General features: G+C 44.9%; 1 protein-coding gene across 6 annotated transcripts; it reads right to left on the reverse strand.

Annotated features, from left to right (window-relative positions):
- Positions 1 to 78228: 78228 nt before the first annotated feature.
- TNFRSF19 (TNF receptor superfamily member 19) lies at positions 78229 to 207656 on the reverse strand. Of its 6 annotated transcripts, none has more exons than XM_075919268.1 (10): positions 207231 to 207656; positions 175856 to 175958; positions 168434 to 168544; positions 149511 to 149689; positions 135776 to 135861; positions 99064 to 99228; positions 96954 to 97079; positions 93603 to 93705; positions 89670 to 90067; positions 78229 to 84006 (listed from the first exon to the last, which is right to left on the reverse strand). In XM_075919268.1, exons 2-9 carry the CDS (start codon positions 175922 to 175924, stop codon positions 89677 to 89679), a joined length of 1230 nt encoding a protein of 409 aa, XP_075775383.1. In that variant the 5' UTR covers positions 175925 to 175958; positions 207231 to 207656; the 3' UTR covers positions 78229 to 84006; positions 89670 to 89676. The 6 variants fall into 6 exon arrangements, with proteins under 6 accessions (XP_075775383.1, XP_075775382.1, XP_075775385.1 ...); XM_075919267.1 differs by having other exon boundaries at positions 207141 to 207656; XM_075919270.1 differs by lacking the exon at positions 207231 to 207656 and adding an exon at positions 199862 to 201218.
- Positions 207657 to 207921: the final 265 nt, after the last annotated feature.

The following is a 207921-nucleotide window of genomic DNA, read 5'->3' on the forward strand; positions in this document are numbered from 1 at the left end:
AGTCCAGCCCAGGAGACTCTCCTGCACAGCAGCCATTACCAGCGGTGAGCCCCCTCCCAGCATCCTGCATGCCCCAGTACCAACAGTACCGAAGGACAAGTCCCAGCATGAGAATAAAAAACTCTCTCTTGGGAACAGGAGCAGATTCCTGCAGTGGACTGCTCCCACCATAGCCTTTCCTTCTCCAACCCATCATCAGTTGAGTGCGGTATTTCGCATGGAACCAGCTGGACCTGCTCCCAACTTTCCCTGTGGGGGGAGGGTACAGCCTGGCAAAAGCAAGCTCAGTACTCAGGCATTCAGAATGCTCACTGGCCACCCATTCCGCTGGTATCTCTGTGCCACCCACACAGGCCAACTCCTCAGATGCTGCCAGGCCGCGCTGTTACCTCCATGGGCACATTGTGGCCTTCTGGGCACTCTGAGCCTTTCCTATTGGCCAGGAGCTGACCAAAGCCTACCCACCGCCTCCGCTCCTGCCCAACCCACCATTCACCTATGGTGCTCCCACTGCAGAGGATAAGCTTCTTCTGCTCTTCCTGGAGAAGCCCACTCCATTGCCATGCTGCAGCCCTGAGGTACTGATGAAGATGATTCCAGCAAGGGAGGAACAAGAGTGAAAGGAGCTCTTGGAGCCAGAACTCTTTCTCCTGGGTGCCTCAGTGGAGTCCAGACACAGTAGCCTGGGCTTTGCATCTCCCCACATATAATCCAGGACTGGAGGCCTGGTACCACTATTGTGGGGCCCGCCCACAACATTCTTTTTAGCTGTTCTGGAGACCTTGGGATCCCCACCACAGACACCAACCACCATCACAGGCATCCTACCGGCCACCCCCCCTTGTCTGGCATTATTGATTTGTTATACGAGCTAGATCTCAAACTGGTACCGCCAGCTCCACCAGTTCCCACTGTTGCCTCCTCCTTGCCAGACAAGGCACTTGTTTAACTCCTGCTCTCTCTGCAGGACAACCAGGACTTGTTCCAGAGGATAGCAGCAAACCTGGGTATCCTGTTGAGGGTGGTTCAGGACCTATACTCCATATCAACTCCTGGACAGCCTCTTACCCTAGGGGTAGCTCTCCCCTTTAATGATGCCATTCTCCAACCAGTGTGGACAGCTGAGAAAATGCTGACAATCCCTGTTGTGGGAGAGTGTGGAAAGCATAGGTGGTAGAAGTAGGAAAGAATGCATGAAACAAAGAGTGAGAAAAGGAAAAATGTGATGCAAAATGCATCTTTGCTTGTTCTATGAAAGATGTGGCAACAAGGCATCTGACTATTTTAAAATGTTTATTGGCAAAATGTTGGAAAATCCCTTCTCTCAATGCCAAGTGTTTATTAACCTGTTGCTAGGAACTGATCCAAGCAAGATGTGGCAGATACACAAGACATGAAAAGAAGATTATTATCTTAAGCATTAGAGCATTCACTGAATCAGGGAATTGAGACCGAAATGCTCACAGAAGGAACACAGCATATAAAATGAATTAAGAAACGCTGTGGGAGAAAAGACCATCAATGTACTCCGGGAGAGGAAAGCAGGCGATAAAAGATAAGGAAGCATAAATATGCCAGAGTACTGAATGTCGGCCCTTGTGATCTTCCTTTGTGTCTAAGATTTGTTTACTTATTATGTACACCAGGCCTCTTCTTCAACAGATGGCTTTTTGCTGTGGGCTTGGATTCTCTCTGGCTTTGCCTAACTATGAAAACATTCAGATGTGTGTAGCGCCCCCTCTCCACCTGGTTACCTTCTTTTAAAGCCAATCTCCTTTCAGGTTCGGATGGATAGGTCTGGGTTCTTCTGGATCCCGCCACCTACTCAATTTTATTCTTTCTGATTGATGTACTTGGCGGTGCCTCCACCCCCCTCACTCCTTCCTAGCAGGGTCACCAGGGCAGCTTGGGAGGAAAATTCTAGCCCAGGATAATCCCCACGTATTTGTAAGATAGTTGGAGACTCCCAGAAAATAACACAAACACATACACTATAATAAACACAATGATATTAAACAGGAGACAATTATAACAGAACAGGGTAACACTATTTTTAGGGTCACCGGTGCCCAGCAACTGTGAGGTTAGTGTCCCGTTGGTACGCGTACTTTGTTGGGGCCCTTGATGACTGTTGACCACACAATCCTTCTCTGCGGTGGTTTAGCAGTGGGGCTGACTAGGTCCAGTACAGCCCAAAGGACTCACAAATGGGAGAAGATGGTAAATCCCTCCACAGTTTAATATGCTGCAGGTAATAAAATCCCCAAACAAATTCCCTGACTTACTAACTAAAAATTGGTGCACTCACACACTCCATGAATGAGCCTCAGGTTGAGAGATGACTCAGTCTCTGCAAAGGGGCTGCTCTCTTCTCACAGGGGTCCTCTTCAAGCAGGAACCAGGCTGCTTCGGTCCCAGAATTTCCCCTCACCGCGAAGGGGTGCAGGGCTCAAGATGCAGACCACACAACTGCACCAAAATTCAAAACTACAGCCTCCCAGCCCAGCATTCAGACCCACACCGCAGGCAGCAGCCCTGAACTTGCTGCTAGAGCCCAGCTGACCATGCAGTGACTCTCTCACCCAGGGAGCTGGAGAGCCAACTCCGCCTGGCTGGGGAAGCCTCCCAGCAAACTCCACAACTGGGAATCAACAGTGGAGACATAAACCCAGCTGAGGGATCCTGCCTTCAGGTCCCTAGAGGCTAGCTCTCAGGGGGAACCCTGCATGCAGGCCTGGGGCTTACTAGCTCCCCACACACTCAGTCCTCCCCTTTTCCTGGCTGGCTCCAGACTCCCCTCAACAATGGTCTCTCCTTCCCCCTGGGAGGGGCATCTCACTCCCTGTGGGTTGCCGGGCAGACTCTGGCCCTGGTAGGGAGGGGGAGCCAAGGCAAACTCAGAGTGCCTCTCCCTGAGCTGCCAGCAGACAAAACCCCGGGAATCCAAGCAATCTCCTTGGGGGTTACACTCTCCCTGTGCGAAAGTTCTTGCCGTCCTCGGCAAGGGTCATTTAACCACAACACAAACATGCAAGGTCCTTTCCATCAGGTAATAGTATACATTGTTTAGTTGACAATAAATATCATTATCCAATAAGTAAGTATTGCTGTGTCCACATACAATATTAATTTAAACATTAAATTGTTATTCAATTTACATTAATAACATTCTTACTATATTTAAATAAATGACTTAACCTTGGAGACTCCATTGTTAACTATCAGACACAAACAATAATAGGCCACCCGCACCCATCTATTTACTAAATGCAGAGGGACAGAGGTGGAGGACCCTGGGACATCATAGGTGAGTTTCTGTACAGGTTTTCGCTCTCGTTCTGAACGTCGAAGTACAGGAGCTTCTTCATTCTCAGGGTTCTCAGCAGTAATGACTGCAGGACAATCAATGATTTCCCTCTCTGCAGGTTGCATGGCTTCTCCCACATCCTCTACAGGTGGAACCATCCTAGCTGGTAAACCACTTGCCTCTTCATGCTGTATTGTTGACTGAGGGGGTACAAAGGGTGCAGCTTCAGGGTTAAGTATTTGAGCTAGAGGAGGCTCAGATTCTCCCTCTCTAACAGTTTCTACCTCACATAGCTGTTCATGAAGCATAGGAGGTATTGGATAATAGGGGAAGAATTCCTCTTCACTGCTACTCTGTGAATGAGGATCATTTTCTCCAGAGGAGTTTAAAGACTCACTGTCTGCCTCCTCAGCAGATTCAAGTTGTGCAGTAAGGGTTCTTTCTGCAGGAACTTTCTTCCTTAGTCTTGAACGAGTAATGGGTCGCCGGGAGGAACCACATTCACTATTTTTCTCTTCACCTATTAACTGCCCCACTGGCAAGAGATGGTTTCGGTGAATAGTCTTACAAACATTTTTTCCATTTTCCATCCTAAGGCGATATACAGGCAAGTCTGGTAGCTTATCAACCACTATGTAGGTGTCTGCATTCCACCGGTCAGCTAATTTATGTTTTCCAGTGAGACCTAGATTTCGGATTAAGACTCTGTCTCCTACCTGCAGATCCTGTTCACGGACCCGACTATCATATCTCTGCTTGTTAGCAAGGTTGCTTTTTGTGGCTGCTTGGGAGGCCAGTCTGTAAGCTTCCCGCAAGTCACGCCTGAGACTCTGAATGTACTGGAGATAAGTTGTTTCGCTAGCTTCATCAGAGGATATCCCAAAACATAAGTCAATTGGTAGCCTGGCTTCTCTGCCAAACATTAAATAATAAGGCGAAAACCCAGTGGACTCATTTTTAGTGCAGTTATAAGCATGCACAAGGTAACTGACATGCTCACTCCATCTGGTCTTTTGGGATGGATGTAGTGTTCCCAACATGTTTAGCAAAGTCCGGTTGAATCTCTCCGGTTGTGGATCTCCCTGGGGATGGTAAGGAGTGGTTCTGGACTTCCTTATTCCCAGGGTTTTTGTAAGTTCACGAATTAGTCTGCTTTCAAAATCTCTTCCCTGGTCAGAATGGATTCGGGCCGGGAAACCATAATGTACAAAGAATTTGTCCCATAAAATTTTGGCCACTGTACTGGCTTTTTGGTCTTTTGTGGGATATGCTTGGGAATACCTTGTAAAATGGTCAGTAACTACAAGTATACTGGAGTGGTTCTTTCTATCAGGCTCCAATGACAAAAAGTCAATGCACACCAATTGCATGGGTGCATCTGTAGCGATGTTCACCATAGTCGCTGCCTTTTTTGGCAGAGTCTTCCGCTTAACACACCGAGAGCACCATTTGCAGTGGTCTTCCACAGATGCTGTCATTTTGGGCCAATAAAACCGATCTCTGACCAGTTCCAAAGTCTTATCTACCCCCAAGTGACCATGATCATCGTGCAAAGACTTCAACACCATCTCCTGGTATTCTTGGGGTAAGACCAGTTGTTTCCGCACATGGCCCCTTACAGTCTGGGTGGTCCGGAATAACAAACCTTTGTTAATCACTAAACGATCCCACTCTTTTAAGAGAAGAATTGTGCCGGGGGAAAAGTTAGCCTTAGAGATGGGTTTTTCACCCTTTTCTACAGCTTCCAGCACAGGTCCAATATTTGAATCTTTCCACTGAGCTCTTCTCAATTCAGTCGGAGTTAACTGGGGCAATTCAAAAGTCTTTAGCCCAACGAGGTTTGCATAAATGGTAGGTATAGCCTTCTCAGACAACCCCAGTGTGTCAGCATATCTTTCCTCATTTACATAAGGGGACTGCACTTTTCCTATTACAGCCTTGCAGGTGGCACGAATAGCAGGAGATGGTATCTCCATCCACTCAGACTCTTCCTCGAGTGGGTTATGAGGGCGACGGGACAATGCATCTGCGTCTGCATTGGTTTGACCCGAACGGTACTGCAGCTTAAAGTCATAAGCAGCCAAGGCAGCCATCCATCGCTGACCAGTAGCATCTAGTTTAGCCGTGGTCTGCACATAAGTAAGTGGGTTATTATCTGTTTTTACTACAAAGGTCGCTCCGTATAGATAATCATGAAGTTTGTCCACAACAGCCCATTTGAGAGCTAAAAACTCAAGTTTGTGCACGGGATAGTGTCTTTCAGAGGCAGTCAACCCTCGACTGACAAACGCCACAGGTTTCCATTTATTCTCATAATTCTGATAGAGAACTGCTCCTAATCCATCAAGACTGGCATCTACGTGTAGTTCATAGGGCTTGGTAGGGTCTGCAAAGGTTAACACTGGTGCAGTGGTGAGTTTCTCAATAAGGGCATGGAAAGCGCTGTTGCATTCCTCAGTCCAACGGTCTCCAAATGGTTCATTCACCTTGAAATACCTCTCATTAGGACTTGCAAGCTTATGTTGGGGTGATCTCTTCCACGTTGGGGGGTATCCCCTTGTCAAATTGGTGAGCGGTCTCACAATGGAGGAGTAATTTTTTACAAATCGGCGGTAATATCCACAGAAGCCTAGGAAAGATTGTAAAGCTTTCAGGTCTTTGGGTACAGGCCAGGTGGTTAATGCCTCAATCTTCTCGGGATCAGTCGCCACACCTTCTGCTGACACAATATGGCCTACATATTTTACTCGGGTCTGACAAAATTGACATTTATCAAGTGACAGTTTCAACCCACTAGCGTCCAGGCGGTCTAACACTTTCATTAGTCGAGCTTCATGCTCTTCCAGAGTTTTCCCAAAAACAATTAAGTCATCCAAATACACCAGCACTTCTAACAAATTCATATCCCCCACTGTCTTCTCCATCAAACGCTGGAATGTAGCAGGAGCTCCCGAGATACCTTGGGGCATCCTCTCAAACTGGTAGAATCCCAAGGGACAAATGAAAGCTGTTTTCTCTTTGTCTTCAGAGCTCATCGGGATCTGGTAGTAGCCACTTCGTAAATCTAAGACAGAGAACCATCTGCTTCCTGCTAGGCAAGCTAAGGCATCATCTACCCTAGGTACAGTGTATTGATCTGGGATGGTCCTTTTATTCAGTGTGCGATAGTCCACACACATGCGCACAGTCCCATTTTTCTTCCGCACCACCACAATGGGGGATGCATAGGGGCTACGGGATTCAGAAATTATTCCTGCTTCCAATAGTTCTTGGATATGCTTTCTCACATCCTCAATGTCTGCAGGTGCCAGTCTTCGGGACCTCTCCCTGAAAGGCCTGTCATCTGCCAAACGAATGGTGTGTTCCACGTTAAGGGCACACCCCACATCCCATTCTTCAGTGGAGAACACATTAGGTCTCTCGCTTAACTGCTTTTTTAACCGGTCTTTCCAACTGGGAGATACAGGAGAATCACCAAAATTAAAAAGATCAGGATCCAATGCCTTACAGGGCTTTCTGGCTGCAGCTGCAGGGCTCATAACACTCTCTACTCTATACAATCGTGCCAATACCATTCCTCTCCTGATGGCTATGGGATGGTTGGTTTCATTTCGTATTCTGACCATAATGCCAGCTTCTTCCAGCTGTGGTAAGGACAATAAACCTCTCAGAACCATCAGACCACTAGGGAGGTTATCTCCATCAGAGGACTCCATCATTACTGTATGAGGAAGGCTGCTACTGTGCTTCTCAAGTTTTCCCCTCAAGTCAATCTCACCATGTGGGGGTATGGACAAAACAGCTTTGGATACTCTTACTACTTTCCCTAGAGATTCATCGTCAGAGCTATCATGGTCAGAAGGCATTGTGGATGAGCCCAGGGTCAGTTCTCTCCATGGAGGGCGAACCACATCTGGGGTCTTCTGGCCCAAACGACCACAAAGTGTGGCCAAAGATTGGAACATGTTGCTGTTGGTTCCAATCAATATGGGAATGCCATCAGAATTTTGTGTCTCAGGACAAATCAAAGCCAGAGTATCACAATCCTGGAGACATCCAGCCAGTTCTGCAGGAAAACGTAAAGTCACTAGTACATATCCATCGTATGGGTAACTAGCATTGCTAAGGCCCCATATTGCCAATCCTTCTAGAGGATGGATCTTCACTTGAGGGAGGAATTTCCGATGGAATTCTCTAGTAATGATGGTGACCTGAGATCCACTGTCCAGCAGGGCCCTACAGGGAATCCCTTCTACCATCACATTAACTACCGCTGCTGGGCCTATCAATCCTTCTGGGAATGGGCTCCAGGAAGGCTGTTCATAACACAACTTAGTGGAGCTCTGACTGTAATGGCTCCCAGTATGCTCCATTTTTCGTTGCGCTACCTTCTCTTCATTCCTTGGGTTGTCACACTGGGTGGAAATGTGCCCATCCTCGCCACATCGGTAGCAGAATCTCTTGTTCCTTGGGAGGGTCACCAAGGTTTTCTTTACAGGTTCTCTGTTGGGGTCCCTTCTCCCTGGGTGAAAAGGAGGGTACTTCCTTTCTGTCAAAATTGGTGGAAGAATATCGCTAGGTGACCCCTGAGGCATCTTACTCGTCATAAATTCAGTGAGCTGTGCTGTCAGGGTTTTGAGCTGTTGATGGAGGTCCTCAGTGGTAGGCAGACAAAGGTCATCCTTCAGTTTCTGAGGACCAACGGTCTGGCTCACTGAGATCTTATTCCTCTCTCTAACCGTTCTCTTTTCCTCCTCCTCCCGGACTTCTCGCAGCAGTTGGTGGAATTCTGGAGGACTGTCCAATCGGTCTGCAAGTTTCAATTTCATAATTAGAAAATCATCATAAATAGCACCTCGTATGACCTGTTCTAGTCGTACTCGGTGTTCCTTGCTCCTTTCAGTGCCTTTACGGCGGATGCACAGTTGAAGGGATGGTTCCAATCTGTGAAGATAGGAAGATAGTTTTTCACCTGAATGTTGGTAACAGGATCGAAATTGAAAGTAGAGGTCTTCCCCAGTCTCTAGGCTCCCAAAGGCATCCTCCATCGCCGAGAGATAGTCATCAACAGTGGCAGCAGGCTTGCTGGCTTTTAATGCACAGATTACATTCCCTGCAGGTCCTCGCAGGCTTTCTGCCACACGTTTCCTCTTTTCAGCCTCACTACATTGCCATTCCTGCATCACCTGATTTAGTTGATGCCTCCAAGTGTCATAGTCATCTTCCCCTACAGGCACAGGTTTAATGCCTGAAAAGAACTTCAGTTTTCTGTAAGGGCCTGATTCATATGCTGTCTTTATGGACTCCCCTATTGCTTTTCCCATAGCAAAAATTATTTGGTCTGTAGAACTGGAAGGAGGCACAGGACTACTTCCCAAAAGAGTCCTTAATTCAGTCATGGTCTTCCCTTCCTGCATAAGGAAGTTCCCCAATTTGGACTGAAAACCATTAGTTTCAGATGGTGGGGCAGATGGGGAGGGAAAATGTGATTGTGTTTGAATGGTCACCTTCCATCCGTCCTTCTCTCCATCTGGCAGAATTACATGGGGAGTCACTACAGTAGATAGTATAATCTTGCTCTCTACAAGAAGAGATAAAGTAGCTTCCCCTTGTGCTTTCATCTGACTCCGAACCACACAGGTTCCCCATTCTCTGACATTAGCAATCTCATCTTCAATTTGTCTAATTTCCCACTCAGTGGGTACATTAGTGAGCAGAAAGTGGCGTTCAGGGTCAGCTCCCTCCAGCTCACACCAAGCTATAAGCCTCTTCTGATAATCCATACTGGGAATTTACTTAATATCCCAGGAAGACAGCAGGAGTGTATATAAGGTATGAGTTTAAAAGACGGGATCCCAGCGGTGCCTCCAATGTAGCGCCCCCTCTCCACCTGGTTACCTTCTTTTAAAGCCAATCTCCTTTCAGGTTCGGATGGATAGGTCTGGGTTCTTCTGGATCCCGCCACCTACTCAATTTTATTCTTTCTGATTGATGTACTTGGCGGTGCCTCCACCCCCCTCACTCCTTCCTAGCAGGGTCACCAGGGCAGCTTGGGAGGAAAATTCTAGCCCAGGATAATCCCCACGTATTTGTAAGATAGTTGGAGACTCCCAGAAAATAACACAAACACATACACTATAATAAACACAATGATATTAAACAGGAGACAATTATAACAGAACAGGGTAACACTATTTTTAGGGTCACCGGTGCCCAGCAACTGTGAGGTTAGTGTCCCGTTGGTACGCGTACTTTGTTGGGGCCCTTGATGACTGTTGACCACACAATCCTTCTCTGCGGTGGTTTAGCAGTGGGGCTGACTAGGTCCAGTACAGCCCAAAGGACTCACAAATGGGAGAAGATGGTAAATCCCTCCACAGTTTAATATGCTGCAGGTAATAAAATCCCCAAACAAATTCCCTGACTTACTAACTAAAAATTGGTGCACTCACACACTCCATGAATGAGCCTCAGGTTGAGAGATGACTCAGTCTCTGCAAAGGGGCTGCTCTCTTCTCACAGGGGTCCTCTTCAAGCAGGAACCAGGCTGCTTCGGTCCCAGAATTTCCCCTCACCGCGAAGGGGTGCAGGGCTCAAGATGCAGACCACACAACTGCACCAAAATTCAAAACTACAGCCTCCCAGCCCAGCATTCAGACCCACACCGCAGGCAGCAGCCCTGAACTTGCTGCTAGAGCCCAGCTGACCATGCAGTGACTCTCTCACCCAGGGAGCTGGAGAGCCAACTCCGCCTGGCTGGGGAAGCCTCCCAGCAAACTCCACAACTGGGAATCAACAGTGGAGACATAAACCCAGCTGAGGGATCCTGCCTTCAGGTCCCTAGAGGCTAGCTCTCAGGGGGAACCCTGCATGCAGGCCTGGGGCTTACTAGCTCCCCACACACTCAGTCCTCCCCTTTTCCTGGCTGGCTCCAGACTCCCCTCAACAATGGTCTCTCCTTCCCCCTGGGAGGGGCATCTCACTCCCTGTGGGTTGCCGGGCAGACTCTGGCCCTGGTAGGGAGGGGGAGCCAAGGCAAACTCAGAGTGCCTCTCCCTGAGCTGCCAGCAGACAAAACCCCGGGAATCCAAGCAATCTCCTTGGGGGTTACATGTGTTTTTAGAAGGAAGAAGTACCCAAATTATCTACTAAAAACAAAAATGTATAAACTAATAGCAAAAAATTATGACAAAGATAAATAGGCTAAACAACTCATTTTTTGGCTTGCGTGTAGTTTCAGAACAGAGGTGATTATTTCACTATCACCCTTTAAAATCAAGAGCACCCCCCCACACTTCAGTAGTCAAATACCATTGTTGTTTGTAACGTGAAGAGCCAGAAGACCCATTATCTACATTATGACTATTTCAATTTTTAACTTCTAATAATGTGCTCCCAAAATATAGTTTCTGCCCATAGGCAAGTATTTATATTTGTTGTACAGATGGAGAAAAATGAATGTCAGAGAAGCTAAAGGAAAAAATTTGCAACCCTATTTGGTAATGTTGAAAACATTAAATGTTTAAAATAACTATTATGAAATACTTTTCTGTGGCTCTCACCTTGGCTGGGCAGCTGCCATCTTCTAAGATAGAAACCTAAACAAGGGAGTGGGTTAGTTGCCCAACCATCCCCCACATTGTTTTCATCATACCCACACATGCCACAGGAAGAATTTGAAATGCTAGTAAATAAACACAACTATGGCGTAGTTGGCATCGCAGAGACTTGATGACGATAACATGCATGACTGGAATAGTGGTATAGATGGGTACAGCTTGCTCAGGAAGGACAGGCAGGGGAAAGGGTGGAAGTGTTGACTTATGTACACTCTTAGACTGACGTTGAGATGGAAATAGGAGACAGACTTGTTTAGAGTGCCTTGGTATGAATAAAAGGGAGGAAAACAAGATGGGGATCAACTAAAGACCACCTAATCGGGGGGGGGGGGGGGAAGGCTAATAAAATCATCCAAAGCACAGGACTTAGTAATGATGGGGGACATTAGCTATCCAGACATCTGTTTGCAAAGTAACACAGCAGTGTACAGATTATCCAACAACTTCTTGCACTGTATTGGAGACAATTTTTTTATTTCAGAAGGTAGCAAAAGCTACTGGAGGAAGACTATTCTAGATTTGATTTTAACAAATGAGGAACTGCTAAGGATTTGGAAATAAAAGGCAGTTGGGTGAAACTGATCCTGAAATGGTAAAAGAATTATTCTAAGGAATGGTAGAAGGGAGAAAAGCAAAACAAAGACAATGGATTTCAAGAAGGCAGACTTTAGCAAACTCAGGGAGTTGGTAGGTAAGTTTCCACGGGAAGTAAGTCAAGAAGGAAAAAAATTTGAAGACATTTGACAGTTTTTCAAAGAGACGTTATTAACAGCGCAACAGCAGCAAAGCATAGAAATGATAGGAAGCATGGCAAGAGACTACCTTGGCTTAACCAGGAGATCTCGAATTATTTAAAAATCAAAAAGGAGTCCTACAAAAAGTAAAAAATAGGTCAAATTACAAAGGATGAATATAAACAAACTAGCCAATTAGCCTACCATAAGACGGGATTTTCAGGTCTCTCCTCCACATCGGTGGTCTCACCTGAGCCTCCGGTCTCTCGGCCCGTCTTTCTCCTCCTCCTCCTGCCTCCCCCCTCTCTCTCAGCTCTCCTCTGCATTCTGCCTCTCTCTCCCCCGCCTGCCTCTCTCTCTCCCTTTCTCCTCTTCTCCTCCTGCCTCTCACTCTCTCTTCGCTCTCCTCTGTCTCCATTGGGGATGCATGCTTATCCAGGCCTCGTCCCCTGGGCGTGTACATCACCGCCCCCCCCCCTTTGCCTCCCGCTGTGGTGCTCGGCTGATTTCTAAGCAGCTCATCCAGGGGTGCTGCATGGGGAGTACAGACCCCAAACGGCGGCTTGTTTGCTTGCTCCCGTGTGGCGGCCCAGCTGAGCGGCACAGAAGTCAGCCGAGCGCCACGGTGGGAGGCAACAGCACCTCCCAGAGGGAACAGCCAGTGTTACAGTCACAGACATTGGGCTACTATGTATATATAACACAAGTATAAAGGAGCAAACTTAAAATAGAAAAGTCTCAAAATGAACCCAAACTAGCTAAAGACATAAAAAGTAACAAGAAAATATTCTACAAGTATGAGAAGCAAGAGGAAAACCAAGAAAAAGATAGGTCCCTTACTCAATGAAGAGAGGAAAAACAGAAAATGTGGAAATGGTAGAGATGCTTAATGACTTCTTTGCTTCAGTTTCACCAAGAAGCTTGGTGGTGTTTGGATGCCTAGCATAGTGAATCCTGGAGAAAGGTAGGTTCAGAAGTTAAAATAGGAAAAGAACAAGTTAAAAATGACTTTTAGATGTCTTCAGGTCACCTAGATCTGCTGAAATGCATCCTAGAATACTCAAGGAGATTATAGCTAAACACTCAGATACCTCCTCTATCATCTTTGAAAAATCAGAGAAAGTGAGAGAGATTCCAGAAGACTGGAAAAGGGCAAGTATAGTGCCCATCTATAAAAAGGGAAATAAGAACCACCCAGGAAACTAAAGACCAGTTGGCTTAACTTCTGTGCCAGGAAAGATGATGGAACAAATAATTAAAGAATCCATTTGTAAGCATCTAGAAGATAATAAGGTGCTGGGTAAGTGTCAGCATGGATTTGTAAAGAACAAATGTCGAACCAATCTGATAGTTTTCTTTGACAGAGTAACAAGTCTTGTGGATAAGGGGGTAGAAATAGACATGGTATACCTAGACTTTGGAAAAGCATTTGAAACAGTCTCACGTGCCCTTATCAATAAACTAGAGAAATACAACCTAGATGGGGCTATTATAAGGTAGGTGCATAACTGGCTGGATAAGTATTCTTTGAGTAGTTATCAATAGTTATGCTGAAAGGGGATAAGTACATTTCTACAGGAATCCGTTTTGGGACTGGTTCTGTTAAACATCATCAGTGACTTAGATAATGCCATAGAAAGTAAGTTTACAAAGTTTGTGGATGATACCAATCTGGGAGGGATTCCAAGTGCTTTGGAGGATAGGCTCATAATTCAAAATGATCTGGACAAACTGGAGAAATGGTGTGAGGTAAATAGGATGAAATTTAATAAGGACAAATGCAAAGTACTCCACTTAAGAAGGAACAATCAGTTTCACACATACAGAATAGGAAATAACTGTCTAGGAATGAGTACTCCAGAAAGGGATCTAAGGGTTATAGTGGACCATAAGCTAAGTATGAATCAACAGTATGACACTGTTGCAAAAAAAGCAAACATGGTTCTCAAATGCATTAATAGGAGCGCTGTAAGCAAGACAGAAGAAGTAATTCTTGACCTCTACTCTATGCTGATTAGGCCTCAACTGGGGTACTGTGTCTAGTTCTGGATTCCACATTTCAGGAAAGATGTAGAGAAATTTGAGAGAGTGCAGAGAAGAGCAACAAAAATTATTAAAGGTCTAGAAAATGATCTAGTGATAGAAATGTAGCCGTGTTAGTCTGGGGTAGTTGAAGCAAAATGCAGGACAATGTAGCACTTTAAAGACTAACAAGATGGTTTATTAGATGATGAGCTTTCGTGGGCCAGACCCACTTCCTCAGATCAAATAGTGGAAGAAAGTAGTCACAACCATATATACCAAAGGATACAATTAAAAAATGAACAAATATGAAAAGGACAAATCACATTGCAGAACAGGAGGGGGATGTGGGGGGGAGAGGGGGAGGAAGGAAGGTAAGTGTCTGATGATGTATAATATCATCAATTCACAGACACTTACCTTCCTTCCTCCCCCTCCCCCCCCCCCACATCCCCCTCCTGTTCTGCAATGTGATTTGTCCTTTTCATATTTGTTCATTTTTTAATTGTATCCTTTGGTATATACGGTTGTGACTACTTTCTTCCACTATTTGATCTGAGGAAGTGGGTCTGGCCCACGAAAGCTCATCATCTAATAAACCATCTTGTTAGTCTTTAAAGTGCTACATTGTCCTGCATTTTGCTAGAAAATGATCTGTGAGGGTAGATTAAAAGAACTGGGTTTGTTTGGTCTTGAAAAGAGAAGACTGAGAGGGGATATAACAGTTTTCAAATACCTAAAGTCCTGCCATGGGGGCAGGGGACTGGACTCGATGACCTCTTGAGGTCCCTTCCAGTCCTAGTATTCTATGATTCTAAAAAGTTAGGAGGAGGTGAAAAATTGTTCTTCTTCGTATGGTTGCTCTTGTCCATTCAAATAAGGTGTGCGCACCGCGTGCACAGTTTCTCCCAGAGCGTTTTCCCAAGCGGTACCCATAGCACCGGCAGGTTGCCCCCTGGAGTGGCGCCGCTATAGCAGAGCATAAGTAACCCTGCCGGCGCTCCCCCACCTCAGTTCCTTCTTACCGCCCGTGATGGTTGCAAGAGCGTTGCTTTCTCAGTCGGTTCAGTGGTCTACCCGTTCTGTAGTTAGTTTTAGCCTGTAAATTCGTGGTCCCCAACACGGTGCCCACGGGCGCCATGGTGCCCATGGGGCCATTTGTGTGTGCTTGCCAAGTGCTCAGGGCTGGCCTGGCCCCGGGCACATGGTGCATGCATGGTGCCGGAGCCGGCCCAGGCGCATGGTAAGCGCCAGCGCTGGGAATTGGCCGCTCGCGCCCCGGGCGCGCGGCGCTTGCGGGGGGGGGGTGCCGGCCCCGGGCGCGCGGCGCTTGCGGGGGGGGGGGGGTGGCGCCGACCCCGGGCACGCGGCACTTGGGAGGAGCGCCGGCCCCGGGAGCGCAGGGCTTGCGGGAGGCCCCGCCCCCAAGCACATGGCTATGGGGGGGGCCGGCGTGCATGTGTCCCCGCCCTCTGGTGCCCGGCAGGCGAACGGCCACGCCCCCTGGTGCCCGGCAGCCTCTAAAGGTTGGGGACCACTGCTGTAAATCGTTTTAGTATCTGTAAATAGTCTTAAGTGTTAGGTAGTTAGTGATAGTAGTCATCCTTTGTTCTTTCCCCCCCTTCGGGGGCGAGGAATGCCAGGGCCGCAAGGCTTCAAGACTTGTGCGTATTGTGCAAAGTTTATGCCTAAAGGGGACTCCCACGATAGCTGTCTAAAGTGCTTGGGGGAAGCCCATATGGCAGACGCTGGCAAAATCTGCAGAGCCTTTAAGCCGTGCACCAAGAGGGAGCGGGATTCCCGCCTAAAGCTTCTCCTCATGGAGGCGGCCCTGCAACCAGCGCCGGTGGGGCAGCCCACGGTGAGCAGTGCATCAGCGTCGACGCGGGACACTCCGGTGCACTCCAAGGCTTCGGCACCGAAGGCACCCCGGCACTGGTCCCACTCCCCAGCCCCGAAGAGGCCGCAGACGTTGTGGGGCAGATCCTCTAGCAGGAAATCCCGCACTGGCCTGCACCGTTGGCATGCATCGCCCACACGGGTCTCCCCGTGTGCCGCAATGCCAGCATTGCAGAAGAGGTCCGGTGTACCTCCAGCCAGCCCGGGACAGTTACCTGGGCACTGGCCATCGACTCCGGAGACATTTGAGGTGGCGCAGGACCTCATCAACTTGACCACCTCCCCACAGTCTTTCTCTAATGTGAGAGGGTCAAAACCGCCCATGCTGGGGGCCACGTTGGCACTGGCTGCCTCCCCAGAGCAAGTGCCCTGGTTGGGCCCTGTATCGTCTGCAGTGGTGCCGCAGGCATCAGGACCGCCACCACTTGCAGGACCCTTGCCACGACCTGGACCACCCGACAGCAGGTATGTGTACAGCGGCCGCTAGGCGCTGGGGGCACTGGCAGGCACGGACTGGACTCAGCCCCCGGTCAGGGCCATGTCCCTGACTCCGGTACCGGTTCTGATCCTGGCTGCCTCTACGGTACATTACTATCCACCGGCACCGTATCCCACAGTGGCACCGCCGGAGCAGCTACCGGCATACCAGGTGGCACCGGTAATGAGGGAAGAAGTGCTGTTGACACCAGCCCTCACGGGCGCTTGTTCAGTGGCACCGGGCATCATGGCATCTCCGGCACTGGCACCTGCTGCGCGGGAGTTGGCTGCCGCACTTACTGTCCCAGCGTCGTCATCTCAGCCGTCAGTGCCAGCTGCACCCTTTGATGTTGGGTCATCGCGGCAGATTCAGGGCACTGGGTTCTCAGTACTGGCTCTGGTACGCCCCTCTCGCCAGATGCACGCCGGTAAGCCGGAGTCCATGGGCAGGTTCAGGCAAGCAGGGATGATGCCACCCTGGTCTGCGTCCGATTATTCGTCGGACTCCGATGTGGAGTCACTTCGGTCAGCATCATCTGGCACTTCGGCGGGATACCGGTCCTGCTCTCGGCGCTGACACGAGTATCTGTAGCTGCAGCAGACCTGGCTGCCTCAGCCTCAACCCCAATGGCTTTTCTGGACGCCCTGGGCATACCACCAGTGGTAGGGTCCATTGCCGCCCTCCAGGCATTGCACCACTCCATCGGAGTCTCTCTCCAGACCCCCTCCAACTCCCGAGGAGGGTAACGCTCACATTGAGGCAGCGGACCCACCAGCTATAGTGGTGGCACCACCTGCAGTCCCTGCTGGAGTCTCCCACCCAGCCCCTGAACCCGGGGCACCACTGGAACCAGTATTGGCCCAAGAGTTGTCCTCATCCCCGGACGAGGCCCTGGCAGACCCATCCCCGTCTATGCCAACAATGGACACCAGGGCCCACCAGGAGCTTCTTTGCTGCCTAGCTTCAAATCTAGGGGTCACGGTAGAGCCTGTGGTGGAGGAGCTGGACCCTATGGTGGACATACTCTTGGAGGATGTTCCTGCCAGGCTGGCCTTACCCCTTAACAAGACGGTGGCAAAAATTACGAACACCCTCTGGCAAATGCTGGCTTCTCTAATCCCCACCCTCAAAGGGGTCAAGAGGCACTATTATGTCCCACAGTCGGGGCATGAGCTCTTATACTCCCAGCCTCCTCCTGGCTCTCTGGTCATCCAGGCTGTGGTGCAGAAGGAGAGGCTTCTGTAGCCAGGTCCATCCCTGAAGGCCAGAGAACCCAAGCACCTGGACCTGTTGGGGCGTAAGGTATATGCGACAGGGCGGGTGCAACTACGCATCACGAATCAACAGGCAATGCTGAGCCGTTATGCCTTTAATACCTGGCAGGCTATGGACAAGTTCAAGGACAAGCTTCCCCTGGATGCCGTGGTGGCTGCGGAGGGCCGGACCATTGCCCGCATGGTGTTGCAGGCTTCCCTGGATGCGGTGGATTCTGTGGCACGGACTATGGTGTCAGGGGTGGTCATGCGCCGCAGTGCATGGCTACAGGTCTCGGGCATACCTCCGGATGTTCAGGCCACCATACAAAACTTGCCATTTGAAGGGAAGTCATTGTTCTCAGAGCTTACAGACTCCAGGCTCCACACCCTGAAAGACACTAGATCAACTCTTCGCTCTTTGTGGATTCATACACCGGCCCCCCAGTGGCATCCGCTCCCCAACAGACAGCAGGGGAGACCACAGTCCCAGCCCTTCCGTGGTGACTACTGGAGGCGTCACCCTCGGGGCCCCAGTGGGACCATGGGGGTGCCTGCGGCCTCTGCCCCCAGTCATGCTAAGCCTCACCAACCTTGAGGGGACAACCCCAGAGGAGTAGGGCAGTCACCCTCCCAACAAGCCATGCACCCATTTTGACAGGACCTTGGGGGGTTGTGTACCAGCCACCCTCTCCTTCCCTCCCTTTGGGAACAGGTTGTCCCACTTTGCCCATGCCTGGGCTGAGATCACCTCAGACTCTTGGGTGCTCAGTGTGGTGAGAAATGGGTATTCTATCCCATTCCTGGGTTCCCCCCTTCCTCCCCACCCTCCCTGTCCCTTTTCAGGGACCCCTCTCACAAAGGGGTCCTTCAGCCCTTGTGCTCCTTGATGGAGCTGTGGAAGAGGTCACTGCACACCTACAGAGAAAAGGGTTTTACTCCTGCTATTTCATTATCCCCAAGTCCAAGGGGGGGCTCCGCCCCATTCTGGACCTCAGGAACCTCAACAAGTTGGTGGTAAAATCAAAGTTCAGAACAGTAACCCTAGCCTCAGTCATTCCAGTCCTAGAGTTAGGAGATTGGTACGCGATCCTTGACCTCAAGGACGCATATTTTCACGTGGCAATAAGATCAAGCCACAGGAGGTTTCTCCGTTTCATTGTTTCCCATTGCCATTTTCAGTTTACGGTGCTCCCCTTTGGGCTTTCAACGGCACCCAGAGTCTTCACGAAGTGCATGTCTGTGGTAGCAGCATTCCTCCGAAGACAGGGGGTGCAGGTCTTCCCATATCTGGATGATTGGCTGATCTGCGGCCGCTCCCACAACCAAGTAAAAGCTCATGTGGATATTCTTTCAAAAATTGGGGCTCATGCTGAATGAACAGAAATCTGTCAGCACTTAGAGTTTGTGGGGGCCCTCCTGGACGTCAGGGTGGCAAGGGCCTTCTTCCCCAGGGACAGTTTTGTGACCATAGTGGGCATGGTCACCAAGCTAACCAGTTTTCCCCTGACCACCGCCCGCACGTGTCTGAGACTGTTAGGGCACATGGCAGCCTGTACATATGTCATTCACCACGCCAGACTGAGGCTCAGGCCCCTGCAGGCCTGGCTAGCAAAAGCGTTCAATCACTCCAAGGGTCAATGTGACACAACGTTGACAGTGCCCTGCGACGTGCTTGCTTCCCTACTATGGTGGACACAAGAGGGCATGGTATGCAGTGGGGTGCCCTTTCAGATGGAGAACCCCTCAGTGATGTTAGTTGCTTCTGACCTCGGCTGGGGGGAACACCTGAGTTGCCACAGGACACGGGGGATGTGGACCCCCTTGGAGCAGGCCCTGCACATAAATGTTCGAGAGCTGAGGGCAGTCAGGAAAGCTCGTGAGGTGTTCCTGGTATCGGTCTCGTGCTAGTCAGTCCTCGTACGCCTAGAAATCACAGCGGCCGTGTTCTATATAAACAAGCAAGGGGGGGAAGGAGGCGGTCATCACCTCTGTGTCGAGAGGCATTGCTATTATGGGACCTGTGCATAAAGCACAAGATTCACATCCAGGCGGAATATCTGCCGGGGCGCAAGAACTTGTTGGCAGATGCCTTGTGCAGGTCCTTCGGAGCCCACGAGTAGACTCTGAAGGATGAGGTCCTAACTCAGATTTTCTGCATGTGGGGCTATCCCCTAGTGGACCTCTTTGCCATGGCAAAAAACAGGAAATGTTCTCGCTACTTCTTGTTCCTAGGCCTGGGCACCCACTCCAGGGGGGATGCCATGACCGCATCCTGGCCGCGGGGTCTCCTCTATGCATTTCCCCCGTTCCCTCTGATCCCTAGGGTTCTGTCCAGGGTCAAAATGTTCAGGTCCACGGTCATTCTCATAGCCCCGAGTTGGCCCAGACAGCTTTGGTTCCCCGTTCTGGTGGAAATGGTGTGTGTGGAACCCCTGGGTCTCCCAATGGTTCCGGATCTCTTGACCCAACCCTGGGACGGGGGGAAGCTGGTTCACCCGAATCTCAGGTCTCTTCACCTGACAGCCTGGCTTATCTGTGGCTAATGCAGCCAGAAAGGGAATGTTCGCAGGGGGTGCACATGGTCCTCCTGGGCAGTAGGAAGCTGTCCACCAGAAGGTCCTATGTGGCTAAGTGGAAACGCTTTACGTGCTGGGCGACCCTACAGGGGCTGGACCCGTCCCGGGCCTCTGTCCTGGCCATATTAGACTATCTATTTGAACTGCGGTCTAATGGTCTTTCTACCTCCTCGGTCAAAGTGCACTTAGCCTCACTCTCTGCCTTCCATGTGGGCTCTGCGGGTGCATCCCTGTTTACGGACCCGGTGATCAAGAGATTTTTGAAGGGTCTGGACAGACTGTTTCCCTCGATCAGGCCCCCAGTTCCTCAATGGGACCTCAAGCTAGTGCATTCGGGGCTGATGTCACCCCCTTTTGAGCCACTAGCCACCTGCTCTTTAAAGCATCTATCCCTCAAGATGGCCTTCATTGTAGCCATTACCATGGTGCACAGGGTCTCGGAGCTGCGGGCTCTGATGATTGACCCTCCATACCTAGTTTTCTCAGCCAATAATCTCAGGCTCTGCCCTCACCCAGCCTTCCTTCCCACGGTAGTGTCGCCCTTCCACATGTCCCAGGAGATATACCTCCCTGTATCTTTTCCGAAGCCCCCTAAGCTCTCCTAAGGAGCAAGTACTGCACTCTCTGGATGCTAAACATGCGTTAGCTTTTTACATTGACAGGACAAAGCCTTTTCGTAAATCTCCACAATTGTTTATAGCATTTGCCAACAGGATGAAGGGGCTCCCTATTTCTACCCAGAGATTGTCCAGCTGTGTCTCCGAGTGTATTAGGGAGTGTTACAGCTTAGCTCGTAGGGACCCGCTGTGTGTTACGGCGCGTTCCACCAGGGCACACGTGTCTTCGGTGGCGTTTGGGGCACAGGTTCCAATTCTTGAAATCTGCAGGGCGGCCACGTGGTCCTCTGTCCACACATTTACGACACATTATGCGCTGGCACGACAGGCTAGAGGGGATACCGAACTGGGTACTGCAGTCCTCAGGTCTGTGCTGTAACAGTAGCTGTCACAAATTGGTTATCTGTTGTTTGCCTGTTGTACGTTAGCTGAATAAAGTTTGCCTGCTGGTTGTTTCAACGCTTGTCTATGCATGTTTATCCGTGTGCTCTGACCCCTCCTCCTTGCGGGTCCAGCTTGGGAGTCACCTTATTCGAATGGACATGAGCAACCACTCGAAGAAGAAAAGAACGGTTACTTTCCTGTAACTGCTGTTCTTCGAGATGTGTTGCTTATGTCCATTCGATTTCCCCCCTACCTCCCCTTTGTCGGAGCATCCGGCAAGAAGGAACTGAGGTGGGGGAGCACCTGCAGGGTTACTTATGCTCTGCTATAGTGGCACCACTGCAGGGGTGACCTGCCGGCGCTACAGGTACCGCTTGGGAAAACGCTCTGAGAGAAACTGTGCACGTGACGTGCACACCTTGTTCGAATGGACATGAGCAACACATCTCAAAGAACAACAGTTACAGGTAAGTAACCGTTCTTTTTTCTTTACTCTCTGACGAAAGGACAAGAAGCAATGAGCTTAACGTTCAGCAAGGGAGGTTTTGGTTGGACATTAGGAAAAACTTCCTGTCAAGGTGGCTAAGCATGAGAATAAGTTGCCTAGGGAGTTGTGGAATCTCCATCACTGGAGATATTTAAGAGCAGGTTAAAAACCATCTGTCAGAGATGATCTAGATGAGGCTTGGTCCTGCTGTGAGGGTAGGGGACTGGATTTGATGACTTCTCAAGATCCCTTCCAGTTCTAGTATTCTGTGATTGTATACTTGGTTATATTACACTGGAGCCAACATGTTGCATGAGCCGCAACATCCATACGGCTGCTTTTAGCTCAGTAGTGCAAAACCAAACCTGTTGACCTAAGCTCTGTGACTTGCTACGTAGACACACCCATGAGACTTTCACAATGTCACACAGGAAACTGCAGCATAACTGAGAACTGAACTCTGATCTCTTGAGCCCCAGCTCTATGCACATAAGGAGGTCAGGTGCCCCTGGATTTTTAACCAGAAAGTCCAGTTAAAAAGGGGACCTGAAAGTGGCCAGACATTCAAAGTTTGATTACTGCGGGTGGGAAGTAGGGAAGGTGCTGGGTTATCACCCTCACCGACCCTTGGTTAGCAGGGGCTGTCTTCTGCCTGCAGCAGGGGGCTAGAGCAACCAGACCCAGCTCTGCAGGCAAGTCCATCCTGTCCTGAGGGAAGGAGTTAAGGGAGCAGAGGAGTGGATGAGGACAAGACCTCATGGGAAGGGGTTAGGGCATGCCCTTGGCCTCGGGAAGAGGCAGCACAGGGGAGGGCTTGGCACTCCCACTGGAGTGTTTCGGTTTTAAATATTATCAAGTTGGCAACCCTCCTACATAATCACCCTCTCTCAGATTTTGTAAATTCAGATTTCCATACATTTTTTAATATATAGATATATCTAACCCAGCAATGATGAACTAAATATATACCAATAATCTGATTTCCCGCTCCCCACCCCCAAGGTAATTTACACTGGCATGTTGGTTTGCTATTACCATTTTATAAGGCATCCCATTAAGAAAAGTCTATGTAAATGGAATGAATTTATTATTGGGATTAGCTGCAGTCTTCAGTAAAAGCAGGGAATCAATCTGGTTTGTGAAGCAGGGAGTTTGCTGACTGTTTGCATTGTTTTGTAATAGTTTAATGCACCTTTCTAAAGGTATCTCCCTACCCCAGGAGGTTAATAATTATAGATCCTAGCTACACACGCACAGAAGGTGTGCAATACAGAAAAAAGGATGCAACTGGAACCCCACACCATGGGCATCCTGTGGCTTAGGCAGCAGAAGGCTTTGCTTTCCAAAACCAGCAGCCTGGCCTCATCATCCATACTCTGCCCCCAGAACTGTAGGAGAGATATAGGCATCAGGAACAGACAGGGTGTGAAGGCTGTCGTTAAAGCCAGATGGTCAAGAGAGAAGGGGGAGAATGCAGGGTGAAGACAGACTTATCAGCATCAGAAAATCAGCACGCATGAGTAAGGAAGGGGTAGATTGATGGCTCTAAAGGTGAAGGCTGGCACCCCTAAAGACAACTGATTAACAATCCAGGACAGGATGACCTCTTGGAGGTGTTTTGGAGTATTAACATAAAAAGATAACACCGATTAAGGAATAACCGGTCACAAACTGACACAGCAGAATCCATAGACTTCAACAGGGAAAGAGGATTATTAAAGCAGGGTGCTTTGCCATGGAACTTTGAGTTTGTCTTGCCACGAACTCCAGGAGCATCGGATCATGACCGACTAAGCCCGGCTCCCCTCTGAGATCAATTTGGCTGGCTGCTAGATTGATCCAGACTCTGGACTGGTAACTACAACATTGACTGGCGGAACTGTGTGCATGGTGGGTGTGGGTATGGCAGGGGTGACTGAAAAGCATATGCTACTTTTGTAGTCTCAATAAATGCAGCATACTGCCTTTTCCCCCATAAAAGGTCCCCATGCTCTGGGCTGGAGGAGACTGTAACTACACAGCCTCCACCCTCCCCCAGTGCTCTGGGAGCTGTACCACATGGCTTCCTTCCCTCCCCTGGTGCTTTGGGGAGGTGGGGGAACCACACTGTGTGCATGCACTCCCTTGCCTCTCTTCCCCGCCCTGGTGCTCTGGAGAGGGTGGGGCACACTCCACATGCTGCCCTGCCTCCTCTCCTATCTGTAGGGGCAGAGCCTCAGCAGAGTGGGCAGGACTGTAGATGGGACTGGGGTCCTGCCCGCCTACCCAAGCCCCAACTGCATCAACCGCCCATGGACCCCACACCTGATCTGGAATTTTGGCATAATAGACATTTGTGTTAGTCATAAGCAGAAAGCAGGTGCTCTTAGCCACTCAATCTTTTGCTGTCCAAATTTGGGGGAGTTGAAATAAAATTTGAGCAGTTTATCTAAGCCATCCCTAGCTTGTTCTAGTGGCCCCTCCTGGATTTAAGGTACCATGACACTCTAGTACCTATGCAACTACAAATACTCAGGAGATCACAGCAGCACAATGGCCACACAAACTTTTGCCCTTACTGGTTGCATTCCCTTGACAATAATTCAGACAGAACACTATAGTGTGTGGGCAAAAATCAAAGGGAATTGGTGAAAATGTAAAGTTCACAGAGAAACATTCAACAGCTCCCTGGTCAAATAAACAAGGGCAGCACTTTTCACTTAGTTAAAAAGAAAGCAACTTGGTACCCAGAAATTTCTGACTTTAAGAGTTCTGGAATCAGTGTATTTTTAATGAACACATGATTCTTGTACACACAATTAATTGTGAAAGGGTTTTTGCTAAATGTAAAACTTCTTATATTGCCAGATGAAATAATGGCTGGTATTGCAAGATGACAAACTGAAAGTGAAGCAATGCAATAAAAATATCTATGTAAACCAAGTAGGCAAGATGATGTAAGAATTTGGAGCAAGTCAGAGAATCCAGACTAACACAGAGAACCATTTGAAAAAACAGCTATGAGTAATGGATGAATGAAGAACACTAATTAAGAGATTGTTCATTAAAACCTAGCAATTTAATGTCTCTTCCATATTTACACACCTATCATTAATAACTCCCATATTATCCAATGCATGGTCTAAGCAATCAGAAAATGTGGGAGCAGAAACTATAATTGTTGGGGTGGGGAAATGTGGGTTGTATAATCTAAACTAATTGTAACAGAACTTTATTAGTTGGATTTTAGAATTTGGATTAAAGAACAGAACCTGAACCACAGACACCTAGGGCAAAATTTTGTAACTTGCACGCCCAAAGTTAGGCACCTGAATATGGAGAAAAGCAATGCCAAGTCAGCACATTGTGCAGCAAAGGGTATCTCTATGTCTAAAAGCCATAGCAACAGCTTGGTCTATACATGCTCAGAGACACTAAAAGGCCTTATACGGGGGGTTTGCATCAGAGGACATTTTTAAAACTTACTGGAAGCCATGAAGAAAGTTATACAGCAAATAATAATGGTACAGAAACAAGCAGGTCAATACTTTCAACAGGATCTGAAGTATTATGGGACCGAAGACATCCTGTTCATTGGGAATATGTATAAGATACTGTCTTTGACAAATAAAAGAACTAGAATGATATGGGTCCACTTTGAACGGTCTCTTTTCTTCAGAATATAAGCAATTAAGTACCAAATTCTTAATCATTTGGGGAAGCTGGTACTAGATGCCCATTTTCAATCCTCTAGTGATAGTAAATGCTATTTGTACAATTTTTAAAAGAGGCACCACTCTATAATTTAAACACCCCTTTGTAATAAATGGAATTTACTATGGCTAATGTATGAATCCTTTTGATAACATGTGTAATTAGTTTTACAGGAGTTTTTAGTAAGTTATAAAAAATATTATATCACTTGTATTTCCCTGGGGCTCTGTCATTAACTGATTGTTATGCTTCCAGTTGTCTAAATTTGAGTTCCCAAATATGCTTGTACCAAATGAGACATATCCAACCAGGAGATGCTGAACTCATTTTTACTTGGGTTTCCATTTCTAGAAATTAAGCTCTTGAAGGGAAATACATGAGAATGGATACAACACTGGATACAACGGTAAGCTCAGAGCGCGGATAGGTAAAGTCCCATGGGAATCAAGACTGAAGGGAAAAACAACTGAGGAGAGTTGGCAATTTTTCAAAGGACATTGTTAAGGGCCCAAAAGCAAGCTATTCTGATAAGTTGGAAAGATAGAAAATATGGCAAAAGACCGCATTGGCTTAACCATGAGATCTTGCATGATCTAAAAATAAAAAAGGAGTCCTATAAAAAATGGAAAGTAGGACTAATTACAAAGGATGAATATAAGCAAACAGCACAGGAATGCAGGGGCAAGATTGGAAAGGCAAAGGCACAGAATGAGCTCAAACTAGCTACGGAAATAAAGGGAAACAAGAAGACATTTTATAAATACATTAGAAGCAAGAGGAAGACCAAGGACAGAGTAGGCCCACTGGTCAGTGAGGCCCACTGGTCAGTGAGGAGGGAGAAACAGTAACAGGAAACTTGGAAATGGCAGAGATGATCAATGACTTTTGTTTCGGTTTTCACCGAGAAGTCTGTAGGAATGCCTAACATAGTGAATGCTAATGGGAAGGGGTAGTTTTAGAAAGTAAAATAAAAAAAGAACAAGTTAAAAATCACCTAGAAAAGTTAGATGCCTGCAAGTCACCAAGGCCTGATGAAATGCATCCTAGAATATTCAAGGAGCTGATAGAGGATGTATCTTAGCCTTTAGCTATCATCTTTGGAAAATAATGGAAGACAGGAGAGATTCCAGAGGACTGGAAAAGGGCAAATATAGTGCCCATCTATAAAAAGGGAAATAAGAACAACCCAGGAAACTACAGACCAGTTAGTTTAACTTCTGTGCCAGGGAAGATAATGGAGCAAGTAATTGAGGAAATCATCTGTAAGCACTTGGAAAGTGGCCAGGTGATAGGGAACAGCCAGCATGAATTTGTAAAGAAAAAATCATGTCAAACCAATCTGATAGCTTTCTTTAAAAAAGGATAAGGGAGAAGCGGAGGATGTGATATACCTAGACTTTAGTAAGGCGTTTGATACGGTCTCGCATGATATTCCCATCAATAAACTAGGTAAATACAACTTAGATGGGACTACTATAAGGTGGGTGCATAACTGGCTGGATAACCGTACTCAGAGAGTAGTTATTAATGGTTCACAATCCTGCTGGAAAGACATAACAAGTGGGGTTCCGCAGGGGTCTGTTTTGGGACCGATTCTGTTCAATATCTTCATCAATGATTTAGATATTGGTATAGAAAGTACGCTTATTAAGTTTTCAGATGATACCAAGCTGGGAGGGGTTGCGACTAATCTGGAGGATAGGGTCATAATTCAAAATGACCTGGACAAATTGGAGAAATGGTCTGAGATAAATAGGATGAAGTTTAATAAAGACAAATGCAAAGTGCTCCACTTAGGAAGGAACAATCAGTTTCACGCATAGAGAATGGCAAGCAACGGTCTGGGAAGGAGTATGGCAGAAAGGTATCTAGGGGTCATAGTGGACCACAAGTTGAATATGAGTCAGCAGTGTGATGCTGTTGCAAAGAAAGCAAACATGATTCTGGGATGCATTAACAGGTGTGTTGTGAGCAAGACATGAGAAGTCATTCTTCTGCTCTACTCTGCGCTGGTTAGGCCTCAACTGGAGTATTGTGTTCATTTCTGGGCACCGCATTTCAAGAAAGATATGGAGAAACTGGAGAGGGTCCAGAGAAGAGCAACGAGAATGATTAAAAGTCTAGAGAACATGACCTATGAGGGAAGGCTGAAGGAATTGGGTTTGTTTAGTTTAGAAAAGAGAAGATTGAGGGGGGACATGACAGCAGTTTTCAGGTATCTAAAAGGGTGTCATAAGGAGGAAGGAGAAAACGTGTTCATCTTGGCCTCTGAGGATAGACCAAGAAGCAATGGGCTTAAACTGCAGCAAGGGAGGTTTAGGTTGGACATTAGGAAAAAGTTCCTAACTGTCAGGGTAGTCAAACACTGGAATAAATTGCCCAGGGAGGTTGTGGAATCTCCATCAGTGGAGATACTTAAGAGTAGGTTAGATAAATGTCTATCAGGGATGGTCTAGACAGTATTTGGTCCTGCCATGAGGGCAGGGGACTGGACTCGATGACCTTTCAAGGTCCCTTCCAGTCCTAGTATTCTATGATTCTATAATTCTAACACGGAGACTATTGTCAAAATGGCACATTTTTAGTCGTTTCCCTTGATATGTTCTGAGCCATATGTTTAGTTTCCCAACACATTCAAAATTTCAGTGTCATCAGTCTTTCAAAGCTGACAGAGGCTGTTTTCTTCCTCATACACAGGTAAATAATGTATCCTTTGCAGGGGTCTATGTGCTCTCTGTTAATTTGAAAAGCAGGCACCCTTTCTCAGTAAACCATCTTGTTAGTCTTTAAAGTGCTACATAGTCCTGGTGTTTTTTTGTTTTGTTTTGGTTTGGTTTGGTTTTTTTTGCAGACACTGGGTTGCCTTGCTGTGCTGCTGACTCAGATCATCTTGGTACAGATCGTCAGCTGCTGAAAGTTAGCAAAGTGCCGTATTGACTCCAGTGGAGCTGTGACAATTCATACCATCTGAGGACCTGGCTCCATATTTACAGTTGCTAAAGGAAAATATCAGATTGTGATTTTCTACAGAAAATGAGGTCAACAGACATGCAGGGGAAAAAACCTCTGGGCTAATATCTGGCACCAGTCCTGTACCCAGGGGAGCCAACAGGCTCACTGGGGTTCCTGGGCAATGTAGGAGAGGGGAACCTGGCTCTGCACTCCCAGAAGAGGTGGAGCTGAGGTAGCCAGCACCATCCAGATGACACACACACACAAGTCTTAAGAGCCAGCTGAAGCGCAAGGCCTGGTGCTCTGGAGTGCAGCGCATGCTTCGGCAGTGATTCTGTAGGACCCAGGAATCTGGCTGTCTCCACTGGGCTCTTTAGAATTGGCAGGCCTTGGGGAAATTGCTCCCTTTGCACCCCTCCCCACTTCTTGGGCCTTCCTGTACCATTCCCAACATAGTTTATAAACTTTTTCAGTTTCATACATATTTGATCACTGAACATACAGCTATAAAGACTCAGCTGCGTCTAGACTGGCATGATTTTGCGGAAATACTTTTAATGGAAACGTTTTTCCATTAAAAGTATTTCCGCAAAAGAGCGTCTAGATTGGCACGGATGCTTTTGCGGAAAAAGTGCTTTTGCGCAAAAGCATCCGTGGCCAGTCTAGACGTGATTTTGCGCAAAAAAGCCCTGATCGCCATTTTTGCCATCGGGGCTTTTTTGCGCAAAACAGTTCTTCCCTGTCTACACTGACCCTCTTGCGCAAGCACATTAAATTAGGCTATTCGGGCACTGACTTACCCTTCTCTCAGAATGCCTCAAAAATGTATAAACCAAACTCTTGCTCTGAGCATTTGCCCAAGGACTGGCATTTTGTGTTTGAGTACAGGCTTCTCCTTTATTATTTATTGCAAGTGCTCATCGCCCCCCAGCCACTTGCCCTTGCAGCTAGTGAAAATGTTCTGGCACCCCTATGTTGCAGCAAATAGAAGAAAGGAGGTAGTCCCGGAGCTGCACAATGCTCCACTGGTTTGGCAACAGCATGCTTTCACAGCTGGACATGTAAACAGAATGCTCATCACTGGAGGTTTTTAAGAACGGGTTAGACAAACCCCTTTCAGAGATATTTACTTGTTCCTGCTTCAGCATGGCAAGCTAGCTGGTGATTTCTTGAAGTCCCTTCCAGCCCTTGTTTCTTTGCTTTTAATACATTTAATGGCAGCTTCTCGCTACCCACAATCCAGAAGTGAAGTCAGATGGAATCCACAATTCAAGCAAGGGCTATATTTTACGTTGTGTAGGTCCATGCAGTAGCTGTAAAGTATTTTTTAAAAATGGATATCATAGTATCATAGAATACTAGAACTGGAAGGAACCTTGAGAGGTCATCAAGTCCAGTTCTCTGCTCTCACGGCAGGAACAAGCATCATCTAGACTACCTCTGACCGGTGTTTGTTTTAGCCACTATTAGCATATCTTCCTCAGTAGTAGCAACAGTGAGTGCTCCAGAGTAGACAGTAAACAGTGTTATAACAATCACATCATCCACACTTGCTCGATGCTTTAAGGTTAAAATGGCTATGGCTACTCTATACAAGGGTAAAATTTTCAAGTCCCCTTTTCAAAAATGACTTAGCCTCTTAAGTCTCAATGAAAGCTCCTAAGTACCTAGGTTATTTCTGACAATAGCTCATAGGTTCCTAAGTCCCTTATGCAAGTGTAAAAATAAAGCTTGGAGCCTTGTCGCCAGCAATGGAGTTGCATCAGCCAGAAATTTTAACTAACAAACAAAACAAAAGTCTACAGTTGACACAGTCCAAGGGAAAAGCTCATCTTTGCAATTGTAGCATGCTGGCAAATACCAATGCTGTGTCATCAGTACAGCCACCCACCTCGACCCGCATTGAGCATTCCATTCGCTGCATGGAGATGATGAACAGTGGCATACATTTCTAAAAAACTTGCTCAAATAATGCCTTTGTATTGTTATATAATGACTATTTATTTAGCTCTCTGCTCTCCCCATTGTAACTGTGCACAAGAGTGTTCCTTTAAGGCGCTCTCAGCTTTTCCAGGATGGCATTCACCTCCAATGTACAAGAGAGCTGCAGTAATATGCTTGCAGTGCTATTGTCTCCTATTTCACTCCCCCAAAATCCTTGACTAATATAGTGCTCCAAGGAAAATGAAGCATAATCAGCCTCTTAAAAACAATTTGGGTCATACTAAGTCTTACTCTGTTGCAGTATGTTAATGAAGTTGTGTGGCCTGCACATCTGGAAGTAATAAAAACAGCCCACACTAGTGCAGCACCTTGGTAGGCCCTCATCAGCCCTTTGGTATTCCTCATGCAAACATTGTGTGACTGCCATTACAGCAGATTAGAGACCCATGTTGTGTGTTAAAATGCAGGTGTAGTCATGTAAAACTGAGACAATGGGGCCACTGAACTCTGGTGTCAGTTAGCTCTGCTACAACTGTTAGAGTTAGAGAAAACAGAGCACGGACTTTGCCTCCAAGGCCAGAATTTGCCCACTTTGCCTCCAAAGACTAGTTTGTCTGGGCCCAGTACTACCTCACCAAAGGATGAGGGCAGTACAGTACACCACGAGCTGCCTCTCCTCTGACTTTTAATGTAGACAGGAAAGAGATGATTCCTTGGACATTTTTTGGAGACCAGGATGGAAGATGCCGGCTCTGGCACAATGTAACTAGCTCCCTAACTACAGGAAAGTCAGTATATGTGTGTACATTGTAATTGAAGGAGAGGGGGAACATTGCTTGTTCACAAATTGTTTAATTGTTAATTTGGCTAAGAAAGATGTGGCCAAATTGCAGAGAGACCAAAACAATGTTCCCGTCAATCTTTTTCCATCCATGTGTGGAATAATTTTTTCTATGTGCACCACAGCATGTGTGGATTGTGCACCACCAGTAGAAACAAAAAACCTATCTCTGGGTGATTTGCTAATCAGCAAGGCAGTATTTGAATCTCTCCTGAATGCACACACAAGCACACAGCTCACAGGGAACACTGAAGAAACATAAAAAGGATAAAAGGCTTAGAAAGTATGATTAATTAACTGAATGAATGTTCCTTACGGGATATGTGGGATGATAGCAGGAATTAATTAAGGAATTGGACTGGGAACCTTTAGATCTAGCAGCAATTGTCCTGCCTCCTGAGCTAAAGCATGTTCAAACAGCTTTGTTACTATGGGGCAAAACTGCATCTCATATGTTGCTGTGTAGAAAAAGTCTGAGGTGCAGATTTTTTAACCCGCTAGCTATCTCTTTTCAACATAAAATGTTTTGTTCCAGTGTGTGCTTTTAGGGGACATATGTCTTATGTTTTTTAATGTAAAGGGTCAATTTTCAAAAGGGCCAAAAGTCGCATTAACATTTAGGAGCCTATGCCTGGGAATTAAGTTCTTACATATAACTTTTGAAAATAGGACTAAAATTCCCACGTCACGTAGCTACTTTTTAAAAATGTTACTCAAGGACTTTAACGTGACCAGCTTGCATACCTTTCTATCAGGTTTTTCAAAAATACTGGAGTAGAACAAATGCACCTTAAGACAGATGCAACTATCATCTCACCCTTCCCATTTTAAGTGTTCATGCAATGAATGCCCATGGCTTGTTGACATGGCCAGGGGCTGCTTATGTTGAAAGCTAGTCTTGAATTTGCTTGCTTTCCCCGCCCTTTACCTGGCTTTTGGGTACTCTTCAATGTGCTAAATATAAATGGGAACACAAAGAATTAACTTAGATGACTAAAGCAGCACAGGTGTGCTTTACAGACACACCTTTTAGGAGCTCATAAACTGATTTTTGTCTGTTATAGCCTGTTTTATGCTATAACTCAATGTATAATCACTAGTCTATCCCACCTCTGAGAGGGAATAAGACATTTAAGGTTTATTAGGCAATGCAAACTGTAGAGAAACATAGATTTATTTAGTATGTGTATTTCAGTAGCAGTGAAACTTTAGCTACTCTTCTATATTTTAATAAACTGTCATAGCATTTTTACCTGCACAAAACATTGGGCTGTGTCTACACTGGTGCGATCTTGTGCCAAAGCAGCTGCTCTTGCGCAAAAACTTGCTGCCTGTCTACACTGGCCGTATGTTCTTGTGCAAGTAAACTGACGTTCTACTGTATAAAATCAGGGCTTCTTGTGCAAGAACTATGATGCTCCCGCTTAGGAATAAGCCCTTTTGCGCAACATGAATTTCTTGCGCAAGAAAGCCCTATGGTTAAAATGGCCATTAGAGCTTTCTTGCGCAAGAGAGCATCTACACTGGCATGGATGCTCTTGCGCAAAATCACACATCTTGCGCAAAAGCATATGCCAGTGTAGATGCTCTCTTTTGGAAGAGTTTTTGCACAAGAACTCTTCCGCAAAAGAGTTCTTGTGCAAGCAGCTGCCAGTGCAGACGTAGCCTTGTAGTTTGCTTAGACAATGTCAGGAAAATATTTGAATGTGTTGCCAACAGGCTATGGAAAATATAGTTGGGGTTGTGGAAGCAGAGAGTGTGCTAGCAAATTGACATCCATAATTCATCCCCAACATGCACACCTGAATGATTAGGGCAGGAGTAAACTACCATGGGACTGTGAGAAGAGCTGGTATTGACAGTAAATGTTTTAGGAAATATTACTGCTGATTGTGTCAGTTTGAGTATGCAGAAATGCTATTAGGAATAGCATTTGGTGATCCAGAAATAGCATTGAAATATGCACAGTTGGTGTTTATTGGTACTGTATTAGTATTTGTGGAGCCCTTGTAAGTCGCAGGCCACCCTTAAACATAGAATGATAGAAGAATAGGGTTGAAATAAACTTCAGGAGTTCATCTAGTCCAACCCCCTGCTGAAAGCAGAACCAGCCCCAACTAAATCATCCCAACCAGGGCTTTGTCAAGCCAGGTCTAAAAAAACCTCTAAGGATCAAGATTCCACACCTCCTTAGATAATCCATTCCAGTGTTTCACCTCCCTCTGAGTTAAATAGTTTTTCCTAATATCCAAGATAGACCTGCCTAACTACAACTTGAGACCATCTCTTCTTGTTCTGGCCTCTGTCACTGTAGCTAGACATGGCCTCCCCTTCACATTTGCTTTTTTAGCTGCAGTTTGAAGAGTTTCCTGTTATGCTAAGAAGCAGAAATATCCAGTAATGTTAGATGCATGCTTAAAACCACATAGCTTTAATAGAATTAATTGTATTCATGTTAATGAATATGTAACCTGTCAATATATAAAGTGCATAAGTGTGAGTGAGAAACTGCCAATCATAAGGCAGTAAAGTATGTATTACCTTTTATGGCTAGAAGGCAGAATTCTGCAAAGTGTATACATTGATATAATGGGTGGGTAGGTGTGGTTTTTTCCTTAGAAAAGATGTAACTGCACACCAAGCTCGAGACAGGACCAGAAGTAGTAGAGCCCGCCCACAGATCTGAAGGGACTCTTGGAACATTCATTGCCTCATGGCCAATTTCGGGGAAGCTGTAGCCTGAGCAGCCTCAACCACCTGTAAAATTGAAACTAACTCTCACTGCGCTTGCAGCTTGCCTTCAAACTGCCAGCATGAATGTGATGTGTATGAGTATTACCGAACCATTAAGAATCTGTACCAATAAACAAGCTTCAGTGCTGCTCTAGTTTACCCTTTGTCAAGGCTTATTCCTTGGCTGATTCCAAGGACAGGTAACAGTCACCACTGAAAATAGCCTAGCTCAACCATCTTTGGATTCCCCTTCAGGAAGTTGAAAGCTGCTATCAACTCCCCCCTCATTTTCTTCAGTGCATGTGATTCTTCCATCCTAAGTGAAGGACACTGCACTTGTCTTTGTTGAACCTCATAAGATTTTTTTGGCACAGTCCTGTAATTTGCTTAGGTCACTCTGGACTCTATCTCTACCCTCTAGCATATCTATCTCTCCCCCAGCTTAGTGTCAGCTGCAAACTTGTTGAGGGTGTAAACCAACCCATCATCCAGATAGTTAATGAAGATGTTGAACAAAACCAGCCCTGGCCTCCGGGGCATTCTTCTTGATACCAACTGGTGCTTAAGACCACCAAAGGGGAATAAGACCCCTATAAAAAGGGGAATAAGAACAACCCAGGAAACTACAGACCGGTCAGTTTAACGTCTGTCCCAGGGAAGATAATGGAGCAGGTAATTAAGGAAATCATATGCAAACACTTGGAAGGTAATAAAGTGATAGGGAATAGCCAGCATGGGTTTGTGAAGAACAAGTCATGCCAAACTAATCTGATAGCTTTCTTTGATAAGATAACAAGCCTTGTGGATAAGGGAGAAGCAGTGGATGTCATATACCTAGACTTTAGTAAGGCATTTGATACGGTCTCGCATGATATTCTTCTTGATAAACTAGGCAAATATAACTTAGATAGGGCCACGATAAGGTGGGTGCATAATTGGCTGGATAACCGTAGTCAGAGAGTTGTTGTTAACGGTTCTAAATCCTGCTGGAAAGGGATAACAAGTGGAGTTCCTCAAGGGTCTGTTTTGGGACCCGTACTGTTCAATATCTTCATCAATGATGTAGATATTGGGATAGAGAGTACGCTTATTAAGTTTGCAGATGATACCAAACTGGGTGGGGTTGCAACTTCTTTGGAGGATAGGGACATAATTCAAAATGACCTTAGCAAGTTAGAGAAATGGTCAGAGGTAAACAGGATGAGGTTTAATAAGGAGAAATGCAAAGTGCTCCACTTAGGAAGGAACAATCAGTTCCATACATACAAGATGGGAAGCGACTGTCTAGGAAGGAGCATGGCGGAAAGGGATCTAGGGGTCATAGTGGACCACAAGTTGAATATGAGCCAACAGTGTGATGCTGTTGCAAAAAAAGCAAATATGATTCTAGGTTGTATCAACAGGTGTGTTGTAAGCAAAACTCGTGAAGTCATTCTGCCGCTCTACTCTGCACTAGTTAGGCCTCAGCTGGAGGACTGTGTCCAGTTCTGGGCGCCACATTTCAAGAAAGATGTGGAGAAATTGGAAAGGGTACAGAGAAGAGCGACAAGAATGATTAAAGGTTTAGAGAACATGACCTATGAAGCCAGGCTTCATGAACTGGGCTTGTTTAGTTTGGAAAAAAGAAGATTAAGGGGGGACATGATAGCGGTTTTCAAATATCTAAAAGGGTGTCACAAGGAGGAAGGAGAAAATTTGTTCCTCTTGGTTTCTGAGGACAGGACAAGGAGTAATGGGCTTAAAGTGCAGCAGGGGAGGTTTAGATTGGACATTAGGAAAAAATTCCTAACTGTCAGGGTGGTCAAATATTGGAATAAATTGCCAAGGGAGGTGGTGGAATCTCCCTCTCTGGAGATATTTAAGAACAGGTTAAATAGACATCTGTCAGGGATGGTGTAGACGGAGCTTGATCCTGACTTGAGGGCGGGGGGCTGGACTCGATGACCTCTCGAGGTCCCTTCCAGTCCTATTATTCTATGATTCTATGAAAGACATTGAGCTGTTAATCACTACCCATGGGAGCCCAATGATTTAGCCAGCTTTCTATTCATCTTACAGTACATTCTACTATATTAAATACTTTGCTAAAGTCAAGGTGTATCACATCCACCACTTTCCTCATGTCCATAGAATCAGTTAGCTCATCATAGAAAGCAATTCGAAGGTTTCTGATCAATTCCACTCCAAGTGTTTCAAAATGGATTCCTTGAGGACCTGCTCCATGATTTTTCCAGTGACTGAAGTGAGGGTGACTGGTGGGTAGTTCCCAGGATTCTCTTTCTTCTCTTTTTTAAAAGATGGGCACTGTAATTGCCTTTTTCCAATCCTCCAGGACCTCCCCCCAATGGCCTCGAGTTTTTAAAGATAATGGCCAATATCTCTGCAATCACATCAGCCAACTCTCTCAGCATTCTCAGATGCATTAGATCTAGCCCCATGGACTTGTGCATGTCCAGCTCTTCTAAATAGTCCTTAACCTATTCTTTCACTACTGAGGGCTGCTCACCTTCTCCCCACATTGTGCTGACCAGTGCAGAAGTCTGGGCACTGGCCTTGTCTGTGAGGATCTAGAAGAAAAAAGGCATTGAGTACTTCCGTTTTTTCTCTATCATCTGTTACTAGGTTGCCTTCTTCATTCAGCAAGGGTCCCACACCTTCTTTGGTCATCTTCCTATTGCTAACGTGTCTGTAGCAACTCTACTTGTTATCCTTCATCTCCCTTGCTAGTTGCAACTACAATTGCACTTTGGCCTTCCTGATTAAACCCCTGCATGCTTGAGCAGATTTATATTCCTCTCTATTCATCTGTCTATAAGAAATGAAGTTTCTGGAGGCACCACTGAGAGGGTCAAATCAGTGCAAATTGCTTAAAGACGGGGCTACTTATAGTCCAAGACTGGGGATCCTCCAGTATAAAGCACTATACCAGTCACAAAGAGCTCTTCCATTCACCATGCTGACTAGCAAGAAATCATGCAAGAAATGCCCTTAAACATTCCAGTTGTCCTGTGCCACCACCTGCATCTCCCTTATACAGATGAGAGGTTATTAAAACCAATCTCACCAAATCTGAACAGGTTCTTCCGATCCCAAAGGACAAGCCACATTCCCAGGTCAATTTATACCTCAAAAGAGCATACTATACCAATCCTTCAGAATTTAAAATCTAAAGGTTTATTAATAAAATGAATGAAAGAAAGAAAAGATTGAGAGTAAAATTGCTAAAGGAATCAAGTTACATACACCAATTGCAAAATTATTGGTGCAGGCATATATTAGAGATGTAATAATTTCCTGTCTTATATGTTTCTGGAATATGTCTTCTGTTAGGATGGGTCATCAGCGCTTTTAAGCTTCAGTTCATAACAGAGATCTTTCAGAGGTGATTAGCTAGAATGAAAACAGGATTGAAGACAAATGGAGGAACCCACAGGACCCTCTTTATATCCTTGCCTATATGGAGGGAATCTCATTGATCTTGCTGAGTAAAAGTATGTCTCAAGGTGGAGTTTCTCACAAGAGTAAGTAAACTGTCTATGCATGACTCAGGCTATGTCTACACTGTCAAGAAAAGTCAGAAAAAGATACACAAATTGCAAACCGCAATTTGCATATCTTTTTCTGCTTTTGGAAAAAAAGAGGCTTTTCCAAAATTTGGCCCGTCTACATGGGACCAAATTTTGGAAAAAACTCCTCTTTTGGAACATCCCTTATTCCTCTCACTGAGAGGAATACAGGGACGCCAAAAGAACACGTCAGCTTTTTCGGAAACTGTTCCAAAAAAGCAGACACGTTCCTTAGATTTCCACATTTCTCAGATGTGGGTTGGCACCGATTAAGGCCCATTGTCAGTCAGCAACTGCTATTTCCTTGACTAGCAACCCTTTCACAATAGATTGGCCCAGCCTCCTGTTGACATCTCCCAGAAGCAAACAGTTGATATACAAGTATGTAGCCAATACTCATAACTTGAAATATAAAAATGAAACACGCACATGAATAGTACAAACAGAATCAACGAATCATCACCTTTCAATAGACAGCTCACTTAATCCACTTTGTACAAGATTTGGTGCAAACATATGTAGTCCCCTTTTCTAATGGTGCATCTGACTTTTTTCTGGGAGGATTCTGTGTGGTGCAATCTAACTCTAGGGACTACAATTCCCATGAGCCCTTGAGGAAACCAGGAAGCGAAGTTTTGTCTGAGGCTCTCCATGTGGAGAGAAGGTCTCAGCAGTCTGGGGGCTCTCCATTTTGGGACAAAAGGAGCCAGGCTGCTGTGGAGGAGACTTATCTAGTCCAGGAACTGTTATGTTGCAACTACAGACTGGGACCGAGAGCCTTTAGGACTTGGATCTAGGAGGCTGCTTCTGAGGCAGCTGATTGCCCTAGAGGGGAGAGGTTCTGGCTGTGCCTGTGGCTCAGAAGGACTACACTACAACCAGCACACAGAAGGAGGCTGTAAGTAAATGCGCTCTTTGAGGAAGTGCAAGTGCTGCCTGGGACAGACCTCAGAGATATAGACTAACTCTGGTCTAAAGAGAGGCAGAGTGGCCAGCCCAGTGAACCAGAGCTGCTGCATTTGGTAGAGCCTGCTCCAGTGGCAGAGGGAGTTTACAGCTGGCTACATAGCTTGGACTCATTCAGACACACACACAACCTACAGAGAACCTCCACTATAGCTGCAGATCTTCAAGCGCGCCCATGCAAGCGTCTGGGACTCTGAGTGCAGAGGAGTGCACACTCTGGGGTGGGATAAATGGTGGCAGTGCAAATGCCAGCTAGATAAGTTCTTATTACTTCTGTGTACTTTGTTAATTGATGTTATTCACTGTTAATCTGTTAAACCCTGTTTCTTTAAGTTGTTAAGTAAAGGTGTGTTCATTTTAATGTAATTAATTAGATGTATAGTATTTATAATTGTTGTCCTGGAGTTAGATCCAGATTATTGCTGGAATAATTTCATTCCTGGAGGCTCCTAAGGCACACCATTAAGTGTGTACAGGGCCAGCCAGGTGGAGGCACTGCCATTGTATATTCTTTATGAGTTAGGGACTACAGCAAGGGGTGGATAGGGTTTCCGCAACTAAACATCACCACCACTGGGGTACTCAGGATCTCCTTTTATATTAAAACCATCAGGTGCCCAGGCACACCTGTAAGTGTGACCTGCTCCAGAACAACCTGGGGAAAAAAAAGGGGGTTACACATATAACAGTGGTTGCAACAATTATTTGTATGTTCATATTATAATCCAGTAATGTCACACCATTCACATTTCTACTGCTTGTAAACTTCCTTTTTGTGTGTAAACTCAGAAAAGATTTATCTCGTAAGCCAAGCTAATCACCCACAGTATTTGCTATTCCTTCTGCACATTGGAATGGTTTGTTTCTGTGCCTTCTGTAAGACTTTTTAAAAATAGAGTCAACTGTCCTGGACTTTTTTCTCCCTCAGATTAGCAGTCTGATGGCTTGATCAGTCTTGGCAGACACTGCATCAAATCCTGAATTCTAGCACCAGGCAAGCAGCACGCTTCTTGAGTTTCCATGTCTGGACAGCAGATGGATGACTCTATCCCACTTAGACAAAATCTGCTTTTCTGAAGCACAGGGTCTATATTCTGCTGCTCTCCTTTTGTCAGAACCTTGAACTCTGTCATCTCATAGTCATTGCTGCCCAGGCTGCCACCTACTTTTACTTGCCCTATCAACTCTTCCCTGTTTTTGAACAGCAGGTCAAGAGGAGCATGACTCCAAGTTGGTTCCTCCAGCACTCACATCAGGAAATTGTCCCCCAGTGTTCTCCAAAAACATCCTGGATTTGTTTGTGCTCTGCTGTATTGATCTTCCAGCGGATGTCAGGGTGACTGAAGTCTCCAGAGAGAACCAGGGCTTGTGATCTAGAAACTTCTGTTAGTAGTACAAAGAAACAAAACCTCATCTACCTCATCTTCCTGCTCTGGTGGTCTACAGCAGATGCCCACCATGACATCACTCTTGTTGCTCTCACCTTTCATCTTAACCTGAAGACTCTCAATAGACTTTTCTCCAGTTTAATATTGGAGTTCCAAGTAATTCTACTGTTCTCTTACATATAGGCTATGTCAACATTGGCCTGATTTTGCACAAGAACTCTTTTGCAGAAGAGTTCTTGTGCAAAAACTCTTCCAGAAGACAGCGTCTACACTGGCATGTGCCTTTGCGCAAGAGATGTGCTTTTGTGCAAGAGCATCCTTGCCAGTGTAGACGCTCTCTTGTGCAAGAAAGCTCTGATGGCCATTTTAACCATTGGGCTTTCTTGCACAAGAAATTCATGTTGCCTGTCTACACTGGCCTCTTGCGCAAGAACAGTTGCGCAAAAGAGCTTATTCCTGAGCGGTAGCATCATAGTTCTTGTGCAAGAAGCACTGATTTCATACATTAGAATGTCTGTGTTCTTGCACAAGAACTCGCAGCCAGTGTAGACAGGCAGCAAGTTTTGGCGCAAAAGCGGCTGCTTTTGCGCAAGATCGCACCAATGTAGACACAGCCATAGTGTAGCTCCTCCTTTTCTCCCCTGCCTTTCCTTTCTGAACAGTTTATACCCATCCATGACAGTATTCCAATCATATGAGTTACCCCGCCACGTCTTCATTATTCCAGTCACATCATGGTTCCTTGACTATGCCAAGACTTCCAATTCTTCCTGTTTGTTTCCCAGGCTACTTATGTTTATGTACGGTTACCTAAGATAACTAGCCAATTGCCCTGCTGTCTCAGTATGAATTAGAAGGCTTCCCCTGTTGCACCCTCCTCCTGCTACTTCCTCCCGTTATCCTTAGGTCTCCTGCCTGAAGTGAACCTAGTTTAAAGCCCTCCTCACCACATTAGCAAACCTGTCTGCAAAGACATTTTCCCCACTCTGTTAGGTGGATCCTATCTCTTCCTAGCAATCCTTCTTCCTAAAACAACACCCCATGGTTGAAGAATACAAAGCTCTCTCCCTGACATCATCTGCACTGCCATACATTTACTTCTACAATGCAATGATCTTACCTGGGCCTTTTCCTTCAACAAGGAGGATGAATGAGAATACAACTTGTGCCTCAAACTCCTTTATCCTTCTTCCCAGAGCATCATAGTCTGTAGTGAGCTGCTCTAGGTCATTCTTGGTACCCCCATGAAGAAGTAGGAAGGGGTAGCAGTCCGATGGCTTGATCAGTCTCAGCAAACAGCACGATTCTTGAGTTTCCATGTCTGGACAGCAGATGGATGACTCCATCCCACTTAGGAGGGAGTCCCTGATAACCACCACCTATTTCCTCTTTTTGGGTGTGGTGGTCGTGGACCCCCATGACACTATCCTTCCTCCTCACTTGTCTGATAGCACTTTTGGTCAAGAGTGGTATGTGCAGAGTTGCCCAGTTTGGTACAACTATATTTCCAGGGTACGCATGAGTTTCAAAGACATCAGCATTGATTAGTGCTCCAGCTTTGTACAGTGTGCTGGAGTCCCTTTGTGTGAAATCAGTTTCTGTATCCTCCTTCCCTACATCTTGGGCACAGTTTTGAGAACAAGGGTGGCATGGGAAGGTCCTTACCATCTCTCATAGATATGAAGCCTTCCATAAGAAATTGTGTTTTTCCTTAATACTGGCCTATGTGGAGACTTGCAGCTTGACAGGTGAGAAAATGTATCTTGTGTGGCCAGGGCATATGGTAGTTGCACCTACATTTTATAATTATTTAAGGGCATTGTGGTGATTGGCTGTGCAGTAATAGAACAGATCTAGCTAAATGAGTAACAGTTGTAGCTTCAACCTTTAACTAGTTATCAATATCTTGTGTTATTTCAGTGTCATCATTGGTGGAAATGGCAAAGTACCATACCCACATGTCCTTGGCCTGGGCGGGTGGTTGTAAGTTATTGACAGTGCAGAGAGTAAAGCAAAGAATTGGGTGATTAAAGTACTAATTTAATACATCACAAATCCTGGGATATTGTGCCAAACCATAGAATGGGTTACTAATCAGTTTGCTGGTGAACAAAGGAGCATCTGTGTGTTTGTGCAGCTCCTAGCACAATGGGGTCCCAATCCTGATCTGCATATAGAATGTTGACCCATAAATTGCTCATCTATCTTCTGCAATTTCTACTAGTCCTATCACAATAGCCACTGAGGCCGAGCCTCCCACTCACACTATCAAGAACAGCGACAAATGTTTGTGACAGTGTGGAGTACTCTACAACCAACAGGGACATGTCTCAGACAAGAACTATGGATTTTCAGTGAAAAATGGCATTTTGTGAAGGAGAGACTCTTCCCGAGCTCCCAGTTTCTGAGAAATAAAGTGCAGTGTTGATTTAAACACCCCTTTGATGTGATAATACAAGGGCTGCAAAGAAGCGCTGAATCTGAGCCTTCTTTTCTCTTTGGCTGTGTCTAGACTGGCCAGTTTTTCCGTAAATCAGCTGCTTTTCTGGAAAAACTTGCCAGCTGTCTACACTGGCCGCTTGAATTTCCACAAAAGCACTGACGATCTCATGTAAGATAGTCAGTGTTCTTGCGGAAATACTATGCTGCTCCTGTTCGGGCAAAAGTCCTTTTGCGCAAACCTTTTGCTCAAAAGGGCCAGTGTAGACAGCTCAGATTTGTTTTCTGCAAAAAAAAACCCGATTGTGAAAATGGCCATCGGGGCTTTTTTGTGGAAAAGCGCGTCTAGATTGGCATGGACGCCTTTCCGCAAAAAGTGCTTTTGCGGAAAAGCGTCCGTGCCAATCTAGACTCTCTGTTCCGAAAATGCTTTTAATTGAAAACTTTTCCGTTAAAAGCATTTCCAGAAAATCATGCCAGTCTAGACACAGCCTTTGTCTCTCCAGGCATTTACAGAAATGCTACATCCTTGTAAAAATCAGCTCTCCAGCTACTTAGAGGTGTGTGCCTAGCACCACGCATATAGATCTGGTCATGGCAGTGTGATCTTATTTGCACATGTAACCCTTCTGTCAGGTAGGGCCGGCAGCAACCAGGGCCAGGTTCAATATCTAGGGGTCCATCTCACACAGAACCAACTTGAGCCCCCACCCAGTAGTCTGGGAAATTCACACACCTCTGGGTGCCTCTGAGAGGTGATGCTTCCCCACTCGCAAGCACAGGGTCTGAGTGTAGAAAAGAAACTTTTAATGAGAGAAAGAGAAGTGACATGGCATTAACTTGGGAAAATACCATGAACAGAGTTCATAACTCCTTACGAGTAACAGTCCCAACTCAAATGGATTGAGCAATGTCCTCAGGTTCACTAGTCCAACAAGGTAAGGGTTCCATTCACTTACCCAAACTTTCTCCTTACCCCAGTTCAAAAGCCCCACTTACAGCTCTGTCCAGTGAGTGCAGACCCAGACACATCATCCTGATGACTTCCTTCATAGAGCCTGATGTGATGCCACCTGTGTGCTGTCCTTGCTGCCTGCCATTGCCACCAGCAGCTCGGCTGGCTGCCTGCTGCTGCTCCTACCAGCCACCCACCGATGGTTCCCGGCAGCCACTTTGCTGGCTGCTTGCCAGTTGTTCCTGCCAGCTGCAATGGGTCTGGTTCCAGGCCAAACCAGTGACTTCAGCTCTTAGTGATTTCAACTCTTTAGCCATCACCTAAGCTGGCAAAAGATCCCAGCTTCCACTGGAATAGTAAAGGACTCCTGATAGAGTCTGCTTTAGGTCTATCCTTAAAACAGAGGGGAAAGAGACAGATTGAATCCGTCTTACAGCTCACACCTGGCAGGCATGCTGCAGGTTGGCTCAAGCCCTTCCCCTCAAGCTCAGTACACCCAACGCTGGAAGGGAGAGCTTGTTCGTCTGAGACCTCGTACAGTGATGGTGTCTCTCCTGCAAGCACTGGTGTCATATTTTACAGTTCCCACATTTAGGGGTCACATGATTTGTGACTCCCCCCAACAGCCCAAATTAGTTACAGTACATCACATTCCATTCCAACACTGATCCTCCAACAGCCCCGGCTGAATTAGAATTACATAACCACACCTCAGATTCCTTCCCCATCCTGGCATGAGCTGTATTTACATATCAACAGTTAAGTAGCTTGCAGAGCTAAACAATTTGAGTGAGCACACCCACCTCCAGGACAGCTCTCTCTTTTAAGCTGGCTGATAGCAAGCAGTTTTTTAGCCCCTGCTTACACATGCAAGGGGTGTGTCACCAGATGCCATCCTTTCAACTGAGGACAAATACCCCCCACAATTTCACAAGAAGGCAGAGTGAACTAAGCCATTGCTGGAGCAGAGCTAACATCACCTGATCCAGAGATCTACACCTTACCTGTCAGTGCCACCTGGAGACCAAGTCTGGAGCTGTTCCATTGTCTTGAGGGTCCTGAAGCTGCAAGATACGTTAGTGATCATCTGATCCTCCATTCCCTTACCTGGGTCCTCTACAGGGGGAAGGGAACCTGTGTTGCAGTCATCATACTGTCTGTTTTCATTTAGAGCAGTCATCATACCATCAATCTTTGGTTGGGGGGTCCTTGCTATACCTATGTTCCTGGGGATAAATCTTTGGATATTTCTATAAAGGCCTCTCCAAGGTCCATGTATATCATTAATACTGTTGTGAAAGGCATGACATTTAAAGAGTTTGTTTAATTTGGAATAGAGAGATTAATGCTTCTGGGATGTATTAACAGGAGTGTTGTGAACAAGATACGAGAAGTCAGTCTTCCACTCAACTATGCACTGATTAGGCCACAGTTGGAGTATTGTCTCCAATTCTGGGCACCACATTTCAAGAAAGATTTGGAGAAGGTCCAGAGAAGAGCAAGAAAAATGCTTAAAGATCTAGAAAACATGACCTATGAGGTAAGGCTGAAGGAATTGGGCTTGTTTAGTTTGCAAAAGAGAAGACTGAGGGGGGACATGATAGCAGTTTCAAATATCTAAAAGGGTGTTACAAGGAGGAGGGAGAAAAATTGTTCTCTTTGGCATCTGAGGATAGGACAGGAAACAATGGGCTTAAATTACAGCAAGGGAGGTTTAGGTTGGACATTAGGAAATATTTCCTATCTGTCAGGATGGTGAAACACTGGAATAAGTTGCGTAGGGAGGTTGTAGAATCTCCATCACTGGAGATATTTAAGGGCAGGTTGGACAGACATCTATTAGGGTATGTCTACACTGCCACCCTAGTTCAAACTAGGGTGGCTAATGTAGGCATTCGAATTTGGAAATGAAGCCCGGGATTTAAATATCCCGGGCTTCATTTGAATGTTTCTGGGCGGGCGCTATTTTTAAATGCCCGTAGTTCTAACTACCTGCCTGCAGCTATATGCGGCACGGACTATGTAGTTTGAATTAAAGCTCCTAATTCAAACCTCCTTGCAGGAGGAATAACGGTAGTTCAAATTAGGAGCTTTAATTCGAACTACCTAGTCTGTGCCGCGTGTAGCCACGGGCAGGTAGTTCGAACTACGGGCATTTAAAAATGGCGCCCACCCAGGAACATGCAAATGAAGCCCGGGATATTTAGATCCCGGGCTTCATTTGCAAGTTTGAATGCCTACATTAGCCACCCTAGTTTGAGATAGAGTGGCAGGGTAGATATACCCTTAGGGATGATCTAAACAGTGCTTGGTCCTGCCATGAGGGCAGGGGACCCTGGATGACCTCTTGAGATCCCTTCTAGTTCTAGGATTCAATGATTCTATATAGCATTGGCAGTTACCGAACTGGAGTGAAGGTGAAAAGGGGCATAGCCAAGCTCCATTGGGACAAGTGTCTATGAGCCATATGTCTCACTGGGAGAGGAGTCAGTCCCAGAAATGGAAAAAGCAAGTAACAGATTTTTCATTTCATGAAAAAGGCATCATCAAACGTGATGCAAGATTCTTAATTTTTCTCCCTCCCTCCAAGTAAGTAATTTCACAATTATCTCAAATGCTGCTGTTAAATACCACAGCTTACTCAACGGGAAGTTATGGGGTTTTGATATTAATTATAGGCATAGCATGTTACCCTCCACACACAAATCTTTAGCAATCATTCAGGAAAGGAGCAGATAATTAAAGAGTTCCAGTTTAGCAAGCTATCTTTAGCATTGCAAAATGAGAGATAGTGAAGGTAATGAACATGTTAGTCTAACTCACAAACTCCTCATAAAATGAAAATGTACTTGAAAATGTATACTGCTTCTTTGTGGGAATGTCACTTAATACAACTGTCCCCCTTTCAAAAGGGAAAATGATTTTAAACTACAGCAGCAAAAGAAGAAAGGAGGGTACTGTATCATTCCAGTGCCAAGCCAGGAATGTTTTCAGAACTTTTTTATGCTTTGGCTGGGAGCACACAAACCACCATGAAATCATAGGTTCCAAATGTTGTTTAAAGTAAATGTTGTTTAATTTTTCAGTAAAGAAATTTCCATAACTTTTTCATCTTTGAGGTTCCTCCCAATATATATATGATGCCAGAATCTTCCCAACATTATTTGCTTCCCTTTAATTTTGTATTTGCCTTCATGGCTCTTAGCTTATTCCATTTAGGGAATCCCTCCCATTAACTTTTCCATTCTGGATGCCCCCCACCTTCTGATGCAACTGATACAAACTTAACCACATGGGAAGGGCAGGGTGGTTGCAACCCACTGATACCCAAAGAGGCCAGGACACTGCCTTACTTATATCAGTTGAGAACCCCTACCTTACTCTTAACAGTTCACTTTTCCTCCATTCTCCATCATTGGTGATCTTGGAAATGGTGAAGGAGATGTCCCCATAACCTCTTCAATGCAGGAAGGGACTGTAAGTGAACATACGGGCATTTTCTTTCCAATACAGATGAGTTGACATCATAACATTAGGGGCCATACTTAACAGGCTAGTTGATATGACTGCATATGACATAGTCTAATAAACGAGGTCACAGGGTCTCCTGGCCAGTGATGACCTTGACCAGACATTGCAGATCTCAGTGTTAATGGAGATGCTTCTTTGCCTTAAGGACTGATTCTGAAGATTCTAGATTTGCATTGTGATGCTGCTGCATGTGACTAATGTTCCTGTACAAAAAGCTTAGTTAAATAATTGAAAACAACATCGTGTAATTTATATTCAGCAAAATGAGAGTTAATGATCTGTCAACAACCTTAACTCCTTCTGTGTTTCCCTCAGTTTAATCCATGGATTTACCTATGCTCAAATGGCCTTCTAGTCTATTCTATAATGATTTTTATACTTCATTTATCATCATAGTACTCTGAGCACATGTTTAACTTTAAGCACATGTTTAGATACTTTCCCAAACTAGGGCCATTGTGTTTACATTATTGGCTACAGTTGGAACTGGAGGAGGGCTGTGAATTCCACAGATAGGTCTCCACAGGTCACAAACTGGAGTGATTTCTGACCTTTTCAGCCAATTTGTGTAGAGGAGGGAAGGTAAAGGAACATAGGTGACTAGTTTCCACATAATGGGAACGTAGATCTGAATGTGACAGATGGAGGTCATTATTGGGGGGTGGTTCATAGCTGCAGTTTCTAGCATCTCCCTCCATCTTATTGAAAACTCTATTCCTTACAGCTTCTCCCTTAAAGGATATAGGAGCAAATCCCTGAAGTGGGCCGTGGTGATATACCACTGCTGAACCCCCAGCCCTCCTGCCACACCCAGCATTTCAACTCTGCACGTGGGAAGGCAAGTCTAGACACTGATTGACACTCAACTTGCATGACTGTAAGTGAGGTACATTTTCCAGATGGCATGTAAGAGTAAGGGATTTTACTATCTCCTGTCTCTCTTTACTTGAGTCCATAACCCCTGCTTTTGATCAAAATTGACATCACAGAGGGAGATGCCACTTGTAGTGCTTTTCATGCTAAATCCTTAGCAAGAGCTTTAATGTTGATAGCTCTGGCAAAGAGCTGAAAATACAGTAGGTTAATATGATTAGTAAGAATTAAATACCAGTTAAAAAGGAGCTTCAGGGGATAGCTGAGTTAGTCTGCTACAGAAAAAAACAACAAATGGTCTGGTAGCACTTTATAGACTAACAAAACATGCAGATGGTATCATGAGCTTTTGTGGGCACAGCCCACTTCTTCAGATGACTGGAGTTATGAGTAGGGGATATGAAAACTTGAAATAAATAGGAGAAGGGAAGGAGAGTGGGAAGAGACAGGAGAAGGGAGGTGTGTGAGACAGGAGAATTGCAGGAGAATAGCCCGATGCACATTTTCAGAAATTTGTATTCAGGATTTGTGTCCATGTTACATGCACCTCCAACTCATGAATATGCATGTTTGCCCTCAGAATCACACTCATACATTTCTAAAAATGTAGTCCCAGACATTTGGCTCCACAACTGGTCAGGACTGACAAGAGGTTTCAGAATATATTTGTGTGTTTTGGAAAGGATAAAATAATGATACTACATTTCCATTTTAAAATGTGGTCTGTTTTCACTGGCAAATCTTCTCTCTTCTTCTGTCATTTCTGAGGCATTAGCTTGTTAGAAAGGAGAGAAATGGTCAGAAAATCAAAATTCTCACTGTTGTTGAAAGATAAAACAACAATGGAAAATATCCTTCCCCAGCCCTAAAGAACAGCTCTATGAAGCTTGAAAGCTTGTCTCTTCCACTAACAGAAGATGGTCCACTAATAGGTGTTACCTCACTTACATTGTGTTTCTCAATGGGAAATGACACATTTTTAGTGAAGTTTCATGAAGGCCATAACAAAAACAAGAAATAGACCCTTCACTCATTTTTGTTCTAGTCTGAATATTATAAACTTGTCATATGGCATGTACTGCTTGCTTGAGCATGATGTTTCAAAACCTTATTTGTTTTATAGCTATGCTTAAAATATCCAGATGCCAAATTAGCTGCCAGGTTCTGGATGAGTTTCAGGGGGTAAATCTAAGAAGATGTAATTTACACATTCTTTTGCTTCCCACCCCCACCTTAGCATATATAATATGCAAAATTAGGCTCACCGAGGGCTTGCCTGGATCCAGCCCCTGAGGCTCAGGGATCCGGCTGCATTGGGGAGCCTGTGCTGGTGCTCTAGCCTCCCTGCTACCTGCCTATAGGCTTGGAGCACACAAGGGTCCAATACAGAGGGTAGTGGGTCCGATACAGAGGTCTCAGACTTCAAATCCATCTGGTGGTGCTTACACCTTCATTGTCAAATACCAGCCATGTCTCCCTTAGCCTCAGTTTGACTTAGGGCCTAATTTAGAGGCAATATGTAAATTACAACTTGGAAAGTGTCTGCATAGAATTGAATAATAGAATCATAACACCAGAACTGGGAGGGACCTCAAAAGGTCATTGAGTCCAGTCCCCTGCCCTCATCTGAGAGCTTCTGTCTAAAATTACACCACTTACATGCCAAAAGAAGGTATAAAATATATCAGCTTTTACTCCTTTACATTCTCCTAGAATCGTCTTGCATTGTACGAAAGCTATCACCCACATTTAGGCTTAGCAGAATTTAATTTTTTAATATAATGTAAATGGATAGTATCAATGTTTATTTTAAGCATTTTAACATTGTCATTTATTTAAATTTTCACATATGTGGGAAATTAAAATGTGGATCCAGACAATAATTATTTAGTGACCACAGATGTTAAGATTCAAAAAGTTAACATTTCATTATTATTAAAACACAAATTGGCAAGATCTTATATCAAAATACTCTCAAGAAGCATTTTTCTTACTTAGCTTATCTATAAATTTTGGTTACTGATGGAAATATTTTTGTTGGATTATATGGGTCTGATGAAAACAACATTTACTAACACAAATATAATCTTTCTAACTCCACCACTATTTATTATTTGGATTTGTACATTTTATATCTGTACAGGCAGTCCCCGAGTTACGCGGATCCGACTTATGTCGGATCCGCAGTTACGAACGGGGCCCTTCCTCTCCCTGGTCTCCAGCAGACCAGGGAGAGGAAGCAAAGCGGCTTGGCTCTGCTTTGCTCTGCTTTCCCCCCCGTCCCCAAAGCAGAGCCAAGCCGCGGAGCACGCGGGCAGCTGACAGCCCAGACGCGTCTGGGCTGTCCCGCTGCCCCCATGCTCCGCGGCTTTGCTCCGGACACCTGTGGTACAGCAGCTGGGGCACTGCCAGTTGGTCCCGTAGTGCCGCTCTGGGCGCTACTGGACCAACCGGGAAGCACCCCAGCTGCTCTGCCCCAAGCGTCCTGATTCAGCCACTGCTGGTCAGTTTCAGCAGCGGCTGAATCAGGACGCCTGGGGCAGAGCAGCTTGGGTGCTGCTGGGTTGGTCCAGTAGCGCCGAGGAGCGGCAGCGCTACTGGACCAACCCAGCAGCACCCCAGCTGCTCTGCCCCAGGCGTCCCCAAGTCAGCCGCTGCTGAAACTGACCAGTGGCTGAGTACAGGAAGCCCCTGCCCCGGGCTTCCTGGAATCAGCCGCTGATCAGTTTCAGCAGCAGCTGACTTGGAGATGCCTGGGGTTCTTAAGTTGAATCTGTATGTAAGTCATAACTGGCGTCCAGATTCAGCCGCTGTTGAAACTGATCAGTTTCAGCAGCGGCTGAATCTGGACGCCAGTTCCGACTTACATACAGATTCAACTTAAGAACAAACCTACAGTCCCTATCTTGTACGTAACCCGGGGACTGCCTGTACTCTGGAAATTATTCAAAAATGAAACAGAAATGTGTTTTTGATTTCACCAAATATGTTAATTTCACTCATTACCAAATAATTAGAAGTGAATAGCTTAATGACTCCATTTGCAAAGTTATATCCAATTAAAGAATCTCTAATCAGTTATGAACTATGAATGGCTCCTAAGAAAAACATTACAAAGATGTCAATGGCCTGGGGCAAGTGGCAGTGGTTGAGGGAAGAGTAGTGGGGTATGTCTACACTTGCAGCCTAATTCGAACTAGGGCTGGAAATGTAGGAATTCAGAATTGCAAATCAAGCCTGGGATTTAAATATCCCACGCTTGATTTACATCTTCCCGGATGGGCGCCATTTTTTTTTGAAATTTACAAGCCCGAAGTAACTGCCTGCATCTACACGCGGCAGTGAAACAGGTGTTCGAAATAAAGCCCTAGTTCGAACTACCTGTTAAACCTCATTTCAGGAGGAATAACAGGTAGTTTGAACTAGGGCTTTATTTCGAATGCCCATTTCACTGCTGCGTATAGATGTGGGCAGTTACTTCAGGCTTGTAAATTTCAAAAAATGGCACCCGTCCGGGAAGATGCAAATCAACCGCGGGATATTTAAATCCTGGGCTTGATTTGCAATTCTGAATGCCTACATTTGCAGCCCTAGTTCGAATTAGGCTGCAAGTGTAGACATACCCATGGGGACTAATACTGAGGTAGAAAGCCTTTCACATTTAGCTTGCTAGTTCAGACATTGTAACTATCTGATGTCTGGTCATAAGAGGACCTGGTTTAGTGATCTCAGTCCAGTTCCAGTTAGACACCACAATTGTCATTAACGGGTACTCAGCAGACAGCCAAACATGGACATGTACTAGCCTTCATCTCTTGAAATGATCCTTCAGTTCAGAGTTGATGCATGTGCTGCTGCAGCCAATCTTATGGATGCATTTCCATATTCAGGAGAGTCAGTCTAGCATTTTGACAAGCAATAAAACACACTTTTTAAAAGTGACTTCTAATGCCAGAATTGTATTATAGCTGTTGAAATATTACCTTGGGATTAGTAACATTTTAAAGGCCTGAATCTGACCTTCCAAGTATGGTCATATGTAAACTGAAATGGTATATGGTTGTGGAAACATTAAGCAAATATTATCCTTTAAAAAAAAAAAGGGATCATCATTGCCGATGCTGAGGGAAGAGAAACCGAAGTGTCTCTGTTCCACAAAAATCTACTGCTGGGATGTGTGAGGAAAGGGTGGTTTGGGGAATGAATAGATCACAAACAAGCTAGAGAAAACCTAGAGATTAAAGTTGAAGAACTAAAGTGAGCCTGAAGGCTTTTTAAGCATGTTAGATGCCAGGAGCTTTCAATATCCCTCCATAAAAAAAAGAGAGAAGAAATGCAAGAAAATAAGTTCAATTCAATGGTAAATTACTGAACTTATTCAAAGCCAGAAGTGAAGCCTTCAAAAAGTGGAAAGGTAGACCAAGTGTTGCCAATTGAAAAGGCATGTACAATAAAATACCTAAATATAACATGGAATTTAGAAGAATAGGGAATTTGCGGAATAAAGAGCCAAAGACACAGAAACTAAGATCAAATTCTTGAAGAAGAAATTTCGTTATTTGACAATCTGATTTTAGTCAATTATACTTAAGCAAAAGTGTATGTATTTTACTAACTAGTAATGTACGCAAGTGTATACAGAAAGTGCTTTGCTGAAAGCTTAAATTTGATAAAAGGAAATAGTTATGTAACAAACTAACTTGTGGAGCTCATTGTCACATGAGATGTCTGAATCAAAGAGCTTGGTAGGATTCAACAAAGGATTAGACACTTTCATGAATAATAAAGAAATCTGATGTTACACTAGCTAGATGAATGTAAGACTCCTCATGTTTCATGATATAATAAACTAACCACTAATTGCCAGGGGAATGGGCTTTAGCATAGTTTGAGGATAGGGTCAAGGGCAGGTCTACCACACAGAATAGGGACTTTGTGAGGGAACAATTGTGTTGTAACTTGGCCCCCGGAGGCAGTTGTGTGGATGACCTCTAATAAAATGTCTAGCCGAAAAGAAGCTGTTGTTCTGGTTTTTAGTGTTCCCTTACCTTCCCTGCACCAGCATATCCCTGCACAACACCATTTATAATTTTAATAGTAATAGCAAATAAACACCAGCTGTCTCTTAAAAATCTTCCAAGATCAGTTTGCAAAGTCTGTGCCCTGAGGGACGTGCAGGCTTGGTTAGCTGATATTTAGCAATGTGTACAGTGTACTCAGCAGAAAAAGTGTGGCAAACTTACAAAAAATGATAGGAATTCATATTGTGGGCTCTGCAGAGTGAGATTTGAGTATCTACAAATGTGTACAGTCAGAAAAAAAAATCCACCCCCTCTTGCAGGATTCAGCCAACCACACAATGGGAATCCAGTATTTCATAGCTGATAGCACTATAGACCACCACTTCCATTAACAAAAGAATCAAATGGTTTAACTTTTGAAATACAGGCTGTCCCCGGATTATGTACAAGATAGGGACTGTAGGTTTGTTCTTAAGTTGAATCTGTATGAAGATACCATGCATGGTTAGTGTAATAAAAGGCCAGTCTTGTACATGACAGCGTCTTCATTGCCAAATGTCACTGTATTAGAGTGTGAGAGACTAGAGTATGTAACCCAGCACTTCATGCAAACCTCACAACATGGTCAGCATGATGCATCAAGGTAATCTGGGATGCAGCTGGGCCATAATTAAAGTGGCTTTTACAACATCTCTCTCCATCCCTGTTATCCATTCTGTGTTATCTGTACCCAGGTGGCTTTTACTTATTGCCATAGTGCCAGCACACCAGGTACAGGGCTTGAGATACACATAAAAACAGGCTCAATCACAGCCTCTGAACACTATCACTCATCTTTTTAATTATGGTCTGCCATTGTCCTTTTGTTTCTGTTCTAATTCCTTATTTCCCCAAATCACACAGAATGGTAGGGAAGGGGATGTGCTACAATTCTAAGGCAGTAGGAGCAATGCTCCTTCTAATTTTGTCCATCCATGTGCAGAATAAATTTTGTTATGTGCACATCAGCATGTGTGGATGTGCACTACCAATAGAAACACATGCTGGATGTGAGTGCTCTGTTAATCAGCTAGGCATCATTCAAATCTCTCTGGAGTGGCTGTTCAAGCTCTCAGCTTACAGAGAACACTGAGTAGGAGATAGTTAAGGGGGACCACAGCCTAGGACTGGAGGAGAAGGAGGGACAAAGCAACTTGGGAGGGGTAGGAGAAGATTCAAAACATGGAGAACACTCCTATGTCTGGTTTCCTACTTTGTAGTTCTCTTGGGGCTTGAAGTGCTCTAGCCATAGCACATCAGGCTATGTCTAAACAGCAGCATTATTTCGGAATAACTGACATTATTCCAAAATAACATAGTCTGGTTCTACACAGCAGGCAATTACTTCGACATAATGTTGAAATAATGGTGAGCTGGAGGACTTCTTACTCCAACTCCTGTAACCCTCATTTTATGAAGGGGAAGAGTGCTCTAACTTGGACTTCCTGCTCTAACTCAGATTTCCTGCTGTGTAAATAGTGCCAAAAGCCAACATAAGCTGTTTTGATTTAATCTACGCAATTGACGTAGCTCAAGTTGTATAGTTTATATTGGTTTCAGCTCTGCTGTGTAGACGTGCCCTCAGGCTCACAAAGGAAATGCCTTCAGAAAGAGTAGCAGGGTTGGTAACAAGCCAGAGTAGGGCTTGCTGGTGGTTAAAGTAGTTTGAAACTGGAGGGGGAGCTGTCCACACCAGATGATGTTAAGGGTAAAAATCCTAGGTTTGTAATGTTTAAAGGTATTATAGGGCATCAATTTTAAAAACAAAATGGAAGATCAGTCCCATGACACTGTGTCTGACAGGCAAAGGTTTTCCCGCCTTTTTACAGCAGAGAGGTAAACAAGTTCCAGTTAAAACCAGAATTACCTTAGAAGAGCCTACAGGATTTCTCTGTAGAAGCAGACTCTATCGGGTCTCCCTCGCAGGGGTTTCCCACCTTAGACTGCATAAAAAGCTGTCAGCCGAACAGCTTGGGGCTGCTCATTCTAGTGGCAGATTGCGCAGGATTTTCCTTTCAGCTCATCTAGACCAGTGTTTCTCAACCTTTTTTTATAAAGTACTCCTTTTTAAAAACTATATGTACCCCCAGTACCTACAGTTTTCAGATACACTAAATTTTTTCCTATCATTGAAGCACATTTGTTTAAACAACTTAATCATAGCCGGGCAGGCGATGAAATTTTTGGGTGTAAAAAGTACAAAAAGAATAAAGCACTAAAATTGAAAACAAAAATTCAGTTTTCTCCAAATTTCAGTTGTTGACCTGTCCCCCAGACGTCTCTCGAGTCCCCCTAAGGGTACTCCGACCACTGGTTGAGAAACACTGATCTAGACTCTGGACCAGACGGCCGCAGCCATAATGAAGATTCCACACATATCATCAATAGCCAGCAACCTTGCTAGTTACCTTCCACCTGAAGCAGGGAAGACTAGGAGGATTCTCCTCAGTGCTCCTCTCTCAAGGCTCTCCAGGAGCCACAAGATATGAGGTCCTGAGTGACTGTCTTGGGAACTTTCAAGAAGGTTTCTATAAACTTGTAATGCTTACCTTATTATTTAGACTCAGCCAAAGGTTTATTTTGTTCAGTGGGCTCTGGGGAATGACTACTGTACAGGTTACATTGTTCTTTTGTTTTTTAACTACTTTTGGTTACCCATTGAATTCCCTATTTTTGTAAATTTTCCCTAAATAAATTTTCCATATTTGGTTTACATACAATGACTTGTCCTCTGATTAATTAAGGGAAGAGAGAGGCACACCACCAAACGACAGAAACTGGCTGTCACAGACTGGACAAAGGGTCTAGTTTTGTTAGGGGACCCCCTGGAGCCTTATCTTTCTAAAATCATTTAGCCACCTAACAATAAGGAGTAGGGCCTGTGTGAGTAGGGCTTTCCCAGCCAGGGCCAAAAAAGGGAATTTCCTTTCACTCCATCCCTTGCTTTTAGCCCTGAGTCTGTTTAAGTCAGGGGTGGGCAATAATTTTTAATTGGGGGCAGAGTAATCCAAGATTTTGGTAAGTGGTCAAAGGCTGAACTTCTGTGGAAGAGGTGTGGGGTCTGGGACAGAGGATGGGGTATAGAAGGGAGCTTGGGATAGAGGACTGGGGTGCGGGAGGGAGTGTAGGGTTTGAGGGGGAGTTTGGATGAAGGATGGGGTTATAAACTGGGGCAATGGCTTGGGGTGCAGTGTTCAGGAGGAGTTATAGGTGCAAGAGAGGATTCAGGCCTAGGGGATGGGTGTAAGAGGAGGCGCAGAGTCTGGGAAGGAGTTGTGACCTGGGAGGAGGGGGGAAAGGAGGTGCAGCGGGCTTGGGTTGTGACATGGGGTAGGGGAATGGAGTGCAGGGTCTGGGAAGGAGCTGTGACTTGTAGGAGGTAGAGAGAGGGGATAGAGAGGGTTTGGGTGGTGGCCTGGGGCAGGCAGTTGGGAGGAGAATGGGGGTGAGGTACCAGAGGCAGGTTCTGGCTGGGAGGCACTTACCTAAGTTTACATCTAGACTACAAGCCTCTTTCAAAAGATGCTTTTTTGAAAGAATCTTTCAAAAAAGCTTCTTTCAAAAGAGATCGTCTAGACAGCACCCACTATTTTCTAAAAAGAAAGCCACTTTTTCGAAAGAGAGCGCCCAGGCAATCTGGATGCTCTCTTTCAATAAAGAACTGTTTGCATTCAATAACGCCTTTTTTCGAAAGAGCACTTTTGAAAAAAGGCATTATTCCTTGTAAAATGAGGTTTCTTGCGGTCAAAAAAACGGCCGTGTTCTTTTGATTTAATTTCGAAAGAACGCGGCAGCAGTCTAGATGCAGGTGAAGTTTTTTCGAAAACAGGCCACTTTTTTTAAAAAAAACCTGTAGTCTAGACACACCCTAGGCGGCTCCCAGCCAAGCGCTCTGCTGACTCCCTGCTTCTGGGCTGCTCCACATGGCTTTGCTCTGGCATAGGGAATGAGAGGAAAGTGAGGGAGTGAGGAGGCTTCATTCGCTGCCCCAGCCTTCAGCAAAATTTCTCAGCTTCTATTGGCCAGAAACTGGCCAATGGGAGCTTGGAAATTTTGCTAGGAGGTGGGGTCAGTACAAGAAGCTTTCCCCTCCCTGCCCAGCTTGCAGAGCAATTAGCAGACTAAAGAGGCTGCCCCTGTTCTCTAGTAAGGGTGCTGGCAAGGCGGCTGTGGGCTGGATCTGATGGCTTGATGGGCCGGATTCGGCTCACTAAACACCTCTTGTCCGCCCCTTGGTTAAGTCGTCTTTAGCTTGGTGTCTGTGACAGAGAGCCTTGAAGATAAGGGATAGAAATGTAGCCGTGTTAGATAAGGATGAAGGTTGAAGATAAGGATGAGCCATGAGGTGAAGAAAGGGAGGCCTTGTGTTCCCTGCAACTGCTACACAGGAGTAAGTCCAACTGTAAAACAGCTTGCACATTTGCACAGTATTGTTCATTACTTTGAACGATAAGTGATAATACAGATTTGAGTGGTATCTGGAAATACTGAAGTGCATTCATTTTGGCATTAGTGAGTGCAGTTCCTAGTGAAGTTAATTGAATTAACCACTTATGCAAAGATGACTATGTCTTATTGTCTTTATCAGGTGGTTTGCCAAGTACTGCTTACAAATCCTTGGAACAATCCCCATGCAAAGTAGCAATTTACAATTTCTAATTTTGGACACAACAGCTAGAGTAGATAAACACTTCCATGCCAGCATTGTGTGTAGTAAATTCATATATTTTCTTGGTGACATCACATAACAGATTGTAATGAAGGAGATAAGGCAAAAATATCGAGTATAGTCAAACTATAAGACAATCAGAGAGAGAGAGAAAGGAGATTTCCTGTCAGGGAACTGTTTGCCTGAATATCTATTAGTCGGTTTATTAAAGGTTGGTAATACACAAATGAAATTTTTGCTGTGTCTCTCCACTTGAATTTTTCACCAAGAAGGTGGTACAGATTGTCCTGTCCTAAACCTAATTGTTTTGTTAGTATTGTTTTACATCAATGAAGCATTATTATGCAACTTCAAACCAACTTATTCTGGAATTGTTTAATAATGTTCTTGCAAGAGACAGATTTTGTTCCCTGGGCCTCACTAACATGACATGGCTCAAAGTACAAAAAATTATATACCTGTCACACAGTATGAGTTGGTCTTTGCTCACACCTGCAGCTCATCTTCTGGGTAACACCTTGTTATTGCACAAAAATATCAGAAAACTATTCTTTCCTTAGAAAAAGAAAGTGGAGTATTGTAATAAGCAGCCAGTGTGTGACATTGCACCTTCTGGGATTTCCAGCCTCCAGGTACAATTATATCTAATTTCTCCACAGTTGAGTCACCCACATTTTAGTCTGCCAGAATTTGAATGTAACATGCTGTAACTCATTGGTGACATGTCTGAGTACTGTTTGTTGTTTTCCTTCTGGCCTAATTGTTAGTTAGTACTAAAAAAAATCACCAACTGTAAAAGTAAAAGGGGCACAGGAGAAGCCTTTTAAGTACTGGACAGGAAAACAGCTGGTTATAAATGTTAAAAAAAACTTATCCATGAAATTCTCTGTTTAGGTAACTTCATTTGGTAGACAGGTTTTTTTTTAATGTATAGGCATTCCTATTACAGGATTTTCCAATATCTTTGCATAAATTTGAACATTATATATTTGTTTTCCGTTAAAAGCATTTCCAGAAAATCATGCCAATCTAGACGCAGCCAGGGTGTTTTGTTATGTTGTACAGCCTGTTGCTAGTTCAGTTGATTTACTCATTCAGTTTAAGTGAAAGTCCCATACTTTCAACCCAGAAGCTCCTGGGTTCAAACCCTGCAGACAACCTAATCAGGGGCTCACTGCAAAAATGGCAGCTAAAGTGGGGCTTGAATTCTGGAAGCATTAGTTGCTCTGGGCAAATATTCCCAGATAGAGGAAGAATGTAATACATATTAGGTGAATTTGTCTCCCCAACTCTTTAGTGGCTGGCTCGCATAAGTATGTAATGTTGGTATCTGTTTTAGCTTACATAATAAAGGCTCATGCTTTTAGTTTAAATGGTGCTGATGACCCAAGTAGGGAATTGTTAAACTGATACAGAGAAAAAGGATGTGCCTGTGATTAGAGAGCTAGACTGAACTACCCCAGAAGGATACTGTGAGGATGAATACAGAAAAAATTAGGAGACATTCATATACTATGGTGATTGGGAAAACATAGAGCTTCTAGGAAATTAAGTTTATGAGCTAATTTGAGCTCATTCTTTGAATTGGATGGATGTAATGAACTAACGGGTTACTTGTGTATCTGTGTTCTATGATCCTACATTTATCTGAATGCATAAGATCAGTTTTTGACTTGTATTACATATGAGTAGCCATGAGCAAATAATGAAACTGCAGCATTTCTGAATGGAAATTCTATTCCTATTAGCTTCCCAACTATCCCCCAGCTCAGATGCAGTGGGGTGCTGTCTGAAGCCCTATCACTCATTTACAATGTTTATACATTAGTGTTTCTTTCAGCATGTTGAGAAACATTAATAAACTGGGGAATCCTATGAAGAAACCAGTCCCCTTGTGAGAAAGTAAGAGAAACATCAGCCCCAAACAACTAACCAGATTTTTCAGCTCTGCTCTGTAGTAATTTTTGTAACAATTTGTTTTTTTCTCGGAAGTTGCCCAATATCATATGGATCAACGCCAACACAGGTTGAGTGTAGAAATTAAGAGAGAACAGTTTGAAATGTACAGCATGATCTATCCCACTATCCAACACAAGTGTCCTATCCTTTCTGTTGCCAAAGGTTTCTTTCATTATTTCCAAATGTTCCAACATGGAGTAAAAGTCATTGTAAAATGTCATTGTAAAAAAACCACCACTGATTGCTACATGAATATTAAAAAGCTGCAGATTAACCAACTTCTTTTTTTCTCTCATTCTAGAACAAGTGTGGCCCAACAGGGTTCTATGTGTGGCCCATGAGACAGTTTGTTTGACATTGCGCATACAGAGGATTGACAGATTCCCCTGGTTTCCATCTGTGTCATTTTTTTCATACAAGTATTACTACAGTGACGCGCGCGTATAGCAACGGCACATGAAGTGAGGTGTTTGCTGATTGCCCACAACATTGATGATAAGAGCTGGGAACTCCCTCTGTATCCAATGAAAGTGCTGCCTTGGTTCAATCAGCACATCCTGCAAATTCTAGGTGCGCAAGCACAGTTAGCAAAACTACTCTATCTCAGGAGACCATCTTGGTTACGACAGCCACTTGCAGCCACTGAGATGAAGGAGGGCCACTCATGAGGCCCACTCACTAGCCTAGGTTGCCCTCACTGTCCTAAAACATGAGAATGACCAGGCAGATATATGTGTATAAAACAGATCTTCAAGCTAAAATCTGTCATCATACATTCCATGGGTCAGTCAGAAATGAATTAACCTCCTCCCCTCCACACATACTAACAATACTCATTAATAAAATAAAATCAGTGCAATAAATACTGCTTATTCTGAAGTGTCTCAGTATCCTGGCTTATTCTCTATGGCCCACCATGCAGTTTATATAGATTAAAAGAACAGCTGGAGCCTATAATCCCCTGTTCTCTGTCTAGTCCTGGATAAGAGGATTTATTCCCCATCTTTTAAGTCATCACTGCAAATACAGTGCCTGTGCAAATGATGCCTTTTTTCTTTATCCTTTGAGTATAATTAGTTGAATAAAATATCTCCCTTCCCTTTTTGTTCCCATATTACTTAAAGACTGGAAGATAGCTAATGTGATGTCAATATTTAAAAAAAGGGTCTAGAGGTGAGCCTGGCAATTACAGACCGGTAAGGCTAACGTCAGTACCGGGAAAATTAGTTGAAACTATAGTAAAGAATATAATTGACAGACACATAGATGAATATAATTTGTTGAGGGAAAGTGAACATGGTTTCTGTAAAGGGAAATCATGCCTTGCTAATCTAAAAGAGTACTTTGGGGGGAGGGTCAAAAACATGTTAACAAACAGGAACAAGTGGATATAGTATACTTAGATTTCCAGAAAGACTTTGACAAGGTCCCTCACCAAAGGCTCTTAAGTAAAGTAAGTTGTCATGGGATAAGAGGGCCAGTCCTTTCATGGATTGATAACTGGTTAAAAGACAGGAAACAAAGGGTAGGAATAAATGGTCAGTTTTCAGAATGGGGAGAGGTAGTTAGCGGGGTCCAAGGGTGTGTCCTGGGACCAATCCCATTCAGCTTATTTATAAATGATCTAGAGCAAGGGGTAAACAGTGAGGTGGCAAAATTTGCAGATGATAGCAAACTGCTCAAGATAGTTACGACCAAAGCAGAAGAGCTTCAAAAAGATCTCACCAAACCAAGTGATTGGGCAACAAAATGGCAAATGAAATTTAATGTTGAAAAATGTAAAGTAATGCACATTGGAAAAAATAACCCCAACTATATATATGATATGATGGGGACTAATTTAGCTACAACTACTCAAGGGAGAGATCTTCGAGTCATTGTGGATAGTTCTCTGAAAACATATCCACAGTGAGCAGTGGCAGTCAAAAAAGCAAACAGAATGTTAGGAATAATTAAAAAAGGGATCGAGAATAAGACAGAGAATATCTTATTGCCTCTATATAAAACCATGGTATGCACGTCTTGAATACTGCATATAGATGTGGTTGCCTCACCTCAAAAAAGATGTAGTGGCTTTGGGGAAGGTTCAGAAAAGGGCAACAAAAATGACTAGGGAATTAGAACAGGTCCCATTTGAAGAGAGATGAAAAAGACTTGGACTTTTCAGCTTAGAAAAGAGGAGACTTGTGTGGAAAATGTGAATAAGGAAAAGTTATTTGCTTATTCCCACAATATAAGAACGAGAGGTTAGCAAATGAAATTAATAGGCAGCAGGTTTAAAACAAACAAAAGGAAGTTTTTCTTCACTTAGTTTACAGTCAACCTGTGGTACTCCTTGCCAAAGCATATGATGAAGGCTAGGACTTTAACAGGGTTCAGAAAATAGGTAGATAGATTCATGGAGGTTATGTCCATCAATGGCTATTAGCCAGGATGGGTAGGAATGGTGTCTGTAGCCTCTGTTTGGCTGGAAATAGATGATAGGAGAGGGATCATGTGAAGATTACCTGTTGTGTTCCCTCCCTCTGGAGCATGTAGTATTGGCCACTGTCAGCAGACAGGATAATGGGCTAAATGGACCTTTGGTCTAACCCAGTATGGCTGTTCTTATGTCCGAGACACAAGTTATTAGTATTTGATCTTTCACATTTTCACATATTTGGGCTATAATTGCTCCTTTAATACCAAGAGGACTGCTCTTGGTGATTCATGTAATAGTCACAACAAACATTATATAACATTAATCTTATTGAGAACATTCTGATATTTGACATTTCTGATAGAGCTTTTGCAAAAAACGTGGGCAGTTAAAGTCTGCCTAGTCATCTTCACACTGTAATTTCAAATGGATACAGGAGTCCACACTTCCTTTTCTATGAATAATGCTGAGCAATGTTATACTATGCTGCAGCATAGTCAGACACAGATTTACTCTGAGCAGCATATGTGACAGTGATATGTGTAGCAGTGGCCATTGACTCCAGTGGCTACTGACCTCTGCCATGTGATCTTTTAAGGTAAACAAGGTCAGAGATTTCAGTGAAGTCTTAAATCTGTTATTATTATTTATTATTTCTCTTGTGGTAGCAGCTAAGGACCCCAATCAGGGATTAGAGTCCTGATGTACCAGGGGTTGTACTAACAAATTACACACAATCCTTATTCTAGAGAACTCAGTATAGAAAATGGCTTTTTTTATGTGTTGCACATTTGTTACTGTAGCTGGGTTCTGAAACGCACGCTTCACCTGTATCCTGCCCATTAATCCATCCCTCAGGATAGGATTCCAACCTGATTGAAACGGCAAGCAGCTGCCATTTTAAACTTAACCTGCCCCCAAAATATATTCCTTGTACCTCAACAATGAAACTGCCTCCTCCCACTCACCTCTAGGTCTGAGCCACAGTGCAGTGGTATATTTAGTCCAGAACCCAAAATGAGATTAAAATCCCAACACCCTTCAGAGTTAGAAATGGCAGCTTGATATTCTAAAAAATGGATACATAGCACTCTGTATTTGGAAGATATTCACATACTACATTTTAAAAGCATAATAGTTTTTTATATAGGAAAAACTATTTTATGTCACTTTTAATGGTGTTTTATTTAATTAGTTATTGTTTTTGTTTCCTGTAGCTTTGGGCTACTGGTAATTAAGGTAACTGATTTTATAGGCAGCACTCTGTATTAAAAATATCAAACAAACATTTAACTCTCCAGAAGCAGATATTTGTTAATCTGTGGCATATGCAGAATAAGTGTTTGTTTGACATAAATGTTTTATCTGCACAGTCTACTTGTGTAGATTGCATGTGGTTTCACTACTTAGGAGCAATTTGATAATGCCAAATTGACACTGATAAAACTTCACCGCACTATCCTTTATGCACTTTTTCTATATATATATATACACACACACAAAACAATTAAATATAAAAAGCTGGAGAAAGAAAGAGAGAGAGTGAGATTCTAAATAAAGTTTTACATTGGCCTTCGGCAAATATGAACAGTGATTGCTTCACTTCCAAGGGTCTGATTTTCCTAAACTTTTACCAAGTGTTAGCCCTTAAACTGCTGATTACATAAACAGATTTCAAGATGTTATTTGCTACATATTGGAGAATAATTTGTAGTTGCCAAAAAACAAAAAATTATGCATTGCACCTGCCTTGTCCAGTGGTTAACTGAAATTGGGAACTGCGCACACTCCAAAGAAGTAGAACACTTTATAAAGTAAGATTCAGGATCAAGGTAAGCATTTTGTAAAAGCTGTATTTTTTTTAAGTCTGTTTCAATGAGTGCTTTAGAAAAAAATCATTTACAAACTTTTGAGAAAGTTGAGTCTCCCTTTACAGGTCAACAAAAAAAATTTCCAACTGTGATGGGAAGGATTTTTAAAAAATCAAATGACGGTGCAATGATCTAAATCTTACCCAAGTGACCCTATAGGAGAAGTTGTGACATTTGCTACGAGGCTTAGAATGGCCTCAATCAACTACCCTTCTTCTGTCAAGACACTATTATATATGTTTCCCCTAATCCCATTTATTCACCACTGATGCGAATAACAGCAGGATCATTGGCAAATCCACCCACTATTATTTTATCTTAGGACAGAAGCAAAATGGCTCATATGCACTGTAGAGGCCAAGTAGGTTTTGCCAGCACTCGAGCCTAAATTAAAAATGGATTAAATTGCACCCTGCTAGCATAAAGTGTGCATTGTGTAGCTTTGTTATGCAGTTTCCCAAACCCTGCACTTTCTCAGATAAAGCAGCACACATAAGCTTCAATAAAGGGTCCTTGTTTTGTGTGTTTTTTTTTAAATCAGTATTCAAAATGGAATGTGCTGCAGGTAATAAACTAAATGGCAGTCACCAAAGTGGGAGAGGGAGGATTAATTGATTAATTTAATGCCCAGAGGTTGTTGCTTGGAGGAACTTCATAGGAATGCAAACCTGAGGCCCTCAAAGAGTCCACAACAAAGGGGAAATTCCTCCTATATCAAACTCTAGCTAAAATGACTAGGATCAGATTAATAATCTGGGCTACCTTTCAGAAAAGAAATGGGCATCATTTTTGCCTAAAAGCAACACAAGGAAAGAAAAAAGTTTTAAGTTTTGTTGTTTGGTTTTTTTGATTAGATGTATTTAAGGTGGCTATATAGATAGGTAGCATCACTAATGAAATGTTTTTGTTATACTTGTATGTAGGAGATAGAATGATCAAAAACTATGAAGACTTTTTATACTTAGCCATTGTATCGTGTTTTGGTGATTTCCTTAATTTTTACCTGAAAAAAGACAATAGAAATACCTACAAGAAGACATCTTTTTTTTTTTTTTCTGGAGGAGCATCTCTATTTTATTCTAGAACTGGTAACAAAATCACTGTCACTGAGGCATCCACCTTGCAAAAGCAAAACTGTCTTGTCAATTGAAGATGATGTCTAGGCTCTAAGGATATAACTGTTCAGGCTAGAGTAGTTGACTATTCACAGTCATGCATAAATGCTCTTTTTTTTTAATAAACCGATTAAAGTGTTTCTTGATTTGGAAACACAAAAGGTTAGCCATCCTCTTCTAAGCAATGATCGTGTCTGCCATTTCAAATATTTTATCTATCATCCTAATATATACAAGCCAATAACAATTACATGAATAACTGTAGTTGAAGCTGTGGATATGACTTATTCTGGCCCCAATGTGCAGAAGAGTTGTAACAAATTAGCTTCTTGCACTGCTGAAATACAGAGTGCTTTGTTGTTGGCTAATACTGAACAATCATTATCATTTTTCCAAAGGACAGGAAACACAAAATGTACTATGCCTGTATTTGTATGTTTTCTCTATTTATATATTGTATGTGCCCTCCCCACAATAGTATTGCAATTAATCTCTGAGCACTGTAATAACTTTTAATATCTATGGAATTCTTAAAACATGTGCCTCGTGTAACCAGACACACTATATTATTGTGTTTCACTTTACCCTCTGAGCTTCAGTTTCTCATCCATCTCTCTCACGGCACTGTAAAACATCCTCATTTTCTACAAATTATTAATCCTTTACACAAGATACCCGATCTACTCCCACATGTCTTACTTTAACACAATCTCCTAAAAAGCATCTCAACTCACCTTGTCCTTCTAGCTACAGGATTTATCCTCTGAGCTCCCAACAAACGTCCTGTTCGCTCCTGTCCAACACAGCACGAGGTGAATACGAGATTAGAGAAGCAAGGAACAGAGGTTCCATCATCCGGGAGACAAGCCAAGTCAGACTTATCCAGAATACATATCCACCTGTTCCCTGTCACCATTCACTGCATTGTGTGCTCTGAACCCAAATGCTAGGTACAGTGTGTTTCCAGATGTCATGTCTTTGGAAACTGGCAAGTTTTTAAGGGTTAAATCTTGACAACAAGGCTATGTTATAAACTCTTTCAAGTTGAGCTATTTCTATAATATTTAGTAAGCACAGTGTGTGACTTTCCCTAATCTCTGTTAGATGCACTGATGATAAACAGCATCAAGTCCTCCAGCCCTAATGGTAAGATGAGTGACACAACCACAACTTCAATCTCTAGAGTTTTCATTTTTTTCCCTAATCTAATTATCTGGATCAGGCTGTGCCTTTGTCCGGTAGGTTGAAGAGCCCTCTAATATCAGAAATCTTCTCACTTTGTAGGTAGTGATGAGCTGTGATCAAATTACTTCTTAACCTTCTTTTCAGTAACCTAAGCAAGTTGATTTTTTAAGTCTTTTACTATAAGAAAGGTTTTCCAGGTCATGCTCTTTTCTGAAATAGAAGAATGAGCTGAGGTCATGCTAGACTGAATAAGTAAGTGGTGTTAGCCCAGCATCCAGTAGACAAGAGTCCACCTAACAAAACACCCCATCATGCTTGTCACTCTTATTGGCACACTCAGCTACGAGAGCAATCACAGAGCTTACACTACACTCTGCAGGTCAGGAACGAGGACACTAGCAGGGTAGTGTTGAGGAAACTTACATTGTTATTTATCTTACTTTCCCTATTCCCTGGATAAATAGACTTTAAACTTCAACTCTGCCAAGCCCATGCTTTTCAAAAGCACTTTACAAAGATGCGTGTAAAATGTACTCCAGATAAACTGTCATTCACATGTTAATGCTTCACAGACTGAGGTTTCTAATCTGACTTTATGATTTACGCATGACTCTCTCGGACAAATCTGCCAAGACAGGTGCATTGACCACAGGCTACCTTAGTGAAAGAATCTCTTAAATTATGCTATCACAGAAGCCTCTGGGTAGCATTTGACTGACAATGGGCCCTGGGTGGTGCCAATCCATATTTGATTATCTTTTCTCTGATGATTCAGACTAGCATGGGGGCATAGGCTGCTAATTTAAAAGAACTGAGTCATGCAAGGATGGGTGACTTTGTCATGGGACAAACTCCATCTTGAGACAGGAGTGAAGCCTGTGCATTCTATTTCTGATGCCAGTAGGGAGAGTGAGCCAAGCTTGGGGTGCTTGATCTCCCCCTGCCCATCCTGACTTAGAAGATCCTGAAATGGGTGGATCCTAGTAGGTGGACTTGCAGATATCTAAGGGTATGTCTACACTGAAAAGTTAGTTCGAACTAACTTTCCTAGGCACTACACTAGCGCTCCGTTAGTTCGAACTTAATTCGAACTAACGGAGCGCTTAGTTCGAACTAGGTAAACCTCATTTTACGAGGACTAACGCCTAGTTCGAACTAGCTAGTTCGAATTAAGGGCTGTGTAGACCCTTAATTCGAACTAGTGGGAGGCTAAGGCTTCCCAGGTTTCCCTGGTGGCCACTCTGGCCAACACCAGTGAAACTCTATTGCCCCCCTCCCGGCCCTGGAGCCTTTAAAGGGCCACGGGCTGGCTACTCACTTTGTGCCAGTTGCAAGGCTGCAAGCACCCGTGCCTGCACAGCCTGCACCTGCCACAGGATGAGCCAGCCATCCGAGGGCTCCCAGCCCTCCACTGCTCCCCAGGACCAGCCTGGCGGCTCCCAGGAGCCTGCCCGGGGGCGCAAAAGGCGGGCGCCCGCCTGGTCAAGTGCGGAGATCGTGGACCTCATCGAGGTTTGGGGGGAAGCCTCCAATGTCCACGATCTCTGCACTAGCCACCGGAACGCGGCCATCTACGGACGCATGGCTGCCAGCCTGGCCGCCAGGGGCCACCAGCGCAGCCGGGAGCAGGTGCGCTGCAAAATTAAGGACTTGCGGCAGTCCTACTCCCGGGCTTGCCTGCCAGGGGCCGACCCGGAGGCCTGCCCCCACTTTCATGCCCTGGACCGCATCCTGGGGCCTCATGCCGTCCCTGCCCCCCGGGACGTGATTGACCCTGGGGCAGAGGGACCGCTCCTGGACACAGAGGAGGAGGAAGAGGGCTCTGAGAGCCAGGAGCCTGCCGCCAGCCTGCCCAGGACCCAGGACCCCTGAGGCACGCCACAGAGCCGCTCGCCTGCATCGTCTGAGGCCGGGGAGGTGTCCACCTGTGAGTACCCTCGTGTTCCCCTTATGTGTACGGGGGGCTGGGGCGAGAGGGAGCCCCGGGACCGTGCGCCTGGGCCTTGCCCACCATGGAGCAGCAGCTGGGGATCCTGCAGGGGCCCTGGCCTTGCAGAGGGGAGCTGGGTTTCACACACCTGGGCCCCTGGGGTAATTGACCGCTGGTCTTCTTGCACCACAGCTGCAGCACCTGGGCCTGCAGGGCGCACCACCCCTCCTGCAGCAGCCGCCCGCGCCCGGGCAAGCAGGACAGCCAGGAACCAGGAGGACTACCAGAGGTGGCACCTCCAGTTCCTGGATCGACAGCTCCGTGTCCAGGACCACTGGGTCCAGGAGGACCTCAGGCTGCGCTGGAGGAGTCTGGAGGCCCTGGAGGAGCAGGGCCATGCTCTGCGAGGCCACCTCCAGAGCCTGCTGGACCACTTCCCATTTCCTCCTCCCCCTGCTCCCCCTCTTGCTCCCCCTGCTCCCACTCCTGCTTCCGCTCCTGCTTCCTCCACACCCCCCGTCCCTCCTGCCCCACCCTCCACAACCATTCCCCACCAACGCCCCCGGACCCGCAGTGTGGCGAGACGGGAGAGGCAGCCAGACTCCCACCCCTGAGCTTTCCTTTCCCTTCCTCCCTTCCCTCCCCTCCCCTTCCAGCTCCCTCGTCCCAGGTTTCCCCCTCCCTTCTCCCACCTTCATTCCTCCCTCCCCCCACCCCAGTTCTGTGAAATAAACAGACGTTTTTGTTTGAAAAACAGGTGTCTTTATTTGACAGTAGGTAGGGAGGGGAAAGGGGAAGGAGGGGGGGTAGGGTGGAAGAAGGCCCCAGTGGGGCATGCAAGGGAGAGGTCAGTCCTCCTCCTCCTCCACCTGGAAGCTCTCCCGCAGGGCTTCCCAGATCCGGACGGCCCCCCGCTGGGCTTCCCGGACGGCGGCGGTGCGGGGCTGACCGTAGTGTCCAGCCATGCGGTCAGCCTCAGCCATCCAGGCTGGCAGGAAAGCCTCCCCCTTCCGCTCACACAAATTGTGGAGCACACAACATGCCGCCACCACGGGAGGGATGTTGTGCTCGGCCAGGTCCAGACGGGTGAGGAGGCATCGAAAGCGGGCTTTCAGTCGCCCGAAGGCCCCCTTCACCACGATGCGGGCCCTGGTCAGCCTGGCATTGAAGGCCTGGTGGGAGGGATTGAGGTGCTCCGTGTAGGGCTTCATGAGCCAGGGCTGCAGTGGGTAGGCGGCATCCCCCACCACGCACACGGGCATGTCCACGTCCCCGACCCTGATGTGGCGGTCGGGGAAGAAGGTCCCGTCCTGCAGCCGCTGGCACACGGAGGAGTTGCGGTACACCCGTGCGTCGTGTGCTTTGCCGGACCAGCCCACATTAATGTCCGTGAACTGTCCCCGGTGGTCACACAAGGCCTGCAGGATCACAGAGAAGTACCCCTTTCTGTTGACGTACCGGGACGCCTGGTGTTCCGGGGCACGGATGGGGATGTGCGTCCCGTCGATGGCCCCCCCGCAGTTGGGAAAGCCGAGGGCGCCGAATCCCCGGATGACGGCGTCCGGGTCGGCGAGGCGGACCACCCTGCGGAGCAGCACCCGGTTGATGGCCTTGACCACCTGCGGAGAGAGACACAGCAAAGCGCCAATCAGTGGGGCGCCCGGGTGGCTGGGAGCGTGCATGTCCTGGCAGTGCCCCACGCCCCACTCCCGGAAGCAACCCCCCTGGCGGCGTGTAGTACGGCCGGGACAGCCCGACCCCTCCGGTGTGGGGCGCTTTCGCCTCCTCCTGCCCCCCCCCTTGTCCCTGGGGTGGCCCATCCCCTCCTCGCAGCCCCCTTCCCCCCCGGCTCGGTGGCCGACAAGCGCCGTACCTGCATGAGCACCGCTCCGACGGTGGATCTCCCCACGCCGAACTGGTTCCCGACGGATCGGTAACTGTCTGGCGTGGAGAGTTTCCAGAGGGCGATGGCCACCCGCTTCTGGAGGGGGATGGCGGGTCTCATGCGAGTGTCCCTTCTTTGCAGGGCAGGGGCGAGCCACTCGCAGAGCTCCAGGAAGGTGTCCCTCCTCATCCTAAAGTTCTGGGTCCACTGTCGGTCGTCCCAGCGCTCCAGGACGATGTGGTCCCACCAGTCGGTGCTGGTGTCCAGACGCCAGACGCGGCGGGGCACGCCGGTGCCGGGGCGCCGCCGCGGCTCCTCCACGGCCCCCACGGCGGCCAGGCGGAGAGGCAGGGGGCTGACGTTCCCCAGGTGGTGCCAGGCAGCCTCGAGCCATTGCTGGCAGGCTTGCAGCAGCAAGTCCAGAACGTGCACCAGAAGGTGCAGGGCGAGCCGTGGCTCCATGTTGCCACCTGCGGCGGCCCCCCCGAAGGGAAGCACCGACACAGACGGGCACAGAGACCGACACTTTGCTGTCCCTCGGCGAGGTTGGCAAGCAAGCAGGAAAAGCTGAGAACCGGCTGTCCAGGGGGGTCCCTTTAAGCACGAGCCTCAGATAGCCTCAGACAGCAGCCACACAAAGCAACTACTGACCTGATGCCCTGCCAGAACCGGTTTCAGCCGCCCTTAAATGCCCCCCTGCGTCCAATCAGTGTGGACGCGCTAGTTCGAATTAGCAAAACGCTAATTCGAACTAGTTTTTAGTTCTAGACGCGTTAGTTCGAATTAGCTTAGTTCGAATTAACTAATTCGAACTAAGTTAGTTCGAATTAACGTTGTAGTGTAGACGTACCCTTAGGAACTAGCATTGTCTTGGTCAACAGAGTGCTAGGAGGAGGATGGCAGCTCTTTTGCAACAGATCTTCCATAGAGCTTGCAATAGCATGGGGTGAGAGAAAAGGTGTATCTGAAGCTGTCTGTCCAGCGGAGCAGGAAAGTGTCACCCTGAGTATTGTGTCCTATGGCTTCCCTGCAGAAATACATAGGAAGCTCTTTATTTGTTTGGGATGCAAAGAGGTTCCATAGCAGCGTTCCCAATTATGGGAATATGTTGATTAGAAATATGTTATGGGGCTTCCATTTATGATCTGCGAAGAAACTGCTGCTAAACTTGTCTGCCAGAGAGTTGTGTACACGTGGTAAATATGTGGCCTGTAACAAGATGTGGTTTCTGGTGCATCAGTTCTCAAGTCTGACTGCTTCTAGACAGAAGGAACAGGCTCTCACGCCTCTCTGTTTATACACACCACTGCGGTGCTATTGTCTCATCTTAATTGTAAATGGATAAGGAAGGTCTTGCATGCAAGGTGGATTATTCTCAGTTCCAGCAAGTGTACATGCAGTTTGGTCTCTCAAGAGATCCAAGTACCCTGAACAATGTGTTAGTTCAGGTGAGTGCCCAAACCTATAAGGGAGGCCTCGATCAGGATGGGAGGCCCTTGGTATAGGATGTCTGAAGAGAGTTCCCATCATGACTTTGTTTTGGTTGGACCACTAAGAAATTCTAAGGAGAATTCACCCACTGCTGTGGGGGTGGCAGGTTGAATGGAGCCCAGTTTTGAGGCACCACAAGTGAAGTCTGGTGAATGACATCATGCAGGTGCATGTGACCATGAGCCTAACAGAGAGAGACACTCTGTTCATCATAGTTCATGGTTCAAAGGTGATGAAAGCTGGGCATGTTGAGTTGCCAAAGATTCAGACTGGGTCTTCACCCTCCATCTTTCTGGGAGGTTAGGAAATATGGGGAGTAGAAATCTCTCCTTTGGGAGTGAGGTGAAACTGTTTCTATCTCTTCCTGGTATGAAAGGTATTCCACTTGCTGTTGAAAAAATCAGTTGGTGAGAGTGGTCCCCAAAAAAGGATCAGGGAGGTGGCTTGTGAGGAGGGAAAGAAATACTCTTTGGAGTACTCCTCATGGACAATCTCAAGAAACCAATTGTCTGTGGTGATAGTATTCCAGGTCTGACTGAAGAAAGTAAAATGACCTTCAAAGATGGCAGAGGAAGCAGTATGTGGTGTCAGTGGTGGTATACAGATCTTGACCTGCACAGCAAAAAATGGCCTTTGGCCTGGAATTGGGAGCAACAGACAGTAAAGCTTATAGCTGTAGAGGAAAACAAGATTTCTGAATTATGTGTCATTTACACAGATGCTAAGATGTCGGTAAAATGGGGAGTGTAAACGGAATGATTGAAACCTAAAGGGCTGGTTTTTGTGTTTTCACTTGGGAACTGGAGCATAAATCCCCAGGAATTGCAGAGTGAATCTGGAGACCTGTAGAGAGTGTAGGAACTCATCCATTTTTATTAAAATGGTTGGACTTGTTCAAGGGTAGGTCTTGGATGGCATTTTGGGCCTCTCTCTAGGAAAGGTCAATGAGTGGTGCCATGAGTCCTATAACCAGAGATCTGGCTGCTATATCTACAGCATCTACTGCAGTCTGGAGAGCCACCTTTGCCATCTGTTTCTCTGGAGGTGGGTTACAGGTGAGGGATTACGTGAGGATTACTTGTTGTGATCCCTCTCTTTGGGGCATCTGGTATTGGCCACTGTTGGCAGACAGGATACTGGGCTAGATGGACCTTTGGTCTGACTCAGTATGGCCGTTCTTATGCACAGAGAGTACTGTGGGGAGAGTCCTTGGGCTTGTGTGTTTGAAGCTTTCCATCAAAGCACCTACTTGGAGGCGCACAGCTGATCAGATCAGGCAGATTTATGGGGATTGAAAGGAGGGCAATTCTTCCAGGCCCAGGTCAAAGCAGGGATTCATGGCTGCCTCTAACAGGAAACTTTTTCAAGCAGAGCTCTTGGGCCTTGCATTCTGGTTGGGAAGGAGCTGGAACGATTGCACTTGGCAGCAAAATGTGCCTCACCCAAACATTACAGGCATTGTTGATGTTGTCCTTACAGGAGAAGGTGTGAGGGCAGGAAATACAATTCTTCAATGTTGGGACATTAGGCATAGTCCCATGATGGTCCTTAAGGTCCTTAATTGTCGGGATGGGGGAACACTGCTAAACTGTATTATAACCAAGAGGCATAGCCTCCCTCTGGGTATGTCTACACTACAAAGTTAGTTCGAACTAACTTACATAGGCGCTACACTAGCGCTCCGTTAGTTCGAACTTAATTCGAACTAACGGAGCGCTTAGTTCAAACTAGGTAATCCTCATTCCACGAGGATTAAGCCTAGTTCGAACTAGCTAGTTCGAATTAAGGGGTGTGTAGCCCCTTAATTCGAACTAGTGGGAGGCTAACCCTACCCAGGTTTCCCTGGTGGCCACTCTGGCCAACACCAGGGAAACTCGTCTGCCCCCCTCCTGGCCCCAGACCCCTTAAAGGGGCACGGGCTGGCTACGGTGCCCGTGCCAGGTGCAAGCCTGCCAGCACCCAGCCAGCAGACCCTGCACCTGGCACGGATCGAGCCACCCACCTGATGCCCCCCAGCCCTCCCCCTCTTCCCGGGACCAGGCTGGTGGCTCCCGGGAGCTTGCCCGGGACCGCAAGACGCAGGCACCCGCCTGGGCTAGTGCGGACATCGTGGACCTCGTCCACGATCTCCACACTAGGCACAGGAAAGCGGCCGGCTTGGGCAGGAGAGCTGCCAGCCTAGCCACCCAGGAGCAGGTGTGCAAGAGAATCAAGGGGGTCCACTGAGACCCCCGACCCTGAGCCCTGAGCTTACAATGGCCGTACTGGGTCAGACCAAAGGTCCATCTAGCCCAGTAGCCTGTCTGCCGACAGCGGCCAACCCTAGGGACCTTGGAGGGGATGGACCGAAGACAGTGACCAAGCCATTTGGCTCATGCCATCCCTTTCCAGCCTTCCACAAATCTTGGGCAGGGACACCACTCCTACCCCCTGGCTAATACCACTCCATGGACCCAACCTCCATGACTTGATCTCGCTTCCCTTTAAACTCTGTTCCAGTTCTAGCCTTCACAGCCTCCTGCAGCAAGGAGTTCCACAGGTTGACTCTTTGCTTTGTGAAGAACAACTTTCTGTTACTAGTTTGAAGCCTCCTACCCATTCCTTTCCTTTGGTGTCCTCTAGTCCTTCTTTATGGGAACTAATGAAGAACTTTTCTGTATGCACCCTCTCCACCCTACTCCTGCTTTTAGAGACCTCTATCCTGTCCCCCCTCTGTCTCCTCTTTTCTAAGCTGAAAAGTCCCAGTCTCTTTAGCCTCTCTTCATATGGGACCTGTTCCCAACCCCTGATCATTTTAGTTGCCCTCCTCTCTCCCAGCCTCTCTCTGCCCCTCTCCCACCTCCTTTTCCCAGTCTCCCCCAGTTTTGTTCAATAAAGACAGATTCCATTTTGGAAGACACGTTATCTTTATTTTGTACATCAATAAGAAGGGGGGCTAGGGAAGGGTAAGTGGAAGGAGGTGAGGGAGGAATGGGGCACGAGCCCCCGATGGGGAGGACTGGGCTGGCTCTGCGGGCTTCTGGGGGTTGAAGCTCTCCTGCAGCCCCCCAATTGCCCCGTCTCCCCAGATGGTAGCCTGCGGCAAGTGCAGCCGGGCTGATGGCCGAGTGCTGTGATGTGCCCAGTGTGGGCACTCAGGGCACTCCAAGCCAGGACTGCTTTGCAAGCGGGGCACCCCTGAGAACTGTCTGTCCGGGGTGGAGGTCGGGACCCTTTAAACACAGCCCTCGGCTAGCCTGAGACAGCATCTCCACACTCTAAGTCCTCCTCTGATGCCCTGTCGGCACTGCTTCCGGCCATCCTTAACCCCGGTTCAGGATCCACTTAATGTGGACATGCTAGTTCGAATTAGCAAAACGCTAATTTGAACTAGTTTTTTAGTCTGGATCCGTTAGTTCGAATTAGCTTAGTTCGAATTAACTAATTCGAACTAAGTTAGTTCGAATTAACGTTGTAGTGTAGACGTACCCTCAGAGATTGATAGTGAGGGAGGACCAGCCTCACCCTGGTAGTCAGAACCAGGAAAGATGTGCCAGCCATGCCAGAAGCAGAGATGTGAGATAGGCAGGTCTGCCAACGGGGAGTGGGGAATGGTTATAAGGGACAATTGCCCTGGGGCCTGGTGATTCAAAAAAGCCTGGAGCACCTGAGTGCTACTTCTGTTACCTCAGGAGCAATGGTGGCTGTTACCAAAGGGAGGGTAGATGTGGCTCATGAATAGCTGGCTATGGACTGGCTGGGCTGCTGCCTGTGTCTGGTTCCATGTGTGTGGACAGATCCCTGTTGACCCAGTAGTGGAACACTCCACCACTATTAGGGTCCTGGGCTGGGATGTGGTAGAACCAGGTAGGCCTATGTCTCCTTACCCTCTGCCTCTTACCCCTGGGAGAGCAGTCACCCCACCTTCATCCAGGAGGCCTATGAGAGGATATCTGCTGAACTAGGACCCTAGATTGTGCTGGGTGCTTGCCCCTGCCTGAGTCCCCTAGAACTGCTGGTACCACATGCTGTTTGTGGGCTGGGGTCCCCAGATTATTCAGTGGTTCACTCTGCGTGAGGGTTGGGATCCCTCCACTGTGTTTGGTTCTCTGACCTGTCTGAGGGCCTGGGTTCCTAGATTATTCTTGGCTCTATGTTACCTGAGGGCTTGAGCCCCAGACAACTCACTGCTCTACCCCTCACAAGAGATTGGGCCCAGAGACTGCTAACTTCCCCTTTGAGAATGACAGTTGGGGGCATGCCACCCACATATGTACACAAACTATAACTAGTGACTTGAATTATAAAAACTATTTACAAGTATTTTATTTATAGATTATGCACCAAGTGAAAGAATGCTTCTGACGCAAGCCTTGCAGCAGGGAGAAGGAACGGGCAAGGCATCGCCACATGATGCCTCTTTTACCCTCTTCAAGAGCACAAAGGAGGTGATTGCACATGTGTGGATTGTGCCCCCGGCTTTGAAGAATCGCCATCTCAGGAACATGGTGTGCATGCACACCAGCATGTGGAATACACAGCGGGCCCAGCAATCAAAGAAGATACATTGGATACTTTCAGAGAAGAGAAAAAGTCATAATCTTACATGGATGGCAACTCAGCCAGAAACCTGGGCTACGTCTACACTGGCCCCTTTTCCGAAAGGGGCATGCTAATTTTATAGGTCGTAATAGGGAAATCCGCGTGGTATTTAAATATCTCCCATGGCATTTAAATGAAAATGTCCGCCGTTTTTTTCCGGCTTTTAGAAAAGCCGGAAAAGAGCGTCTACACTGGCCCCGATCCTCCGGAAAAAAGCCCTTTTCCAGAGGATCTCTTATTCCTACTTTGAAGGAATAAGAGATCCTCTTTGAAGTAGGAATAAGAGATCCTCTGGAAAAGGGCTTTTTCCCGGAGGATCGGGGTCAGTGTAGATGCTCTTTTCCGGCTTTTCTAAAAGCCGGAAAAAAGCGGCGGACATTTTTATTTAAATGCCGCGGGGGATATTTAAATCCCCCGCAGATTTCCCTATTACGACCTGTAAAATTAGCATGCCCCTTTTGGAAAAGGGGCCAGTGTAGACGTAGCCCTAGTGTCCAGATCATCATTAACAGCAGCAGCAGGGAGAAGGACAAGATATGGCTTCTTCCTTTTTATTAACTAGACCTAGGGAGCAGGCTTTAATAGCCAGATGCAGAGTGACCAGGGGAGCGAAGTGGATAGGGGGCTGCAGAAAGGGGAGTTTAAGAGGGAGGCCTACTATGGTCAGGAAGACTGAAAACCCCTGTGCCAGCACTGCTTCTGTCTCCTCTGCCTGTGCCTGTAGCCAGACAGACCACCTGACCATGGATGCCTCTACACAGATCCTGGTGTGGTTTTGCAGGGACCGTGGCTTGCAATTCCCACTTACTGAAATCCAGGCTGGGGGGACCATCCAATGTGCAAGGTGCCTGCTGGTGGAATCTTTCAGGAAGCAGGTGGGAGAGCTACAGGAGGAAGTGGATAGGCTGAGAAGCATCCAAATCCACGAGCAATTCCTGGGCAGTATTCATGTGGAGACAGCTGAGGTAGCTGTCCCACTATACAAGACTGCTGACACACCACTGGTGGAGGAGGAGATGGCCCGGGGGGTGGGGGGGAGGAACACTGGTAGCTGGTCACTTCTGGCAGCAGTCAGGGCTCCACTCTTGCTCTCAAACTTCCCACCATGGTATTGGGGAACCATTATGCTCTTCTTGATACAGAAGAAAAGAAGTCACCCCCTACAGCTGAAGACGAGAAGCCTCATATCCCCAGGGCTGGGAGGTCTGCTGCCACCACTGCAAAGAGGAAACGTAGGGTAGCGGAGGTCAGAGACTCTCTTCTGAGGGGGACGGAGGCACCCATCTGTTGCCCTGATGTGTCATCTCAGGAAGTATGCTGCTTGCCGGGAGCCCTTATCCAAGATATTATGGAGGCATTGTCGAGGATTATCCAGACCTCTGGCTACTACCCCATGCTACTCATCCATGTGGATGCTAATGATACTGCAAGATGTGACACTGAGTGTCACAAGAGTGACTACAGGGCTCTGGGAGTACAGGTGAAGGAGTTTGGAGCGCAGGTGATATTCTTTTAGGTCCTTCCTGTCAAAGGTAGGGGCCCAGGCAGAGATAGGTGCCTCCTGGAGGTGAATGCCTGGCTGAGAAGATGGTGTCACCAGGAGGGCTTTAGTATCCTCAACCACAGGATGTTGTTCCAAGAAGGACTGCTAAGCAGGGATGAAGTTCACCTTTTGCGGAAGGGGAAGACTGTATTTGGATGCAGACTGGTTACACTAGTGAGGAGAGCTTTAAACTAGGTTTGATGGGGGCAGGTGACTAAAGCCCACAGGTAAATGAAGAACACGGAGACCTGGGAGATGGGTCGGAAATTGGAGGGAGTGTGGGCTATAATAGCAGAGAAAAAGGAGGGACAAGGTAGAATGGTGAGGCAAGAACAAATCAGTATCTTAGATGCCTATATACAAATGCAAGAAATATGGGTTAATAAGCAGGATGAACTTGAAGTGCTAATAAATAAACACAACTATGACATCATTGATATCACAGAGACTTAGTGGGATAATACACATGATTGGAATATTGGTATAGAAGGGAACAGCTTACTCAGGAAGGATAGGCGGGGAAAAAAGGGAGGAGATATTGCCTTAGATATTTAAAATGTATACACTTGGACTGAGGTGGAGATGGACATAAGAAACAGATGAGTTGAGAGTCTCTAGGTTAGGTTAAAAGGCCACCAACAGCTCTGCTGTCTTTGGGGGTTCCCAGTTGAGGCACCCTGGCCTCTGCCAGGCCCTGCTGCTGCCTGGAATTTCCAGGGGTTCTCTGGGTGGGGGGCCGCTGGACCACCGGTCCCCGCCTGGCTCCACTGATGCTGGGGTTCTCGTCCCGTGCCTCTGGTCCAGGGGGGAATCCTCAACCCCACGTTCTCCCAGCTGGCTCACGCTCTCGGCCTCTGGGGATCTTTGGTCCAGCAACATCCGTGGCCCTACCAGACCATGCATGTTGCCAGATTAGAGAGTCCTTGATTTGGGAGATTCACCCTATATTTTTATTTAGTTTTAAACTGCTTACACTATGAAATCAACCTGTTGAAATCATCAGATAATGCTTTCTCCACTTGGGACCAAATCCAAATGTGTAGCTTCATGACTTACGGGTAGTATCTTCATATTCCCCTAATTTGGAGACTTAATCATTCTAATTTCACATGTACCTACAAATAATATTGGGCCAGGTTACACCATTTTTTTAAAGCAGCACTCTTTACTCAAATCCATGGGGAAATCTGTTTTAGAAGATTATGACCAGATATGGGCCATCATTATAAAGAATGATATTCACTGGCTGACATTCACAAATGAAGAACAATTCATGTAACAGTTTATTCACAAATAGAAAAAGCATTACAAAACAATTTACACAAGATTATAATTTATAGATCTTTTTAAAGGTCCACTATATAAACAGGACTGGAAAAAAACCCTGTTATGCACACTGTCTAAATGTGTTGGTATTTGTTTTCTATTGGCATATACAATGTTGCTTGTATACACAGTATAAACAAGACCAATCTGGTTAAATTAAGAAAAGCTATTCAAAAATATATACATAATATACATATATATTTAAAGAAACGTATTCTGCAGTGCTTTGGTGTGTGGTGTTGGGTTTTGTTTTTTACAATTTGCTCTTAATGTATATGAACAGACAGCTGCGGAACAAAAATGCTCACAGTGTAAATTCCATTGGGAAACATACTTATTGGTGAAAGATTCAGGCAAAGTTTTATTACCATTTTGAAATGAATTTCTGATTACTAAAATTCAAACAATATTTTGCTATGCAATGAAATGAGCATTGGATTTTTCTCTTTACACAGTATATGCAAAAAAAAAAGCGTATTCATGCAGTAAATAGCAGAAAGTAAAATTTTATGTTTTCCCTAATGTATGAAAGTAACAAAAGGAATCCAGAAATGCAGTTATTTGGACTTATTGAATCTTTAGAAAATATGTAAATTTTCAGGATTTGGTGGTGACCAGGTACTTCAACTATCCAGATGTATGTTAGGAAACTAACACAGCAGGGCACAGATTATCCAACAAGTTCTTGGAATGCATTGGAGACAATTGTTTATTTCTGAAGGTTGAGAAAGCTACTGGGGGGAAGCTGTTCTAGATTTGATTTTAACAAATAGGGAGGAACTGGTTGAAAATTTGAAAGTGATCATAAAATCAGAGAGTTCATGATTCTAAGGAATAGCAGAAGGGAGAACAGCAAAATGAAGACAAAGGTCCCTTGGGAAGCAAGACTTAAGAGGAAAAGCAACTGAAGAGAGTAGGCAGTTTTTCAAAGGGACATTATTAAAGGCTCAAAAACAAACTATTCCATTGTGTAAGAAAGACAAAAAGTATAGCAAGAGACTACCTTGGTTTAACCAGGAGATCTTATATGATCTAAAAAACAAAAAGAAGTCATATGAAAAGTGGAAACTAGGTCAAATGACAAAGGAGATATATATATATATATATATAAGCAAATAATACAAGTACGTAGAGGCAAGATAAGAAAGGCAAAGGCACAAAACGAAATCAATCTAACTAGAGACATAAAGGGTAACAGGAAAACATTTTACCCATATAGTAGAAGCAAGGGGAAAACCAAGGGCAGGGTACGTCCATTGCTCAGTGAAGAGGGAGGAACAGTAACCTTGAAATTTGGAAATGGCAGAGGTGCTTAATGACTTATTTGTTCCAGTTTTCTCCAAGAAGATGGATAATGATGGAATGCCTAATATAGTGAATGCTAGTGGAAATTTTAACTTTCATTTAGAAGTTAAAATGAAAAAAGCACAAGTTAAAAATTACTTGGAGAAGTTGGATATCTTCAAGTCACCAGAGCCTGATGAAAGGCACCTTAGGATATTGAAGGAGCTGACAGAGGAGGTATCTGAGCCTTTAGCTATCATCTTTGAAAAGTCCTGGAAATTGGGAGAGATTCCGGAAGACTGGAAAAGGGCAAATATAGTGCCCATCTATAAAAAGGGAAATAAGAACAACCTAGGAAACTACAGACCAGTCATCTTAACTTCTGTGCCAGGGAAGATATTGGAGGAAATAATTAAAGAATTCATCTGAAAATATCTGGAAAATGATAACGTGATAGGTAACTGCCAGCATGGCTTTGCAAAGAAGAAATCATGTCAAACCAATCTGATGGATAGCTTTCTTTGGTAGGATAACAAAGACGTGGTATACTTAGACTTTCGTACAGCATTTGATACAGTCTAGCATGACTTTCTTATCAATAAACTAGGGAAATGCAACTTAGATGGGGCTACTATAAGATGGGTGCCTAGACAAGATAACTGTCTAGACAACTGTTTTCAGTGAGTAGTTGTTAATGGTTCAGTCATGCTGGAAGGGCATAACAAGTGGGTTTCCACAGGGGGTCTGTTTTGGGACTGGTTCTGTTCTATATCTTCATCAATGATTTAGATATTGGCATATAGAGTATGCTTATTAAGTTTGCAGATGATACCAAGCTGGGAGGAGTTGCAAGTGGTTTGGAGGATGGGATCATAATTCAAAATGATCTGGACAAACTGGAGAAATGGTCTGAGGTAAACAGGATGAAGTTTAAGTACAAATGCAAAGTACTCCACTTAGGAAGGAACAATTAGTTTCACACATACAGAATGGGAAGTGACTGTCTTGGAAGGAGTACTGCAGAAAGGAATCTAGGGGTCATAGTGGACCACAAGTTAAATATAAGTCAACAGTGTGAAACTGCTGCAAAAAAGCAAACATAATTCTGGGATGCATTATCAGGAGTGGTGTGTGCAAGGGTGTGTCTAGACTACCTAGTTTTGTGGACAAAAGTGGACTTTTGTTGACAAAACTATACCAGCGTCTACACTACCGCTGAGTTCTGTCGACATAACGTCGACAGAACTCAGCAGTTTTGTCGACGCTGGTATACCTCATTTTACGAGGCATAACAGCTTCTGTAACACTGTGTCCAGACTACGGAGTTCTGTCGACAAAGCAGCTTGCTTTGTCGACAGAACTCAATGTGTCTGGACGCTCTTTGTCGACGGAAGTTTTGTCGACAGTATCTGTCGACAAAACTTCCGTCGACAAAACGCGGTAGTCTAGACGTACCCTAAGACACAATAAGTCATTCTTTCCCTCTATTCTGCAATGATTAGGCCTCAGTTGGAATAATTTCAAGAAAGATGTACAGAAATTGGAGAAGGTCCAGAGAAGAACAGTAAAAATGATTAAAGATCTAGAAAACATATCCTATAATGGAAGACTAAAAGAATTGGACTTGTTTAGTTTAGAAAAGAGAAGACTGAGAGGGGACATGATAGCAGTTTTCAAATATCTAAAAAGGTATTACAAGGATGAGGGAGAAAAATTGTCCTTTGCTTCTGATAAGACAAGAAGCAGTGGCTTAAAGGGAGGTTTAGGTTGGACATTAGCAAAAACTTCCTGACTGTCACAGTGGTTAAACAGTGTAATAAATTGCTTAGGGCAGTTGTGAAATATCCATCAGTGGAGGTATTTAAGAGCACGTGGGATAAATATACATAGGCTGTCCCCAAGTTACATGGATCCGACTTACATCGGATCCCTACTTACAAACAGGGTGAGGCAACCCCGCACTAGCTGCTTCCCCCCAGCAGACCAGGGAGACGCAAAGCTAGCGCCTCCCCCCCCCCAGCAGACCAGGGAGACGCGGAGCAGCTTTTCTCAGCAGACACCTCAACTTGAGAATAAAGGACTGAGGGAAGTGAGGTGTGGGAGAATAAAACTGAGCTGTGGAGAAATGTTTGGCTAGAGTTTCCCCTACAATATGTACCAGTTTCGACTTACATACAAATTCAACTTAAGAACAAACCTACAGTCCCTATCTTGTACATAACCCGGGGACTGCCTGTATCAGTGATCTATAGATGATGCTTGGTCTAGCCATGAGTGCAGGGACTGGACTTGATAACCTCATGAGGCCCCTTCCAGTTCTAGTATTCTTTGATTCTATTTATACTGCAAGCACAACTGTGTATGGATCATAGCAAGTCAGTTATCATGTAGTAACATTTTCTGTATAAATACTCATAGAAATTATTTAATCAGTAACCATAGGCCATCCTCTGGACCACCTACACATGATGAATAGCTCTTATTCAGCCAGGCTATGTCTACACTACAGGTTTTTTTTTTTTTTTGGAAAAATGGCCATTTTTCAGAAAAATCTTCACTTATGTCCACACTGCAATCACATTCTTTCGAAAAAAGATTGAAAGAACAGAAGGTTTTTCCGACACTGGTAAACCTCTTTCTATGAGGAAGACGCCTTTTTTCAAACGAGCTCTTTTGGAAAAAGGCATGTGTGGGCAGGGAAGAGGGAGTTCTTTTGAAAGAAGAGGAAAGAGGAAAAAGCACAGGTACCCTGATGGTCACTCCATCCATAGAAATCACAGCCTAAATGCGAGATAGTGTTCATTCAATGTGGATGCTATCGTTTGAAAAAGATCACTTTTTCGATGTGCTTTGGCAGTGTGGCTGCTCTCTTTCAGAAGAAGTTTTTCCAGAAGATCTCTTCCAGAAAAGCTTCTTTCGAAAGAAACCTGCAGTCTAGACATAGTCATAGGAAGCCCCATTGTCTGGTCTAAACTTCTATCGGTGTGTGCCATCAGCAAGTGAGATTTTTCTTTAAGGACATGGAATGTGTGCATGGCAATATAAATACTGATGAATATACTTGCAGCAAGAAGGAACATTCATTGCAAATCTACAGGATTTTGTTGATTACTTTTATTATGCCAAGACCTCCCTGGTTTATAGTACTCTTACAAGAAGATCTCAGAATCGCACAGTTCAATCCTGCTGAATGTAATTCTTAGTGCAGTCCACTAGAATTACTGATTGTAAGCACTATATGTGGTGAATACACCCAATGAAAAATGCAATGTTAGGGCTAAGAAATATTAGAGAGATGATGGGGAAAAGAACAGCCGTAAGATTATATGTTTAACTCAGTTAAGTCATATGCATAACTTGATGGTTTAATTAAGGTATATGTTTACAAAGGGACTAGGTCACCAAGATATGACCCCTGAAAATTATACATTACTATTGTAATAGTTTAGCTCTGACTTATACGAATACTTTCATGGTATATTTACTGTAATTTGACATGGCAGTTTATTACAAAAATTATTTCAACATCTAAAAAGTACATGATATAACAAGTCCAATATATTGACCCTTCCACATACTAAACATACCAAACAACAAAAACAAAACCCCCTAGCTATTAGGATGATTTTTATAAATCTAAATCTATATTAAGGTGAATCTCCTGATTTAAAAAGTGTGATGTTTTCAGGGAATTTTAATAATACATATTACTATAACATGCAAATTGCTTAGTTCCCAAGAGTAGCTTAATGGCTAAAGTGTAATACATAATGCAAATTAATTTTATCAATAGATGATTATCACATAAATAGAAGCATTTATTTTTTAACTCATTCTACAGTAGAAATTGTGAGCATGACATCTAGCCAGGGCAACTTCCTAATACATCATTCATTTGCAAACAGGGTAACTGGCAAACTTCTGCCCCACATCTTCCGTCATTTGTAGCCATATTTAATAGATCAGTACAAACACACTAATGTAATTCTTTTTGTTATATTTACAAAATCTTCTTAGGCTTTTCAAGCCTCTTTGAGGCAAAGAAGATTGTTGTTTATAAGACATGCGAAGTTCAACAACTGATTCCAAGGCCAGAATGGACCCTTCTGATCAGTTGATTTGACCTCCTCTATAACACAGGCCAGATAACTTCCCAATAATAATAACCACTGAACTATAGCATCTTTTTAAATATCATGAATCCAGCTCAGTCTTCTTTCAAGATGTTCCTTGACGTTTCAGCTTACAGAGCTGTTATGGCTCAGATGCAACTTACGGAAAGGTCTAATATGCTGCCAATTAATTTCTGCTGTTTCCGAAACCATGTAACACCTAGGACCTAGGCGGTGTTCATTTCACGAGTATCAACAGACAGGCATTAAGGTAGCATTCAGTTCTATTTTTGGCAGAAACACTCCTGTTGGCTTCCTAAAAGAAAGTGACACAACAGTGGTTACATGAAATCACATAAAAACTGCATGTCCTTCTATACCTAAAATGTTAATTTGTTGCTGATTTTATGGTGATCGAATATAAAAGCAACAAAACAAATTACAAAAGCAGGCAAGAAACTGACCTTGTGTCTTATATATATTCCTTTGTAAATTTAATTGTACAATCACACAATTCCAAGCTCTGTTAAAAATCACTTTCATTGCAATAGCGCCTAGAGACCCAACTAAGATTGGAGTCCCATTGTGCTTGATGCTCAAACACATGATCTTAGCCGAAAGGCAGTCCCTTCCCCAAAGAACCTGCAGAGTAAATAGATTAGGCAGACAAAGGGCACAAGAGGAAAGGATTGAATAGGAATGAGTTTCCCATGGTCATGTAATAGGTCAGTAGCAGATCTGGAATTACAGTTCAGGTCTCAGCATCAGTTCATTGGTCTGTCCAGAAGTCTGCATTGTATTGTCTTCCCCAAAAGTCATTAAATTGTCTTAACCAAAAAAATGCCTATGCACTGAGGCAATGTTGAGATTCCACATGGAAAGTTTATGCCAGATAAATAAAATATCATATCTAATCTCTGCTAAATATAGAAAAGAAGACAGATGAAGAAAAATAATACTAACCAACTAACCAAAATAATCTTGGTTACTGTTAACAATATCCAAATCTCAAACACAAAGGGAAGATACCAACAAATATGGTTGGCAAGGAATAGACTTTCAAATGCAAAATCAAGAAGGATTTCCACATAAGATCAAATATCCTCATATTATTAAAGTGAATGAAGAGAGTATTGAATTTCACTCTGTTTAATAGGAAAGCAGTTCATAAATCAATACATGATATAGTTTTGGCTTTATACTTATTGGTACAATTCTTATGATTGCTAGTTCTGTTCTTTGGTGTCACCTCATTTCCATTGTGTCATCTCATTTTTATGGTGTCACCTCATTAGAGTTCGGCCTAGTGTATTCTATCTCAGTCTGCTGCATCTTTGTCCAAACTGGTTTCAAGGACTTGATTCCAAAAAAGGAGCTATTTACTTGGTAGTTCCACATCACACAAATTTACTTATGAGAACATGGCCTTCTTGATTTGGCATCAAACAATAAATATGCCCATAAGTAATAATTTTGGCTGAAGTCCAGTAGACCTATTTTAATGGACCTAGCACTTTGATTCATGGAACCTTTTTTGGACATTGGAAACGATGTTGTTCCTAGATATTAGTCAATATTTGCTAAGTGCCAGTAGGCACTGAGCTTTATAGACACAATGATCCCTGATCAGAGGCATTTACAAGCTATGGAGCAGTATACTGTAATGTAAATATATACTTTGACATCTATGATACATTTCATCTTCAAGAATGCTTTATTTACAAACATGTATTACAGGCAGTCCCCGAGTTACGCGGATCCGACTTATGTCGGATCCGCAGTTACGAACGGGGCCGTTCCTCTCCCTGGTCTCCAGCAGACCAGGGAGAGGAAGCAAAGCGGCGGAACACGTGGACAGCGGACAGGGCTGTCCGCTGCCCACGCGCTCCGAGGCTTGGCTCTACTTTGCCCCCCCCCGTCCCCCTGGTCTGCAGACCGGGGGGGGGGGGGGGCAAAGCAGAGCCAAGCCGCGAAGCGCCCGGCCAGCTGACAGCCCAGACACGTCTGGGCTGTCAGCTGATGGCGCGCTCCGCGGCTTGGCTCTGCTTTGCCCCCCCCCCCGGTCTGCAGACCAGGGGGACGGGGGGGGGGGCAAAGCAGAGCCAAGCAGAGCCAAGCCGCGGAGCGCGCGGTCAGCTGACAGCCCAGACGTGTCTGGGCTGTCAGCTGGCAGCGCGCTCTGCGGCTTGGCTCTGCTTTGCCCCCCCCCCCCCCCCGGTCTGCAGACCAGGGGGACGGGGGCAAAGCAGAGCAAAGCCGCGGAGCGCGCGGTCAGCTGACAGCTGGCCGCGTCCTCCGCGGCTTGGCTCTGCTTTGCCCCCCCCCCCCCCCATTCCCCTGGTCTGCAGACCAGGAGGACGGGGGAGGCAAAGCAGAGCAAAGCCGCGGAGCACGCGAGCAGCGGACAGCCCAGACGCGTCTGGGCTGTCCGCTGCCCGCGTGTTCCGCCGCTTTGCTCCCCGTCCCCCTGGTCTGCAGACCAGGGGGACGGGGAGCAAAGCAGAGCAAAGCCACGGAGCCCGAGGGCAGCAGGACAGCCACGGCGCGTCTGGGCTGTCCCGCTGCCCCCGAGCTCCGTGGCTTTGCTCCGGACGGACACCTGTGGTACAGCAGCTGGGGCGCTGCCAGTTGGTCCCGTAGCGCCGCTCTGGGCGCTACTGGACCAACCGGGCAGCACCCCAGCTGTTCTGCCCCTGGCGTCCTGATTCAGCCACTGCTGGTCAGATTCAGCAGCGGCTGAATCAGGACGCCTGGGGCAGAGCAGCTTGGGTGCTGCTGGGTTGGTCCAGTAGCGCCGAGGAGCGGCGGCGCTACTGGACCAACCCAGCAGCACCCCAGCTGCTCTGCCCCAGGCGTCCCCAAGTCAGCCGCTGCTGAAACTGACCAGTGGCTGAGTACAGGAAGCCCCTGCCCCGGGCTTCCTGGAATCAACCGCTGATCAGTTTCAGCAGCAGCTGACTTGGGGATGCCTGGGGTTCTTAAGTTGAATCTGTATGTAAGTCAGAACTGGCGTCCATATTCAGCCGCTGTTGAAACTGATCAGTTTCAGCAGCGGCTGAATCTGGACGCCAGTTCCGACTTACATACAGATTCAACTTAAGAACAAACCTACAGTCCCTATCTTGTACGTAACCCGGGGACTGCCTGTAATTAGCTATCTCTTCTGAAACTATGAATTGAGTTTAGTAATCAGTAACCTAATACACAGAATCATTTCCAGATATTATGGACTATATTCTATTATAAAATGATGTTAAAAGAACTTTAAAGCTGCATGGATAAGCCCTCAAAAGTCAGGAAAAAGAAATGTCATGGGTTACAATAACACCACTCTTCTTATCTCTTTCTGTACATGCTATTATTCTATAGATTTTAATAACATGATTACACACTATTTATAAAATTATAGTTACCTCAGACCAAAGCCAGAAGGGCATATTGTAATAATCTAGTCAGAAATTTAATAAGTCATGCATGTAGGGATATCAACAACACATTTTTGCTATAAGCTGGGGAGTTACCAGTTGGAAGTGACAAAGAATGAGAAAGACCTGGGTGTATTGTTGACTCCAGGATGACTATAGCCACCAATGTGATGTGGTTATGAAAAAGACTAATGCAGTCCTAAAATGCATCAGGCGAGGTATTTCCAGTAAAGACAGGGAAGTGTAAGTACCATTATTGAAGGCATTGATGAGACCTTATTTGGAATATGGTGTGCAATTCTGGTCTCCCATGTTTAAGAAAGATAAATTCCAACTAGAACAGGCACAAGGAAGGACTACTAGGATGATCAGAGAAATTGAAAGCCTACCTTATGAGATAAGATTAAAAGATCTTGGCTTATTTAGCCGAAACCAAAGAAAGCCAAGGAGAGACATGGTTGCTTTCTATAAATACATCAGAGAGATAAATAGCAGGGAGGGAGAGGAGTTATTTAAGTTAAGCACCAATATGGATGCAAGAACAAATATATATAAACTGTCCAACAACAAGTTTTGGCTTGAAATTAAATAATGGTTTCTAACCCTCAGAGGAGTGAAGTTCAGCAACAGCCTCCAAGGAGAGTAGTAGGGAAAGAAACCCTAATCCTAACCATCTTCAAGATCGAGTTTGATAAATTTATGGAAGGAATGGTATGCTGGGACTGTTTACAATGGAATACAAATACTGGTTGTACCACTGCCACCCAGGACTCTGCTTTTCCCACAGTGCTGGGGAAAGGGAGTTCTACTTCCCCCCCATTGCTTAGTTGCCACTCAGGGCTCCACTCCCTCACCAGGACTCTGCTCTGCCCACAGTGGCTGAGGACTCCACTGCTGTCAAGAGCTTCACTCTCTCCCTGGTGGCTTTGCTGTCACCTGGGTCTCTGTGCTCCTGCTAATGGCCGGGGATTCCTTTTTGTCCTCTGCTGCTTCCCGGGGCCTCTGCAACTGCCCAGCAGCTCCATGGTCCCCCCCAGCAGCACAACTGCCACCTGGTGGCTCCATGCTCCACCAAGTGGCTCTGCTGTCAGTTGAGTGGCTCTCTGCTCCTCTCAGCGTTTATGCAGTACCCCCTCCTCCCAGCATGCCACTATGGCCCAGCCATACTGCTGCCCTCCACCATGACAAGGAGCTATGCTCCCCACCCCCCTATAAAGGACCAGGGGCTTTACATTCCTCCCAGTGGCTCTGTTGTTCCTGGGGCTCCGTCTTGGCCCCCTAGTTTGTCAACACTCCTGGACCCAGCCTGATGGCTTATGTCCATGAGTGCTCTCACAGGGGTCACCCAACAATGCCAGATCAGGGGTGTTGCTGTATCAGGGAACTCTGGATTATGGAGTTTCAACCTGTATCTCCAATGGGCCAGTGATGACATACAGGAGACCCTCATGATTCACAGAATCATTATTCATAGTTCTGTGTACTCATGGAGGTGTGTGTGTGTCTCCTTTCCAAGCCTGGAAGGAGCGGAGGTGGGTGGGAGGGGAGAGCGGCAACTGTGGGGAATTCACTGACGCTGCCGGGAGCTGTTCCTGGCATCTGCAATGAGTTCTTTGCAGCTCCCGGCAGCTGCAGTGAGTTCCCTGTGGCTCCTGACCCCGGTGATGAATTTGGGAGCTGCGGGGAGCTCACTGCAGGGCTGGGAGTCTTGGCTCCCAGTATTTGTGAATTTCACCATTTGTGGTGGCACCAGGAACACATCCATTGCGAATGATGAGGGTTTCTTGCATTAGAAGGTGAAGGTTGTGAGTTCCTACGGAGAATTCTTTTCCAGGTGCCTGGCTAATGGGTATTGATAACACATGCAGGATCCAACTGATCACTGTATTTGGGGTTGGGAAGGAATTTCCCCCTAGGTCAGACTGATAAGGACTCTGGGGTTTTCTGTCTTTTCTGTAGCATGGAGCACATGTCATTTGTAGGTTTAAACTACATTCAATTTCCAGCCACCTTCATCTGCTAAAATGAAGAGACCCTTATTAAGTATTTTTCCTTATGTAGAGACTTGCAGAAGTCACTCCTTAAACTTCTCTTTGTTAAGCTAAATAGTTGGAGACTCTTTTTTTACCACTATGTTTTCTAATCCTTTAATCAGTTTCATTGCTCTTTTCTGAACTCTTTTTTCCAATTTATTAACATCCTTCTTGAAGAGCTGGCACCACCACTGGTCAGTATTTCAGCGCAAGTCAGACAAGTGCAAAATATAGAAGATAAAATAACTACTCTGTTCCCTCCATTCTGATTCACACTATTGCCACGTTGTAGTATAGAAAAAAATATTACACTTTTAAAATTCATATCATGCATTTAATGCAGTCAAAATGTTGAAGGTTTTACAATTATATAGTATAAATTACTTCACCAACTCTTTTATTTGTATGTGTTATAGTATGGCAGGAGGACTTATACATACTTACCTAGTTCTGCCTCAGAGTGCACCATTCTAACAATAAAAAGTTTTTCTTAATTTTTTCTTTACAGATATGTATCTTACCTTATTATCAGTCTGTGGGGTTATTAACTATTTCATCACACTCTGACATTGGCAGGTTTCCAACAGCTGAGTTCTGAACTAATGAAGCATCCACACATGTGCTCTGTTTAGAAAGTTCAGTGGATTCAGCAAAGATTCCAGGATGAGACTTGGCTAAAATAAGTACATCACTTAGATCCTGGTCATTATCTAGATCTCTATTGGCTTTATTTTCAGTCTCTGGATTGAAGGAAGTGATATTTCCATTAGTCAACTCTGGATAAGATTCACAGAAAGAGTTGCTGTCGCAACAAGTAGTGTTTTGCATAAGAGGCCAAGCATCTGAAAGGTCCCCACAGGCCGAGTGTGAAAGAGAACCGAGGAATGCAGGAATCATTTCTCCCACCGAATTTAAAGTCCTGCAAAGAGAAAAGTTAACAGGTTTGAAAAAATTCTCCAAAGACTATGGGCATGTCTACACTTGCCCCCTAGATCGGACTAGGGAGGCAAATGAAGCATACCAAAGTTGCTAATGAAGTGCGGGATTTAAATATCCCGTGCTTGATTAGCATATTCGTGTCCGTTCGCCATTTTAAAATGCCGGTCGCCTGATTTAACTTGCCGTGTGTAGTGCATGAGGAGTAACAGTTAATTCAAGGGAAGGGTTTTGGATCGGACTACCGCGTCTACAAACGGCAAGTTAAATCGGGCGACCGGCATTTTAAAATGGTGACCGGCCGCGAATATGCTAATCAAGCACGGGATATTTAAATCCCACACTTTATTAGCAACTTTGGTATGCTTCATTTGCCTCCCTAGTCTGAACTAGGGGGCAAGTGTAGACATACCCTATGAGACTAGTAAGTGTTGCATTAAGAAAATTAAACATGATCACATTAAGCTAATACTCTGGCGATAGCAATGTTTCTTCTCAAATCTGAAGACAGCAGGGCATTGGGAACATTATGAAAGGTAGAGACAATGCTGATAGTCCGTCACACTCATTCATACTTCTTAGTAACACCCTTTTTTAGACTTTTTCATCCTTTACAATCAGCCTTCAAAATAATATCTGATATGACTAGTAAGAAATGTTTTGCCCTAATTTCTATTTCTGCATTCAGTATACATAATATAAGAGAGTATAGGTAGGTTATTTTTATTTTTAGAGGGACTACTTCTATCTTACACAAAAAAGAAGAAACTGGAAGCAGTTTTCAGGTAAGTCACAATTTTAGATCAGTTTTTGTAAAGGTTATTATTACTATGTGTCTAAGAGTATGTCTACACTAAAAAACACCTAGGCTGTGTCTAGACTGGCAAGTTTTTCTGGAAAATCAGCTGTTTTTCCGGAAAAACTTGCCAGCTGTCTACACTGGCCGCTTGAATTTCTGGAAAAGCACTGACAATCTCATGTAAGATCGTCAGTGCTTTTCTGGAAATACTATACTGCTCCCGTTCGGGCAAAAGTCTTTTTCCGAAAGACTTTTGCGCAAAAGGGACAGTGTAGACAGCACAGTACTGTTTTCTGCAAAAAAGTCCCGATTGCGAAAATGGCGATCGGGGCTTTTTTTGCAGAAAAGCGTGTCTAGATTGGCCACAGATGCTTTTCCGCAAAAAGTGCTTTTCCGGAAAAGCATCCTGCCAATCTAGATGCGCTTTTCCGAAAATGCTTTTAACGGAAAACTTTTCCGTTAAAAGCATTTCCGGAAAACCATGCCAGTCTAGACGTAGCCCTACAAAAGATGGCATTGAATCTCAGGGTATGTCTACACTGTAATAAAAAAGCCACAGCTGCCCCATGCCAAAGTTCCTCCTAACTTTTTCCATCCATGTGTGGAATACATTGTTATGGGCACCGAGGTATGTGAGGATGTGTACCTCTAGTAGAAATGCAAACTGCTGGCTGCAGGCAGATGTGGGTGCTCTGCTAATCAGCTAGGCAGCACCTCAATCTCTCCTGGGTAGCTGCCCAAACACTCAGCTTACAGGGAAAACTGTTCATGGGGCTCGGCTCCGGCTCAGGGGTTAAGTGCCATGTAGACATTTGGGCTCAGGAGGCAGCATGAGCTCTGTGACTCCCTCCCCATTTCACATGGTGGTAGACTGCAGGCTCCATCCCAAGCCTAAATGCCTACACTGTAATTAAACAGCCTCTTAGCCCAAGCCCCACAAACCCAAGTCAGTTGACATGGGCCAGCTGAGAATTTTTAATTACAGTGCAGACATACTGTCAGAGCCCAGGTCAACTGACTCAGGTTTATGGGACTGAAAAAAATAGTGTAGATGCTCCTGTTCAGGCAAGGATATCAGTTTCACAGCCCAGGCTGTGGCCTAAGCAGGAATGTCTACATGGCTTTTATTAGCACTGTAGCACAAGCTCCCTGTGCCTCTGTCAGTTGAATCAGGCTCTGAGACTTGCTGCCACTTTTTTTTTCTTTTGCAGTGTAGTTGAAGGAAAAAGACTTTTCTGGGAAAAAAAACTGGGGCAAACACCTACTCTTATGGAAATCACCATGGGGTCTTTCATATCCTGACAGAGTTGGCAGGACTTGTACTTTTCAAGTCTAACCGGAGACCCCACACAAATGACATGGAACTCAATCTGTCAGCAATGGAAGAATAACGGGGCGGAGTCAACCTTGCTAACACTTATAGAAGTAGCTGCAGAATGTCTACATGTTTTAAATTGAATGCTTTGACTACTAAGCAATACTGTATCAAGGGCAGCTATTTAAACTACCTCTAAATGTTTAGTCATATTTGACCACAGGAATAAAACAGCAGATGGCCAGTCAAAACCTTATACAGAAAACAATTCTGGTTAAAACATATTCTATGTTAAAATCCACAGTTAGGAAATATCAGATGACATCCAAAGCTTTCTATTTTTACCCACTACACAGAATACATGATGTATAAATAACTGTGCCACTACTGTATTTACATTTGGCTAGATGCAAAGTTGATTAGGAATGAATAGTTAATGCTATGGGACTCATTAACATTACATTTTTCCAATAGCAGGCATTTTGTACTGGGGATGTAACAGTATAGTCCATTAACCAATTAAGCGATAAGAAAAAACCTTATAGGTTAATGCAAAAGACTACACGCATTTTCCCCCCACACTTGCCAGTAAATTTTTTAGCAGACTGGACAACAGCTCAGCTCAGTCCTGGCTTGCATTGAGGCCTAGACCTACCCCTGCTGTGGCTATGCATTTAAAGTTTATTAAAAGCCAGGCGGGCAGCGAGCCCGGCTCAGTTCTAGCTGGTGCCGGGTCCAGGAGTTCAGACCCCTCTCCACTGGACAGGGGCTGCCCAGGGACTATAGAATAGTCGCTTAACTGATAAGAATTAATGAGGTTAATCGACTATTCAATTAACCAATATTTAACATCCCTGATTTGCACATAAAAGATTAAATACAACCTCATAGTTTACTCTCAAAAGTACTAGAACAGATTATCCAATTTGGAGAGCAATTTAAAGATTCAGAACCAAAAACATATAAACTGTGTTCCTGGACATTATAAGCCATATCACTGGCTTGAAGAATTCTGGTTTACTGCTGTAACTGTTCCGGGCAAACCAGAGGCTAACAATATCCTGCTAGCCCATCAGGGAATAGAGGGTCACCAAAAGGCCAAAGCAGAATTGGGAGAGGGGAAGAATGTCCATCATGGGAGGAAATGAGGACACTCTCCCACAGAAGGTGTTACTTTTATTTTACTTAAGTTCAAACTTATGGCTTGGATCTTGTATAGTTTTTCTTCTGGGTGAAAATACAGAATTTGTTTCCATAACATGATTTTTTTATGAATCTAGCAAAAAGGATTGCCAGCGGTTCAAAGTTTTTCATTTAGCACTATTTTAATGTAACCTGTACAAATATTAATTTGTCCAGCATGCAAAATAGTTAATGCTTCATACAGTCTAAAAATTGTGTTACCTTTCATAAAGTGTTGTCTGAGAATGGAAAGTGCAGCTGTGACTGCTGTGCTCCATGCTACAGGTCTCATCACAGCACAGTGATGGAATCAAATGAACTGGGCCTACAGAATAAAACTTTATTTTAACATAGATAAAATATGCCTTCAATTAATTCACAAAGAGCCGTAAGTTTAAAGTCTGTATTTTTGTAAATTTATAATTTCCCCCAGTTTTACATAAATTAATTCATGAAGGTGTGAGATGTCATTGTTAAAAAAAAATTGGTCTTTTTATTACTCCTTTAAAATCAGTGTTACCCAAACTTTAAAAGCTGAACTTCTTTTTCAGGAAAATGAAAGAGTTTGTGCTCTCCTTCAGTCCCAACCTGTGTTAGTATGGGCCTACCACCAACCACCATTTTTGATCTTCAGAATATAGCTCCTCTCCTTTCTTATATTCTTCAATGAAGAGTAAAAGAGCTAAGAAATGCTGACATTTCAACTGGTATCTGAGTTAGCATCCCTTGAAAGGAATGGCCAGTCCTTTCATTATATGTATTACTTCAGGTTTTAATTGAGGATTTTCTCCACAACAGTAACAATAACTTTAACAATAGCAATAACTAAGTGACTTGGCTTTCATTTAAGAAAAAAGTGAGTCTCTGGAGAACAACTGTAGTACCATCACAAATACTTTCAGCTAGTCTTTTGTGCCGATCCTTCAGGAAATTGCATACAACCATTAAAATCTGTTGCATTGCATAGAATCATAAGAAGGGACGAGACCTTGAAATGTCATCTATTGCAGTCCCCTGCTCTCCTGCAGGATTAAGTATTATCTAGAACATCCATGACAGGTGTGTGTCTAACCTGCTCTTAAAAATCCCCAATGATGGAGATTCCACAACTTTCCTCTGCAATTTTTCCAGTGTTTAACCACCCTGACAGTTAGGAAGTTTTTCCTAATGTCCAACCTTAAACTGCCCTTGCTCCAATTTAAGCCTATTGCTTCTTGTTCTATCGTTAGAGGTTAGGAGAAATTTTTTTCCCTCCTCCTGGTAATAATCTTTTAGGGTATGTCTACACTATCCCGCTAGTTCGAACTAGCGGGGGTAATGTAGTCATCCGCAGTTGCAAATGAAGCCTGGGATTTGAATTTCCCGGGCTTCATTTGCATGAAGCTGGCCGGCGCCATTTTTAAATGCCGGCTAGTTCGGACCCCGTGCCGCGCGGCTACACGCGGCACGGACTAGCTAGTTCGGATTAGGCTTCTAATCCGAACTAGCTGTACACCTTGTTGGTGCCGGCCGGCTTCATGCAAATGAAGCCCGGGAAATTCAAATCCCGGGCTTCATTTGCAACTGCGGATGACTACATTACCCCCGCTAGTTCGAACTAGCGGGGTAGTGTAGACATACCCAGAGATACTTGTTTATGTTCCCTCTCAGTCTTCTTTTTTTCCAGACTAAGCAAAACCAGTTCTTTCCATCTTCCCTCATAGGTCATGCTTGATCATGAGCTTTAATCATTCTTGTTGCTCCTCCCTGGACCCCTCCAATCTGTCCACAACTCTCCTGAAATGCGGCGCCCAGAACTGGACACAATACTCCAGTTGAGGCCTAATTAGTGCAAGGTGGAGAGGAAGAATTACTTCTTGTGTCTTGCTTGCAACACTCCTGCTAATATATCCAGAAGGATATTTGCTTTTTTGCAACTGTGTTACAGTTTTGACACATATTTTAGCTTGTGATCCACTATGACCTCCAGATCCCTTTCCGCAGTGCTCCTAGGCAGTCATTTTCTGTTTTGTATGTCTACAACTGATCTTTCCTTTCTAAGTGCAGAAATTTTGTATTTGAATCCTATCCTCCAAAGCCTTTGTAACACCTCCCAGCTTGGTACTGTCTACACATTTTATAAGTGTACTTTATGTGCCATTATCTAAATAATTTATTAAGACATTTAACAGATCCAGACCCAGAAATTGCCTCTGTAGGACCCACCTTGATATGCCTTCCAGCTTCAATGTGAATCACTGATAACTACTCTCTGTGAATGATTTTCCAACTAATTATGGCCCTACCAATTATTAGCTCCATTTAAGTTGTATTTCCTTAGTTAGTTTATAAGAAGGCCAAGTGAGACAGTATTAAGGTCCTTACTAAATTCAAGATATATAATGTCTACCACTTCCCCCTTACTCACAAAGCTTATTACTCCAACATATGTACAATGGAACACAGTTAAGGTTACTCATAGAGCAAAGAGGCAGGGAACTAAATTTATTATTGGTGCAGGCCAGCAATAAATGACTACATTTCTGAAGCAGTTCTTGAACTGTGCGTTTTATTCTTTTTTACATATTCACCCTTGGGCAGAGACCAATATCTGTAAAATTTCAGTTTAATTTTGTGAAGGTTTTAGAAAACTCTGAGCCACTGAAGTGGGATAAGAGAGGAAATTATTATGCAGCCCTAACTATAGTGTTTGCTGACACTATAATGGTAATTACAAATGCCATAGAAAAACAAATTTAGAATTATGTTATGATGATATAACCTATCAGTGATTTTAACTTTGTCTGTACTGATATTAGTTTACCACATTTGAATAACTTTGAAGTTCAAGCCTCCTCTGGTATGTTTACACTATAATTAAGAACCCACAGCTGGCCCATGCCAGCTGACTCAGGCTCAGATATCGGGTTGAGGGACTGTTTAATTGCAATGTAGACATTTGGGCTCAGGGAAGATGGGAGTGTCTGAGAGCTCAGTGTTCAGCCCAAGCCCTGTGAGCCCTAATTAGCTGGCATAGCCCTGCTGCGGGCGTTAAACTGCATTATAGACATACTTTTAATGTATGGGATTAGATTCACTGTGAAAATGCTAATGTTCATGCTGATTGAACACACACATCGATTTAAATCTCAAAGCCTGAATTAACTGTACTTTTTAAGAGCAACAGGAAGCAAACAGGTCTAAAGAGACCCGCAGAAGAGCTCTTTTAACTTCAAAAGCTTGTTTCTTTAACCAAGAGAAGTTGGTTCAATAGAAGATATTAGCTCATCCACCTTGTCTTCCACATATCTTAACTTGCAGATTATTTACAGGGATGATCAACCAATCCAAAACAATAAAACAAAGTCTACCTCAAAAGCTGCTTGGAAAATTCAAGGCCTATAACGAGAAGACCACCTTCTTTTAACACTTACAATAAGTCCTAACTTAAGAAGACTGATCATGCCAAATAACCTTGTTTGAACTAAGATACCAATCAAAGCAACTCAGCTGCTAGATAAAAGCTCAGCATTCCATGTGTTCCCACTGTTTAGACTTCTCATCTTCATAAAGCCCTATGGAGACCTAACTTACCGCATGTCTGTGATGCATGTCGTTGACACTGACAACATGTTCTGTGAGCATAATCATTAAGCCGGGGTCTATCAAAACACGACAGTTCAGAACCATTGCAGTGATTATCCTGTGATCTCATAGGCCCTTTGAATAAAATTGAAGAGAAAATGTATCAGTATGCTCTATTTGTTTTTGTTCACAGTTTTTTATGTTTATGGAGTATTTGAACATTATATTTAACAAAACATTCACACTTGAGGTTTAATAGATTTTTAGGACCAATTGGGCTTATTATGACCATGTGGTTTGATCTCTTGCATAAGATAGGGCATTGCATTCTTGTGCTGAGTCAAAAAATTGTGGTTCATCTAGAATCTCTTCTAGAAAGACATATAATCTCAATTTTAAAATGCCTAGTGATTAAAAATCCATCACTTTCCTTAGTAAGGTATTCCAGAGGTTAGTTACCCTAGCTAATAAAAATATTTGCAGTATTTTCCTTTAGAATATTCTTAGCTTAAGCAGCTGGATATTTATTTTGTCTTTATTTGCCACATTAATGACCCCTCTACTATAGACATGTAGGTAATTTATGGACTATGGTCAAGTCATTTTTTAAGTTTCACTGAAGTAAGTTTAATATATGGAACTCCTTAAAACTCATTATAAGATCAGCCCTCAAATAATCCTGGCAGCTCTTCAATGAACCTTCACCAATTTTTCAATGAGTGACCTCACCAGTATCACATACATAAGTAATATCTCCTTACTTTTATCCAGTATTCCTTTATTTATACATCTAAGGATCATTAAAAGTCATTACGTTACCTGAATTAAGGATATTTTTTAAATGAGGGCAAAAATATCAAGCTTAATGTTTGCTCCTACTTTAATGTTATGGATGAAATGTTGACAAGATTATTAATTGAAACACAGTTGATTAAGACATTTCATTCATCTTGAACATATCTATAAATATGGATAAATCCTTAGTGACAAACATGGTATTTTTTCTTCAATAATATAGTAATATTAATACAGGCAGTCCCTGGGTTACGTACAAGATAGGGACTGTAGGTTTGTTCTTAAGTTGAATTTGTATGTGAGTCAGAACTGGTACATATTGTACCCCAGGTGTCCCCGATTCAGCCACTGCTGAAACTGACCAGAGGCTGACTACAGGAAGGCCGAGGCAGAGCTGCTTTGCCCCGGGCTTCCTGGAATCAGCTGCTGATCAGTTTCAGCAGCAGCTGACTTGGGAACACCTGGGGTACAGCAGTTGGGGTGCTGCCAGGTTGGTCCCCGCAGTGCCGAGGTGCGGCGCTGTGGGGACCAACCCGGCAGTGCCCCAGCTGCTCTGTCCCAGGCGTCCAGATTCAGCTGCTGTTGAAACTGACCAGCAGCGGCTGACTCGGACACGCCTGGGGCAGAGCAGCTGGAGTGCTGCTGGGTTGGTCTGGTAGCACCGACCCTTGGCGCGGCGGGACCAACCCAGCAGCACCCCAGCTGCTCTGCCCCTGGTGTCCCCAAGTCAGCCGTTGCTGAAACTGACCAGCGGCGAGAAAAGCCTGGTCTGCTGGGGGGGAGGGGGGGCGCACTAGCTGCGCCCCCCCCCACCAGCAGACCAGGCTTTTCTCGCCGTGGAGGACGGTCCCGCCGCCCACGTCCTCCGCAGCAAGAAAAGCCTGGTCTGCTGGGGGGGGGGGGCGCACCTTGGTCCCGCCGCCCGCGTCCTCCGCGGCTTTGCTCCGCGTCTCCCTGGTCTGCTGGGGGGGCTCCCCCAGCAGACCAGGCCGACGCGGAGCAGCTTTTCTCACCACGGAGGACGCGGGCGGCAGGACCACCGCGGCGCATCTCGGTGGTCTGCTGGGGGGGGGCCCAGCTAGTGCGGGGTTCCCTCACCCCGTTCATAAGTAGAGATCCAACGTAAGTCGGATCCACGTAACCCGGGGACTGTCTGTACTGTAATTTTAAAGGAACAGTTCTCTGATGGCATATTTTGCACCATTTTAAAAAGGTCTACACTCCCACTGTATTGCCAAAGGCCCTGACCCTGCAAAGAAATTTGTTGTACTTCACTATCTTGTTATTCCTAAAATATTACAAAAAATCATAGTTGGAAACTCACAGCTTGGCTTCTTCTCCATAAACTGTCTCTTACAGTAAATAACACAAAGGATGAGAAGAGCTAAGAGCACTGTGGCCAGTGCACTGCATATAACAGCTGCTAGAGCAGTATCCCGAGGACTGGAAGCAGTTGATGGGATCTTCACAAGGTTCACTTTATTAGTACCTAAAATATAATGAAGTACATAGGTAAGGCACATTATGTGAAGCTTAGGTAAATGAAAAATCCAAGAAATATAATTCTAACAGGCTCTTAGCACAGAAAAAAAGGGCTCTCCATTTGCTAATTTATCAACAGCAAAGTTGTATAACTAATATTAATATAGCTTATCCTCAGTTTTGTTATTTAGTCTCAATTATGCTGCGAGGTGCAGACACTTATAAAATAGCACAATCTGTTAAATGGCCATATAGTGAATTGTGACTACATACAAATGGAGAGAAGAGAGAATAGAATCCTTTAGGTAGTTCAAACAATCAAAACATATTTCTTTTAAAATACATTTTTCTAGATCAAGGCCTTCTCTACACTTAAAAATTAGGTCAATATAGCTACAGTTCTCAGGAGTGTGAGTTTTTCACATCCCTGAACATCACAGCTATCTCAACCTAATTCCCAGAAATAAATATGGCTAGTTTGATGGAAAAATGCTTTTTTAGATGACCAAGCTACCACTGCCTGAGAAGGTGGATTATCTAACTTCTATCACTATAGGAAGTATATACACAGTATATCTATGACACCATAGGGCTATGTCTACACTCGCGGCTTCTTGTGCAAGTATGGCTGTTCTTGCGCAAAAATCTGCAGAGCATCCACACTGCCCACCCACTCTTGCGCAAGGAAATTTATAGTAGGGCGTGGTAAGAGAGGGTTTCTTGCGCAAGAGCTACGCTCTTTTTTAACAGGTATAAGCCCTCTTGTGCAGGAGCTCTTGCACAAGAGGGCAGTGTGGACGCTCGGCAGGGATTTCTTGTGCAAGAAAGCCCTATAGCTAAAATGGCCATGAGAGCTTTCTTGCGCAAGAGAGCATCTATACTGCCATGGGCGCTCTTGCACATCCATGGCAGCGTAGACGTTTTCTTGCGCAAGACTTCTTGCACAAGAACCCTTGCACAAGATGTTCTTGCGCAAGAAGCCGCGAGTGTAGACATAGCCTAGCTGTGCTGCTATAGCACATAGACATGGCCTGAATACATCATTACCAATGTACACATCAACAGGGTATCTGGGCACCAAGTTTTTTTTTAAAAAGAACCTCAGACCCTCTTAGACATGTCACAGTAACATTATTCCCCACAAAACAAATAGGCATTACTATTAAACATTATGCTCATTCTAAGTGCAAGTCTGCAGAGAACATGCTTTTTGAATAACAAAACATTGAACTCTAGACAAATTCCTTAAGGAGTCACCAATTTCTTGGGGCTTCAGGATGCTTGTAGTGGGTGCCGTGCCAGGTAAGGAGAAAGGATTTGGCCAGAGAAAGGAGTCAGGTCAAGACTCGTGGAACAGTGGCAAGGCTCTTAGTGAAAGATTAGCTATTCATTTCCAGACTTTCAATGGTTTTCACACAATTACAATATTCTAGTAGGCCTTGTGGATGCATTAAGACCTGCTAGTATGGAACTATGTACCTATGCAAAGACTTGCTGAAGTAAGTGGGACTCTGCAGATGAACAGGGTCTATACTAGGGGATCCCTATGAACAGGGCTTGACAATTTAGGTAATGTACTCGCCACAGGCAAGTAGATTATAGTCGGGCATGGCGCCGCAGCACGATCAGCGCATGCGCAGTGCGGTCTGCACCTGCGCAGCTTGCTGAACCGCGCGGCTGGCGAGCCCTGCCTATGAAAACTAGGGTATAATCCAGAAGTGTGGGTCTCATACCACCATATATTGCCAAATAATAAGTTTTTTTTTAAAAGTCTGTTAACACTTTAAAGACTATCAAAATAGGTAGACGGTAACATAAGCTTTCGTGGGCATAGCCCACTTCTTCAGATGACCAGAGTGTTGGATGTCCAGAACCAAGATAAATGAGGGAAGAAGGGGGGCGGGGGAAGAAGGAAAAAATAGGAGGGGAGGGACAGAAAGAAGTAGAGGGTAGATAAGTATCAACGAGAAAGCCAAGAATGTATGTAACTGGAATTACTGGAAAACAACAGTCTATTAGCACCTAAAAACTAGATAGTTACAAGAGGCAGATAAGAACCATTAGTTAGCAATGGAGAGGAAGAGAACTTATACCAGATTCTCACAGACACAAAGAACCATTGTAATAGAAATGTAGCCGTGTTAGTCTGGTCCAGCTGAAACAAAAAACAGGATTATGTAGCACTTTAAAGACTAACAAGATGGTTTATTAGGTGATGAGCTTTCGTGGGCCAGACTTTCACTTTCAGTCCTTTGGGTACAATGTCCATCTTTTTGCACTTGGATAGAAAGATGATGTCTGTATCTGTGCAAGTTTTTTCATATGGTTGATGGATTTCCATTCCAAACGGCTAAATGTAGTGCCTTAGCCATCTGGAATGGAAATCCATCAACCATAAGAAAAAACTTGCTGCACAGATACAGACAGACATCATCTTTCTATCCAAGTGCAAAAAGATGGACATCGTACCCAAAGGACTGAAAACAAAGAACCATTGGCACCTTCATTGTTCACAGGCATGGAGCTCCACAGCTCTGAGTGGCTGCATTCTGCCGTTCCCCGCCAATGGGAGCTGAGGGAGGAATGACCTGGCCTACGCCACTTCCCATAGGTCTCATTGGCCACAAACTGCACGGGAGCTGTGAGCGGCCTTGTCTGCAGACACTCAGGTAAACAAAGCATCTGGTGGCCTGCTAATAGCTAACCTTGACAAACTGCCTATGGCTGGCATGCTGGAAGTTCCCCATGCCTACTATAAGTGGAAATTTCCACTTTATTTGTCCATTCAATATCTGGTTTAAGTGAGTACTAATAACTTTAGATTGAAAAGAATTCAGTTTTAAAAAGCTTATAACAAGAGTATGCTCATTTAAAGTGGAGCAAACAAAACAAACAATACTTCTGAAAACTCTCCTGCCCTAATGTCCACAAACAGAAAAAACACAGAATTGATGAGACATTACAAGTACTATACACATAGTTCTTCAGGCTATGTCCTGACTGCAGACTTCTTTCAGAAGAAGTTTTTCCAGAACAGAGCATCCACACTGCCAAAGCGCATCGAAAAAGTGATCTGCTTTTTCAAAAGATAGTGTCCACACTGATTGGACGCTATCTCGCATATAAGGCCACCAAGAACCAGTTCAGCCAGGACACTAGTTGCTTCCGAGTGCTGGTGTCAAAGCCTAGCTGAGACATGCTCTTAAAGGGACCCCTCTGGACAGCCGTTTCTCTGCTTCTGCTGCGTTCTTGCCTACCTCTTTGCCCTCTTAGGGCATGTCTAGACTACTTGGCTCCGTCAACAGAGCCATGTAGATGAGGGTTGTAGGCAAAGGGAAATGAAGCGGCGATTTAAATAATTGCCGCTTCATTTAAATTAAAATGGCTGCCGTGCTGTGCCCATCAGCTGTTTGGCGGCACAGTGCTATAGTCTGGACACTCCGCCGTCGACATCAAAGGCATTTGTTGACCTCCCCAGTAAACCTTACTGACATTTGTGTCAGGTGATCGGGCAGAGCACACGACGCCCATGTATTTCAAAACTCCAGCCTCTACAGGAAGCTGGAGGCTGGCACATTCTTCCCCCAGCATGAATTTGCAGTGGGAGACATGCAGATGCCACTGTACATCATGGGAGACACAGCCTATCCCTTGATGCCATGGTTGATGAAGCCATACACCGACCAGCTGGACCCTAGCAGGGACCAATTTAACTCCCATTACAGCCAGGCGAGGATTCAGGTGGAGTGCACCTTTGGCTGCCTCAAGGCACAGTTCAAATGCTGCCTGACTCGCCTCGACATGGGGGAGCACAACTTCCCCGAGGTGGTCACGGCATGTTATGTCCTCCACAACATTGTGGAGAGGAAGGGGGAGGCCTTCCTCATGGGTTGGGGGGCAGAGGCCGGCCGCGAAGGGAGACCCTTTAAGCAGCCATGGACAGCTGACATCCGCCAGTCCCATCAATTGGGGGTGCGCATCTGGGAGGCCCAGAGTGAGAGTTTCTCTCTAGGACCCCAGTAACTCGCCCCAGAGCCTCCCCACTAGGGGACTCTTGCTCCAATATCCCTTTGCCGCCACAACCCCTCCCTTCCCTCCTTCCCTGAATTCAGAATAAAGACACCTGTTTGGATTTTAACAGAACAAGCTTTGTATTACTCTTTCATTTAAAAAAGCTGGAGAGGGGGAGGGTGCTCGTAATCTGGAGGGGGAGGCAGCTCATAACCTGGAGGGGGAGGGAGGCTCATTACCTGGAGGGGGGCTCAAGGCTGGGAGTGGTGTTGGGGGTGGCTGGATGTGCCACCTCGGGTGCGTGGACCTCATTGAACTTGGGTTTGGGTGGGTCCTGAGACCATAGGGGAGTGGTCAGGAGGGGGAGCTGCAGCAGGATTAGGGATGGCAGGGGCAGGGGCATCACTTGGGGAGGGGGCATGGGCATCGCTTGGGCGGGGGTAAGGGGAAGGGGAATGGGCATAGCAATGGGGTGGTAGGCAGGAGCAGCGATAGTAGCCGGGTGTGCCATCATTTCCTGCATGATGGCACCCATGTTATCACCCTGCTGCACGAATTGGGCCCACATGCGGGACCTCTAGTCTGCATTCTCCCGGACCTTCTGTGCCAGGGTCTGCTGCATGTCACGCAGGATGCCCATATGCTGCCTCATCAGTTCTTCCTGGACCCTGGAGCGCTTTCAGATCCCCAGGGTTGGGCGGCTGGCTCAGGTGGCATGGCTCGCCTCTCAGTGCTGGCTGGTTCAGTTGGGGAGAATACAAAGAGGGAGAGGCAACCAGTCATCCATGCAGACACTGCTCCTGAGGCCGTGCCCTCCTCTGGGTATGTCTACACTACCCCCCTAATTCGAACTAGGGGGGTAATGTATGCATACCGAACTTGCTAATGAAGCCCGGGATTTGAATTTCCCGGGCTTCATTAGCATAAAGCCGGCGCCGCCATTTTTAAAAGCTGGCTAGTGCGAACCCCGTGCCGCGCGGCTACACGCGGCACGGACTAGATAGTTCGGATTAGGCTTCCTAATCCGAACTATCTGTACACCTCGTTCCACGTTCACCTCGTTCCACGAGGCGTACAGATAGTTCGGATTAGAAGCCTAATCCGAACTATCTAGTGCATGCCGCGTGTAGCCGCGTGGCACGGGGTTCGCACTAGCCGGCTTTTAAAAATGGCAGCGCCGGCTTTATGCTAATGAAGCCCGGGAAATTCAAATCCCGGGCTTCATTAGCAAGTTCGGTATGCATACATTACCCCCCTAGTTCGAACTAGGAGGGTAGTGTAGACATACCCTCTGTGAGCAGCGACCAACAGTCCTCAGGCCAGAAGACGGGGAGGGGGGGCGCTCCCTGGAGCAAGGACATGTGCCCAGGGGACCATGCTGCCTGCTCTCTCCCCCCCCCCCCCATGGACAAGCAGGCAAAGGAAGCATCCAGCCACAGTGGGATCCCATAAGCAACAGAGGAACCTGGAGCAGCCTGGCCCTCCATGGGGCCCGCACACACACCTGCGCTTCGCAGCACTGTCCACAGGAGCAGGTGGTGCCTTGCATGTGCAGGCATGCCTGTGTGCTGTGTGCAGCACTCCTCGGTGAGAATGGGGTTGTGCTTGCACCCTTGTGGCTTGCTTGCTTCCAGCTGTGGCAGGTGGTGGGAAGGCATTCCTTCCCCCACAGAGCTAGACATGTGTGTGGCCTCCCCTGAGCCTGGGATCAGGAGCCTGGGTGCGTTCAGGGGCTGCCTACTGAGGCCGTGTGGCACACAATAATGCTGCACATGGTTCCATGTGCATGGACTGCAGCACAATGACCAGCCAGAGCAAGCCAAGCGACGCTCGCACCTCCCCCTCTGCGCCCACCTCCCTAGCCCTGTGTGTGTGTCAAACTGAGAGCACTCACCAGAAGATCCCTCCCTGGCATCACACAATGCCTAGAACATGTCCAGGCTCAAAGCAACCGGCTCCATGTCCTCCTCCTCCTCTGCGACCTCCGGCCGGGTGACGACAGGCATCTCCAGCCCGGAGTCAATGATGATGGGTGGAGAAAAGGCTTCCCTACCCCTCAGGATTCTGCGTAATAGGGGCAGGTATGGGGCTCTCTGGCCCTAGTATATCCCTGGTGGAGCTCCTTCACCTTACTCTGGACCTGTTCTAAGGTCCAGGGAGGGTGTCCTCGCTCCGCCAGGGCCTCGGCCATCCGGCCATAAATGTCCACATTGCGGCGTTTGGAGTGGAGATCCTGTAGGATCTCCTCCTCCCCCCACAGCTAGAGAAGGGACAGGATCTCCAGACCATGAGGGTCCCCGCCGCTTGGTACCCCTTGGTGGGTCCTGGGAGCCCTAGCCGTGCTCTCTGAGAGAGCCAGGGGTGTCTTAGGGAGCTTGTGGCTGTGCCATGGGTCAGCAGGCCTGTGGCAGGGAAAGCCATGTGTGCAGGGTGTTGCTCCAGGGCCAGCTTTCTTCCACAAGGCTTGTCCAGATTGTCTGCAGTTTTAAAAGGGGCTAAGAGACAGGAACTATAGAGTTGTGATAACTTTATATGGAGTGGCCACCAGGGCACCTCTGTTATTTCCTGGAGGCCTGTTCTTTTGAAAGAAAACCCTCTTCTCCATCCACACATGCCTTTTCTGACAGAGCTCTTTCGGAAAAGGCATTCTTCCTCATAGAAAGAGGTTTACCACTGTCGGAAAAACCCTTCTGTTCTTAGATTTTTTTTTCAAAAGAATGCAATTACAGTGTGGACGTAACTGAAGTTTTTTTTTAGAAAAATAGCCATTTTTCCGAAAAAACTGCAGTGCAGACATACCCTCAGACAATATACAGTTAATCTGTGGATTTTACAAGTCCTATGAAGTGTTAACATCTTTTAAAAAAATAATCCTGATCATATTTCTGAGTCTTCCCACAAATAAAAGACTGACTGCTTTCTTGATCTTTGACTAAGAGGTAAGAAACATTATTAAACATGACCAGAGACTGTGGTAAACACTGGAAAGACTGTCTCCTAACATCTGCAAAAGGACAGTCTTTTGCGTGCATGGACTAGATCCAAAAGTTCATCATGTCAAACCACATTTTTCAAATATGCTCCAACTGCTGACTTTAAAGCATTTTGTTTCCAAATTGGTACCCAACACAGTTTTTCAAAGAAATGTACCAATAACCCTTGGGGGTGGAGGGTGGTGGAAATACAACTATGCTCATATTCATCATTTGTTGAGAAATCTCATAATACTTGCTTATAAATAGAAAACTTTAGAATTTAATTTCTTCTTTTTCAAGCCCATTTCTAGCACAATACATATTTTACATAACTCCAATTGTTAACAGAGTCAGCATACCGATAGGAAACAGCAACTTCTTGGGTGCTATTTAAACATTAAACGATTTTTTTAAAGGCTTAAACTTAACCCTACCTAAACTGAAATAGGGACATAAAATATGTCTCTCTACATGTAAATCTGGAACAACCAGGAAAATCAAGTGCAAAGAAAATATATAATTGCTAAGGTGGGTATAATGTTGGCAGCAATGACTTGGTTTGCGATTTTTCGCTTCTGAGGGCTCATTTTTCATCTTCTGACATTTGAGGACGTTTACTGCCCATCTATTTCTTCAAAGACTACCATATTTCATCTTGTTGCATGGCTGCCATCCCTTAAATCAAAGTTATGTCATGTTTGCACAAGGACTTGAGATGGTGCTATGCAGAGCAGAAAAAGTTCTTTTTTTGGCTTCATATTATGGTTTGATTTGCACTTTGGGCCAAATTTCTTTTCTGAAAATATTTTGTAAACAAGGATAGAGTACTTTGGGATAGTTTTCTCTTCAGATCCAAATCCTTTCCAACATATCCATTATGTAGTCCAAGTATACAATAACATATTCCTTCAAATAGTTTGCCAATCTTACTTTATTTCTTGTATTCGGATATTAGGCAATGTGTTTTAACTAGTGGTTAGTTTAACTATTTAAAATCTTGTATGTACCCAGAACAGATTGAATATTAACTGTTTAATATTTGGCTGCAACCAAAATATAGATCAGAGGATCATACTTCACACTCAAATTTAAGAAATTCACCTTTTCTTTGAATTCTCAATTTCATGGTTAACAGATTCAGATCCTGTACGTCAGAGGTCTGGAATGCCTATGTATATTTCAACAATGTATGCTTCTATTATGTGTATACAGCTAGTTCAATAATCACTTTACTGAGAGATAACATTTCTTGACATTTCTTACACAACATGACTGAGAGAGGGGAGAAAGCCTAAATCTTAAAGGGTATGTCTACACTGCAAAGTTAATTCGAAATAACAGCCATTATTTCAAATTAACTTTAATAGCGTCTATACATGCAAACTGCTATTTCGAAAATAATTCAAAATAGCGGAGTGTTTAATTCGAATTTGGTAAACCTCATTCTACGAGAAGTAATGCCAAATTCGAAATAGCTATTTCAAATTAAGTGCTGTGTAGACACTTAATTCGAAATAGGGGGCCTCCAGCCCTTCCCAGGGAGCCCTGGTAGCCACTCTGGGCACAACCAGGAAAACTTACTCTCCTCTCTTCCAGCCCCGGAGCCATTAAAGGGGTAGACCATGGCCACAGTGCTCGTGCCATCTCCAAGCCTGCCAACCCAGAGACAGCAGTGGCCACCAGGGCCCCTGACCCAGTGGCCTCAAAACATGAGCCAGCAAGCCACTGGCAGCCAGCCCTCCACCACTCCCCAGGAGCAGTCTGCCAGCTCCAAGCAGCCTGACAGGGGCTGGAGAAGGCGGGTGCCTTCCTGGTCCAGGGTGGAGATCATGGACCTTATTCAGGTTTGGGGGGGATGCCCCCAATGTCCATGATCTCAGCCCTAGATGGAGGAATGCAGCTGTCTATGGCAGGATAGCTGCCAGCCTGGCCACCACAGGCTACATGCGAACCCAGGAGCAGGTTTGCATGAAAATCAAGTTGGTCTGTCGAGCCCCCCCAACCCTGAGCCCTGAGCTTCCCCAGGGTATGTCTACACTACCCTCCTAGTTCGAACTAGGAGGGTAATGTAGGCATACCGCACTTGCAAATGAAGCCCGGGATTTGAATTTCCCGGGCTTCATTTGCATAAACTGGGTGCCGCCATTTTTAAATCCCTGCTCGTTCGAACCCCGTGCCACGCGGCTACACGCGGCACGAACTAGGTAGTTCGGACAAGGCTTCCTAGTCCAAACTACCGTTACTCCTCGTGGAATGAGGCAGCTCTGGCTTCATGTGGCTGAGTGCTGTGGTGTCCCAAGTGCGGGAACTCAGGGCACTCCAAGACAGGACTGCTTTGCTGTCCCTCATCGAGGTAGACAAGCAAGTGGGGAACCCTGAGAACTGTCTGGTAAGGGATAGGGGTAGAGTCCCTTTAAGCACGGGGCTCCAGTAGCCTTAGGCAGCAGCCCCACACACTAAGTCCTAACCTGATGCCCTGCCGGCACTGGTTCCGGCCAGCCTTAACGTTGGTTCAGGGTCTACTCAGTGTGGACACGTTATTTCAAAATAGGTTTTGTGTGTAGATGAGTTAATTTGAATTAGCTTAATTTGAATTAACTATTTTGAATTAAGTTAACTCGAATTAACGCTGTAGTGTAGACGTTCCCAAAGTCTTTTCTTTCTTTAAGGATGCTGGGCTACATTAGGCTAATAGAAAACTCATCCAGTTGCAAGTCTATGTTCTTAGAAAACACCAACTAACGCCATCATTAGCTCCAAAATGATCAATTTAATCAATAAACTTCATACACAAAAATAAATAAGGCGTTATTACATCAGTCTCTATAATCAACAGGACGTGAATAGACTCAGACTCCTGAGATTCAAAGTTCTCAGAAAACAATAGAATGAAAGGCCTTCAGAAATCTCAAATATATATTTTGGACAATAAAATGTACACATTTGTTACAGTTTTAATTAGAAAAGTTTTTTTTTTTTTTACAAAAACAAAAGGATAAAGTATAAGTAAAACAGAACAGTATATGATGGAAGGGCCTGTGCCTGTAATCCTTATCCTAGTGAGTAAGCCTCATACAAAATCAATAGGGCTCCTTGCCTCATAGGGCTAGATGGGCAACTTGATGTGCCAGCCCTTTCCTGGCATAGCTATCTGCTCCTTTGCACTCGCTCAGCTGTACTGACTGGTATATGAAGAGGAAGGATGGAGCCAAAGTTTGCATGAACATATAGAATGGCTCATGACTGAGCCCATAAAGTTGAACTCAGAAAGCAATCTACAGACAAACATTGTTACTGCAAAGTGTTGTACCAATTAGATTATCAACTATTACCAATGTTCTGCTGTACTCATCATGGAAAAAGGAAAACATGCTTTCCCACACTTCTGTTATATTCCTTTAAACATTTTTGCAACCATTTAAGATAGTAAAGGTGTTTACTTTCCTCTTTTTTGTCTATTACCAGGATATATGCTTTATTATCAATATCACAATACATCTCACTTTCTTGGAAGTAATTGTTTATTCTTAATTTTTTCCACTCTCCATCTAGATAGCTTTGCACAACAGATATTTTATTGTATTTTACATATAAATAATTCAATCTATAAATATGACTAATGAAACTGAATATCAACAGTATCTATGTCCTTCTACCTCCAGTGATTTTTTGTGGTCATTGTTGACTCACCCCTCTCTGATCAAAATGAAACTCTTCTGGTGTTGAAATAATTTAGCTCCTACAAAAAGCTGGATTTTCCCAGCCAAAACATTCCATCACTGAAATTGGATTCTGTGTAATTATTGTGTAAACAGGCCCTTCCTCTTTCCTTCTTGGATTGCACCTGAAATTAAGATTTATTTCCATGCTAGCTGAAATTCACCAGCTACAATAATCTAGCTTTGCCTAAGATTAAACTAATTAAAAAAGAGAGATAAAAGGCATTAGAACAAGTTGGGCAAACACTCTCACAAGCACTCTCACTTTTCCCTCTCTTCATTGTTGTCATAGTTTCTCTCTCCCTGTAGAAGACATTATTGCTACAATAGTGTGGATTTACATTTTTGGAAATTATTGTCAATGATATTAAGTGCTGAAATTCACTTAACTTTTGATTTTTACTGTTTTAGCATCACATAAAAACAAATAGCCTAAAACATGGAGATGCCAATATGGCAAACCCCAGCTGGAGCTCTCACCCTGAAACCCCTCCAGCTTCCCACCCCCTTTCCCCAGGTCAGAACCCCCTCTCATGTCCTAACTTCCTCCTAGACCCTGCACCCCCATCACAACCCCGAGCTACCTCTCACACCCAAACTCTTTCAACCTCCTCCTATACCCCAACCCCTAGTCCCATCCCTGTCCCAACTCCACAGCCCACACCCACCAGCCAAAGCTTTGCACCTCTTCCCACATTCCAACTCCCAGCTCTGAGCACCTTCCTGCACTCCAAATCCCTCATCCCAAGACTCTCCCCAGAGCCAACATCCCCAACCAGAGCCCTCCCCTTCTGCCCCACACCTCAACTCTCTGTATGAGAGCTGACATCAGAAATTAGGATTTACTGGCTATTTGTTAAATTAACAATAGCTATCTCTTTTTGTCCCTTTCTACTTTACACCAGGTTAGCAATACTGGGACTCTGGGTGCTGATGGCACCTTAAACAGCAAGTCTAACAGAAACAACAGCCTGATTCATTGTTGCCCCATATCTTGTAGATACTTTCACAAAACTTCCCAAACATGGCGGGGAAAAAAATTGGTTGGAAAAAAGGGAGACTAAACCTTTAAATTCCCACATTCCCACCCCCGCAGGGGGAAAATGTCTGGTATTTTCTGGTGTTTTTTTTTAACCGGACAGAAGACACAATTACTGGACTGTCAGGGTGAAAACCGGACACCTGGCAACCATAATTTGTGCAATCACCAGCATAGGCACCAATACTATTTTGACTGGCATAATTCTGCATTCATGTTGCAGTGATGTAAATGATGATGAATTGGACCCCTTGTGTTTAAAAAGCTAGTTGTAGCTGGCAATCCAGAGACTGTTCATATTAACAATGCAGATGGTGATGAACTGATATTATCAATGGCTCAAAAAGAATCCTTAATTTCTTTATTGTAAAATGAAGCCTTTATATGTGGTTGGTTAAAACTAATACTCAGAGTCTATCTACAGAACAGAAAATATCAAAACCTTTTAAATGGATCAAATTTTTGAAATTAGGAATCACTAAAAAAACCCTGCACACTGCCTTAGCTACATATTATGACCATATTTTTTTCCAGATAATCCCAAATGAAACACTACACATCAAAACGCTACTGAAAAATCTCTTTAATTTATTGTGTTTTATGGTATAGTTAATTCTAATCAACATGAAAAACAAACTAAATAAGCAGATAGATCCAATACCTGCAATCAGTTTTAATGACTTTGAGCTACAGTGCAAGATTGCTCATAAATTAAGAACAAATATTGTATTCTACAGTCAAAGGAATTGTATACATGAATGCATATGAATTCTGTAGGTAGACTGAAGGGCAAGATACGTTAATAAGTAAACATATAAGAAAGAGCACAGGCACTGGTACATATTCAGTATAGGTCAACCACTGGCCATTCTTCTCTTTAACTGAGGAATTTCAAGTTCATTTAAAGCTAGTATAATTGAGTCAACCTATCTCCACCATTAAAAAGTAATGATTAAGTTAAATTTCTTGCAGACACCCAGTACCTAAAACAAACATTCAGAGTGCCTCTGGCAAAGAGGAATACTAATTATAGGATTGACTCATGAGATGAAAGGTTATACGAGTCACTACTAGAAAGGAAAGTATGGTAAGCCATTTAGAGGAAATTATTGAAATTCTCACACTTGGTAGTTAAACAGAACATTTCATTTTTTAACTGCATCCATCCATTTCAAGATACAAAACTAAAATATTTGCATGCTGCCATTTATTTATATATGAACATAAATTAGAAATATATCCTGTAATTACAAAGTCCTTCCGTATATCAAAGAAATTCTTAACCAAAGAAAAGAATGAATGTCATAAAATGGGCTTTTATAATGCAATAATAAAATATACATAGAAGCTTTCAAAGTATTTTTGGTCTCACAGTCTATTTATGGATTTTATTTATTTAAACAAAACGTGCTCTTAAAATGGATATTTAAGGATTCACTGCATAGTGAGTTTTCTACACTTCTGTTCCAAAAATTTAAAGGGAATCATAAAAGAAACACGTCATTAAGGCCCCAAACATCTGTGAGGAAGGATATACAACCTCCAAAATAGTTTTGTATTTCAAACTAAAGTTTCCAATGGGATTAGCAGACAGGATTGCCAGCTGGGAGTTAGAACAAAGATATGAAACTTGGGCTCCTACCCTACCACATTAATATGCACTAATTTACTTTAACCTTTTGAATGCCAGACAAGCCCCATTAACAGTAGGAGAATCTTGTATTGGACATTTGTGAAGCAATCAGAATCTGACTCATTTTTTTAAAATATTAGTGGATATTTCAATTTCAGTGTGCATAAAATCCATAAATTTATTGTTTTTCTGAGAAAATATTTAGTGTGAACTATTTTCAAATGGATTTGCTTAGGAGTTCTGTGTTCTTTATTAAATAAATTAATAAATAAACACATTAGTAAGGCAGATAAAAGTAGATTACATGTAATCAGTATCAGTTTCATATAGCTAATTTACCAATGCAGTTCAATTTACTGAAATATTTTCAGTCCACGTTTATAGAATTTGCTTAAAATCTAAAGTATTATCATGTACATTTCATATACATACATATTTTCCTATAATTCCTGATTACTTTGATTTATGTGTATAAGCAGAAATACTTTATAAAGCAGCACTGGTCTTTTTCCTAACTTATCCAGAATTTTACAGTTTATACTATGGAAGAAGCTGATGTCACATATACTAGATCTGAAAATCACCGAATAAATTATATTTCTTTTTTTCCTAACAAATACCTTATAATTAGTAACAACAGGGAAAGGAGAGTTTTCAATAATTTAACAGATTTTTTTGTATTAAACTATTTCCAGTGGTACCTTGCAGAGATTTTAGAAAAGAATAAATTATGGGTCTTTTCATTTGTCTTTTGGTTTTTGAGCTGTTAGTGTTGGCATTTTCTAGCTTTCTTCCAGAGCCGTAAGAACTAAAAATGTATTATAGAAACAAGAAGCTGAAGCTTTGAGAGCATTACCAAGTAATGTGAAACTCATGAAATCTTTGAATTTACAATATTATATGCATTGTTTTAAAAACCACTACAACCACCACTCCCAGAAGCTACTGACATCATCTTTATTAAGCATTTCAAAAGTACAACAGTTAAACAAAAAACAAACAAAAACAAAAACAAACCAAAACCCTCAGTACTTGCCTAATTTTTAAAGAAAAAGTGAGTTTCTATCCCTCATGGCTATGGAGAAAGCTTCAAAATGTGATACCTAAAGGCTCAAAAAGAAGACAACAAATAACAATCTATTATTTTTACATAATCTTATGATTTTAAAGCCAATCTCATGATTTTTGGTAAGCCTGATTCATAATTTTTGAACATTTGGGGTTGGCAATACTGCGAAAGAGATGTAAAACCCACAATATTACAACTGTGTAGAGTGCTTTGAATTTATTTTGTAAAAGATGCAATACATCTATACAGTACAGTACAGTCCCCATTTAAGGAGAATAAGGCTTATTGTCTTAAATGCATTAGAGTCAACCTTATGGTTGAAGATAATGCCTTTGAAACTTACATAATCTTCACTGCTAGCTACAATATCACCTATACAATGAAAGCAAACCATAAATGACGAGAAGGAAAGGTAAACTGCAGTTGTTACCAAATGATCTTTGTTAAAATACTCCAGAGGAAGAAAAAAATCACCTCCTACACACACACACACACACACACACACACACACACACACACACACACACACACACACACACACACACACACTAATCCGCGATGAGGAAAACTTTCTTCACAAGTCCAGATGTAAAGATCTATATAATGCCAGGCATTTAAGAAAATGCTGAGGTGCTCAACAATCATTTAACCACCAAACAATCCTGACAGGTGTTCACCCAACAAACCCAGTTTCAACCAAACCTCAATAATACTAGAATTTAAATGATGGGAATAGTGACAGAAAAAGTCTGGATGTCAGCAAGAAAGCAGTTCCTGCCCTATAAATAGCTTACTATGGCCTCAGGCACATCTGCAGGGGTCAATCAGCATAGTGGATGAGATTGAAACCCACCAGTTCTGGAAAAGTCGGGCTTCTGACAGAATTCCATCTGTGTTAAATCACAAGATTACAGAAACTGGAGATGGAAAAGAGCTATTAAGTCTCTTGCCTGGATGGAAGAAGGAATAGGGCTGTTTTGCAGAGCCACAGTAAAACAGGATTCCTTAGAAAAGAGGAATGTTAAAAGATAAGTGGGCCTTTTTGATTATTTCTTTGTTTGTAAATCAATAAAACCAACCATATTTTGGGATATTAAGTGATCAGATTTTTTATAAATTGAAAACCTCTTTATGCAACAATTTTCTAAGCCACACTTCAGTTCAGAATGAACTTCCACAGTTGAAATCTAAAACCTCTGAAAAATAAGGGGGATAAAATGGAAATACTGATACAACCCTAATTATGTCTAATACATCTTGTTTTGCTAAGAATCACATATGTAATTACTACATGTGGTGAAAATACAGGGTTTTTCAGTTTCTTTGAAAAACAAGACAGGAAGGCGGGTGAGTAGAAGCACATCCTTCAGTAGAATGTACAGAAAGGAGAACTACAAAGACCACATTTTGATTGGCTCTGTATTTGCTCACCTCCATTGGAAGGACTCTTCTACTGAAGTACAGTATGGCTGTGTCTACACTGCACCCCTTTTCCGGAAAAGGGATGCAGATTAGACCAGTCGGAATTGCAAATCCGCGGGGGATTTAAATATCCCCCGCGGCATTTGCATTTACATGGCTGCCGCTTTTTTCCGGCTTGGGGATAAGCCGGAGAAAAGCGCCAGTCTAGACGCAATTCTCCGGAAAATAAGCCCTCCTCCGGAGGATTTCTTATTCCTACTCTCAAGTAGGAATAAGAAATCCTCCGGAAAAGGGCTTATTTTCCGGAGAATTGAGTCTAGACTGGCGCTTTTCTCCGGCTTATCCCCAAGCCGGAAAAAAGCGGCAGCCATGTAAATGCAAATGCCGCGGGGGATATTTAAATCCCCCGCGGATTTGCAATTCCGACTGGTCTAATCTGCATCCCTTTTCCGGAAAAGGGGTGCAGTGTAGACACAGCCTATAAGTTTAGGTAGCATGTACCACTTACAGTGTTGGACTTTCATTTTAAGGGCATTTTACAGTATTTTAATAACAATGATTTTAAAATTTCAACATTTAAACGACACAGAATGGGGGGGAGGGGGCGTTGTACCGCAGTGCAGAACTGCTTGGAAGTTATACTTTCCATTTCAACAGGATATTCTCCTCACCTCCCTCCTTACTTGTCTGTGGCCATGCAGATGCATCTGGCTGCAATCTAGCCATTAAAAATCTTGTAATATATGTTCTAATATATGAGCTTGGCCATATCCAAGGACTTACAGAAAATTAGGAATGGAAAATCCTATTGTCTATCCCCTGGGTTATGCGTGATACATCCATAAATTACAGGATTATTCAATAAAGCACAGCAAGTAAGCAAGAACCACAGTTTCCTTTTGGAAACTTTCTATAATACAGATACTACTTTTAGAAATGCCTCTCTGATACTCCACTTAAGGTTTCATTATTCATATGCATACTCATGAACTACTCTAGTTTCTTTCCCTCTCTACCAGTAAATAGGTAGAAAGTAATATCTTGCTTGATCACTTTGCTTTCTCCTGCCCCACTTTTGACACATTGAACATCAGTCATCTTGGACTCCTGACGGACTTTTAAAGAGATGAGATCAGCAAACCTAGGACAGGAGTTATTGCTGAGTCTTGCTGCAAAAGAAGTAGAAGAGGGTGAGGGGAAGGGAAAATCAGAGCTACCCAATGAAAGGCATTGAAGGGATTATTTGGGAAGAAGTAGAAAGTTTGGTTACCTCTCCAGTCACCTACTTCACCTTCACTTTGTACAAGAAAATACAGCAGCAAATGAAGAGCTAGGACTAGTTGGGTGCTCACAAAGCATTTAAACTGAAATACTAAACTTCATAGAAGTTCATCCTTCATTAGTTCATAATTAAACCTTTACTTTCAAATTACTCCAGATATTCAACTCTTCCTAAATGACACCACTTTCATTTTTTAATTTTTCAGCAGTAGCTGGTAAAGAACAGCTTAGATAGGTAGAGTGCCTTAAATACCAGAAGCACCCTATGACAGTCCGGTTTTTGGGCCTTCTGCCCGGTAAAAAAATCCAGACAATACCGGACACGTGCAATGTCTGGTATTTCCTGGTTTTCTGGCTGGGTGCCGGATGGAAGCCTGGCAGGGGCAGGGGCGGGGGCAGGGGCGGGGGCGGGGGGAGTGACTGGGAGGTGGGGTGCGATCGGCGCTGGGAGCTCTGGTTGCGTGTGAGGAGGAGGAGGGGCAGCTGAGTCCATGCTCCTGCGCGCTGGTCAAGTGCATGGTGGAGTTGCAGCCAGACTGACTCGCACGGGACAGGAGCGCCCTGAGATATGCACAGCCTGGGTCAGTCCTGCTCTCCGCCAGCTGATTCACTCCCCCACCCCCTCCTAGCCAGCCGGTTCGTAGATTCTCCCTGACTTCTCCTCCCGGTCTTCCCCGGCTAGTCGCCCCTCCCCCCCCAGCTCTGCCTCCCGTTTGCCGGTTCCTGCTCCGGATCTTCCCTGGCCAGCCCTGCTGCACCCCCTGGTAGCCAGTTTTCCCCTCTTCCTCCTCCTCCTCCGGAGCTCCCCCAGGCAGCTCTGCCACCACTGGCCACCCCCCGCCATATCCTGCAGCCAGCCCTGTTCCGCCCACCCCCCACTGACCAGCCCTGCTTCCCGTCGGCCCCCCATCTCTCTCGGCCAGCTCAGATCCCCCCCCCCCCCCGTTAGCTCTGTTTCCTGCCCCCCCTTCCTTCCGGCCAGCACCGGTCCCCTCCCAGCTGGTCCCTCTCCCTGCTCCCCCTATGAAGCGTGTCTGGTATTTTTTTATGACTACCTGGTAACCCTAATGATGTATATTCTACATAGCTCTCTTATGTCTACACAGCAGTGTTATTTCAAAATAATGTTGAGATGGAGGACTTCTTACTCCGGACTTCTGTAACCCTCATTTCACGAGGAGTAAGGGAAGTCGAATGGAGAGTGCTTCCCTTTGACTTCCTGCAGTATGGACAGCACCAAAAGTTGAGTTAAACTACTTAGACTGCAGCTACACAATTAATATAGCTGAAGTTGCATATGTCAGTTCGTCCACGTCCCATAGAGTAGACATACTCTAAATGCCCAAGCTGTGCCTCCCATGCCCATACTGCTACTTTTAATAAGTATAGTGTCTTACTACCTCCCTGCTGCCATAAAAGGCTCTGGCAGCTGGCAAAGGCTCTGAGGGGAGAGGCAGCATGCTTCAAGAAAATTGTGAAAACTGATGAGGGTATTCAGATAACAAAAAGTGAGTAGATTAAAATTAAAAGGGCTCTTATAATTCAGAGCAGAAGCTAGATCCCACAAACCCTTATTCTCATAAGTTGTCATTAATCAAGTGGGTTCTCCTATTGATTTTAATGGGATCCAGTTGCACAAATATTGGTTTTTAACCTTGGATTTTATTAATAGAGATGGTTGGATATTTTCTGATGAACATTTTGCTTTTGGAAAATTCTAATTTATCAACATCAGAACATTTCAAGAAAGAGGTAGAGAAATTGGAAAGGGTCCAGAAAAGAGCAACAAAAATGATTAAAGGTCTAGAAAACATGACCTCTGAGGGAAGACTGAAAGAACTGGGCTTGTTTAGTTTAGAAAAGAGAAGACTGGGGGGGGGGGGGGAGGAGGGAACATGATAGCAGTTTTCAAGTATCTATAATGGTGTTAAAAGGAGGAGAGAGAAAAATTGTTCTCCTTGGCCTCTAAGGATAGAACCAGAAGCAATGTGCTTAAATTGCAGCTAAGGAGGTTTACATAGGACATTAGGAAAAAACTTCTTGTCAGTGTGGTAAAACACTGGAATAAGTTGTCTAGGGGGATTGTGGAATCTCCATCACTGGAGATATTTAAGAGCAGGTTAGACAGACAGGGATGGTCTAGACAGTGCTTGGTCCTGCTGTGATGGCAGAGGACTGGACTTGATGACTTCTTAAGGTCCCTTCCAATGCTAGGATTTCGATTCTATGGAAATGTTTCAATTTAGAGAAAATTTTTATGGGGAGCCAGGCTAGAAGGTCTGTTCTCTTGTTCCAGGCTTGAAATTCCCTAGTTACCCATGGTCCCAGGTCAACTGCCAGTCACACTGCCAAGGAGTCAGGACTCCCTGGACTACCCATGAAGCTATATACATATTTAGAATAGATAGAATCAAAATGTCATTTCAACATTTTCAAACAAAATTTTGCATTTCCGCATTCTGTAGAAAATTTCATTATTGGGTGGGGGGAGGAGGGAAGAGGAGAGTTGAAACTAAAAAAAAAAAAAAGCCTCAGGAAAATAATTTGTTTCTGGACAGTTCCTTTTGTTATTGCTTGTAGGTTTTAAATGATAAGTAATATATATAACAAAGGACTAATGTATAGTAGCACAGACATGTGAAGTAATGAAAACCAATAAGGAATCTAAGTTAGTGGGGTGCATGCACGTGAAAAAATAAATTCCAGTGATAACCCTGCTATAGGCCACAGACTGTAGAAAAATATGGAACGTTATAAAATATGCACCACATTAACTAATATTTCCCCTGATATTACAACATATTTTACACATTTACAACACACAGCAATAATCACTCCCGTACTTCTTTGTGAGTAGAAAATGGAAAGAAAAAAGTCACCACTATCTGACTGTTTTTTGTTTGAGGGAGTGGGTACCTAAAGCAAATCAGAAAGGTAAATTGAGGGAGAGGAGATGTGAGGCCAGTTGGATTTAAATCAGATAAAGCCGCAGGTCTACCAGTTGTTATTGAAGCCAAGATAATGAAATCATTTAGAAGTTCTATGAATAAAAAAGATAAAATAGGAGGTGAAAACAATTTTCATATATCTGAAATTTCTTGTCTAATTTGTTTCTGACCTCCCAAAAATGTTTCATTTTGGCATTAGGTCACATACGGAAAAATATTGGCTGGGTTGACATAATTTTGGCAAAAGTAGGTGTGGTGGGGTCTGGCTAGTTAATAGAAAGCTAGTCTCTTCATAATAAATTAGGTCTAATGAATGTGTTAATTATGTTAGTGTTATGAATCTCCTCACGGGTAAAAATCAGTCTTTGTGAAAGGCTAATAGAAAGTTGCAGCTTTTTTCTATTGCAATCCTGTATGTGATGTCGAGATATATGAAAAGAAGACATACAAGTTGCAATAAATCTCAAAAAATTTCATCTGTTGCATACTTTCAGCAGCTATATCACAGACTGAAGCATTAATTGGTCTGTAACTAACTCCAGAATTTTGCATAAAGTCCTATTGCTAACTTTTCTGATTGGGAAGTGCTTGACTTTTTTAAACGTCAGTCTTACTCTTTAATAGGAAAATAAACAAAAATAGTACATTACTTGATATTTGACAAAAACATTCATTTGGAGGCTGAAAAAAATCAAAACACAAAATTCTGAAATATTAAAAGAAAATGAAACCACAGGAAAGGAAATACCATTATATAAACAGAGAGAACATTATGGAATTGCATGTTGTTCAAACTATATCCTCAATTAAAGTACTATATATATGCTCCACAACAGAAAATCAATGGAGAAAAAAACTGAAAAAGGCAATTTCCTCCACGTCTAGTGGGAAAAGCAGACTCTTAGGCCATGTCTACAATACAGATAAGACCAATGCAGCCACAGTCGATCTTCTGGGGTTTGAATTAGTGGGTCTAGTGAAGATGCTGGTCATCCTGCTTCTAGGAGGAGTAAGGGAAATCGAAGGGAGAGTATCTCCCTTTGACTTCCTGCAGTGTGAATGGTGCCAAAATTCAACTTAAGATATTTCGATTTAATCTATACAAATAATGAAATTGAAGCTGCATATCTTAATTAAAACTTATACCCACGTGTAGACCAGGGATCACAGAACTGATCTGCAATCAGCAATCATCTTCCTTTTAAAAGATTTTTGTTAGGATTCTAACTTCCAGTTTTGACCATTACCCTTTTTGCTGACGCCTGAGTGGTCATTGATCTGAGGTTATATTATTTGCATATCTTAAGCTACCATTACTTCAGACAAGGATCTGCAGGATCTCATCCCTATGTATCAACATAGTAAAAATTTATGCGTGTGAGGAACTTTATGCCAAATTTTCCCCTCGGCATTGCACTCATTGCTTTCTAACCTGTGGAGGAAAGGCAGAATACCAGGATTTTTCCTTTAAAGTCCATTGGAGAAACTCAGAATACTTCATATACATTGGCCCAGCTTTGCAGTTATTTGGGTGCCTAATTTTGGTTGATATAATTGAGAGTTAAGTGCTTCAAAGTTTTTAAGGGCCTGGATCATTAAGACCCCAAATCCATGTGTGATAGCATTATACCTGTTTTATAGATGGGAAAGCTGATATATAGAAAAGTTACACGATATGGACAATATCAACAAAAAGTCCCAAGAGCTTATTATAATCATATCTTCTAGCTTCTGTACAGTACGTTTAATTGATGGGTCAGTGTCATTGTTCCCATTCTACAGATGAGGAAAATAAGGTACAGGGCCATTAAATGATTTGCCCAAGGTCACCTAGTATATCAGTGAGATCAGAACCCACAACTGACTCCAGCCATGTGCTTTAACCAAATGACTATTTTTCCTATTGCAATGAACTAATAGGGCTATGATTTTTTTTAAAAATTGGGTTGCTTAAAGCAAGGTTCTTAATTACATAAATTTGACCTTATTTTCAAAAGTGCTGAACACTTGGCATGTCCCAACAAAGTCCACTAAAATACAGAATGCTCAGAAGTTCTGAAAAATCAGACCACTTCTTTGGGTACCTGTAAAATGGATTGAGAACTTAAAGGCATGAAATGTATTCAGGGTGTACTTGTGTGTGAGAGAGACGCTTTAGAGGGGAAAAATGTATTGTGCACTTTTTACCCCTAGCAATGAACAATTAGCAGGTAGTGCTGTGCCTTTTGTTAGATTTGTTAAATTGTCTTATCATTATAATAAATTATTGCCATCTATACATTAATCCACTTGCTACGATGTGGTGTGCACATTTAAACTGTAAACATTGACCACAACCACAGTTTTTTGTTCTCCCTTTGAACCAATGCCTTTACGTTTTCAATATTTGGTGGGAGTTACATTTTTATTGGTATATGTACTTGTGTGGCAGGAAGAGGTAGCATAAAGTACTACAGACACAAGGAATGGGGGCAGGATGAAATAAGTTTGAGAACCACTTCTCTATTCTGATTTAACTTGACAGCAACTTGGGTTTTTTAATTAAGTAACTACTTGTCACAGTGCACAGTATGTGGAGTTCTGTATTACAATTTATTTATAAAACAGAAATACACATTATTTCAAAAAGAGGATTTCATATTTTTTACTTCTAATACTAGTTCTAGACTTGAAGAGGATAAATAATCTACAGGATTGTACGGTTCCATTTGTTTCCTCACAGACCCTGGAAACTGCCAAAGAAGTTGCTGAGATGAAATCTCTATCGAAGCCACCCATTATACTATCAAGAAATTATCAATGCTTGACACACACATTGTTTAGTTTGACATTATGACCCTCTAACTATATATATTTACATGTGTAAAAGAGGGATAAATCTACCGACACAAAGAAACGTAACACTTCCATTATTGAATAAAAAATGGTTCTTACACTTGAGTTGCTGTAGATACTTATCAGAAGTGCAAATGTATGAACATTTAGAAATCAAGAGGAAAACCAATATACTATATAAAATAAGTGAAAGTTAACTTAGAAAGCTCAGTGGAGGTGGCCAAAATGTATAAGGGTATGTCTACACTACAGCACTAATTCGAACTAACTTAATTCGAATTAGTTAATTCAAACTAAGCTAATTCGAATTAGTGCATCTAGACCTAAAAACTAATTCAAATTAGCGTTTTGCTAATTCGAAATAGCATGTCCACATTGAGTGGACCCTGAACCGAAGTTAAGGCTGGCCAGAACCAGTGCCGGCAGGTCATCAGGTTAGGACTTAGAGTGTGGAGCTGCTGCCTCAGGCTAGCCGAGGGCTGTGCTTAAAGGGACCCGACCCCCACCCCGGACAGACAGTTCTCAGGGTTCCCCGCTTGCTTGTCTAACTTGATGAGGGATAGCAAAGCAGTCCTGTCTTGGAGTGCCCTAAGTGCCCACACTCGGCACATCACAGCACTCGGCCATCAGCCCGGCTGCACTTGCTGCAGGCTGCCATCCAGGGGGGTCAATCGGAGGGCTGTCAGGAGCCAGGAGGCCCTGCAGGAGAGCTTCCACCCTGAGGAGCCCGGAGAGCCACCCCAGTCTTCCCCATCGGGGGCTTGTGCCCCATTCCTCCCTCACCTCCTTCCACTTACCCCTCTGTACCCCCCCTTCCTGATGTAAAAAATAAAGGACACATGTGTTCAAAAACAGAAACTCTCTTTATTTAACAAAACTGGGGGGGGGGGGAATTAACCTCCGGGGAGACTGGGAAAAGGAGGTGGGAGACGGGAAGAAAGAGAGTGGGAGAGGGGAGGGGGAAACCTGGGAGGAGGAAGCTGGAAGGGGGAAGCCAGGGGAAGAAGGAGGAGGGGAAGTATAAAACTATGGTATGCCATATCTTCAGTACTGTGTACAGATGTGGTCTCCTCACCTCAAAAAAGATATTTTGGACTTGGAAAGGGTTCAGAAAAGGGCAAGTACAATGATTAGGGGTTTGGAACAGGTCCCATATGAAGAGAGGCTAAAGAGACTAGGACTTTTCAGCTTAGAAAAGAGGAGACTGAGGAGGGATATGATAGTGGTCTATAAAATCATGAGTGGTGTGGAGAGGGTGAATAAAGAAAAGTTCTTCATTAGTTCCCATAATAGAAGGACTAAAGGACACCAAATGAAATTAATAGGTAGCAGGCTTAAAACGAATAAAAGAAAGTTCTTCTTCACACAGCGCATAGTCAACCTGTGGAACTCCTTGCCACAGGAGGCTGTGAAGGCTAGAACTATAACAGAGTTTAAAGAGAAGGTAGATAAATTCACGGAGGTTGGGTCCATGGAGTGCTATTAGCTAGGGGGTAGGAATGGTGTCTCTGGCCTCTGTTTGCGGAAGGCTGGAGATGGATGGCACGAGACAAATTGCTTGGTCATTGTCTTCGGTCCATCCCCTCTGGGGTACTTGGTGATGGCCGCTGTCGGCAGACAGGCTACTGGGCTAGATGGACCTTTGGTCTGACCCAGTATGGCCATTCTTATGTTCTAAGCTCAGGGCTCAGGGTCGGGGGTCTCACTGAACCAATTTGATTTTCATGCAAACCTGCTCCTGGGTTCACATGTGGCCTTTGGTTGCCAGGCTGGCAGCTATTCTGCCCTAGACGGCCGCTTTCCTGTGCCTAGTGCGGAGATTGTGGACGTTGGAGGCCTCCCCCCAAACCTCGATGAGGTCCACGATCTCTGCACTAGACCAGGCGGGCGCCCACCTCTTGCGGCCAGGGGTAGGCTCCTGTGAGCTGCCAGTCTGTTCCTGGGAAGAGGTGGAGGGCTGGGTGGCAGCTGGGGGCTGGCTCATGATGTGCCAGGTGCAGGATCTGCTGGCTGGGTGCTGGCAGGCTTGCAACTAGCACAAGCCCTGTAGCCAGACTGTGCCCCTTTAAGGGCTCCGGGGCCGGGAGGGGGGCTGAAGAGTTTCTCTGGTTTGGCCCGGAGTGGCCACCATGGCAACCTGGGAAGGGCTAGCCTCCAACTAGTTCGAATTAAGTGGCTACACAGCCCTTAATTCAAACTACTTAATTCGAACTAGGCGTTACTCCTCGTAGAATTAGGTTTACCTAGTTCGAATTAAGCGCTCCGCTAGTTCGATTTAAATTCGAACCAGCGGTTTGTATGTGTAGTCCCTAACAAAATGAATTCGAACTAATGGCTGTTAGTTCAAATTAACTTTGTAGTGTAGACATACCCTAAGATATTAATTAAGATATATAAAATATTTCAGTAGGATAAAATCAGACATCTGCATATCAGCATTGTAATGCATACATTATCATATAATTAACCTATTTGTTTGTCTTCTACGTGGAGTGATCTGTGGTTTGACTCTCACTTCTAGCCATTAGTAGATTACTACCTTTGCAGATAAAAAAAACTGAAATAAAATAACAAATACAAGTGGTTTATGTTTTGCATTTATTACACTCAGGGTGTACCTACTTATGGTTTCATATTTTTATGTGTGGTTTACATTGATTCATATAGAAAAATAAATGTTTTTTAAATTGAAATTTAGGCTAACTGTTGGAACCATTCTGACGAGAATTTTTGAACACTGAATTTTCTGAAAACTACAATAACCAAACAAAAACTAACCTTCAAATGTGTGAACACATTCTGTGTGCCGGAATTAGAAGGTCATATCTGTTTTAGTGTTATCCAAATGTCACAATATATATACAAGAATTTTAAATGTCTTTAAGTATATCAGGTGTCACACATACAACGATGAGGAAGAAAAGCAAATTTCTACTCAAATTAAGATGTTATTTGACTATATATTTTGGTTTATCACTAATCCAAAGTATACGACTGCATCCAAGCTCTCAACTCATGCATTGTGACATAGTGGCGGTATACAAAACATGGAAATAACCCTTTTTCCAGGAACAACTTCCACTTGTAACTGCCTGATTTCTAGAACTCTCCCTTTGCTTATTAGGGTGACTTCTCTCCCACCCCAACCTCCAAATCATCTCTTTCTACGGATGGCCTTTTAAATGTGATAGAGCCAAAGAACTTCAGTTCTAAAGATGCCATTTTGCACCTGATTGCTGCATCATTCTCTCCTTCATCTTTTAAATACCTATTTTTTTCCCTTTCTGATTGCTAAGGAGATAGCACATTCTCAAAAGTATAGTTTTTGAAGTATGTACTGAAATATCCACCTGTAATGGGTTAACCTCTAAATAAGGATCTAAGCATAATAAGATATAATACATAAACTGTATTATCGGGATAGGAGCCTGTCTTATCATCAGCATATGGTACATGTGTTCTTTATAATCCTTACTTTTTACTTTTATCTCACATCCTTCAGAGCTATGTTAGCTTGTACCAGAGCTACCAGTATATATGTAGGGAAGTACAGAATACACAAAAAGGCACAAAAACGGAACAGGAACTAATAATCCCTGCCTTGGAATTTGTTTGAATTATATTTAAGAAAACTACTTGAAGATTATGTTAAAATCTGTACAATCATCTGAAGTTTAATCAACTTCAGAATGACTGAAACCTATTCTTTCTTGGTATAGTAGACAAGAAATTACTATTAAATATATCAGTAAATAGCAATTATATTCTTTTTTATTTAATTAATATTGAAAATGTAAAGGCATTGGTTCAAAGGGAGAACAAAAAACTGTGAGTGTGGTCAATGTTTACAATTTAAATGTGCACACCACATCGTAGCAAGTAGATTAATGTACGGATGGCAATAATTTATTATATATCATTATTATATTTTTCAATAAATAGGCTGATCACATTGGTGCATTTTGGCCTTGGAATCTATTAATATATATATTTCAAGCTTTTTAAAGAATTTTCAAATAGTAAAACTGTTTAACTGTGAAGAATTTATCATATATTTTGATTACAATTAAGGAACAAAAAACTAATTTGGTTGAGGATTACAAAAGAAGCATTATTGGAAAAGATCCATTCCCTGGAGATAGCAAAAGTACAGTATTATATCTGTGTAATTCTAGAAAAAGCATAGAGAAAACTCCTCTAAGAATTCATATATGGGGTTTATTATCAACATTTATTTATTTTGTACTGTAGTAGAGTCCGTATGAGCAACCAGTGTATGCTGTACAAATGCACAACAAACAACAGTAGAGCTTTTACTGAAGAGCTTTAAGGTAAAACCCAAGTGGATGTAAAAGTCAAACTAAAGAGAAGAGGAATAGGAGGCCTAGCTAAATAGATTAGTTACATGCACAACTTGAAGATTTCAAGTCAATTTAATATATTAAGTTATAAGATATTGAAAAATAAGTTTCAAGTAGTGCAGAAAATACCATTTTCAATTTTTCCAAAACACTCCTTTTATTTATCTGCTTTCCCTTGATCCTAAATATTTAAAAATGAAATTCAATTAAGACAAGTGCAAAGTACTACATTTAGGAAGGACAAATCAAATGCAGAAATACAGAACAGTAAATAATTAGCTAGGAAACGCTAAGCAGAAAAGGACGTGGCGGTTATATTGGACCACAAATTGAATGAGTCAACAGTGTGATGCAATTGCAAGAAAAGCTAATATTATTCTGAACTGTATTAAGAGAAGTATGGTATCTAAGACACTGCAAATAATTGTTCTGATTACTCTTCTTGGCACTGGTGAAGCCTCAGCTGAAGTACTATAGCCAGTTTTGGGCACCACACTTTTAAGAAAGATATGCACAAACTAGACAGAGTCCAGAGGAGAGCAACAAAAATTATACAAAAAAATTTAGAAAACCGAACTTATGAGAAAAGGTTAAAAGAAGTTGGGCATTACTAGTCTTGAGAAAAGGAAAAGACTGTGGGGGAATGGAACCTGATAAGTCTTCAAATATATTAAGGCCTGTTGAAAAGAGGAGGAATCCCCATCATTGGAAGCTTTGAAGAAAAAGTTAGAGAAACACCCATCAGGAAGGGTTTAGGTGTACTGCCTAAACAGGTGTGTCTCAATGACTGGTCTGTGAAGCAACACCAGCCCCTAAGATCTCTCTAACAAAGTTTTGGAAGGCAGCAAGCCAGTTCCTGATATCAAAAGGGTTGAGAAACACTGAACTGAATGATCTCTTGAGGTTACTTCCAAATCTACATTTTTATGATTCTTTGATTCTACTGAAGCCTAAAAGGCAAATACTTTTGTTTCCACTAAGGAGCTTTTTTTTAAAGCATCAGCCATTTTTCTGGACTGAAATAACATACAAGCGCCTGTTCGTGTTCTCAGTTTTCATTATCTGTCATGAAGCTTTCTCCATCCTGCAGACATGACATGGTTTTGGATAAGCCTCAGACAATTACTCCTCATGAATGACTAAAATCTATATAGCTATATAAAATAACAGAATGCTGAAAAATGAATATTTAGATTTGAATCCCATTAACATACTGAAGATCTCATGACTCACTTCTTCACACACCTCCTCCTACTGGCCCCACATTAAACATGAAAGCTGTGTCTACATTGCATGCTTCTTGCGCAAGAACAGCCATTCTTGTGCAAAAACTTGCCGGCTGCCTACACTGCACGTGCATTCTTGTGCAAGTAAATTTACAGTATAGCATAAGAAAACAGGGCTTCTTCGGGAAGAATTATTCCTCTCCCCACAAGAAATAAGCCCTCTTGTGCAAGAGCTCTTCCACAAGAAGGCAGTGTAGACAAGCAACATGAATTTCTTGCACAAGAAACTCCTATGGCTAAAATAGCCATCAGAGCTTTCTTGCGCAAGAGAGCATCCACACTGCCATGGATGCACTTATGCAAAAGCACATCTCTTGCGCAAAAGCACATGGCAGTGTGGACGCGCTCTTGTGGAAGATCTTTTGCACAAGAACACTTGCGCAAAACAGTTCTTATGAAAGAAGCCTGCAGGGTAGACATAGCCGAAGTGTAACAAGTCACTTCAAATAAGAGGGTGACTGACTTCCCAGAAGATGAGAGAGCTTTTAGACTGACTCTCTGTGGGTAGTTTTTTAGTGAAGTCTAAGACAGATGTTTTTAATTTAAGTATACATGTTTTTCATATCTCTCAAAGTTGGACTGGGATTGCCTGATAGTATTCTCAGAGTACCATGGAAACTCAAACACAATAAAGATTCCTAAATTAAAGCTTTACTAGGGGGCTGTGCCCCCTGCTTGCTATGCTCACCAATCCACCTCTCTCTGAGGGTAGATGTCTGGCCAGGAGGGAAGGCGCAGGAGAGAGCTGGGGGTGCAGAGTCTCAGCAGAAAGGGTGAGAGGGTTGGGGGGCGGACTCAGATGTCAGAGGGGATGCAGGGTGGCCCAGATGGGGCGGGCTCAGATGGCAGAGGGACCCGGTGGCAGGGGAGGGTCCGACTCAGATGACAGAGGGGACCTAGCTTAGCCTGGGGGAGGGGGTCAGGCTAGGATGGCAGAGGGGAGGAATCCCAGCAGCTCCTCCCTGGTGGTTCATCCCCCCCATGGCATGAACCAGGAGCTGGAGCTGGAGCAGCCCATGCCTGGAGGGGACAGTGCTGAGGATGGCCACAGCAAGTGGCTGAGGATGGAGGCTGAGGCATGAGGATGCAGATGACATGATGACATCACTCTGCCATCCTGCAGGAATTTTTTTTTTTTGTATATAAAGAGATTCTTTGAAAAGAAGTAAGAGATAGAAATTAACATTTTTGTATCCTTTTACTTGTTAATTACCAAGCTTCCACCTTCAACCAAGAATCCTATCCCTTGCAAAACACACACAAGTACATCTTCTAATGACAAATGTGATATTTACAAATTCTTTCTTAAAAATTGACTATAGGGCAAAGCAGATGATAAAACTGGATTTGTGAAGAAGAAAGCTCTTATTCAAACATGTTTAATGCCATACATAGATGTTTATGGTAGCATAATGCCTTTTTGGTAAACATTCTAAGTCTGACAGCTCCTCTTCAAAAAGAAAGACTTCAGTAGGATAGTTCAATGGTATACTTTATTTGATACAATTTGTTTTCTTAATTTCTCCTTTATTTCCTGTTTGATGAGTCTAAGACTAGCTGTAAGTATCTCATTTACTCTTCCATAATTTCATTCTCATTTACTCTTCCATAATTTCATTGCTGGACACAGATAAGTCAGGGTTAGATTCACATCTACTTTTAACTTGACAGTCTATACTGTGTGTGTGTGTGTGTGTGCGTGTGTGTGCGTGTGTGTGTGTTTAACACTAGGGCTGTGTCTAGACTGCAGGCTTCTTTCGAAAGAGCCTCTTTTGAAAGAGGCTCTTTCGAAAGAGCGCGTCTAGACTACAATGCGCGGATCGAAAGATCGATCCGCTATTTCGAAAAAGAGTGTCCAGACTGCCGGACGCTCTTTCGAAATTGAAAGCCACCCGGAACTGCTTCTGCCAGGGCATGGGGGCAGCATTTCCTTCCGGGTGCTGCCTGCCTGCCCTTTGCAGAGACGCGTGGTGAGAGGGACACTCCTGAACACCCGCTGCTCTGCTCCTGCAGCTGCCTTTGCTGTCCCTTGAGGAATTTTGCAAGGCATTGCAGTGCTGCTTTGGAGTGCTCAGCTTCCTGGGACACCCCAGCAATTTTTTCTTTTGAGGTTTTTCTGCTTGCAGACCCTTATTTGTGGCATGGAGCCAGAGCTGCCCCTGGGCAGGCGATGGCCCCACACCACCATACTGCAGCTGTTGCTGCATCTTCGTGAGACAATCATGAGGCTCCTTCCCGAGCTGGACCCAGACCAGAGGGACGAGGGGTTCCCCCGTCCGGCAGCCACACTGCCCTTGCCTCTGAACTTTTTCGTGGACAGGCGTGTTTGGAGGTTTGACACCAGCTCTGACTGGTGGGACCGGCTCGTGATGGAGATCTGGGATGACCAAGACTGGCTACGGAACTTCCGCATGAGAAAGACCACTTTCCAGGAGCTGTGTACCTGGCTCGCCCCTGCTCTGCAATGGCAAGACACCCACCTGCGGCCCGCCATCCCCCTGGAAAAGAGGGTCGCCATTGCCCTCTGGAAGCTGGCAACCCCCGACAGCTACCGCTCCGTGGGACACCAGTTTGGCGTGGGGAGATCTACTGTCGGGGCCGTCTTGATGGAGGTAAGTCATTGTCTGGGGACAGTCACAGTTTGGGGTGGGGGGAAGGGAGACTGTCAGGAAGGGCCAAGTGGAGTGGGAGTGGGAGTGGGAGGGAGCTCCTCCACTCACCCTGAATTGTGGGGGGGGGGGTTCTGAGGAGGGGATTCCCGGGCTGTTTGTTTGAGAGGGAAGGTGGGCGGTGGGTTCTCCTCCTAAGACATAAGGCACCCCTTCTAACACTTTGTTGTCTGTCTCGTTCTGCAGATGGTGAGGGCCATCAATTCGGAGCTGCTCAACAGGCTCATCTGTCTACTGGATCTGGACAGCGTCATGGCCGGCTTTGCTGCCCTCGGCTTCCCCAATTGCGGAGGAGCGCTCGATGGGACACACATTGCCATCCGTGCACCGCCCCATCGAGCAGCCCAATTCATCAATCGAAAGGGCTACTTTTCTATGGTCCTCCAGGCCCTGGTCGACCATCGTGGACAGTTTTCGGACATTTGTGTTGGGTGGTCAGGGCGGGCACACGATGCCCGCATCTTCAGAAACTCGTACCTGTACCGGAGGCTTCAGGCAGGAACATTTTTCCCCCATCGCCAGTTTGCAGTTGGGGATGTGCACATGCCGGTGTGCATAGTGGCTGATGCCGCCTATCACCTGATGCCGTGGCTGATGAAGCCCTACACCAGCCAGCTGGATGCGAGCAAGGAGCAGTTTAATGCTCGCCTTAACCGGGCTCGTAACCAGATGGAATGTGCGTTTGGCCGTTTAAAGGGCAGATTCCGGTGCTTGCTCACACGCCTCGACATGGGGGAGACCAACATCCCCGAGGTGGTGGCCGCGTGTGGCGTCCTCCATAACCTCGTGGAGAGGAAAGGGGAGGCCTTCCTACCAGGGTGGGGGAGAGCTGCTGATGCCCAGGAGAGGCTCTTTGCCCAGCCCCGGACAGCTGCCATCCGCCAGGCTCACCGGTCTGCAGTTGGCATCCGGGAGGCCCTCCGGGAGCAATTCTCCAGTGGAGGCCACTGAGTGCACTGAGGGGCTTCTGCCTGGGGACTGGGCCCTGGCCCCCAATAGAAGCTTCCCTCCACAACCCATCTCCTGACCCAGTTTGGACACATCACTTACACCAGGGTGTGTTTCAAAATAAAATGTTCTCTTTACTTATTTATAATTTTGTACATATTATCAAACAATGTGGCAAAATAACAATTTTTTTTTTCATTTTTGTTGTTGCCAAACTATATACAATAAACAAACAGTTCCTTTAACCCTTTGTTTGTGCTTAATAAGTGGGGTGATGGGGGTGATTGAAACCTGGAGGGAGGAAGGGGACTGGAAACCTGGAGGGGGGAAGGGGACTGGAAACCTGGAGGGGGGAAGGGGATCAGGTTGAACGGGGCTTGGCAGATTTCCCTTTCCTGGCTGGGCCTCGTGTTTGGGGTGCTCCCCGGCTACGGGATCGGGTGATGCACCTGTCGGTTGGCTGGCTGCTGGGGGGCTCTTGGGACGTGGAAGCCTGGGGGAGAGGAGGGCCAGGGGGAGAGAGGGGCTGGGGAGCTGGGGGGGCTGGGGGAGAGGGAGGTCCAAGGGGGGAAAGGGCTGCTGTTGTGGAAGGGGGGTTTGGTGGGGTGGGGTCATGGGGTGCTGGAGGAGCAGGACCAGGCACAGCAGCAAGTAAGCCGCTGACCTCCCTCAGGGTGGCGTACAGCACCGTGCGCTGCAGGACCAGCTCATTCATGAGCCGATCACGCCACCGCTCCTCTGCCTCCACCCTCTGTAGCAGGATGGCGTTCTGCTCCTGCACAGCCTCGACGTGCTGCCGGAGGATGTCGGCGTAGACACGCCTGTGTCTGCGGCTCCCATGTCTCCGAGGTGGAGATGGAGATGGAGGTGGGGCTGGGGTGCTGCGGCCCTCTTCCACGGCTGGTCCGGCTGTGGAGGAAAAGAAGAAGACACAATCAGTCCTATAAACTGGACTCTGTAGCACTTACAATACTAACAGGATGGTTTATTAGGGGATGAGCTTTCCAGGGCCAGACCCACTTCCTCAGATCAGAGTAACACGGCTACATTTCTATCACAATCAGTCATGTGTGCAACAGCTGTCCAAAAGGGCATGCCCTCTCCCTTGAGACAGGGGAAGCAGACATTCTGAAGGTCACACTGTGTGTGTGTGTGTGTGATCTGGGCATCAGCCTGAGCATGACAGGTTTCCCTTGTGCATCACCCACTGTGCACCCACCCACCTACCTCCCCCTCCCCCCCCGGGTGTGACACAACCTCACTGTACTCACCTGCTGCTTCCTCTCCCGCGCCAGATGACGCCTGGGAGGCCTCAGAGGTCTGGGTGACTGGCTCCAGGGTGAGGGTTGCCGTCTCCTCATTGTCCTCCTCCTCTGGCACCATGTCCCCGTCTCCAGACTGCTCTGGGTCCTGCTCGGGAGCGTCCACCACGGGGTCTGCCAATCCAGACTGGACGAACTGCCGTGGTGTGCGTGCTTCTGCACTGCCACCCAGGATCTGGTCCAGCTCTGGGTAGTAGGGGCAGTAGTGGGGGGCTGCCCCAGAACGGGAGCTCTCCTCCCTGGCTTTGGCGTAGCCCTGCCGCAGCTCCTTCACTTTGGAGCGCACCTGGTCCTGGGTGCGGGGGTAGTGGCCCTTCTGGGCCAGGACTTCAGCCATGCGGCCATAAATGTCGGCATTTCGCCGCCGGCTTTTGAGGGCCTGTAAGGCCTCCTCCTCTCCCCACAGCTCCAGCAGGCTCTTGATCTCTGCGCCGGACCAGGATGGTGCCCGGCGCTTGGAGCCCTTGGCTGGGTCCCCAGAAGGCTCGGTGGAAGGGCCAGGACGCTCTTGGGGCTGTGACATGCTGCAGCAAGGTCGCCGTGTGCTCTGGCTCCTTGTCTGCAACAAGTGGCTGTGAGGGTGCGCCTGTCCCTTTAAGGAATGGCTGCAGCCAGGAACCACAGACGTGCAACCCATGGCCCAGATTGTCCACCAGGGCTTGTTCCTGGAGGCCAATAATTTCGAAAGAAAGGGCTCCCCCCGTCCAGACTCACGTTCTTTCGACGGATCTCCCTCGAAAAAGGCGTTCTTCCTCGTGAAACGAGGTTTACCGCCGTCGAAAGAAAAGCCGCGTTCTTTCGATTTAATTTCGAAAGAACGCGGCTTGAGTCTGGACGCAGGGGAAGTTCTTTCAAAAAAAGGCTACTTTTTTCGAAAGAACCCCTGAGTGTGGACATGGCCTAGGTCTCTAGCATAAATAGATGAAGAGTACTGGTTGCAGTCTGAATTATTCCAGGAATATACTGTAACCGTGTCTGCACTTCAATTTAGAAAGCGAATGAATATAGCCATGCTACAAATACACCAAGCACTCAAGGGCTGTGTTCCTAGACTGGCCACTTTTTCCAGAAAATCAGCCGCTTTTCTGGAAAAACTTGCCAGCTGTCTACACTGGCCACTTGAATTTCCGCAAAAGCACTGACTTCCTACTGTAAGAAATCAGTGCTTCTTGTGGAAATACTATTCTGTTCCTGTTCAGGCAAAAGTCCCTTTTGCGCAAAGCTTTTGCTCAAAAGGGCCAGTGTAGACAGCTCAGATTTGTTTTCCGCAAAAAAGCCCCAATTGCGAAAATGGCGATCGGGGCTTTTTTGCAGAAAAGCGCGTCTAGATTGGCACAGACGCTTTTCCGCAAAAAGTGCTTTTGCGGAAAAGCATCCGTGCCAATCTAGACGCTCTGTTCCGAAAATGCTTTTAACGGAAAACTCAGGCCAATCTAGACTCAGCCCTAATGTTTGACTGTTGCACAAAAATGTAGGCAGGGGTTATTTATAAAATATTTTGAACTTAATATTTTAAAATATAGTTATGTCTATGTATATTTAATTTTCTATTATGCCAAATTACACAGAGAATTCATTGTTTGCCCTTGAAAGTTTACACAAAGGTGATAATTCTCCTAGCCTTTAACACTCTTTACTTGTCCATTATAGAACTCTTTCAACTTCATCTTTAACAATCCACAGCCTGTTTTTCCATGAGTAAATATTTAAACCAAATTTCTCTTTTAAAATGTCTGCAGAAAGACACAAGATAAAAGCAAGAACTTAGATTTATAGCTAACTAGGTAATAATCAACTGTTCCCCATACACAGAGGTCCTCATCAATGGCTCAGACTTACTATGAACCTTTAGCCCAGGAAGTTCATGCCCTTGTGGTAAAATTCATAAACAAATAAAAACTTGCCAAAGAACCTCAGAAGACGATTAATTTATTGGAGCAAGACATTTAAACTTTTCCTTTTCATCTATAATAGCTCAACAAAGCTAGCTGCACAAATATTTGTCATTCTGTTTCACAGTGAAAGACAAAAGGGTTTAAGGAATGATAGAGCATTAGAATTCTACTCTGACCATTCAGAATGAATGAGGAGAAGCTGCAGCTTTTCTCTTTGACTTTTTAGAAGAAGTAGCCTTCCTTTATTACAAGGATGAGGTCTGATGGGACATTTGTTTTGAATGGGTTTGCTGGTCAGGGTCTGAAGCTGGATCCAGGGAATCAGGGATGTTTCCATGAGGATAAGTTTGAGATGTAAGTCTGTGTCCTTTCTGGTGCAAACCATTAAGTTGCAGCAGTTGGTACATTTCTGAGGGACGTACAACTCACCCAAACAGCAGACTTAGTGAGAATGGCTGTCCAGCTGTGGCATGGCATCTTGGCATAAAAGGCAGTGCTTTCATCCTAGGCATAGCTTGAATAATTGTGGTTTACCATAAGGGTGAGCCTAATTATAAAGAGTGTGTGGCATAAACTCTGGCTGTAGTCTGTGGGATAAACTAAGGAAAAATAGTAACAGGGAAGAAATGGTAAATACCTAAATATTAAACTACTCTAGATAAACTAGTTCAACATTAAAGGAGCTAACTGTGATACTGCTGCGAACTCAATCTCAGGTCAAGGACAACTGAGAAGGTACAGAAGGGGTCAGATTGCATGCACCAGCTGAATCACCAATGGAGCCACAAGATGGGGACTGTGCATATGTGACCCAGATGGTCACTGCTACTGAAATTCTCCGATTGAGGGTACCTAAAATGGAGACCCTCTAGTTCAAAGAGACAGAGACAAAAACTATTAAATCATCCAAGTTTTGTTGCAAAATTTGGCAGAGCCAACTGGGTTCTGGCATACTATAACTCGGCAACTGTACTGAAACAAAGATGTTTACTTTCTTGTCAGCAAACTTGATTAAAGAGAAATCACGTGGGTCAGTTTCAGCAATGAAAGTACACTTGACTTAGCTTTCTAGACAAAAGTAAGAAAAAATATGAGGCCAAAAGTTGGTTCTGTTCTAATTTGAGTACAGTTAAGTACTTACAGTGAGGTTCATAGGGAGGAGGGGGATCTCCACAAGGAACACATTCCATGTCTTGAAAGCCACCAAGCTTCGTCTTCCTGTAAAATCTAAAAGATAAAAGAACAGCTTGTAATCATCTTGTTACTACAGTGGTGTCTGTGTGCCTGGGGTAATTCTGTGAAACTGCATATACACACAGAGAACTCGTATCCTCTCAGATTTTTTTTCCTCCAAAGAAAATTCACTTTGCCAGAAAGGTGTTGCAGTTGTACCTTTCATCCAGCAGGAGTTGTTACGACATCAGAACAGAGGGCAGCTGATTCGACCTACTTTGAAGAAGGATGGGGAGAGACTGTGTTTCTCACAGCACCCTGCCTATGGACTAGGTGAGGAGACACAGAATACGGTGGGACAGAAAGAGCATGGAGCTACTCATAGGTCACAGACTGGGGCTCAGAAGGACTATTGGGAGTGCAGGGACACATGGGTATGGAGAGAATGTGCTTGAATGAACAAGAGGCTGAGATCAAACAAAGTCTGCATGGGGGAGGCTCCCCAACTCACCAATAATTTCAGCCCTGCCCAAAGAAACCTGTTGCAAACTTCTTGCACCCATCTCCAACAACCTTCCAGGTTCACTCCCAGGCATCTGCACAGTAATTACTTCTCTCGCCCTCAGATCCTTTATTATTCTTTATTATCTGCCCACATATCTACACCAGCGACACCATCACAGGACCTAACCAGATCAGCCACACCATCATTGGTTCATTCACCTGCACATCTATCAATGTAATATATGCCATCATGTGCCAGCAATGCCCCTCTGCTGTATACATCGGCCAAACTGGACAGTCCCTACGTAAAAGAATAAATGGATACAAATCAGATATTAGGAATGGCAATATACAAAAACCTGTAGGAGAACACTTCAATCTCCCTGGACACACAGTAGCAGATTTAAAGGTAGCCATCCTGTAGCAAAAAAACTTCAAGACCAGACTTCAAAGAGAAACTGCTGAGCTACAGTTCATCTGCAAATTTGACACCATCATTTTAGGATTAAACAAAAACTGTGAATGGCTAGCTAACTGCAAAAGCAGTTTCTCCTCTCTTGGTGTTCACTCCTCCAGATTAGCTGCTAGAAGTGGGCCTCACCCTCCCTGACTGAATTAACCTCGTTATCTCTAGCTTTCTTCTGGCCTGCATATTTATACCTGCCCCTGGAAATTTCCACTACATGCATCTGACGAAGAGGGTCTTTGCCCACGAAAGCTTATGCTCCAATACATCTGTTAGTCTATAAGGTGCCACAGGACTCCTTGTCGCTTTTGCAGATCCAGACTAAGGGTACGTCTAGACTACATGCCTCTGTCGCCAGAGGCATGTAGATTAGGCTACCAGACATAGGAAAATGAAGCGGCGATTTAAATAATCACCACTTCATTTAAATTTACATGGCTGCTGTGCTGAGCCGACAAACAGCTGATCAGCTGTTTGTTGGCTCAGCGCGATAGTCTGGACGCGTGGGTGGCGACATCAAAGGTATTTGTCGACCACCCAGGTAAATCTCATCCCAGGAGGCTTACCTGGGTGATCGACAAATACCTTTGATGTTGACACCCGTGCGTCCAGGCTATCGCGCTGAGCTGACAAACAGCTAATCAGCTGTTTGTCGGCTCAGCGCAGCAGCCATGTAAATTTAAATGAAGCGGCGATTATTTAAATCGCCGCTTCATTTTACTATATCTGGTAGCCTAATCTACATGCCTCTGGCGACAGAGGCATGTAGTCTAGATGTACCCTAACACGGCTACGCCTCTGATACTTTATTATCCTTGACTCCCATGACCTTTTGCACTGCTTCTGAGGAGTATGGGAAATCTGGAATCTCCATCACTGGAGATTTTTAAGGGCAGGTTAGACAAACACCTGACAGGGATGGTCTAGATGGGTGTCATGAGTGCAGGAACCTCTCAAGGTTCCGTCCAAGTCTATGATTCTATGAGGAGTTAGTCAGATGGCTGGGGGCAGCAAATAACAAGGGCTAAGCCATAGGGAGGAGCAAATGAACACAACACTCTTGAATGAACAAACCAGTTAACTACCCACAAAATATAAAACCTAAACACCATACCCAAAGCAGAGATTTGACCTGGAAAAGACAGAGGCACCAGAGACTTTAGGAAGTTCTCATATGCTATGGTGATTGGCAGCAGGACACAAACTTAAAACAGATAAGAGAAGTAGCAATGGGATAATGAGAACTACCTAACATAAATTAATGGAGATTGCCTATCTCCTAGACCTAGAAGGGACCTTGAAAGGTCATTGAGTCCAGTCCCTTGCTTTCACAGCAGGACCAAGTACCATCCCTGACAAATTTTTGCCCCAAATCCATAAATGGCCTCCCCAAGGATTGAGCTCACAACCCTGGGTTTAGCAGGCCAATGCTCAAACCACCGTGCTATCCCTCCCCATTGCTACTTCTCTTATCTGTTGTAAGTTTGTATCCTGCTGCCCATCACATGCTTTTGAGAATTAGGCTTTAAAATAACCTGTGCTGGAGTATGACAGTCTCCAACACCTCACCAACTTCCTTAGTTTTGTTCTGAGCCTTGTATTAGGTGTGACAGAGCAGGGGTGCCTATTGGAATCCGGGAGGTGGGCAGGGGTTAGCCCATCCACATCTAAAGGACCTCCCCCCAGCCTATGGGGAGGGTCCACTGAGCCCAGGAAACCAAGTAATTACTTGGGACAAATAAAAGGAAAACAGGGACTGGTGTGAGGGTCAGAGGGCTAAAACAAGGGAACCGGATGGGGACACCGAGCAGAGAACCCCAGACAGCGCCCACTGCCCCTCGAAGGTCTCGAGAGAGCCAGCGGACGCCACCCAGTAGAACTCTGCCCGGATACATGAGCGGATGCAGGAACGGAAATAGGTCCCACAGTCGCAGGCCCTTCCCTCGGCCAGCCTCTGCTCCCTGGTCTTATAAATTATCAACTTGGCAATAGCCAAGAGGAGGTTGACTAGAAGGTCCCGCGACTTTGTGGGGCCTCAGATGGGTGTGTGTGTAAATTAACAGGTGAGGGGAGAAGTGCAGCCAGAACCTCAACAAAAGGTTCTGGAGGAGCCGAAAGAGGGGCTGTAACCTGGCACACTCAAGGTACATGTGCGCCAGGTTATCCCTCTCACCACAGAAGGGGCAGGTGTTCGGAATGGGGGTGAACCGCACCAAATACACACCCGTGCTCACAGCTCCGTGCAGGATTCTCCAGCTGATGTCCCCGATGGGCTGTGGAACCAAGGTGAAATAGAGACTGTCCCACCGGGGCTCCCCACCCTCTATTGGTGGTAGGAGGTCCCGCCACTTGGTGTCTGGGCAGGACACAAGGGTGGGGAAGTGGAGTGTGTGAAGCACGAGCATGTACAGGTGACTCTTTGGTGCGGTTTGGAAGGGGACTGGCTGCCACGCATGCAGCCGGCTCGGGTGACGAGGGGGAGGCGGTAGGGGAGGTAAGTGGAGCTTAGGGCCAATGGATAGATCAGGCGGGTCGGGGGTGAGGGGCACCCTCTCGCAGGATCTTGTCGAGATAAACCCGAGCGGTGGGCAGCAAAGCGTCCTTCACATCCTGAAGCATGTGCCGGGGAATACATAGGGTGGAGAGCCTCATGCGCTGGGCGAGCACCCGAGGATCCACCCAGTCTCCCCGCTTGTAGTCCAGGAGGTCTCCGATCCTTGTGACTTCTGTCAGGACCAGCCTCTGGTGCACCGAGGGGGATTCCACTGCCTGCACATGTAGATGGGGATTGTGTAGCAGGGGCTCCGTGAGAAGGTCTGCCCCATTGGTGGCTCCCAAGGACCTGGTCGCCTCTAGTAGCTTCCAGGCCCGGAGGAGGTCCTGGTAGAAGGCCAGCAGCTCAGAGAGGTCTCGCGGAAGACCTCTCAAATAAAGGAGCTGCCGGTCATATCGGAGCCCTCGGAAGCGGCGAAGGAAAGCGTGCACCAGCGTGCTCCATGCTGGACTACTGCATTAAATAAGAGTCTCTGCAGGGCCTGGAGGTGGAGGACACAAACCCGCGTGCGCAAACACATCAGGCACTGCCCTCCCTCCTCCAGGGGAAGATGGAGAACCCCTGCAGAGACCCAATGCAGTCCTGGCCAGAAGAACCGCAGCAGCAGCTGCTGGATCTGATCCAGGAAACCCGGGGGCGGCACCAGAGTGCTGAGATGGTGCCGGAGCATGGACAGGACTAGTTGGTTAAGCACCAGTACCCTCCCACGCAGGGAGAGGCACTGGAGCAGTCCTGTCCATCTCCGCAATCGCTCAGTCACCCTGGACTCTAAACCTTGCCAGTTCTCCGGTGAAGAGGGATGTGTGACAGAGAGAAAAATGCCTAGATAGAGCAGCGGACCCACACTCCACCTCATGTCCTGAAGCGCGGGTGGGAGGGTGCTCACCTGCCACCCGGCCCCTAACCCCAGGCCAGAGCTCTTGACCCAGTTGACCCGGGTCTCCCGGGTCCTGGACCACGAGGAGCACGTCGTTGGCGTATGCCAACAGGACCAGCCACATCTCCGGCTCACAGAGCACCAATCCCTCAACCTCTTGCAAAGAAGACGGAGGAAGGGCTCGATGGCCAGAGTATACAGCTGGCCTGACAGCGGGCAGCCTTGACGTACTCCCCACCTGAAGCTGACTGGTGTGGTCAGGGTCCAGCTGAGCTTGATCAAACAGTCTGCGGAAGTGTAGAGCACCTGGAGAAAGCCCACAAAGCGGGGCCCGAAGTCGAAGGCCCGCAGAGTGCCCAGGAGATACCCGTGGTCCATCCGGTCGAAAGCCTTCTCCTGATTCAAGGACAGGAAGGCGAACGACAGACCATCCATACACCCTAGCTCTAGGAGATCCCGAACCAAATAAAGGTTGTCGAAGATGGTATGGCTCAGGATGGTGTAGGTCTGGTCTGGATGGACCACGTCTGCCAGCACGGACTTGAGTCTCAGGGAGATGGCTTTGGCGACGATTTTATAGTCTGTGCTGAGGAGCAAGACGGGACACCAGTTCCTCAGATCGCGGAGGTCCTCCTTCTTGGGCAGCAAGGCGAGCACCGCTCGCCCACACAATAAAGGGAGGACCCCGCACTCCAGAGCTTGGCAAGGTCCAGGCCGAGGACATCCTAGAACACACGGTAGAACTCCACGGTTAGCCAGTCCATGCCCGGGGATTTATTGGTGGGCATGAGACGGAGGGCTTCCGAGAACTCGGCCAGAGAGAGCAGCATCTCTAGCTGGTCTTGGCCACCCATGCTGACCGTCAGGAGTTCATTCCAGAGGACTCTGCGGGCGTCAGCGTCGGTCAGATCCGGCGAGAAAAGGGAGGCGTAGAAGGCGCGAGCTCTCTCGCGCATCTTCACCAGATCCAAGAGGGGGGCGTCATCCTCTGCCAGCAGGCAGACGATGTGCTTTTTTGCCCCCCTTTTTTTCTCCAGGGCGTAGAAGAAGCGGGAGCCACGAGCCATCTCCTTAAGGAGGTGGATGCAGGAATGAACAAAGGCACCCCGGGCCTGAAGGTCATCGACGGCCCAAAATTCCTCCTGCTACGTTCTGTAGAGGGGTGGATCTCTGGGGCCGGTGGCCAGCCGCCTCTCTAGCTCTAAAACCTCCTGTTCCAACTGCTCTATTGCCGCATCCCTCCGCCGGCTGGCCCCCCGGGTGTAGTCACAGAAGAAGAACCGCGTGCGCACCTTCCCACATTCCACCCCTGCCACGCCGAGGGAAAGGCACACCGCCACCCGCGCCAGGCCAGCCAGAACTCCTGAAAGGATGCTACAAAGCCCACGTCCTCCAGCAGGTTGTTGTTAAAATGCCTGTAGGAGAGATAGGCCATCACGACCACCAAGTGGTGGTCTGAGAATGGGGCCGGCCGAATGCTGGAGGAGTGGGCTCGAAAGAGATGATGACGTGAGAGATAAATGCGGTCCAACCGGGAGTGAAACGACCATTGACCCTCCACCCGTACGAAGGTAAACACTGCATCCTCACCCAGGTGGAGGTCACGCCAGATGTCCACCAGGGAGTGTGGTCTACAATCTGTCTAAGGACGTCCGTGGCAGCCGGGCATCGCTCGGTCCCCGTGCGGTCCCATTCCTCGAGGGTGCAGTTGAAATCCCCGCCCAGAACCAGGCATTCATGAGGATCCAAAGAGCTGAGGAACGCAACCGCCCGCTGGTAGACGCGAAGCCTCTCCGGGCCGGATGTCGGGGCATAGATGTTAATGAGATTTAATGTTAGCCCCTCTATCCAGACCCGGAGGTGCAGCAGGTGGCCTTGCACAACCTCGGCAGTCCCCAGCACCTCAGGTCGCAGGTTTGGGGAGAACAGGGTCACCACCCCGGCTTGATTGGCTGGCAGGTGGCTGAAGTACACCCTGTCTCCCCACTCCAGCCGCCAGCTCACTTCGGTGGCCGACGCGGTATGGGTCTCTTGCAGGAAGATGACAGAGTCCTCCCCTCCCAAAGGAAGGAGAGTACCCGACACCTGCGGAGACCCAGCCTACAGCCCCGGGTGTTCAGAGTGGCAATGACGAACGGCGTCATCAAGAGGGCTGGGGAAGATCCTTGCTGGCAGGAGTGCTGACAGTCCCCATTGGGCCCCGCAGCAAACCATGACCATATCCAAATGTAAGCAGGGCATCACGGAAACCGCGGGCCCGCTGGTAGGCCGCAACCTCCCACCATCCAGTCCCTTTATCCTCCCCCAGAAAGGCCCTTATGGTCTGGAGGATGAGATGGATATCTCCCCAGCACTGAAGGGCGAGAGCCACTTTGTTCTTGGAGCCACGAATGTCCTCCAAAAAGCTGTGCATCTCGCCCCTCAGTGTGTCGGGGCCTCGGGCCAGACCGCTCTGCGTGCCCCGCGACCGACTGATGCGGGAAAGCAGGTAGTCTGAAGTCCCTGCTGGGATGACGACAGAGATAGTGGCGGAGGGAGAACAGCCCCAGATGTGCTGGGAGCGGGAGAAACAAAAACCGCCTCCTGGGAGCCAACGTCTGAGCTTAACGTGGCAGACCCGGGGGCGGCAGTAAGGGTATGTCTACACTACAGCACTAATTCGAACTAAGTTAATTTGAATTAGTTAATTCGAACTAAGCTAATTCGAACTATTGCATCTAGACCTAAAAACTAGTTTGAATTAGCGTTTTGCTAATTCGAACTAGCATGTCCACATTGAGTGGACCCTGAACCGAAGTTAAGGTTGGCCGGAACCAGTGCAAGCAGGGCATCAGGTTAGGACTTAGAGCGTGGAGCTGCTGTCTCAGGCTAGCTGAGGGCTGTGCTTAAAGGGACCCGACTCCCACCCCGGACAGACAGTTCTCAGGGTTCCCCGCTTGCTTGTCTACCTCGATGAGGGACAGCAAAGCAGTCCTGTCTTGGAGTGCCCTGAGTGCCTTGCGTCCCACTGTCGGCAAACAGGCTACTGGGCTAGATGGACCTTTGGTCTGACCCAGTATGGCCGTTCTTATGTTCTAAGCTCAGGGTCGGGGGTCTCACTGGACCACCTTGATTTTCACGCAAACCTGCTCCTGGATTCGCATGTGGCCTTTGGTGGCCAGGCTGGCAGCTATCCTTCCCTAGACGGCCACTTTCCTGTGCCTAGTGGGGAGATTGTGGACATTGGAGGCCTCCCCCCAAACCTGGATGAGGTCCACTATCTCTGCACTAGACCAGGCGGGCATCCACCTCTTGTGGCCCCGGGCAGGCTCCTGGGAGCCGCCAGCCTGGTCCCGGGAAGAGGCGGAGGGCTGGGTGGCAGCAGATGGCTGGCTCATGCTGTGCCAGGTGCAGGGTCTGCTGGCTGGGTGCTGGCAGACTTGCACCTGGCACAAGCACTGTAGCCAGACCGTGCCCCTTTAAGGGCTCCGGGGCTGGGAGGGGGGCAGAAGAATTTCCCTGGTTGTGCCTAGAGTGGCCACCACGGCAAGCTGGGAAGGGCTAGCTTCCCACTAGGTCGAATTAAGTGGGTACACAGCCCTTAATTCGAACTACTTAATTCGAACTAGGCGTTAGTCCTCGTAGAATGAGGTTTACCTAGTTTGAATTAAGCGCTCCACTAGTTCGAATTAAGTTCGAACCAGCGGTTTGCATGTGTAGCGCCTATGAAAGTTAATTAGAACTAACGGCTGTTAGTTTGAATTAACTTTGTAGTGTAGACATACCCTAACAGTGTAAGGGGAGGAAAAGAGGTCAGGGAAGGGATCAGGGAAAGGAGGAAGAGTAGAAAGGGGAGTAGGGGGAGGAAGAGATGGGGGATTAGGAAAAGACAAGGAGGAGGGGGAGCAGGAAGAGAAGTGGGAAATTCGGTTGGGAGAGGGGCTGAATAGGGAGCAGGAGTAGGGTCTGAAGCCTCAGCAGTAGAGGCACCAGGTTGCGGTGTCTCCTCGCACGATGGGGGATCGGTGGCAATGGTGGGGGAAGTTAGTGTCTCCCCAGCACCAGGCTCCGGCACCACTAAGAGTGCAGAGCTGGAGGCTCCAGCGCCAGGGATAATGGGGAATGACGGGAACTCCCACACACTAGGATCCCCCAGGGGTTCGGTGGCCGAAGTGATGCCAATGGCTGGGCAGTTGGTTACACTCTGGGACAACCCGGAGGCAGGGAAAAGGGAGAGCGGCGGGCTAGAAGGAGAAGGAGAGGCCAACTGTTATCCCTCCAAGGCATGTTGATCCCCCTCTGAGGCAGCCAGGTTTAACTCTAAGGCCTCTACCTCTTGGGAGAGGAAGGCAAGCCCGCTGCCCGCTGCCAAGTGGTCACCCTTGTTGGCGGTAGGGTCAGCGGTCACCCTCACAGCGGAGGTGGGGACGGTGGGAGCATCCCTTGTGGACACTCCTTCTTGCAGGGACTATGGGAGGGAGGCATTTACTCCTTCCACAACCACCGCGGCCACCTTAGCTGCCTCATGGCGCTATGAAGCGTCCAGGGGCTCAGAGGGAGGGATGGCTCTGACACCCACCCCTAAAGGCATGAGGAGGGTATCTTCCCCTTCAGTAGGTGGGGTGGAACGTTGGGCTCATTTGCAGCACCTCCCCATGGCAACCTCCCAGCCCTCAGAAGAGGAGAATTGGGCCTGATTAGGGGAAGAGCCAGGGGGCAAGGGCAGTGGTGCGAGGGCGAGGGAAGATGGGGTCTGGGCAGCTGGGGAAACCTCCACCTGAGTCCCGTCTCTAACCCTGTCACCCTCTGCTCTGCAGGCCTGGCCTTGCCACTTCTGGTGGTGGCAGTGGCACCCACATGCTCGTCTGGGCCCTGCGGAGCCCGAGCGGGATTGATGACAGTCATGGTTGGAGGAGGGGCGACCCCAGGGTCTAGACCGTCAGGGCCACCGGCGATGGTAGGGCCGGTGCCCTCCTGGGCGTCGGGGGTCCCGAGTGCATCTCCGAGCCGGGCCAGAGGGCAGTCCCTTCGGATGTGCCCTGTCGCCTGATAGAGAAAACACCGGGCCTCCACCAAGGTGTAATATACCCAGTACTGGGCCCCTTGATAGGGCACCAGAAATGACCCTTCTAGGGCTCCTCCACCACGCCTCACCGGCAGAGGTTGGATTTGCACCTGCCGGCGAAAGGAAAGAATGTGGCAGAAGGTAGGGTCCTTGCAGCCCAAAGGAAGGGGACTACGGACTGACAAGGGCCTCCCCAGGGTGGAGAGGAAAGGTAATAGGATGGCATTGGGGAGGAAGGGTGGAACAGGGGGAAAAAACCACCCATATGCCCAGGTCCTCCAAAGGCTCGAGTGGGACATGGACTCCCTCCAATGCCAAACCCTTCTCCACTGCTTCCTGGGCGGCAGCCTCCAACACCAGGAAGAATACCACCTTCCCAAACATCTTGGAGGCCACCACCACAGCCGCGGGCCCCACCATGCATGCCAACGCCTGCACGTAGGTCTCCACGTGGGGCGAGGCCAATACCAGGAGGCATCAGACCCCGTGCCTCCTGGTCAGGGTGGGAAAGGGGCTGTGGCCGCCGGGGATGGAATTCCGGTAAGCGGCTTCAGTGGATTGGGAGGCAGCAGGCGGAGGAGGAGGGGGGAGTGGCAGCTACCTGGGCATATGCCAGCACACCGTCACTCCCAGAGCTGGTGGAACGAACAGGGGGACAGGAAAGAGGGGAAGCCGCGGCTGAGGCCGCGGCAGGGGGGTTAGCCTTTGTCTCAGGAGGTTTTGCCTTCGGGGCGGGGCTCTTGCCCTTCTTGGTCCCCTGGCCCTTCCTGCCCTTCAGGGAGGCTTTCTTGGTGGTGACACCGGTTGCAGAAGGTGCCACGGCAGGAGCAGCTGGGGTTCTGGAATCTCCACCCATGTCCACCACCTCCACTGCATGAGTGGGTGGCCCGGCAGCCTCAGAGGATTCAGGGTTCATAGAGGCAGTGAGGGGGGGGTGGGCAAGGGGTGGCAGGGGCATCACACGACTGTCCCTCCATTATGTTTATGGATGGAGGGGCGGGGGGGGAGACAGGAACAGACAATTAGGGGAGACCAATAGTGCCAGGGGGTGGAGCCAGGAGCAGGGGAGAGGGGGAAGAGGGAGGGAGAGAAAGGCTCACTACTCCCCCTGCTAGGCTGGAAGCAGGGTAAGAGGGCAGCAACGCACATAAGAGGAAGGGGGGAGGGTAAAGGAACAAGGGGTACAGCTCCCAGCACAGGACAGTAAGAGCGGCTCCTCCGGCTGCACTGGGAATGTGAGAGGGTCAATTATTTAAAGGCATGTGGGAAGTGAAACGGTGCGTGGTGGGAGGGTAACTAAAGGAGAGTGGGAGGCTCAGGCGCCAAACGAGATGACAAAGGGGGATATGGGCACACGAAAAGAGGAGAGGGGAATGCAGGCTGTGAGGAGGCTCACATCACCAGCTGCAGGACCCAACAGAGCAAGGGAGGGGCAGGGAGGCAAGCAGTGGGGCCAAGGATGGAGATGGCCCCTGCAGCACCTGAGGCTGGGGAGGGACCAGCAACAGCAGAGATGCAGGGGAGACAGTGGGGGGCAGAGGGAGCCACCCTGCAGCCCCAGCACCCCAAGAAAGTTGTACCAGCTGCCACCTAGGGGCCCAGATGGCAGACGGCCCCTCACAAACACTCTCACCCTCCCCCTACAAACTTGTGGGGGGGAAGGAGAAACCCCGGGAGCTGCCGTAAAGCAGCCCCCTTACTTCCTTTACTCCAGAGGGCATAGTAGTTGCAGGAAGGATGAAGTCCAGGCCTGCAGAAGTGAAGAAAGGGGCCAAGCAGTCCCCAAAAAGATGGAAAATGGGGGTCCCGCTCCCCGCACCAGGGTAAGGGCAGCAAAGGCCCCCCTATCCACCCCCACAACTCCAGCAGCTCCTGCAGCCAGCTGGGGGGTGGGGAAAGGCTGCCTGCAAACAGAGCAGGCAGAGAGAAAAGGGGACCTGGCCCAGAATGTAGCCAGGGCCTGCCTGCCACAACCCCAGTAGCCCCCCCCTACACACACACCCCTCCCAAAAAGGGGAGAGGAGGGGTGCAGGGGAGAAAAAAGCACAACAAGCCCAGACCAGCAGCATAGTTTGAAATAACACTGTAGTGTAGACATACCCTGAGTAACTGCAATGATCATAATGGAACTACTCACACTGGGTAAACTCGAGCATGTAAACAAGACTTTGCAGGATCACGGCCTAAATTATTAACATTCTTAGCTGCTATTTAGAAATGACTACTTACAGAACGTATCTAGACCATTATCTACACACTGCCTCTAGCTACACTGTATTGGAGTGTAAGTGGGGATAATCAGGCAGAAACAAGATGTGCAAGTTAGTATGACCCCAACCCAAATCACTAAAGTTAACAGGACTCTTTCAACTGATTTCAAGGGATCGGATGTTGTAAGCATAACTCAATCACTTAAGGGCTACGTCTACACTGGCATAATTTTCCGGAAATGCTTTTAACGGAAAAGTTTTCAGTTAAAAGCATTTTCGGAAAAGTGTGTCTAGATTGGCATGGACGCTTTTCTGCAAAAGCACTTTTTGTGGAAAAGCATCCGTACCAATCTAGACACGGTTTTGCGCAAAAAAGCTCCGATTGCCATTTTAGCCATCGGGGCTTTTTTGCGCAAAACAGTACTGTGCTGTCTACACTGGCCCTCTTGTGCAAATGATTTGAGCAAGAGGGCTTTTGCCCGAACGGGAGCAGCACAGTATTTCCGCAAGAACACTGATGATCTTACATGAGATCATCAGTGTTCTTGCGGAAATTCAAGCGGCCAGTGTAGACAGCTGGCAAGTTTTTCCGCAAAAGCAGTTGCTTTTGCGGAAAATCTTGCCAGTCTAGACACAGTCAAGGTGTGTCTACTCAACAGCATTATGTTGTCTACACAGTAATTCTGTTATTTTGAAATAAATTCAAAATAACGGATGGCTTATTCCAACTTCTGTGAACCTCATTCCAGAGGAATAACGCCTATTCTGAAATAGCTATTTTGAAATTGCTGTAGTGTGGACGCTCCACTGCTGCTATTTCAAAATAGCACCTACCCAGGGCCATTCAAAGTAATTACTCCCTAGTACTTCATGGGGCTCTAAATAGGGGAAGCGCGTCCACATTAGTGGAGCCTGCCTCAGAAGTGTAGATAAACTATTTTGAAATAAGCTATTTTGGAGTATTTCTTCTGGAATAGCTTATTTTGAAATACGTGTGCAGTGTAGATGTACCATTATTTTTTGTTGTAGCCATTATTTTTCAATACTCCCTCATATTTTCATTCTTTGCTGCTATAGTTTGAAATATTCCTTGGGCAGGGAATCTGTAGCTTTATTACTTCTTTTCAGTAAAAATTGCAAATGGGCACTCTTGTGGAGTTACACAGTCTATTCAAATCTTGTAGAATTCCTATTTCTAGAGGCCATGGGAATTAGAACTAGAAATGAGTATCAACTTTCGATCCAGATAAGAAAATATAAAGATCTAGTTCTTTCTCACTTACATTAAACTATTCCAGGAAATTCACAGTGCACTGTGTAAACGATGAATCAGTGACTATATACATTCACAGGACCAAATAGTGCCTTCAGTGTTGTGTGATATACCATTCAAAGTGAGGAACACAGCATGCACATTGAGCACAGAATTTAGCTCCCTATTATCAAATCTTAGGATGTAAAAACATGATGATTAAACAATTAATATTTTTCAGAGGTAAAAAATATATTCATAAATATCACAGTGATAATGAGAAGTGTAAGGAAACAAAGGTTTCAAGATTAAAGAGGTTTTATCACAATTTAGAAAGCATGTTGACTTCTGTGTTGAGGTGGTAATACATTTATAGTATTTTTTAAATTGGTTTGGAAAGGAAAGAGGAAGAAGCTAAATTGCAACTTATCTGAAATTTGGAAATGTCTCATCAGATGTTGAGTTTTTAAAAGAAATAACTCAAAAGTATAATAGTATTTAGCATTTTATCACATTTTATGTACTCAAAGCACTGTACAGACATTGATGAAATAGACCTCACAATGCTGCTATGAGGTAGGTGTGGAAATTTATTATTCCCATTTTACAAGTGGGAAAACAGATAAGTGAAGAGATTTGCTCAGGGCCATACACTAACTTGTTGACAGACTCAGAATTAGTACTATGGATTTTCTGACTCCCAATAATGTACTCATTTCTCCAGATCACACAAACAAGTAAATGTTAATAGTTTAAAATTTTGTTTTCTAAGTTTCATCTATAGAAATTGACTCACCCTGGTAAGCAGTCCCCACACACTGCATTGCTGGTGGTAGAACAGTTGGATTTCTGAAACCGGTTGACTACTGCACAGTCCAGACAAGGTTTGCACTTCTGAAATCCCCAGTCCTCCTTGAATCTGTTTAGCCTGCATGTCATGCACTGTGCATCCTCCCCATATCCAAAGCCGCATTCCTGCAGGGATTAACAAGCAATAGAAAGCTAATCAAATACTGAATGTGTGAATAAGGAGAAACTGCTGGGATAAAGCAAAGACATAGTGTAATTATTACTGAGAGCTGGTCTTTCAAGAGACAAAAGCCATCTTTTCAGCAAGTTCAAATGTGTCTTCCACTGCTAATAATCTCCCTTACTTCTATAAGTAACACTGAATCATCCATTTCATTCAAGCAACGACTGAGCATTTCAATGATAAAGGACTTCAGGGATTCCAACTGCTTCATAACTAGCAGCTTACGGTAGAATTTTGTTTTTTGTCTGTTTTTTAATTAAGCTACTCGTGTGAATGTGCAGAACCTGGGATGAATGCAGTATTTGGGCAATTACTCATTTACAAAAACAGCAAAGGGATACTTTGATATTAAGGTGCATAGTGAAGGTGAACAAAGTTAATTGCTGAAGAGAGTACAAATCTTCAAAGACTGAAAAGCTCTGTTGGAAAATATAACAGCTCTCATTAATGGACACAAAGAACAAGATCTTGAAATGTTCATTACCCACTAAGAATTTTACTAAGTTAACTATGTCTATTTAACCAAAACTTTCTAACATAATTTTTAGAGTGTAAGACCTTTGAGCATCAGGAGAAGTTGATGACATTTATTAAATATGAATACTGCAAGAACTGGTCACTTACCTCAAAAACTAATTCGTGCAAAAAATAGTTTTTCATTTCCACATTTTGAGGAATATTTTTGAAAAAATAGGAATTCAAACATAAAGATGATGTGGAAATCTAAGTGTAATGGGGTGGAGTGGCTGCCTACTGACCCGGAGGTGGAGGAACCCCTCCGGGCAGCTGAACCGGCTACACTATGATATAGCAGAAGTAACAGAGGTCTGAAGAATTTTGGAATAATGTCCATATGAGAAGAGATTTAAAATATTAGTATTACTTAAATGGGAAGAGGAGATGAACATGAGGCATAAAATGAGGAGTAAAGAGAAGATCACTCAGATATATCCATTTTCCTTCTCTTATGCTACATGAAAAAAACAGATACCAAGTAAAATTGAAGGGCAACAAATGTAAACCAATAATCTATGAAACTCACTCTTACAAGATATTATCAAGGTAGAGAACTTATTCACATTTTTAAAAATATTTGACATTTATTTAAAAATAACATTTCATATGAGCTACGATAAAAAGGTATGACATAATAAACTTCTTCCTTTAAGGTATGAAGCATTTAATTTCAGAAAGGGGAACTACACAAAAATGAGGAGGTTAAACAGAAATGAAAAGGTACAGTGAGAAAAGTAAAATCCCTATAAGCTGCATGGAAACTTTTCAAAGACAGCATAATATAGGCCCATCTTAGATGAATACTCCAAATTAAAATATACAGTAAGAGAACCAAAGAAGTGCCACTGTGGCTTAAGAACCAAGTAAAAGAAGCAGTGGAAGATAAAGAGGCATAATTGAAAAAGTGGAAGTTAAATCCCAGTGAGGAAAATAGAAAGGAACATAAACTCTGTCAAATTAAGTGTAAAAATATAATAAGAAAAGCCAAAAAGGACTTTGAAGAACAGCTAGCCAAAAACTCAAAAAATATTTTGCTGTTACTCTGTAAGCACATCAGAAGCAGGAAGCCTGCTAAACAACCAGTGGGGCCACTGGACAAACAAGATGCTAAAGCAGCACTCAAAGACAATAAGGTCATTGTGGAGAAACTAAATTAATTCTTTGCTTCAGTCTTCACAGCTGAGGATGTTAGGGAGATTCCCAAATCTGAGCCATTCTTTTTAGGTGACAAATCTGAGGAATTGTCCCAGATTGAGGTGTCATTAGAGAAAGTTCTGGAACAAACTGAAACTTAACAGTAACAAGTTACTGGCACCAGATGGCATTCACCCAAGAGTTCTGAAAGAACTCAAATGTGAAATTGCGGAACTATTAACTGTACTTTATAACCTATCCTTTAAATCAGCTTCAGCACCTAATGACTGGAAGATAGCTAATGTGACTCCAATATTTAAAAAGGGGTCTAGAGGTGAGCCTGGCAATTACAGACCAATATGTCTTATGTCAATATCAAGCAAATTAGTTGAAACTATAGTAAAGAATAAAATTTTCAGACACATAAATGAACATAATTTGTTGGAGGAAAGTCAACATGATTTCTGTAAAGGGAAATTGTGTCTTACTAATCTACTAGAGTTCTTTAAGGGGGTCAACAAGCACGTGGACAAGGTGGATCCAGTGGATATAGTGTACTTTGACAAGGTCCTTCATCAAAGGCTCTTAAGTAAATTGTCATGGGATAAGAGGGAAGGTACTCTCGTGGACTAATTGGTTAAAAGACAGGAAACAAAGGGTAGGAATAAATGGTCAGTTTTCAGAATGGGGAGAGGTAAAACTAGTGGTGTTCCCCAAGGGTCTGTACAGAGACCAATCCTATTCAACCTATTCATAAATGATCTAGAGAAAGGGGCAAACAGTGAGTTGGCAAAATTTGCAGACGATACTAAATTGCTCAAGATAGTTAAGACCAAAGAAGACTATGAAGAGCTTCAAAAAGATCTCACCAAACTAAGTCACTTGGCAACAAAATGGCAAATGAAATTTCATGTTGATAAATGTAAAGTAATGCACATTGGAAAAAATAATCCTAGCTATACATACAAAATGATGGGGACTAAATTAGCTATAACCACTCAAGACAGAGATCTTGGAGTCTTTGTGGATAGTTCTCTGAAAATATCCACTCAATGTGCAGCAGTCCAAAAAGCAAACAGAATGCTAGGAATCATTAAAAAAGGGATAGAGAATAAATATATAAATAAATTCATGGTACTCCAAGATCTTGAATAGTACATGCAGATGTGGTTGCCGATCTCAAAAAAGATATGTTGGCATTGGAAAAGGTTCAGAAGAGGGCAACTAAAATAATTAGGGGTTTGGAATAGGCGCCATACAAAGAGAGATTAAAAAGACTAGGAGTTTTCATCTTAGAAAAGAGGAGACTAAGGGGGGATATTACAGAGGTCTATAAAATCATGACTGATATGGAAAAAGTGAATAAAGAAAAATTATTTACTTGTTACCATAAAACAAGAACTAGGGGTCACCAAATGAAATTAACAGGTAGCTGGTTTAAAACAAACCAATGGAAGTTTTTATTCACGCAGCGCACAGTCAACATGTGAAACTCCTTACTAGAGGATGTTGTGAAGACCAGGACTTCAACAGGATTCAAAAAAGAACTAGTACATTCATGAAGGTTAGGTTCATCAATGGCTATTAGCCAGAATGGGTAGAAATGGTGTCCCTAGCCTCTGTTTGTCAGAGGCTTGAAATTGATGACAGGAGAGGGATCATTTAATGATTACCTGTTCTGTTCAATCCCTCTGGGGCACCTGGGAGTGGCCACTGCTGGAAGACAGGGCTAGATGGACTTTAAGGCTACGTCTAGACTGCAGGCTTTTGTCGACAGAAGTTTTGTCGACAGATACTGTCGACAAAGCTTCTGTCGACAAAGAGCGTCTAGACTACATCCAGTTCTGTCGACAAAGCAAGCTGCTTTGTCGACATGATAGTATAGATGCAAAGGACAGTGTAGACGCAGAACTCTGTCGACAAAAGGCGTTATTCCTCGTAGAAATAGGTTTACAGCTATCGACAAAACTGCTGAGTTCTGTCGACGTTATGTTGACAGAACTCAGCGGCAGTGTAGATGCAGGTATAGTTTTGTCGACAAAAGTCCACTTTTGTTGACAAAACCCTGTAGTCTAGACACACCCTTAGTCTGACCTAGTTCAGCCATTCTTATGTTCTTATGTTTCTGAGTTTATTTACTTTAAATACTTTTTCACGTCCATAGAATAACAAGGAAATTCAGATGAACCATTATAAAAAGAACTGAAGGTGGAGAGGGAGAAGAAACTCAAAGTAGACCCTAGACTCTGATACTACGTATGCCTCCTCCCCCATATCTTACTTTTTGCCAACTAGCTGCCTGTGCAGAGTAGTTAGGTAGACATTTTAACATCTTTTAAATCTTTTTAGTTAAATTTCTTTCTTTCTGTGGTGAATGTCACCGTCTGACTAATTAGTGGGGACATAATATCAGAAGCTGAAAATGGAAAAAGTCTAAAATGAATTCAGTGGTGAATTTCTCTTTCCAAGTTATCTTTGAAGGTTTTTTTTTAATACAAGCAGAAATAACTGCACAAAGTTAAAATTAGGATACCCTTAAACACTTGGCTCAAACTATGATGAACTGAAATCTAGAGAGTTGTTCCGACTTATATCAGATCTTCATTTGACCTGCTGCTGTGAATACAATCATATGTCAGTGACCTTTAATAATGTATACCCTTACAGCAAAAAAGTGCAGCAGGTGCTTTAGAAACAAATATAAAGAAAAGATCTCTACCGAGGGAAATTTACGATCTCTAATTTTTTAAATGAAGTGTTTCTAATTTTCTGCCTGAAATTTTGCAGTGTAGTCTACTGCACCCAGAATTAGTTGGATGCATTAATTATATACACATAAGATTTCAGATAGTCAATTGACTAATAAGTGCCCACAGGAAATTGCCTGTAAATTGAGCTAAAGTTAAACAGCTATCACCTGGGCCTATAGTTAGTGAACAACAAAAATAAGGGATAAAACTTGGAAGATAGGTAGAAACCTTCTGGCTACGTCTAAACTGGCCCCTTTTTCGGAAGGGGCATGCTAATTTTGAAAGTGGGAATAGGGAAGTATTGAAGTAGGAATAAGAGATCCTCCGGAATAGGGCTTTATTCCGGAGGATCGGGCCAGTCTAGACGCTTTTTTTCCGGCTTTTCCCCAAGCTGGAAAAAAAGCGGCGGACATGTTTATTTAAATCCGCGGGGGATATTTAAATCCACTTTCAAAATTAGCATGCCCCTTCCGAAAAAGGGGCCAGTGTAGACGTAGCCTCTGAGTATCCTGGTACTTTATATCTTTGTAATTTTGATAAGTTTAAAATAAAACTGGCTGTATGTATTTTATCAGTGCATGTACATAGCTCATATACACTGGTTTTAGCATTCTATGCTGTAGCAAAGCTGTCATGTCAACTTTGTTGTGCTGGTGAGGCTAGCATAGTCCTTGTCATCTGCAGAGTTCCTCTCATCTCCCACATATGACATAAAACCTAGGCAGCCCATGGGACTCACACTCCAGAGCTCATTTCAAGTGTGCAGGAAAATAAAATAGTGAGGATAGATACCATGAGCTGAAGTCCAGAGAACACTCATTTCCGCTGGGGCAAGAAAAAGAAAAAGAGGAGGCAATAGAATATATACATTACTATCTTCTCCAACTGAAGAGGGTGTTATGAAGAGCATTTAGCTTAGTCTTCCCCTTTTCAGCTCAACCACCAGCAAAAAAGGAGATAAACAAGGAAAGAAAAATAGCTCTTTGTTATTCTTATGCAAATTCAGAAAATGAAAAAGAAACCTACTGAAACTTAAACCTATATGGCTTGGATAACATTGAATGCAATGCCATCTATATTCTTAGGTGATTACTTGGTTCCCATTACCAAAGTATTTGGGCGCCTCATAATTTTTAATGTATTTATCCTCACACTGCCACTGTGAGTTAGGGAAACAGTATTATTACCATTTTATAGACGAAGAATGGAGCCACTGAAAGTCAGGCATGTCTACTCTTTGACCTGGAGATGTAATTTACACTTTGAGGAGTGTGTAGTTGTAGTTGTGAAAAGGATTAACTTTCCTGAGCATTACCTATCTGAGATACTAGCTGCATATTGAGGTAGCTAGCTGCTCCTACCACTGCAGTTACACTTGTGATCAAACTAGCACACTAAAAATAGATCTAGTTCAGGTATGTCTCTCCAAATTGGAATTCATACGTCCAGTTTGAACTGTAGGCATATCTTGAAGTGACTTGCTCAAATCACATAGCAGGATTTTGAACTCATATTTCAAAGTTTAAGGCTTGTACCTTAATCACTGCATCCTTCTCCCTTTTTAATCCTGAAACACTGTTTAAACTGTGTAAACTAATCCTCCAATATAGATGCTTTTTAAAATACTTTCAGAAATGACAGATTGTCTCTGTACATAAAAATAGTGTGTTTTCCTTCCAAACAGCTATGGAGCTCTGTTTCAACACGAACCGAGCAGTGAGTTCAGAATAAAGGTTTTCTTCAAAATATTTAAAATAATACTCAAACTTTAAAAAAATCTGTTAAATAAATTGTTACAAATTAAACATTCTCTTCTGTGATTACTATCAAAAGCACTTTACTCATGAACATGCCTACCAGAAAGTAAAATAGACTGCCAATAAGAACAGTAGTAAAACTAAATAATTTACTTTCATTGTTAATGCTGAATGAAGAACAGAAAGGAAACAGTATAAATAGTGAAAGGCAAACTAGATGATGCATATTCTTTCAATTAAAGTAATCTCAAACTTTATTAGTAACACATGGAAAGACTTTTTTTAAAATAAGAATTTATTTTTTAATCTGGCAGTTCATCTGAAAGTACTTTATCCAACTCCAGTGGTTGCACAACACAAGTAACATACACTTTAGAAGTTTGAGTCAGGTGACAAGTTTTTATTACATAATCTTTAATGCAAAAATACTGTTAAATTTTTGAGATATGACCACAAACACAATTTTTTCCATTTTTAACCCTACTCTTATTATTGAGGGGACAGTATCTCACTTCTAAAATGAACTCTATCTACTGGAGTTAAAACAACAGATCAGAAATGTACTCATAAATTAAAACCATTCAAGAAAAGTTACAGTTGAAAATATGTCAGTGGAGTCCAGTGAAAGCTTAAAAACACATTACTTTCCTTACAAATAGATTTAGAACTTCAAATAAAGTTAAGTCTGTAATAGTTAAAGGATCCAGCCATCCTGGAACTACCTCCAAAGCCTATTGCAATCATTGGAAGTCTTTGGATCATGCCTATAACCCTAATCTACCTTCTAAAATGTTATTTATATTGCCCCACCATCCTATTCACTATTAATTTAATGTATTGTTTATAAAATGTGTAGTAAATATTTTGAAAAGCATAGAGTCTCAAGATCCACTACATATTTTTGTGGAACAGAATATTGTTATGAATAGACAGAAAGATCAATCTGTTTGGTGTTATGAAATGTTGATTACGTGGTTTTGTAGGCGTATGCATCCTTATGTGAGGAAAATAGGAATTGCCATATTGGTTCAGACTAGTAACCCAATCTAGTACCAGATTAAGATACATAGGTAATGAATAAAGAAGAACAGAAGAGAGGCTTTTAGCTACATGGAAAAATACTTAAAGATTTTTAGATCTAGAAAATTTTAAATATTCACAGTTTGTAATATGGATAAGACACTCTATATCTCCCTGTACTCCTCTTATTATGTGGAACTAATGCTTCCATCCAAATAACTGGAATAGATGAAGAATGGAGTATGAACCTTAAAATTATTAGTTTTTAAAAAAACTTTATGGAAGAGTCAACTTATAAACACTACTGCTTTAACAAAAGAAAGGACTATGCAGCACTTTAAAGACTAACAAGATGGTTTATTAGATGATGAGCTTTCGTAGGCCAGACCCACTTCCTCAGATCAAATTCTGGAAGAGAATTGGTATGACCATATATACCCAAGGAATACAATAAAAAAATGAAAAAAAAACCCGCACATTATAAAACTTACAAGTCAGATTAGAACAGAAGCGAGGTGAGGGGGAGGGCTAGTATCTATGGGTATGTCTACACTACCCTCCTAGTTTGAACTAGGAGGGTAATGTAGGCATACCGCACTTGCAAATGAAGCCCGGGATTTGAATTTCCCGGGCTTCATTTGCATAAACTGGGCGCCGCCATTTTTAAATCCCTGCTCGTTCGAACCCCGTGCCGCGTGGCTACACGCGGCAAGAACTAGGTAGTTTGGACTAGGAAGCCTAGTTCGAACTACCTAGTTCGTGCCGCATGTAGCCACGCGGCACGGGGTTCGAACGAGCAGGGATTTAAAAATGGCGGCGCCAAGTTTATGCAAATGAAGCCCGGGAAATTCAAATCCCGGGCTTCATTTGCAAGTGCGGTATGCCTACATTACTCCGCTAGTTCGAACTAGCGGGGTAGTGTAGACATACCCTATGAGATAATGATACTAGTGGTGATAATTGGGGAAGCTATCTTTGTAATGGGTAAGGTAATTAGCATCTTTGTTAAGGCCGATTAACAAAGACACTTTAATTTTACATGTTGCTAATTCTGACTATCATAAGGAATTGTGTATTGAAAAATTAAATCAATAATACAAAGAAGGATTTCAACATCAAGTAAGAGTAAAGCAGTACTCACACACATTATGAGGAGATCTAAACAACTAATCTTGTTCTCTTTACTGCATATTTGCTTGAATCTAGCTGGGAAGAATCTAGGGCACTGACAGAATATTTTTGCTGGGTTTTTTATTAGCTTGCTTAGAAAATAAAAGATAATGTGCAGTAATTGGTGAGGTCACCAGTGTCCACTAAAAAAATTCTTTAGTATTGCTTTAGAATCAGAAGTAGTATTCTCTATTAAAGGTATTCATAATCTTGGTTGTAGAAATCTCAGATTTTTACCAGATAGGAAGGGCAATGGTCAGAGTCATAGATGGTGGCCCTATGTTCTCACAGATTTTTAATAGTCTTAGTTACACTGTGTACATCAGTGTGTGTATGGAATCAGTAGTATTTGTTAGAAGTGCTTGGGCTAGGGGCAAGAAAGGTCTTTTCCCCAAGGATTATCCAATGAAATAAATATTAGTAAGTATATATAAATATGATTTAAGGTTGTGACAAATAAGCAACAAAATATTCCTCCATGAAAATGTGAAGTTAAAGCAGCTAGGACAGCAGGACAGAAGAGTGAAGAACCCAAAAATTACAAGTACAGGTTGAAACTCTCTTAACCAGGATTCTATAGTCCAGCGAAATCCATGGTCCAGCATGATGTTGCAGGACCAGAGAGTCCTGGTGGAGGGCCAGCAGTAAGGATCCCTGTGGGGCTGGCAAGGCAGTAGGTTGCCCGCAGGGAGCTGAGGGTGGGGCTGCCTACCATGTGGTAGCGGGGCTGCCCAGCATGGTTGGGAGACCTGACATGTGTCTGCCCAGCAGGACAGGGAGTGCTGGTGCACAGCACGTGCTAGGCTGCTCATGGAGAACTGGCATGTGCAGTTGCCCAGAGCCCCAGAGCTAGGCTGACCATCAGAGCCATGGCAGCGATGGCTGCCCAGCAGGTCTACAGGGCAGCAAGGCCAGCAGGAAATGGGGAGGCAGCTGGGAGGCCAGCAGCTGGGCCAGGGGGCAGGTAGCAGTGGTCAAAAAATGACCTCCCCTGGTCCAGCAAAACGAGCAGTAACGGTAGTTCGGAATAGGAAGCCTAATCCGAACTACCTAGTTCGTGCCGCATGTAGCCACGGGCACGGAGTCCGAACTAGCGGACATTTAAAAATGGCTGCGCCTGGCAATATGCAAATGAAGCCCGGGAAATTCAAATCCCGGGCTTCATTTGCAACTCCGGTTGCCTACATTAACCACCCTAGTTCGAATTAGGGTGGTAGTGTAGACATACCCTTGTTTCCCTGCTCTGGGCCGGACAGCTCCCCTGCGGAACCCGGTAAGTATCCGGTATTTTTGCCTCCTAGCCAGGAAAAAATCAGAAAATACCAGACATTTTAGGCGTCCAGTATTTTCTCAATTTTTTTTTACCAGACAGGAGGCAAAAATACAGAACTGTCTGGGTCAATACCAGACACCTGGCAACCCTACCCAGTACAGACAATGTGAGAGCCTGAATCAGGCTAAAAACTGCACATATACAGGCTGAGAGACCCTCTCCTTGCCCCAGACCCTGAATACCTATACTGAAATGTTATGGTTCCACAGTCTCATTCAGCTAACCCAGCCCAGCAAAGCCATGCTGCAAGTCTTTTAATCTCAATGTAGACAGAACCAGAGAGATTATGCCAGGCACAGAACCAGGGTCTCTATCATAGCAAACATATGTCTTAGCTACTCAGCCAATTACCTTCCAAACAGAAAAACAGAAGCTGAAAGTCAGTTTCTAACTAAACTTACACCCTTCTCATAAAGCCAGGGACATAATCAAGAATTCCTGATCACCATTATGCTACTATTGATTAGTAAACAGTTGGGCAACCCAGTCAGGAAGTATGTATCAAGTCCTCCTCTAATGTTTGGTTTGAAAAGAGATGAGCAACTATGCCTGGAAGCTCAAGTGACAGGATCCTCATCTAGGCACAAACCCTGATGTTGACCTGTACGGGGAGAGACTGTTTACAGTTGTATGTGGTTCATGCAATCAGAGGACATCTTTGTGCCTAAAAGTCATGGTAATCTGTAAATCATGGTGTGAAGCACCAATTTGTTATGCATTCTTGTAGAGTTTCAGGAAGTGAGAAATGACAGACTTCTTAATGGGGCTTCCCTTTACCTGACCGTTTATGTTGGCACTGCTAAATATAGTGAGTTCCTCTTGGTACACTTACTTTCAGTAATCTTTAAGCAGGGATAAAAAGTTTTAGACAGACAAAATGTGTCTCTCATGCTCTTCAGGAGAGTTGATAAAGCTGGGAGCAACTTCAGCAATGCACTTTTTCCCAACTGGAGTGTAGCTCCCCTGCTCCCCTTTCCCATCCCTAAGGAGCTTTCCAAGGAGATACAAACTCCATATTAAAAAAGCCTTAGGAAATTAACACAAACTACATTTAGTGACACTTAAATGTGAACTGGGACACACCCCATTTATCCCAAACCTTAAAAGTTTGGAAATCAAAAGTTAAAGTCTGACATATTCCTTGCTACTTTCATATTGCCTACAACATTGCTAATATCTTACTCCCATAAAGCTTTCACTTTCATCTGCAACATCCAAAAATGCAATTCATACTCCAACTTCATCAAACTTGAGATGTATTGCAAAATCTTAAGTGATCTCAGCAATGATAAAATAAATTATTTCCCCTAATATGTGGAATGTGTTACAATCAGATATGCTGATTTGTTGTTAGAAGAGTGTATACAATTGCAGTTTCTTTTGGATTACAATGCAAGTCTGATAACGTCAGTGTATGTAGTTACAAGTGAAAGTCATATGGGAATGTTGGAGGGTATGTCTACACTACAAAGTTAATTCGAACTAACTTTGATAGGCGCTACACATGCAAACTGCTAGTTCGAACTTAATTCGAAGTAGCGGTGCGCTTAATTCGAACTAGGTAAACCTCATTCCACGAGGACCAACGCCTAGTTCGAATTAACTAGTTCGAATTAAGGGCTGTGTAGCCACTTAATTCGAACTAGTGGGAGGCTAGCCCTCCCCGGCTTTCCCTGGAGGCCACTCTGGGCACCACCAGGGAAACTCTTCTGCCCCCCTCCCGGCCCTGCAGCCCTTAAAGGGGCACGGGCTGGCTACGGTGCCCGTGCCAGGTGCAAGCCAGCCAGCACCCAACCAGCAGACCCTGCACCTGGCACAGCTCGAGCCAGCCACCCAGCCCTCCGCCTCTTCCCGGGACCAGGCTGGCGGCCTGGATAGGGCCTAGGGCAGGATAGCTGCCAGCTTGGCCACCCAGGAGCAGGTGTGCATGAAAATCAAGGGGGTCCACTGGGACCCCCGACCCTGAGCCCTGAGCTTAGAATGGCCGTACTGGGTCAGACCAAAGGTCCATCTAGCCCAATAGCCTGTCTGCTGACAGTGGCCAACACTAGGGATCCTGGAGGGGATGGACCGAAACAATGACCAAGCCATTTGCCTCGTGCCATCCATCTCCAGCCTTCCACAAACAGAGGCCAGGGACACCATTTCTACCGCCTGGCTAATAGCACTCCATGGACCCAACCTCCATGACTTTATCTCACTTCTCTTTAAACTCTGTTCTAGTTCTAGCCTTCACAGCCTCCTGCAGCAAGGAGTTCCACAGGTTGACTATTTGCTTTGTGAAGAAGAACTTTCTGTTATTAGTTTGAAGCCTGATACCCATTCATTTCATTTGGTGTCCTCTAGTCCTTCTATTATGGGAACTAATGAAGAAATTTTCTTTATGCACCCTCTCCACACCACTAATGCTTTTATAGACCTCTATCATATCCCCCCTCAGTCTCCTCTTTTGTAAGCTGAAAAGTCCCAGTCTCTTTAGCCTCTCTTCATATGGGACCTGTTCCAAACCCCTCATCATTTTAGTTGCCCTCCCCTCTCCCACCCTCTCTCTTCCCCTCTCCCACCTCCTTTTCCCAGTCTCCCCGAGTTTTGTTCAATAAAAAGATTTTCTATTTTTGAACACACGTGTCCTTTATTTTGTACATCAGGAAGGGGGGCTAGGGAGGGGTAAGTGGAAAGGGGTGAGGGAGGAATGGGGTACGAGCCCCTGATGGGGAGGACTGGGATGGCTCTGCGGGCTCCTCGGGGTGGAAGCTCTCCTGCAGCTCCCCGATTGACCCCCCCCCAGATGGCAGCCTGCGGCAAGTGCAGCCGGGCTGATGGCCGCGTGCTGTGATGTGCTGAGTGTGGGCACTCCGGGCAATCCAAGCCAGGACTGCTTTGCAAGCGGGGAACCCCTGAAAACTGTCTGTCCAGGGTGGGGGTCGGGTCCCTTTAAGCACAGCCCTCGGCTAGCCTGAGACAGCAGTTTCATGTTCTAAGTCCTATTCTGATGCCCTGCCGGCACTGCTTCCGGCCATCCTTAACCTCGGTTCAGGGTCCACTCAGTGTGGACATGCTAGTTCGAATTAGCAAAACGCTAATTCAAACTAGTTTTTAAGTCTGGATGCGCTAATTCGAATTAGCTTAGTTCGAATTAAGTAATTCAAACTAAGTTAGTTCGAATTAGCGCTGTAGTGTAGACATACCCGGAGTGAGTAAGTAATTAACAGTGTTGCAGGCAATATGGAGATGGCAAGTGTTATACAGGAGAGTTTTCCTGCAACTCCTCCTGATTTTCATGCTTCTAATATTCTGGGTGAAAGGGGTATATACTAATGCAATCTTTACTGTCACTAAATGTATTTTTGTTTGCATTAATGGTGACTTGTTATAATCTGAATAATGTAAATGGGTAGGTTAATTTTAAAAATTAAGGCAGAGCATGGAAGGGTTCTTATCTCCTGTTTCCATCTTTGTATGCTACAAATTGTTGTCCTCGTGTGGAAGTGTGGAATTTTCATAACTATTTCCAACAGGGTGAAGTGAGGCCAAATGTAGCATGAACTCTTGACTGACAGGAACAAAATTTTCAACCAGAGAAGTATCTAATCACAGGACCATACAAACACATTCCTTTTAAACTTCTCCACTTGACTATATGCACACTAATTGTATAACAGTCATCATCTTCAAACAACTTGTTCAGATGTGTAATGCTTTGTTCTCTATTGTTTGTAGATCATTGATCAAAAGAAAATGGCAAATTAATATTTAAATAATGGAAAGCTGCACATAGCAAACACTTCCTTTTCAATGGGCAAGTTACTGACAATCACCTCAGATAAAGGAAACCACCTGTTTCTGTTTCTCAAAATAAAGCTCTGAAGTATTTGGTAGAAAAAAGATAATACTTCAGTGGCTCAAATGTTCCACAAACATCATCAAAGAGCTCAGGCAGAGGGATCGCTGATCTAAGCTCGGGTGACAGTGATGCTAGATAGGTCCAGAGAACAGCATTCTCTGTGTGGAGCAGATTGGCTTGCTCCTGTGACATCTGATTCTCAGTGCCCAGCTGTACATTCTGTGATTGCAATGATCAGTTGTCTGCCTGGAGATGGATCACCTGCTTGTGCAGCACTGATGCACCTTTGTGTATGGGGATTCCTCTGGGTCCATCCTGAGTAAAGCCAAGCTGAAGGACTTGGAGTGGTTTAAGCAAACTGTGAGGGCTTGGGCATGGTCAGTCAGGTTAGTGGTTGGAGTGAGGAGCCAGAAACTAGAGTCAATGGTCAGAGCTGGAAAGGGTCAGGTGTCAATCCAAAGGTCAAGCCAGAGCCAGAGTCAGGGATGGGGAGGGGGGGGGGAAGAGCAGTGACATGGAGTAAGGCAAGAAGCAGGAACCAGGAGCAGAGGACATGATATAAGGAGGGCAGGAACCAGAAAGAATCTTGGAGGCAGGAAGAGGCAGGAAGACAGGATTCAGCGTAATAGACAAGGTCCAAAGTGGCAGCTAGAAAAGGATTCTTCTAGTTGCTTGGACAACTTCCTATGCCTCCCTGACTCCGTCAGGGCTTTGTGAGTGGACTCCTTCATTTTTCTAGAGCTCCACTAGCTCCCTCCTCTACTGGTTCTGGCAAGCTGCCTGATGGTAGCCATCATCTGAATAGTTAACCTGCCTTTGAAACCCACAATTCCTCACAGCATAGTCACACTAGTGCCAAATTCAGAAGGATATAACCTTTCTACTTAAAATTCCCCTATTTATACATCCAAAGATCACATTAGCTCCTTTGGCTTCAGCATCACAATGGGAGTTCATGATCAACTGATTATCCATCATGACTCTTACCTCCTTTTTAGAATCACTACTGCCCCCATCCTGTGAACAGGGGCCTTCATTCCTTTTTTCTAGATGCATGACTTTACATATGGCCATATTAAAACACTCGCACAGCAAGCTCCACTGGCTGGCCTAATGATAAAGGCGGTGCTGCATGCTCAGATTGGGTTGGTGCTGGCCCTGTAGGGGGATGGGTGCCAGAGCTAATACAGTCACTGGTGCAGATGATAGTGCTGGAGCTGGCACTGAATTCAGTGCCCGCACCATGCTTGGGGCTTTAGCTGGTGCTGGAGGCAGAGCTGGAGGAGTCAAAGTTGTCAGCACTTGGGTGGACTTGTGGTGTCCCCTTGGGGCTGGGGCCAGGGCGCTTGGGGCCTTAGCATCGACACAGTGCCATTGGCACTCTCAGGGTACGTCTACACTACAGCGCTAGTTCGAACTAACTTAGTTCGAATTAGTTAATTCGAACTAAGCTAATTCGAACTAACGCATCTAGAACTAAAAACTAGTTCGAATTAGCATTTTGCTAATTCGAACTAGCAAGTCCACATTGAGTGGACTCTGAACAGGGCTTAAGGATGGCCGGAAGCAATGCCGGCAGGGCATCAGAGGAGGACTTAGAGCGTGGAGATGCTGTCTCAGGCTAGCCGAGGGCTGTGCTTAAAGGGACCCAACCCCCACCCCGGACAGACAGTTCTAAGGGGTGCCCCGCTTGAAAACCAGTCCTGGCTTGGAGTGCCCTGAGTGCCCACACTGGGCACATCACACCACTCGGCCATCAGCCCAGCTGCACTTGCCGCAGGCTGCCATCTGGGGAGAGGGGGCAATTGGGGGGCTGCAGGAGAGCTTCCACCCCCAGAAGCCCGCAGAGCCAGCCCAGTCCTCCCCATCGGGGGCTCGTACCCCATTCCGCCCTCACCTCCTTCCACTTACCCTTCCCTAGCCCCCCTTCTTATTGATGTACAAAATAAAGATAACGTTTCTTCCAACATTGACTCTGTCTTTATTGAAAAAAACTGGGGGAGACTGGGAAAAGGAGGTGGGAGAGGGGAAGAGAAAGGCTGGGAGAAGGGAGGGCAACTAACATGATCAAGGGTTGGGAACAGGTCCCAGATGAAGAAAGGCTACAGAGACTGGGACTGTTCAGCTTAGAAAAGAGGAGACGGAGGGGGGACAGGATAGAGGTCTCTAAAAGCAGGGGTTGGGTGGAGAGGGTGCATTCAGAAAAGTTCTTCCTGAGTTCCCATAAAGAAGGACTAGAGGACACCAAAGGAAAGGAATGGGTAGCAGGCTTGAAACTAGTAAGAGAAAGTTGTTCTTCTTGACAAAGCAAATAGTTAACCTGCGGAACTCCTTGCTGCAGGAGGCTGTGAAGGCTACAACTAGAACAGAGTTGAAAGGGAAGTGAGATCAAGTCATGGAGGTTGGGTCCATGGAGTGGTATTAGCCAGGGGGTAGGAGTGGTGTCCCTGCCCAAAGTTTGTGGAAGGCTGGAGAGGGATGGCACGAGACAAATGGCTTGGTCACTGTCTTCGGTCCATCCCCTCCAGGGGCCCTAGGGTTGGCCGCTGTCGGCAGACAGGCTACTGGGCTAGATGGACCTTTGGTCTGACCCAGGACGGCCATTGTAAGCTCAGGGCTCAGTGTCGGGGGTCTCAGTGGACCCCCTTGATTTTCATGCACACCTGCTCCTGGGTGGCCAGGCTGGCAGCTCGCCTGCCCTAGCTGGCCACTTTCCTGTGCCTAGTGCGGAGATCGTGGACGAGGTCCACGATGTCCGCACTAGCCCAGGCAGGTGCCCGCCTCTTGCGGTCCAGGGCAAGCTCCCGGGAGCCGCCAGCCTGGTCCTGGCAAGAGGGGGTGGGCTGGGGGGCATCGGGTGGCTGGCTCTGTGCCGTGCCAGGTGCAGGGTCTGCTAGCTGGGTGCTGGCAGGCTTGCACGTGGCACGGGCACCGTAGCCAGCCCGTGCCCCTTTAAGGGGTCCGGGGCCGGGAGGGGGGCATAGAGTTTCCCTGGTGTTGGCCAGAGTGGCCACCAGGGAAACCTGGGGAGGGCTAGCCTCCCACTAGTTCGAACTAAAGGGCTACACAGCCCTTAGTTCGAACTAGCTAGTTCGAACTAGGCGTTAGTCCTCGTAAAATGAGGTTTACCTAGTTCGAACTAAGCGCTCCGCTAGTTCGATTCAAATTCGAACTAGCGGAGCGCTAGTGTAGCACCTATTAAAGTTAGTTCGAACTAACGTCCGTTAGTTCGAACTAACTTTGTAGTGTAGACATACCCTCACTCCCTCCTCGAGGCTGACACTGAGACTGGGAATGAGGTTAGTTCAATGAGGTCCCTTGAAGCCTCAAATGTGTCCAGCATTGATGGCTCCAGGAGGTCTTCCACTGGGCTAGGGTCCTGGCATGGGATGGGACAATCTGACCTTGAAGATCCAGGTACCGAGCCTGCTGTTGCCCTATGCCCCTCCTGAGGGCAAACTGTCGGTGCATGCCATAATGGGGACCTGCTTCGGCTTGGTCTCTGTTTCTTCTGCAGCACCGGGAATTGGGATTGGTGCCGTTGCCTTCTCAGTGCTGGGGAATCCTGTGAGTGGCTGGGTGTCTCGTGCACAGAAGCTGGTGCATTCTTTGTGGCTGGTGCAGGGTCCATCGCTGGTACCGGACAGAGCCGCCTCCATCAGCAGGATCTTCAGGAAGAACTCACGCTCTCACCTGGTGCGCAGCTTGAACCTCTGCAAATCTTGCAGAACTCAGGAAGATGGGCCTCCCAGAAGCATTTAGGCAAGCTTTGTGTGGGTCCGCACAGGGCATAGGCTTCAACCTCTTGATGCGGGGTTTGAAGCCTTGAGGCCCAGGCATGCCCCACAGCAGGCACTGAGAACATGAAGTAAGTCCCTGCACCCGAGAGAACTACTTTTACTAAGAACTATTTATAGAGATAATGAGAACAATTAACACTAACTAACCTACAAGAACAAACTGGGTGAGAACTGCTAAGAGCACTTGTAGAGCAAGAGCAGAGCATGTTCCAATGACCGTCACAAGCGGTAAGAGGGATCTGAGGGGATGGAGTGCCATCAGAGGTATATATTAACCAATATAGCAGTGCCACTCTAGAAGGCTCCCTTGCTGGCCCAATACATACTGCTAAGGGAAAAACTTCCGATTACACATGCATGCAGCATGCACACGTCTACATGGAATGGACATGAGCAATCATTTAAAGAGGAATATGTTTCTATTAGTGCTGCATCTAATGTTTATTTAAATGTATTTTGTTTATATAAGAATTAGATACAGTGCTCCTGTTAGCTAATTGCTAGAAAAAAACTAGTGTTTTCAAGTGCCTTAATAGCTCCTGGAAAGATGAGATATGTGTTTGGAGAGGGGAGAGGGTGGACAGGAATGGTCCTCCCCACAGAATTTGCTGTTTGGCTTGTGTTTAGGATGCTCTATAACACTGCTGAAGCTGTTGTCCTCAGTCTGCCTTTCCCCTGCCATGCTCTCACTCTCCTCTTCCAATCATGGCATGTACAGGTCACCTCCCCACTACCAAATTCTGAAGTGGTGCCAATGCCTCAGCAGTAGGCACTGGGGTGGTAAGTCATGCCCTGTTACGCTACCATGCAATCAAGCATTATAAACTTACGAAACTCAGACACAAGGTTACAGTTAAAAGAAACATCTATCAGGGATGGTCTAGATGGTACTGGGTCCTGCCATGAGGGCAGGTCAATGGACACGATGACCTCTCGAGGTCCTTTCGGTTCTATTGTTCTATGATTCTATGAAATCCAAACATGTTGAAAAAAGAAAAGCATAGTTAAAGCACCCAAACATTCTTATGCTGTAGTGGAGAAAATGAAAAAAAAAAACAACAAAAAAAACCATTCCAATGTCTTTAAAAATCAATGTAGTGCCTATGGTTCCAAATTAAATTACCTAAATCATTGCTGCTTTTGTATTGCATGGCATCAGTATTTTCTGAACCATACAGATTTGGGTTACATATAGGAACCAAAAGTTACATAATTTAAAAAATGGTAACATGTGTGCAACTAGTTGAACCCATAAAAGTTCTTTCATGCATAAACTGATACCAATTATTTTAACCATATATGTAAACATATTTGTGGAAAAAAATCAAAAAAGTGCCACAGAGCAGAATATCCTATACATACCTTTGACAGCTCCATTCCCGGTCCACACTGTTTGCAGAGGATACAGTTTCCAGCATAGTCCCTGAACTCTTGCTCTCTACAATCCCCCGTCTCACAAATTCCTTTTCTTGACTTAAAAAAAAAAATCAAGCAGTTAAAAGAAATAAGCAATGATGCTTTGCAGTTAATCTGGGCATTTAAATCTAGGCCACATAATTGATTTAAAACACTATGCAATCTTATTATATTAGTTAAAATAGAATGTATAATTATATCTTCTTTAGCCCAACACAAATCTTATTACTTAATACTATTTATAAATGATATTAAGTAATCATTTCTTACTTTAAATTCACTTTGAGTAAACGTCTTTTCTGTAAGCAATATGGCTCAGTTCATGCTATTCCCCTGAAAATATCTTTCCAGAATATGGCCAAAATTTTCAAAGACAGGTATGTAATGTCGGGCTCTTAAATTCTTATTTAGATGCCAGAATAAGTGGCTTGATGTTCAAAAGTGCTCAGCACCCAGTAACTCCTAGGCTGTGTCTAGACTGCAGCCTTTTTTCGAAAAATCTTCACCTGCGTCTAGACTACAGCAGTGTTCTTTCGAAATTAAATCGAAAGAACGCGGCTTTTCTTTCGACGGCGGTACTCCTCATTTCACAAGGAAGAACGCCTTTTTTTGAAAGTGCTCTTTCGAAAAAAGGCGTTCTTGAATGCAAACAGGGCTTTTTCGAAAGAGAGCATCCAGACTGCCTGGGTGCTCTCTTTTGAAAAAGCAGCTTGCTTTTTTGAAAGTACTGCTTGCAGTCTAGACGTTCTTTTTCGAAAGAGGCTTTTTCAAAAGTGTCTTTCAAAAAAGCCTCTTTTGAAAGAGGCTTGCTGTCTAGACGTAGCCCTACTGACTTCAATGGGCTGGTGGGTTTTTTTGGGGGTGGGCGATGAATCAGGCAACTTATTTAGATATTTAAATATGGATTTATGTCCTAACTTCAGGCTCACATTTTTGAAAAAAAATATTTTAATATATTTTTATACCTCTAATTTGTTCTAAATTGCAAGAGTGGGTTTTAGTTCAGTTATTTAAGGCATCTGTATATTTTGTAATCTGGGAAGATTAGAATCAGTAAATTTAAGTATACATTTTAAAAGAGATTTTCAATGGCATCCAGATGTTAGGATGAACACTTCAAAAGAATTTGCATCAATATTCTCAGAATTATTTTCTCTCTTAATTCATTAAATACACATAGAGATGCAATTTTTACCTTCTACAATTTCTTACTACAGCTTCTGACCAAGCTAGAAGCTACAGCTCTGATGCTGCAATGCAATCTTCACTACAAACAGAGACATCAATACAGAATCTCAGTAAAACCAGTGGGACTCTGCAGAGGTGCAAGAGTCTCCATGCACAAATCCTACTGCAGCATTAAACTCAGTACATTTTGTCTCAAACACATACCAACTTTTTGGACTAAATGACTATGGCCCAGTTAATCACTTTAATCAAAAGCACATTCTGTAAAATGATTTTGGAAATCAGTCTAGTTCCAAGTGTGGAAAAAAAAGACAGTTGCCTGTTCTTGCAATTGGTGTTCTTCAAGATGTATTGCTTACATCCATTGCAATCAGGTGTATGTGTGCTGCGTGCACGAATGTCGGAAACTTTTCCCCTAGCACTCTCATAGGGTCAGCTGTGGAGAACCCTAGAGTGGTGCCACTATATTAGCGCATATATACCATTGTCACATATATACCTGCCCTCCTTTGGTTCCTTCTTGCCAGCTTCTCCAACAGTGGGGAAGGAGGGTGTTTAGGCCAGTTTAGGGCCCAGAGGAGGCTTGGAGGAGTTGTTCCCGATTATTCTGCTGGGATGGCATACTCCTCTTGTATTTTTCCTATTGCGCCTGCTGGTTAGTGATCCTCAACTGCAGGCCCCCTTCAGAGTAGATCGTCCTGCCAAACAGGTTGGTCTTCTTGGCCTCCTTGGCCTTGGGGGCCAGGGCCTGCTGCCTATGCCTCTTCTTCTCATTGACAGCTGAGACCATAAGAGAGGAGAAGGGATGGGGGTGTAAAAATAAGAAACTCGTATCCTTTGGAGGGGACAAAGTACCTCCTCTTGACGCCTTTGGCCATTGTGGGAATAGATGCCGGGGTCTGCCTCAAGTTTGTGTAGTTCAACTATATAGTCTTTATAATTGGCAGAGGTATCCTGGATGGCCCTTCCTGTGACAGAATATCCAGACATGGAAGTGCCCGACAGTGATTCGTCAGGAGACGAGGACAAATAGGCACGGGAGGGCAATGTCTTCTGCGCAAGCACTGGGGGTTGTTAGGCTCCGGGTTTCCCTTCCAGTACTGCATGATGCCTTGACCTGGATGGCTGATCACAGGACTCAGGTGGTGGGCTGTCACATCTTGATGAACAGGATTCCGTTGCTGACGGTGCTCTTGAATGGTGCCTGTCCCATGGGGACTGGGACCTATGGCTCACTGACGCTGTTGACCTAGGCACTCCTTAGGACTAATGGCATGCCCAGGGTGTCCAAAAAGGCCACTATGCAGGCAATGACCATTGTTTCTGCCACAGTGCCAGGGAGTCCACATTGCCACGCTCAGTGCCTGCATCTGATTCTGACTGCAACTGCGATGACCATGGTGGTGCTAGTGTCTTTGGGAACCTCAAGCGATATCAGAAGAGTCTGGACCCGGAATGGTGCTGAGCGCTTCTGGACCTCGACCTCAACCTAGATTGGGAGATCAATCTCAGTGCCGAGTGTCGTTCACTCAGTGCCATCCTGGGAGTCGGTGCCATGTCCTCTGTCAGCATCAGCAGCGGTGTACACTGTGCCAGCAGAGGCGATCCCTCCAATGAGGATGACCTGTCCGGTGCTGTTCTGCAGACTGTGGTCTATGCAGCATCACCAGCTTCCCCCTCAAGCAGTGAGGTCTTGGCAGTGCCAGTGGCTTATCGCACACCCTGGATGCCTCAGCCTCTGAAGTTACCAGGCATTGAGGAAGGGTTTAAGACCTGCACTGGACTTATGTCTCAGAGGGTATGTCTACACTACAAAGTTAATTCTAACTAACAGCCGTTACTTCGAATTAACTTTCATAGCGTCTATACATGCAAACCTCTAGTTTGAACTTAATTCGAACTAGCGGAGTGCTTAATTCGAACTAGGTAAACCTAATTCTATGAGGAGTAACACCTAGTTCGAATTAAGTAGTTCGAATTAAGGGCTGTGTAGCCACTTAATTCGAACTAGTTGGAGGCTAGCCCTTCCCAGGTAGCCCTGGTAGCCACTCTGGGCCAAACCAGGGGAACTTTTCTGCCCCCCTTCCGGCCCCGGAGCCCTTAAAGGGGCATGGTCTGGCTACAGTGCTCGTGCCAGTTGCAAGCCTGCCAGCACCCAGCCAGCAGATCCTGCACCTGGCATGGCATAAGCCAGCCACCCACTGCCACCCAGCTCTCCGCCTCTTCCCAGGAACAGGTTGGCGGCTCACAGAAGCCTATCCGGGGCCGCAAGACGTGGGCACCCTCCTGGTCTAGTGCGGAGATCGTAGCCCTCATCGAGGTTTGGGGGGAGGCCTCCAACGTCTACGATCTCTGCACTAGGCACAGGAAAGCGGCCGTCTAGGGCAGGATAGCTGCCAGCCTGGCCACTAAAGGCCACATGCAAACCCAGGAGCAGGTTTGCATGAAAATCAAGTTGGTTCAGTGAGACCCCTGACCCTGAGCTTAGAACATAAGAACATAAGAATGGCCGTACTGGGTCAGACCAAAGGTCCATCTAGCCCAGTAGCCTGTCTGCCGACAGCGGCCAACACCAGCTACCCCAGATGGGATGGACCAAAGACAATGACCAAGCGATTTGTCTCGTGCCATCCATCTCCAGCCTTCTGCAAACAGAGGCCAGAGACACCATTCCTATCCCCTGGCTAATAGCACTCCATGGACCCAACCACCATGACTTTATCTAACTTCTCTTTAAACTCTGTTATAGTTCTAGCCTTCACAGCCTCCTGTGGCAAGGAGTTCCACAGGTTGACTATGTGCTGTGTGAAGAAGAACTTTCTTTTATTAGTTTTAAGCCTGCTACCCATTAATTTCATTTGGTGTCCTCTAGTTCTTCTATTATGGGAACTAATGAAGAACTTTTCTTTATTCACCCTCTCCACATCACTCATGATTTTATATACCTCTATCATATCCCTCCTCAATCTCCTCTTTTCTAAGCTGAAAAGTCCCAGTCTCTTTAGCCTCTCTTCATATGGGACCTGTTCCAAACCCCTAATCATTGTAGTTGCCCTTTTCTGAACCCTTTCCAAGTCAAAAATATCTTTTTTGAGGTGAGGAGACCACATCTGTACACAGTATTGAAAATACAGGCAGTCCCCGGGTTACATGGATCCGACTTACATTGGATCCCTACTTACAAACGGGGTGAGGCAACCCCGCACTAGTTGCTTCCCCCCAGCAGACCACGGAGATGCGAAGCTAGCGCCCCCCCCCCCCCAGCAGACCAGGGAGACGCGGAGCGGCTTTTCTCAGCAGACACCTCAGCTTGAAAATAAAGGACTGAGGGAAGTGAGGTGTGGGAGAATAAAACTGAGCTCTGGAGAAATGTTTGGCTAGAGTTTCCCCTACAATATGTACCAGTTCCGACTTACATACAAATTCAACTTAAGAACAAACCTACAGTCCCTATCTTGTATGTAACCCGGGGACTGCCTGTATGGCGTACCATAGTTTTATACTTCCCCTCCTCCTTCTTCCCCTGGCTTCCCCCTTTCAGCTCCCTCCTCCCAGGTTTCCCCCTCCCCTCTCCCACCCTCTCTCTTCCCCTCTCCCACCTCCTTTTCCCAGTCTCCCCAGAGGTTAATCGCCCCCCCCCAGTTTTGTTAAATAAAGAGAGATTCTATTTTTGAACACACGTGTCCTTTATTTTTTACATCAGGGAGGGGGGCTAGGGAGGGGTAAATGGAAGGAGGTGAGGGAGGAATGGGGCACAAGCCCCCAATGGGGAGGACTGGGGTGTCTCTGCGGGCTCCTCGGGGTGGAAGCTCTCCTGCAGGACCTCCTGGATCCTGACAGCCCCCCGATCGACCCCCCCCCCCCCGATGGCAGCCTGCGGCAAGTGCAGCCGGGCTGATGGCCAAGTGCTGTAATGTGCCGAGTGTGGGCACTCAGGGTACTCCAAGTCAGGACTACTTTGCTGTCCCTCATCGAGGTAGACAAGCAAGCGGGGAACCCTGAGAACTGTCTGTCTGGGGTGGGGGTCGGGTCCTTTTAAGCACAGCCCTCGGCTAGCCTGAGGTAGCAGCTCCATGCTCTAAGTCCTAACCTGATGCTCTGCCGGCACTGGTTCCGGCCAGCCTTAACTTCAGTTCAGGGTCCACTCAATATGGACATGCTATTTTGAATTAGCAAAATGCTAATTTGAATTAGTTTTTAGGTCTAGATGCACTAATTCGAATTAGCTTAGTTCGAATTAACTAATTCAAATTAAGTTAGTTCGAATTAGTGCTGTAGTGTAGACATACCCTTAGTGACAGGCCATGTGTCTGTGGCTATGGCATGTCCTGGACCTCTCGCTTGGGGGACTTCCATCGGGTTTGGTCCTGTCTTGGCCGGGACTTATAAGGGGATCTACCCATCTTCCTTTCTGCCTCGCGGTGCTGGTGAGTTGGACCTATGTCTCAGCACTATGGTCATCGGCACCAGGGAACGTATTTCTTGGATGCACTTGATTTTGGTGCACTATTGTACACGGAGGCGAGAGCACTCTGTACAGAGCTGGCTCCAGGTCCCAACTTCTTAGCCTGAGGGAGTTTTAGTGCCGCTTCCAAAAGAAGCTGCTGGAGCCTGTATTCCCAGTCCTTTCTGGTGTGGGGCTTAAAACTTCTACAGATTTTGCACTACTCAGTGTGGTGTTCTTCACCCAAACAGCGAAGGCATGCCTCATACAGATAGCTGTTGGGCATGGGGCACTTACACACTGCACATGATTTAAAGGCAGAGGTGTTAGGTATGTGTTGGCGCCCAGGAGGGGCTACAGTTCTTGGGCACTTGCTTGCGGGTCTGCTGACGCTGAAGGCTTGCTACTCGAACAAAGATGACAACGAAGAGCGCTATACACTTGGTACTAGACAGTTGCCAAGGCAAGAGCTAGGAAGTTCCAATACTGTCATGAACGGTAAGAAGGAACTGAGGGCGGGCAGGGTCTACTATGGTATATATGCGCTAATATAGCGGTGCCATTCTAGGGGTCTCCAAAGACAACCCTATGGGAGCTACTAGGGGAAAAATTTCCGACGCTTATACAGATGGTGCGTGTACACCTGACTGGAAGCGACATTGACAAGCACTTGAAAAAGAACATCCACATCACAAAAGCTCACCATCACCCTGTTTGGTAGTTTCAGCGAAAAAGTCTAAGCATGAAACTGCTGTGGAGAACTACCCTCATTCCTACAGATTGTCTTTCTGGGTCAGAGATGAGGCATGCTGACATGGCAGTGAAAGCACACTGGTGCCAATTATGCTGTTGCTGTTTTCTGTATAAATGGAGTATTTGTTTTCTGTGCTTTAAACCTGGTATCTTGCACTGAGAGATTATCAATAATGTATTAATGGGTAAGGCTAATTATTATAGTAAAAATCATGGACAAGTCACGTGCAATGCACAAAATTTTATGGAGCCTGTGATCTGACTTTGACTTCACTAAAAATAACTTGGGGGGGGAGGGGGACAGGGCTAGGTAGAGGGGAGCAATGAAGTCCTATGAGGAGGGACTGACAAGCTGAACCCCTCTCCCCAGCCTAGGCTCCAGCAGCAGCAGAGGAGTGGGTGCACAGCCCCACTCTAGATTTGGCCACATCTGTGGGACAGGGGCTGTAACTCCAACAGGTGGAACCAAACTTGGGACCTCTATAATCAGTGCATGAGCTTCTATAGCTTGAGCTAAAAGCCAGCTGGCTCTCAGCTAAAGCTGTAGAGGAAACTCATTCTTTTCTCTCTCTCTATAAGTGGTCTAAGTGCCACTACATAGGATAGTGTACCACACCCAGCACCTGTGTGGGTTACACAGGCTCAGCTGCAGCTACTGTCAAACCCTGGTTGCTGGTGGAGAGGCATGAGCCTGAGAAGCCATCCTTCATGTGGGTATATTCAGACACGGAGGTGGATTTTTTGAAGAACAGAGGGCAGGAGAGTGGGGAAAAAGTGTTACAGTGACAAAAGTGTCAAAGCTAATTTGAACAGAGTTATCTAACTAATTATCACTAACGTTTCCTAAACTAGTGTGTTTGAAATACTGTATTCTATATATTAATAGTTGCAGTAAAATATGTACATTACTACAGCTCACTGGTTTATGCAATTATTTCCTAACATTTATGATGAAGAAAAGAAAATGCTCATTATTTACTTACCAAATACACTAATAGGAGTATTACCATCTTCATTATTTTATCTTGTCTTTGTAATACTTTACTGCCCATTTCTTAGAGTTAAACCTCTCTCCCTTATGAAGAACTAAATCAAAAGAAAAAAAAAGAAAATATTTAAAATTCCCAAGTTGGACAGTGAATTTACTTTGAATGTAATAATTTATGTAAAATTCAGAATTGTGAGACTTTAGTGTGCTGAAATAGATATTTGTCAACATTGCTCAAATGTTTAACACAAATAATTCCTAAAATCTAAAATATGAATATCTAATTTACAAATTGTGGGGGTTTTTAAATAAAATTAGTGGCTCCATAAACAAAAGGCTATATATATATATATATATATCCTTGAAATTTCAATGTAAATTCTTCCATTCACTTAAAAAAATATTCCACGCCCAGAACAATACTGCTGTTCATTTATGACTGAAGAACACCAATATTCTTTGACAAAACTGCCTTACAATGCACAAAGTTGATTTGAAGTTTGCTGCATACCTGGAAGATGCTAAGTTAATTTAAGAAAATAGACATATAAACCAGTCTGTTGTTTCAGGGCCTGATCCAAAGTCCACTGAAGTCAATGGGATTCATTCAGTGGACTGCATCACATTCTAAGTGACAGTTATATATGAAATTCAGAATAACTTATCAGTTTGATCACAGCAGATCCATTTCAATACATCATCCATCTCAGAAAATGGATTCAAATAAAGAATGAGTAAATAAAAGTATAATAATAAAAGCCTTTCTGAATATGTTTTTGGGAGAAGTAGCAAGAGGGGGAAAGACAGGGGAAAATAGGAAAGAGACACAGGTGGTTCTTGGGTTTGGATTTAATTTTTCTAGGCGCTGATAATACAACAGGTTCATGATTTGCACATCCACAAACACAAAAGTTTTTAATGAAAAGACAACTTGGAACTAATTTTTCATTTCTAAATTCGGCAGCCAAACAGAAAAAAAACCCCTTAGTTTGCTGTGCAAAAGTCTATAATGAAGACACACAAATACAGCATATAAACCCATTGTATATAATGTTGTTCTGTAACTATAGAAGAATAAGAATTCATTATTAATTTGCATTTCTTACTTGAGTGCACTGTAAAATTATTCCTTCAGTTATTTTAAATGGAAATTAAAAATGGCATTAAAAATCAAAATTAAACTGAATTATGTTTAAAAGTAGGATTGTCAATTAATTGCAGTTAACTCGTGATTAAACACAACATTAATCATGTTTTAAAATTTAATTTAATTTATCACACTGTAAACAACAGAATACCAATAAAGATTTATCAAATATTTTGGATGTTCTTCTACATTTTCAAATGTATTGAATTCTATTACAAAACAGAATACAAAGTATACAGTCCTCAGTTTAGATTTGGTTACAAATATTTTCACTATAAAAATGATAAATAAGAGAAACTAGTTTTCAATTCACCTCCGACAAATAATGTAGTGCAATCTCTTTATAATGTAAGTGCAATTTACAAACATTTTTGTACAGAACTGCACTTAAAAACAAAACTATAAAACTTCAATGCCTACAGTCCACTCAGTCCTACTTCTTATTCTACCAATTACTAAGAACAAGTTTGCTTACATTTTAGGGAGATATTACTGCTTGCTTTTTATTTACAATATCTCCTGAAAGTGAGAACAGAAGTTCGCGTGGCACTTTTGCAAGTAGACATTGCAAGGGATTTATGTGCCAGAAAGGTTAAACATTCATATGCCCCTTCATACTTTGACCACCATTCCAGAGGACATGCTTCCATGCTGATATACTCATTAAAAAAAAAGAAAGAAGAAATTCAATATAATTGGTATTAATGCTACCATGTGGGATAATTTGCATGACTGAAATGTTAAAAATCACTACAGATAACCTCAGGAAAAGAGGTGAGGGGGGGACACTTTACTTTAGACACCATTAATTGTTAGAGAGTTACTGATAACTCCAAATTAGAAGAAATTGAATGCATATGTATCACTGTGCTAACTTGCAAAGCCCAAAAGGGAATACTGGTGGGGGTCTGTTATAGACTACTAAATTAATCCAGAAACTAGTATTAGATACTGCTTAAGCACCTGTCTATAATATGTGAAAACTAAAATTTTTATGAGGAACTTCAATCTGGGAGACATAAGCTGAAGGTCTCATGCAGCCAGTAGTAAAAATCTTTAAAGTTTCTGAACATTATAGATTTTAATTTTCTAACACAAAAGATATTACACCCAACATGAGGTAATTATGTGGACCTGATTATGACTATCACTAAACTAGAAGTTGGTGATTGCCTAGGGATCAAAACAAGCAAATAGAGGACTGGTTCAGTATACATACCTCGTTTAGGACCAATTTCCTAAAACCAATTAAAATTATGAGCAAATTTTATTGGAAAGAAAAATATATACAGAAAAATATGAATGAAAACTGGAAGTTCTTAAAGAACAGTTTATTAAATTACCAAAAAGCCATGATTCCACAATCAAGACAAATTGGCTAAAAGTCTGTTCTATTTCCAAAGTAAAGTGAAGGCTGGTACGATTGTCAGCCCTCCAGAATTGTCTTGGAGTCCTCAGAAATTAAAAATGAATTTTCATTAAAGATTATATTATGTCATATAAACTTCAGGAATCTATCCAACCAAAACTGGCAATCTTAGCTGTGACAAATATGGCAATTTCCTCAAATATCCTTGAAAAAAAGTTAATTGAATTAAGATTCAGAGGGGTAACTGTGTTAGTCTGTAACTTTAAACTTTAGAGACTAAAAATATATATAGGATCCTCAGTTTTAATGGGAACAATCCACTTAATCAAATGTATTAGAGTGGAAAAAACATAATCCAAAATGCATATAATAGCAAAAGCAGTTACCTGTAAATTGTAGGACCCGAGTTAATAACGCTCATTAAGTAGGTATTATGTGTCCCATTCATAGCTTTTGATGTGAAAATAAGAATGTCAAAGTCAGGAGAAATTGCCTTAGTAATAGGTTAACCAGGCAATATCTTTATTCAAGTCCAGGTTGACAGAAGAATAGCTACTTTTAAATCCATGACTGAGGCTACGTCTAGACTACACACCTTTTTCAACAGAGGCGAAAAAGAGCGTCTAGATTACATTATGTGGATCAAAAAATCAATCTCTTTTTCGAAAAAGAGCATCCAAACTGCAGCCTGGCTCACACCAACGCGTCCACAAGAAGCACCAGAGTCCCTAGGGGCAGCTGTGGCTCCATGTTTCAGAGTGCTGTGGTGTCCCGAGTGAGGGCAACCAAAGCACGGAGAGAAAAAATGATTTGCTGTCCCTCATCGAGGTAGGCAAGCAAGCAGGGAAAACTGAGAACTGGCTGTCGAGGAGGGGGTCCCTTTAAGCACAGGCCTCAGATAGCCTCAGGCAGCAGCCACACAAAGTAACTCCTAACCTGATGCCCTGCCGGACCTGGTTCCGGCCGGCCTTAAATGCGATTCAGCGTCCACTCAGCATGGACACGCTATTTCGACATAGCAAAACGCTATTTTGAAATGCATTTTGTGAGTAGATGTGTTATTTCGAAATAACTTATTTTGAATTAACTATTTCAAAAAAAGATATTTCGAAATAACGCTGTAGTGAAGACATACCCTTTATAGACATTTGTGTCGGGTGGTCGGGGCAGGCACATGATGCCCTCATATTCCGGAATTCCTTCCTGTACTGCAGGTTGCAGGCAGGAACATTTTCCCCCCAGCGGCACCTTCCACTCGGGGACATGCAGATGCCAGTGTGCATAGTGGCCGACATGGCCTATCCCCTGATACCATGGCTCATGAAGCCCTACACCGGCTACCTGGATGCGAGCAAGGAGCTTTTCAACATGCATTTTAGCCAGGCTCACACCCTGGTGGAATGTGCCTTTGGCCAGCTGAAAGGGAGGTTCTATTGCCTTCTCACATGGCTGGAGATGGGCGAACGCAACATCCTGGTGGTTGTGGCCGTATGTTGCACCCTCCATAACCTGGTGGAGAGAAAAGGGGAGGCCTTCCTGCTGGGGTTGGGAACAGGTGCTGATGGCAAGGATAGGCCATTTCAGCCGCCCCGGATGGCTGCCATTCGCCAGGTTCACTAGGCTGGTGTCCAAATCCAAGAGGCCCTGAGGGAGAGATTCTCAGAAGGAGCCCACTGATTCTCCCCAGGGCCTTCCCCATGGAGAGTTTGGACTGGCCCACCCTTACCTGTCCCTCCACTACCCTCACCCTCTTCCCATAAAGAATATATTCACACCCGGTTTTCTTTGTACACAGACATTAGTTTTTTATTAGAAACACTATCAGTAAAGAAAATGTGCCAGGTTTGCCGCCCTTGGATTCCCAAACTGCGGAGGAGCCCTTGATGGGACACACATCGCAATCCGTGCTCCGCCCCATCGAGCAGCCCAATTTATAAACAGGAAGGGCTACTATTCGATGGTGCTGCAGGCCGGGATCGACCACCAGGAACACTTTGGGTATGTCTACACAGCAAAGTTATTTCAAAATAACAGCCCTTATTTCTAAATAACTTTAAAAAAATTCTCTGTGTACTGTTCAAATGTGTAAAGGTAAATCTTTCACTCAAAAATAAAGATTTTGTTATATAACTGAAATGACCTTTAACTGGGGTGGCAGGGGACTGAAAACCTGGAGGACGGAGGGGGGCTCAAGTAGGCCTCTGCGGGTATGTCTACACTACAAAGTTAGTTCGAACTAACGGACGTTAGTTCGAACTAACTTTCATAGGGGCTACACTAGTGCTCCGTTAGTTCGAATTTAATTCGAACTCACGGATCGCTTAGTTCGAACTAGGTAATCCTCATTCCACGAGGATTAAGCCTAGTTCGAACTTACTAGTTCGAATTAAGGGCTGTGTAGACCCTTAATTCGAACTAGTGGGAGGCTAGCCCTTCCCAGCTTGCCCTGGTGGCCACTCTGGCCAACACCAGGCAAACTCTACTGCCCCCCTCCCGGTCCCGGAGCCCTTAAAGGGCCATGGGCTGGCTACACAGTTTGTGCCAGTTGCAAGGCTGCCAGCACCCGTGCCAGCACACCCAGCAGCTGACACCCATGAGCCAGCCACCCGATGACACCCAGCCCTCCCCCTCTTCCCGGGACCAGCCTGGCGGCTCCCAGGACCCTGCCCAGGGCCGCAAGAGGCGGGCACCTGCGTGGTCTAGTGCGGAGATCGTGGACCTCATTGAGGTTTGGGGGGAAGCCTCCAATGTCCACGATCTCCGCACTAGCCACAGGAACACGGCAGTCTATGGCCGCATGGCTGCCAGCCTGGCCGCCAGGGGCCACCAGCGCAGCCGGGAGCAGGTGCGCTGGAAAATAAAGGACCTGCGGCAGTCCTATTCCTGGGCCTGCCTGCCAGGGGCCGACCCGGAGGCGTGCCCCCACTTCCAGGCTCTGGACCGCCTCCTGGGGGCTCATGCCGTCCCTGCCCCCCGGGACGTGATAGACCCTGGGGCAGAGGGACCGCTCCAAGAGACGGAAGAGGAGGAGGAGGAGGAGGAGGAGGAAGAGGAGGAGGGCTCCAAGAGCCAGGAGCCTGCCGGCAGCCTGCCCAGGACCCGGGACCCCCGAGGCACCCCACAGACCCGCTCGCCTGTGTCGTCCAAGGCCGGGGAGGCGTCCACCTGTGAGTTCCATCATGCTCCCCTTATGTGTACGGGGGGCTGGGGCAAGAGGGAGCCCCGGGACCGTACGCCTGGGCCTTGCTCACCACGGAGCAGCAGCTGGGGATCCTGCAGGGGCCCTGGCCTTGCAGAGGGGAGCTGGGTTTCACACACCAGGGCCCCTGGGGTAATTGACCGCTGTTCTTGTTTCACCACAGCCGCAGCACCTAGGACTGCAGGGCGCACCACCCCGCCTGCAGCAGCCGCCTGCGCCCGGGCAAGCAGGAGAGCCAGGAACCAGGAGGAGTACCAGAGGCGGCACCTCCGGTTCCTGGAGCAACAGCTCTGTCTCCAGGACCACTGGGTCCAGGAGGACCTGAGGCTGCGCCGGAGGAGCTTGGAGGCACTGGAGGAGCAGGGCCATGCCCTGCGAGGCCACCTCCAGAGCCTGCTCGACCGCTTCCCAATTCCTCCTGCTCCCCCTGCTCCTCCTCCTGCTCCCCCTCCTTCTCCCTCTAGTCCCCCTCCTGCTCCCGCTCCTGCTTCCTCCACACCCCCTGTCCCTCCTGCCCCACCCTCCACAACCATTCCCCACCAACGCCCCCGAACCCGCAGTGTTGCGAGACAGGAGAGGCAGCTGGACTCCCACCCCTGAGCTTTCCTTTCCCTTCCTCCCTTCCAGCTCCCTCGTCCCAGGTTTCCCCCTCCCCTCTCCCACCCTCATTACTCCCTCCCTCCCCCCACCCCAGTTATGTAAAATAAAAAGACGTTTTTGTTTGAAAAACAGGTGTCTTTATTTGACAGTAGGTAGGGAGGGGAAAGGGGAAGGAGGGGGGGTAGGGTGGAAGAAGGCCCCAGTGGGGCATGCAGGGAGAGGTCAGTCCTCCTCCTCCACCAGGAAGCTCTCCCGCAGGGCTTCCCGGATCCGGACGGCCCCCCGCTGGGCTTCCCGGATGGCGTCGGTGCTGGGCTGACCGTAGTGGCCTGCCATGCGGTCAGCCTCAGCCATCCAGACTGGCAGGAAAGCCCCCCCCTTTCTCTCACATAAATTGTGGAGCACACAATATGCTGCCACCACGGGAGGGATGTTGTGCTCGGCCAGGTCCAGACAGGTGAGGAGGCATCGAAAGCGGGCTTTCAGTCGCCCGAAAGCCCCCTCCACCACGATGCGGGCCCTGGTCAGCCTGGCATTGAAGGCCTGGTGGGAGGGATTGAGGTGCCCCGTGTAGGGCTTCATGAGCCAGGGCTGCAGTGGGTAGGCGGCATCCCCCACCAGGCAGACGGGCATGTCCACGTCCCTGACCCTGATGTGGCGGTCGGGGAAGAAGGTCCCGTCCTGCAGCCGCTGGCACACGGAGGAGTTGCGGTACACCCGGGCGTCGTGTGCTTTGCCGGACCAGCCCACATTAATGTCCGTGAACTGTCCCCGGTGGTCACACACGGCCTGCAGGAGGATGGAGAAGTACCCCTTGCGGTTGACGTACCGGGACGCCTGGTGTTCTGGGGCACGGATGGGGATGTGCGTCCCGTCGATGGGCCCCCCGCAGTTGGGGAAGCCGAGGGCGCCGAATCCCCGGATGACGGCGTCCGGGTCGGCAAGGCGGACCACCCTGCGGAGCAGCACCCGGTTGATGGCCTTGACCACCTGCGGAGAGAGACACAGCAAAGCGCCAATCAGTGGGGCGCCCGGGTGGCTGGGAGCATTCGTGCCCTGGCAGTGCCCCGCGCCCCACTCCCGGAAGCAAGCCCCCCTGGCAGCGTGTAGTACGGCCGGGACAGACCGACCCCTCTGGTGCAGGGTGCTTTCGCCTCCTCCCACCCCCCCTTTGTCCGTGGGGCGGCCCATCCCCTCCTTGCAGCCCCTCTCCCCCCCCGGCGCAGTGGCCGACGAGTGCCATACCTGCATGAGCACCGCTCCGACGGTGGATCTCCCCACGCCGAACTGGTTCCCGACGGATCGGTAGCTGTCCGACGTGGAGAGCTTCCAGAAGGCGATGGCCACCCGCTTCTGGAGGGGGATGGCGGGCCTCATGCGAGTGTCCCTTCTGCGCAGAGCAGGGGCGAGCCACTCGCAGAGCTCCAGGAAGGTGTCCCTCCTCATCCTGAAGTTCTGGGTCCACTGTCGGTCTTCCCAGCGCTCCAGGATGATGCGGTCCCACCAGTCGCTGCTGGTGTCCAGACGCCAGATGCGGCGGGGCACGCCGGTGCCGGGGCGCCGCCGCGGCTCCTCCACGGCCCCCAGGGCGGCCAGGTGGAGAGGCAGGGGGCTGACGTGCACCAGGTGGTGCCAGGCAGCCTCGAACCATTGGTGGCAGGCTTGCAGCAGCAAGTCCAGAAAGTGTACCAGAAGGTGCAGGGCGAGCTCTGGCTCCATGTTGCCACCTGCGGCGGCGTCCCCGAAGGGAAGCACCGACACAGACAGGCACAGAGACCAACGCTTTGCTGTCCCTCGGCGAGGTTGGCAAGCAAGCAGGAAAAGCTGAGAACCGGCTGTCCAGGGGGGTCCCTTTAAGCACGAGCCTCAGATAGCCTCAGACAGCAGCCACACAAAGCAACTACTGACCTGATGCCCTGCCAGAACCGGTTTCAGCCGCCCTTAAATGCGCCCCTGCATCCAATCAGTGTGGATGCGCTAGTTCGAATTAGCAAAACGCTAATTCGAACTAGTTTTTAGTTCTAGATGCGTTAGTTCGAATTAACTAATTCGAACTAAGTTAGTTCGAATTAGCGCTGTAGTGTAGACGTACCCTGCTTCCCTGATTGCAGGGTCCTGCCACCTTCCTGTGTCCTGGAATCATCATGGCCTTGGGATCGGGTGGAGTGAGACCTAGTCCTGGTCTGGGCAGGAGGGGGGCAGCTGTTGGGCCTGTGAGGGCTCAGGAGCAGGCGGGGCTGAGGGGGAAGGATGGGCTGAGGGAGCTGGAGGAGCAGGGCCTGGCATGCAGGAGGAGCAGTGCCCGTGACAGGCAGGCAAGGCGAAGAGCTTCCTCATTGTGGCACAGATGGTAGTGCGCTGCTGGACCAGCTCGTCCAGCAGCCTGGTGTGCCACTCAGCCTCTGCCTGCATCCTCTGCTGGAGGGTCCTGTTGAGGTCCTCCAGGGCCACAACATGCTCCCTCAGCAGGTCTGTGAACACACGCCAGTGCCTGTGGGTGGTACGGGTCCGGGATGGTGGTGGGACAAGTGTGGTGCTCCCCTGTTGGGTAGAGGGTCCAGCTGTGGAGGAAAAGAGGAGGAGATAATCACGGTCTGGGTGCACCTCTGCCGTCCCTGAGGGCATGCCATGGCTGTCAGGGTCTCTCCTTTGGACAGGTGACTCAGGGGTATTACATGTGATATCGTGTGTGAGTTGGGCAGTGGCCTGAAAGCCTCACAGGGGCCCCACAGTGGCAATGGGACTAGCTGGCCCCCCACACTGCCAAACTGCCCGTGTGTGGTGACCCCTCAAAGCACTCACCTGATGTTGCCTCCCCAATGTCCACAGATGCCTGGGAGGCCTCTGGGGTCTGGGTCCCTGCTGCCTTCTCTTCCTCCTCCTTCTCCTCTTGGTGCAGCTCTCTCACCTCTCCTGTCTGGTCTTCCTCCCTCAGGAGGGGTAGGTCCACGATGTGGTGGGGTAACCCGGACTCCACCACACACAGTGGAGTCCTGGTAGTAAGGGCAGGTATCGGGGGCTGCCCTGGAGTGGGAGCTCTGGTCCTGGGCCCTGGCATATCCCTGCCACAGCTCCTTTACCTTGGCCCTGACTTGTGCCATGGTGCGGGGGTGATGCCCTTTGGCGGCCAGTCCCTGGGCCAGGCGCTCATAAATGTCCGCATTCCTGTGGCATGTTTGCAGAGCATGCAGGGCTTCTTCCTGGAACCAGAGCTCCAGGAGGTTTTTGATTTCTGGCCCTGACCAGGCTGGTGCCTGCCTTTTGGTGCCCGTGGGTGGGTCCTCCTCTCTGTCCCGAGAAGGGCCAGGGCGGCCTTGAGGCTGGGACATGGCTGTCACGGGTGCTCTGGCTAGTTGCCAGCCTGGAAGGCCTGTCTAGGTGCCTGTGCTTTTAAGAAGCTGCAGCCAGGAACCACAGAGGTGCTGTACCTGTAAAGGCTAGGCTGTCCACCAGGGCTTCTTCCTGGAGGGCTTTTTTGTCGACAGAACTGGCTCCCTGCGTCCACAGACACCTTTTGTCAACAGATCTCTGATGACAAAGGTGTTCTTCCTCGTAAAAGGAGGTTTACCACTGTCAACAAAACTGTTGCATTCTGTCGACTTACTGTCGACAGAATGCAGGGGTAGTGTAGACGCGGGTGTAGTTTTGTCGACAAAAGGCCACTTTTGTTGATAAAACCGTGTAGTCTAGACACACCCTGAGTAACCAGGTAGGTTAAAATGTTTCCCTACAGGTTTATGTGTGTTACCATTCCTGATGTCTGATTTGTGTTCATTTATCCTTTACACAGAGACTATCTGGTTTGCATTGCTGGCACTTGATGGCATGTATCACATTAGAAGATGTGCAGTTGTATGAGCCCTTGATGTTGTAGCTTATTTAGTTAGGTCCTCTGATGTTGCTTGTGTAGCTATGTGGACGGAGATGGCAAAGAGGTTTATTGCAGGGGTAGGTTCCTGGTGAGTGTATTTGAGGTATGGTGTGAGGCTGTTGGAAGTATTTGATTCAGGTTGGAGGGTTGTGTGTAGGCAAGGACTGGCCTGTTTCCCAAGGTCTGTGAGAGTGAGGGATCGGCTGTGAGAGTGAGATATTGTCAATGATGTACTGGAGGGGTTTAAACTGGTTCCTCACTTCCCAAGGTGGGTATATACGTTTTAAGTATGCTTGATAAAGATCTTGTAGGTGTTTGTGGGATTGGAGCAGATCCAGTTGTCTGTAGACAACAGACCGTGTGATGTGCCCTGAATGGAAACTAGAGCCATTGTAGTTAGAATAACAGTAAGCAGGTTTCCAGTATAGGGTAGTGTTTATGTGACTGTCATTTATTTGTATTATAGTGTCATGGAATTAATCTCTTGTGTGGAATGGTCCAGGCTGAGGTTGACAGTAGGGTGGAAATTGTTGAAATCCCTGTGGAATTCTTCAAGGATCTCCTTCTGGTGGGTTCATATGATGAAGATGTCATCAATGTAACATAAGTAAAAGGTGCTAGGGGACAGGAGCTGAGGAAACATTGTTCTAGGTCAGCCATAAAAAAGTTGGCATATTGTGGGGCCATGCGGATACCCAGAGCAATGCCGCTGACTTAAAGGTATAAATTGTCCCCAAATTGTGGGTGAGGACAAAGTCACAGAGCTCAGCCCCAAGGTGTGCTGTAGCATCATCAGCGATAGTGTTGTCCATCCTCATGTGGAATGTTGGTGTAAAGAGCTTCTACATTCATGGTAGCCAGAATGGTGATTTCAGTAAGATCACGGATGCTCTGTAGTTTTCTCAGGAAGTTAGGGATGTCTCCAAAATAGCTAGAAGTGCTGATAGAACAGGCTCCAAGGGTCTTATTGAATTAAATTTAAGTATCTTTGGAGTCCATTGTCTTAAATACAAAGGTTATGTATTATTATGGGCTGGGATTGTATGCAACCTCATTAAGTGGGCAGATGTGAAAATGTGAGGCCCGAGAAGTGTTACAAACTCAGCTGTGAAAGTAATTTAAAATTTCTCATAGGTACTATCCTATTGTGATATGGGTCCCTGCCAGTTGTTTAAATAGTCCCCTGCTGGCTTTTTGCTGCAGCTCAGTCAGCTCTTGCCAGCTCTTGCCTGAGCTGCACACCAAGGGCACACCTGCTTACTTTCACCTCTGTATGAACTTCAAAGGACTACATCTAATAAAGTGCCAGACAAGAAGTGACTTTTGGGACAGAGTCAAGTAGTTTGCCTGAAGAATTTCTTAGAGCAGGGGAGGCAAATTCCCCATCTCCAGTTATACACATCCCAGTCTTCTAAAGCTATTTTCTGAGGACAGGACCATTATCTGCTGATAACTTGTTCCTGGAATCTCAAGATCAAAGCCTCATGCTTTATAAAGGAAAGACCTATTCATAGGAAAGCTACTTCTGAGCTAACACTGTTATCAACTGGTAACCACAGGAAAACCCACTGATGGAGTTTGAAGGACTGACTTTTACAAGCACCTTTGTTCAAGCTGGCAGTCAGTCTCTGGTAAACTTATTACCATGTCCGTAAGGTTCTTTGATTAAAGCATTACAGAGAAAACATTAAAACAGGTTAGGAATAAGACTGCTTGCTTATAAAGAGCTGTGTGATAACTTGTTAATGCAATTATAGTTGTGCATACCTTTTAGAGAGACTGTAAAACACAGCCACTGGCCTGTTTATGTAATCTGATTTGCCAGGAAAGTAAGGAACTGTGCAGCTTGAAAGAAGGGAGAGAAGCATGAAGCTTTGCCCAAGACAGGAGCCCAGAGCCAAGAGTAGGTACCCTCAAGGGAGTGGCAATACTGATGCACTTGCCCTGAACAGTAATTAAAGTATCAATTAGAGTAATATATAAGGGTGCATCTACATTGCACCATTATTTCAAGATAACTAGCATTATTTTGAAATAACAAAGCGAACATCTATACAATCATTTCATTATTTTGAAATAATTTCAGAACAACAGATGGCTTATTTTGAAATCTGTAAACCTCATTCTACGAGGAATAAAGCCTATTCTGAAATAAGGAGTGTGTAGACACTCCACTGCTGCTATTTCAAAACAGCCCCTCACGAGGGCCATTCTAACTTATTCCTCTCCGGTACCTCCTGGGGTTCTAAATTGAGATAGCATGTGTACATTAGGGAAGCCTGCTTTTTTTGAGGCTTGGACTAATTTTGAGGCTTCCCTGCAGTGTAGATGTTCTATTTCAAAATAAGCTATTTCGGAATAATTATTCTGAATAGCTTATTTCAAAATCAGCGTGCAGTGTAGAAGTTCCCTTACAAACTCAAAAAGAGGGTAATAGATAACAATCAATATACATTAGAAATTATGACCTGGTATGGGAAGCTAAAACCATTAGGGTATGTCTACACTAGCCCCCTAGTTCCAACTAGGGAGGCTAATGTAGGCATTCGAAGTTGCAAATGCAGCCCGGTATTTAAATATCCCAGGCACTGTTTGCATCTTCCCGTCTGGGCGCCATTTTTAAATTCCCCCTAGTCCGAACTAACTGCCCGCAGCTACACATGGCAGTCAAACGTTAACTCGAACTAAGTCCTTATGAGGTGTAACAGTTAACTCAAACTAAGGACTTAGTTCGAGTTAACATTTGACAGCTGCACGTAGCCGCGGGCAGTTAGTTCGGACTAGGGGGATTTAAAAATGGCGCCCGGACGGGAAGATGCAAATAAAGCCCGGGATATTTAAATACCGGGCTTCATTTGCAACTTCGAATGCCTACATTAGCCTCCCTAGTTGGAACTAGGGGGCTAGTGTAGACATACCCTTAGGGAAAAAAACATGGCTGATAGGGCTAAGGACAATAAGAGGGCATTTCCTCTATGTATAACAGGAACAAAGAAATCCTAAGAGCGGTATAGGATAATTACTAGTCAGAGATTGCAAAACTGTGAATAGTGATGCAGAAATTGCAAAAGTATTTAATAAATATTTCTGTTCCATATATGAAAGGAAGCAGAATGATAAAAGTACATCATATTAAGATGACAAAGGATATGAGGGTGATAGTACATTAATAACTGAGGAGTATGTTTACATCCATGAGGAATAAACATTTTTAAATTGGCAGGTTTAGGTAACTTTAAACCAAGAGTTCTAAAAGAGGTGGCTGAAAAACATCTCTGGCCTGACAATGTTAATTTTCAATAAATCTTGATATACCAGGAAAATTCCAGAAGGCTGGAAGATTGCTAATTTTGTGCCAAAAGTAACTGTAGGCTTGATAGCCTGACGTCAATTCCAAACAAAATAATAGAAAAGCAGATACAGAAATCAATGTATAAAGAATTAAAGGAGAAAAATATAATTAATGCCAGTTAACTTGGTATCATGGAAACAAACAAATCTATTTAAATCTTTAATAAAATCAGAGGTATGGTTGATAAAGGTAACTGCATAGCAATATACTTAGACATTTAACTTTATAACAGATAACATTTTGATTAAAATACAGCAATTTTCAATAAGAATAGAGCAAAATAGATTTAAAAATCAATAATTAAAAAAGGTAAAAGCGTATTTTTATTTTGTTTTTTAAATTATATTTTTTAAACATAAACATACCTAAAATAAAATCTGAATTTCATCTATATGTATATTTTAGCTACCCCAGTAGAATGTTGTGACAAGGGGATAAACGTGATCCTTGGACGTATAATCAGAGAAGTAATAAGTAGGAATGAAGGAGGTAATGTTCCCTTTCTTTATGGTGCTGGTTATATTGATACTGGAATACTGCATACAGTTCGTGTCCACCTTTTTTAAAAACAATTGAAAAACTAGAATGAGTATAGAAAAGAATGACAAAATGTCTTATAGTGAAAGATTAGTGATAAATCTATTTAGCTCATAAAAAAAGATTGAGGTGACTTTGTTACACCATATAAATACTTTCACAGGGGGAAAGAACTCTTTAATTTAGAGGAGACATAAGAAGAATCAATGGCTAGCATGTAAAGTAAGAAAGTTTCATACTGAGACTGGATGCCTTTATAGAACTTACGCTTTAGCCAAATATGTTATTTGGCTCAATACAGGGTAAATAGGTGAAATTTAAGTGTTCTGTGAAACACTGGTCAGCCTAGATCAGGAGTAGACAACCTATGGCTCGTGAGCCAGGTATGGCTCTTCTGGAGCCCCAACTTAGCCCCACCAGTTGCCCCTGCAGCAGGGAGCCAGCAGTGGTGCTACAGCCTTATTCTTCCCCTTCCCCTCCCAGATTGGAATGTCTGCTGGGAGTGGTTAGGGAGAGAAAGCCCGGGGCCTCTCAGCTGGATCTGGCGTGAGGGGAACAAGTAGAGTGAAAGAAGACTCCATGTGCTGCCCTTTTTCTTCCCCCAGTATGAAGGGAAGAAGCAGAACTAAAAATGGCTCCATGCACGCTGCCATTTTCCTTTCCCCAGGACACACTTCCTTGAGGCTTCGTTACAATGTGCCTGTGACATGGCATGAAAACAAGTGTCCCCCCCCACCCCCTCATGCCGAGACCCTGCACCCCCATCCCCTCACTCACACATACCTCGGACAGATACCCGGCCCCCAGTTCACTCCTGCCCCCAGCCAGACACCCTGCTCCTAGCTCACTTTTGGCCTCTGCCCCCAGCCAGACATCATACCCTCAGCCCCTGCCCCAACAGCCTGCCCCCCAGACCATTCCTTCCCCCTGCCCGCTCCTGCCCCCTGGCCAGACACCTTGCCCCCAGCCTGCTCCTACCCCCTGCCGCCTGGCCAGACAGCCTGCTGCCAGCCCACTCCTACCCTCTTCCCTGTGGCCAGACAGCTTACCCCCAGCCCCTTCTGCCCCCTCTCTTGCTTCTGCCCCTTCCCTGCAGCCAGGCACCCTACTCCCAGCCTGCTCTTACACCCTACCTCCCACCCTCACCCCCTCTAACACCCCACCTCCAGCACAGATGCAGCACCCCCATTCCTATCCAAGTCACTGGCAGCGCTGTCCCGCACACTTAAATCCTCATTTTGGCCCCACCCCAGAGCCTGGGGGACCCACAAAATCCACTAACCCTGGAACCTCAGAAGAATAGGGTTGCTAGGTGTCCAGTTTTGAACCGGACAGTCCAGTATTGAGCTTTCTGTTCAGGAAACAAATTGAGAAAATTTAAATGAGAAAATATAAATGTCCGGTATTTTCTAAATAAGATGTAATGTAGATTGTGATGTAATGTCAAGTGTGTTCAGTATTTTTGTTGAAACCATCTGGCAACCCTACAGAAGAGTAAATCTGGCCTAAGGCCTTGAACCTCAGTCTCCCTGGCCCTCCCTCCACCATGGGTCTGGAGCACCGGAGGAACGAAGTGTTTCAGTTAGCGGCCACATCAGTGAGGGCTGGGTTTTTTTGGAAGGTTGTTTTTTGTGTTTTTGCTTCTCACTTGTGTGATCCCTGACTGATTTTTCTATGGGTCAGTGGTCCCCGGTCCAAAAAAGTTTCCCCACTCCTGTCATAAATAAAGGCAACCTTTTGTGTTAGACATAATATTTTACTTTATTTAAAAATGAAGCCTGGTCAACAAGTTCCCAATTGGGGCCCAGCCCCCATCTAGCTGCAGCGTCATAACACTCCTATACCCCCCACCCCCACAGCAACCCTGAGCCCATAATACTCCTGAACTCCCTTGCCCTGAGACCCTCATACCCCCACATCCCAAAGTCCTGCACTACCACATCCCCAGTCCTCTGTCATAAGACTGACAGAAGACAGCCTGAATGTGGGCAGAAAGCTGGATTTGACCAGTTATAATGAAAACTTCAAAAGAAATGTGTGAAAAAATGCAGCAGCAGAAGTCCCATTAAATAAAGTCTGTGAGTACAATGTTTCACTTATGCTATTATTAATCATTATGTCCAGGGCTCGACAATTAGTGTAATCTACTCGCCCGTGGTGAGTAGATTACAAACCGGCACAGCTGCACAACGTGGTAAGCGCATGCGCAGTGCGGTCTGAGCATGCGCAGCATGCCGAACCGCGCAGCTGGTGAGCAGGGCTCGCCGCCGCTTGGCAAGCCCTGATTATGTCAATTATCAATAATATTAAGTTGTATATTTTCAGTCATGCAAATGGGCATTCTTATATGGCTCTCTGTTGACCACTTGTTCTGAATTTTGATGTAGCTGGGCTCTTTGGTTTGAAAAGGTTGCTGACCCCTGACCTAGATTATCTGTTGGTCACTTCTAGCTTTCAACTTCATAAATCATAGAATCATAGAATACTAAGACTGGAAGGGACCTCGAGAGGTTATTGAGTCCAGTCCCCTGCCTTCATGGCAGGACCAAGTACTAATATGGATTTTTTTATTAGATAAGTACATTTTAAAAAGTTAAGGAAACAATAGCATGTGAACTTTAATATGGCCATTGGAGTCTTTGAAATAACATGGATGAGATTCTGGCCCCAGTGAGGAAAATGGCAAAATTCTCATTGTCTTCAATAGGGGAAGAATTTAATTCTACTCCATTTTCTAGTATTAAAAATGTATAATCTCATGGAAGAATATAAAATAAAATATAAATCTTCTTTAATGTTATAAAAACAGAAAAGCATTAAATCAGGCAATTAAGAATAATTTGAAGTAAACGTAAAACTGAAAATGGATAGCTTTTAAATGCTTTGATATGACTGTTCAATTATTATTTAATTAGTAAATTATGTGCATTTATACTATTTACTTTATTCAGTAATTCATTTTATTTGACATGATAAAGAAGACATAATATGAATATAATTAGGAATCTATAACACACTAAATACTGATCTCCATAATTACAACACTATGGAAGTTTAAAAATGGAATTTTTCATTTTTTTCTTTAAAATGTTAAAATCAGCAATTGTTTTAAGAAATATGTATTTTTGTCTTAATGCTGCTTCATTGTGAAAACACGTATGTAAAATGTCAAAACAGAAGTTTAAAAATGTAAAATTGTTGTTTTGACAACTATTTTCACACAAATATAAAATGAACTATATAAATGATCTTGCTGAAGCGTACTAAAGCTAATGACCCAAAATATGAAGCTGTGGCATAATCTAAACAGTCTGGATAGTTTTTCAGAGCAAGTCACTTAAATTCTTTATTTTTCTATAACGTAAGAACAGTTTGATTTATTAGCCACCAGATGTAGCACTTGCCATAGGTAACACTTTTAGTGCAATAAAACTATATTAACTTTGTGAAATGTAGCCCTATTCATACTATACATTTTTCCAATATGCAATAACCTTTAATAGTGTTAAAATCAGTTAGAAAACATGTAATTTATTAAAACTAGTGTTAAAATAAAGCCAGTGATATAAATACATTTTGACTATTTATAATGTTATTTTGTGATCACAAGTGGATTAAAAACAAATGTCAGTCCTTAAAATCAGATGGAAAAGACTGAATATCAGTACAGAAAATTCTATTGTAAAGGCTGACCATAACCTTTCATTTCTGGTATGTTCCTATATCTTAACTTTTGGAATCACTGTGTTCCTTGTTAAATTATTCTATTATAGCATATAGCTTGTAGATTTTTTGGAACCTAAGACGGCTATAGAAGTGCACATTAAATTAAAATGACACAGTTTTGTTGGCTTAAGCATATAAATGCTTTCTTATTTAAACTGTGAAATATTTTCTTTTGAAAAAACCTACCCGTTTATAATTCTGTTGCCAAACCCAACACCTTCAAACATCAGGAGTTCCAAAATATTACAACTCAACAAACCCAGTGTTTTAAAATTGTCCTCTAACTACCTGTATCAGACTTTTACAAGTAAGCTACATATTTTACTTTATCATAAGTGGACTGTTCCGTGGTTGCATCATTTACAAAATCTCTCAGTTTTTCTCAGCTTTAAAAATGATAAATCAAAAGGATATCGGAATTTAAGCTAAAAATAAATAACAGAATTTGCAAAGGAAACTTATTAACACCTGATTTTTAAACTTCAGGAACACACATTCAGGTACTGAAATCCTTTCAGTAGATACTTATGAATAAGATTTCATATTGTGCTAATATTAATTGTCTCAATTTCTCTAAAATAAAATTCCAAGATGTATATGTTACATGTAAGAAGCAGAATGATCAATGTACAGCACAAGACTTCTGTACAAGAACAGAGCGTAATAAAACTTCACTGCTCCTGCTGAAATGTAGATAAAAATAATCAAAGAGGTTGAGGTACATTAATAACGGACTCACCTGAAAGCAAATCTTGAAAGAGACATATTCTGCATGTTTCCTGTTTCTGTGTCAAATTTGAAAATGCTGCTTAAAAAATAGACTTTGCAGCGCTTAATAGTTTGCCATTGAGCAAATTTGTCCTCTCTTGTTATCAGCTTGGAGTTATGTTGATGTCAGCTAACACTGCTCAATTATTCTGTGTATTCAAAGTAACAACTAATGGACGCTTCTCTAAGTCTTGAGAGAGTGCCCTCAAAGATCAATTAAACAGATTTGGAGATTTTTCTTATTCCCTTTAGATACCACTACTATTTAAATAGAAACGTACCTCATTTTTTGGTTAATGAAAATAAGGACATTTGAAAATGATGGTGCATCTTACTGATGTCAAAAGGTAGTACCATGCACAGTGATATATTAACCCAAACTTATGATGAAATGTAAACAAAGATCATACAACACACTCAGTTTTGTAAAAGAACTCTCATAAGTGTAAATGAACAGAGATTTATGGCCTTAAATGGACCATTATATATGCATGTGCCTCTTCGTATGTGGAGAGTGTGAGATCATAAAGAACCATGCGATAAATTTATCGTGCACGTTAAACTGTCTCACCTGCTCTCTGTCCAAAAATCCCTGGTGTTTCAAAATTATTCTAACATTCAGCTCTTGACCTTTCACAGAAATATTTACTCCTTCTCCTAAATGTAAAATTTCACCAACTAAGATGCACCAGCCTGTGCCTCAGAACTGGCAAGATAAAGTTGACCCAGCAACAGGTTTTCCATTCATAAAAGTGTCATGACTTTTAGCTGCTATCTCGTGGCCTGGGATGCCTTACAAAGAGGACACTCATGCATGCAAGCTATTTCTCATGCACTACAATGGCCCAGAGTGAATGTTATGCATTCTGCAGGGCTCTGGGCAATGAGTTTAGGGTGAAGTTTATCCTGTCTGCAAACATAGACCACTATGAGATCTGTTCAGCATGCAGCTTCTCTGCCTCCACTTCTGATTGCTTTCTACTGTTTATGCCAGATCTCAGTCACAGAGCAGGAAGGCATTAGCAGAAACAGTGCTTTACAGGCAGGTCAGGGAAAGATGAGACCGAGGTAAGGGACCAGGAGCACAGGGCGAAGTGGACCTGCTGTAGGAACAACTGCTAATGGACAAAAGATAGGGACACAGACTAATAGGAAGGAGGAACTAACAAAGCTTGAACCACTGTATTGCCCCCATCCTGTGTTTCTTCCCACACAGCAACCTCCCTCCCCCAGATTCTCCTGGTTACCTCTAGCTCCCCACAAGCCTTCCCTCACGTCTTATATAGTGCTACTCCTGGGGGGAATTTTGCATACTGTGTGTGCACTCAGAATACATGTCCTCTGCAGATTTTGTTTCTTCCCCACAGAAAAATGACTTCAACAGCTGTCACATACCCCTCCCTGGCATTGCAGGCTGATCAGTGCAGGCTCCCAGATCAGCCAGCAGAAACATAAATTAGCACAGGGGGGAGGGGGAGGGACTGGGCAGTTGAGCATGAGAAGGAAAGAGACTGTCTCACTTACTACAGGCAGTCCCCGGGTTACGTACAAGATAGGGACTGTAGGTTTGTTCTTAAGTTGAATATGTATGTAAGTCGAAACTGGTACATATTGTAGGGGAAACTCTAGCCAAACATTTCTCCAGAGCTCAGTTTTATTCTCCCACACCTCACTTCCCTCAGTCCTTTATTCTCAAGTTGAGGTGTCTGCTGAGAAAAGCTGCTCCGCGTCTCCCTGGTCTGCTGGGGGGGAGGGGGCGCTAGCTTCGTGTCTCCCTGGTCTGCTCGGGGGACGCAGCTAGTGCGGGGTTGCCTCACCTCGTTTGTAAGTAGGGATCCGATGTAAGTCGGATCCATGTAACCCGGGGACTGCCTGTACTCTGGCTACTGGCACACTGGTCATGAAAAAGCAGGGCTTTAGGATATTTCTGAGGAGCTAGGCTCTCTCCCCTCAAACAGAGCAGAATGTTTACTCTTGGGGTAATTCTGCATACCCATGTGGTACAGAATTTTGCAGAAATTAACACGTGTGCAGAATTTCCTTTCACACATAAAAATGGGCAGCACTGCTGATAGCTGCAATGAAGGGCCCTGAAGAGACCAGCTTGAACTCCATGTAAGCTGGTTCCAAGCATCAGGCTACTTCCCCTCTGGATTGCTAGGTTCAAGGGGGGAGGTAACAGTGTTGGGCATCTGGGTTGGGGGGGCCATGGCTGAACTTGGGGGGGGGGAATATGGGCAAAGGGCCCTGCGGGGAAGGGTTGGCGATGTCTGACCCACTGGCTGGGCTCATGGGGTAGGAGGGAACAGAGAAACAGGAACTGAATTATCATAAGGGTTACTCCTGTCTACTCCTGTCAGAATTTTTGTGTCCGTTGGACAAACATCTCAGACACTTTGCCAAAGGATCAATGCCCACAAAACAGATATTAGACAGGATCACAGAGAAAAAACAGTTTCTTGCCATTTCAACCAGCAAGGACATTGTCTCAACGACTTGATTACCTGCATCCTGCTTCAAAGGCCTTTTAAGACCACACTTGACTGTCATTCATGCTTAAATTCGACACTTTATACTTAAGTTTCAAGACTCTAATTATCTTACCCATTACAAAGATAACTTCCCCAATTATCACCTCTAATATCATTAGCTCACAGACATTTACCTCCCCTCCCCATCCCCCTTCTGTTCTGAAATTTGATTTGTCCTTTTCATATGTGTTCATTTTTTTAATTGTATCCTTTGGTATATATGGTTATGACAATTTTCTTCCACTATTTGATCTGAGGAAGTGGGTCTGGCCCACGAAGCTCATCACCTAATAAACCATCTAGTTAGTCTTTAAAGTGCTACATAGTCCTGTTTTTTGTTTATACTTGCTGTAGGTATTTTTAAATAAATTAACAAAATAACACAAGTTTCAATTATTTTCGTAAATAAAATTTGCAGAATTTTAAAAATATTGTGTACAAAATTTATTTTTTGATACAGAATGCCCCCAGGAGAAAAGTGTACAAGGAATAAGGTCCAGCCTGGATGCATCTGGTCTCTTTACTCCAGACAAGCCTCTGTGAGAAATCTGGTGTCTTTCAGATATCGTTCACCACCACTAAATGAACACATTAGTTACATATTTTGCATAAAATGTCACACACGAAGCTACATAAGTCTTGGGAACCATGCATTCACTTCTGCCTCTGTAAAGCCTGGATATTGGACCTTGAAACTTGTGACATTATGACATCTACAAAAGCTAATTTTAGGCCATTTTTAAAGGTTTTCACATAGGCTGAGGCATTTTCTCCTATGCACTGTATGACTGTAACAGATTAAAAGTGCCATAATTTTTAAAACTTTCTAAAATGTTCCTAAAAAGGATTTATTTATCATGTCCATTTGCAGACTACATCCTACTTAGGTGTGACATAAAGGTTTTTTCAGCTTGAATTAGGGCAGAACTGTATCATTCATTCTTGGCTTTCCTACTTGTCGGTGATGTAACCAACCCAAATACATGCTGGTCAAAAGTCCTAAATCCATAGTGTCCAACACGCTAGCCACTAGCCAGATGTGGCTATTTGGCCCATTGAACGTGGCTAGTGTGCTGTAGTGGCTACTACTTCAGAACTCATTTGGACACTATGGTCCTAGATCATCATCATCCAGGACAAACACAAATTATTCTTTTAAGGAAATCCTTGAGGGAGAAAAGCACAAAATGGTTAAGTGTCATCTATAAATAATTCAAGAGAGAAATCTTACAGAGAATTCCACTGGAGTCTAGTGGACTACTTATGTGAGTAATTATTATTCACAGGTTTCAGGATCTGGCCTGTATTATACTTTCAATTTTTACAAAAAATAACTTTAGTGAGTAAAATCGTATATCAGACCTTCAAATGTGGGTACCTAAAAATGGAAATGTCTACAACATGCTCTTGTGTTCCATTTATATAACTAAACATTTTTTTCTGATTGCTTCAGAAGTGTTGTACTATGTAAATTTAAAACATACCACTTTATAATTATTCTACTATCTAAAAATTTACAAGAACTGCTTTTATGTATTACTGAACTTTCAGAAAGTCCTACTGTGTTACTTTTAACCAAGCCATTTTTGTGAGATGTGGGATAGGATGGAACATTTCAAATGGAACAGAACTAGGTTACTGTGCCTTCTACACTGGGACTGAAACTGGAAAATATAGACTATAAGGGAATCAGTTATACTTAAAAAGCTGATGTAAGGTAAGAAGTGTGTGCATGCGGGGGAGGACTCAGTAAAATTAAATAATTATCTCCTTGTCAACAATCCAAACAGCTAACATTTTTAAAGTAGTACAGTAAATCATTTATTAGAGTACAATTTTCTTAATAAAATGTGATAAATAATCCTATTAAAATAAATTTACTTCCACTTCTATAAACCTCGTTTATTCAATTAAAAGCTTCCTGTTTATACATATGAAGTTATCTTAACAGGTGATACAAGTGAAACTTTACTTGAGTAAGATTACCTAGTAATTACATGAATAAATTTGTTGCTTTGTTTATATATTTAATTCAACTGAACCCTTTTGTTAATAAAATAATTTATGTCAAAGATTTTCTGTACAGTAGAGATGTTAAATGAGTATCAACTGTCTAGCGTGTTCACTCACTTCGGCTGAGCTAAAACTTTATCTCCAAGGTCAGATTAGATACATTTTATGATGTCTGTCTCTTTAAATAACCAAAGAGTTTTCAAAAGAGCACAGCCTAGAGAGCCTTTGCCAGTTTTCTGTTAATATCCCTTGCCTCAAAATTATTTCAAATAAATATTAACGTATTAAACTTTTAAAATAAATTATCACCGTGAAAGTAAAACATGACTTCCCAAAACATTTTGCTTTCAGTACATCTCTCTCAAACTGGTCAAAACCCCTTTGTCTGCTTTGGAGAAGTAGCGCTTAGCTGCTGAGATTTGCAGGCTGAGCTCACAGGAGCTACCACACACATTATCTATCCGACGTCTGTTTTTTTTTTTTTTTTTTGCGGGGCATCTTTTTTTCACATGAATTGTGAAGCGCTTTTGGCTACGAGGCAGGCGGGGACAGAGCTGGATCCAGTGTTTCGTGCAGTCTGTCCCATACACAGAACGAGCATGTTTCACCAGGAAAGCTGTTTCCATCCCTTCCAGCGCTGCCGTCCCTCGAAATGCAAGTGCAAGAGCATGATGAGGGGAGCAGCGAGGGTGAAGGCAGCGCAGCACAAGAGGGGCTCTTGGGACCGCTCCTAGCAGCAACTGACCCTGGCCACAGCCACTCCCGGGGGAGCGGGGCAATCACTCAGCACTCTCCGCTCGCAGCCCCCCGCCCCGGCCTCAGGCCTCCTACCAGTCCCCATCACCCACCCACCCCCAACCGTTCTGCGCCGCGGCTGGGGGTGCCTACCGCTCGGGGCGCTCACACACACCTGCCGCCGCGATGGTCCCGCACGGAGCCAGCTCGCTCCCCTCCCTCGGCCAACGCTCTCTCCGCTCTCCCGTAGCCTAGGCAACAGCCCGCCGCTTTCCCTCCCAGCTCATTCGCTCAGGTGACCTCGGGCAGCCAATTGGGTTCCCGAGCGCCACGTGACGTCTCTGGAGCAGGCGCTCCGGAGCAAGTACCGGCGCTGCCGAGGTAGGCGGGAGAAGCTGCGAAGGCTAGGCCCGGGTAGCGGCTGTTGGGCGGGTTTCCCTTGGGTCCGCGTCGAAGTCGCGTGAGCCCCGGGTTCTTGGCGCGGCGCCTCGCTTTGGTCTGGAGGCGCGCCAGGGGGCGCTGCTTGGGGTCCCCTAGGAGCGTGGGGTGACGGGCTTGGGAGCCAGGCGGCCTTGGCCGTTCTCCGGCAAGTCTCCCGACGGGCTCCGGAGTCCCGGAAAGCCTGGGCTGCTGTGTAGCTGCAGGCGGACCCACGGCTGCTGGGTTGGAGGTCTGGCTGTGCAGACCCGTCGGCAGGGCCCAGGGCAGTGACTGGGCCAGGTGCAGCGGAGCAAGAACGTGTCTCCTAGCTCCAGGGCAGGCCTGGGACTCTCCGGCACGTTGAGCGAGGCGCGTCTAATCAAACCGCTGGGGAATCGGGTAGCAAAACGATCCGGGTTCCCTGCTCGTGAGCTTGACCAGTTTTCTTAGATTCCCAGCGGTGGAGCCCAGTCCTCCTGCCTTGCAATGAGGCTGGATGTTTTACTGGTGTATTTTTCACCGAGCTCTTCCAAATCAAGGTTCTTACGTGCTGCATCACATACTGGTATTAGCTGTTGATTTAGCATCCGTTGATTAGACTTTGGAGGTGCAGCTGCATTAATCTAACTTATGAATCTACCAGGCTGTCTGTCCCATTGCACTTAAAAATGCTTATTGCTTCAGGAGAGCAGTGGACTAGGGAAATATGTTTCCACTTCTTAATTCTTTCTCCACACTGTGTAATCTCCTTTCCTCCTTCCCATGTTTTAAATTTATTTTTATCTTTTCATTCTTTTCATTTTTCTGTATCCTGAAATAAGTTGAAATCCTCAGAATTTAATCAATCAGTTGTCACAGCAGTAGAAGAACATCAGAATACATTGCTAAATGGAATCCATCCAAGCCCTTGTGTATAATATTCCATTTATAGGTACACTGAAAGGACCTTATTCTCCTTCCACTTACTTTCCTGTAAATCCATAACTATTAAAGACAGTGGCATTTCATCTAAGGTGAAACAGCTTGAGATATAGTCTTTGGGCTGCACCTGTATCTGCCAATATGTGATTTTTAGATTCTTTGTTTCTAATGAACCAGATGATGAAATCACTGAAACTTTTCAGAAAGTGAATACAAATTAATTAGAAATGGACTTAGAAGTTATGAATCAACAAATTAAATGAGTAATAGGAATTTTAGATAGCTAGTTGCCATATTTCAGTAATTAGAATTTTTTCAAGTTCTCCAAAACATGGTGGTAATGCTTAGCTTTTACTTATGTACTAGCCAATTAGCCCATCATAAGATGGGATTTTCAGGTCTTTCCTCCACGTCGGTCTTCTCTCCTGAGCTTCCGGTCTCTTGATCCGTCTCTCTCTTTCCTCCTCCTACTGCCTCCCGTCCCCTCTCTCTCAGCTCTCCTCCGCCTTCTGCCTCTCTCTCTGTCTCTCTTTCTCTTCTCCTCCCCCTCCTGCCTCTCACTTGGGGGACCGCAGAGCCCAAACGGCTGTTTGGGCTCCGCACTCCTTGTGCTGCATGGGGAGCGCGGAGCCCAAATGGTCCCTTGTGCCACTTGCTCCAATGCGGCAGCCTGGCTGAACAGCGCAGAAGTCAGCTGAGTGCCACGGCGGGAGGCAACAGCGCCACCCAGAGCGAACAGCCAGCGTTACAGAGTCACAGACATTGGGCTACTATATATATGATGCAGTGTTGGTGTGGCCCTTTTGTCCCCAGAATATTAGAGACACATTGTGGATGAATTAGTATCTTTTATTGGACCAGTTTCTGTTGGTGAGAATTACAAGCTTATGAGTTCCATTTCCAAATCTGAAGAAGAGCTCTATGTGGATCAAAAGCTTGTCTTTCTTACCAACAGAAGCTGGTCCAATAAAAGATATTGCCTCACCCACCTTAGCTTTTATTTAGAAGTTTTCATTTATAGAAATCAAACTTTAGAGTTTATAATAGTGTAAAATAGATAGAGACCTGCGTGGATGCATCTGTATACTCAGAGATGAGCTGTGGATATCCATATTGACATCCACGGAGACAGATACCTGTGGATATCCTCAAATTGGCAGAACTGTAACTAGGGATGTGAAAGTGTAAATATGTACACCAGGATAGGGATGTGAATGACTAGTCTACTATCTGATAAGCAAATGCTTATAGGATAGTCAACATGCTAGTTGACTAGTTGCTTCCCCCACCCTTGCTGCCTTTATCAGAAAGAGGCAGCAAGGGGCAGGGGAGAGAAAGGGGCCACTTTGAAATGCCACGTGCAGTCTGGGGCTGTTATTTCAAAGTGGCAGCATGTCATGGAGTCCCCGGCTGACCCTGGGTTTCATGCTGCTTGACTCCCTCTCTGGCCCTGTGCTCCCGGCAGCACTTTTGCCTTTGAAGTGTATCAACAAACCTGGTGCTGTTGCTACACTTCATAGGCAGAAGCACCCTTATTGACTAATGGTATAGTCGATGCATCAACTATTTGATTAGCCAATTAATCGAAATTTTACATCCCTGGGCAGGGAACCTAAGGCCTGGGAGTCATATCCAGCCCCCAAAGCTCTGGGCTCCTCCCAGCAGTGCGGAGCTCATGCTAGTCCTCCTATGTGAGGCTGGATCACTCAAAATGTACTAGCCTGAGCCCTCCTAGGTCTGGTGTGTGAGTGGAATGCGGGGAGTGTCTTTCTCCTTCTAAGGCAGGGGCCATGTCAATTGTGTGTGAACCCCAACTGATTTTTCTGTAGGTTGTTGGCCCCGTCCCCAAAAAAGTTCCCCATCCCTGGTATACACAGTTACATGCAGCACCCCTCCCCCATGCTGCTGCTGTTCCCATGTGCATACTGACTCCCAGTTACCCCATCTTTACCACACTGCTCCCTCTCAGGCAGCAGAGTGGGGGGCAGGCAGGAGCCGGTACACATGGAGAGCCGGCTTTTAAGCCGGCTATCCACATGGACTGGCTCCCACAGAGCCATTCCACATCCCTCCCCCCATCCATGCTGCTTTATTGAGGCAGCAGTGCAGAGAGGACAGAAGCCGGCTCCCTGCGCATGCCGGCTCCTGGAGCCACTTTCCCCTGTGTGTAAACTTGAAATTTTCAGCAGTTACATGTTTACCTATCTAAACACTTTATCATCCCTGGTTCTAGCTACAAAATTTGTATCTGCATCTGCAAAAATGAGCTGCGGATATCTACATCCACGTCTGTGAATATAAAGCGGATATCTGTGCATTTGCAGGGTTCTAATAATAGAGTTCTCTTTCACTAATGCAGCTGATTATGTTACACTGTTTTTAATCACATTTAGTTGGGCCATATGAGGCTAATGGTTCTAACAAGAATAAGTAGTTTGTACGTTTTTAAAATGTACTTGAACAATTTTATTAATGGGGAAAAGTGCTTAATGAGGAATACTTTGTTTTAGTACCCTTGACAAAGGGAACACTGTAAGACACTGGAATTTATAAAGAGTGACATGATACTACCATGGTACATCTGGTGTGAATGACAGCTGTTGTGGAGTACTGAGAAATCTATATCCTTCTGTTATTTACAGGCAGCTGTTAAAAGTATGTTATCTATTTTGTGTTGACACCTATAAATCCAGTAAATATTTGTTTCTCAATGTGGAGTTACTGATAATTACACCTAAGTAATATAATTAGAAGAAATATGCTAAAAGACATGCCAGAGATCTTAAAAGGTTGATAAAGTCTGAGAATTACCATATAAAGAAGCATATTAAGTTTCTGTCCTCATACCAAGCTCCTATTGAGAAAGTTACTACATGTGTATGGATTGTGGACAATACTCAAGATCATAATGCTGAAAATCTGATCCCATCATCCATCTTTAAGATATTGGTTTTTCCTATGATCACAAAACGGATCAGTCAGTTGCATATCATGAATTTTGAAAAATGGAAATATTTTAAATGCAATGATCTTTTAGCTATATTTTTTAAAATACTAGTTCCGTTTTAGGAGCATGAAAGGTAATAAACAATGCACAGTAGCTAATGCTGTGACAAAAATTGTAAAAGCAGATTTGTGGTGGTGTTTTAGGGAAGGCACAAGAGACAGTTGGGAAGTAAATTTGGTGGGGCAAAGTTGCATAACATATCTGTTGTGGAAGCAGGAATCCTGCAGTAATAGGAAATTGTTATCTGTATATCTCAAAGATTAAGACAGTTTGCTACTCAGCTACCAGATAGATCTGCACTTGTTATGACAGCTGTTGGAAACTGATGTCAGCATAGCATTTCAGTGTCTCTTGATATTTTTAGCTATTACAAAACTCAAAATGTTAATGATACCTAAAATGATCTATGGAAATGGATCAGTTATGTTAATCAAGAACTGCTCAAAATTGCTTAATAAGTGGTATTTACATGAGTCCTCCTCTAGCCAGATTTGCTTGAAAAAAAGCAATGTGAACTCTTTGCAAAGATGAAATCTGAGGATTAATCCAGATTTATACAGTGCTTTGTAAATTTAACCCCCTAAAAATGCCCATTATTATTTAAATCTTTAAAAGCCATATCCCTGAAAAACTAAACTATTATAGCATTGCTTTTTAAAGTAACAAATTGTTTTAGTTTTTTTTCTTCTACTTTGTCTCCCACTGCATTCTTACTGTTTAGTGCTCATTTTGCTGCATGCATGCATTCCTTTTCCAGCTTAAATGGTTTGAAATGTATCTGTGTTTAACAGTTGGGCTAAATTATGTAAAAATCCTGCCATCTCCTGGCATAAGTGAAAAATCTGATGTCTTAAGTGCAAATTTAGGGTCTGAATACTGCAAAGATTTCTAATGTGGAGTTAAGTTTTAGTCACATTAGCAGTCCTGTTGACTTCAGTGGTGACTACTCATGAGAAAAATTAGTTATGAAAAAAGTCTCAGAGGGCTAGTTGTGTTAGTCTGTAACTTTAAAAATAGTGAATAGTCCTGTGCTACTTTAGAAACTAAAAAATATATAGGATCATGAGCTTTTGAGCCTATATATTTTTGTTAGTCTCTAAGGTACTACAGCACTACTTGTCACTTATGAAAGTACTAAATAACTATTTCTGATGTGAATGAAAACTAGTGAAATACAGAAGTTTTTGGTACATTTTTCTTACTACTTGACAGCAGATAGCATATTTAGAAACAGCTTCTTTCAAAAGTAATAGATAGTTCAGGTCAATAACATAACTAAGATGATCAATAAAAGTTGTCTGTTCAGCAGAATATACAAGGAACACATCTTTAAGCACACCAAAAATGATCTGTATTTATAATATTTTTTTCTAAACACTGCATTTTTACCGTAGGTGTGTCTTTTAATAATACTTTTTATTGACAATATAGTATTCATACAGTGCTAATTGCCTTCCTTATAATATAGTGGTTTCTCTAAAAATAAATGTGAATTTAATTGGTTGTGGGGGAAGTTAATTATGGTTGAAATCAGGGCTGGTTGATCCATGATTTATTTACTAGAATCTCTGGTTATTAGAAAAAGTAAAATGTGCTTTATTTACATAGTCTAGAATGGCTGTTTTTTTGTTTTTTGTTTTTAAATTGGAATGAAATGAAATTGAAGGCTAGTACAGATTAATGAAACTTGATGGCACATTTTAAAAATATACATAAGATTTTTTTCTTGCCTAAATTTATCCAGGTTGGGGAAAATATTTTTACATGTTATTGTAGCTGCATATAAATTTCTAGTAAAGTATAATGCATTGAGTTGATGCTTAATAGAATGATAAATTGTAAAAGTCCTTTTTAGCACCTTTTAGAAAATATTCACTATATCACGATTTGTATTGGCTGCTGATCATCTATGGTTTTGTAGTAAAAATGCTGTACTCACAAGGTGGATAATTTAAAGTGTAAGGTATTTCAATAGACATTTAGGGCCAGAATTTCAAAAATGCTTAGCACTGGGATGCTGAACTCCTTTGGAAATCTGGTCCTTCACTAGCTTCATAAATGAGAGCTCAGCTTCTATTTTAAAATCTGGTTCCAGCTGTGGGTGGTGAGCATTTGAAAACCTGACCTGACCTCATCAAAACTGTATCCCTTAAATATGCTAGTGCACATTATATAATTCTTAAAACAAGAGTGGGTATTTTCTAAATGTGTTTTAGGATTTGATGGGTTTAAAAAAACACACAAAGTAACTGGGTAAATTTAAACATGAATTTTGAGACCTGAATATAAAACATTAGGGATGAAATCCTGACTTCATTGAGTTCAGTGGCAAAGCTCCATTGATTTCATCAAGGCCGGGATATCACTCTAGATATGTTTAAGGTTTTTAAAATATGTTATTAAAAAATGCCTTAAAGGAAGCTAATAGCAGACTGAGATGTTATTTTTATCAAGAAGTATGTGAGGTAATCTATATAGGTTTATTAGTTTCAAATGTTAAAATGAACAACCTTGCACATAAATATCATTACATTTACTTTTACAGATTAATATTATTTATAGTTGAAACATATCTGGGGTTGCAAACCATATCTGCAGTTATTACAACTAAAAGTATTGCTTGGAGAATGCATAATACACTGACCTAACAAATGGCCTGGGAGGAGTGGGGAGAATAAAGTATATATGATATGCAGAAGACATAATTGATCTGTTTCAATAACAAAATCTGTAATGCACTTCTTAATCTTACAACCTTTATATTTAAATAAATATAAATTTACAAAGCAAAAGACAAGAGACTATAAACCCTCCAGTATAAAATAATATACACCAAGATTAGTTGAAATTAATTTAATCTTGTTTAAATCTAATTTTATCTGTTGTCTTCAATAAAACATAGCATAATAGATTTTGCAAATAAAAATGCTGCATAAACTACTTACTGCGTTCCTGCATAAGCCTGTATCTTTTAAAATGTGTAGATTTTAATAAAGATATGTAATTTTTCATTCTAATATAAACTAGAATCAATTCTGAAAACTCCTGCAATAAAAAATGGCAAAGAAATACTAAATGCAGTACCTGCTATATGCTGAAGTTTTTCCAATAGTCAGCCTTTCTGCAACTTAATCCACACTGCCAGAGCTTCTGTATTAACTGCTTTTAACTTACCTCCTTTTAAAAAAAAAGTATGTCAGCACAAGCCCAGACGAAACTCCAAATCCAGGAAAATAAAATTAACCATGCAGATCAAAGGCAGAGGAGCACTGAGACCAAATGCCTGTAATCTGATCAGTGATCAGTTGCCATACATCAAAGGCAGTGCTTTGAAGAGGAAAAGAGCTCTCTTTTCAGCAGGTAGTTGTCCTCTTAAATTCTGATTCCAGTCCTCAAATTCTTTTGCTTAAAAATGGATCACATTAGTTCTTCCCTGCCCTCCCTCTTTTTTGTGATAGCATGTAAGAATGATGTGCATTCTGCTTGGAGCTGAGTGGCTGGATCTGTAGCTTTTTCAGTTCCCAAGCTATGCTGTGAATTGTGTGTTGGAAGCTTTCCCCAGTGCCAGCGGGTTCCGCTTTATCCCTTTCATCTCACTGAGCTGCAGATCCCATGACATCATTCAATGCTGTGGGACTGGTTAGAGAGCTATAATACAGCCTGTGGGGGAATACTGCTAAAGAGTAACACAAGTTTGCATGATTTGTAACCTGGTTGGCCCATTGTGAGAAGCACAAGGTTCATTTCAAAGTTTATCTGTAAGAAGAGAGACGGAATGTGAGAAGCTTTTTGTTTGAGAAGGTTCCTGATAATTTTCAAATGAGGGTATTTAATAGCATTGCCCCTAAAAAACAAACAAAAACCC

This window comes from Pelodiscus sinensis, chromosome 1, assembly GCF_049634645.1.
Source record: "Pelodiscus sinensis isolate JC-2024 chromosome 1, ASM4963464v1, whole genome shotgun sequence".
NCBI classification, from domain to species: Eukaryota; Metazoa; Chordata; order Testudines; family Trionychidae; genus Pelodiscus; species Pelodiscus sinensis.

Coding starts and splice junctions, on each gene's coding strand:
- TNFRSF19 (XM_075919266.1), bottom strand. CDS start 133,376: ATGGGTTGCACGTCTGTGGTTCCTGGCTGCAGCCATTCCTTAAAGGGA. Junction 132,327..132,688: donor CGCGGGAGAGGAAGCAGCAG/GTGAGTACAGTG, acceptor TTTCCTCCACAG/CCGGACCAGCCGTGGAAGAG.